Source organism: Metopolophium dirhodum, chromosome 3, assembly GCF_019925205.1.
Source record: "Metopolophium dirhodum isolate CAU chromosome 3, ASM1992520v1, whole genome shotgun sequence".
Taxonomy (NCBI): Eukaryota; Metazoa; Arthropoda; class Insecta; order Hemiptera; family Aphididae; genus Metopolophium; species Metopolophium dirhodum.
The window spans coordinates 18966783-19236344 of NC_083562.1; the positions used below are offsets into that span (position 1 = coordinate 18966783).

The 269562-nt window shown below is 28.2% G+C and overlaps 9 protein-coding genes across 12 annotated transcripts in view; 6 read left to right on the forward strand and 3 right to left on the reverse strand.

The window, feature by feature from the left end:
• Nucleotides 1–20664: 20664 nt before the first annotated feature.
• Nucleotides 20665–185360, reverse strand: LOC132941428 (G-protein coupled receptor dmsr-1-like). Of its 3 annotated transcripts, none has more exons than XM_061009474.1 (4): nt 185261–185360; nt 87432–87494; nt 34629–35064; nt 20665–23966 (listed from the first exon to the last, which is right to left on the reverse strand). In XM_061009474.1, the coding sequence occupies exons 3-4, from the start codon at nt 35039–35041 to the stop codon at nt 23111–23113; spliced, it is 1269 nt and encodes a 422-aa protein (XP_060865457.1). In that variant the 5' UTR covers nt 35042–35064; nt 87432–87494; nt 185261–185360; the 3' UTR covers nt 20665–23110. The 3 variants fall into 3 exon arrangements, with proteins under 3 accessions (XP_060865457.1, XP_060865456.1, XP_060865455.1); XM_061009473.1 differs by lacking the exon at nt 185261–185360 and adding an exon at nt 119624–120105 and having other exon boundaries at nt 87432–87491; XM_061009472.1 differs by lacking the exon at nt 185261–185360 and adding an exon at nt 119624–120105.
• On the forward strand, nt 106977–127880 carry LOC132940580 (uncharacterized). Its single transcript, XM_061008307.1, is given in 4 exon segments — nt 106977–107037; nt 125079–125199; nt 127062–127159; nt 127162–127880. Coding segments are annotated over 4 exon segments (999 nt in total).
• Nucleotides 145172–188172, forward strand: LOC132941427 (kinesin-like protein KIF12). Its single transcript, XM_061009471.1, has 16 exons — nt 145172–145270; nt 151171–151263; nt 151350–151428; nt 156464–156685; nt 160286–160429; nt 160790–160931; nt 161218–161312; nt 164019–164163; nt 165063–165181; nt 166473–166577; nt 172264–172381; nt 173972–174185; nt 176143–176245; nt 181103–181185; nt 181247–181336; nt 185266–188172. Exons 1-16 carry the CDS (start codon nt 145230–145232, stop codon nt 185735–185737), a joined length of 2265 nt encoding a protein of 754 aa, XP_060865454.1. The 5' UTR covers nt 145172–145229; the 3' UTR covers nt 185738–188172.
• Nucleotides 188173–196453: 8281 nt separating this feature from the next.
• Nucleotides 196454–198328, forward strand: LOC132940996 (tetratricopeptide repeat protein 1). Its single transcript, XM_061008842.1, has 5 exons — nt 196454–196681; nt 196771–197035; nt 197568–197741; nt 197812–197994; nt 198053–198328. Exons 2-5 carry the CDS (start codon nt 196793–196795, stop codon nt 198221–198223), a joined length of 771 nt encoding a protein of 256 aa, XP_060864825.1. The 5' UTR covers nt 196454–196681; nt 196771–196792; the 3' UTR covers nt 198224–198328.
• Nucleotides 198313–201967, reverse strand: LOC132940997 (golgin subfamily A member 7). The gene is made up of 4 exons (XM_061008843.1): nt 201469–201967; nt 201251–201403; nt 201073–201174; nt 198313–198691 (listed from the first exon to the last, which is right to left on the reverse strand). The coding sequence occupies exons 1-4, from the start codon at nt 201616–201618 to the stop codon at nt 198647–198649; spliced, it is 450 nt and encodes a 149-aa protein (XP_060864826.1). The 5' UTR covers nt 201619–201967; the 3' UTR covers nt 198313–198646.
• Nucleotides 201968–202121: 154 nt separating this feature from the next.
• On the forward strand, nt 202122–204885 carry LOC132940995 (RING finger protein 37). Its single transcript, XM_061008841.1, has 2 exons — nt 202122–202433; nt 202500–204885. The coding sequence occupies exons 1-2, from the start codon at nt 202431–202433 to the stop codon at nt 203595–203597; spliced, it is 1101 nt and encodes a 366-aa protein (XP_060864824.1). The 5' UTR covers nt 202122–202430; the 3' UTR covers nt 203598–204885.
• An 871-nt stretch (nt 204886–205756) lies between these two features.
• On the reverse strand, nt 205757–232159 carry LOC132942132 (protein held out wings). 2 transcript variants are annotated; one of them, XM_061010441.1, is made up of 9 exons: nt 231447–232159; nt 219174–219307; nt 210949–211065; nt 210630–210770; nt 210452–210551; nt 210027–210368; nt 209654–209725; nt 208278–208434; nt 205757–207421 (listed from the first exon to the last, which is right to left on the reverse strand). In XM_061010441.1, exons 1-8 carry the CDS (start codon nt 231577–231579, stop codon nt 208322–208324), a joined length of 1152 nt encoding a protein of 383 aa, XP_060866424.1. In that variant the 5' UTR covers nt 231580–232159; the 3' UTR covers nt 205757–207421; nt 208278–208321. The 2 variants fall into 2 exon arrangements, with proteins under 2 accessions (XP_060866424.1, XP_060866425.1); XM_061010442.1 differs by lacking the exon at nt 209654–209725 and having other exon boundaries at nt 231447–232156.
• A 28222-nt stretch (nt 232160–260381) lies between these two features.
• Nucleotides 260382–263350, forward strand: LOC132942133 (elongin-B). The gene is made up of 5 exons (XM_061010443.1): nt 260382–260522; nt 260641–260742; nt 260830–260923; nt 262551–262692; nt 262749–263350. The coding sequence occupies exons 2-5, from the start codon at nt 260740–260742 to the stop codon at nt 262858–262860; spliced, it is 351 nt and encodes a 116-aa protein (XP_060866426.1). The 5' UTR covers nt 260382–260522; nt 260641–260739; the 3' UTR covers nt 262861–263350.
• A 3903-nt stretch (nt 263351–267253) lies between these two features.
• LOC132940268 (PHD finger protein 3) overlaps nt 267254–269562 on the forward strand; it is a 16557-nt gene continuing 14248 nt past the window's right edge. The window contains 3 exon segments of the mRNA XM_061007762.1: nt 267254–267352; nt 267671–267816; nt 268281–268430. Coding sequence (XP_060863745.1) covers nt 267336–267352; nt 267671–267816; nt 268281–268430 — 313 coding nt within the window. The 5' untranslated portion in view covers nt 267254–267335.

A 269562-nucleotide genomic window follows, 5' to 3' on the forward strand; every position in this document is an offset into this window, starting at 1 on the left:
AAACAACTGGTATTAACAACTACAAAGTTGGTAATATGGCCACATAGTGGCACATACTATACAGAAACATAATATTAGCTTCCAATATTGCTACTATATAGGTATTTGAAGAAAATCACTTTTGAGTTTTGGTAGAGACAATTGACTATATTTTGATTTTATCAAATTATGCACTGGTACTGCAACTTCTTACAACTCAGGTGTTTTAAAATACAATTCGTTTTGAATATTTTTAAGATCAAAATAATGAACTTAATTAAGTTTCTTTAACCAATGAAGATAATTATTATATTTTGATGTTATAATTTTAGACATGAAGTTTGTATATCTTTACCTTTTTCAAAAAAAAAATATAGGTATATATTATAATAACCAGAATTTACAGGAATCGACTTTTTTAAAGAATCAAAACCGTATATGTCTAAGGTTCTAAGCCCCGATTGTTATACACACTATTACAATAATTTTATTGAATTGCGGAAAACAGAGTCCCGATAAAATTAAATGATAATATATCAAAATTGAAGTATAAATATGTTAAAATTGTATTGAAAAATACATTAAAGTTACATAAAAATCATATAATATCATGAAAATGTTAATTACTTATTATGTTTATTACCGCTTGGGTGTGATATCAAATCTATCTCATTAATATTTTATTTTAAAGCTAGCTAAATTACCCACCTACTCATCACTACTGAGTTACATTTTTATTATTTTTCTATTTAACACAAATTCTTGAAGTTTTCAAAATCCAGACTTTTTTCATTTCAATTACCATACTTACTTGATTAATTATAATAGCTTCAATTTCAACGAGCGGCGATATGTCGCATACTGCCATCTCCCATTGGCCATTGCCCACATAGTAATAATATACCATAGTCCATAGACATAATACCACAAAATAATAATAAAAATAAATTTTTTCTTCATAAAAATTGCCTAAGCATGACAAAAAAAGGCTTTCAGCTCGCCGGAATCATTACGACGTTACCTACCTATTTGCTGTTCTGAGTTTCTGACTGTCAATGACCACACTACCACAGCGATGACGTCGATACATGCGGTTAAGTCTTAAGTGCACACACGCATACAATATGTGTAAAGTCAATTTTGTTTATTATTATTTTAATTTTATCGTACTTCATTAATTTTGTAAGAAATCAAACGAGTTTTTAAATTTATTTTAAAGTGAAATTATTTTGTACATTCTCGTATAATAGTGGTACCTATAAAATTCATACCATGTACTCCTCGGTGTATCTACTCTTAAGACCTATATTACGTGTTTGCTTAATAATTATTATCGACTACCTACGCGTATTCGATACACACGTTTTAATGTTTGTCAATTAAGTTGATCAAGAGAAATTACTTCGATGTGAGTTTGATGAAACGTCGACATTATTCAAATGTCGACAGTAGATGCCTGCCCATATATTAAACCGGTAACCTTCGAAAGTCCGACAGTAATTACTAATAAATTACTAATCAATTGGTATAGGTACACGAATTAAATATAAGTCATTTCAAATTAAATTTGAACCAAACAAAATTTAATATTTTTTTTATAATACTTAATGAGTTTCAAATTTGTGTAGGTATTCTACAAAACATTTCAATTGAATAATAAAACTAGGTAATCATAACATTTTTAATACTTAAGTTTTATAAACTTCGCATGACTAATAAGCTGCTACAATATGCTTATGAATAAATTAATTTTTAGTAAATTTTATTTTTGTGAAAACATTTATAGTGTTAAAATAAAAGTAGGTTTGACTATAATTTTGACCAGTGGTGTAGCCAGGAATTTTGTATGAGGTGGATATAGCCCCCTTAGCCCTCCCGCCACGCCTCCGAATTATTGGCTATACCTAAAGGTTTAATTTTGATCGAAAATAATTTACAAGAAAAAAATTTAAAGCTATAACAAAATAATATTATTGGTTAGTTATAAATATGCTTAGTTATGTATTACATACACATTTAATACATAACCTTATTTTTAATTTTTTTTTTTTAGGATGTCGGTGTATTGTTTGATTTGGTATTTATTCAAATTATTTGTATAGCAAATTTGCGTTCAGCAGAATCAATCTTGTGTTGTTAGCTTTATTAACTAATCAATATTAGATCGAATCAAACTACTATAAATGTGTAAAGAAAAAACAAGTAAAAAATATTTTGTACGTTGGATTTTTAAAAATATTTTACATTTTTTGCGTAATTTTAAATTTTAATATTTTAGATATTCGTAATTTGCACTCAGATTGAAATATCGCAAAGAAACCAATGAACAGAGAATAATATAAAAACTACTTCCATTGTATCAATATTTTTTACAATATTGTTCTGCTGGACAATGGAAGCAAATTTTCAATGTTGCGTGTGAGTGAAAGAAAGAAAACAAATAGTGCACTGACATCCTCTTAAGTTTTAATATAGTTTACTAATCAAATATACTCTTAAGCATTTTTTTTAATATAATATTTAATTTAAAATACAATTTGATTAGAATATACATGATGAAAGGTAATTTATTAGCTAGTAGGTACATCTATCTTATTAAGTATAATTTTCAAATATTAAATAATATTCTGTAGGTATTTGTATTAAAATACACCTCATCGAAAATCATTAATTTATTTCCTATGTTATAAAGAAAAATAGGTTTATAATAACGCATAGAGTTGAAAATGAAGTGAAAAATTGAATTTATTTTGTTTAGATATATCGCTATTTTGTGTCCCATATTTACCTATATTTAATGTCATATGATTTTGTAACAAAAAGGGATCACTGAATTGAATATATTCTGAAGTTTATAGATTTGGTATCTCAAAAAATGTGTCAATCGAACAATATAAATAAATAAGCATACAATATTACAGTATATTTTTTTGCGGGCAGGTTGAAAATATTTGTAGGTAATAAAAATAAATTATCCTTTTTGACACGTGTTCTACAGTTCTACACTTCTACCATATTCATAATATTGCCAATTTTGTGTCAAAAAACATGTAATATTTTTCAATATCACATGTTATAACTTGATAGGTAATTGATATAAATCTTATTTTAAGTATTGCAAGTACCTACCTTATTATATATTTTATTAATTATTACTCTCAGAGACAGAGTAGATAATAGGCACAGTATAATATTTTTCATCTTGTATAATTTCCGGTTTTATGACATTTTTTTTTAAAAAAGTTTGTTTATGATTGAATCATAACCAAAAGTTATTTTTATAAATATGTTTAATATTCATGAATCATGATTGAAAATAATACGCACGTCCACCTGTTGCCCTAATGGTTACTTACACATTCAAATTGTTTTTAATAGCATCATTACATAAAAAAATCGTATTTTTAGTTTAAGTTTAATGTCTGAATTCAGAATTTGATCATCTTATTAGTTATTGTTTAATTTCTCATGTACCTATTAAAGTGTTATACAATCTGCATTATTGACATAACGACATGTAATAACTTTTTTACAATGAATTATAAGTAAATAATAAATTATTTATGCAGAGACTTGAGATAATATGTACCTATATCATATTATAATTGTAGATAGTTGTGAGATAGATATATTGTATTTAAGTGTTTTAGATACTGATTATACCTATATGTATAAAGACGAAGACCAATCACCAATAATATGTAAATACTAAATATTTGATTACACTTTAAACATTTCTTTCGTAATGGAAACTTGAAATTGGCATGGTTAGAACGAATAATAAAACTAATAGTTTTCTGCGGGGGATTTGGGTAAGTGGGTTCTGTGTTATTACCTTTTGTGAAGTACCTACAGCCATTTCATCGGTAGGTACTATATTTATTATGACTACAGTCTAGTATCTTAAGGAAATTGTAATTTAAGTGTCCAATAAATATTGTTTATAGACTCGGAAAACAGAAGTGAAGATTTGTTGTCTGTACCTACCTACCTACCTGCTGTAGGACTCTCATACAGATATAGCAATATAGGTACCTATTTTGCAATTCAGATAGTGAAACGCTTGAATCCTCTGAATTATTCTGATTATGAATGTTTGAATCTAAAAACAGCAAACAAAAAATTATAGTGGTAGGTATAGGAAGTTGTTCACATCTAACAATTTTAATTTTAACTTGATGGGTTATTTTAAAATTAACTGAAAAACGCTAAGTTATTTAAACAGTAAATTAAACTATACTCTATAGTTAAGGGTACGTTACAGTGACATTTGTTGTCTTCGTCTTACAAGTGCGTAACATAGCCAATGTTACGCTCAGCGGAACACATTTATCTCCGTTAGTTTAAAAATTACAGTGAATTGAGATCTTATAAAATTTAAAGGTAAGATTATTATCTAGACGATGACATAAGCTTTTTTTATTATATTTTAATTTTAAAGCGAGTTATGTGTATTTTCAAATTGTTAACTGTTTGTACATCTTAAAATACGCATAACTCGCTTTAATGTTAAAATATAATAAAAAGCTTATGTCATTGTCTAGATAATAATCTTACCTTTAAATTTTATAAGATCTCAATTCGCTCTATTTTTTAAACTAAAGGAGATAATCGTGTTCTGCTGAGTGTAAAATTTGTTATGTTACGCACTTGTAAGACGAAGACAACAAATGTCACTGTAACGTACCCTTAAGTTCTAAGGTTAATTAGAAAATTAACTAATTGGTTAATTCCCACCTTTACTTAGTAGGTAGATAGTGTAAATGTTGTAATGTTTCTATCAAAAACAATTTTAATATTTAGACGTTTTTAATATAAAGTATTAAATATCGATGTAGAAACTGAAAAACTTAGTGTCAAAACGGACTAACCGTAATTAATTGGTTGAGGGTGTAAATGACAATTTAAAATAAATAACTCAAAAATATATTTTCTGTCAGCGCCATATTTCGTCTGGAATTTAATATTTTCATTAAAATATAAAATGTAATTTTGGTGTTATTGACAAAAACTTAAAACGTTAACTACGGAGTTTAATAATAATTTTTGTTTAATTCAATTTATTTATGAATGATGGCTATACTACGGAACATGGCAAATATTATTATTGTATGCTTGAATAAGCACAGATAATAACGCTAAGAGTTTAATACTAGATGCTTCGGTCACCTCCAGATTGCAATCTAATAGAATCAACTATATCGATTTGTCAATGATTATTTTGTTAACTGAATAAAACTGAGTAGGTATGTACAGTATACTGAAGAGTGAAGATAGTAAGGTTTTCATGTCTACTCGATGGTTTAGTAGTGATATGAATCCATTGATTCATTGAATATAGGTGGGTATTTTAGAGTTGTGTGAAAGGCGAAAATAGATAACAATAACGTGAGATGCATTTAAAAACGAATATACAATACAAAAAAAAAAAAAAATGAAAATAAAATTAGATCGTCCACGAAGTTGAAGAAATTACCATTATTTTCATAGCTATTGTTTACTAAGAGTTTTATTTTTATTTTTCATGTCACGTTTGGCTGAAGTAAGAAATTCTAAACGCTTTATTTGCAAAGGATTTATGCTACATATAATAGCATCTATTTTTTAGATTAAAGATCAAACTGTAAACTGATATTTTTTGAAAATGTAAAATCCACAATTTATTAACCATTAGTCGCTTAACCTAACCTTCTGAGTTTCTTAATAACTTTCTGATAACTTTGAACATTAAAATATTAAAAATAATTAATATATAAACATTTACAATAATACAATATAGGTATTAGGTAATATTATGGGAGTAGGCTGCTAAGTCTGACAAAACATTTACATCGAAATTACTTGATTTTCGATAATAATCATAGGCTAGGCACAAGGCACATGGAATAGGAATCTATATAGAATATAAAAATTATATTTTGGGGCATATTTTCAAACGATCTGACTTACCTAGATTGGAAAACATATTGAGAACACTGGCTTGACCATTATAGACTTTCGGTACAATGTATGTATGTATGTATGTATGTATGAATAATGTCTTTGTAACTACTATACAAACATCAAACAGAAATATTACCTGTTCAGCAGAAATGTCTATTTGATATAAAATTATCAGGACAAACTTGATGAGCCTTAATAAACATTTTTGAAGTGTACCGGACCATTAATAAAGAAATTAGTTAAAAACTACTCATTTGTTAAGTTATGTTAAGCTGACAAATGCGTAGGTAGGTACCTAATGTTTCGAAAGAATTCTATTATGGCAAAAATAAATTGAGTAAGTTATTTAATTTTGGTGTATTCGTACGTGTGAATTGCTTTTAAATAATAATTCGTAGAAAATTCGAACTGTGTCCCGAAAAAACCAAAAACAATATAAAAAAGGTGGGTAAGTGGATGTCGCTCTGCTGTACAGTAGGTTACAAGTGGGTCACTGTAATGGATGGTGTTAAATTTGAATTCAATGGTATAATATCATTGTATAAGATAAACGATTCTGATCGAAAACGGTCAGTCAGCCTATGATATTACCAAGTATATTTGAAGATATTATTGTGAATAAAGTAATTTATATATAACCTATTTACGTGGAACCTTGTTTTAAATTTTTAATCCTTAGCTATAAAAGTTGAACATTTTATAAATTTTTAACGACAAAATAATTATTAAATTTTAAATTCGATACATTTTGTCAACATTTGAACTTTAAATGCTCATAAAAAAAATTGTGCCAATGTATTTTTAATATTTTTCAACTGCTATTGTAACAATGTATCAGGAGCCTTGAATTAAATTTTCACGCTTTTTTACCTAACAAATAAAATTTTATTGATATTTATAGAAAAAAAAACTAAAAATATTGAAAACTGATAATGTCTGTAAACAGTTCAAAAAGAGTCAAAATATTTTCAAAATTGTATGGTGTATAGAAAATGAAAATATAAACATTCAGTAAAATTTTCATGTATCTACAGTTATTCGTTTTTGAATAACAAGAAAATAGCAAAATCGGTACATGAGAAATCGAGTAAATATCAAATGTTGTAAAAATATGAATATCAAACGCTCATAAAAATTTAATTTGACTTTCTTGTAGACATTTTTTTTTGATTAAGGTAGACAAACTAATGATGAATCTTGTATTACATTTTCAAATCTTAGATTTAAAAAGCAAAATTTTTATGAATTCTGAACTCAAAATAACTTGCTAATTTTTGTGATTTTTCTATATTTTGTCAAGATTTGAACTCTAAATGCTTATAAATAAAAACTGTGACCTTCTATTAAATTTCCAAGCTTTTTTAACCAACAAATACAATTTTATTGATATTAATAGAAAAAAAACTAAAAAAAATGGAAACCGAAAATGTCCGTAATAACAGCTCAAAATAAGTCAAAATATTTGGAAAATGTTATGGTGTATAGAAAATGCTAACATAAACATTCAGTCAAAATCGGTCATTTGTTTTAGAGTTGCACCAAAAACCAAAATCGATTTTCTCGAAAACAGATTTTGCGTAAAAATTTCCGTTTTTCTTTAATTTTTCTTTTGTTTTTCACGTCGCTGTTGAAACCTACTGGGAAATTTTAGATTCTGAGCGAAGCGATAAATACATTGATTTTACAATGATGTGTGTTTTTATATTTTATTTTATTTTATTTTTTGTGTCTGTCATCGCCTTTTAGGACAGTAAAAGTGCTTGGATTTTCTTCAACAGTAACTTTTCTGATAGGAAAGTGAATCTAGTTGGTACTTTAGGGGGTCAAAAGTAAAAATGTCCCAGTAGTTTTCAAATTTAATGCAAGGCTCCTGATATATTGTTACAATAGCAGTTGAAAAATATTAAAAATACATAGGCACAATTTTATTTATGAGCATTTAAAGTTCTAATTTTGACAAAATGTATCAAATTTAAAATGTAATAATTATTTTGTAGTTAAAAATTTATAAAATGTTCAACTTTTATAGCTAAGGAGATTGAAAATTTAAAATAAGGCTCCACGTAAATAGGTTATATATAAATTACTTTATTCACAATAATATCATCAAATATACTTGGTAATATCATAGGCTGACTGACCATTTTCGCTCAGAATCGTTTTTCTTATACAATGATATTATACCATTGAATTCAAATTTAACACTATCCATTACAGTGACCCACTGGTAACCTACTGTACAGCAAAGCGATATCTACTTACCTACCTTTTACATCTAAAAAACTTTGTTTATGTATATTTTTAGATTTTTTGGTTTCAGAATTAACTAGGTACTTACGTGGAACAACCTCGTTTCAATTTTCAATCTTTAGTTATAAAAGTTGAACATCAAAAATCGAACTTTAAATGCTTATAAAAAAAAATTGTGCTTATGTATTTTTAATATTTTTCAACTTCTATTGGTAGTCATATCTCATGATATATGATGCATATATGATATATATTACTACATTTTTAACTCGCCCTTTTAGATAATTTTAATAACTTTTTGTTATTAATATCTCTAGGTACGCAGGTGCTGCAAAAGATTTTAAAAGTAGGTACTAAAATCTATTTTTAGTTGGGTAATCATGTAAAAAATAATGATAAGAATAATATAGAGAGTGGACTTTTGAGTGTTTGTCTGAAACTAGATCCTAAAATCAAATTTGATACTCGCGGCATAAAAGTACAAGGTTGCCGGACTATGCATTGCCGGATTACACAATATTTTTAATGCGTTTTAAAGTCTCTTCCTATTATTTTATATTACAATGTAGTCATATAATAGGCACTTTATATACACTTCATATACATATCTGCAAGATTATTTTGTCTCTATTTCATTTCTTTTAGTGATAGGGCTCTATCGCTTCTGAATACATCATATATTTTTATGCTAGAATTGTAAAACCTAAAAAGTATGTAATATAATGTAATAAAGTCGATGTATATCGTACATATTATAGGGAGCATACCTTCAATAAATTATTTATCATCGATTTAAATGTGTGCACACGTCATAATACATACCTACAGTTGATATCATCAGTATATAAATTCTATTTACTGATTAAATAATTTATCCAAATCGGTTTATGTCCATAGGTATATAATAGTTGATATTTTACAAATTTACAAGTTGTAAATATTAGTGAATTGAAATATTTTTCAACACGATCATGGAGTTTTAAAAAAATGTAAGAATATGAATATAATTAATAAATGAAATAGCTATAGTTTAAATAGTGGCAACTGTAAATACTTCTCTTTAAAATCATAATGGCTAATCAGTTTATATTTTATTTTGGTAAAGTACCTATACATAATTAATAATCACGATCGCACTAATTTCAATGTAGAAAATAAATGTTTGGTTGATTAATAATGATTAACGGTTTGCTTGTTAATGTTAGTTTTTGTTACAGCAAATTAATAATTAGTACCTATAAATAACAACATCAAAAATGTGCTCAACTACACAAATAGGATTTATACAGTTTTAAAAAATGTACACATTTGGTTGACCGTTAATGATTATTGACCTGGACACTTGACGGTGAATGGTAATAGTAAATATACTGGTCGAGTAAACCTCGTTACTTCGTTAGTAGTTTTAAGCCATTTGATATGCATACTATGTCCTTGTATGCCCTATAGTGTATACTATGTATTCCAATATGAATAAGTAGTTTTTTAAAAATTTTTTTTTTATTGACATTTTGGTCAAGGACAAGACGTAAATACTTACATAATAGCATACAAGGCCGGATTGGCCCGGCGAGTTACCGAGTAAAACTCAGTGGGCCGCGACAATTTTGGGCCGTTCAAGTCATGAGGGGCCTTGCTGACTGAAAATATGTTAAGAGTTAAAAGTCGAAGAAATGGAGACTATAAAATAAAAAAAAACTATGCACGGAATAAGAACGTACCCAAAGGCCGCCAGTTTGTAAGAGTGCTGGTAAAGTACGGAAAACTTGGTGGGCCGAATTTGTCCATCCGGCCCTGATAGCATAGGTACGAAATACGAATACATTTCAAAAGATATTTCTACAATAAAGTGATTTTTTACTTTAAGTTTAGAATATTAAAGTTAGATACTTAAAATATTGAATTTGGGTACATTTTTAAACCAAACTATCGATTATATTAATATTATCTTTATAGTGGCAATGTGGCATAAACATAATTTTTTTATGGATGGGGTTCAGATATGTGGAAAAAACCTAATCTATATACGAAAACAGTAATTTTACATTTGTGTATAATGCCCTAAAAAAATTAGTATATGCAAAATAATTTTTGGTGAGACTCAAGCTCCCAAATTTACATTACCTAATGGCTTATTAGATAAATATTTTCTTATTATAAGGATTAAACATATATATTAATGAACTATAGCTTAATTATCATTAAATAGCATAAATTATCAAATAATATTGATCGAATTGTTTAAAAATAATATTATTATTCGTTTTTGATAAACATAATTTTTCATTGCAAATTACCAATATCCAATAGGTTAAATGTATTACATTTTTCAACATAACTAGTTGTATACATGTACAATTCAGTCTATTTAATGATATATTGATATTTTAACTAAAATTAAATAAAAAATTAAAATGCATTTAGTGTAGTAAGTATATTAATTTAGATTATGAACTAGCTATAAGGTAATATAGTTTTATTTAATTTCAAACAAAAATGTGATGATTTCCAATTATTTACATTTAGGTACTAGGAAATATGTTTTTAAGCTTAATAATTAAGTATATTATTTTTTTTCATATTTATTTAATTATATTATTTTTAATGATCAGTTATCAATATATTATTTAATACATAATTCCTATAGTTAATTGGATATTTATAATTTCACAATCATGTAAAAAATATTATGGCATTCAATTTCTATACTACATAGTGAATATAAGATTTATTTATTTTTACAAAATAATAAAGTTCTGCATGACAGTATGTTAGGAAGATTTATGTAACGCTCTTAAAAAAAAATCTATTTTAGAAACTATTATAAATATCGACTGTACATAATATATATTATTCCAAAAATAATAGTAAAATATTGACAGGTTGAAAGGGTTTTTTTTTATGAAATATTATAATGAAATAAATAAGTCCTAAATAAGTAATAACTGTACTTAGATTGAGAGTAGGCTGAGGTCCGAGTACCTAAATCCGAATGATTAAGTTAAAAAGAAAGTTGTTCTTTATAAATAATTTATCATTGAATGTACGGAAAAAAAATTAATGTTGCAAAAAAAAAAAACGTTAGTAAATCTGCGTAAACATAATACGGAAGACGAATTTAATTTAAGTTAAAGGTAGATATAATATAATATGTGATTAACATTTTCGTATAAAAGATTATTTTATAAATTCTTTATATTTTTATATATTACACACGAGTTCTCTTGCGAAAATGGTGACAGTATGTTAACGACATGAAAAACTTATATCCAGTAGGTATAAATATATAAAATTTAATTATAAATTTCAGTGAAAATAACCTGTGGTCGAAAAAAGCAATGTCTCAATATACTATTTTTGTATTAAATTTTTATTATTATGTAATAAAATATATTATACACGTCTTATCTAATGGTTAAGAATCATATTTTTTACAGGATATGTTTAAATATATTACTCTGGGTTTGTCTTATTAGTCATTGATTTTGTTGGCCCTGTGTGATGATTATTGAATAATTTGCAAATATAGTAGGTTAATAATTAATATTAAATGTGAAATGTTTAACACTTTAACTATTATACGTTTAATAGGTATATATTATTAATAATAAATAACGAATTTAAGACTTTGAAATACAGTTTCATATCTACCTTTATTACAAGGTCGTATAAATTTAACGAGTAAACACATAATAATATTAAATAATAGGTATAAAATGTTAATAAATATTATAATATAAATAACAATATAAGACCGACCTACATGGCTACATGACCAACAGGCAACAGCAAGGAATACTTATAAAACAAACTGATTTAAATTAAAATGCACATTAAGATCAACCATTAAAAAAGCAAAAAATGTAAATAGAAAAACCTTTTTTTAATAGTAATCATAGATATAATAACCTTTGGTAGTTAAAGGTAAAAAGATCAAATATTAATAAAAAAAAAATGCAGGTACGTTATTATAATTTTCATTTCCATGAATATATCTAATCGCTTACGGTTTACTCCTGGGTTGTGGTTACACATTTTAATGAATACGATAACGAATAAGATAACTTATAATTGTTGCATAGTAAACTAAAGTTGTCAGTTTGTACCCAGCAAGTCATAAATAATTCTTCTATAATTTAATGTAAGTGATAAAATTTTAGATAACACTATAAGCAAGTCACGTTTAAATGTATATTATGAATAATGATACCTACTTTTAGAACATTTAAAAAATGTATGGGATATTGTTTGATATTTTTATATACAACTTAACGCTGGCACCACTACTTTATGCTATTTGTGCTATATACTTCAAACTGATGCAAATATCTTGCAAGCAACTTTATGAAACTGTTATTGGAATTGTCGGTTACCAAACAATTTTTGATGCCGGTTAGCGGTAACCATAGACAAGTATAATATAGCGGTAACCTATTATCCGTACTATATTCATGAGTACAGGTTACCAATAAGCGATAACCGCTTCAAAAATTTTCTGTTACCGGTAACCGATTGAATTGGTGCAGAGTACATTTATAATCTAAAATGTAACTTATGTAATTAATGATTACGTAAACTAACTTTAGGAGTTCCGTCGGCTGGTTTTTCTACACTTGTCTACGCATGCCGTGTAAATGAATTAATCACATACTATATAATATTATACTTATTATATAAAATATAATTGTCACACATGAGTGAATTATCTTTGTAGAAGCTAAGAAGGTGAGCGTTTTTTCTTTTCTTTAATTAACCTTTAATTAACACAATATATTTATTTTTTAATTTTATGTATATTTCTTGAGGCCTGAAGGTACGTATCCACTAATATTGTGCATTATATTACATGATAATAATAGAATATTTGACTACTGGACACTGGTTGGTGCTATTTATATAATTTTATATTATTCACAACCATAAAGATAGGTACTCTACAAAAACTTAGTTTGTTTCGTTTTGCTAAAGATGAAACTTACAGTTGGACAAGAATTTTGAGTTGTGACATTATTCACGTGTGGAAGTGATAAAAACAATAAATACGTTCCGCGAGAATATATAATGAAATATCAAAGGTCTTATGTCAGTTCTAGTGAAGTTACTAGATTTTATCAAGTTGACTAAAAGATGGAGCAGAGCAATAAGTATTAGAATCAATGAAAACTCGAAAATCGGAAAATTTTGAGATGAGAATTTTGATATTCTTTCAGTAGTGTATACTAATTAAAAATATAAAATTACTCTTAAATAATTCAAAAATTCGAGTTTTCTGTGAAAAGTATATTACATTTATATTTTAGAACATGTATTTTAATTGTATACAATATACTTGTATACATGTATGTTATACAATGTTGTATGTTGTATGCATATTGCATACATGTATTATGTATATACATAACTTTCTAGCTGATGGCTGTCGTCAACCCATATAAATCGGATTAGGGTTTTGGCCAAAGTGGGTTAGTATTGTACTTTTGTAGACTAACTAAGAAAAGTACAAACTGAAAACGAAATACGAAGCATTCAGACGCATTCTTATGAAAGTCAAGGAATGTCTCTTCAAATAACCGAATTACAAGGGTGATGATAATGGATGGATTCTCGGACTGTTAAAATTGAGTTACTAACTAGGTACCTATCCATTAGTTTCAAACAGCGTTTTATGAAGAAATTGTCATATAAATTTAAATAATTTGTGATCGGTATTATATATTGTCAACGCAACTAATACAAATTACATATTCATCAAAACAATTTAAAAACAGAAGTTTTTTTTTATTGATAGTGAAGCCCGGAAACTATGGCCATTAGCTGTTTTGTTTTTGTTTTGTAGGGGAGGAACTGTAGGTTAGTAAATACGTGTGTTTTTTGATTTGTCAGATTTTTTAGTGGGCACCCGTGGGTATCTGCCATGTCCGGGTGGGGGATGGCGGCACTTCTCTCCGGACACCGTGACTTGCCTGAAGAAAAATGCCGCCCGTGAACCGAGGTTTGAACCAGCGCCGGTGTGCGTCAAAACCGACGCCTTAGTTTGCTCGGCCACTCCGTCCCAAACAGATGTTTGTAGTATAAACTTATCATATTATAATAAAATTACTATACTTAAGACAAAATAAAATTATTAATGCAAGCATCTTTTTCTAGCTATAGTTTCTGAAAATGTAGGCAATATTTTGGCGAAATCTGAATTAGTTCTGAAGTAATAAATATTTCCACAAAATACGAGCAAATAAAAATTATTTTAATTTTATATTTAATCTATGAAAGTGCCAAAATTAATATCGAAGTACTATTGTTTTTTTCTCTAATCTTTTTAATCACGACATATAATAAAATATGTATGACTATTTGGGTTTTATTTATTTACTTTGAAATAATAATAGCGTTAAAAGGTTTTCTTAAAACCCTTGCTGATAGTGAAGGTGAGGTCGAAACACTAACAGGTGGTAAATATTTTGAAATGTTCACAACCCATTCTTTCCAGGCATTAATGGTTTTTTTTTCACGCATAGTGAATACACGCATAGTGAAAAATATAAGACAACGATGATAACAGATGTGGAAACTCACTTCGCCTGATGTATATTTTATTATAATAGTATAATATACATGTTTGATTTAGTTAAAGCTAGTACCTACATTGTAATATTTATTAATTTTATTAATTGTATGTATGTATAATTATGTTTAAAACTTATTATTGATTAATAAATAGTAAGAAAACGCTGCATATCAATTTATTGATTGTCACCTGAAAGTCATATTTTTAAGACACAAGAATATGTCATAAACTCATAACTATAAGAATACATTTTTTTTTAGAAATATGTAATTTATAATTTTTGAACACGGCGTTGATTATAGGCAAAACAACAGCTTTAGTGTGCAGAAGACGCGTAATTACATATCTCGTTATCTCCCGTAATAACAAAAATGTTATAAAGTTACCTATTCTAAAATAATATTTTATATTTACTGGTTATATCCACGGTTATTACCACTAACAAATAAATTGGTACATTTTTCCTTTAATATTTTTATCTTTGTACACTTCAAGTTATAACTATAATACCTATTCATGCACTATTCTACAAACATCGGAAGATATATTATATATCTGTAATTGTAAATATTAAAATAAATTGTTATTGAAATAATTATACAGGACATTGTCACAGTTGAATATTTAACTACATATCGCCTTCTTCAATTTATCATTATTTAATTTAAGAGTTTCTATAATAAATAAAATTTTTTCTTTAATAACGTTATTGCACACGTATTTTTAGAGCTGTTCCTAGATGTTATACATCTTTTCTAATTCTTATTGTGGTTTTACTGTTATCACCTCAGAAGGTTCTTACAATAATTGTATTAATCAATTTTGGGTTGGATAAATTAGATACAACTTGATAATGTGGATTATACTTGTCCCATTTATGTTTATAGACTACAATTTACTATCCAAGTCAGAAGTCCGCATCTAATACAGTTTGGAATTATGTTACATGAATTCGTTTCACTTAAGGAAATGGTATTCGAATAAATAATTAGTCTGACATATTGTCTGACAGTTTGATACAGTCTCCAATATTTTGGATGGTTTCAGTCGAAAATGTTCTTAATAATTATGAAAAGCTAACAAAATACTGTGAAAAACGAAATTGTTTTCGCAACACTTGGAGTTTTTGACATTATTTACAAAATCGATTTTGTTTCTTAGTTTTAATTAAGAAATAGATAACTTTGGGGACTTGAAATTTTCACCAAATATTTATTATATCATTGTCCATGAAAAATATATTTAAAAAAAATATTTTTGGTTTTTTTTTGATTAATTTATAGACTTTTGAAATGATAGAATTTTTTCGATTTATATTTATTAAGTTTGTTTCTATGTCAAAAAGCTTGATGTATATTATTAAATGTTTCTTATAATTTGTTTTTAAAACAATAAAACTATCGAATATTCATAGTCAACATTTTGCTCATAGTTGTTTGAAGTTAAAGTTGTACAATTATGGATATATGAAGTTAGATATTTAAACCTAAAATAATTTTAGTTATTTTGTTGTAATTCAAAACATTATGGTTATAGATTGGAAAACACCGAGTGGGACAGCTAGTTGACTTATTTGTTAAAAAAAAATAATATAATATAATGTCTGATATATTTTTGGAAAGAATTAGTCCAATTTCCAAAATTATAAATACCATATTATGATAAATTAATAAATTAATAGAAAATTAATTACCAATATTAATATAAATTAATTATAATATATTATTAGAAATAGAGGATGTCACACTGTCTCCACTCAGAATTGTTTCTTGTAAAAAATTTACCATGTAACTTAACAGTTATAAATAAGTTAATTTATGTGTTTTTTTTTATTGTTTCACCATACTACATTTTTTTACAAGGTTTTTGTAATTTCATGTTACGTTTAAATGTTTTTTAAACATAAATTTACAGAGAGAATAACTGTTTAGTGATAAAAGAATCACCTTGTTCAATGTTTTTGTATTTCGTTTATATAATATATTTATTCCCATTGTTAATATAAAATATTGCGTAACTTTGATTGATCTAAAGTGAACTGTAAATATTTGTTTAACACCGCTACAAGTACAACCATTTTTTCAAATAGTTTCATTTATATTGCAAGAAACAAAATTCAAAACTATGACGTCATGATCCAGCTTAATTTTAGTACAATTTCGTCGTCTTAATCCAAACCTAAATGTTAAGGTCAAATAGTGATCATAGCGAATATCGTAGAACTACCACAATATGAAATATTTATTTCGTATGCTAATATTGTAATGTACGGCATTAATCAGAAAACATCATATATTTTTGCATGACATTGGTCAACCATGTATGAGTAATGTTTTTTTCTTCCGAATGACTCTGTATAATTAGTCATACACGATACACCTACATTTCAGAATTATCAACCCTTTCAGTCAAATACATTTTTACTAAATGTGGATTCACATATGTTACAACGAAAACGGTTTTACATTTCAACGTTTCATATCATATATGTAAATCAACAGCAGCTGTAAAACAAACACATTCATGAATAACAAAAGTCTACATAATTTTCTCAAAATAATATAAACTAAGTTTCAGTGATTTTTATTCAATTCAAAAAGAGTCAAAGTATAACTTCTGAGGCGCTTTTCCTAAATTTAAAAAAAACAAAACTCCATTATATAATTGAAAACCATAAACCATTTATTTGCCAACATTTTTGTGGACGGAAATAAATATAATCATTTTTAATTATAAACAATACTAACTTTTAAATTAGGTACGATCAGAACTTTTTATCGGGAATTGAATTTTGTATAAGATTTTCATTAAGTAGGTATTAGAATTATTTATAAATTCATTATAGTTGATAATTTACATAATAAAAACAAGGTTTTTTTTTATTGATCTTAAGTACGGCAACTATATGACCATAAGCTTTTTGTAGGAGGGGGTAGGTTGGATTGGAACACGTGTGTACATGTGTAGCAAGGATTTGTCACTAAAAATCCGGGTTGCTACCCATCCGGGAACTAGTGACACCGGCAGGTGCTTGCACTAAAAACACGTTTCTTAACTGAATGCAAAGACGGTGCCACACATAGCCACATAATAATTGTCTTATGCTTATGAAAAGTGTATTTTTGGCTCTAATCAAAGAAATTATATGTTTAAAACTTTAATATTAATATATTACCATTGGTTATGAATACTAGTATAATAATACTAATACTACTAATACTAGTACCATAATTAGTATTACTATACTAGTATTCATAATCAATGGCATTATATAACTAATATAGAAATACTTATCGACAAATATTGTTAATCAGTCCTTATTCTAAGCTGAATTCACATAGTCACATGTACTTATAATAGAATATTATCCTATGCTTAAATAAGATTGACCCAAATCTTCCACTCTGCAAAATAAACATTGCAGTTTAAAATGCCGACCTATAATCTTTTATGGATTTAAAAAAAAACATTTTTGATTAGGTTAATGGTAGAGCATATATTGTTATTTTGGCTGGAGCCCACGCGGAAGAGTTTGCTAGTAATTTATGATGGGAATATTGATTTAAAAATTATATTCACATCATTAAGTTATTTTAAAGACAATCTGTATGTAGTGTTATAAGAAACGTTGGATGTCATTATCAAAACATTTATTCAATTATAAATTGACACTAATCGATAACATAATGAAAATGTGTTAAATAGAATATTAATTTTACATGAGTTTACTAGGTGTCAAAAATTAAAATATTATGGACTCGAATGTCTAAGGGAATCCTAAAATTAATATAATGGCTACCTACATAGTACATATATCGGTGCTGTTGACTATAAACTTTAAAAATAAAAATACTTTTTCGTAGTTATACCTACTTGTATATCATATTATGAAATATTGTTTATAATTATATTTATTGTTATTTACTAATTTAGTAAATAATAGGTTATTACTGTACAATGCCTTTAATAATTCGGTTTTATTTAAAATTGAAATATTTTGAATATTTATTCCTATTAACTATACATAATATATTGATATTTATAATTGCAGTAGTCAATGAATTATTAAGGCCACATATCGTATTAAAAACATGTTTATGTCATTAGGCATTTCTTGAATGTCAAAATAATGTATAAATTGGAATTTTCCTATTTGAAATGAAAAGTTTAACAAATTATAAAAAGAATTTTCTGAACGAATATTCAATATGTTTTGATAACACTCCAAGTACAATATCTTGGTTTATCATATTTATTGTACAATATGTGAAGTGTAAACTGTCTTCGGGTCGATTCCTTGTGCATGATCCTAGTCACTATAGTAAGTAATAGCATGAGAAGTATTTTGTATAGAACTCGTATATTATGGCTGTTGTAAAGTGGTATTCCTAAAGCACCGGCACACACTCGAGTGCTTAACGTTTGTTCTAACTCCACTTTTAAGTGTCATTGTTGTGTATAAAAGGAAAAATCAGAAAATGTCCACCCAACGAAAATAATAACCAGTTAAAAATAAAATAAAAATAAATAGGATACGATGAAAATGTATAATTTATAAACTATAATCAGAATGGAAATATTGCCAGACTTTTAAAAATATATAGATATGATAATAAATTATAACAATCAACTTTTAACAATATATTCTATCAAAATAATTCATTAATAATGTTATACATGTGATTTACATGGTTTACACATAAATAATTTGCGTAATATTTTTTGATGAGTTGCTGATTAGATTTTGTTTTTGTATGTTATCGTATCGTAATTATCTACATTAAGTATTTTATTAAATATATTTAAACAGGGCTTGAAATCGAAATTAAATTATTCGATTTTAATTTAAACTTTTCTTATTGATAATAGTTTTTAATTTATTTCAATAAATTTAAAATAATATATTGATTTTATAATCTTATAATTTTATAATTTTGCATAGTATCGATTTAATTGTTTCTGATTTGTAATTAGGTATATTTTTTTTTTATTGATCATTGAACCCTGCAACTATGGCCATTAGCTGTTTGTTAGCTTATTTTTTTATGTTTAGGTAAAAATCACTTTTACAATTTTTACGTTTTTACTTTTGATATCTATCTACGTTCTCTATCGTCATTCGGTCATTACATATGCGTTGTCTCCCGAGGCTGTGAAATAGGCATAAGAAAACAAAATATTAGTACTTATTACTTACCTACTGAATAAAGATGAAAAATAATATAGCCTTATTGGTCAATGGCTGAGTTTTAAGCTTGAGTTGATTTTTATAAAAATGGGTAAGACGATAATTATTTATCAATTATTGAATTTAACATTTTTTAATTTCAAAATACATTTTGAATATATTATCATAAATAAATTCAATTTTAATATTACTTTTGATTTCTTAAAAAATATACATACAACAATAATTTTTATCGATATTTCAAATGAATGTTGAAATTAATTTCAAACCCTGCATTTAAATAATAGCTCTTTTTATTTTCATCAGATAAAAAAGAAAGCTAGCTATCGACTTTTATAATAAAACGTTCAAAGAACAATTTTTTTTTTGGTATTTGTAATAAAAAAAAAAGGTAATACGGCATTCAAAACTGTACACACTAGTTTTAATTAATAATACGTAAAAAAAGATTCACCGACAGCCGACAGGATGGCTTGATTGAAGGAAATGGTAATTAACATTACTAAAAGTTCAAATGTTAGTTAAATTTAGTTTTTTTTTTTATTTGAAGGTGAAACTAATGAAAAGTGTTTAGGCCATTTACGATTAAACTGAAGAGTTGGATTATCTGAGGAATAAATACTGAAGATAACTTTCTAAATAAAGTTAGTCCAAACTAAAGCACATAATTTTTTTATTGGATAATTCATAAAATATAATGCATAATTATAATTTATAATACATCAAATGTTGTATGTTCTTTGTACAAACAAAAAAATTAGAAAAACGATTAGTTAACTACGATCTACGAAAACATTGAAATGTATATGACCAAAAATTCTTTCAAAAGCTATAAATAAATACAACATGTTTTATTATTCAATAAAAATTCGTGCTAATAATATTTTAATTACAAAAACACTTATCAAACGCGAACAAATAAAAATATAACATCTGATAGATAGTCTCTCTAAAGACTAAATTATACTTTATAACCCTATCTACCTATTTTATATTTTAACTAACAATTTACAGAATATTCTAATTTTATTAATTTTAATATAACAATATTTTCATCATAAAGATTAATATAAATGTCAAAATGTTTTTAATGTTTATGCTTATGTACAAGTACAATAATTATTTAACTATATAGTTAATATATAACATTGGGTACTTAATTCATTGTAGTTCTTAACAATAAACACATAATTCTAATTTTTTAATAGAATTCGTGTATATAAATCAACATGCACAAATTAATAAATTTTTTTTCATTAATAAATAGATGGATTTTGTAAATTTAACATAGTTTTTTTTTATTAACATAAAAATTTGTTAATTTTATTCATCATTTCATTTTGGTATTATTAAATTAAAAATCCAACACAATCGCATAGTGTTAGGGTTAGTCACTTTTATGATTCTCATTACGGAGTGAATCCATCGGTGATTTGACTTTTGCTGAATACTTTCGTTTAAGTATAACAACATTTTCATAGACCTTACTATAATAATTGCAGTAGTATAATTATAAGCCATTATAGCAATGCAATCTTCGTGTATGTAATAGTTTGGTTATCTTCGACTTTCAAGTTGTACAAATTAAAATAATAATATTTTAAACGCGTTGACAATTACCGCAGAATATGTTGAAACATTCACTTTACTTTAAAAAGTTGTTGTTAAAATCTATTTCATTAGAAATCGCAATAAAATTATTGTTCGTATAATAGGTACCTCGCGGAAACTAAGGAACCAAAAACATCTAGAGGTCAGCACTTTTTGTCCGACTTACACTGCTGAAATCACTACATGACTAAAACTAAAACGGAAATAAATGACTTTTTTTACACAACTATTTTACTTAATTTGAATACAATATGTAGGTAATGTTATTACTTATTAATTATGGACATATGAAATGATCGAAATATTTTGTTGAATACAGAACAATACAATGTATACCGAAAATCTAAACCAAATGTTCTGCTTGATGATCAAAGGCAAACGTTATTATATTATTATTATTATTTTGATAATCTAATGAAATGCTGATCCATAAATTAGTTGTATTCTGTGGACTAAAACTGCCTATTTATGTATATAAATATGGGCTATAATTGTTGCGCCAGTAAATTATTATTTAAACGTTGTTCGAAAGTGGATAGTACTTGAATGAGTGATGTAAAGGAATTTGAACGAAATTCGGTACGGATATGAAGCTTGGAACCAGCGGAATAGTGAAAAAGGCTCGAAACATGAACAGTGAAATTGTTTAGTGCTAAAAACAGCGTGTAGATTAAAAACAATAACCCTGTGTGGTCGCTTTGTAATTATCATTAACATTTAAGTATTAGAATTCTGAGTCTTAAAGACGGCCAAAACGTAACGAGACAATGTTTATAAACAGGGTGATTCGCTGACCACTCTCTCTTTTCCTTTAATAATGCATTTATTCAAGTTCTGATTTTTGCAATTTTCATGAATACTTAAAGGTTATATTTTTTAATACTAAGAACAATTTTAGTATTTAGATACATTCATGATATAATAAACTAGATATGATGTACACATCGTGATACGCATCTTCTTCACCCGCCGACCATCACTTTGACAAAAATGGCGCTGGTCTTTCGCCGTTTTTAAATTTCTTATTATGATAATATTATCTAAACCAATGAAAAGTAGCGAAAGACCGTCGCCATCTTTGCGCAACATAATACAAAAATTGGTTCGTTGCCATCATACCTAGTTTATTATATCATTATAGTTTATTAATTTATTATAACATGGATACATTGAAGATTCCAAAAACAAATAATCATTTGCTAAATAGTCTACAGTAAAAAGGGTGGTTCTCATTTGAAAAGCAAAAGTTGGCATCGTCACAGGAACTTCTCATAAAAAATTATAAGAAATCTGAGTATTTCAGCATAAAAAATACCTACAAATTACCTGAAAATTCCAGAGATCAGAATTTGAACAAATTAAACAATTTACATTATTGATGTGAAAATGGTGAGTGAGAATCCTTGGTGAATTACCGCCTATATACGTTATAATAGTATCATTGTCGTCACCGCCGTCGAAGTTGGCGATCGATGGGTGGTGGGTATTGTGAGGTGGGTGTCGCGTTATCGATATGACAACGACGACGGGTTAACGGGGGGCAACGTCGCAACGACACCGTCGAAGCCGCCGCCTTAGACTTGCGTGACTTGCGTGGTGGTTGGGTTACCGTGTGACAGAGCATGTGACTCGGCCTTGGAGATCCAGGACGGCAGGAAGAGCAGGCTGAACGTGTTGCGGAACTGCCGGCTCATCACGCAGTACAGTATGAAATTGATGGCCGAGTTGACCAGCGCCAGCATGTCCATAACCTCGCCCATGTTCTGGTAGCAGTCCTGGAAGAACCGCTTGCCGAGCAGCAGCGTGAGCAGGCCTAATATGCCCTGCGGAAACTCGGTGATCAGGAACAACAAGAGCACGGCCAACAACATCCGGGTGGTCCGGTCCGTTTGCCGCTCCTTGTCGGCCGACTTGCGGCCACTGCCCGTCAACTTGGCACGGCGGCGTTTGGCCTCCAGTAGCGCGCATATCAGTCGCAAGCTGAGAACGGTGAGTGCCACGCACGGTATGATCTTGATGACGACGCTGTACACCCAGAAATTTATGTCGGCCAGATACGTGGACGTGGCCAGGTCGCTGACGTTGACGTAGTATAGGGTGACGTTGCGCAGAGGCCCGCCGCCGTCGTTACCACCTCCACCGACTTCACCACCGCCTCCACTGGTGCCTATGCTAAAGCCTCCTCCGCCGGTACCATGGCCGGTGTGGACATCGGTGCCGTTATTGGCCCGCCGCAACGCTGACTGCAGCGCCGATGCCGGACGGTTGCCGTTCGCGTCCAACGTCTCCACTCGGGAGAACAGGTTGAACGACAGGTAGCTGGGTATGCAGATGATCGGGCACACCAGGTAGCCCAACGCGATCGCCGACAGAGTGGTCTCCATCCGGCACCATATCCGGTTGATCTGAGGATGAACCACGGCAACATACCTACGGAAATCCGGACAAAACAGCATAGTTAATGACTTGGACGAATATAAGAGGTACCGTGAAAAAAGTATATGAATTGTGTTCCAAAAGATCTGGGGTGTTACCCGTTTCCAGCACAGCCCCTTCTCTGTCCAAATTAAAAAGCTCCAAATCCCGTTGATATGTGAGTTGGGAATTTTTTTTTATTTATTTAGCAGATGTTATTTAGTCTAACACTAAATAGCAAATATTGTTGTTAAATGGAATTTGTAAAAAGTATTTTGGTTTATATTATAATATTTATTATAGTATTCAAGTCAAATTTGTATCATGACATTTAAAAAAATATTGAATATAATGGATGTTTGATTTTTTAAATGTATTATACTAATTTATTTAATTACTAGTTTAATTATATTCGTATTTGAAAAAAAATATTTACATATTATAATCGATATAAGTAGGTATATAATGGATACTTGTGTGATATTACTGATATATAATGATTAGAACATAAGATTTTCAAGAAGTATTTGGCGTCATTTCATAAAAATACACTTTGGTGGAACCGGGTATAGTATCTTTTGGTTTTAATATGTAGAAGAGGTACGCTTAAATCAGGAAACTGGTTTTTTTGGCAGAAAAAAAACATGTTCTTGATCAGTAAAGGAATTTGTGTATTTTAATCGGTAGTTCATAAAAAACTATTTATTAAATACATAATACCTATATATAAAAATGTGTTTGTTGCATGTAAAATTATGATGTAACAAAACAGCAAATAAGTATACGTGGAATTCAATCAAGAGTCAATGTGATCAATAATATAATATAAGTAATAAAACTAATAAATAAATAATATAAATATAATCATAAGTTAATGAAAAAATGTGATTGTCGAATGTAACAAAAAATAAGTACGTCAAATCACTTGAATCAAATCAAAAATCAATATAGCCAATAATATAATAAAATAACTTAGTATATAATACCAATATAATCATAAATCCATTAAAAATTAAGTTTATACTTTTTGATAAACTTTATGCAATTTTTAACCTTGTTATTTTATTTTATAATCTGATTACACTTTACCTAATCAAGTATTTTTACACAGTTTGATAAATCCAAAACAGTGTGATACTAAATATTATATACTTATATTATGTATATAAATACATTAAACAATGCATCGATAATAGAGTATAATTATTGATCCTAGTTGTTATTGACCGTGATAACGATGAATGAAATTTTGCTTATTATTGCTTGTTAACCAGGAATCGAGAAAACAATCCACTCATTTTTATTTAAATTTTGTATGTTAGTATGAGCCCAGGATCCTCGTATAAATACACAACGGAGAACCCGTGAAAACGAAAAAAAAAACATTATACTACCCGACCAATATAGTGATTAGTGGGACGCAATTCGTGGATATCATTTTTACGGGACGCAACTAAGGTGCTCCTACGCGAGACCTATAACGGGTAAAAAATTCATATATTAGTTCCTACATGGTAGAAAAATAACACAGGTTAATTCCCAGGCGGTTGAAAATATAATGTAATATGTAAGTTTCTATACATAGATGTCATGATAGTATAGGTATTAATGGTAAAAATTATTCATACAATTATCTTAAAAAATTTAAAATTCATATTTTATTCTTGACAACGTAAAAAGTTATTATACTTATAAATGTTTCATTTTAAAATTCAGCAATAATGTTGTGGTTGTTTAATAGGTACTTTTTCATCATGTAGGAATTAACAAACTCATTTTTATGATCATGCGGGAACTTGCTTACTTAAACATCTCATTTATAGGAATAAGCGTATGCAATTTTTTACCTGATACTATCGTGTAGGACCTTACAATTCCCCAACGACAAGACGTATAATAATGACGATAACTGCAGATTCACCCACAATCCTGGCCGTGTGTGTTTCTTTATTCGGACGTTATTGTCCATTCATAATATTGTATAGAATTACATATCACGTATTTGATTATTATTCTGTGGTTGAAGTTTTATTTTTTCGAAAAGTATTTTTTTTTACTCGCAAATTGTGATCGGAATTCATTTTTTTTAAGAAACGCTCTTAAGAGACTCTAAATTAAGTAAGGTGCCGATTTATAGTAGTTTCATTTGAAAAATAATAATATATATTTTTCAAATAGTGTATTTACGAAACTTGTATGGAAACATAATTTGATCGATTAGGACACCGTAAATGTTATATTATAGCCTATAAGTATAGTATTTTAAATTAATCTAAGCTATATACGTGTATTGTCGTAATAAAAATTCATTAGACATAGCTGGAATCCTTATAATTAATTGTTAAACGTAATAAATTGACAGAATATTTTAATAGAGTAATTTATTTAAAATTTTTTAAATGTAGTCATTCAGAATATACATATATTTAATAAATATTATTTTCAATAATCTTTTATTTAAGTTATAAATGTTGTACATGTATAAAAGTAAGTTATCAAACAACTTTGACATATTCAAGTTTTAGGTATATTAACTGATATTCCTTAGATATTTAAAAGATGCTTTAACACTTTTTTAATGGGCAGTTTTCATTACAGTACTTGAAAATGATGTACAAAATCCACCATACATTATTCAAACTATATAATATAGAAATACTTGGAAAAAATATTTCCATAGTTGTTTGGAATAATATGATGAATTTTTAACATTTTATAAGGCATTTAGATATAACTATATAAGTAGTAAGGACTATGACGTACAGGGAATGTATTGATATTATCCAATGTGTTATTTTTTTTATCATTTAATATTTATTCTGCGAACACTTTTCTTGAGTAGAAGAAATAGAAAACTTTCAAGTGACGATACCTATAAATATTAAATTGGGAATCGAGTCTATTTGGTACCTACTTTGAAGAGGTAATTTTTCGATTAGTTTTTCTAAGCGTAAAGAAAAAAATATCAAATACCATCGTCAAATTTAGACGAAAATCGACTGACCTACGATGATTTTAACTTCATTTTTTGAGCTCCAAATCATTTTTCAAACGCAATGAATTATTACTTAGCTTTCAAATCTTTAATAGTGAAATACAACACTATCCTGTACCAAATTGAGCAAATCGAATTCTGTGATTCTATAGGTATAATTAATACAGGTATGTGTGGCTAAAAGTGGTAAAAGTGGCTGGGATCGTTACCTTCATAATTTTTGACACATACAATTTTAATTAAATTAAAAAAAAAAAAAAAAACTTTTGCTTAAAATTTAATTATAATGATAAAATAAATCAAAATACATTTTATTTAATTTGTTACCTAAGAAATTAAATTATTATTAAAAGGATATTTTTTACTAAAAATGAAAGATCATAACAAAAAAATGTAAAAAATAACATTCATCTACTAAATGGAGTTTGGTACTTTTTTCATAACGTACGTTTTTCCTCATTATTACTACAATTATAATTAATTATTATAAAAGTTGTATCTCAAGTAAAACAAAAATTTTAATTACCTATGTTTTTATAAATATTTGTATTCCACATCCAAAGTTAATTCACGTTTGTAATTTTAACATATTTTTTAAAATATAGTATTTTACCAGCGATGATATAGACAGTAATCGATTTTAATTAACAGCAGATTAAAATTTGATTATTATTAACTTATGAATTTATATTTTACTGTAATAATATAGTCAATAAGTTATCAATCGATTATTTACAAATAAAAACACAAAATTACTTATATTTAAATATAAATTACAATTGATGTGCGGTACGTTGTTTTTGAATGCCCGTAGACTGGTTTTGTGCAATTAAAAATGTATACAATTTCAAAATCAATTTTTATTTATTCATGCCATAACTCATAAAATTAATATGTATAAGTGTACGTCCTTTATAAATTATAAGTTCATCGTTTCAAAAAGGGCTCAAAACGTCATAAAAAGTTTAGCAATAATTACACAAGATAAAGTGTTATAATAATATGGTAAAGTAATTATATCTTATACAACATGCCATTATTCAATCAATATATATAACCCATAAATTATTTTTTAATTTGTAAGAAATACACATTAAATCAGAAGTAGGTTATTCCACTCTTAAAAAAAATTTTTATTTATATAACCTAATCTATTTATTTTTTATTTTTTGTGGATGAAATAAAACGACGTCTTTTCATTTTCGTATCTTTTATATGTTCTAAAGATGTAACAGTCTGTCACATATTTGCAAGAAATCTAAAAGCTTTCACATTTTATGCACGCGACTTGAATTAAATGTTTTCTTTTCTTTGTCGGAGTTATGTGTTATAAACTCGTGTATATGCCTTTATAGAAATATGTTGCTGACTGAATGTTTGGATGGTACCTATATGAAATACAAATATAGGTCCAATATACGTAATGTATTTTGAATTATCGTGATTTAATAAATTGGCCTAAATTATATAAAGTGTGTAATTTTTTAATTCACATTAAGATTGTTTACACATTATGTACTAAAATTCTCGAAATTGTGTACCAAAAAAATTAAGTAGGTAGTTGGGTAGGTGTAGCTAACCTACATAATGTATATTTTGAAGTGCCTAGGTAAAGATATTACTAAAATATTAAGGATTTATTGTACGTTATTCATTAGATTATTTTGATAAAACAATTCTTATTTATAGGGTCATCGAAATATGTAATACTTTTTATCAAATTAAGATGTTACAAAACACGCATATAAAGTATATATTTGTTTAAAGCTTGAGCGTGCCTTTAGAAGCGCGTTGGACATAAACAACTTATATAAGATTAAATTGTTTGGTTTGACGCGACGTGTTATCGGATACTTTTGACCTGATTGCTAAAATCCTAATTTATTTCATACAAAAATCAGTAGAGAATAAGTACTTTGTAGTTTGTACTTAACACGTGGAGGAATCAACTGGATGCGATCAATAGACAACAATGATATAATATAAGGCGACATCATAAATTGTGTAGGAATCATCATATTAATATGTTCTTGGAAGAATTCTAAGCAAACCTCAACTAAATAATACAATTAACCTACAATTAACCTCAACTAACCTCAACTAAATAATACAATTAATTTAACATGTTTAATTTGTTTATTTTTAAATAGATACAGTTGAACTGCTAATCATTAAAATTCTATTTTATGTTGAATATTCAAACAGCTGTCTTAGATTGTATACTACTCAAGTAAATTTTAAAGATATTTTCATATGTATCATAAACATATTTTTAATATTAGGTATTGTCAGTGTTATATTTTGTTGAGGCGCCCGGTGTCGATGTCATTTTGTCTTGAAAAATACACTCTGCGGGAATAACGATACCGCCTTGTAGAATCAACCAAATTTCATAATTTTTTTTTTAATTGCTAGAGGAAAACATTCTACAGCCCGCATCGATCTCTGTTTTTCAATAGTTTATTCTCATTTTCTTAAACTTTATAATATGTCTAAAAAAATACAAGATAAAAAGCATTTTTTTTACAATTTTGTTATACAATTTTTTGAAATAAAATACAAAATCAGAGATTTATGTGGACTGTAGGAAGTCTTCATCTTTCAAATAAAAAAATTTTCATCAAAATCCGACAATTCTACAAAGCTTGAGAGTTATTTCCGTAAAGTAATTTTTTCGATAGAATACACCCTATCAAGCCCCCCTAAATAGGTATCGGGTATTAGATTAGTTGAAAAGTCTTATAATTGAGGTGGCAACTAAAATATAAAATTTAATTTTCAAATTTTATAGAATTGTGGAAAATTTGAAAACATGCACCGGGACCCTTTAGTTGTACAAAAAATTATCTTAGACTCATTAGATGTTTAATTTCTGTGTAAAATTACTAAAATTAATAGCTCTGCATATTTTATAAATATAAATAAATATAAAGTTTTAATTGATTTCAAGTTAAAGTAAAAATTAGTTACCTGTTATAGAAATAAGGTCTAATATATTAGTATAGTACAGGGGTCTTCATCCCGCGGCCCGTCTGGTCTTTATTTAAGGCCCACTAATACATTTTAAGCATAGCATATATTTGTCTTATTCTTGGTTAACTATAACCTAGAAAACTCGCTGAGGATTGCATCGTCTCAAATATAACCATAAATAAAACAATTATTTAAGGAAAAACAATGTAAAACAAAAATATCCCACCAAAAATAAAATATAAATTTAATTGGTATGTGTTAAAATAATAAAAACGAAATTTTTGTAAGAAATACATCTTTTTATTACGAATGCGATCAGTAAAAATTTTAAAAATAATAGGTGGCCCGCAGCTTACTTAAAAGGTAGAAGACCTTTAATAGTTTTTACTGACTAAAAATAAACCATAATTATAAATTATTATTATTTTTTGTATTAAACTTAGCTTCAACCACTAGGTAATTAGATTTTAATAAATTTACAGTTTCTATTATTTATTATTCAAATGTACTGGATAATTGAACTATAAAAATAATGTGATTTTTTTCTATTCATATATTTATATAGATCATTGGTATCGTTGAATGCACAAGTCGTTCAAACAAAATTTCTTTGGAATAGTATATTCTATCTTACTTATCAAAATATCTTTTTTTGTATAACATATTAATTTAACAGGTACCTACTATAAATAATTATACATCATACAATATATACCTATAACTTCTTGATTTTATTTATGAAATATTAATGTTTAGCTAAATATAAACTGAAGTAGGTACGTATATAAACAATAGTATATTTTTAAGTGTAAAAATATAAATTGAATTTAGAGAGTATAATATTGATTATTGCTATTATTTGTGTAGGTTTATTTTTTTTCCATTGAAAAAAAAGCAATACTCCACCGGACTTTAAATCGACTTCAATGATAAAGTGAAACAATCAATGACTATACCTACTCTTACAGTTAATTATGGCCTATCGACACAACTCACTTAATCTTGTCACCTTCGGTCGTATCACGATTTCCACGCTCGACCTTAAATGCAAACTCTTAAAAAATTGCCATTGTCCGTTGAAATCCTAGATGAATTCGAAAAAATTAATGAAATTGCCCGTGGAAAACTAAACCTTGTTGAAAAATAGTAAAAGGATTCTACAATCATAAATCCAAGTTAACTCTGACTTTTTTTCACTACGGAAAAAAAAGAAAAATCTTTTTCAGTATTCGTAGAGAATAGAATCTATAGAAATCATTCCTGGAGTAACTTTACCATAGTCTGAATAATTGAATAAATTATAATATTAATTTAAAGTTCGAATTTAACTTAAATAAATATGAACTATAGATATAATTGTCCACTAAAAATTCGTAAATATAACTGGTTATATTTGTAATTTCGTTCTATCATTAAAATGAAACAGTTATCTTTACAATACCTATAGTACATAATTAATTTAATTATATTCAACTTTAATTGCTCATAAACTAAAGCAAGCTATACAGACTAGTTGAAATTATTAATTTTTATGATGTTTCAAAATTCAAATGTTGATGGTCTCGTCCTTAATTTTTTTTGGGGCTTATATTAAATATGAATTCTGACTACGAATCGCAGAAATATTTCTCTGAAATATATGAGAGATTATATAAATTAGTTATAAACTACTTTATTTCATATTGGTATTTACCAAGTAATTTAGTTTCTGCTTATTCGCATAATTATATGTTAAATTAAAATAAAATTAAGAAAATGCAAATCGGAAAATCGGAAAATTTTTACCGAATTATAGAAAAATTGTATACGGGTATAGACGTATAGTACCTATTGTGATGTAAAAATAATTTGTCATCGACTTCAACAGAAATCGATAATATAAGTAAAACGTATATTATATTTTAGCATCAGACATAACCTTCAGTTAATATGATTTTACGGATTCGTGTGATTTAATTTATTAGTTTTTTTTTTACACATTTAGCGGTTGTCTTATAATTTTTGACCATTTGATCTTATATGACTAGCACACTTATTTAGTATTCAGCGAACCGTGTAACAGTTAGGTATTTTTCTCCACAGAGGTCAGAGGGAGAATATAGTATATCATATTGGAAATTGTCCAAAAATAAATACATAAACCAAAAATGTATGATACTGGCAGATTGTATAGGGTTTGAGAACCCTTGGGATTATTAGATAGAAATGCTCATAGTTTTGGCCCAAATGTTATGCAAATGTTACAGGTTTAATAATAAGTCACTGGGGTTGTGATTCATATATATTCAAAAAGGTTTCTGTATATCTGTCTCCTTGGAAGTCTATCGCAAGCAACATAAAATGTATACCTATATATTACACGCGTTGTATATTGTAGGTTATGCCGTAGCCTGCAGTAGGTTCTTTTGAATTGAGTTTCAATTGTTTTCCACCTCTGCAGGTCTTAAAGCTATAACAATACTAAAATCAAATGCATCTGGTGATTAAAAACGATACCACGGAGTCGAAGCCTCCTAGGGTAAGCCTCCCAGAGCGTTTCGGACTTAACGAATGCTATATACGCACCACGTGTACATTGTCGTTCGTATTTACTATTTTCCCGTAATATGGGAAGTAGGATACTTATGTCTTTAGTATTTTACAATCCCTGTGCAGAGTAACCAGACATTTTAAATGAGGTATAAATTGATCCTTAATAGTTTCTGAAGTAGATATATGCAAGTATAATTTACATTTAGTGCTCCTACCTCTGTGAGTGGCAATTTTTTTAGGGATTTAGATGTGGAAGTATAATATATTACTGTCCAAAACCTACAGCCATCGTCCATCGTCCATCGTCAATCAAAATTCGTAAATATTATGTTTATCATATCGCAATTTTAAATGAAAATCAATATTATTTTATTGTGTAATTTTATTTTTGGTATAATGCCAAGTAAAATATTATTTATATTGTCTATTTGTCTCATATTATAAAATTATTATGAATTGAAATCTGTGATATGGACTTACGGTTAACACAGCAGTAAGCACCCATTGCTGATGAACCGCTAGGAAGTAGAAAATCGAAATTATCTTTTAAATTGTATTAATCTAATTTATAATTAATAGTTAGTAGTTACTACATTTCTATTTCATATTTTAATCATTTTTATTTTCCACTTTTATGTTGTTGTTAGTAAACCATCTATTAGATGTACTTAACTGAGTGGAGAGAATACTCAGAAGTGAATACTTAAATCTTATTTTCAGTTTTGTTGTGGTTTATGGTTTATATCTGTTAACAATGGTTATTATTTATTGTTATACTAATTCTTTTTTATTATTTTGTACTTTGATTGATACAATCTGATCATTTTTCAATATTATAAAAGCAATAGCATATTAAAATTAATGGCAAATTATTAATAATTAGTTAAGTTGTGCAGCTTTTTGTTAAATTATCCATAGAAAATAATTGCACTTGTTATTACCTATTTATAAAGTTCCTAAGTTAGACAAATATTTTATGACGAAGAAACCGGAAGATTTGACATGCACGTCTCAAATATTGAGTGTTTCTAAGTTCTTGCTAACTTTTTGTGTCCAAATAGTCGCAGTGACACATTTCGTTTAAGGCGGGGTAGGGATGGCATCATCAAAACTTTACCTAGGGCATCAAAACTCTAAATACGTCTCAAACAACTATAATAATTATATTGGACTCCCGAAGACTTACAACGACACAATAATAATATTATTATATTGATATTTCATTACCTTGAACAAAATAATCTTCTCATTGATTAGGTTTTTCTATTTAATAAAATAAAGGGTTAACATTTTTTGATATGTTAACTTTTTTTTATTGCCCTTGACTTGTGAGATGTTGAGAGTCTACTCTTTATTTACAGAGTAATCCACTTATCTTGTCAGGTACTAAAATAAATTTTTTTATCATAATATTTTCTTTTCATAATTTTAAATATTTGTACACTTTGTTCTTTTTTTTAAATTGTTATCCTGTCTGTATTTATGTATAAATATATATTTAAAGTGTTCACTATGCCCTCGTACATACACACACACTTACTATGAAAATGCTTTTTGCTAGCCTCCTGCCTAAACTTTAAAACTTACCTAGGTAATTCAAAATTCAACTTGTAAACATTTATATCAATTAGCTTTATAAATTGATTATTTTATACTAAACAATCTTACAACACGTATTTTATTTTTAAGTTCTAAGGAAGCTAAACACGTTATGTACTCTAATATTTGTGTCTTAATATTAAAATTTTGTTTCTCAGACCATTGTGTAGCATTTGCCACCTTTGACTGGTATGTAGTTGAAAACACGAATATATTACCAATTACCATTACGACGAAGCGAAATAAATAATATTACAGTTTTCTTTATTCCTTTTGAGTGGGATAAACTGATATAGTCTAATAGTAAATTTTTATCAAATTTTATCCATTTCTATAAAAAAAAAAAAACATTTTTAAAAAAATACCTTATAAACTACAAAAATTGCTTTAAAAATAAAAGAAAAAAGACAAAATAGAAGTTTCATTTTTAATTTATCATTGGTGGATGAAATTAATTTTGTGCTTGGAATGCAATATTTCAGGACATTTGGGAAACAATGCAATTTACACTTTCAAATCCACGCGTGCTTTTATAATATTATATTATATTATATTATAAATGCGAGTGCTAAACTTACCTCCACACGGCCAGGGTGACCGTCAGCCATATGGATATGGTGTGGAATGCTTGCGAAAAGTCCGAATGGAGTAAGACGAACAGGGACCAGTTGTAGGAGAAGCGGTCGGCGCGCGGATAGTTGGCTGGCCGGAGGTACATGTGGTAGGCGAACGGCACGTACTCGACCATAACCAATAGGTCAGCCACGGCTAGCCCGGTCAGTATGGCGTTGGTGGGCGAGACCATTTCCTTGCGTGTCAGCACGGCGATGTTTAGCACGTTGGCAACCGAACCGAACGCGCATACCAGCAGGCTGGCATAACCGTGGTAGTGGACGTACACGTCGTGCAAGTCGACCAGAAGATCACCGCAGTAGGGCGAGACGTGCGCGGCACCGCCACCCGCTCCAGAAGTCCCGTTACCTCGCTCCATCCGTGCGCGCGCGGGTCTCTCACCTGGAGGAATAAAGTAGAAAACTTAAAATTCGCAAACGAATTATTATCACGTGGAAACGACATACGGTAGTATGCCAAACGATTTTAAATAAAATATACAAAAGTATTGCAGACTATTGTTAAGCTTATGGATAATTAATTGTTTTATACAATATTATGTATCATTTTTAAAAAACGTTGACAAATAACATTTAAATGTTGTTATCTGGGCTATAGATGCTTGTGCAGGTCGTTCCAATAAGTTCAATTATTCTTTTATTGTCCCGTTTCACTCGCTAATTTATTATGGTAGGAAGTAGGAACTACCCTATTTAACGTGTGGGAATGAGCACCTAAGCCTCTTTTACATTTCTCCTATTATTATTAGTATTCTTCCTTATTGTTATTACTCTGCCATCTGTTACCTACATTAATAATTTATTTATTCTGTTTTTCTTTAATTATTATTGTTAATTCTTTAACTGCGTAGTGTTATTTAATTGCAATCTACTGTGTAGTTACTGTGTACACTGTCTTATTGTTCTATTGGGAATTATGGCTGTTAAATAAATAAATAAATATGTTAATATTGTTATTGTATATATTAATGGAACTAATTTTTAGCACTTATATAATATTCAAATCTCAATAGCTAGGACTCATTGTCCGCATATTTGAATAAATAAACAAAATATAATATTATGCATCGTCGCGGTGCTGACGGTGCAGCGGGCTGTCCGCGGGTGTGTTTAATCTGCAGGTAACTTTCCTGGCGCGCATTATAATATTATATTAGTATTATTATTATACACCCTCTCCGAGGGGACCCGTTACCGGAGGGCTGCAAAAGTCGAAAAAAGCTCCGATACACGATACACCTATATGTATATAATAATACGCGTTTTATTAGCGCGGCCGGGATTAGCAATCGGAAACCGCTGCGCTCGTCCGACGACGCGCAGTCACGTTCGGTATAGTCGGTCGGATAAAACACCCTTTTCGTCGCCGTGTGTGTCGCGAGGAGTGTGGATGATGACGTGGTACAGTTTTTAGTTGGCGCCGAAACCGTCGAATTCTTTTTCGACTTAACCCCATACTTATGTATTATATATTTATAATACGTGATGTTGTTGTATGGTGCGCACGACGGCAGACTATGATAATATATATGTTGTACGTAGGTATATAATATGGTATGACGCGTGCGCGTCCCCTTGTGTATAGAACCTTCGAACGGAACAACCGCAAAAACTCTTACCGTAGAATATTATATTTTATGATGCGTGTGGGTTGTTAATTATCGTATACACGGTGAAAAAGATTACGACTCCAAGTAGAAAATTCGCCACAATGGTGTCGTTTAGACACTGTCTAGGTATGCGAACATGTCCATATTATTATTATTATTACTATTATACTAAAATACTTATCTAAAACCCGGCGATGACGTACATTAGACTTCGTCTTGGTATAAGTAGTGTGGGGAGGTAGGGTTTTAATAAAATCACGTATATTTATATTTATTTTATAATCGATTAAAACAATACAATATAATGAGTATTCAGTATTGAGTATAATATGGTTATGAAAAAATATATATATCAAATATCTATGTACAAAACAAGATGCATAGGTATTGTATATATCATATCCCGTGTTTCAAGTTTGTACAAACGACAACATATTGCGCTATGTCAAAATTATCTTTTTAAATTTTAATATTATTTGTTCTTTATAATATAATATTATTTATACATATCACATCAATTCTATCTTCGTAGTTGGTCAATTGTCAATAACCACAGTAAAAAATGTATTTGAAAACATAAAAATTCAAAATACAAAATTCTGACACAGTATCAGATTTAAGACACATAATATAGGCACTTACGTTTTATTTTTGAGGGTTAAAGAGAGTGTTTTTACAAAAAAATCGGCACGAACGCGCACTTAGCTCCTTCTCTAAATTACGTGCTTGGACGAATAAAAGCTGAAATTAAACTATTTACACAGACAACAATCAAAACTCATATTGGGATATAGAATTTGAGAAATATAAAAATCATAAGAGCTCATCGCCCAGTATCGCTTCAAAGTTCTAAGCCACGGCTGGAATAGAGCTTCACAACAATGTCAACATTAATACAAAATAGGTACGTACACCTACATAATTAAAAACTGTGGTTTGCCCGTAGAGATTAAAAATTAAAAGTCATGCAAATATCATCATAGACGAAACCATAAAATTATGAACGTATAGATAATAAAATAAAAACGAAAGCTCTGGAGGGTGATTTCTGCTATCGTCCTCCATTCCCAAAGACGTGATCGAAAGCAGGAGTTGTCGTCGTCGTCCCTAGAGCTGTAATCCAGCTTACTTATATTATAATATATGACCAATCATTATAGTTTTTCGATGGCATCGAATAGGTATAGACATATTATACTATATTGCACAAATCGCACGCGTAAATAAAGCACTGGTTCGAGGTGAGTATTATAAGCACCAGACGATTCAAAGTTGACGGTTAATAGTATACTATATGCGTTATTGCGTATAATAGTATATTCACTGAACTGTATACTATCTGTACAGAGTTCAGTGAGTTTATAATGCGTTATTGTGGTTTGGTGGTTTGGGCGGAACAGGAGATATTTTTTCGTTTGAAAATTTAAAAAAGAGCACAATATAAATAAAAATAAATACATCTGCAGCAAACATATAGCAGAAATTAGGTGAAATACGGTGAGTCGAAACACGTCGTCCGAACGCGTAAGTTGTGATATCTTCAATACTCGGTAGGTACCTATAACAGTAAATAAATATGGAACCACTGTACTATATCTGTCACACGAACAATGACGGTGTCTCTATTTCGACGGATGAAAAATACCGATTAAACGGCAGCATAAATTCAGTGTTGTGATTTATCTAGATCATATTTTTATGTGATGAGATTTTCAATTTTATTTTTGTATACAATTTTTTTTGTGGGTCAGATGGGTCAGATTTTTCTAAGGTATATATATACGCTTATTTATTTTATTTTATGCTTTAGTTATTTTGTGTATGTTTATTACTTGTGTTTTACCGTAGTTATTTTGTAGTAGGTATATTGTTCATTCTCTGAAAACACCAATGGGCATAATCGTAAAAAAAAACACATGAGTTTATGAGGGTAAAAATTTAAACTTATAGGTATAATGTATGTTTATATTATTATATTTATAGCAGAAATGCTATTTTACACATGCAAGTCTTAAATTATGCGAGTACCGGTTTTTTATCTATATAAAATTTGTTATCTTTTATCTATTATTTAGAGGACAATTTTTAAGTATTATCTTTGTACAACATTGAGCATACACAATATGAAAATATCTGCATTCTGCCAGGCTTCGGTCATAATTATTATTTTAACAAGTGTACAGACGAGGATAATAATATGGTTCTATACGAAATATAACAATGGTGTTTCGACAAAGAAATATTGACAAAATACAATCTTGATGGATCCACACTTTTATTTTTCAATTCTTACGGAAACTTTATTCATCTGTTTTTCCTGAATCATAAAATGTAATCTTAAGACAGCGAGTTTTACAATACAAAACTCATCGTTGGCTAAATATTGTTTTTTTATCTTCTTATGTAAAAAGCAAAACGCAGTAAGAAATAGTCTCATCACAAACCTTATGGGTGTATTATACAACTAAGAATATATTTATTTTTTCCAGTGATTGGACGTTGAATAAAATATATTTATAGTAATGTTTAATAATATATATAGTCAGTTTACATTTTACACTGTTAGTTATTACTTATTAGCGTTAGATCACGTTAGGAAATGACAGATCAAAGAATGGAGTACATTTTTTTTAGTCGAATATTATTTTTAATACATCATCTGTTTAATAGTGATTGTTCAAAAGAATCCTGTATGGCAGCTAAATGATATTATAAAAATTTCAGAAAGGTACAAAATTATCTGTAGAATTTTTTTAATTACAATAAGTTTAATATAATTATTATATAATACTATCCAACAACTTTAAGAGAATACTGTTAAATACAGTATCTCAGAAATTGTAAGCTATAGAAATTCGTATTTGATGAAATCTAAAAATCTAAAATAATATTAATGCAAAATCTCATTTCAAATTTTGATTTGGTCACATGCTTTTTCTCGTCTTTACATAAAACGGATAATAAAAGCTCCGTCTGGAATTTCAGATTTCGATTTTAATTAACAGGACTTTTTTTAAAAGTTTTAATAATGAATTATAAAAAAAGAATACACAATGGAAGCTATAAAAAGATTCCATCTATTCACACCATTATCAGACTTGGTAATTAAGTCTCATACTTGACATTTAAATTATTCATTACTTTTTACATATATTATATTATGCATTTTGTTCAGTTTTATATTTTAATTTTTTATTGATGAGCCAAAATAGGTAGGTATTATTATGCTGGGATCAGATTTTTTTTCAAATTGAATAAATAAATAAATATAATATGAAAAATGTATTATTTATAGTTACATTATGATTATAATTTATAATTTGTACTCAAATTTCAATGTGAGTGTAATTATTTGACAGTTTAAATTTATGTATTTTACGATATTACTATATAATTGTTATTTAAAATTAATTGTTATTATGGTATGGAATTATGGAAACCAACGTTCAAGACCAATATACGACCTTTTTACAAAAACACGGAAATGTACCTAAAGGAAATAGAACACTGAATTAGATGATATAGAATAATTATTATTATACCCACTGCATAATACGGCGATGAATCAAATAACCAGAATAATAGCAATCATGTAAAAACATTTTGTCATTAAACTCAAAGATAACAGAAATTACGTTACCTATATAGTCAATAAATAATATACATTTTATCTGTTTAAATCTTTATTTACATCGTTATTCATTGTATTAAGTTCAGAGTTATACCATAAAACCATGTAAATTATAATGGTGTGTGTGTGTGCGCCATAATTCATTAGATGCCTGACGTTGCTTACATTTAGGTGACTTTGTGTGGATTATGTACGTTGAACGTCAATAGAAAAAGGTGAAGCATTTTGCTTACCAATCAAAAGAGATATGATTCCATCGACAACACAGTATGGATTTATTTATAGAAACAGCGAATAAACAATTGTGACGTTTGTTAGCGTGCAAATTTTGGAGTATGAAGCATTTTGCACATTTCAAAAATCATACTCTATAATATCCGAAGCATAGGAATAACTTTCCTAAACTATTTTTAGTAACAAATTTACATTCCTTGACTGAGAAATTCAAATGTGATATGGTCCGGGTGGTATTTCTCTCACATATTATATAACTTTCCATGCATTTTTAAAAAAAGTGTATTTTAATCAGTTCTTAAGTTTATATTATAAAAAGTCTAGAACTTATATGACCACACCGTGTCAGCCAATCCATACAATTAGGTAACTTGGTTAGTTACCGATATCAATATTAGTTAATCGATTAAACCTATTTATTGTTTTATTATTTTAAATATACCTAATGGAGTAATGTATTTGTAATTATTATGGTTTATTATCATCGATTCAAAAAAATATTTATGCAGTAACAATCGATAAACATGAAATATTTCAATGTCCAACTCACCATGATTATTAATATCGGAAAAAGAAGATACTAAGAGCAAAATAAAATACGTAAATAATTTAATTTAAAATAAATAATAACTGTAATAGGTATTTAATTATATATCAGTTATATTTACTATGAAAATTATCGCATTACATATTATAAAAATATTGTCTTATTATTAACTATAGATACAATTTATTATCGTCCAGCCCTATATACAATTTTATAGTACTATACAACATTTTCTCTCATAACGTATAGAAACCTGGAAAAATATGTAACACTCATCACAAGAGTATATTTTTCCTAACTACGCTACGTTCAATAAAGTAAATAAAATAGTTCATACCTAGTTAAAAAAAAAAAGGTATTTACATACTTATAAATGTCTGTTATAACAAAAACGGTTATGTCAGCACCGTCGGGTAAAGGTCTCATTTTATAAGATTACGCCCAATATTTTTGGGTGTCATAAGATCCGAACCTTTACCACCCTAAAATAAATCTTTGAATATCTTCCGAATCTCTTAGTTACACAATATCTACGATCGAAATCCCGATGTCACATTAAGGGTAGGTAATAGGTATGATTTACGTAAATTGGACAAGATTTGACATTGGCCGGCTTACGGTATCTATATGTTAAATGTCAACACGAGTCTAGGGAGAGAATGGACAGTTCAGAAAAAAATAATTTAGAATAGGTATGAGAAATCTAGCATAAAATGTTTGAATTTCTAAGTAAGTTTATGAGTGAAGATAAATAAATAAATTGTTTGCAAGGAAATAAATATATTCAAAACTAATAATCGGTTAAATTGTAGTTATTCAATATCCCAAGTATATAAAAGTTATTATTAGCAATGCCGTTATTGTAATTTCAAATAATCATTAACGCTCAATAGTACTTATATAAAATTGATAAAATAATTCATGTTAAAATTTCTAATCTAAATATTTTCTTCTTTATAACTGGCTTACTTTTAATTATAAACTGTTCAATTTTTAATTTAAAGTTTTATTTTCTCATATAGGTACACCCAAAAACTTTTAAACAAGTACTGCAGTAGAATGTACCGAATTGAATATTTATGCAAATTAATTCTGTCAATCTTCAAAGAATTATTAGTCTTAGGGTCTAGGGATGTCAAATCGCATTAGAGTATAGTAATTCCGCATTTCAATTGAAAATCAAAAGTTTCTCTTTTTTTTTTGGTTTTAACTTACTCGACCAGTCCAATCGTATTCAAAATGTTCAAAAAATTTAATTTAAAATCGACTTTATATTATTTTGTTAAAAGTTTGTTATTTAAAATGTATTAGAAAAATTGAATAACATTTTCTAGATATGTATGTATGATAAATGCATTTACTATTATAGTATTTAAAGCAACTATTCAGGATTTTAGACTTGTTCAAAAAATCTGTATTTTTTACTTTTCATTACATTGGTATTGAAAGTAACAATATGAATTTTTATGAATGTAATTTGTTCGAATAAAAAGTAATGCAAATATAATTTTTTCGAAAAGTTTGACAAACCGTTAACTGCCACCGCTGCTTGAGTTATATAAAAAGGTTGAGTATAAATTAATTATTAAAAAAAAAATCGTTGCAAATTAGTATTAAATGTTGATAAAACGTGTTAAAATAAATGAAGCATAACGTGAGTTACGGACATTTAAATAAATAAAATAAAATAAAATATTGAAATGTACCTACATATTATCAATTTTTGATCAGTAGAATTAGTTGTGTGTTTTTAGTTTTAACATTAGAGTAAATTGATCTGTTATCAAATGTAAAGGGAAGTATCTATATAATATTATATAGGTAATCTCATAAAATTTTATTGATATTTTGAGCTATAACTATGTTATACACAATTCAATTTTAAAATGATCACAACTCACTTAAAAATTTAAATACGAATAAAAATCTATAGTCCTGTTAATTATATTTAGATCAATTCACCTAAATATTAAAGCTTACAACACAGCATTGGTTTACTGAACCAAATGTTGCCATATTATTCTTTGTTCGTTTGTGGGACGGATACAATACAGGCGGAGGAAGTGTTCCTCCATAACTTGGAATATAGCACAATATTATTGCGTTTAATGGACCTTAGTTGATATTTTAAGAGGACACCACCCATTCATGTTTTGAATCCACCTCACAGACGTACGATATTTGAATTCAGTAGAACCAATTTTGAGTTGTTATCTTAAACATTAAAGGGAACTTACCAATTTATCATAAAACGTAAAAGGTAAGAATATTAGTTTCATTTTTAAAACTTAATTTTTCGTTTTTCTACTATAGTTTCTTGACAACTTTGCATGCTTACTCATGGGCATGTGCAGGGTTTTTGAATGTGTATATTATAATAATATAATATAATATATACATTATAATACATTTTATCTACAATTAATAATTATAAATTTAATTTATGTAGAGTTTCACACCGTGTGCACTACTATTTATTATATAGGTAGGTAATTGCTATACCTATAATTTATCAAAATAATAAATTAAAAGTAAGACAATAAGAATAAAGGTTTAACTAAACCATCTATAATTTAAATTGTACAATTCCACTCTTAAAAGGATGTCAGTGCATTATTGGTTTTCTCTCTTTGATCCACGCGCAATATAGACAAAACGCATTTGCGCAGAATCATTTTTTCTATGTTTTCAAGTAATCTTAGAGTATAATCACCTATTACAAAAAAGAAAAAGAATAATATTTTTGAAGGAATGTCATATCGATTTTAGATTGTATTGTTATTTGACTTTGTATTTGAGTTTCAAAATAAACAAATAAATGTTGTAAATTTAAATGATGTTTAAATTGTTTTGAAATCATATTTAGAGAAATCGATATGACATTCCCTCAAAAATATTATTCTCTATCTTTTTTGTAATGAGTGACTTTACTCTAAGATTACTTAAAAACATGGAAAAAACGATTCTGCGCAAATGCGTTTTGTCTATGTTGCGCGTGGGCCAGAGAGTGAAAACCAATAGTGCGCTGACATCCTCTTAAGTTTTCTGTCCCACTTTTTATTTTAAAAAATATTGCGTGACTATAACAGTGTTGTGCAACTTTTTCCAACAACAATTTTTGAACAAATTATATTTTTAACACTTTATTCGAAACTTTTTGTGCACGATATCGTCATTAAGGTACTTACAACTAATTTCAGGCTACTAATTAATATCATTTTAATATCAGTACTCAGTAGTATTACCATATTAAATAAGTACATTTGGTTTATTTGTACATTTAAGCAACTATAGATTTGTATACTGACTATTATTGTGCGAATAGCCATTATGTTGCTCCAGGAAATGGTCACAAATGAATGGCTCATTTATGGTCTGTAAAACATTTCTATCAAACAGCATCAGACTTTTAATCGTGATTATTGCTTTCTTCTTTGACATCATAATAGTACTTTCTTCCTTAACTTCATAATATTGGTCAACTCTCTTCTAATCGAACAACTACTAAATAAAATAACTCTTAAATTATTCGAAAGCACTATATAGTACTATACACGAATTGAGTTAAATTATTATTATTCATAATATTCGTTAGCAAATTAAAGCATTATATAGGTCAGAATTAATTATACGCTCACATGCCCTAAGCCTCGATTTTTTGGGACACGCTGTATACGAATTTTCTTAAACGAAAAACGTCTCGCGATAATTACTACGCGGGGATACGATGGCCACCATCAATGGTGATAAATTACTTCTATAAAGGTAGTACAAAAGCAGTCTACCAAAATCTGGGCCGTTGACCGCCGTCCGAAATTTTGCGTATATATCACAGCGAGTTTTTCGCGCACGACGACACCTTTTATATCCGAACGACAAATGAGAATATTCCGCCGAGCATATGCCGTGCTATTGACCTATAATATAACTGTAAGTTGGTGTGTCACAGAACTGCAGGACAATATATAATATTATTATATACTGCGAGCGTATGCCCTTTTGCAGTTTCGAACTGTAATAAAAAAATCAACCGTTTATTAGAATCAAAAATAGTAATAACCTATAACCAAATTTTATTTGAATTACTTTTGTCGCTTTTGTCGTTTCGAACAGTAACGATCAATTCAAAAACAATGAAAATGACCAGCACTAGCTAATACGACTTTTCTGCATTTACCATTAAATGATTACAAAACTGTGAGGGTCCCCTTGGGTGTTGTCCTCCCGCTCACTCAACCCACCCCACCTTTACCCCCTCACTCTCCTATAATAGACGGCGCGCGGCGTCTCCGGTGTGGGCGGAGTCCAGGTTTCAGTGCGTCATACCATTATTTTATACGATTCGCCACATTGCCACAAATGCGAATCGTATTGGGATCAGAATTCATAGATGACTGTGTTCGACATATTTTATTTTGTTTTTCCTATTATTATTATAATTTATTCAATTTTATTTTATACCGTAGTGACAAAATCATGACGCGTGCGTGTATAATGTATATTTTATATTAAAATGTGATGCACTTGAAATTATGCACATTGTACAAATGCACGCATACAGACGGATCAAAAGTACAACATAAAAAACGACAGTGACATTTGGTCGTCAAGTTTATTCCGTGCGAGTTCCCGCGGTCTAAAAGGGACTTCGCGTTCAGTCCACCCTACACAATTATAGACGTAGGTATACAAATAATTATACAGCATCAGTAATATCATAGAACAATAATAATCGTAATATCTAGGTGTATCGATGCGCATCAGCCTCATACGTGGCGTAGGTAAATACCGAACGTTTTGCATCGCTGTCCAGCTGTTGCGTAATTTAGAGGCATATATTTCGTCAAACAAATGTATTTCATTGACAATTAACGATGGATCGACAGTTACAATACATCGCTATGATCAAAACATTTGCAAACAAGCTATACCGTTTGATCTGTTAAAAATAAAGCAAAATGTCGGCATACGTGACTATAATGCTAGTTTTGCACGTGGTCATTTTGGAGTAACCATGGTGGGGGGAGAGGTAAAAGCATAATTTATGTGGACATGTGGTATAACATTTTTTAATGGGGGTTATAGCAGCCTATAATCGTCAAATAATGTTTCGGATAAACAACATATTATTATATTTTAAAAATGTGTCCTAAAAATCTTTTCTCACTCCGGTAGACAAATTATACTAAAAGAAAATGTCTATTTATAAATTATAATTACTAAGCTTAACTTATTTTTATTTTCAAATGTACCCCCACGTAAATTTATATGAGCTGCAGGGAGTAGATTTGATTGTGTATTTCATAAAAGATAAAATTAAACTATACATTTTTATTTACAATTTTTTTAATTTATTTGATTGATAAAAATAACTCGCTGAGGAACATTTTTTCACCAGTTATAATTTTCAAAGGAAATTTTGAACAAAAATAAATATTATAATTTGTTTAAAAAAAAACCAGTACAGTAAACACTCGATTAACCGTCACAGTCGGAACCAGGACTATGACGATTAATCGAATAGACGGTTAACAGACATTTTTGTTTATATTGTTATAAAGGTAGATTTTAATATTAAGTTGAAACGATAACTTTTTTGAGAACATTTATTAAGAACATTTTTTCAGTCAATAATATTAGCTAAATCCCTTTCATGTTGAAGCAACGATAGATCTGAAAATCTATCTTCGGTCATCGAATTTCCCATGCACGTTTTTAATTGTCGCATTACTGAAAAGTGAAAAGGATCGTTCACATGAAGCAAAACTTACATTCCTACCTATAGTAAATAGAGCTAGTGTGCTACTTATATACCTAGTATCTCAATTAGGTACCTATATAAATTAGATAAAACTTTTTTTTTAATTAAATCATATACAAAATAACATCTATGTCAAGATCAACTTTACCAATACAATTTTTCTTTATCAACTTTTCAACCTTAATGAATATAATACATATAAATAAGAATGGTTCTTATCAATAGGTACATAAACCATTTTAAAACAAAAAAGTGGTATTATAATTTTAAAGTAACCAACAAAAAAAAAAAAATTTATTTATTTGTATAATTAACTTCATACAGTTCAATAAAAAGTACCTATATAGATACTTAAAACATTCTTACTTATGTGTATATTGTATAATACTATAATGTATATACAAAAATAATGTAATTCCGAGTTCTGACCGATATAGTTTAAACACAATTTATTATCGTTGTTTAAATAATGTACGGAAATAAAACTACTCACCTATTAATTCTTATTTGTTATAGGTAGCCAGGTAGGTACATAAAGTAAAATAATTTTCATGTATTCACAGTTAGATGCACTTTGCATATGGTATAGAGTATAAAAGATAACCATCCATTATAATAATGCATAAAAGATGGAATTTTCTATACAATAATGGTTTACAAATATGAAAGAAATTCGTTATAATCATCAATACTCATATACTAATCTTCTATATTATTATAAATATGTTTGGCTTTTTTTTTGATTTTTTTTTCTAATGTAATTGTTTGGTATAAAGATGAATAATTTTAAAGTTTAAAAAATGTTTTGTTAAGTAGTTATATTGGCAATTTTTTTTATTGGGTGTAGTAACAAAGAGATGTCCGCTAATAATCGCTGCATGCAGTGCACACTACAATTTATATTGGGCCGTTCGTCGTCGACACGGTTTTTATATTAATAGACGGTGTATAGTAGCGTTTGCATTTATTGTAATATTCGCACAACTATAAGCCTATAAGTTATAAGTTATAACAATATGTTTGCACGGCTTAACTAAAACTTAAATTTTAAATAAGAATTGAAAATACCGTGTAGTTTTATAAAAACGTTGCTTTAAAATAGTCGATATTAATTGCACCTATTATTTATTTATTTTCTTGAAATTTGTATGCGAACTTAAGCTAATATAAAATAATTCCGTGATATAATGTATAAATAACTCAATAATTATAGTTATAAAATATACCAAGGGTAAATTATTTAATTATAGTTTTATATTATTTAGTATTATTTATTTATATTATTTATCATACATGGTCCTTATACCTTTTATAGCCCCCTTAGCCTCCCCTCTATTCTGTTAATGACTAAGTGGACTTCAGCTCCCCCAAATGTTTAAACCTAATGTTCTTTGATTTTATTTTGTAATTTTACTTGGATATCTGACATAGTAAGTTATGTCATTATGTCAAATACAATCAATCTAATATTGATAATACTAGCACCTTGGAAACAGTATGTCAAGTGTCGATTAATAATATGCTGATGTGGTCACGATTTTATAACGTAGAATAATATGATGTTATGGTGGCATGTATTCTGTGTATCGTAGGTAGATAAAATTTTGTTTTTCCCTAAATAATTTCAGCTGAAAACGGGTTTCATTATATGTAGCATAAATCTTTGAAAACTTAAAAAGTTAGAATGTAGGATTATTATGATGTTATTGTTACACAGCATTTAGTTTACTCGGGAGTTTACGGTTTTGTCTAATAATTAATTATTTTTGTCTTAACATCAGTGCAAATGCTTAAATGAAACTTAAAATAATGTTTCGCACTAAAGACCTGCTCAAAAAACAACCTACTATAACTCTAAGGGATGTAGTATACATTTTTAAGAAATCTTATTAAAATATAGTGTTATTGGAACTCTAATTTGTGAAGAAACTAACTTGACAGTGACAATTATTATTTTAATTTCTACGCAATTTGGTCATCATATTTTCCTCGTTTTGTTCTTTAGTGTCTATATCGCAATATACATTTTACTATTTTAGATTCGATTACAAACTGTTTCATGAGTTCGTTTCGTAAAACAGATTACAGAGCATCTACATAAAACCCAATTTGGCCAACTGGCAACTACCTACAATCAAATACAAGTTTGACCCTAATCAGTAATCGCACAGCGTCATGTTAAACGCTTACTAATAAAAAACTAATATTTTCAAATAAAATATACTCCATAACCTTTTTTTTTGTAAATTAATTTAACACATTTTAAAACATAACTAACTACAACAATGTAAATATTTAAAAATTTTATGGAAATTATCTTTAAAGGAGTTATTGTTGCAGAATAATTTTTGTTACATCGAATTGACTCGTGATATTTTTAAAATGTGGATTTCTAATGCTTGTATATTATTTTTCTCACGACATATTTTATTTAGGCTTTTTAAATTATATCATATATTAAATCTAACGATCTTAGGCATAAACCTAATTTCTTAATAAATAACTGTATTCAAATCTTAGTTTTATAATAGCAAAAACAGATATGAATATGAAATATATTTTCAATTTAATGATGTATCTATAATCAAATAAATAATGTAAATAAATGATTCGAAAATAAAGTCATAAATATTTCCGTGTATTATAATATTATATGGCCTACAATAATATGGTCATGCAATAATGGGATTTGGGACGCTAAGTATATACTGTACCTATTTATTATTATGTATAAAACAACCTTAAAATATATTTATTATATTTGAAAGTAAATTGTACGATAGTATACTTGTGTTTAAGGTCAAACTACGCAAGTAAAAATGATTATTGAAGTTATACTTTTTTAAAAAGGCCTTAAACATTCAACATTCTTAAGAAACAAATTTTAGTGTAACGATACCTATCGGTATAAAGCGATCGTTCAAGAAAATACATCTGTATGGTGTATCGACTAGTATCGGGCTCAGACTTACTGTGAACACAAGATATATAGGTATAAAATAACTAGATAATATTGTTTAACGGATTGTATAGTTTAATTATTTACACAATAATAAAAAAAAAATATTTATGAAATATACACAATATATAATATGCATATGTATAAATGCGTAATAGCTATGAAATCTAAAAGGGTCATGGTTCAAAATAATGCATATATTTTCCAGATAATCCTAATACTACGCGGGTTAAAGTAGCAACCCTAGCATACGGAGCGCAGCCTGTGGCCGTTTAATCGTGCGACTCATTTCGGGGTGTTTTTTCATGCGGGCGGCCGTACGAGTTTGGTCTCTCTCACGGACTAAGATAATATAATGGACTGGAAACGATAAGGTCGGCGGGGATCGAGGTACGGCCACGAAAAGGTGTCAGTTAGCTGATAAGAATACTTTTCTTGAAGTTTTCAGCGCTACCGGTGGTTTTATTTGGCTACACAATTTGTATCTTAGTTCGTGTTAAATGCAGAGGGCGCTGTGAACTCCAGGAACACATAGCGACCCCACGTACTTCGCCTCTTGTACCTACATTCGTGGCCGCGATAGGCTGTTCGTTTCCAGTCCATTATATCTTAGTCCGTGGTCTCTCTTCATGAATAATATATTTTGATATTATTATCATGAACTAAGATAGTAACTATCTTAATTCATGATTATTATACACATTTACCGTATACCGTATACCGAGTACCATGTGTATATACCGCATACCGCGTATAATGTCCGTAGGTACCCGGCGACCCGTACGCATTTATATTATTATCACGTGAATTATTATGTGTAAACCGCATAGATAGTATGTAATATGTATAGCGGTATACGTAATACAAGCGTAAGGTAGGTCATATGGTTTGTTAAACGAGTAGGCAATAATATATTTAGAACCATCGTCGTATTATTATTATTACTATTATAATAATTTATGATGTATCATAGATGGTCACCGTATGTTCGTATAATATATAATATTAGTAGGTATATAATATAATAAAAATATTTTATTTTTTAACAAAATAACAGAAATTGCCTTGTATTTGCATTTTTTTCTTTTTTTCTTCCTGACAAAGTCATCTAACTTTTTGATTACATTTTTTTTTAGCAGCTGTTCAATTGATAATACATTAAGTTATTTATAAAGAATTGTATTCGTATTCAATAGAACAATATTGACATATTTGCGATTAATTTTGTTATTTGTATGGAATAATAATAGTCAGTCCATTCATTTCGCAGCAGTGAAGAATTTGTCGGATGTTAAGATACAGTCCGAGACCGAAATTATGATTCAAGTGTTTGACGATATCCGGGAAAATCGCCCAAAATGGTTGGAAGACTGTGATTTCATCAGTTTGCAGCTGCACAGACGATATAAATCGTTGCCTAACATGGCATTGCAGTCAAATTCCGCTGGTGAGGCTCCTCAGATCTGTTGGCAGTCCACAACCAATTTAATGATCCAAGTATTCAGCGACCTCCGAGTGAATCGCACGACAGCTGTGGAAAGTAACGATTTCAAGAATTTGCTGGCGCAAAGACGATGTAATTCTATATGCCCAATATGGCATTCCAGACAAATTCCGCAGGCGATGCAGTCTGCGTCGCATCCACGGAAATTAACGTTTTGACGAATTCACCATCTGCCAAATCGACTAATAGAACAGTAATGACATCCGTCGCCACAGAAGTTAGTGACATTGAGACGCTGTTATTCGATTCGTTAACTTTTTCACCGGTTCAGCCGGTAGATACCAACGCGCAGCAGTTAAGTTTGATACAGAACATGTCAACACAGTTAATTGGTGATGCCGAGTTGAAAACAAAACTCGACAAAACCGCCGGAAACACGACTACACGAGACTGCTAGTTTACAGGATATGGTAACGGTCGCGGAGATGCTGTAGGAACGGACCCGACAGTAACCGCGGTCAGTCCTAGACGTCGCTCATCACTGTGGAGCCGAACGAAGAGATTCACTCGGCGAATGTTTTGGCGCCATCGACATAGACCGTTAAGTATAGAGTTTGTAACGTTTTTTAAGGAGTGTTTGGGCACCGGATTTTAAACGTTGTTGCAGCAGGCTTTGAAAGTTAACAGAATTTGCCCCATCCCATCAAAACTTTATATTACGCCTGTGTAATACGCCACCGTGCGCGTTTGTCCCGAGTTCGTTCCACGCTTAAGTGTCCGTCTAAACGCTGTTTGTGTTTGCCGGACAATCCGACCATATCCGCTAGCCATTGTTTGCGTTCGCCCGTCCGACGTTTTTTGTCTCCTTGTTTGCAGCCGTTGTCAAGTTGCAGATTTTCCGCACGTGTTTCGTGTACCGTGCCTGCACCGTCGGCTCTTCATCGTGTTCTGTGCCACATCACGGTCGTGTAGGTTTCCCCTAGTCATAGGCGCTCTGTACTAACTTTGCTTTTGCGCAGCGCTAATATAACCGACCGGACAGTATTGTCCCGTTTGTGCCATAGATCCTCTGTGCAAATAGTCAATGTTCGGCAGTAGCCACAGATCTTATAATATAAATATCTGTGGCAGCATCGGATACTGCTGTCCTCCGCTACCTCCTTTTGATCGCCTAAGATAAGCTGCAGTCACTGTGGTCAGAATTCTACCACTGAACCAAAAGATATGTTTATGTAAAAAATGATACCTATAAATTATAAATATGGCTATACTGCCGTAGTATAATGCAGATTTATACACTAATAAACATGTTTGTTAATATGTTATTTATGGTTTTTATTTTATACTAGCTGATCCCGTGCACTTCGTTACCCGGCAATCAATAATTATTACCAATATTATAATAGCTTCAAAACCCATGGCTACCATTTACAAACAAAAATTTCCATCGTAAATCTCAAAATTCCTGTTTGAGCACCTCCCGGGGTTGGTCTTCTCCCTTTTTAAATTAGCCTATCTTCTGCCCAAAGCTGGTCCAATATCTATTTATATATATATAAAAATATCTGATCCCGTACACTTCATTGCCCATTAAAAATGCCAACTCTATATGAATAATATGTTTTACACATTACCATGGCAACCATTTATGTACAAAAAATTCCATCGAAAATCTGAAAATAATATATAAATGGTTACCATTGTAACATGGACAGACATGCAGACAGACATACATTCATTAATATATTTATTATAAAGTATAATATTAAGAAACGCGTCAACACGCTGGTGTAAAATGAATTCATTATGCGGCTTTTGGAATCTGTGTATATAGATATTATTATATTATATTTTAATTTAAACTATATTAATTGTTAATCTATATAGAAATATTATAATTATGTATATTTTAGACTGTATGACTGTACCACACTATATATTTAAAATGAAATTGGAGTTATATTCCGTTATATAAAGATTATTAACATTATTATATTGTATATTGCCTTTTTGGACTTTTGGTTTGTTTTAACTGGTGTATAAATTTCACGAGAAACCTTGTATTAAATTCTCAAGATTTTTGACCAATGAACAAAAAATGTCATCAAAAAAGTAATCGAAAACAACCCAAAATACTGTGATTTTATACTAAGAACATTGTGTAATAGTGCTCTTCGTGGATTTGGTTGCTCCAAATTGTTTAATAATTTTCTCTTGAATGTTCTATTTTAGAATATTATGGTTTTGTCATTTAGAATCCTTGTCAATCTTGATCAGTGGCGCTCATTCAGCTTTTATTGTTATTAGTATGATGTACATTATATAATAATAGTAGCTAATAAATACGTATATTATGCTGTATGTACTAGCAATGAGCCTATATAGTGATAGTGCGTAATATATTATCAATAAAATAAAAATGTTTTTAATGGGTTTAATTCGAGAGTATACTTGATAAGTATATAATAATTATTATTATATAATATGACAGTTGGATATTAAATATTAATTTTAACGTAAGACACTAATTATTTCATAAGTCAATTAAGTGGTGATGGCTGGTTTTTCTAGTAAAAATTGACTCACCGATTTTTCCTTGACTTATTAGTTGTTAAGAATATCGAACACCCTTCAATTCAAACGAGGAGAGAAGTTTATTCCAATATTAAATAATAGTTTTAGATTTTAAATTGAATAAGAAAATTATAAGACCTAAAGTTATAGATAATTTATACAAAGAAGTGTTGGGACTTGAGGCTTATGTACTATATATATATATAGCTATGTGCTTTTTTATATATAAATAAAAACTTTGAAAGTGATAAAATCAAAAGTATTACTTTAGTAACAACGCAGTTGTTAGTTTTATAAAACGATCAAAAAGAACAATTAGGTCAAATAAAATTTAAAAATTGTATTATATAAACTTCAAGAAGCTGACAATTGATCTTATTAATGATTAAACTTTGTATATATAAAAAAGATAAAACATTCTTAGCTATAAGCTACAATTTTAAGAATTAATAACGGAAATATATTTTTATATAAATAAAAACAGTCAACTGTAAGACGAAGAATCAGTCTTACTGCATATAAGAAAAAAAACATTTCTTGATTTGTTCTACACAAATAAGAATAATAATCATTAATTCAAAATATTTAATGAAAAATATGTTGTATTGAAAATATGAGTTACAAGATTTCAGCTATACAATCGTAAAGTTAGAACTTGTATTCAAAACAAAATCTTTGTTTAAAAGTCCCATTTTAATTTTTAAAATTTTTTTTTTTAGTTTATAATTTTTACTATAACATACTATATAGTGTCATTCCAGTATCTAGTTAATAGTTATATTAATATATTTCACAATTTAGACATCACTTTTATGATCAATGTGGATGGAAGGTAAATGTAGAATAGATATCAACATCATAGAATTATAAAGTTAAATTTACTTTTTTATAAAATTACAATACATATTACTATCCAAATTAAAGGCTATCAAACGATTTAGAATATTATACCTTTTTGGCTAAATGATTGTGAACACTTAAAATTCACACAGAACTAACAGCTTACACAATAAACGAATTCGATTGAGATCAAATTGATGTGCAAATGTTGCTATATCATTTAATTGGCTATCCAACGTTTCAACTAGTTGAATTTAAACTAAACATTTAAATGTAATGAAAAAAAAAAATATAGAACATCTATCTATATTGTTTAAATAAGTTATAATAAATGTATATATATATATTAATAATATGTAAATAAAATGTGTGATACAATTTTTCACAATCATAGACCATAGGTTAATATTTCACATAAATTATAATCTTATAAAAAATTTAGCTATAAAAAAATGGTTTCATCAATAAGAAGTTGTAAATTGTAATAATTAATAAGTTACCTTTAGTTTTATATAAATTCCCGAGTAGTGTTAGCCAATATATTCTAAATATTTTAATAAATTATCTGAATGTTTTGTCACGCAATTTATTTATTTCAAATGTTTTTACTATTTTTGCCTTTTTATTTTTTCAGTGACTCAGTAGATAAAAATTGTTTACTCTGTCAAAAAGCTTGGGAGTGTAATACAATTTTCCACATAAGTTCTTGCAAGAGTAAATTAAAAAAAAAATTGAGCGTAAATTCACAATAATTTTTTATGAGCATCTTTAACAATAAAAAAAATATCTCCGACAGTCAAATTACATTTTTATGAGCGTTTCAAGTTCAAAGTTTTATAACATATTTATTATTTTATTCAAATTCTTATGGAATGATTTTCTTATTTTGTTGTAATTCAAAAAGACCAAAACGAATAAATAAACGAATAATTTACACCAAAATACAAAATGTTTATTTTATCAATTTTTTTCTATAAATGTCAATAACATTTTCTTAGTTGGGTAAAAAAGCTTGAAAATTCAACACGAGACTCATCACATATTGTTACAATATCAGTTTAAAAATATTGAAAATACATTTATGTTTTTTTTCATTTTTTTATACCTAAGCATTTTAAGTTTAAATGTTGACAACATTTATCATATTGAAAATTTTACAAATTATTTTTTAGTTAAAAATGTATACCATATGCAATTTTAATAGTTGAGGATTGAACATTTAAAACAAGGATCATCTATACGTTAGTAGTTCATTTTGTAACCAGAAAATATATAAACATATATTAACACATTTTTTTTCATATATACTCTGTTCAAGATAAGAAACGCACATTAACATTTTAAAATGCAATTTTTCCGACATAAATTAATTTAATCTACTGTACTACTATAGCCACTTATGCCTAATAGTATGATAACTTTCTTTAATACAAATATCATAAAATATATACCTACTTAATAATATTATACGCTAATCGCTCAGAATCGTTTTTCGTATACAATTATATATCATTGAATTCAAATTTAACACATCCATTACAATGACTCTGTAGATAATATTAGTTCAACATAAGATCTAGTTTGGAAGTTACGGCAGTATATAAAAAATATACATACAAGTAGGTACCTATATTATAATCAATGATTAAAACTGATAATCTGATTAATATTATTTATTATAATTAATTGATTTTAGTAAATATGTGAAGAACTGAAGTGGTACCTACACTGAAATTGGAAAATGCAACCCATTGTTTAATAAAAGCCGCTTTACACACTAATACAATTTCATAATAATACTTAATTAAAACTAGTTATTGAAAATTTAAGTAGATATTTTTAGATTTTCTTGTAGGTACTTGGCACTAAGTAAGCAGCTTATGTCACACGGACCGTTTTCTTTTCTTTTCTTTGAGTATTATAAACGAATCATCACTACTCCATGGCTCCATAACTCTTTATATGATATTATCCCATCCAATTTTGTATTCATTATAATGTAATAAAAGGCTGCTGGCTTATTAGTTAAAGCGTTGAAGCATCTACTATTATTATAATACATATTAAAAAACTGTGAAATTGTAAAATGTTATAATTTTTGATATAAAAGGTCCTTGTAATATTTATAATAAAAATAATAAAAAAACTGATATAAATGTACATTATTATATTTGTAATAAAATTAAAACAATGTTTCTATCGTGATAAAATGTAATGTTACTCATTTAAATTCTGTTCTAGCCTTATTTACCTCGTAAAAATTAAGCTTAAAATGTTTTGTGTTTTAGTTTTTTTTTTTTTTCTTAATTGGAATAAATTACGTGCACGGGAGATTATCATTATTCTTTTTAGGGAAATATATTTGCGTACGACAAAATTAACAACATGTTATTATGGTTTTATGCAATACATGTAATAAATTTAAAAAAAAATTATCCCAAATTATATTATATTTAGTATTTAGTTTGAAATTGTGTACATTATATCAGTTATAATTACGTCATATTAGGTGGTAGGTATACCTCTTGTTGTCAAGTGAAGAGTTGAAAATTAATTTTAACTTTTGAAATAAATCTTTTTGTTAAGTTTCGAGCCTTTGTTATAATATGCCAACATAATTTTTGATATTAATGAAAACGTAAAATATAATAGGTACCTACATAAACTTTTTTTTCCGAAAAAGGTTAGGTTAGGATTGAGACAAAAAATATTGATATTTTTAACTATTTCAACTAAAACAGTGCATATTTCGACAGCTTTGAGAAGTCATTATTATAATATACGTATATATATTATATAGTGCCTAGTGCTTAGTCCTTACTTAAAAAAATATAATATAATGTGTTAGTGGAGACAACATCCTTTGACCTATTCATGTCCATGCATACATTCATGCATTTGTTCTACGTAATACCACTAAGTATACTATATTACAATAGGTAGTCTTCTATCTATATTCAATTTTATACGCAATTAAAATGTGTAATATTTCTAGCAACATTTTCGTTAGAAACATTTGATGGTTATACTACAATTATTTATTGTATTTTTTTTTTTTTTTTTGCTTGAAACCCTTTAAGATTTGACGCCAACATAATTAGCCTGATTCACACTGACACGGCACGCCATGGCCCGACAAGATATAATATTACTGAATACTGATCATAATATGTGAACTCAAATCGAGAAAAATGTTTTGTCGGTTCGGACGGTGTCAGCTCTTGTCGGTCTGCCCACTATCGAACCAGATTACGACGGTGATTACAATTTTGGGACCTTGTGAAAAAATAGTTTTTTTATGCCATTTTTACTTACCTATTTTTTAAAATAATCTATACTAAATGATATATATTAAAGAAAATCATAAAAATAATATTAAAGTATAAATTATGAAACCTAACAAAATAAAGTGCTTCCTAGCTTGACAGTTCATTATTTCTTCAAAACATTAATATAATCGTAATACCTAACAATAAATAAAACTAAAAAAATATGAGGGTATACTTCAAATTTAAAAAAAAAAAACTTAAATGTATTCTTCTGTAGTTGATTGAAAATAGTTCCTAGACAAAGAAGAAATAGCAGTGGCAGATGTATACAATTGACGTACATTTTCCGTAGAAGTTTCGATGTTTGGAAAGTTGGTGTATGGTTGAACTGATGGAGGTTGCAGGTGGTTGATGTATAAAAGACAAAAGTATTCAAATATGTTTGTTGTTGTGTACACTTTAATTATTCCAATTTTAATTCTGAGAATGTTGAAAAACTTTGGTCTTGGCAAAAAATTTCAAATACAGCGAAAACCGTTTCACTGTTGAACAAATAGATAAATAATATTGATCCAAAGCATTTAATTTTTTATCTCCTTCTCTCGATTTGTTGTCTTTGTTGTCTAAAATAAACTTCATAAGTATAATAGCTGATGCGTTTCCAGGTATCTAATTTTACCAGGTACCTACCTTTTTTAAAGTTTTTGACATATTTGTGGTGATGTAGTGGCAGTTGTTTTTGTTATATCAATGACCCAATATCCTACTTTTAATGTTACCCATATTTATAAATTCTAACTATTTGTATATCAAACGTTGACATAACTATAGACGTGTAATAATGACATATCGTTAGGTAATTTTACCATGCCGGATACATACATGTTTGAGAAATCGAGAACATTTACGTTAGAGTGTGCATCGCTTTAATTTGTGACTATTGTTATCTGTACTTAGTATTTTGGCTTGGATAAGTTATTATTAACAAGTTTGTACCTATAAGTAGTTTTAATTGGGAATCGGATACTCCAAAATATACGTTATATACGATAAGGTACAAGTTTTTCAACATTAGGTAAAACAGCTATTTGAGTTAGTTTTAGAATTGGGTCTTCTAAATTATCTAGTGTTATAAATTGTAATGATTTAATAGCTTTTATGATTTTGGCAACCATAGTTAAATATGACAAATTCCTAAAATAATTTAAAATACTTAAAATACAATCACAAAATATAAACAAAATTATGAAAACTTAAATAATGGTAGGTATACCTACTAATACCTACCCATTAGTATTCATACTACTGTTATCAATCATAGTTATTAAATTCCTTATTATGTAATCTAATTTAAAAGCTTACAAAGTTTCGAACAGTGATCTTCTTATATTCTTACACATTATTATAATGTGACTATATTTGTCTTAGAAATATTTTCAGAAATCTAAAATTCTAATATACATATTTTACACATATTGGATATGAATATACTGGAATGGTATTGTACCTAAATAACATAATATATACGAAGTTCCTGGATTCGGTTTAAGGTGGCCAACATTATTATTATTTATTTATTCTTATTTTTAACTATTATTTACCTGCCATAAATACTTTATCTTGACTTATATCCATCTTCTCGTGAGAGCGAAAATAAATTCAAATATCTAATATAGTAGTGAAACTTTGGTCCTTGATTTTATACGTGGACTAGGAGAATACAGCGGCTACATGCTACATCTATCGGTCACTATATACGGTTGGCGTTATCGGGCCATTAGTTTTAATTTACGTCCAGTGGCCCACAATATCTTTTTTTTCGTAGTGCGGAAAATATTGTGTAAACCTAACACACTTCTAAATATCCGACCGACCCGAAATAAAATATATATTGCCACAATAATACCCACTAAATAATCGTTGATTGTTATAGTATCAATTATTATTATATATATATCTACGTGTAAACTGTAGAGGTATATCTATTGTACTTTTTATTGATGGGTTAAGTCGAGGTTTTAATTGGTGTATTTTAATATTTTATGTATAGTACATATTGTAATCCTTTATTTAATTACCAAAACTTAATAAATTACCATATATATAAAAACAACCACTGATCGCCCTGCAGTTCGGTACTTTGATATATATTATATATTGATTTTTCACACAACGATAGGCCAACATATTAATTTATTATACGAGAATAATCAAATTTTTTTTCTCCTGTAGTGAATCGCTGTATCAGGTTAAATTTAAGTCACTTCAATAATTGGTTCAAAACATTTAGTAATCTACGTGATAACATTTTATGTTCCTACACGTAGAATTTTATATGATTTAAATCGACTCTATAAAAAAAATATACCTAACACAAAAGCAAAATACGTATTTTATCAACTGTGCTTTAACCAGTTCTAAATTTTGTTGAACTATAATTTTTTGTAAACGGGTTTTCAAATATGTTGTGGTTGGGTTTAAATATTATGTTGAATGATTATATAAATTAAAAATTAAATTTTTTTATACAACTACGTACTTTATAGGCTGCTTTTCGCCAAAATAATGGTGACGAAGTGTAAAAAACAAATTGTTTTTCTCTCGGATAATTAAACAGTTTATCTTTATAATTAACACACGTTATCTAAAAACCAATTAGATGGTATAAAGAACGTAAAATAGTTTATCTTTTTTTTTCGTACTGAAAGTTTCTCATTCAATCAAAATGTCGAGTGCATATCTTTTGTGGCTTAGGAGTTTAAAAACGGCATGGCCCGCTTAAACAGATAATGAAGATAAAGAAAAAATGGTCTCCACTGATTTTAGTAAAATAATTTTATAAACCATCCGTTGGTTTTATTTCCGTTATCTGATAAACCGATTATGTCGTTCTGTTTTTATATTTTAAAACCAAACGATGGCACTTGAGCACTTGAACAGATGGCCAATTAGGGTGGTACCTACGGTAATTTCCTTGGACATAATGTTTAAAATATGACGGTTCACAAACAAAAGTCAAGAATCAGCATTCATTTTCAAAACAGATTTCTTTCTGGATGAAAAAAAAATTAACTATGTAAAATAATATACACCATTATTTCAATAGAATAAATAAAATCATGGGTATTTTTGGTCAATAGTACTTTATTGTCCGCGATTTTTTTTCATTTTATCGGTTAAATAAATATGAAAATGTTTATATAGGATGATAATACATCAATCTCAAAGCCTCAATATTGTACTATGGAAAGTTGAAATTATTCAATGTCTATATTTTACTTTAAGAGAATTTGCTGGCACTCAAAATTCATGAAGAATTTTTAATTTGGTTTTAAAAACGACTGCATAATGTTATCATTTTTATTATTTGCATAGTTTTATTAATCGTTAGTAAAATACTCTGTAGTCTGTACTAATCTATAGTATTATAAGGCGTATTTTTAACGAATAAAAATAAAATGTGAATTCGTTTTTTAGCCCTCTACATTTATATTTTATATATAATATTTTAAACTATTAAGATGGAGAGCTGAAATGTATTAATTGTATTTTTTTCTGAATAATTCTCTTAAAAGTAAACTATCACTTTATTGAGAAATATACATATCGGATAATATTTAAGACAATATTATTCATGTTACCTTTAGTTTAGTAATCCTTATTTTTGTTACTGAACTTACTAACCTATATAGTCCGCATACACTTATGTCAACTTTTAATTTTAAATAGACCTACATTACTATAAATCTGAAACAGAATAATTTTCTAAAAATATTGATGTACAACCAGGGCCTGATTTAGGCATTTTGTGGCCTTAGGCAAAATAAAAAACGTCACCCCTTGGCAACAGTAGCGTTTATAGCCCCGCCTTCCTCAAACGAGTTGTTTATAACAAAATAATAATTTACATCAATTTAGTATTAACTTATACATTTTCACAAACATAATTATAATGTTATTCATTTTCATCTCTACAGGCTACAGATTTCTTGTACCTATTATTTATTAATTAATATATATATATTTACTATTGATATTGAAAACAAAATTAAACATTTCTTTTTTTTTATTATTTATTAATTGTAATAAACAATACATTTTTATATTTATAATAGAAATAATTAATAAGTTATTTTATAAAATTACTTTTCTTGCTTTTTTTAAAGCAAATTCATTTATTATGTCATCGAAGTTTAAAGAAGACGTAAGATCGCTTTCTATTGATAGTAAACCTAAGTTATAAATTCTTTCTTATTAAAAATAGACTTTTATTTATTTTCATTTACATTTTACACTGATAAGGATTAATTATTTATTTTTTTTGAAATATTATATGTTTCTCATATTTATTTTATACGGTGAAAGTAGTACTCTAAAAAAAATAAAAAATGTTCATAAAAATCTGAGGCCCTCTAAAAACGGAGGCCATAGGCAGTTGCCTATCCTGCCTTATGGTAAATACGGCCCTGTGTACAACTGTATAAGTATACATATCAAATATTGAACGGACAGTGTTTTATTTATAAGCGTTTAATGTTAATATAAAATGAGCAGGTAGTTAAAATAATCACACTTTTGTTTTTAAGTACCAATTATATATATATAGGTAGGTACGTATAAAATTCACGTGGACGTGAACTGGTTACCGGAGTGTTATAATTTTAACTCGAGAAATAGCTAGATTCTTCTTTCCGTCTATTTTAAGTATAACCGATTCTGCCATATTAGTTCTATCCACGATCAAAATATAGTGGATTTGGGTAACGATCAATTTTTGTATTCCTTCTACACCGTTGACGAGTTACTGAAGATTTTATATTTTCTCATGAGAAATGAATATATTATACAAACTATAATATATTATAATATAATACGAGTACATCTAAATAGAATATTTATCTACGTCATTTACATTTTTTGTTTATTTATTTATCTTTATATACATAATACACGTTACATCACTATAATGTTTTCAACGATTTTGCATTTATTTTTTAGTCAGTGCTACCGACACTACCAACTAAAGTGAAAAAAACCATTAATAATACGAATAAAAATAATACAGTATTTTATAACATAACATTTTATATTTTCATATTATACATTAATTGCCGTATAATACATGTAAAATAACCGTTATAAAATATGTAAAATCAAAATTACTTTTTGATTTATTGAGATTAAAATATACCGTGTTTTTGTTTGATTACAATATTTGAAAACAATATGTTTTAATTGTTCTACATTATATACGGAATTTCCGATATAATTTTTGACAAAATTCAAATAGGTGCTATATATTATGTTTAAGAAATCATGATTTATTTTTTTTTATACTTATAATGATTGTATATATATATTACAGTAAAACGCCTCACAACCATCCATAAAATATTTATAATTACAATGTGTGCACCGTGAAATAAACGCAATATTTAGTAAGTTTTCAGTGTTTATACCTTGTTATTTGACAAGACACTGCTCTACTGGATGTGTTCAATTTGAATTTAATGATAAATCATTGTAAACGAAAAACTATCCTTAGTGTGTTGACGGTATGCCACTGTGCCAAGATATTCTATAGTATTACTACTATTAGAAATTTTTTTTTTTTTTTTTTCATTAAGCTTGAGCCCGGCAACTTAGGACATTTGCTGTATTGGTTTTTTTGTTTGTTTGTAGGTTGTTAGTAGGAGGAGGAACGGTTGAAAACTCGTTTTTGTATATGTGGCAAGGATTTGTTGCTAAAATTCCCGGGTGGTCACCCATCCGAGAACTAGCAATGCCGGCCGTTACGTACATTCGTGTTGAGTGTTCGCACTGCGCCACACCAAGCCACACCAAGCCACCAATTTATTTTTATATTAGAGTATGTTCAACTAATTTTTACTAAACTCGTGACATAATACGTATATCTTATTGTATTAATATCATATTGATAAGTAACTGTTTAGACTTTAGAGGTTATCAGCACGATATGTTTTTTTCTTTCATATCCTAATAAGGTTAAAACTATAAGTTATATATGAGGATTTTAGCGCACTGTGTCTGTTTTCTATGTCTGGTTCACGCGCAAAAATAGATAAAACCAATTCACATAAAATGATTTTTTTTTTCATATATACCTATATTTTTGAGTAATCTAAGAGTGAAATCACCAGCTACAAAAATTATAGAAGATAATATTTTTGAGGATTTGTCATATCGGTTTTATATATTATTATTATTTTACATTATTTTTTACAAAAAAAATAAATAATTTTTAATTTAAATTTTATAAAAATTTAAATGAATATTGAATTGTTTTTGAGACAATATTTAAACGAATCGTTATGCCATATCCACAAAAATATTGTTATCAATATTTTTTTAAAAGGATGGTTTTAATTTAAAATTACTAAGAAACATTAATCAAATTATATTGCGTGAATCCGTCTTTTCTATGTTCCGCGTGGGCCAGAGATATAAAACAAACACTGTGCTAAAATATAAATAATTTATAAGGTTTTAACATTATGGTCAGCACAGCGTGCTGTATTTTGTCAAAATTTGAACTTGAAATGTAGGTATATCAAAAAAAAATATGACTATGTTTTTTTAAAATTTTTTAATCAACTAATATATTATACTATTATAAACTTAAATTATATCTACAAAATACTAATATAAATATTTGGTGAAAATTTCAAGAAAAATAATAAAATCGATACTGTCGAAAACTAGGAGGTAGGAGGTAGGAGGTACCTATTGAATAAACTTTCCTGTTTTACCGTATTTTTGTTTAGATTTTAGGTTCTGAGAGGAGCGACGAATGTAGGTATTGATTTTACAATGATGTGTGTGTTTTTTTTTTATTTGTTTCTGTCATCACCTTTTGGGACAGTAAAAATGCTTTGATTTTCTTCAACAGCATCTTTTTTGATAGGAAAGTGAGTCTTATAGTTGGTACTTAGAGGGGGTCAAAATAAAAAATGTCAGGAAAAACAAACAAAAGAATAAGGAAATAGTGAGAATTTGTTTTTTAGTGTAACTCTTAAAAAATAATACATGAAATGATCACTGAATGTTTATATTAACAATTTCTATTTTCCATAAAATGTTCGAAATATTGCTATTTTTTTTTTTTTGAACTATTTGGAGGCATAAGAAAATTTTAAGTTTTATTAGTTTTTTTTAATTATTGTCAAAAAAATTGAAAATTGAATACAACATTCCTCATAATTTGGGAATTCAAAAGGTCTAAGGTGCTAAAAGATTATAATAAATCCACAATAATTTTTATGAGCGTTTAAGTTAAAATGTTGAGAAAATTCATCAAAATCACAAGTATTGGCAAATTACTTTGAGTTAGAAATTCATAAAAAAAAGTTCAGATTTTGACAAAATACGTAAATATCGTAAAAATCGTGAAGATTCGCAAATTATTTTGAGTTAAAAGTTCATTAAAGTCCATTTTGTAAAGCACCTATTCCTAGGAAAAGAAAATAGGTTTGTCAAATAACATATCATCACTTGTGGAGAATTATACAAGGAGAGCAAGATAGATAGATGCTTAGCTAAATTAGAAACTTCTCTGAAACAACCCTCAACTTCCGTATAAATACAATGTCAGAAGCTACAACTTCCCCTTTACTAAATTAAATTTCAAGTAAAACATTAACGATTTGTGATGATGTCCTAAGTTTATTAGCATAATATTATACTGATACAATAACCAATTTTGAAGAATCTTTGAGTTTGACCCATAATAGTTTAATAACTGATACTGTGGATGATATTGATATAACTATTTCAAATGATAAAATAAGAATATGTGATAAATTAATAACTTGGAAATTGGATGTACAGTGAAACTTTTATACTACCTACTTCTTAATGAGTAACAAAAGAAATTCGTATAATAGAGAAATTTGTTGAATAAAATAAATTACATTTGGCTCTTATTTGGTTATGGTTCTCAAAATATCTCGTTAAAAAGAAAATTTCATTAAATGTAAGATCATTATACTGAAGTTTCACTGCATCTCATAATTATGAAAATAAATAATTAATTATATTAAAAAGTGAGTGTGTCCCTAAATATGGTTGGACATTATTTTATAATACGCATAAAAAGATTAACATTTTCTCCGTGTAAGATGTAACCTATATTGACTATACCTAATTGATATTAAACAAATAATTAGTTTCCTATTACACAATTATAGATTAGACATATTGACATCATTTATTTAAAACTAAGTGTTCCGAAAGGCAATATTTTCCAACTTTAATTAGTACTTCCATGTAATTTAGGTACTACTGAATCTGTATTGGCTGTATTATCAAATATGTTTTATCTTTATTTTTTACAGTTTAAAAAAAGTTTCTGATACTTAACCTGATTTTTTTTTAAATATGCCTTTAAATATCGCATTAAATTAGCATTCAGATAGATGGTAGATTATTTAATTTTAAAATTGAATATATTATGTGTATGATGCATCATCCAAATCTTATTTACTAAAGGTCTAAATGTTAATTGGTTTAACGTATACTTTCGATGTAATATATACATGTAGTGATAAAAGTAACTATTTGACAAGAGAATAGATTTTTTTATCCATGGATTTTTCTTTTAGAACAAAATATGAATGTTTTAGGAATAAAACTAATAATTATTACCATAAATGACCTAAATATTAATAACATTACATTGCACAGCGTACGCACGTTCCGCATAACATATGATTCTAAAGAGTTTTGTATTGTTTATATTAAATACTTTTATAATTTGGGTTCCAATAGTTATAAAAGTAATTATTCTGTAGTGGGTCCTCGGGTACGAGAAACCCAAGTTTAAACTTTTTTGCGAATGTTTGTTTTATAAATGTATGATATGAATCAAAATTACAATATATTAACATAAAATGATATTTTTAAAGGTTTAATTAAGACCAAACAATAATCATCATGATTTATCAGTTAACTTAAATTACCTATCTTGTCAGCAGAAAAAATATATACGTATGTTATTTATCCATAAAGAAAAATAACATAACGTAATCTCTTGAGTATTTTTTTAGGATTGATGAATGTATTGATTTTACAATGATGTATGTTTAGTTTTTTAATTAACTCAAAAAAAAAAATCAGAATATAAATGCAATTTTCACTGAATATTTATATTAGCAATTTCCAGGCACCCTAACATTTTCGTATTATTGCGACTCTTTTTGAGCTATTTATGGGCATAAAAAAATGTCGAGGTTTATTAGTTTTTTTTTCAACTATTGTCTATACAAAGTTTTCTAGTCCGTTAAAAACTTGAAAATATAAATTTTATATTTTAAATAATATAAAAAAACGATCATTATAAGTTAATGTTAGTGTAAATTCAAAAAAAAAAGTTGAGCGTGAATCCACAATATTTTTTTATGAGCGTCTGAAGTTAAAATGTTGACAAAATCATGATAATTGGCAAATTATTTCGAGTTAGAAATTTATAAAAAAAATTCTTATTATTAGTATGCTTTGAAAATTTAATATAAGATTCTCCTTAAGTTTTTCTACATTCATCAACAAATAAAAGTTTACTGGAAAAACAAATTAATTTTTACGAAGTTTTGAAGCTTGACATATTCACCCGTAAATGAACAAATTCTCATACGATTTTGTAGTTATTCAAAAACTAATAACCGTAGGTAGTTTAAATGTTCATAAAATGTTTATTTTATAACTTTTTATGCATGATAACATTTTTATTTTGAAATTTGAAATTTTTTTAGTTCTTAATCTATAAATGTTAATAAAATTTTATTCGTTGGGTAAAAAAAGTTGAAAAAATAGTACAAGGTTTCATATAAGTTGTTATAATAGCAGTTGATAGATTTTAAAGATCAATATGCACGGTTTTTTTTTTTATAAGTAGGTATTAAAATTCAAATTTTAACAAATTTTATTAAAATCTCGAAACTTATCATTTATTGTAATAAAAAAAATTATAAAATGTTCAATTTTGTAACTAAAAATAGACAATGAAAAAAAAATCTCATAAATAGTTCATACTGTAATCAAAAAATCTAATAAATATACAAACACAGTTATTATTATAGATATTTTAAATTCAATATTTTAAATTGGACGAAATTACGTATTAAAACCAAAATAGCGATTTTAGTTAAATTTGTTGTAATTTAAAGTATTATTATTCAGGTATATAAAACTTTTAAATTATATTACTATATTTTATTTCAACGATTAAATTTTCAAATGTAATTTTTTTGGCAATTTAACCTACTGTTGTAACTAATTCCTATAGTAAAATAAATTACTTTAATCACAATAATAGCATCAAATATACTTAGTAAAATTGTAGGTTGACTGACCGTCTTCGCTCAGAATAGTTTTTTGTATACCATGATTTTATATCAATGAATTCAAATTTAACATCATCCATTACATTGACCCACTTGTAACCTACTGTACAGCTGAGCGACTTCCATTTACCCGCTTTTTTAATATTGAACTGATTCTCTGTATGTTCTAATTATAATAATATATTTTACCGACCTAAAATATAAGATATATAGGTAATTGATAACAATTATGTTGTAATGATATTGTTAATGTATTATTAATTTGCCATTAAAATATTAAATTTATCTTCCTTTTAACCCAAGTTTTATATTTTACTATTTACGATAGCTGATACGTGGGATATATATATATAATATAATGTCCAAATAAATTATACATTACAGGGCTTGAAATTTGAAATAAAGTTCAATTTAAATATCGACATTTAATTTTGATTTCAAGCTCTGTTATATAATATGTAGTTATATTATCATAAGCAATAAGCATTAACTAATATAAAATCATTAAATATTTTATATTTTATATTTACCTTTTAAAATTGCAGACGGGCAAATACATGGCGGAACCACATAATATCATTATCTATTTTTTGCTATTTCACGAGTCAAGAACATCCTCCATTAAATCGATAGTTCCATTTCCTTTCAAATAATATTTATAATGATATTCTCCATAAAAAAAAAATCTAACCCTGGGACTATAATATATTAAAATATGCGGAATAAAAAGTTACAACCTTAAGATTCCGTCTTGTATATCCTCCCGAAATTAAAGACTTCATTAAGCATAGACAGTTTTATTACTATGGAAGTATGCATGAAGAGTATATAATTTCAAAGAAATTACTTATGACTTTATGAGAGATTTATTTTAATAATAAAAAAAAATAATTTTTGGTAAATCATTCACTTTAAAAAAGACTAATAGGTTGAACCTTGTAAACTGAGGGTGAACAAATCATATTTTTGGGAAAGGTTTATGTTTTGATTTCTCGACAATCCCCGAGTGGAAGTTTGGTATCTGTAAATCATCTCCTTGGTGTAATTGTGTGTGGTGAAGTATGTTTTAGAAGTGATGCCAAGAGAGCAATGTCAATATCGATTACTTTAAGTATAGTTTTAATGCTTTATATTCTCGTTTGTGTCGAAGTAAGTACTCAGTGCGCTCATCATTCCAAGAGAGTAATGACAGTGATGTGTTTTGATCACTGTTGGTCATAATTTATTATGAATAAGTTAGTTATAAATGCAGTGTGGAGAAATATAAGTGGGGGGGGGGGGACTAAATATTTTCAATTTGTAAAGATAGATTATATATTTTTATTTACGATGTAGCTTTATTAATTTTGATTGTTCTAGAGTCTAGATTGTTTTAAAAAGCTTGATATTGATTTTGTTATGATAGATTTGTATTAATAAACCAGTTAGAAATAAAATGTGCCTATATGAAATACACGAGAAAAAATTAACTGAGATAGAATGATATGAAAACAAATTAAAAACAGTTCGTCTTCCATAAAATATGTCTTTAATATTATAATAAACAGGTACAATTAGAAATCCTATAAATATTGCAATGTGGTTTGAATGGTGTTAAAAATGTTCTACGAATACTTAACAAAAAAAAAAAAAAAAAAATGAACTACTAAAACTTATTTTGATCAGTTCATTTAATAATAGAGCATAAAAAACGATTCGTACCAGTAATAAATGTGTAAATGAAAAAAAAAAAACTATCTGCTCCGTGAGATCGTTTAATAGCTCTGCGAACAGATGATAAAAACCTCAGAAAATACATACACCTTAAAAAGGTCATAAATATTACTTACTATTTTTTTACTGTTCATATTTATGTTGGGGGAAAATGTAATTTTTAAATTTTTTTTTGTATTAAAAATGTACTGCCTACCTACCTATTCGATTGTTTCCCGTAAACCATTGTTGTACGTCACGTAATTTTATTAGTTTCTCAAGATAAGAATGGGAATTGAAGTGGAAAAAAAAATTGTAATTTTTTTTATTAAAATGGGTGTTCTGCGCTAATCATCCGCTTGACGGTTGGCCAACAAAGGAAAATAATTGCCTTAAGAACGCTCTGCGCACAGCGTATTTTTAGGACTTAGTCGTGACGGCAGTACATTACCCGTCAAATGGCCCGTGCAACCATCGTGGGAAATTTATGCCGTACTATAAGCATAGTGTTTGTGTTAAAATAAAATGGGCATATACGTGTATGTTTGAAGAATTGAACGTCGTCGTCAATAACGACGAGATCAGCGTATACAAAAGACCGGCCACGCAGAATGTGGAAAAGGATTTTTAGCTGAAATCGGTCGGGAAAAGTTTATAGTGTGACTCTATTTTTCATACAAATAATGACTACGGATAAAGTGTAATAACTGTATAAACTATAAAGTATGTCTTAACTTGGCCGTAATAATAATATATGAATATCCACAGCAAATAAGGTCGAACTTCGATAATTCGTATAATTAAAATAATAGCATGCTTTTCGATAATGCCGGTGGAACGTTATTTTTTGCATGTATATGTTCACTAAAGTATAGGACTTGTTTTTAAATTTTAATTGTATATATGCATTTAAATTGCACGACTTTTTTATTAGCACGTGGTCATTGCGTGATTGCCGTTGATTTGATTTGGTAAAATGTACCTACCTATTCGTTTTTTTTTTTATTTGTTGACATTCGACAACATGTCACACATACAATTTATATATAAGTTTAACTTCTTATTGTCCAGAGTAATTATTTCATAGCCTAAGTTTTCGTTTATTTTTACTCATCAACAAGTATACAATAATACATACTAGCTACCTCTCTCAAATTATTTATTTTCTCATACTTATCCGATATTTATCTAATACGTTGGACAAACATGAAGAAATGCATAGAAATTGGACCTAAATTATTTGATCTACTTGAACAAAATAAATTGGATAAATTGCACATTGGATCTAATTTACTTGGACAGCGTTTTTGAATCCAATCAGGTTTAGACAATAGTTTTAGATGAGACTGTCTTTCTTTTAATATTTGCGGGAATATATTATCGTAATATATAATGATGTAAAATAACACTGCATCACTCAAGTAAATTCTTAAAAAAAAACATTTACAATGGACTGATAAGATATAACTTTTGGTTTGAATCTGTTGATGTTTCTGTATTTACGCTAGTTGGTTTGTTTTGTAAAATTTGTAAAATTACTTACTGACGAGATTTACAAAGTAAAAATAACAGTGTAATTAATTTACCACCATGTACCCGAATTGTTAAAGATTTATTGAAGTTACAAACCATAATTATTTCAGAAGTTGTAAAACGAAACGATTTTTATTCACACTAATTTAATAATGTCCGGCTGTCCGGACTTGTTTTATCGATCCAAACATCATATTATAAAGAGTATGTATAAGTATGCACAGAAATATGGTCAAAAATAAAATCAAATATTAACAGGGTGGTTACGTAAATAAGTTGTTTAGAATTTATGGATTCAGAGAAAATACAAATTACCTATAAAACCCTACGGAGTATGAATGCAATTATTAGATTAAACCCTTAGAGGTGATCGGTATAAACTATAAACATAAAAATAATGAATAATGGCAGAATGCAAAGTCGTTGCAAAAGATAGCGAATGCACGTACCTATACTATATCTTATACCATTATAGAACTTAAGACCACGGAGGTAAAAAGAATCTATTCAGTCTTAACAAGGCAACAGAAGTATCAACATGGGAATTCAGCCATGAAGACAAATGTGCAATGCATCTAAGTCAGCAAAATGCCTTGGAAATTGCATATTCCATAAACGACACGAATATGCAAATTTTAAGTCTTGCTAGTAATTAATTTATATAAAATATTAATACAACAACTTCAAATATAATTATTTATTATAATTTTATTATAATAACCGGTTATAAAAGTAAGCAAATTACATTTTAAATTTAACTCTGTCGCTTTCTTTGTTTATAAATTATTTGTATTCTACAATTTTTATTTGAATTCTCATTAAAATATTAACTTTTACACTTTATATTATATTGTAATAACAATACGATATAAAAATAAAATGAAAATTAAGTTTTTTTTTTATTAGTTAATCCGCGGCAACTTAGGCCATTGGGTGGTTTTTAAACTGTGGGGGAGGGAACAGTAGGTGTAAACACGTGTGTGTAGTTTTGGCTGATTTTTAAGTGGGCACCTGTAGGTACCTTGTGGGGGGGGGGGGGGATGGCGGTACTTGTTCTCCGGACACCGTGACTTGCCTGAAGAAAAATGCCACCCGTGGACCGAGGTTTGAACCAGCGCCGGTGTGCGTCACAACCGACGCCTTAGTCCGCTCGGCCACTCCGTCAACCGAAAATTAAGTGTAATTACTTATTCGACTATTTCGACTTAAAAGGTATTTTCTAATCGCATATCACGTGGCGGAATTTTAATATACATATTATATACTATATGAAATTATTAAATCTCGGTGACGCCAAGTCACATCCTGACTTTTACTTTAAATTAACTTCAAAAATAATATTTTTTATAATTATTTTGAGTTTCAACTTATTTATCCATCTTAACATATGCAATTTTTTTGCAAAAAAAAGATATCTAACGTTTTGTTAATTTTTTTTATAATAAAATATTTTAACTATACCAACCAACCAGTATTTTATTTTCATTTAACAGAGGAAAATTCTTACTCTCTGATACAATTCACATTTATAATATCAACTAAAATAATTTCTTATGTTTACTTATATTATAAAGTAAAATGTTTGTGCTAAAAAACCAACATATTTCACGATCCACTCAGAATTTAAAAAAAGAAAAAAGGTTAACACTGTCATAGCACTCACCAATTTCCGATGACCATCATATTGTAAAAAAATACGTAAACAAAACATAACTTTGTTATAGACATTATAGGCACTTGAATTATTGGCTTAATTTAATATTTGCATTGTAGACTTCAGATATAATAAAAATATATAAACAAAAAGGTATACTTCTAGTGTATATTTTAACCTCATATTATATGATTAGGTTATTAACTATTTATTTTGATCTTACAAATCATATCGTTTCTGATTTTATGTAATTTTATAGAATTAATGAATTTGGTGTTTAAGTATTTATCACGAAAAACTATTTGGTTTGTAAGATTTTATATTATTTTGAACTTAAAATAAAAAAACAAATTTTTTTTAAAAATAAATGAACTTTTATATATTATTGTTTGCAATGAAAAAGTTATATTTAGAATAATTTTGAATTCATCGTGTTTGACACTACTATAATGACAACCTTTTAGTCAAAATACATATTTATTAAAAAATGGAGGATATGTATTTTGATTTTAATGACCAAAATGTATGTGTAATGTATTTAATTTTTGTTGTACAAACTACAGTTTTTTTTTTATTGATTCAAACGACTTTATGGTCTTTTTAGGGACAGAATATGCTTACGGCCACAAAACCTGTCAATATTAGTGATGTTTTTAAATATTGAAGTGTTTTAAAAAAAAACACCTAAGCAAACTGTGTCACTTTGAAAACTTCCAATAGTTACGCCGTGCCAGTTTTATTATTAGTTTCACAATATTATATTTTTTACAAATATTCAGAAATTTAATTTTGGTAATTTTCTAAACGAAGCATGCAAGAAAGATTTTTTTCTTAACTTTATATTTTTTTGCATTTTATCTATTTCTCTTAACACTATTTTCGGTAGAAAAATCGTTTTAAAAGTTCCAAGTATCAATATATCATTGGAAATCGGGCGAAAATCAAATCTAGTTTGTAGTTTGAAAAAGTTTTCTTTTTACTTACCCAGTAGCTTCCCTGACCGTAAGCATAAAATTCAGATAAGATGTATTGAAGAAATTAAAAAATAATTTGAGCGAGCTTATTATTTGAACCAATTTTTGTTCAGAAATGTTTCTCGAATGCGATAATTTATCAATTATCATTACTTTCAAATTTACTATAATACAATACTTTCCTCCTCTGGTGTGAATAACGAGTCCATCTTAACAGACTTTTTTTAAATATCATTCTGGTAATTTAGATAGAACATGTACAATTTCAAAATTTAAATATCCATTTAATTCTTTATTTAAAATTATCATAATCAATCTTTGGTTAGTATTAGTGATTTTTTTAGCTATGTATAGTAAATGTGCTTGTCTTCTTTACCGGGCCTGTATTGATCCTAAATTTTAATGTTTATAGCTGGTAAACGATTTTTTTGAAATTGTATAGGTACTCAAACATGATACATCAAAGTTATAAACAAATTAATAACAATCTTTTTAGTTTTTAGACAAATAGTTTGTAGTTCTAGATAAATGTTGTAATTTGGAAACCAAAAATATGTCATATTTATTTTTCTAAATGATAAAAGGTCAACTTCTCAAAAACATTGTAAATTTGTAAATTTTCTAATGTACAATTAATGTACTTGGGTTAAACATAAAAGTATAGTAGTATTTTATTTATCTCAACGCAATATATCATTCATAGATACTATTATATGAATGTCTTTAATATAATATTTACCACCTAGGTACTTTAATTTTTTATGTGGGTACTCATCAGTGCAGGGTTCGTAAATAATAATTTCTTAAACTCTGTATTAAGAATAAATTATATCATAACAACGACGAAATTAAATGATAGATGGAAGAGATAGAGGTTCAATAAACTGATAATTTTGTTGGAAAACAAAATAGAAACAATGCCATACTGATTGTTTCAATTACATTATATTATGTAGCTATATATTTTTATTTTTATTTATATATTTTCAGTTTAATGTTAAACTTTGAACAGATGCAAACATATATACTTTTTGGATTTACATCATGCCCGATCATGGAAGAGGTGGCCTATTCAGTTTTTCAATTGTTTTAAAAAGAAGTTTTAAACTTTGGATATTATCTATTTTTATTTCATGTACCTTATGAACTAATAAAAGCATTAAACTGTTTTCCTATTCTAAATGATAATGTATAAGTCATTTATAGCACAAAATAAATTAACTTTAGAGACTTAACATTTTTATTAAATATTCATATCAGCAACTAATAGACGTGGATATAATTTTTTAATATTTCGAATATTTTATTCTAATTAGGTTATTAAGTTATATTTATGTGTGATAAAGTGGTGTTTTCATATTTTTGAGTTTTAAAATCTTATAAACTGAATAGATACAAGATATACATCATAATTTTATTTATAAGTTGCTATTACCATTATTTAAAAATCCAAATAAATAAAATTGTTTTTTTTTATTAACGATCATAGTTCTAATTTTAACGGCACTCGTCAAAAGCACAAAAATATTACACCTATTTTGTAGATATAAATTCATACCATTATACTTGGAAATTGAGTACAGAATTTCTCATAAGTTTTTTAATAGAATTTTTTCTCTGCTCAGTATCGTTTTCATAGCACTAATTAACCAGTGATATCAAATTAAGAGCGTCAGAGCTGGTTCATTTTTAGTACAGAAACATGTCTTATAGGAATACCTCCACGCCCTGTAAAATAGTCAGATTTCGTTTATTCATTTTTTTTATTTAAAAGAAAAGAACATTTTGTAGGTTGCATTTAAGCCCGATTATCAAAATTTTAATTATAAAAGGTTAAATATGCATTTGGGGCAGCCAAAAAATCAAACATTTACAAATTTGAATCACTCCAATCCATAACACTTGTATACATACAAATTCCCAATTCTATAACTCAAATCACACTCTACAGACTGATTGAAAAATAAACACAGTAGGTATAAGAAATCACAAAGGTACTATACAAACGTTTCCATTCTCGACTAACAAACCATCCAAATCCCCTTATATCAGCGCTAAATTCTAAAACCATTCCTGGGAATCCTCCTCGCAGGCTAAACAGATGGTGTCACGACCTAAATATATATATAAAAAAAAAGGAAAAAATATAAAATAAATATAATTATAATTCATAATCAAAACTAACCAAATCCCCAAGTAAAGTGTTGTCATTTTTCTAGCACTATTTAAAATAAAATAAAAATTTGGGCTCTACCAGTAACAAGTTCTTATATTTCAGACAAAAAAAATATTATCAAAATTTGACATATCTAGGAGGCTGTGAAGTTATTTTTGTTGATAAAATACACCCTATCAAGCCCCCAACCCTAAAATTATATTGAAATATGTATTGGGCAGTAAATTAGTGGAAGAGTTTTATAATTAAAATAATAACTAAAATATAAAATATAATTTTCAAATTGTATAGAATATCGGAAAATTGTAAAAACCGGCACCCTTAACACAGCTATTACAGTGACCTACTCTACACCTACTATACAGCAGAGAAATTTCCAAAGTATTTAATACTGAATTCGTATAGAAATATCAGTCATTCATATTTCATAATAATAACGAAACTAAATCTTACTTAATACAATTGCATTGTCGAAGAAATATTGTTTGTTTGAGGGAAACTAATATTTTCTTAAGTATACTTTATATTCCCATAAAAGAGTATTCATGTTTCTTAGTTATTAACTCTACATTTATAAAGCAAAAATAAAAGATTTAAGTTCACCAAATATACTATTTTTTTTTTTTAATATGACAAAAATAATCTTTAAAGGTAGGTACATTTGTTATTCAAAGTGAATATTTTTAAGTCAAGTTAAAATGATTATTTTTTACATAATTATGTTATTTAATCCAACTTGAGTTTTATAAAATTAGATGAAAGGCATAGAACAAAAAAACTAAACTCAAAAGTTGAAAAATTATCCACATCTCATAGAAAGTATTTACTTTTAGTTTGTGTTCATCATTTTTAGATACAATTAAAAAAAAACACTATTAATTGTGAGATAAAAAGATACCCTCGAGTATTTGTACTTAATATGTTGTTTCATATTTCATATACTAGACAGGTTAGATGATATAAAATACTTATACCTACCAATCATAATGGATACATAAATATTACATATTGTCATATTTATTCTTTTTATTTAAATTTTAATTCTATGTAGGTATAGGTACTCATTTAAAGTAAATAATAAATAACTATAGACAATTAATATTTCCAATAAGTGATATATATATAAATAAACATAATTTAGGTAAATTCTACTTCCAATGAGATTTCAAAAATGCATAATGAAAACGATTGAATAGGCACTTTAAAAGTAGTATATAAATGCATTATTTTTAAATATATTTGAATTTTGGCTGAGTAACTTACACAAATTTTGTTCAATTTACTTGCCAAGTATTGAAGTATAAAAGTAGTTTGGGCAGAATGATGGTGTTACCAAATCGTACATTTAAATGTAAATATTTTCTAATATTTGTTATGAAAGTTTCTTAGGATCACAATTATATGACGTTTGTTATAGAAATGTGTACCACAAGACGACGAATTGATTTAATTACTGACTTTCGCATTCAAATGTCTCATAAATCATACTATTTTTCCCCGGTTGTCCCGGTGCAGGTGGATGACTATGGGTAAGTGATCGGTAATTCGATTTGGCCAGTTGTGTTGTTGGCGACAAGGGAAAAGTACAATGGCACGCTATTTGGCCAATCGAGACTCGAGAGATTTCATTTTACCGAGCAACATTATTATTATTATTATTATTAATGAGGTACACTGTCATTTTGCATACAAATACGCAAATCCACCGCCCATACATGCATACGCCATACACACTTGTGCGTATATAAATAACGCCTAGCCACCGGCGCTACCGAATCAATCAAAATCCCATCACAGTCAATAAAATCAATTCACACTGTAAAGTATCGGCAGGTTCATACTTTAACGTAAATTTTCGCCACGCACAAATTCGATTTTAATGCAAATATCGATGGACTCACTAGGAGCGAGCGAGTGGTTAAGATGCGTTATAATATCCATAATTTATATGATGTATTATACCGAGTTAAGGGCGTAAAAATACAATCAACAAGCAAACCGAAAAATAAAAAGGTGAAAGGTAGGTAACCACTATGTTACGTAGAGTAGGTGTCGAGTGTACCGCGTCGTTGAGGAGTAAGCCACCGTAATTTATGACGTGTTAAGTATGATTTGAATAATAAAAATCATATTGCATACCTACGTAAAAAGGGTTCTGAGCGAAAACGGTCTGTCAGCCTGTATATTATATAACTATAAGTATATATTTTTATGATACTATTGCTTATATTAAAGTTATTTATTTTCCTTTATTTAGATATTATACTATTATAGTAATATACTAATTCAGTAGGCAGTTTGAATAGTTTTTTTGCGAAACAATTGCATTTTAAAATGTATAATAATATACTTTTAAAATTTCAAGTAACAATATGAATTATATTTTTAAATTACAAAAAAATTAAATAAAATACTTAATCTTAGTTTAAATATCTAATTTAGTCTGAAATTTAGTCTAAAATGTCTAAAAAAAAATTTTATTTTTATGTTTATTATTTTTTTTTGGTTTTAGCTTTAAAGACTACTTGTAAGAAACCTTGTATTAAAATTTTAATCCTTAGATGTTAGCTATAAAATATGGACATTTAATACATAATGAACTTCAAAATTATTTTTAAATTTTCGTAATTTGTCAAAATTTAAAATTTTAACCTTAAGTGTTTATAAAAAAAATTATGCTTGTATATTAAAGCTACATATACATATTTTTTTAATTTACTGTAAAAATAACTTATGAGGAACAATGTATTAAATTTTAAACTTTTCGACCAATTGAACTTTTTTTATTGATATTTAGGTATAGACGAAAACAATTTAAATATAGTGAAATGTCTATCATCGCTCTAAAAGAGTCAATATATTTTGAAAATTGTTCATTTATAGAAAATACTGTTATACATCTTTAGTGAAAATTTCAAATACTATTACGGTATTTGTTTTTGAGTTGTACCAAAAAAACCAAATTTGATTTTGTCAAATACTGGATTTGCATTAAGGTCCTATTTTTCTTAATTTTTTATACTTATTTTCTGGTTATTTTTAAAAGTACTAAGAATTTTGACCCCCAAAGTACTAATAAAATATAATTTTTTACCATAAACTACCCTCAATGTTGATAACCAAAATATTTTTACTGCCCCTAAGGTTAGGTTCAATCTATGTGCTTCTACCTAACTTGCATCATAATGAATTATATTTTAAATTACGTTTGAAAATCAAATGCATATGTAAGCAGTTCGTTTATATATTGAATACTGCAGCACTACTGGCTATTGCAGAAGGTCTAGCGTAGTCATTAAATATAGCTACCAAGCCAAGCTATAGCCAATTTAATGTTTTGCTTTAAAGTTTAAAATACAATATCATGACACAATACTACCCTGCACTAGGCTGAACGAATCGAGGCATAGCTCTGTAATACTATGCATAGTCGGAACTTTTTTTTTTCAGAAATTTAATTTGAAAAATATCCTTGGCACTGAAATTTAGTTTCAGCAATAAATGTTTAAATTTTTATTAAAAATATTATTGTGGAATTGAAATTCAAACCGTGGTGTTTCGAAATTTGTTTAGTAGGTATACCTCTGTCAACAAACAAAATTAATATCACCTATGTAGGTATGTTTTTTTTTTTTTATCAACTTTAAGTCCATATTCCATGAGATCGTTTGTTTTGTTACGGGTAGACTGGCTATAACACTTTAATGCAGATAATAGCGATTTACAATATTTATATTATTTGACGAACATAACGAGGGAATTCACAAAGTTAGGTACCTATGTACAACGTATTAAACGTTTATTAAAACTACAAGACAAATGGAATCCTCTTCATAATAATGATCACTGCGTTCTATAAAATCATCGTGTGAACTAAGAACTAAAGTTTCTTATTATAAGTATATATAGGGGTATGAAAAGTCCATTAACGAATCACCGAACCACACGTCGTAAATCTCCCGTAGAGGGTACGTACGTTCAACGTATAATGAACTAGCATATACATTATGTTTCCCGTATTGTTGTAATAGTGCCGTTATTACTTTGACAAAAAATTTTATTGTATTGGGTCTGTCGCGTTGCAATTGTACGTAAAAAGAACACATTTGTCTGAGATGTGTTTTGTACAAAAACCAATGAAATATGAAGAAAAAATAACAAATATTAAATTTACTACAATAACATTTATCTTAGTAATTCTTAAGTGCTGGAAATTGAAGATCAGAAAACATTTTAAATTGACAACATTGTCATGGCGTTTAACTTTTGACATTTTTCAGGAAGAAATTTAACCGATTAATACATTATATTTGTACCGACATAGAAAATTTGAATATCTATGTTAAACTGTTGTATATTATGTATCATATAGGTATCTGTAACCATATTATAATATTCTATTTTACTTAAATAGTTACATACTGAACAACATTTTTTTTTTTAATTTATCAGTGTAGAGTAGGTAGGTTGATACTGTTAAACGATTTACAATCGGATTTGTTGAACAATTGTTTAACTCGAATTTAACAATCACAATAAGTTTAGGAATTAATTATTGTGCAAGATTATATAAGTATAGACAGTCAAAACGTTCGAATATTAATGTGCACCAGAGGGTAAAAAGCTTCAAAGTCGTTTAACGTTTTAGATCTGATAACTTATTCCAGCTTTGGGCGAATTTGGCCAAAAAGACAAATGCTGCTTCTTGAATTTATATTAGCATTAAGTATTGATAAAACGATCCGTACACAATGGTATTAAAAATAAGTTAAATAATATAGTTAAGTATACACAAGCACACAGCACGCGTTTTGGATTATGAGAAAAGAGGAGTTCTGTATTGGTTTTATAACGACGCGTGCCTGTTTTCTGGAGCGGTAAAAAAATAACACGATTTTTTTCGTGTAGTATCCAAATGGTATTTTAACACATACTACAAATACGTACTTCAGAAAGATATCTTTTTAAATTTAAAAAGAATGTTTGTTATCTTATTAATGTTTTCAAAACGTAAAGAATTCGTATTTTTACGATACATGGTTTTCCTGTTGGCAGGCGCAATGAAAAACTTTTGCACAATTATGAATAACAGTATGCGTCATGACGAATTATAGTAAGCCGGTATAATCTGTTTTCAAGAAAATTAAATTCCATTATTTTATGACAGTTAAACAGTAGGGATTTGCAATTTCCACAGATTATGTATTCGATTGAGTATTAGGTATACTGCTACAGTCCTACCTAATATTTTTTTTAAAAATAATTCACAAAGAACTTATTTTTTGAACAAAGAATTTTGAAAACTTATTGTTTTTGTTAAGTATGCCATTTTAAAATTGAATATCAAGACCAACAATGTAACCATAATTTATTCTTATATTGATTTGAAAATGTCAACAATATTTTAATTCAATCGATTGTTTTAAAAAATCTTTAATTGTTTTAATACTATAGAAAAGTATCAAAGTATACCCTTTTTTTAGAATGACATAAATGGAATCAATAGAGTCGTAAAAGTTGATTTTGTGTGGTTGCTTCCAGCGCACCGGTTCATTTTTAAAATTTTCAAATAATAAATATTTTCTATACAAACTACAAAAATAAATTATATAATACTATTCAAATACATTGAATGATAATTATAATATACTGAAGAATTATTTGTAATTTTGTTCACACACATTCAGACACAATTAAGAATATATTATAAGTTCTCGTTTCGTGACATTTTACATACAACAATAATATGATTAAACTTTAAAAAGGTGGGTAGGTGGATGTCGCTCTGCTGTACAGTAGATTACAAGTGGGTCACTGTAATGGACGGTGTTAAATTTTAATTCAATGATATAATATCATTGTATAAGAAAAATGATTCTGAGCGAAAACGGTCAGCCAGCCTATGATTCTACCAAGTATATTTGATGATATTACTGTGAATAAAGTAATTTATATATAACCTATTTACGTGGAGCCTAAGAGCCTTGTTTTCAATTTTCAATCCTTAGCTATAAAAGTTGAACATTTTATAAATTTTTAACTACAAAATAATTATTACATTTTAAATTTGATAAATTTTGTCAATATTTGAACTTTAAATGCTTATAAATAAAAACTGTGACTAAGGATTTTTAATAGTTTTCAAATGTCATTGTAACAATATAGTAGGAGCCTTGTATTAATTATTCAAGCTTTTTTACCCGACAGAAAAAATTTTATTGATATTTGTAGAAAAAAAATTTAAAAAAATGGAAGCTGAAAATGTCCGTAAACAGCTCAAACAAGTCAAAATATTTGGAAAATGTTATGGTGTATAGAAAATGCTAGTATAAAAATGTCATGTACCTACGGTAATTTGTTTTAGAGTTACACCAAAAACCAAAATCGATTTTCTCAAAAACAGATTTTGCGGAAAAATTCCCGTTTTTCCTTAATTTTTCTTTTGTTTTTCACGTCGCTTTTGAAAACTACTAGGAAATTTTTACTTTTGACCTCCCAAAGTACCAACTAGATTCACTTTCCTATCAGAAAAGTTACTGTTGAAGAAAATCCAAGCTTTTTTACTGTCCTAAAAGGTGATGACAGACACAAAAAAAAAATAAAAAAAAACATCATTGTAAAATCAATACATTCCTTCGCTCAGAATCTAAAATGTGTTGTTGGAAAATATATATTTAACAGATAGTAATATTAATAAAATGAGCATATTATCGAAATATATTAGGTGTAATAACGTGATAAAAACTACATTCTAAGTGTGCGATTTTTTGGCACATTGCGTAGAGTTATAAAAAATAAATAATTCATTTTTGATGGGTAACATTTTTTGTTTGGCACCAAGTTTTTTCTTTTTAAACCCGGTGCCTATGTACTATAATATGAATGTGTGAATAAAAAAAAGTCTTTGTCATTTGGTTCTTATTTCATTGATCATGCTTCGTACGAGTAGTCTGTCAATATATATAATATATATCAACGACGTTTCACTTCGTACACAGAAAAATGATAAATGTACTATGTGACGTTTGGGAATTAGCGTGGTACAACAATACACAATATTATAAAATAATAATAACGTCTCGGTCACTCGAAAACCTGGACCGCCAGGTTACTTTATTTACTCTTGGGGCGTGTACTATTATTTATTAGTTATTACTTATAGCACAGCATAAATGTACACGAATCAAATGCATTGCTTATAAATTATGTGTCGTTTCCGTCAAAATATATTTATGCAGTGTAGGTATAGCATGTAGGTTCAGTTAACATCGTATTGTTTACCGGTTTGCGTATTTCAGGAAATCAGGACTCGGTGCGTTTATTATTTAGACGATATTTTCGCCACGCTGGACAGTTTTATTATTCGACACCCCGTACAAAAACATATAACCACTGTACAAGTTTTAAATTAATTTTCATCAAAGTAGTTGAAACTGTGTTGTTTTTAATTGAATCTATTATAATAAAAGTAATACGTTACATGGTGTAAGGTGATCGTCAAAATATTCTCCCATAAAAATGTTGCTATCACTGCTGTAATTTAACAATTATAGTTATACATTTTAGTACTTCGTGTTATTACTATCATTCATTTTTTATTTTTATTAAATAATTTTGAATTCACTCAACTATTATTAACATTAAATATTTTTTTCAATACTATTGGTTTCCTCGCTAACGCCAAGTATTAAAAAGGCAATAAAATAAAAGTTTGAATAGCGATAGAGTAAACTTTTAAATTAATTAAAAAAAAAAAATGTTAAATGGGTTATGACTAACTGTTACACTGACTACTTAAACCAAACTTATTAATTATCGTACTTTAGATTTTAAATGAAAGTAAAATATTTGTTTTAAAAATACGACAGATGAACAATGATATTTTTTATTGGTCCTCGAAAACTTAGAGATCTTACTTCAAAGGCTTGTATCCCAATATTGTATCAAACTGTGGAAAATATATTTAAAACCACTGTTCTTGAAAATATGGTTAACCATCTTATTTAAAATTTTACTTATTTAATCTTCATGCCTGCATTATAATTAAAATAATTTGCTGATTTTACGAACGTATTTTTTATTTGAGAGTAAACATTTTCCCTCTGTTTTACACGCGTGAAATATAGTAAAAACCTTCTTCAGTATTTCACTCATTGTGATTAAATTATTGAAATTAAGGTTAACTATTATAACATTAACAAAGTAAAATGTCATTTGTGTTTTGCACTTTTGCTAGAAGCTTTTTTTAATATTTTGATTTTTAGTTATTTATAATAAAATCATCGTTAATCACTTTCTTGAAAGAAAAAAATATTTAAAATAGCTGCTGACCAAACCCAGACAATGTTATTCTTGATAATTGTTGTTATGATAGGTTATATAATTTTAATTTCAACAATGTAATTACAATGAGTGAAAATGCAGAAAAATTTTCATTATAAAACACGTGTATAAGATGAAAAAGAAAATTATAATGGTGTGAGCTCTTGATTACTGTTTTTAAAATGTAAAGTCACAAGAAGTACGTATCATAAGTATCGGATAGTAAAATGTATTTAATCTAAAATAATTCCTATATTTATGCATTATACGTTATGGTATTTAGTTATAAATTATAATAATTATAAATTGTATATTACAATAACCATTAACATTTAATGATATTTATCAAACTTAAATTAAGAATGAAATGTTATCATTATCACGTTTTGTATTGCATAAATTCTAAAAATTATTTCATATTCCAAACAGAGACACTTAAAGTGCAATATTATCTCACCAACTTAGTAAATACGAAGGGCACGTCATGCAATGGAAATCCTGCGTATAGCATTGCTTAGTGTTTATGGCATATTTTATTTCAAATGTTATGTTGCATGTTCAAAATAATATTATAACTTTTTTTCATATTTATTATTTTTAACTGTCTTAATATTATACATATGTGCAGTTCACAATTTAATATTGTAAACTAGTTATGGTGACTTAAATATTTTACAATGTACATTTTTACAGAAATATTTTATAGGTTAAAATTATTTAATTTTTAGTGTCTTACTATTTGATATAAAATAATTTTAGTATGGCCTAACTTATGCATGCATAATGAAATATATAATATGTTACAGTATAATACTATCATTTAAAATCAAAATTCTGTAGAATCTTTATTTTTATATTTTCTCAATTATTTGTTTAAATGTGAACTTATTTGCCTTTTTTTTTACTATTTTTCATAATTTATTTTGATTCAGTGGTACCTACCTACTTATTAGCCGTGTGATTAATACAGAGTTCTTACTTACAATAAATCCTATTAATACTGGATAGAGAGGTTTATGATTAAAACTTTCACAAATAGGCTTCTACTAAGAATAAAACGCGTAAAGTAAACAAACAGTTGAGAAACAAGTGGTTCAAATAAGTTTTTGTTACTAATAAAAACTTTTTCATTGAAAACGAAACAAAAGTGAAATAATTGAATAAATCGTTGTAGGTATCATACAAGTTATGTGAAATTAAATATTAGGTTAATCATAATATCATACATATTTTAGTATAATTTTTCAAATTCTTTAAATCATTATAAAATATACTCGCTTAATACTAGGTAGTAATAAGTGATAATGTTATAACTTAAAACTTTATAAGTGATACGTAATATGTTAAATTACACAATTTTCTGTTTATTAAGATAACAGTGCACTAAGTTAATTTTTTAATGGTCATGCAATATTTTATTTAATATTATTGCATTAATTTAGTCATACGTTAATGTATGATAAAAATAAACAAAGTTAATTTATTAACAAAACGATGAAGTGAATAATTCTAATGAATGTCTCCGGGCGTTCTCGACTATTTATCGTGGCTATGTCATAAAAATTGGTATTCTCATATTATTAGATAGGTATTATATTTGATTTTGACATAAAATACAACCATACAAATTTTTGAATCTCAATTCACCCGCCACTATCGGTGAGTGATAAAACCCACCCGTCCCTGTGTCGTACACACGTCTGTATTTGGCGTAGATAATAAATTATGTAGATTGTATACAATATGGCACAATCATGTTAAAATCTTTGTTTTATAATTCTTGTTTTCCGTTTCGAACTAACGAGTCTGGATGCTGCCACGGTCGGTCATCAAATTGTTAGAATCTCAATAAATTAATTGGAAAATTTGTGGCCGAAATGCGAGGAAAATAAACACAAGTTTTTATTTAATATTACTACAGGAGCTCTCATAATTTTAACAAGTACGAACATAATATAAATAAGTGCCTTTCCGCAACATTTGACTGTAGAGTCTAGAAAAACATCAAAATTCCACAAACGAACGATAATAATACAAAAACCACCCGGCGAAACGCACCTTCATATAAATACTAGAATACCATAGAATTCTGAATTCATTGCAGTCATGTAGTTTAATTGTTGTCATACTCATACATATTGTTTATCTCCATTGCCCTTTCATGGAAACAGTATAATATAATATCATTATAATATAATATGATGCGTTTTTTTCGAGGCACCTAATTATTATTACCTACTGGTTACAGTATTTTATTTAGTAAGGAAGTCAGCAGAATAGATCAAATATTTATGTAGGACGAAGGAACATGTATACGTAAATTTAAAAGTGGAAGTAGTGTATAAAATACTTTTTCAATTTTGAATATTTCAACTGATGGAAAAATATAAATTTCCTTCTTATTGGTTATTTTTTTGTGAAGACATACTCGTTATACAGTTTGAAAAATAGCTCTACCTAATCATTCTTTACAACAAAAATAATAACCTAGTTACATTTCATTAAACTCGTTCAAATAATTGAATAAAACGGTATTATCTGTAAGACAATATTTGTTCAGCTTTTTCAGGAACTTCATGTATTTTATTCGAGTTTTCCCATACCTTTCGTCGATAGTGTATTATTGTTCTCATTTATCTTCACCGGTCAATTGGTACGCCTAAAACGTTTACTCATCGCTATCAGCTCTCACACTAACGTTTTACCTCTCGATTGATTCTAGTTTTATCACGTTTAATTTATTTCCATTAAGTTGTGTAATTATTTTGAATCATGGGCAAACCAAAGATTATATTGAGTTCTCAATTAATTTATTCTTCAAAATAGATATGAAATTCTATTTTTTCTGATCATTTATTTAGACACAAGTGTTCAAACAGTGTCATAGGTATTATAATAAAGGTAGCATATATACCTATTATAATGATCGGAAATAGATCTGCTTATGATGATTTTGCATAAATCTTGGAAATACTCTTTAATCAGTCAATTGACAAATTTATAGATTTTAAATATATTTCATAATATAGAACTATCAATTTTGCCCAGATCATGATGCAACAATTATACCAAGGAAAATAATCTTTGGTGAAATGTATTATGTACCTATTTACATATTTTTTTAAAAAAATATAAGTTTTTTTTACTGTACTAAAAAATTAAAATACTTACAAATGCGTGTTCACTGCCAATCTATTATCCACTGAAAATAAATGACTGAATAAGTGTTTACTGCTGCAACATAACATATTGATAACACAATCATTAATTTGCATATAATTTGAAGACATTTATAGTTTATATTACATAAAGAATGATTCACCGAGCATGGTCAACTGCTAATTTTTGGAATTTTTAAATATTATACCTGGGATTTTCGTACTACTAATCATTCGAATTTTGAACCAAGTTCATCTTTCATCAATCATTTTCGAAAAAAGTATCCACTTAAATTATTTACAGTAAATGGTGGGGGGGGAGGGATTGGAAATATCAAGAATTTGAAGGACACAATATCTGGGGACTAACTGAGATTAATAAAGATTTGAAATTGTATTAACAGATTTATATGTTTGGTTACAGATGTAATTCCAATTACATAATAAAAATTTACAATGTAGGTATATGAATAAGAAATTACATAATAATTTAAAAAACTAAAAATTAATAAAAAAATTAACAGAAAAAAAGCAGAATAATAGTAATAAATAATACAAAGTATTGAATAAAGAAACCAAAATAATTATTAATTGAAACGTCTCTAAATAATATAGTTTTTTAATTGATGAGAAGTATAAAATAAACAAGAATTCCTAAAAAACCTGAAAATTATCAACTATAAAGCTAATAACTCCTTAATGGGCGAGGACCATCTATTTTATTAATTATTAATTAGTTTTATCAAAAAAGGTTACTTATTAATTATTTCTTTGATCTACTTGATATAATTGATAGTTTAAAATGCTGTTATATTGTTATTACATAGAATGAGGAGGTCTTTGAATGTTAAACTTAAAACTAATAAAACGAAGAAATTTGTTTTGAACAGATACAATTAATAGGTATTAGAGTTCCAGATAACCGTAGCATATTCCAAACTATACCTAAAATAGGAAGTAAATAGGAATTTAAAGGTGAGTTGGACATTAAAGAAATACTTATTATTCATAGAGGGTGGTTATTTTTAATTTAAATAATTCGAAGGATGAATAAATGTTTAGCGTCAAAACGAATAGGTACCGAGATATTTAACTGAGTTGGTGTGAAGAAGTCTAGTATTATTTAAATTATAACCTATAAACAAGTTGCCACAGTTTTTTTATAATGTAATAGTTTGCTAACGGAAATTTAATATTTCAAAATAATATTAATGTTTAGAAAAATACGTTTTTTTTATAATTGATCTCGAAAACAGTATTAAGTTACAAAAAGTACCTCTATTCAAACAAAAACAATTAAGGTACCTATTATATTTCATTTCACCTTTAATACATCTGTATTATTGTATCTATTTCTTAAACACATGATTGGACGAAAAACATTTGTCATCTTTAACCAATGGTTATTTTAGTATCACCATATTTTTAAACTCAGTTTAAACTAGTCATTTTAAACTAAACGAGTTAGTTATACTGTTATGCTTATTTTTCATTATAATATTATTTTTTGCTTATCTCAGAATATGTTAGTTTTACAATAATGCACTTTTTACCCGAACAATTTTTTTTGGGTCAGCTAAAGTGGTTAAGTGTTTTAAAAGTTTTATATGGCTCCACTGTTGAGTTCCAAAGTGATCACCGGTGGCACTTTAGATAAGTTATTTTTGTAAATCTTAAGTAGTCTTACGAATAATGAAAAAAACATTAACAACGTTGCTTAATTTACCATGAAATTTTGATTTTATAAGCTCTTAAAAAAAACTATCTATTAAAACGATTCACGAACACTACACACATCATTTAAATTTTACACATATAATTTGTTTCAAAATTTGCAATAAGTTATATTTCAACTAAAAACTTTAACACCTTTTTACTGATGCGTTGTTTCAGTTTTTAATTGCTAGTGTCAATATGTTTGCAAGCCATTTTAAAATAATTACCAGGCCACAATGTACTCGATATAGTTTAAGTATATACCTATCTGTAATATGTAAGTGATATGATTTAAAATGTTAACAACTAAAGAATACAGTTTTTTAACTTTAATCTTATATTTTGATGGGAAATATAAATTGTTGTGATTTCTTATTCTCATGATTTAATGATAAGGACTTTAAGTTCGTGATCGGTGGTTGTAATTATAATGACACACCACACCATTGTGAATTCAGAATTATATTTTTATTATTATTAGTTCTTATCATGAATAATATATTATAATTTATGAATTATGACTACTCTTATTAACTTTATAGTTAGTTGGACAATAGAAGAAAACAATTTAAAAGTAAAAAAAATAATATAACTAGGTGCACATTATGCATAAATACTCATGGAAAAAAAATGAATATGAATCTATAAAAGTTTGAATAATGATGGTATTAATTATTATTTATTTTGCATTATTAGAGTTTCAATTTTATAAGCTACAACATTTTTAGAAATTTCAAGATTATATAAAAATATTAGATTAAAACCTTTGGAATCTGACTATTAACAGCTCGACAATAACTAATTATTTTCAAAGCTTTATAATTTATAAACAATACATTTTACTTAACTATTTCAATACTAACTGTATGTATACAAAAAAATAATGGATATTTATTCAATATGTCAAACATGATGATCTTATCTCGTTAGAATGAACACAAGAAAAAAATCAATTAATTATAGGTAGGCATCTTAAGTTAGGTACCTATATCAAAAACGAATGGAAATGGTATTAAAATTATTCTGAACACATTTTAATAATGTAAAATTAATTATAGTATTTTATTATTTATGTACCTACCTACATATTATATCAAATAAATTAAGAGTTGTATAATAAATGCAATTTGATTATATTATGAATACCTATGAACTATGTACAATATTTATAATAGTCATGTCTCATCCATAATAATAATAACTTTTAAAGTGTGAAAAAAAATCCATTTATATTTTCAATATATTGTATTAAACAAACATACAATATAATAACATTATGAAGATTTTTAATTCATATTAAATTTTTGATTTTTAGACATTATTTTAATTTATCAATATTACCAGTTAACACAGTTAAAAAATTAGTATAGCTGTATATTAGTATGGGTAGTATTAAACTTGTCACCATTCTACAGTTTATAGGATAAGACAATATATTATGTTTTCTAACAAAATATTCATGTCACGTATTGAATATTAGGCTCTTGAAATTATAAAAACTCAAAAAAAAAATTGGACAATGAGATAAAATGTAAAGTCAATTTTGGCTAAAATTAAGCATATCAATTTTTAAAAAACCCCAAAACTCTATCTTAAGTCATAACCAATTTGTGAATTTCTTTCAACTTCACAATTTATTAAGGGATATATATTAAAACTTAAAAGATATATTGGATTGACTTTACATAGTACCTACCCACTAAGCAATAGTTTTTACAGTTGAAAAATAATTGTTGATATCCATCAACTGATATTTTTTTTTCCTCTTTATTATATACATGTGCTTTATTATAATAGATATGAATTATTTATAGACACGAGTATTAAAGTTAGTACCATTTATTTGTCATTTAGTTAATTTGATTGAATAATTCATAATACATTGGAAATCGGTTAAATATAATATATTTATTCTTCATAAAAAGTATATTTTTTATACATTATAGTATATTATGTAAGTAAAAAATACATTCATTTTTTTATATTATGGTTTTCATCAAAATGTTCTTGTAATGTATTTGTTTTTAATTATTATAATATATTGTTTTGTTTTTGTTCAAAACAAATACACTTTTAGTTTGTTTATACTTTATAAACAAACAGGATAAAAAGTAAAAATTAGATCCGGATTCTTTTTTAGTCTTATTTCCGAAACTAGCAGTAACTCCGAGAAAACATTTATAAACTGAATGTTTAAAATGCATGATTGTTCGACCTTTTGTCAGAAAACTTTATGTTGACCGGCCAAAAGGTTAACAATTATTTGAGTTTTACCAAATCTGTCACATAAAATAATTAAATATTATAAAACTATGATATTTATTTTTAGGTTCTTTCATTTTATGTTTTTATCAATACAAGTAATAATTCTAAGTTTTAAATACTTGAAATTCTATCAAATATTCAATTCTTTCTAAATGTTTCTAGTGTTCTCAAGTATTGTCAATAAATTAAACGTTTCGTTTTTCGTATAATTAAGATGAAATATTATTAATATATACTACTGAATGCTATTCACATTTTGTATTAGTAAGAATAATTAATTCAACAATATTCAATACATATATAATATATTATATTATCTATCATTAAAAATGTATAATAATAAAAATAAATTATCATACTTTGAAAAAGTCTATTAATATTCACGGAAATAAAATAGGTACACAATAGGTAAATTGTATGTAAAACATAATTTTTAATATAATCACTTAGAATACGTCTTTTTATATTCATATTTTAAATTAATTAATATAATAATAACTAATAAGCTTATAAACCACGTTTTATGTAGAAAACATCAACAGTTTTGATTTATCCAACTTTGAACTGTTTCGTCATACTTAATTTTCATATTAAAACCTCTTTAACATAAATATCTATATAAGTATCTATATTTATTTTGTAATTTAATATTTATTTAGAGCATGCTAGGAGGTACCTATAGAATTAAATATTAATATTTGTTTCATTGAATCTACAAAAGTAAACTATACAAACATTTTATATCAATTTTAAATTTCAGAAAATAAATGAAATTTTTTTTGTTAGTGACGTAATGATACTCAAACAAATATTCACATTCGATAGGACACATTCAAATGTTAATGATTTATGTTATACAATTATTATAAACATTTATTATAAAATGTATAATATTTATTTATTTATACAATTATTATAAACCATTTAAATATAATATAATAGTGAAATTCTAACTGTAAATCTGTAACATTCATAATAACTTATCATAATACTAATAATAAGTAAGGTATTACCTATTTTATTTTAGATGAAAAAGTGTTACATAATATTCGGGTTGGTACCTTTTGTTATTATTTTTATTTAAATTTACTTTTAGCAAAAGTGGCCATTGGGGGTAATTAATAAATATTTATTTACAAAATTAATTACATAACATAACGTTACAAATACACATCAATTATAGTAGATATTATTGCATACGATATCGTGCAATTTGTATTATTGATAACCGAAAAATTAATAAGTTTCTTTTATTAAATGTTATACTCTTATACCTAACCTAACCTCTAGCGTTTTGACACAAAACGAGTTAGCATCATATTTTGCTTTCTAGTATTATGATTTTTTTTCCCATAATTTGTGACACGGCGTAAAATATATGCAAAACAGGTACATCACTTTGTTTATGTAGATTACACTTTATAAAATGTTCATCAGTTAATTATATTATCTTATTGAACGCTATTCGTATAAATAGTTTTATAATTTACCAACTAAACACATACTAATTGATTGACTGTAATTTTATATTTGTTAATAAATATTATTTCGGTAAAGATTAAAAATAAATGTTCAAAATAATATTATAACTTTTTTTCATATTTATTATTTTTAACTGTCTTAATATTATACATATGTGCAGTTCACAATTTAATATTGTAAGCTAGTTATGGTGACTTAAATATTTTACAATGTACATTTTTACAGAAATATTTTATAGGTTAAAATTATTTAATTTTTAGTGTCTTACTATTTGATATAAAATAATTTTAGTATGGCCTAACTTATGCATGCATAATGAAATATATAATACGTTACAGTATAATACTATCATTTAAAATCAAAATTCTGTAGAATCTTTATTTTTATATTTTCTCAATTATTTGTTTAAATGTGAACTTATTTGCCTTTTTTTTTTACTATTTTTCATAATTTATTTTGATTCAGTGGTACCTACCTACTTATTAGCCGTGTGATTAATACAGAGTTCTTACTTACAATAAATCCTATTAATACTGGATAGAGAGGTTTATGATTAAAACTTTCACAAATAGGCTTCTACTAAGAATAAAACGCGTAAAGTAAACAAACAGTTAAGAAACAAGTGGTTCAAATAAGTTTTTGTTACAAATAAAAACTTTTTCATTGAAAACGAAACAAAAGTGAAATAATTGAATAAATCGTTGTAGGTATCATACAAGTTATGCGAAATTAAATATTAGGTTAATCATAATATCATACATATTTTAGTATAATTTTTCAAATTCTTTAAATCATTATAAAATATACTCGCTTAATACTAGGTAGTAATAAGTGATAATGTTATAACTTAAAACTTTATAAGTGATACGTAATATGTTAAATTACACAATTTTCTGTTTATAAAGATAACAGTGCACTAAGTTAATTTTTTAATGGTCATGCAATATTTTATTTAATATTATTGCATTAATTTAGTCATACGTTAATGTATGATAAAAATAAACAAAGTTAATTTATTAACAAAACGATGAAGTGAATAATTCTAATGAATGTCTCCGGGCGTTCTCGACTATTTATCGTGGCTATGTCATAAAAATCGGTATTCTCATATTATTAGATAGGTATTATATTTGATTTTGACATAAAATACAACCATACAAATTTTTGAATCTCAATTCACCCGCCACTATCGGTGAGTGATAAAACCCACCCGTCCCTGTGTCGTACACGCGTCTGTATTTGGCGTAGATAATAAATTATGTAGATTGTATACAATATGGCACAATCATGTTAAAATCTTTGTTTTATAATTCTTGTTTTCCGTTTCGAACTAACGAGTCTGGATGCTGCCACGGTCGGTCATCAAATTGTTAGAATCTCAATAAATTAATTCGGAGCATCTTACCAGTTAGTAATTGAAAAATTTGGTTGAATAATTAAAATAGGATAATATTCGATTACTCGATTAAAATTGTAGTAAGTCTTCTATCCGAACTCCGAAGTGTACACTGCATCATAGTTTTTATATATTATAAATTATAATATAACACGGTGTTATGCAAAGACCGAACACGACCATGGCGACAACGACGACTTTTTTCAGGACGTGACTACGGCCGGTTTGTTGCATAAATCATAATTTTCAGTGAATGGGATAATTAGGTAGATACTAGATATGTATAAAACGGCTTCTGTAATAGGAATTTCGCGATTTCTTCCACAAACTAAGCTAAATTTTTCGACTGCAATAGGTATGCTATAAATGCAGTCCAAAACAAAAAGAAAATTAGATAGCTAATAATCGTAAATTCATCAAATAACTTACGTGTAAGTAATTAATTATTGCCTGAGGGTTACAGTTATGCCTGCAGGTTTTCACATACTTGCTGTTAAATTCTCATTTTATATAACATTTTTCGTTAAACTGTACATAATACATATTCTAGAGTAAATTTTGATAAAATGTGAGTAAATAATATTTCTTATGTAGCATACCTATGTATAAAATGTATTAATAACTGAAGACTTTATCACCCTTACATCTTAATTATATTTACAAATACGACATGTAAGTACAGTTTTACAAATTAGTTAAAAATTATTTAAGCTTTAGTATTTTTATAAATATTATTATTATTGTTATTATGATGCAATATGGGAAAAAAGCATTAAAAAAATGCCGTACCTACATAATAATTAATGTGAATACATAATACTAAATTGTTTCAACACTCAAACACTAGACTTTGAGCAAAGTAATTTTTTTAGTTGTTAAATTTAATTGGTGGATCCATTATGCAAAAGAAATATTACCGCACGGGGGACACATTTTGCAAAAACGAGAACCTTGAAGTTTTTTCCAAGTTCCGTTTGATCTATTTTCTTCTTGAAATTTGTGTCAAACTACCCCGTGGCTCTCTCATTGAATTATGCATAACATAACTAATCAGTAATATTTTATGTCACTTTCAAATTTAAATAGTATTTTTATTTTTAGAACTATACGTCTATACGATTAACACTCGAGATTGGAAGTACTCCGCACCCACATGGCCACACGTGTCGTCTCCGTTTTACGAATGTAGAACTTAGAGCATTTGTGGTTAGCAGTTATAGGAGTAGTTATTAGGAGTAGTATAATTCAATAATAATATAGTGAGTTGACATTTAATCAAACTTAAAAATAAGAATATTATCTGTGGTGCTTTTCTGTGGGTTTTTTACGATATTTTAGTTTTTAGCGAGTATGTACTTTATGAGTATGTCAAATACTACAATTTAAAAATGCTCATCATTTGCTTAAAAATTATAATACTGTACAAACCCTATGTGGAAGCACATATTATATTGTTGCCTTTAAGTTTGATAATATGTTCATTCTCTCTATTATTAAAGATTTTTGTATAACATTGGAACTGTTGCACACAAATTTGGTATACCATACTATGTTTGTAAGACGAAGACAACACATGTTAGATACCAGCTTTAGGAACACAACAAATTAGGTTAAGCAAGAACACCTGCAAAGTACACATCATACATAATATACACAAGTTTTTTTTTATTATAAAGTACTTAAACTATTGCGTACCTAATGGGTATATTATGTAGAATAGATGGCACCTGTTTGTTTTTGATCACAGTATGCTGCTTCGGTGCTTATAATATAATATATAGTTATTAGTTATCAGCGGGAAGTCTTCGGGTAACTGCCCGCATAGATAGTATTTCGTTCATATTATATAATACGGTTATTATGTGAATCGCATGTGTACAGCGCAGTACATAGCTTATCGAAGAGTCATAATAAAATAGGTACGCACGCCTAATACGGTATAACTACGATATAATGATCTAAATTTTTTGCAGCAATCGACGAACCCGCATTGATCCTTTGACCGTTTCTCCACAAAATATAATAAAGTAAAACGTATGTTACAATAAATTATTATATATATTTTGTGTTACATATATATCAATGAAAAAAAACTATTCTCATATTGTTATAATTAATTATAATATCTGCTCCTTAAATACGTGAAAATAGTAAGGGTTTTTATTTATGATTGATACAGCTTAGAAATGTTTAAATTCAATGTAAAAAGATAAAATATCTAATTTGTTCAGTTAGTTCTATCATCAATTTAGCGCATTACACAGTACACTATTGGACGGCACACCACGGCTAAAAGATAATTAGTGAATAAGAACATTTAGATGATAAAGTTTGTAAAAAATCTTTCTACGTAGTTTTCATTTTAAAATATTTAATTTTTGTATTTTTTACTATTTTAAATTATCTATAAAAATTAAAAACCCTCCTCGACAGCCATTACAGAAAAACTTTTTTCCTCTAAAGTAGTGATTTTGATTATTTTTTTTTTCCACGCCCAATTCATTTCCTATTGTCTTTATTATACTGATCTTAATATTACAAAATATAGTAATATTATTTTACTTTCAATTTTATTCGATAGTATAAAAAATACCTTTTCATTATAAACATTTTTAATAAATTCAACAATTAAATTTAAATCATTTTTTTCTACTTTTTTTACCTTTATTGATAGTCTATATACTTGTAAATATATATTTTTAATCCTCTAGAAGCTTGAAATAATAGGTGAAACAATAAGATGAAAATTGTTTGAATGATTTAACACTTACCAATCATTTATATTAATATAATCTATGAACTCCATTATACAGCTACCTTAAATCCAACGGGTAAATAAAGACATTGTTTATTTCCCTTCTGCCATTTAAATTGATCACAAGACGACCAATCTACGGATTCAAATACGGGTATTCTATACAAAGTTAAAATATGTCCGTTAACTGTTAAGTACCCAAATACAATGTAGATTTATTATCGTATTTTTTTTTTTTTTTTTGTATTGTTTCAAACTTTTAACTGAATACGTTTAAAAGTGCCACAGATAACAATAAAATACGTTAAATAATAGGAAAAAATGGTTATAACACATAGAAATTAAAATACGCAAGGACTCCAAATAATACTCACTAAAATAACCTTTTGAAAAATAATGACTTATAGAATTATACAAGTTATATTATACATTTAATATTTTTCGTATTAACATTTTTAATTTAATATTATATCATCCAACACAATTAATATAATATCACGAGTTTTTGTTACAATATTTATTATTCTTTATAGTATTATTAATAATTGTCAATGACAAAAGGCGTAATTGTATAAAATATATTTTTTTTTTGTTTAATTTCAATCCAAGCATAAACCTTTATTCGTTACTTAATTCGACTACAAAATTACTGAATCTCGATGAATATTTTGTCCAGTGTATTTTATATATTTGTGAAATTATATTTCTTTTAAAACGAAGATTTTAATATACAAAAAATATTTTATCATATACTTATTTTTATGCAAACTTTACAATTAGTATTATGTTTAACTATAATAACCATTATTCATTCGATAGTAAAATATGATAGCTAATGACATCACTATTTTTGAAAGATTACAAATTAATATAGATTAAATACATTCCCATGTGACACATTATTACAATTTCCACATACAATTGTTGAAGGAGTTATCAATTATCATTCTTCACTTTAAAAAGCACTCAGGAATTTCAGTACTATGTATTGTTGAAATATAAATTCATATTGTTAATTTTGGTGGTGGCGTATGTGACGTCTTCTCGAATACGCTTTTAGTAATGATTCGGGTCCGGGTTTTTGTTTTTAAATAATCACATATATTTTCCGAGCACACAATATAGCTGTGTTATGTTTTTCGATTCGGAGAACAAATATAAACTTTCTGTACGACACAAAAGTCATGGAAAAATTAAATTTGAATATCTTAGAAATAATGGATTATTAATTTAGTAGGAAAACTTTTAATTTTTTTATTATTAATTATACACAACCTGTACCAGCAGTCACAATAAGAGTATGAGAGATGTAAAAAGATAACAAGAACAATTTGAATGAAGAAGCCATCCATTGATGATACTTTCGAATAGTAGGGAATCTTAAAATATGTTTTGTTAAACAAAGGTAAAAGATTCGTAATTGAATTTTTAGTATTTAATATAATAATTTAACTAACAATTTACACCTATAATCATAATAAGTAACTAAGCGTTATCATTATACATGACCTTATGATTACTTGAAAAATTGTATTTAAAAGTATGAATTATTCATTATTTATTATTAATTATAAATTATTATTATCACGAGTAGATGGTTTGAAGTGTGGTACACTATTCCCTACTAATATTAATCTAAATTTATTTTAAGAAATCATTCACAATATTACTACGATATGAATATCTAATAAGAGTATAAGACACAAGCAAATAAAAAAAAACAATCATACATCACTGTAAAACAGATGATACTAAATCCATTTAAAATCTAAAAATATCATCGTTAATTTTTTTACACATATAATATATAGATATAAATCATGTTTTTTTGTAAGATGAACATGTTAATATTGATTTCACTCTCTGAACATTCAAATGATGAACATATTATTATCACAATATTAATCAACAACATGTTACGCAAATATAAATAATCATACATTTTCAGTTTTGTTGTAATATATATATAATTGTATTTATATATGTCTACCCGGGTAATAAATGTGTGCCGATCACGAGCCACAGAAGCATTTAAAGGGGAAATTATTTTAAATATAGAAGCATATTTTTAGGGTCAGAAAATATTTTAGCATAAAAAAGATATTTGTTCATATTTTTTAAATAACAATAGAACATTTAAATATTTTTGTAATGCATATATTAGGATCATAATATTTAAAAGTTTTAAAATGATACAAACCCGGACTCTAGATTAATGATACCCGTAGATCACTACACAGTCAAATTGATATAATATTAGAACACATTTTAAACTGAAAATTCTACTAACTGGTATTTTGTAATGATTCTCATTATGTTCTATTTAAATTAAAATTCAGAACAAAAGGGCTTGGAATTTATTTGGCTAGAGAATTTTTTTTATTAGATGGAAAATTCACTAAATATTTGTTCACACGATATATAGGTATTTGTATCACTGTTAAATGTAAAAACTACGTTTTTTGATGTACTATTTTTTTAGGGCAATTATTTTCTAGTGGTACAATTCCACATTTGTAAAGTGTAAACTATATACACTCAAGGATTTAACACCAAATGTTATCATATATGTTATATTGTTATAATTTGTTATTGTTTTTTATTGGTTTATTTTTTTTATTGGTTTATCTCGTCTTCTTATAATATTGCTATGATTCATATTTCATACTTCTTGTACGTGCCCAATATAAGCATTTCAAAATTCTTGACATTCCGTTTATCTTTAACGTTTATTATAATATAATCATATTACTGGACCAATATAATTTTCTATAATTTTAAACTTTTCTTTCTACATATTATATGTAAAATATCTTTACAGTTATAAAACTAAAACCTACGAGTTTAAAAGTAGGTATAGTTAACATATTTGAATATTAATAGTATCCAAATGGTATAAACATTAAACATGTATAGATTCAAATTGTTTTAAATTTTATATTATTATTTTTTTTCATATAAATATAAATATAAATTCAAAAATATTTCATAAAAATCAGGCACAATATGTTATGTTGTCTAAAACTAGTAAATTAAAGCTTTTAGTACAGTTTTACTGATCGGTTGATAAAGCAAGTAAGAATTTAATACCACATCGACCATTATCGGTTGGTCAAATGTTCGTTCAACTGAAACAACCAAAAAAGGATACCTTTACGGTACAAGAAAAACGTTCAAATTGACTGTATGAATGAACCAAGTCGGTTTTGGGAAAAAAGCTTTCTTGTGTTATTTCATATACTTTTTTTTCAAAAATGTGATTTCGATTTTACTTTAATGTAATGCAATTAATACCTCGTAAATATTTATTTCCAATAAAAATTTAACATAGTATTTTAAATTATTAAAAAAAACTTGACATTAACCTTTTTTCAATTAAATATCAAACTATTGAATTGAGTTGTAATACCAGCTATTGTAAAGCTTAAATCATAATATCAAAAAAGTTTTATAATTAGTTTAATTCTATAAGCAAAGGATAAAACAAAATAATAAAATATAAATTTATGTATTGGCTTAATGAAATTGAACATTTGCCAAAAACTCTCTGAATTTCAAATAAAATGTATTTATTTTATCGAAATTTATTGTATGTTTACAAACTAAAAAAAGCCTCTATAACTTAATATGCAACAACTATCAACTACTAGATCGAGTTTCTAAAAATGAAAGCACTGATAAATCGTTGCTAACAAATAATGAATTTTAGTGGAAATTGGTTTACCTAAATATGATAAAAATTATACCCACAACAATAATGTAAAAATATTATTTGATTCAATTTTTGTATGCTCTTAGTTTCTTTTTGTTGTTATAATTAGAACTTTTGAAATGCATAATTTATATTTTTTCAAATTTTTTCAAATTATTTTATTTGTTTTATTTCTATTTGAAGTTTAATTTATATTCTAACATAGTATCAGGATCGTAGGTTTAAATGTTTAATTGTATAAAATCCACGTGAGTACATTGAATGCAAATATGAAATAATGTTAATGTAGGTACTCCAGTATTTTTTGTTCAACAACCGTATTAATGTTAAAAATTTAATTTTTATGTTATTTATCGTTGTACGAAAACAAAAATGTCATAACATTTAATATTTTAAAACACAAGGTAAATAATATATAAATACAATTTATATGCATTATGAAATACGCACAGAGATACGTGTTATAAGCTTAGAATAGACTGAAATGTTTTCGAAGTAGGGAAATAGTTTTGGCTTCGTTCTTACAATATAATCTCAAAATAATCCAAATATGCTTAAAATAATTAGTCGTGAATGATATATTATTTCTCTGGAGTTTGGACGGTTGGATTAATGCATAATTAATTATTATTTGTTAATTATATTAGGAATGTTTTTTTAAAATATTGAAATTTCGTGGAAACAGTGGCCATTGGCTATCAAAAAATGTTTAATGTACGTCTTTTTTAATAGGTACTCTTCTAGTGTTTAAACTATAGACTGACATACATCAATACCTTATGTTAAATTTTAATAAATGTTAAGACCTCGTGGTACAATTTAATTCTAATTTCACCAACTGAATAGTTTTACAATATGTAGGTACGATGCACAATCATCATTAAGTTTCTATAATATATTATATTGAAAAGGAAATTACTGTTTACAAAATCTAAAATTAAATTGTTCATCGATGTATAATGTACGTAACTTTATCAAATTGAATGGTGTCACTGTGATTCGCGTTTTTGGTAACGAGTTAATTTCATTACCCAGTCTGAGAATATATTATTTATTATAACAACCGCATATTTAACTGGGTCATAATAATTGTAACCCTTGTATTAGTAATTCCCATATTGGCATATTGGCTACTGGATAGTCACTTGCGAAGATTAGGTACATACCTATATGGTCAAATCTGAAATTACCGTCAATATTTAATAACATACACAGTGCTTAAATCTATGGTTCTTACAGAATATTTCCGGAAACTTATACCAGTTATACCTACTACTTAAATATATATCATATATATTTTAAAACTAGTTCAATGAAATTTTAAAATATAACGGAACAATTAAAATAACTGCAGGACAACATTCAAAACTTTAAAGGTCAGAATTTGTATCCTAGGATCCTATGATTTCCTATGTCAATTGTTCAGCTTAATTATATATTTTACTTTATGCGATGAACTACAATACTATGAAAATGTAAACAAAAAAAATACCTGAAATTCATCTTAAACCATAATAAGAAATAAAAAGATTGTTTCCGTCCATATATTTACTAATAATTATATGGTTTTAAATTATTACCGATATTTATTTAGTATTGTTTTATTATATGAAATATAATTATTAAGATACGATTCAAATATTATTTTAAATACATCTGCAATTTTAGTTATGTTTTATTGGATTATTTCTGTTTAAATAAAATGTATTTGTTAACGTTTGCAATGTAGCCACCATCTATACTAACTGTAACTACATAACTTGTATACGTGTTGATATTTCATACATAAACAATAAATGCTGCCACGAATGTAATCGAAGTGATTTTTGTTTCGTATTATTAATTTCCACAGTAATTCCGAACTACAAGGCACACGGGTCAACAAAACAACAAACAATTTAACGCCCCCAAGCAAAACAATAACAATATAATACCGATAGTCTGAAAATTGATTTTGGGAAAATTAATTTGTCACTATCCAGAATATGAAAACGTGACGATATCAATCGTCATTGGGCATCGAGTATATGTTTTTGGTTGCATTATTTAGAAACTTTTATTTAGGTATGTTTACAGCTCCCCGTGCCGAGTGACTGGTAGATTAAAGAAAGCGTAGGAAATTTCGTTTTGGTTACAACTACAATCACGTGTGCAATCTTGTGCGTTCTTATATTATAATATGGATATTGGACGACCGGCAGCGTCGTCCATACAGTAAAATATTTATATATTAACATATATGGGGTAATTTATTTTTAAAATTAACAGCGTTGTCAGTTGCTAATCGCTATTATTATTATTTTAATTTCCATTTTCTACTGCGACCTGCGACTATATAAAAAGTAAGATGCATGACAAAATAGATCTATTTTGTCATGGTAAGATGTATATTTTCGTATATTTAAATAATTTGTTATACCTATGGCTACCGCTATTATATTTAAAGTCGCACCCCAACCACCAGCACCCACGAGCCGCCACTGGCATTAATATATGTATTAATTGAAGTTAATATTGGATATGCTAATACAGATAAATATGCAAACCATTATTCAATAAGAATTGTTGTCTCCTCAACAAACTTGAGATTTTGGATTCAACCATTTATATTATATTGTCAAAAATATTGATCTTGTAAACGTGTAAATAAATACAATTATTATTATTATTATTATTATATTAAAGTTTTGTATTACAATTTAATAATTTATATAATTATACATTATATGAAAATTGAAACAAAAATGATAGGCAAGTGAAGTTTTGGCTGGTTACCACTTGTTAGATTTTTTTTTTTAATTTAAGATTCAGATGGACAAACATTATAACTTACGAATTACAAGAACGATTCTGAAGAATAGAGGTCATTTGAATTTGTTTCATAACAAATCATATATTACGTGTATATGTGGCAAGGTTACCTAGCCTAACCTAACCTAACCTAATCTACCCATCCGGGAACTAGTGGCAGCCACCGTTGCTTACTCTCAATTACGTTACAGGATTGATTTCAATCACTGCGTAGCGCCGAGCCATAATTTGTATATTCAATTTATACATATATTTTTAAATTCTTATTACTGTTTATTTATATAATATTGTATTATTTACTAATCAGTCAACGTGAAAAATATTTTTAATAATTTTTGTATTCTCATTTAGCTACAGCTAATGGTTAAACTAAAACTTGTCAACAATTAATAGTAGCTCCAGTACATAAAAATTATTTATACTTCAGTTAAACCTATTCCATCGTTAACCTCGTGATTTTGTATGGTTTATAGATATCTATTAAGGTTTTTAAAAAGTAGATAAATTATAAGATCTTGGCATAAGAACCAAATTTTTCGATTTACAGTTAGTTTAAAATCAATATTTTTATTATAATATAAATATAACTATAATTTATGAAACATTTTAACATAACACAATTTTAATAACTGAATTTATTTTACACACAATATACGATAGGTATGTTATGGTAGTTATAAATTTAATCTAATCTAATTTCATACAATGTAGACCATACATGTTTATTGTCATAATCCCAACTTTTTTTTTTTATAGATGCTTAAAGTTTACATTACGAAAAAATGTACCACCAAAATAACTAATTAATGAAGCGAGGAATATATTGGTTTTCAAATAATGTTTTAATTTTTGAAACATGTAATATCGTTTATTTAAATTTGTATGAAAATATCTCACCTTATTGATCGTCATTCATCACAAATTCACCTATTTTTTACGTGCATAATAATGTCTTATATTATTTTAACTAAGTAACTGATATTATGATTGTACAAGATGTTTTTAAAACGTATTGAGCAGGAAAAAAGTAAAAGCCATTGCCAAAGTTGTAGAATATTCTTTTAGCATTAGTAATACACGTCAATGCCAATAACGTATTTACAAAATAAATAAAAAAACAAACAAATGATGTGGCTTTAAGTACTGTACTTGCCTACTACTGTATATATGTATATGGCTGTTGTCACAGCATTATGCTGTTAACAAAAACAATAGTTAAAAACGTAGAAAATAAAATACTCTAAAAAAACTTTAATACTTTATTAGGTCACTTTTTCAATAATATAGTCGAGTATATGGCAGTTTTGTATGTTTAATTTTTTTTCAAAGAAAAATCAGACTTTTTTCATATACTACAAAAAGTTATTTAAATATCTTCATAAAATTGATCGAATTTCATACAATTTACATTATAGATCCTGGGACAATCTTCAGAACTTATTCTTTCTTTATTTAATTTTTTATATTCAATAGCCTTACGTTGTATATTTGAGGAATAAGACATAATCATAATAATTATTTAAAAATAAATTAAAAAGTTAAAAACAATATATAGGTATGACATATTTCACTCGTCTAAGTCCCATTATTTTGCACTGTTCGTTTACTCGAATAGGCATAATACAGAGTTTAAAATTTAAAAACGATGATCGATCAACTGTATTTAAAAAAACAAAACAGGTGGAATACATTAACTGATGAATAACTGATAAATCACATTTTGTGTTGAAAACTTTTAAAACTAATAAAATAATAATTTTTTAACGATATTCAATTATTGTTTTTTTTTATCGTGTTTTTACAACCAACTCAACGCAAGCTACAAGATGTTTAATATTTTTTAAGAGAAAACAATTTCAATTATAAACTCTTAAGTCTAGGTTATACATTTTTATTGAAAACAACTTTAAAATTTCTATAGAAGTATTTTTTTCCTATTTGAATCTAAGATGCCGTGGGAACTAGTTTTCCAATACTTCCACAACGCCGCCTGCAATCGTTTATTAAATGATAATAAGTAATAACAAACATAGATGAAGTATAGACCCTCTTCAAGGGACCTCGAGCGTTTAACACTAAGTGTTTTGATGAATTTTATGATACTGTGTGTATCCACTGTTTAGAATTTTAGATGTTATATGTTAGAGTGTTAAAGTAGGTATATAAATGTTTGGTCGTTATTAATAGATATAATATTTTATTTATAAAAATATTTATTTGAATATAGTGGTTTATTATTGCTTTAAAAATGTTTAATAATACATATCTTTACCATATTTATAAGTTCTATAACCAACGAAGATTTGAAAAGTTTTATATTTATTATTTTTTAACTTATAATTAAGATGGCAGCTTCGCAAATCTTAAACAAATACGTAAAAATATTAGATGGTTAATTTCTTATAATAATAGCTCGGATATGTATACTATGATTTGAAGATGATAATGGTGGAGATTTCAATTTAGATTTGAATATGGATCTGTGGAAGAAACTGCAGTACCTATATCAATAAACTTGAGTGACATGGTTGGATCATATGAGCGTCCAATAGTTAAAGTCATTTTTGTATAAAAAGTTGCTTTCATAAAAATATAATCTTAAATTCAAAACCATTTCCCAGAAAATTGGCATAATTTGTTATGCCTTATAAATCAATTATTTAATCTATTGAATTTTATTGAATTTGCAAAATAACATAATAACAACTACAAATTATAATTAAAGAACAATTACAGTTATACAATTCATATCTATAATAAACAAATCAAAATGTTTTCTTTTCGATAATTTATTTTGTTTTAAATATTTTCGATATAATATCAAAAAGGAATATTTGGTTACCAAAAACCCCTCAGGATACATGTTTATTATGAACCACCATCATAATTCGGTTTATATCCTGGCCCCCCTTCAATGTATACTAACATCCCGTGGGTATACACATCAAACACGACCAAGCATAAACAAGCAAACCAGTAAAAACAAATTTTCAATTATTCTACAATGGCATAATAAACGTCAATACACATACACCACACACGCACGCACCGCACGCAAATGTACACTGCACACACACACATATATGCGCTTATACACTATACAGGAAATTTTTTTTTACGAGTTACTATTAATACTTACTATATCTTGAGAAGTATTCTTTATTAGCTTTTACCCATAAACTGTTTTCAATTTTTACTTAACTATAAAAATGTTATCATTTTCTTGTAGTGTATAATATGACAGAACCGTACATCAGCTGCTTCGTGAATATTGGCAACCAAACACACTGTTTGTAAGAATATGCCCTTGATCAGATTAGGTTAATGATGTAAACTTACTGTTTGGTAGTGATCGATATATGATAACGATGACGAAAGTAGCATTTATGAAGGATTTAACACCATGCAACATTACAATACGATGAAGCTGATACTGTTAAGCAACGGAGGTTGGTCCTTACTCTTTGGTGAGCAACATGAAAGTGAGTTCTAATAGTAATATTCAAAATATGGCGGAATTAGGGAAATCGCGTCATTCTAGATAGACAGTTGACTATAGGTTATAATGTCTATACTAAATATAAATATATATATTGTTACTAAATCAGTTAATCTACTTTTATTATATTTAACACATCTCTATTGTATAACTGGTAGCATAATTTTTCAGTTCGGTTAAAAATATGTAGGTATACTTATTTAGCCAACAATTATTCCAAGAAGCTCGAATAAATAAAACCATAATGATATATTATTAAAAACCGTTTTAATCCTAAAAAAATCATAAAGTGACAGCATTTTACAAAACGATAACACAACATAAACTATTGTAGATACAACAATATTAGTGACGTTTAATTAACTATAAACCTCTATTATTATTCAATAATAATATAATAATATTGCATTTCAAATATCCACTATAATATAATATTACATTTTCGTAACAGATTGTGTGTTATTGCGTAAGTATGGCGCGCACAATTTATTATTATGCCGGTTTCTGAAGCGTGTGTATCGCATATTCGCATTTTATATAGGCGGTGCAGCCGTTAATGTGCACGCCGATCACTGGATTTGGCGGGTGTCGAGTCGGTATAATATTATCAATACGATATCTCACGATGTGTGCCCTCGCTATTACCTCTGACAATTCCAAAGTGTATTTACTAATAGGCACTCAACACCCGCCTTTCACGTTTACGAAGCTCGCACTCCATGCACCTGTTTGCCGTTTTATAGGCGTGTCGTTATACCAATATTAATGTCGCGAGAATTTCAGACATGCGATTGCAAGCGGTTTTCGTACGTCTGCGTACGTTATTATAACTGCGATGATAAATAATATTGTGTACCTACTACCAACGATAATCGGGACACACGTCGTACGAGATGCAGTTATGGCACCGCCGGTGTTGTCGTTTCGTCCTAAAAAATACACTCTACGGCAATAATAATTATTATCTTGTCCTCTAGAATCTTCCAAATTTGATTATTTGTATTCTTTTAATTAATAGAGGGAAATGTTCTACAGCCCACTTCAGTTTTACAATATTTGAATCTCAAACTTTAAAATTGTCTTTAAAGTTTTGTTTACAAATTATTTTATAGCAATATTTTTAATTAAATCCAAAATCAGAGTTTAATGGGGTCTGTAGAAAGTCTTCTTCTTTTAGATAAAAAAAACAGTTATCAATTCAAACAATTCTACGAAGCCTGAGAGGTTTTTCCTATGAAGTCAATTTTCTTAATATAATACACCATACCTCCCCCCCCTGAATAAGTTGCGGGCTGTAGATTAATTGAAAAATATTATATTTAAGATAGCAACTAGAAAAGAATATAAAATATAATTTTCAAATTGTACAGAATTGAAAAAAAACTTTAAAAATCAGCACCGGGCCCCTTAAAATTTGGAATATTTAATACTATTGTAATTTGTAGCCATAAGAGTTAATCAATGTTTAATTTAATGGATCACAGATTTTTTCCCTAAATTATACTTCAGGTATATACATATAATTTACGATATACTAATGACAATACATCTTTTCTATTAATACGTTACAACGTTCATTTTTCTCATTCATAACAAAGATCTATACAGATTTGTCCATTGCAACAAATTGAATATATTTCTGGATGGATTCTGCGAGAAGTCCCAAAATTTAATAAAAATTGTCTGGAAAACTATTTGTAGACTGTACACCGCATTATTAGAGAAGGTCAGTTATTTCATTGGTTATAAAAAAAGCCAAACTATTGGGCGTATTTATTATTTTAAATCATCAATATTTGACAGCATACAAATTATAGTTGTGAAATTGAAATGTAAAGAGCATGAATTGTGAAACTTCAATAAATTCGTTTGTAAATTTGTAAACATATTCTTACCTATATTATTCGATTTGTGAATACTGAGTACAATCATTTATATTATACAAGTATATAATATAAACGTGGATTAGTTAAACTTTTTGTTTTTATTGATATTCCTAGTGTGAAGGGTATAAGGAAGTTATAAAAACTGTCAGCCTGATACGAGTGATACCCTAAAGGATATATTACAACTGACTAGCCAGGTTAGATAAAATTGTAATATTTTTCAAACTGATATAATATAATATACGCACTAAATATATTTTTTTATTATTTTGAATTTTATTTAAGAAAGTATAATAATTACGTAACATTTATTAGTTACTAAATTATTTAGATTATATTTATTCATATAATACTAAACAAATATCTTAAATTGTAACATTCAAAAGAACAATTATTAAAACAATTTTTATATTCGAGATGAAAAGAAATATAAATTTATGAAATAACAATAAAAATACTGTTCAAACTTATTCAAGTTAAAAAGACAGGAAAAATATAAAACTAATGTTTATTGTTTTGTATTATTCAATCGAAAATAGTAGATCCCATTATGAGTTAATTTTCATACAGAAATTAATTTTAAAAAAAATTATAAAACAAAAATATATATAATGTAATAATGTATAAAGCAAATGGCCCATGTCACCAAAGATATAACGATGAAGAAAAAAAATAAAAATTTTAAATTATATAAAAAAAAGTAAATAAATAATTAAATACAATTATATACAAAAAAACAAAGCTCTACGGAATTCACATAATTTGTGAACTTACAACACTATAGTATTTCCCCGTCCAACTTAAACCAAGTTAAATGTATTGAAGATCAGAATATATAATATCTAGAATATGAATACCAATATTATTCCGTTATATTCGTAATTAACTATCGATTTTTATTTTATTATAATATAATACAGTTCATTTGTCGAGTTTGTTTTCAAAAATATAATTTAATTTATATCATATGTTTCTGATGAAACAGTGAAAGCAAAATTCGTTTCATCTTTCTTTGTGTTGTTATATTTCAAATGATTGTGAATATAATATTTTAATACCTATTCAATAATATTTCACATAGTTCATCTCGATGAGATGAATAAAATATGTTTAGTAGTACCTAATAATACTTGACATTCACAATATAATTGTTTAGTAACTAGATCAATGCGATTTATCAAATGGCAGGTAAAATAATGAAAGTAGAACATAATGTAGTATACACAACAAACTATTTCAGAAATCCCTATGGACTCTGAACTTTGAATGCTGTCGTCATGATAATATTGTAATGAATTAATTAGAATAATCACGTTAAAATTTGAATATATCACAAATGATTATTTTCATGGTGCTTACAACTCGTCAAATTTGTCAAACAATCATTACCTATTCATTATTAAGTATTTGATTAAAGATGTGACAAAAAAAATAGAATCTTTCACGAGCATTAACAAGACTAACGGATTACTTATACCGAGTATTTTCTTCTATCAAAAAATAGATATACATAGTCAAGAAAAAAGAAACAAAAAGGATTTAAATGATTATCGAGTTCAAATCGGAAAAAAACAACTCCTTAGAATGATGCATTTAAAACACTCATAAGCAATATGGACGAAAAGATCGGTTTAATATATTATGTTATAGTTGAATTTCTTTTTTTATTATAATTAATAACATTTAAATTAAACCATTTGTGGATCTAAACGTATCGGTCCAAGGGGTAAATAATCTTTTTTTTCATTGTACGTTAGATCCATTATGATTCCGTTTGGGTTAATTTTCCCTTAAAACAAAGTGTTCGGGTTCATTTTTTTAACGAGTTCAAATTAATTTATTTAAACAACCATTTCTCTCTCATTTTTAATAGTCTATGAATTATCCATAACTTACTTGAACTAGTTAAGCAAATGTGTGAAAAAAAAACGTATCCAATTTTTGTATTAATTTGGCATGACTTAATACAGTTAATTCTGTTATACACGTGATTTTTCACAACTACTGGAAGGCAAATGTATACATATAATAATATTAATACTTTATAGTTATTGAATAATATATATATATATAATACCTATATAATATATATTAACGGCGTAATGCAATTTTTGAAACCTATTAATTTTCCCAAGTACTTACACCGAAAGACTTTTTACAATGGGATAACATATATATATTTCCAGCTTATTCTTAATAATTTATAATTTATTTTCTTTTTAGTACACGTTTTACCGTTCTAGTATATATTTTTGAAAATATAAATCACAAAATACTGACTTAATAACGACATTGCCTTTATTATGTATTAATATTATTATTATATTATAAATTTAGTTATTTTACTACTGTCATTTTGTTAAATACTTAATAAAATATATCTTTAGCGTTAAGACACTGTGTACGCTTTTGTTATAATGGTAGTTGTTTACAAATCATATTTATTACCGAGCTTTCCTATCTACACGCATACACTATTCGTATACAACCACTAGCGTGGTGTTATTTTTCACCTACTTTGATATCAATACATAATTTGAGCTTCGACGACTTGGCCATTAAAGTTGGATTTGTTTACATATTTATAATTTACATATACACATATTGTGCGATGTAATAACAAAAAATATTTTAGTTATTAACAAAAATAAATACTTTTATAGATTATATTTTATATTTTAAAATACTGGCAATTAAATTATATTTAGGGAAATCTAAAGTTTCTATTTATTGGAACTCCTACATTTATTTCTACTATGGATAGACTTATCAGTTATCACCCTTCCACTGGGTATAACATAATCGAGTTTGCTGTTATCGTATTCAGTGATGCACATTTAATTTACAGCGAGGAGCAGGTACAATAGGTCAGCGTGTTCATCCCAAGATTATATTCAATCGTTTTTGGAAATTGTCATTCCAGCCAACTTAGTGCTCCCCTAGTGTAAGTTGTGTATACACACCAAATAACTTTTGGCATAGAATAATACAAACAACTATTTTTTCGCTAAACATACATATTTTAAAGTCTTCAAACAATTTTAGATTCTGAGCGAAGCGATGAATGTATTGATTTTACAATGATGTGTGTTTTTTTAAATTTTTTTTTTACTTTTTTTTTGTATCTATAATATTATCACTATTTATTTATTTTATATCTATTATCACTTTTTAGGACAGTAAAAGTGCTTGGATTTTCTTCAACAGTAACTTTTCTGATAGGAAAGTGAATCTAGTTAGTACTTTGGGGGGTCAAAAGTAAAATGCTCAGTAGTTTTCAAAAGCGACGTGAAAAACAAAAGAAAAATTAAGAAACAACGGGAATTTCCACGCAAAATCTTGGTTTTTGGTGTAACTCTAAAATAAATGTCCGTAGGTACATGAAATTTTGACTGAATATTTATATTAGCATTTTCTATACACCATAACATTTTCCAAATATTTTGAGTTATTTTGAACTGTTTTGGACATTTTCAGTTTTCATTTTTTTTAGTTTTTTTTTCTACAAATATCAATAAAATTTTATTTGTTGGGTAAAAAAGCTTGAAAATTTAATGGAAGGCTCCTAGGTTATTGTTTCAAAGGCAAATGAAAAAAATTAAGAATCCTAAGTCACAGTATTTATTTATAAGCATTTAAAGTTCAAATCTTGACAAAATACGGAAAAATCGCGAAAATTAGCAAATTATTTTGAGTTGAGAATTCATAAAATTTTTTTTTTTAAATCTTAGATTTGAAAATGTAATGCAAGATCATCCAAAAGTTTGTCTAATTTTATCAAAAAAAAAATGTCCACAAGAAAGTCAAATTAAATTTTTATGAGCGTTTGAAATTAATATTTTTACAACATTTGATATTCACTCGATTTCTCGTGTCACGATTTTCTTATTTTGTTGTAATTAAAAAACGTATGACTGTAGATACTTGAAAATTTCACTGAATGTTTTTATTAGCACTTTCTATACACGATAAAATTTTAAAAATAATTTGACTCTTTTTGAGCTGTTTACGAACATTGTCAGTTTAATACATAGGCACAATTTTTTTTTTATAAGCATTTAAAGTTCAAATTTTGACAACATTTATCAAATTTAAATTGTAATAATTATTTTATAATTAAAAATGTATAAAATGTTCAACTTTTGTAGCTAAGGATTGAAAATTTAAAACAAGGTTCCTCGTAAATAAGTAAATATATAAATTACTTTATTCACAATAATATCAAATGTACTTAGTAATATCATAGGCTGACTGACCGTTTTCGCTCAGAATCGTTTTTCTTATACAATGATATTATACCATTGAATTCAAATTTAACACCATCCATTACAGTGACCCACTTATTGTAACCTACTGTACAGCAGAGCGACATCCACTTACCCACCTTTTTAATATTATATTCTTATTGATATTATTTTTAGTCAACTTAAGTTGTGTAGGTCCCTTTATCTAGATATTCGATTATAAAGTTTACTAAATAGGTACATTTTAATCAAATAATAAAGGGCATAGGCATCAATTAAATGACAATTAATTTGATAGTAATAACTAAGTTATATATTATATATATATATAGTTTTATTCAAAAAAATATTTAAAAATAAGATTATTTTAATAAAGCAATAAACTTACAGTGTTAATTTTAAAATGTATTTTATGTTTGTTTTAAATTCAATTCTGAAATATAAATTGACTGGTAAAAAGTAATTGATACAGTAAACGTATAGATATATTAACGTAGATATTAATGATAAATATATAAACTAACTTTATACGTAATTTAAAAAGTGATAAAATTACTTTAAAAAACTAAAAACTGTTAAAAAATATTTATATATATAATTAGCTCTTGAATAAAACTTATCAAATTTATTAAATCATAATTATAATATGTAAATATTTTAAACAATTTTCGTTTCTCGAAATTTCACAAAATATTTAGGATGAAAAATATTTAAAAGGAATGCTCTGCATTTATGGATTAAGGTATTAAGTGATTTACTGTAAATCTTGAATAACTTAAGCACTTCTTCAAGTTAATGATTTAAAAAATAATATTTACTCTTTCTAAAATACATAACAGTATAATATGCGTAAATTTGGTCGTTGGAATAATAATTTTAGGGTAGGCACGTGTTCACAAGGTTTGTAAAAAGAAAACGATAGAAAAGAGGGAGGAAGAAAAAGAAGACGTCATGGTATATTTCTAACATAGGACATGTGTTATTATTGGTGAACTTGTGTATTAAATTATTTTATAAAAACGAAAAATATACTTCTCATGCAAGCGATGTAACGGATAAAGTGCAAAAATGTGTAATAAGTTTAGAAACCAAAAAGTATTTTCTAATAGCTAATAAAAAAATCCTTTTATAAAATGAGGTCTAAATAATTAATTTGTGCTGGTCTGATCAATAATCTGAATAACTTGACGTACTATTATTACAGTATACTTTTGAAATGCATTAGGTACCTAATGTATATGTCAGTAACATACTAATATATACGTCATAGATGAAAATTATTTTTCAATTTCTCGTCATATAAAATAGCATAGTATTTATAGCATATGTGTGGTAAATAATAATTTTCAAAACAATTATATTTTTAGTTGATAACTGTGTATATGATTTTTCTGTTTCATATCAATAACTGTAAAAAGATCCAGATACATTGTTATATAAGATCACAAGACACAAATAATATCTCGATTCTCGAGGTACCTATATATTTTCTGAAATAAAAAGACAAAGGAGTATCATATGTCGTATTGTTTTTTGCTAGTCAGTATTTTACACGAGTAGGCTGTCTTCTACATTTAATGATTCAACCGAAACCGTTTACATCAAGAAAAGTACGTTAAAAGTAATGTTAAATGGCTTATAGAATTTCCATTTACTATAGTAAATCATACATATAGCGTCGACACCATTCAAGTAATACATTTTAGTCAATTCAGTGAATCAATAGTTGTTGGAGAATTTCATTATTTTCTCTGCAAAAATGAAAAAAGGTCAAAGTTAAACCGATAATCCTTGTTATTGTTTTACACGAACATGTTCCACTCACACATACATGTGGCCCGACGGGTGTTTTTGAGAGCTAGTCCGGAAATTTACGAGTAACCGATGACTTAAAGATTGCCACCACGGTATTTGTGGTTGTCACTAGCACACGCGGTATATACCAGTCGAAACAACGTCCAAAAAATACCATATTATGAAACAGTCGTTAACGAACCTTAGAGAGACGGGGTATATATAATAATTAAAGACTGTTTTTGAACACAATCGATCCAAAGATGTATTATAACAGAGTGAAACTTTTTTTTTTCGTTTCCCCCTAGGGAGATAAGGTTCGGCATCTCTGTTGAAAATATCCGATAATGCGGATAACTACTTTGTATGTTTACGACACGTGACAAACATCAGATGCAAAAATTAAAAACTCTAAACATCAAAGTTTTTTAATGTCACGTTCAGAAGGCATTTTTTCAATAAGAATCATAATAATAATGGGATTTATTTCTAAGTAAAGGCGATTAATATTTTTTTCAGTTATTGATTTACTATTTATAAGACATATAATTTTTAAACAGGTACATAATAAATTAATATTGTATGATAAATATCATAGATATATATATATATATATATATTTTTAAGTAAATTTAACAATACAATTTTTATTATATATTATACATTATAATTATAAAATATAATACCTTTTATGAAATAAAGATTCTTAATAAAAATATTAAGAAATAATTAATATTTATTTACTTACTTATTTATATTCACTCGTGTAGTTATGATTAATATCAACTATGGAAAATATTATGCAAAACCTTTTTATTATACATTATGATTGATAAATTAAACGATTCCAATATAATGCAAAAAATTTATGAATATCAGTGTTAATAAAAAAAAAAAGGAGGAAACGAAATTGCGAAATCAGTGATGATGTTAGATATATTTTTTGTTGCTTCGATTCAAATCAGCGTAAATTGTTATAATTTTAAATTTTAAAGTAAAAGAACATTAATTTTTGGTTCTGGATAGAGGTTAATAAATGTTGAAATATTCTCAGAAAATACCTTATATGATTTCAAAGCTGAAATACTTACTGGATATGGTATAATTTTTTGATTCACATTTGCAGAATTTCATAATTAATGTTATACTTTTTGTTAGCTAATGTATAAACAGTTTTCTCTCACTGTGTTATATTAATTCATAATTTCTCTGCATGGCACAGATTGTTGCGATAGGTAGGTACTCTAGATAATAATTGAGAAATTCTAAATTAATATCTTGTTAATAGTTAATACTATATTGTCACATACTAATAGGTTGTAAAGGGGCTTAAGACAGAAAAATAACAAAAAAAACCACATACAAATCTAAAATTCTAAAATAGAACTTAATTTAATTTATCAAAAACTTTCTTAACAGCGTAGAATTGAAAATATTACGATATGGTAAATATTAATAGCCTAGTAACGCTGAAAATATTGTAAATAAAATAAAATAGTATAATAGAAAAATGTTAACAATTCCTAAAATGTAAGACTATATTTTATTAGTATTTTATAGGTTTATTAAAATTTAAAACATTTAATTAATAATAATAATTTGTTTAGTTTTAAAGTTTTTAATATTATGTAAACACATTTAAATTAAAAAAGGCTAAAAAGTTTGAAACCACATACATAACTACTTATCACTATTATACTGGTCTTAATATACTACCTATAACTAAAATGTAAAAATGTTTGGTTTTATAAAAAATCTTTAATAAAAAAATAACACTATTATTAAATAATGTTATTGACATTAATAATGATAAAATATATAAATAAAGTTTGAAATGACACTTGGCATAAACATAAGAGCTGCCTAATGCAAAAATTATCTATGAGCGTAACATTCCTTTTACAAAACCTTTTTGCTGTAACTTAGTTGTGCCCTTAGAACAAAATATTTAATCTAGACGGAAGAGCCCAGCAGACTATTCCATCATCGAATCCGCCACTGGAGGGGATACAAACATACAATTGAAATATTTTGGGTAATATTGCATCTATAATAAATTATTTAAAATTATAATTCTACTTAATACAAATAAAATCAGTGCTATTTCAAACAACTAAAATTATTATAATTATTCCATAATCATATCATTAAAAATCAAAAAATGATTATGAAAGTATAACACTTATTTTAAGTTTTGATTTTTGATTTTTAAAACATTAATTTTTTAATTAATATATTATTAGCAATTTAGATTCTCAGCAAATTTTTCTATATAGGTTTCCATTATAGTTCATAGTTTTACAGAATCATTGATTGTTTTTGGAAAGTCAATCTACCTAGTTGCCTAATATGTAAACCATAATTTACCATGCGATTATGTATGATTTCATACTAATAAAGAAACTAATAAATCATTTTTTTGGTCAGAAGTATTGTTTAGAAAGAAAAAAGATATAATATGAACCCATTATATAACCAATAACTTATCGCTCTGCTCAGAATATTAAATAAAACAAAAAAATAATCAAAAACCCAATTTTAACAATATTAAATAAAATTAACGAATTACTTTAATGATTATATTGGTTACTCGCTATTAGATGTTTTTAATAAACAAAAAAGATTTTTTAAGTATTTTATGCAAGTTATGATGGAGAATGTATATATATTTTGGGGCCCCTCACGGGTTCTTTCAGTGGGGCCCAGTTTTCATATTCATACTAATATTATAATTATTATTATGAAATTATGAAACAAACAAAAATATGATAATATTAGCTATTTTAATCTTAAATCATTAAAACATATACAAATTAATTTGAAAATATAGTAAAAAATAAAAGCCCATTAAGTGAGTATACGCTCCCGTTTAAAAATGGTTACAATTAATAATACACAATTTTGCCCTCATTATATAATTTTGTTTTTAAACACGATTCTGTACATAATACGTGATATTTAAAATATTAAAAATTAATTGAAATATTATCTGTATAATATTATCTGTATACAGTAGTTTTTAAATGAAGTCTGCATCCTTGATGTATTTAATAATAGTTGTTAATTTGTTATTAAATTAGTGATAATCAAATTATTATAAAACAAACCGTAAGTATGCGTATTTTTTTTTCATTTATTTTATACTAAATTTAAATCAACATTCTAATTGTATCAGTTGAGAAGAAAATATAAGAAAACAAATGTTTTTAAGCAATTTTATTTTCATCATATTATTTTATAATAAAATATTTTAATATTTTAAAGACAAATTTAAAAATAATAAAATTTTTAATTTATTTTTATATGCCTGAACATAAGCAGTGACAGACGCCTTTCATCCTTTCGACTAAAGCGTATATTGTCTCAAATGCTCGAAATATAATTTATCTCATTCCGTTTTTGCTTTTATCTTATGAAATAAGATATATTAAATACATAGTTCATTATATCAAATATATTAATATAATAAATTTAATCATTGAGATGTCGAATAAAAACGATTATTTTTCATTACACTCCGAGCAGAAGACCTATTATGCTCTCGTCAGTCAAACATTATGTTCCTAAATAATAAAGTATAGACAATATTTCAACATATAGGTTTTTCGTAACGTCCAAGAATATTACAACAATCCAAACAAATCAAAACACGTTTTAATTTTTTTATTTTGCGCTTTATAAAATACAGTAAAATAACGTAATAGGAACTCCTCGCCCCCACAGTCACTTTTACAGTGTGATTCACCGAGCATACTCACCTACATTTTTTCCTATAATAATGAATTTACTTAAATTTGAATTTTTAGAACTTTTAAATATAATTGGGAGTCATATTTTAAAGTACTTAGATTTTTATTTTTATACTATTAGAGGAGTGTCCCGTAGCTATACCAACTTAATTTTTCCTAATGAAAACATCAGTTTTCCAATACATTATTAATTATAGATTACTTTTTGAAAAAATTTATGTATCTTAATTATATTTTGAATTGGTCGTTTTTGAGTTTTTTAACCTTGTGTATTTATAGTAATAGGTCTGTGATAATAGACGTGAAAAATACGGAGGCAACGATGATTTTAAAATTTAGTAATTAATATAAGACTATCTACAGTTTATGGTTTATAACAGTTATCTGAGTATTATAAATACTATATTATCAAATACTGCAACTATTTTATAATTTTGTAAAAAATGCTTAATAAAGACCATTATCCTTAGTATATTATAAAGATATTTTAATAAATCAGGAACTATTCATTCAAATATTTTGATTTGGACACATCAAAATATTCTAAAAAAAATCATCTGCTTAATAATTTACAGTGAAAATGGTTGTATCTCGTGTGGAAAATAAAAGTTTTTATCACCCCAGGACTCTTCAATAGCATACAAATTGAAATGAATGAAAATATGATCCTTAAATCTTACTTAAAAATGCAAACAATGAGAACATGAAAAAAAACACATTTATGAAAACATGAATTCATTATTAAAGAAAAAAAATGGGGATGAGTATACCGTCGGTGGATTACCCTGTATATATAGATACACCCAAACGAGAATGACCATTGCCGGCACGTAGGTACCTATATAAATATATAAAACAAACCGAATAGAATATTCTGTGCGCGCGTAAATACTCACGTTTTGTTACGGGGGCCGGAAGAATATCCGCGGCATTGTGCTGTCCGTGCGGCGAAGGCAAATCGTGGATGGAAAAAAACAAAATAATAATAAAAAAGTATGATATATACTATGTAGGTAGGTACTTGAATAAATCGTATATAATAATATTATATCAAAACTATATAGGTTAAAATATTGACGAACGTCCATACAATATATTACCGTGGGCGAATGTCACAATAATATTACAGCGTAAAATATTATTATATTATTATATTATTACGCGGTACAGACTTGCCATCAGGCGATTTGGCTGGAGAGACTCGTCGGAAAATCACACGACTGCCGATCGCGACAACTACGGCCCTCGGTGGTCGGTACGACGACGTCGCACTGTCACAACGTGCACAACAGTGGTCGGCGTGCTCGCGTGAAACCTTTCCGGCGGAGAGAATATTATTATTATTATTATTATTATTATTATTATTCTTGTTGTTATACTCGCGGCGGTCACACCATCTGCTCGCGAGTCGCGGCGAACGACGGCGGCGGCGGTTGACGCGCGCAAGCTCCGCGACGGCGGCGTCGGCGTTCGTCGCGTAGAAGCTCGTTCGGGGGCGGTCGCCGCTACACGATGCGAAAAAAAAAAGTACGCGGCGTATAATATTAAAATAATTTTACGGTTATATAGGTGTAGCTGGTTATACATATGTACCTACCTATGGTATCTGATGAGGCGTCATTTAAATTTTCTTATTATACGAGGATACAAACATTTGATAAGGCCAATTACGTCCCCTCCCCCCTCGTCGACAGAACAATTATTGTTGAAATAAATTCCCTGTTTCCAGAGGAAAAAAAATGTTTTGCTCTGCCATCGTGCGTCTAACGCATAGATAATAAAATAATAGGATAGGACATCAATGGTCGCCAAAAACGAGAATTTAGTGGTAAGCTGTTAAGAATATGCGGCCCATTATTTTCGTTGTTTTTGTAGGTACATATGACCTCGTAAAGCCACTAATAGTCAGTATCTCTTCGAAAAAGGCAATAACTATGTACACGTCACTTCTCCGAAAAACCTCGAGTCGACTCCATGCATATAGCTGATATAGACTCGTCTTAGGCTTTGTCCATTATTTTATTATCTACGCGCTAGCTGTTTAACCTGACTTCGACCGGGGAAAAAAATGAACAAATATAAAATACGGTGCTATATCGGTGTATCCCTGATTCAGTGCATCATTCAGTTCATGTGCAAATCGGCGTCGTTGAAATTCACATTGTGAACATATTTTCCGATCGAGAAGGGCAATCCACCCGTGTCAGATTGGTTATAGCGTTCGGTGTAGTTTCGAACGTAATTCAAGCTATTCTATACACGTCTTTTATACACTTTTCAGATATGTCTAAAACAACGATCTCTGACATTTTGGTCAAATCGGTCGAGTATTTTTTTTAATCTATAAGCTGGGCTGGCTAGTAGCTGGCTCAAAATTAATCTATGATCTATCTACCTAATTGTCGTTTTCGGTTATTCCATTATATAATACTATGAATACAGTACCTTTGTGTTCTGAAAACACCGTCAAAATCTGTTCGTCTGTTTTGAAGCCTTTCCCCTACAAAGAGACAGCCAAATTTTGAAATGTATCTTTGCGTGATCCATATTATACAATATTACATCTGTACCTAGTACCTATATATTTGAAAATCACAGCGTTTATAACTTGAATACTTTGCATTTATTTTGATACGCAATATAAATTTGAAAACGAAAATAAGATCGTAAATAATTTCAAGATATTCATTTTTCAAAAGTTTTGCAGTAAACAATATTTTTTGTCACGTTGTTAGTACGTACATATTTTTTTAAGCGTGCCTATCTTAGAACATGTGACAGATAATTTATCGTGAAAAAGCAAGATTTTCCAAATAAATTCCCATTCTTCTACAGACTCCTATGTTTATACCAAGTTTCCAAGAAAAAAAATTATATCCAACCATAGTAATCATTTTATTTTCTGTAACTAATGGCGACCCAATATATAATCCAAAAATATTTGATTTTTGTTAACTGAAACAAAATATATGTATATTGTTTAAACTAACATTTAGTGGTTGAATTCCATGATTTAACAATTATACTATCAGGAGTGGTGTAACTTCTTATTAGTGAAAGAATTTTTAGAATTGGTTCAATAGTTACAGAGATTACTCCCTGCATACAAACAAATTTTACCTCCTTCTAATATAATACTAGTATAGACGATCCTGTGTCATTTTAGAATTATTTGTACTCTATATCATTTGCACGAGGCTCCTTTCCTACAAATTGTTGACATCCAACACATTTTAATATATTTTTGTGTATACAGATATTATTCAGTAAAGTATATTTTTATGCGTCCCATTCCTTTCAGATAATAATTTTATATTGAGATACAGTTTCAAATATTTATAAATATATCATAAATCACAAAATCTATTTGTACCGGTGAAAATAAATGCGGAATAAAATATAACAGTTTAGAATTTTGATATAATTGCTGTTGTTTTTTTTGTGTTTCATAATATAATTATAATACATATAATAATATATACTATTTTATTTTCAAAATCTCATGTATATTACATACTTTTTGAATAAATCCAAAATTATAAGACACAACATCGGTGTGTTGAAAGTTACAAGTTTATATACCAATGTGCCGAATTTACGAAACGTGTGAACTGGCCATAACCGATATATTAAAGCTTATTCACGCATCGATAATGAACACCCCTGTAATACTGTTATAATTTGTAATATTAATTATAATAATAGTATAATACATTATAACCAGACCAAACATGGTTCCGGTTTTCATTAAAAACATATTTTTACCAGGAGATGAGCTTCCTATTACTCAGACCATACTCAAACATCCACCCCATAAACTCGTTAATTAACACTTGCTTGCGTGCTTATCGATAATAACTGCAGCTGACTGGCCCATTATAAACAGAGCTAGGCTCTAATTGTAGTCGCCTATGGTCGCATGATGTAATAAAAAAATACTATTTTATCCACGATTTTCGTCCATTTATTCACGAATAACGTGTATAGCTTGGTGAGAATCTGAAAGCTTACAGGTTTTAAAACATTAGAAACGTTTATGACGGAATTTTAACACTACAAATAAACCCTTTTCGATCGGGTTTATAATATATTTGGTGAGTTTATAATGTAAATTATTTATTTGAAGCAATATCAATATACGTCCAGTAAAATTGTATCGTTAATAAAATATAATCATATATTAGTGCATTTATTAAGCAATAGTTTCGTTTCATATTTTATTTATTTTAATGCCTAATCATATGAACAATAAACCTACATGACTATGTGACTATTGGTTACGTATGTAATTAATTTTAAAGTATATATTTTATACTATTAACTTCATAAGATAGTTAACCTACCTTCTAATAATTAATAATAAGTTCTAAATTAAATTTTTATTTCAAACATTCACATTTTTATTTATGAATCCGTTTAGGATTTATACAAACCATTAACAATATCTTTGATTTATGATTTCATTGAATCCAGCGAAAGTCTTGTATATTTATTTTAATTTACGCCGAATCGTATTATTTTATTAGTTTTAGTGTACTCACTTTATCAAAAAATACTATGTGCATTATACATCTAAAGACTAAACCATCGCATATTATTCAGATGCATTTTGTCTTTAACCCCACCGAATTTGTACCTTACCAAATAATACCATAACCCTTGTCAGCCACAATAATATTATAATTTATACAATGCAAATCTAGTATATAAATAATTGCAAGCGACAACAATGCAAAACAATATTTGTATATGTCACACGACTATTTTAACAAGTTTTACTTAGATTCTACAAACCTTAACAGTTATGTAAGTACACTAAGTATAAACGTAAATAAAGACACTACAAATGCATGTATACTAGTGTCAATACACATACAATAAATTCTAAATGAACGTCGTAGAGGCTTATGAAATTGTAGCTATTCCTACAACTTGCAAGGAAAATATATAGGTCAACCAATAGCCAATAGGCGACTGATATGCATCCTTTCTTTACGAGATTCCCAACGCGTCGAGTATATTTTGTACACATTGGTCCACGTAAGTGTCTCCACTCATTATTTCGAATATGTTTAAATTTTCTGAAAACATTATTTTAAAGTAATGTTAAATAATTGTAAAATAACATATTTGAAAAAAATACATTTTACAATTTTTTATCGTTATCACTTTTTAAGTTTTTACCTTTTTGAATGAGAACATAGATCTGAAACCACATGTTCTAAAGTCTAACATTTTTTGGTAGGTACATAAAAATCGAATTTTGAACTAGTATATAGTTAATTAGTAATACCTAAGTATTTAAAGTTTAGATGAACCAGCATTTTGTGGCGTAACCACGTGCCAAATAAAAAAAAATTGTATACTCCATTAAAAAGCTTAAAAATTTAATTCATTATCATCATAAGCTTTGATTAATTAATGATTTAATTAAAAATTGCGTATAACAATTTAAACACACCAAAATTATGTAGATGCTAGGTTATTATTTTTACAAGCGTTTGAAAGATTTGGAAATAATTTCTAAAAGTTTAACATTTTAAATTTTAATATAGCATATTAGTTATTGATAATATAATATAAGACGTATACGATGATTTTGGTAAAATTTAGTTCAGCATATACCACATTGCTAATAGAAAAATAAATTACTAATAGGTATAGTAGGTACTTAATATAACATATAGATTAATAGGTACGATTTTAGAAATGGTGCGTGACACACCTAAGAACCATATTTCGTAAACAATGATTTATCGTAGAATTCAAATTTAACACATCCATTACAATGGTCAGTGGCCTACCTAATGACGATGTGCACTTCAAACCTATTATATACAGTAGAGAGAAATCCGCAATTATTTTTGTTTTTAAATGTCACATAAACTAATAGATTTAGTTATAATAACGCGCCTTCCAGATATTATTATTTTATACAACTCTTTAAAACTTTTAAATAAAGAAAGTTTATGTAAGATGGAAATAGTGTGTTTTGTAAAATAGGTTATTTCCATGATAATGTTTTAACATTTTCGTCATCAATATAGTACGTTTTGAAATAAAATGTTTGATTTTCCTATATGGCTTTATGGGTAATAGGTATAATATATAATTTGTTTTGTCTTTTCGTGAAAATAGAACGCAAAATGATGAAGAATCGCCGAGACAATAAATATTTTTGGTTATACCTATGACATTATATCATTCTGATTTTTTTTTAGTTATATTTAAATTGACTATATTTGTCTTGATTATACCTATATCCTCATGCCTTATAAGTGAATTATTTATTATTATTATTTTTATCATTATAATTATATATTATACTAAAACATGTAGTTTTTTGTTTAGACCCCCTGCCTCTTTTTGGATTCCTAGATCCATCCCGGATATCAGATATTATTAACTTTTATAATTGGGAAGACAGATTAGCACTGGGAGCGCTGTCGGCGCCTATCGTACTGATGGTTAGGCGGGTTCCCCTCTACGTAGAGTCGGGAGATTGTATGCATTTTCCCGACATTTCGCATATATTTTCCTTTAAGAGAAGTGTATTTTAATTTATTTGATAATATTAGTAGAAATTGTACTTACCAACGTATACAGTTAGCTATAAAAGCGTATAAAGTGTCGATACCAAAATGCATTTATTATAAAAAGTAAAATAACCAATGTAAAACTATATCTATACACCCCAAATCGGAAGGTAAAAATTGTTTCCACCAGAGCGCATTTTGTTAATCTGTTTCCCCAATATAATACATCTCCGCGTTGTAATTTCTTGTAAGTGGTCGGTAAATTGTTTCATGCCAAATTAAAAATTTGTCGCTAAAACTTGTTATTTCACACTAAGCAATTATGTATTAATATTGGATGTGCCAGTTACGATTGATTTATATTGTATGCAGACACGCAGTGACAGGGACGTTTATGTGACGCGTACTGTAGCTATTATGCTGATTACATAATAATATATACCCAGGTAGTTTAAAATGTAACGAAAAAACTTTAATAACAAATTTGATGAAGCATACCTAAAAGTAAAATCTTATAATTAATCTTAATAAACATTGTTCTACACTTAATCACTTTCAAAATGCATTCATATCGTTTTTTTATTTATTCAAACTAAATTGTAATACCCACATCAAAGAAAAAAAATGTATATATAATTATGTTGTGATATCAATTATCAAACGATGCTAATTATTATAAGAAATAACGAATTTCACAAATAGTGAGCAATACTGTTACTCTTACCTATAACTTATCTTGTCATATTCATTACATGTTGAACGCCTATGAAACAATATATTATTATTTTCTTACATTTTTTTTTTATGCAATTTTATCAACTCATCAGTCTCTTTTAAATTAAAAGTAATTGTATTATTACTGTTGGGCTAACTGGCTAAGAATTAAGAACTTTTAACATCTAACTTATCCCTAAAATATAATAACAATTCTTTAACTAGGTATATAGTATAAGCTGATTTTGTAAATAGTTATGAATCATAATGTACGTTATTTTATTATAATATCTATAATAACAGACAACAGTAGGTTGTAACTTTTAAAATATTAATTTAAGTATATATTTAAGCATTTTTCATTGTTTTATTCTAACGTATAGTGTTTGAAATTTAAAAAAATGAAATATTTCAGCATTTTAATAAATTTTGTTTTATTTTTAAATAAGTTTTATAATTACATATAATTGTCATAAATTACCTTCATAATTGTATGATACCTATATATGTATACCTAACCTTTGGTATTATACATTTAAAATGGTATTCAACATTTTTAAATATTTTAATGTTTAAATGATACAATAGTAGGTATACAATATTATACATGTATATTGTATACCTACTGAATTCTGACATTAGAATTTAGAACTCTGAACATTGTGTTTAAAAAATGGCACACGTGTTGTATGCTATCTACCAACAAATTGCCGGTGTCATATGCCGTATCTACGTTATCTACCGTAATCCGTATTGACGGTATCGATATTATATTTCTATATATTATATATGTTTATAATTCCTTTAGGAATTTCAAAGTTATTTTGTATTTTAGAATTTATTATGTGTTCGTTGATCGCTGAGAACAAACGTCGTAGTTGTATGTTTTTCATTAATTGTAAATTTATGGTTTTATAAAATGAGTACTTAGGGTGAATTATAGAGAAAAATTATTTTTAATGACGAAACTTGTGTACAATTTTTAAAAGATCGTGATTTATTACCTAATATAAAACTGTGTACAAAGTTAAATTCTATTGGAGAACAATGTAATAGTGAAATGAAAGAAACTTTAAAAAAAAAGCCGAAAACGTGATGGAAACGGAGATATTATTATAACAAAATATTTACGATGTAAAAAAAAGGGTTGTCAAACATGGCAATCCATTCGTAAAGAAAATCCATTTTTACATACACCGACAAAAATTGAAAAAATAATAGTAGATCAAGCTTATGCGAAATATTGAAACTTGTTTGGTGCTGGACGAATCAATTTAAAAATATACAAACAGAAAATATTACGGGTAAAGGACATCACACAGTCTCAGATTGGTATAATTTGTGTCGAGACGTTGTCGTCGAACAGTTTAAACATCGACGAAAAATGGGAGGTAAAGGATACATCGTACATATTGACGAGTCTCTTTTCCAAGGCAAACGAAAGTACAATAGAGGCATATTACGGCTTGGCGATCATAGACCTAATGATAATGCAAATTACTATTTTGATTCAAGTTCTTGTTCTGATTTTGAAAACGATTCTGACGAAGAAAATCAAAATATTGAAAACCAAAACAGAAATTACGGAAATCGCGTTCAAGGACCCTGGGTGTTTGGTACGTGCTGCTTGCGTCAAGATAATATTTTGGAGCGTCGTTATTTTATAATTGATAAAAGAGATCATGAAACATTACTTCCCATAATTGTCCAAGAAATAGAACCGGAAACCACAATTCATTCAGATGAATGGAGAGCTTACAGTACTCTTAAAGAACGTGGCTTTCTTCACCAAACAGTTAACCACAACAAAAACTTTATAGATCCACGTACAGGGGCTCAAACACAGACTATTGAATGCTTATGGAAACACGTGAAAGTAAAGTATGGAATCAGAGCTCGTTGAGCGACCAATCTTCTTGAAAGACAATTGCAAGAAGAGTGGTGGAGATCCGTCAATCAAAAAAATGTATTTGAATGTTTTTTACAAGATGTAAAAAAATAAAAAAATGTGAACAGCTGTTAACAAACAGGCTATTAAATATAGGACAACTGTGAACCAACAGGCATTGAACAGGTTAGTAACTTAAGTTTGTAGATTTTTGTAGGTATGATTTTATTGGTAGATAGCATACGACACGTAAAATTTCAATGTTTCACGTTTTTGTGAAATATATCATACTTCAAACAATACATATAAAATATATCTTAAGCATACGAATGTCTTATGATAGGTATGAAAAAATACATGGTTCATATATAATGAAAAATCCTTCCATACAACTATATGAAACATGTTTGTTGTCTGGAGTTGAATTAAATTCTCAAGTATTTTTACACACAAACAAAAACTGTATCATACATAAATTAAAAAATAGTTTTAAAAAAAGTTAAAAATTTAAAATGTATATAAATAGCACAAAAAGAAAAGCCCGAAATGTTATGAAAATCATATCAAATATAAAACCGACTGTATTAATATTTTGTAAAAATGTCAAGTACCATAGAGAGTTGTTCATTTTTAAATTATAATGAAAAAAATCCCAAAATCAATTTTGTCAAAAATTGGTTTTTCCAAAGTATTTTTTGTTTGTTTGTTAATTTTAATAGTGTGTTATTAGTTTTTGACAATTTACGTACATTTTATTTTTGTGCATTTCAAAAGGTGGTGTTTCCGGGAAATAGTGTTCATTTTGCATCGATCTCATGGAAATAAACAACGAATAATTTTGTAAATCTTTAATAACTATTATTATTCGTTGTTTATTCCCATGATTTCGATGAAAAATGAATTAATTCCCGGAAACTTCACGCTTTGATTCGAGTAAAAATATCCATAGTATAAACCCTATTGAGAACAGTTTTTGCCATTTGTAAACATACAATATTGAAATTTTGGCATTTGGCTATTCATCCTGCCTAGACGTGCCACTCGATGCGTAATCCTCGGAAAACGGGCAGCTGCACGTGTCGTCGGGCCAGAGGCGATCAAGACTCGTTTCACCACTGTATAACACTATAATATAATATTAATATGAACTTGTGGATAGCTATAGAAAAACAGTTGGTTATGTATCGAGATTCATGGCATGTAGTTCGTCACACTGCAAAGTGATTATCTATATTTTGAATGCTGGGTTTTTTAGGAAATTTAAATTTTCATACAAATTATGAGTGTTTATATTATTAAAACTTGAAAGTTCTTATAACTAACTCAAAAATAATTTTAGTATCATAAAAAACTCACGAAAAAACACAGATAATGTTCTTACCTTTAAATTTGATAATAGGTCAACTTATAGTTCACCATTTTTTACCGTTCATCCTATAATTAAAGGTTACTATAAGAAATTGAAACTGCATTAGCTTTGTAGTATATATTTTGTAAGGCGGGACAACATATGCTGGTGTGTGGTCTTTTTAAGTTTCGTTTTTTTATACAATATTCATATCATATATTTTTTTTACTTTTAAATTGATTTTAGTTTTATTTACAAACCAGAAGTATAAGTTCAAATAAAACTTTAAAGTTTAAACATTAAAAAAATATGAACTTTATTTGTATTGTACTATTGTCAATTTGTTTCTTGTGTAATTTCCTATTTGTACTAATCCTGTATTCCTGTAGGTACCTCACACGTACTAATATATCCGGTTCAAAAGCGACCACAATAGTCCATTCTTCTTTCGTGAATAAATAGGAACCATTTATCATCTATCACTACTGATTGATGAGTGCCCCAAACAAATTGCATCGACTCTCTCCGCTTCTCCAGTTGTATTAGATCGTCCACGTAACCCTTTTTTATTATAAAATATTTCCTCGTCGAAATTAGATTAGAAAATAATAAAAATCTAAATCCAACATAATATACACATATATAACAACATGAATAAGTACCCTTTTTAGTAATAAAAAATATAACACGTTCTCATTTGTAAGAAATATGAGGAAACTTTTTGTATAGCAAAAAATTATAGTTTTCAAATGCACCTATCCACTAAACCAAATTAAATTTCCAATTTTAAATCGTGTTCTTTTTTTATGTTAATGTACGAAAATATTGTGTATGATATGCATAACGTATATGTAAATAATATAAATTCACAAAACTATAATATTTGAAATTCAATACGTACACGATAAAATTAAATGTTAAATTTAAGCATAACATATAAACTTTTTTTTCTATTATTGGTAAAGGGCTAGGTTAAAATATTTATGGTCATAATAATTATGCAACTAATATTATCAACATAATAAACAATATATGGTTAAAAGGACTTCGTACCCGCAAGAGTTGTCTCTGTCATACCTACATAGTAAATTTACGTAACCAGATTTTTATTGCAATTTATTTATGGCTAATATTAGAGCAAACTTATAAAACATCGAATTATAACTTATAAGTATATACTTGAATATTTTTAAGATTTTCAAATTTCAAATTCATATAACTCGTTTTAAAATAAACATATGAAAATATGTTGTGCGTCTGTAAGACAGAGAGAATAAAAGAATGCGGTTAGGACGTCCGCTTCATATATTTCATAATATTAGTTGGTAAGCATACCTATACACATACACCTAAGTTATAAGTTATAACTATAACTGACAAGTCCAATTTGATTTCAATATGACCTGTAAAAGATTGGTATGTTTAAACATATTCCATTCATTGTAGATTAGGAGAATCGTTTTATAATGTAATAATAATAACAATAATAATAATATTTTACATTTTATACAATAGGATAAACAACAAAGTAATACTTTTTTAAACTAATTCAACTTTTCATCATCTGTGTTCAAGTCTTCATGATGATTTTGACTGACATTTGAAATAGTTGTACATGACAGGAAAATGACATAACAAAAATTTATATCAAACTATAATGTACTAGTAAGTTGTTTAACTTAGTTTAAAACTTGACAGAACAATTTAACCGCAGGACACTAAAACATTTTCCACTAATTGGTATGAACTGCTATAAGGGAAAATTATCATATAAGTTGGAAAACACAGTTTTTAACCGTTTTTGGAGAAAACTATTTCAATAAAAACAATTAATTCGAAGAAGAAATACAATTTTCCAACGAAGAATAAATAATAATTTCTATTACCCACCTATATAATATAATATTATATTCGTTATAACTTATAAATATAGTGTCTATTGAATGTGTTCGAATATGTTACATGATATAATGTATTTCATATGTACAGTAATATACAAGTATGTTCCAGTATGTAATGCTGAAGTGTAAATAACATTCCATAGTACTCAAGAAATTAATATAACATGTGAACAACATTATATGTATTATATATTCAAAGAGTCTTAGCATTTCAAATAACACAATTTTTGCCTTTTGGTACCAAAATAAATAAATATTTATAAATCATTTCTAGACTGATATATTTCATATAATCGTAAGAAAATCGTCTGGCTTAGGAAACACTGATATAAAAAAAATAATTGAACTCCATGATCAAAATAGATTCACTAATTAAATCATTTTAAATATAAATATATTCTGTTGGTATAACTAGAGAAGCACAAGAGCCGTATATGAACAAAGAAATAAATAATTAAAAATGTCTGCACCGTAGATAATATGATTTACAAATTTACGAGGTGAACCCAAAAACCAAAACTATTGCTAACAACAAACAAATATCTAAATTATAAACCTACATGGGCTATAATATATTACCATAATATACTGAGTCGAAACAAAACAAAAGACATTGAGAAAATTGCAAAAACTAAATAAACCTATGGTCAAACACCACAAAAAATAAAGTATAATTAAGTAACCGTACTTAATGAAAACAAATATATTATAGTTGACACGTAATAATGTCCAGAAAGGTTGAAATAAGGATCAATATAATATTGAAAATAGAGTTCCACCTACGTAATATATAGAGGTATCTAATGTTCGTATCGAAAATGGTACGATCTAAAATTTAAATGTGACACACATTGAAACCTATAGTAAATGGTAAAAAATGTAACTATCTACCAAAAGGTAATAAAAATAAAATCAAAGAAAAACCAACAAAATCTACAATCACCCGAATAAAAGCTGTGCTCTTGAAATGAACAATCGACGAAGAACAGTTGTTTTGATTTTTTTCTTCAAACAAAAACTTTTTTTTCGCTATTTTAATTAAATAGTTGAACATTTAATAATAAACAGTAAACAACAAATTATATATTATTTAAAATTAAATAGAAATTTTATAAAACATGAATAATAAAAATAAAATTTAAAAAAATATAATAAAAATTAACACAATAATTAACACAATAATTATTAAAACATTGTTTTAATTGTACATATTTTATGAATATGTAATTATATATTTTATTGTTTTTTCAATAACCACGATTTAAATTTACGGAAAACGTTAAAAGTTGTATGTACTTACTTATAACTTTATAGATCTGAAATAACACATTTTTTAATTTAATAACTAATAAGTAATATTGTTCATTCTGTATTTTAAATTTGGCGATGGAAAAAAAAATTGAATTAAATGAATGTTGTCAAAGCAAAATAAAAATAACTAAAAATAATAATCTGGAGAACTCACTCAAATGTACCTTGTCATTGTATAGAGGTGTTTAATTTAAATTCTATGATAACTCATTGAGTATAAGTACGTACATTTATTCCGATTTGAGACGGTGTATAATACTATAATAAGCCTCTATTAAGGATATTTGACAATATATTTATATTAGGTACTAATATAAAACCAAACTAATACTAACCTAGATAAATTTTTCTATTCATAATAAGGTAGGTTGAACTAATTTTTGACAACTCTATTGCATAGGTAGGATTATATAATTATTACATTATTATAAAGTATTTTTACTCAATAACACGATGCTTAGATGGCCAATGAGTTTAGGTTTGTGGTATAAAAAGCTTAAAATATAATCGAAATAGTTTAAAATTTGTACTGTGCATAGAAAATAATAATATACATAAAAACGAAATAAAAAAATTTTCATTACTCTATGGAGAGAAAAATTCATTATTTTTCATTTAAATATCCAATTTTTTCAAACTTTGAACTTCAAATACCAATAAAAAAAAATTTTAATCTAAAATATTAAAATGAGTATATTTTAGTATTTCTTTTTGAATTACAACAAAAAATTGAAACAAAATTATATTTTTAGATTCTGAGCAAAGCAACGAATGTTTTGATTTAACAATTATGTGAGTTTTTTTTTTAATTTAAAAAAACTGGAAAACGGGAATTTTTAAGCAAAATTGGTTTTCGATAAAATCAATTTTGGTTTTTGGTATAACTCTAAAACAAATGACCATAGATCATGAAATTTTCAGTGGTTGTTTATATTAGCATTTTATATATAGAATAAAATTTTCAAAAAATATTGTTTTTGAATTTTATAATATTAATTCAACTTACCAGCTACCGTAATAATAATAAGTAATAACAATATAAATATAATTTAAAATATCCACAATGACAAACCGTTTCCGCTCAGAATCGTTTTTTGTATACAATGATATTATATCATTGAATTCAAACCTAACCATATAGCGACCCACTTGCAACCTACTGTATGGCAGAGCGACATCCACTTATCCACCTTTTTTTTAATATGCATTTAAATACTTTACATGGAAAAAAATGTAATTGTTTTTACTTGAATTAAGCTACATTGTATTGCTTGATGTTACATTGCTTATGCAAATTATAATTATAATTAACTTTTTTTCTTATTATTAAAATATGAGAACATTGTCCACGTTTGAGCTAACAAAACTGTCGAATTTTATTTGTTCGAAGAAGTTGATTGAAAGTGCCTATATTAAATTATATGAGGTAGTAGGAAGCCTGGAAGTCAGTGTGAAGTGCTACGTTCCATACGAACCAACCATGAAACACTTGAATTTTCTTTATATCTTTTCGGCATTTTTATCTCAAACAGGAATTGCATAGAGTAATAAAATAAAAATTTGCTTGTTTAAGAGTGGAGCATATTTCAAGCCAAGAGAACTAGTTAGCTGATTTATGAAAGAATAGGGATTATTAAGTCGCTGCGATACCTTTGCTGTAATTTTGAAGGGCTCTGAGAGTAAAATTTGGTTTCGAATACTCCAAGATATTGTATGCTTGTTAACAAGAGATATAATTACCGTTAAATGTAAAAGTGGTAGTAGTGGTTGGATTGACAAAGTGTGAATAATATAGCAGTACGCATTATGATGGAATATTAACTTTTATTGACATTGAAAAATGATTCTAAATATAAATTAATCTAAAACTATAATCTCTGAACAAATAAATTTGAAAACCTCTTTATAATCCACATTTTGTTTGTGTAAGCTAAATACATTACTTTAATACCAATTAAGAACATTTCCACGCCACTTGATGAAAGTTCAAACTGATGGATATCAGTATAACTGTCATGCAAAGGCAAGTTAGCGATTACAGAGCCCGACTCTTGTTTAACAATATTCTCTTTGTACAAACAACTGTCAACGGAAATTGAGTCGTAACGATACTTCCAATTGATAACTATTTATTAATGGAGCTTATTTCATTTTATGAATATACATGTTATTTTCCTTTCCTTATTATAGCTGTTTCAAAGTTACGTGTTTTATAATATTTATTTTCAAGCTGTTCAAATCGTATTTCTTATATTTAAAAAATAAAAAAGCCTTTATTATATTTATCGAGAAACTTTATCAAAATTAAGTAGTTTACGTATAATGAAATAAAAATTGTTTTAATGTTGTAAATTTTAATTATTTATGACACAAGTTATTTATAAAGTGGAATTCAATTGGTTGGTTATATCATGACATTTATTGATAGTTTAAAGTTATCTATGTTTAAATCATTTGAAGACAATATTAAACAGATTTGAGAAGATGTTTTGAATACCTTAAACACTCAATGAATAATTAACGGAATTAATTTGTATCAAGTTATACCAATATTTCGCATCGGGGTCAAAACCATATTTAAGGAAATGTTTTCGAGGATTATTCCAACGGATAGATTTTAAATTGTAGTTATTAATTATTTTATTTTTATTCAAACGAAATCATTTTAATGGTTATTATCGTTTCATTATTTAATTAAAATCCTGTCAATGTTATCGTTGTACAAAAACATTTAATAAATTACTGATCTGTGTAGCTGGTAATGTAATTATGGCATTTTAAATGTGGTTGTACTCTAAATAAGTTCCAATATACCCGTTTCCAATACACATCAAATTTGAATAAATAATACATGCATTCATTCGTGATTGATATGACAAACAAAACTATTTTCAAGTATAACGTACACCCATTGATTATAATAACTAAGAAAAATCAATAGCACAACAAAACAAGTAAAAAAAACTAAATTTTTCATAGGAGAAAAATGAATATTTATTTGCAAAAAAATATTATTTGTGAAACAATAATAATATAATCACACCTCATCAGTTTTCAATAACTGGTGTCATCCCGCAAATACTTTTAGTTCTCTTAAACAATTAATATTATGATAAAACAGAAAAACAAATAACTATAAATTATAATAAGTAATAATAGTCAATATAATTATTGGTAGTTCCAGCAGTACATTTAATATCTTATAATATTATACTAGTTATACTTACATCTGTGGTTATACATCTGTGTTCCTGTAAAAACCTAAAATAGCCTGGTTTTCAAGTTTTTAGTTTTTCATTTGTTTCTTCTTGAATGCTGTACAGATTTAAAATTTTGGTAAATATAATTTGTTTAATAAATTATGAAACTGAAAAAATACAACTTACCAATATCGCGTATTAATTATATGAAAATTAAATTAATAATAGCCTTATTTCCAAAGCTTTAAAAATACTATCTGGTTTAAATGCTCATACTTGTATAATGTATATAAACATATATAATGGTAAAAGTATACAGGCTTACCATATAAATTTAGTTCAATATAGGTAAAAAGTTATGCAGGGCTAATCTTGATTCCGTACATAGAATTTATTATATAAATATCACATTTTCAATTTAACAATATATAAATATAAACGTAGGTACTCAACGTAACTAACCATAAGTGGTAGGTATTATGTAAATTTAAAATTATTAATACAACTCTAAAAATACAATTAGTTTGAATATTTATGAACTCCCGCGTAATATGTCAATGTATGTTTACTATGCGTAAAAATTAACTTATCATGGTGAAGCAGGTTTAGAAATTTACAATAATGCATAATATACATAGTAAACAATGATAATATTACTATGACTATCACCTAAACATAGAACTATTTTGTTCGTTTTCTATAATCATCTAAATAATTAAGTAATATATTGTCACTGCAATAATAATAACAAAATAATAATTTATTCCTTTAATGGTTTTACAAATAGGTATATTCGGTTACATATTTAGAAAAAGAAAGATGACCAGTATCAGTAAGCAACCAAAAAACATTTCTTATTAAGTTTATACATTTGAAAAAAAAACAATACATATCCAGTTCTATTATATTCAAAAAAAAGATAATTTTCAAATTTAAAAGGACAAAAACTTATTTAAAAAACACCTTTTTCAATTCAAATATAATTAAATTGAATGTTTAATATTTATTATTTGACTACTGTTAGAGTTCGGTCTCGACCGTCGATAATGAAACAGTGTGTACAGTTGTTATTTCTTTTTCCACGACCACGTTTCGTATTTTCATTAATTTTTTTTTCAAACAGAAACATATATCTTCCAAAAAGTTTCAACTTTCCAACCATCGAAACAACACATCTCGAATACAAAATGGAACTTTGCCAACCTGCATCTTGTACTTTTATTAATTATCTAGGTAATTAAACTAATTAAATTCGTCACTGATATTAAGTGCGACCCGTGGCGATAAACGTTATCTCACGATAACAAACCTCAATGACACTATGCCGAATAATAATTCTAAAACAGTCCCTTCACTAATAATCCCATAACCTCACATACAGAGTGCGTCAAATCATTCTCCTTCTTCGCTAAAACAATTCACTCAAATACCATCTCTATCACCAAATTCAGTCAACCACCATCGAAAACAAACAAAATATGTTTCAAAAAATGGTTTTTCCTTATTAAATCAAATCAAAGATCCCGAAAATCAGCTCAACATTTCAGATAATGATATGGATCTAGTGCCCCAACAAAACGAACCTTTTACCATCTTAACAAAATGACATCAGTTATTTTTGTAAGTACATCAAAGAATTGACAAAGGGTGATCATTTCTCCTTTAAATGTTCAAATAACAGTGTAAACTCTCTACCGAATCATCAGACTGTTATCTTTTTGTTATAAAATATCTACAATGCATCTGGGCAGACGTTCACACCTACCAACCAAAATAGGATAGATTGTATCACGTAGTTATCTGAAATCTTCACCACTCCAATTGAAGAAATTAAAAATGAATTACTATCACATGACCAATACTCCGAGAAGAATATCAAATGTTGGCCAACACAGCACCAAATCTTCTATCCCCCCTCTTTTTATCGATCTGGAACCCGCTTTTAATATTTAAGAGATTTTTGATCTAAAATACTTATTATACACCAAACTCAAAATCAAGGAACCTCGTGAAAAAAAAACTAACAATTCAAGTTCTCCGATGGCAAAGATTTAGTTACAAAAATCTTACTATAACATCATCCCAAATTTTTTCGTTGTGGTGACAATCACCTGTCCAACACCTGTCTAAAATCTCTGAGACTGCCAGCCAAATGTACCAAACAACTAAACGATGTCTATCTAGGGAGGTACTGATTTCATAGGTATATATTTTTTTTAAATATTTATTGTTTTTCATTAAAAATGGTTTTTTTTTTTTTTTTTGATTGGTAATAATGTAATATATTTTAAAATCTATCAAGAATAATAAGTTGTACTATAGCACAGTATGACAGGAAAATACCTGTATTTTCTGTCATATAATTTGACATTTATTGGTCACGTTAATTAAATATTGAACCACATCCAGACGATCTGGTATTTATAGAGTTGTGATTGACCAATACTCACTTCATTTCCAACCATCAACTCGTCAAAACTATTTACCTCCCCCCCCCCTCCAATTCAACGATAAACTTATCAAGCAACCGTTGGCGTCAGACCATATTAACTATAAAAGCCGATTTCGCGGCTAACTACTTACTACTTAGACCACCCACAATGCGCTGTAGATACTAACGTCACGGATAAAAAACCAACCCCGAAGATTAACTTCAGCAGCCACCGCGTGGAACTTCTTCCAAGCAAACCGTCTACGTCCGGCAACACCTCACAAAATGTTCAAAGTTAAGAATTTAACTCTATAGTCTATCTCACATTATTACATTACCGACACCATCTGCAGCCACGAGGAGACACCATGCAGATCCAACCAACGACATTCAAACCCCTTTATTAAAGAATCGCGTAAATTCTCCACACTAGCAACTTCTCGGTTCACTCTCTAATATTTATCCACTGCAAAACTATGCGATTCCCCATCCTAATATCTTAACTTATTGTACAATCTAAGTGTACATGGTTTGTGTCTTAATCTAAAACGTAAATAAATAAAGTCCCCTAAAAAGTAATAATGTTATATTTTCAGCGTGAATTATTGTTAACGAAACAAAAAAAAGATGATTGTGTCGACTGACGAACACGAAAAACTTAATTGTTATTTGCACATGTTAAAAACATAACTCATTCAATTAAATGTGATGTATGGTTTTTTTTTTAAAAACATAACGAGCGCTCATGAATTTTATTATAAAAAGGCCGATGGCCTATACTGGACAAAAAACCAAATGAGTTATAATTATTTTAATTTATCATACTCCGCTCTTTATTAAATTTGCTTTAAAAATAGTGGAAGAGTGTACATTTCAAATCCCTCCTTCCTCTTTAGATAATTTACCATGTTATATTTAATATTGTAATAATTTGAGTAAAATCAATAATTAGGCTCCTATAAAACAACCTTGTAAATTTAACACTGTCATCACAAATATTAAAACAAATGCTCTGTATGTTCAGAATTACCGAGACAATACGTCTTGTACGATGCTTACAACGTAATTTCTAGATAATTAATATTGAAACTTCCGTATGTAAAGTGAAATATATATTTCAACGATGGAAGAAAATACGTGACCCGAAAATACGCTAATTCAATGAAATATGTGTAAGGGACGAAGGAACTTTAGTCGCGTACTCTATATGCAGGTCTAGATAGGTTTGGATACAAAAATTAATTTCTCTGTGATGGAGAATGATGGTTTTACCGTTTTCACGACTTCATAAATTTGATGTGTATTGCACTTAAATTTTACTCTATTTTATACACGTTTTTTTTTTTACTAGATAAAATCATCACATTCAAATCTCTCCATCGAAATGAGTAGTTATATTTGTATTGTTATATGAACACGTTTTCTATAAATAAAATGTATCATGTCTACAAGGAGGTAAACACCTATTACTCAAAAAGTTTTAACGTTTATTAAAATATTTGTTTACACAATTACAAGTCATCAGAAATAAAATAATTGGAACAAAATTATAGTTTTTACTATTTTTATGGTTGTATTGTTTCGATTTTTAATTTTTTTAACGACATCTTACATTTTAGATTCTGAACAGAGCAATAAATATATTGATTGATCTGTATTTTTACATTAGACTCCTCGTCAGTTGTTCATATGCTATTTAAAAATTTTAGAAAATACATTATTTAGGTAGTTACAATATTTTTTAAAGGTGATTAAGAGGATACCACACCCGCATGTGTTGTCTCTGTTTTAAAAGTGCGTAACATTGCAAGTTTACGCTCAGGAGATCACTTTAAGCTACGTTAGTTTAAAAATTAGAGTGAACCGACCATTTAATGGTTTTAGTTTTTCTTAATGGAAAAACCATTATCTGGGTTCGTAAGTTAGTTTTTTCCGATAGTTCAATTTTTTAGCAGGTTGTGTGTATATAATATAGCGTAAATTAAAAATGCTCATAACTCACGTAACAACATAATAGTCGTAAAAAACGAACACACAAACACAGATAATGTTCTTACCATCAAGTTACATAATAGGTCGATTCACTCTAATGTTTAAACTAACGAAGCTAAACCTGATCTGCTAAGCGTACATTTGCTATGTTACGTACTTGTAAGACGGAGACAACATATGCGGGTGTGGCGTCCTCTTAAATTTAGAATTTTGATGATTGACTATTTTCACACTATTTTGTAGTTAGAAATACATAAAAATGTTCTTCTCTATATCTAAGATTTTAAAATTGAGTACAAGATTTCTCGAAAGTGTCTAATATAAAAAAAAAAAACAAAAATTTACCGGAGATTATCATTAGCTTTTTATGAGCGTTTGACGTTGAAATGTTCACAAAATTCTTCTAAATTACAAAATGTAAATTATAAAATGTTCAATTTCTATAGCAAAGACTTGAAAATGTAATACAAGATTTCTCATAACTAGTTTGACATTATAAGTTCAAATTCAGACAAAATTATATATTTAAACAAATAATAAAGAGTTATTTTGTTGTAATTTAAAAATATTATTCATATATACTTGAAACTTTTAAAATATATTATTATATTTTAAACACACAATGACATTTTCAAATGCAATGTTTTGGGAAAAAATAATTCAACCTATTGTATTACTAATAATACAATTAATTACTTTAATAGCAATAATATCATAAAATATATTTAGTAATATAGGCTGACAGACCGTCTTCGCTCAGAAAGGTTGTTTGTATGCAATGATTTATCAATTCAAATTTACAGTGACACCTACTGTACATCAGATTGGTAACTATACTTGCCACCTACTTTACAGCAGATTAGTAACTATACTTTCCACCCATAATTTTGTTTTATTTAACTTTATGTATTACACTATCACGCATCGCTGTTCTTATTAATTTTATATTTGTAAGCAAAATATTTTCTGAGAATTTCAATGTATAAAATTGAATTTGATTCAGTATTTTTAGTTATAACTGTATCAATATTGTTTACTAGTGGATTTTTGGAACAATATTTATCAGGCTAAACCAGTGCCGCTTTACTTTGCTCATCTGAACTTTAAATACTTATAATTGATTAACTACTCGTTCAGAATTCAGAAAAATGATCTCCTTTAGAATATAGTAAAGATAAATGTTAAAAATAATAAAATGCAATTTTTTAAAAAAAATTATGTTTTGTAATGAATTTAAATTAGGTACCTTATTTTTGTACAAAATATTTTCAAAAACGTTAATGTGTGATCTTAATTAATATTTTTCTAGATAATGAGTGCGTTTACTGTAATCACCATGTTTAGAGTAAAATATATTGATTCTACCAAATTTATTATTTTCACATAATATTTTACATTATGCATGTTTGATTAGTGCATACACGTCCATTAACGTATTCTTCGTAACATAATGTAATGATTTTACAACACTTGCTTAATCCTTAACCATCTGGTGTACTTCATTAATGTTTAATTAATAATTAATACTCGAGAATCTACATCTTTTTGTTTATACCGTTATACTTGTACTATAGCTGTAGTAATAACTGTTGTTTAGGATAAACAATCAATCGATTATTTTAGCCTCCGAGCGATTTGGACATTTTTAAGGATTAATTAAACTTCAAAAGCATAATTATACATGCAACACAATAATGACAATGTTCCTAAACAAAGAAAAACTATGTATACCATAATCATGTAAATATATTATACAACATAATAACTAGGTGCAATGATGTAGCTATTATTAATTATATTTGACTACATATTATAGACGAACTTGTTCCACGTTTATTAGATAGGTACCGACCATATTAGTATTAGGTATTTCAAAATTTACAAACATAGATATTTTCACAAATATATTATTTGTTTTAGCTTGTATGCTGACTACAAATTTGAATATTATCTAGCAATCCTCCACAATTTATTTTTTTTATTGAATGATATAGATATTCTTTAGGCATTAATACATATATTGATTATGATTTATGATAATAATTCATTAAATAATAAAATATAACTTTAACTCTATTAATTTATATTGGCAGTTGGTAAATTAGTTATTTTTAAATTCTTATAATGTAATTTAATGATAAAATAAAATAATTCTTTGAATATTCAATAAGTAATAATGTTTTAAAATAATTTTGTGTCTTAAAAAATAACTCTAAAGTTATTTTTATTTTAACGGATGTCCGGACGTCCCGGCTTTAAATGAGTCCGTTATTTTTGTACAGTTATTTAATTATTAAAAACAATGTAACAACATATATTAAAATATAATACATACAGCAGGATGATAGTTTTGTCATTACCCATCTATTATTAAACTACCAAAACGATTAGAGCTCAGTTTAATTTTGGTTAATTTTAATCATTATGAAATGATTTTTAGATTCGATGTGAAGTGAAGAGTATATTGGTTTTCCAGTGGTATTTATTGATTTTTTTTTTGTCAGTCGTCATGTTTTGTAGCAGAATATATTTCATTCCCACTTTTACTGGTATAATTTTTGTTCTACTTTTATCTTAGATGGTTAGCAAATAATAAATTCCTACACTTCATTTTGTAGCTCAAAATTACATGCTACCTACGTTAACTCATTGTCATTTCCGAATTTATTGGTGATATTTGTTTATATTAATTGCACCGAGTACGGTAAAAAATAAAACTACTGAACAAGATTAGCACTGACTGATTTTTAACATAATATTATGATTTCAGAAAGAAAGTCAATGTACCTAATTATTATTTAGTCATTAACAATTAAAATAGTTAAATGTAGTCCAACATATCTTATTTTTTCATAACCACAAGCTGAAAATTATTATATAATAAGGAAAAGATAATATTTTATTCGTTTGATAAAGAGCGCAGCAGTAATTTTTGGCCCTATGATATTTACAAAACTAAAGGTGAAATATATTAATACAGAAAATGCAATTTCAATAAGCTTGTTCTTGTTACAATTTTATCTTCAGTAAAATTCAACACAATAGTAATATTCCACACTTTTAAATTCTCAACATACCAAAGAATATATTAGTTTTAAAACAGTGATTTTTTTCTTTAGTTCATTTTATCAGTTACAACTTATTCTATTTCCTGAAAATATGCATATGTTTTGAACTATCAATTTGAGAAACTATTATGCGTGTAATATTATTATGTAAGTAAAATGATATACTCCTATTACCTACCTCTTTTTTTTATATGGCACTACATACTGATCCACTTGCACACTGCTTGGCCAAAAAAATACAGCGTTTGAGATTTGGGGGAGGTTGAACCTATAATAATATTGAATAAGCTTAAAAAAATTAATCCGTCTTCACATAATATGTTTGTCAAATTAGAATATATTGCAATACGCTAATACCTACCTATCTTCCACAAAACAGAATGATGATTATTTTTGTTTGAATTCATTACTATAATGACAATCAAAGACTTAAACGTTATTTAAAAATCATCTGTATCCGAATAGCAAATTTGTAATGCATGGTCGGTGTCCAAGGACCTTGCTTAAAGTACCGTTAAGACACTGTGCAAAGGGACAAAAATATTTTTTATCGATTCAAAGCACATGATACTGTGTAAATGTGTAATATGTAACTATCAAGTTTCTGATGACGATATAATGTCTATATAAACGACTTTATTTCGAAATAATTTATGTCGTTCCGCCCCTCACCAATTTGCTTTCTGAAAAATGTCAACGCATACGATACATGAATTCCCACGCTTGATGCTATGCCGCTGATGAAAATGTGTAGACCTACAGCATTTAACCAATTGGAACAAAGGATGTACTATGTATCACGTCGATTTTTATTACCCATTAAAATTGTGAGACCTTATACTCTGTATTGAATGCAGCATTGCAGCCATTCATTAAAGATATTTATGGTAGCTATAATAGAGTAATCTATGATAGATTTAGTCAGTTATGTAAGAACAAGTTAATTTACGATTACTAACAATCAAAAAGGTAGGTAACTTTTTTACATCCATACAAAATAATTACTCGTATGTTGTATGTTATTTTTTTGTGCAATAAAGGGTATATTTATTAAATTAATAAAATTAAATTCTTAAAAAAAAAAATAAATTGTTTTTAGGATTCTATACTTAATATGCCCATTGAATTTATCCTTCCATTACAATTATTTGTCTCACTGGTTATTAATAAAAAAAAATGCAAATCTAGCTCCAGAACTCAATTAAATAAACTGTAAAAAAAATATATGCTACTTAATAATAATTGAATATTTATATCTGTAGCACAGACACAATCTAATCGTTTAAATTGATTGAAACGTACTCAAATTTGAAATGTTATATATTCACGAACAATTTTATTTTATCATAATAAACTAATTCATGTATAGTTGTTGGTATATAAATAAAAATTTCGCATCAAATAATAGAATCCATGAATTAAGTTTGTTTGTCAAACTTATTTTATTACTTTATGTATGTATCATAATATTGTCTTTATATTCATAAAATATCATGGAATGGCATCGATTTAAAGTGACTATATTATATTTGTATAGTAATGACTTATGAATGTTATAATCTAAAACTATGAACCACTGAAAAGTATTCGACGATTTAACTAAACATTAAATAAATATTTTTATACAATCATTGAAAAATCAATTACATTAATTGCATGTGTAGTACGTTATTTGCTATAACGTGTAATTAAAATGGTCGATCGTATACAATATTAGGTAGGTACGTGCAATTAGTAGTAACAAATATGTGCATTAGTGTTGTCCTCGGCCCAAGGCTTGACGGCAATATCCACGAACACCCCACTGCGCGTTAATAGACGGATGTTCGATTTTACCCTTTCGATTTACACACACATACACCCAATGCCACCACTACCAGGCCGATTTATTATGTATATGCAAACTCATATGCGTTATATAGACTGCCAAAGCAAATGTTGTGCTTTTTTCAACTCAGTTACCTAGTGCCCATCGTCACAACGCGCGCACATTTTTTCCCCCGTGCATTTCACACGAACTTGTTATATTATCATTAATTTTTGTTTTTATGATACTAAATAGGTACGCTTAATCCCAGCTACAGCATATTGTTACGAATTTAACTATGGCTTAATGGCAGGAAAAATGAAAGAAAATTCAAAATATAGCGACGAGTAAGTTTATGTCTAATTTTAATATTATTATAATAACACACCCAAGTTCTTTACAGAGGTGCAAATAGATGCAGGATGTACAGATAAAACGCTCAAAAAACATTAATATCACATCAGTATAGGTATTTCGTTATTTAAATACATATTTTAATTTCCTTTAGAACTATTAAATAATGTTTTTCTTGGTAGGTATTATAACACAATTACTATAATATATTTAGGTAGTACATAAAGATTCATGAATAAAAATTTTTAATTTAAAAAAATATCTATTTTCAGTTTTAATTATTTTTATGAAGACATATTTCAATGCATATTAATTTCATTTCAGCCTAATAAAATAATCTTATAGCTATATTATTAAAATTAAAAGTATTTTAATTATCATGCATATCGTGAATGAATAGAAAGAAAAGCCTATTCATTATTCATTATATTATAATAGTTGTAATCAAAAAAAATTAATTGGAAAGTCAGTAACCCGAGTTTATGATGTAGAACGAATGTTTTGATGTACTTTTTTTAGTATAATATATTATGACAACATATTATGCACAATAGTAAAAAGAAGACATTTAGTCACATGTTAGTATGTTAATTTTTAAAAAAACTTCACTAAAATATTTGCTCCACACCATGAACTAGATTTACTGACTTTCCAAATAATTTATACATATTTCGCATTTATAATTTTGTATTGTTATAATAATTTTCAAAGTTCCAAATAGTTGTCCTTAATAAATGCAATCTATAAAATTCTATAGACCACAGAGTCCAGAATGTTTTTCCCGATATTATTATACAACCAAGTGCAACTTTGTCTGGTTAATTGTGTATCATTTTTAAGAAACATATCTGCAAAACCAAATTACAATCAATAATCTAATGTGATGTGATGTACTGTATAATATGGTATAACATATTATGCAATCTAATCGCCATTATAAGTTAGTTCACACACAACCATCATGAGTCACTGACATATTTTTAATAGGAATTTATCCTTTCCATTTTTTTCATTTTAATATTCTGTCGTATGCTGTCAACCTTATTGTTTTATAACGATTATGCGAATCATAAATAATAATACATATAAGTACTATAAAATACATTATTAATAACAAATACCTACACTCTAGTAAATTAATATTACAAACACATTTTGTAAAAAAAAAATTGAAATAACCTCGTTTCACAGCATGTTATCGTTATCAGATCAGTGACAGGCGACAGTTGGGTATTATAAATTTATTTTTGGAATTAATATTTCATCATAATTTTTTACATAAAATGTTGATCATCATTATATGTTGATCATACTATTGTCTATTAGGGTATTTATGGTCGAATTGCACTTATCTTCGTTGAACTGCACTCGTACTCAAAAAAGGTATTCCAACAAAAATATCATGCATTTGAAGGGATTAAACGTTTATAAATCACTCATTTCCCTCCCACATACTGGCTTAGGACTGACAATGATTGTTTTATACATACCATTGTCCATTATGTTAATATAATATTATATCTCGTATACATATTATATTAAATCATCAAATATTATTGTCATTATTATAACTTTTTTTTAAAACTAATGTTGATAATTTTTGTAGTAATAATATAAATATAATTTTTTTATTCTTTTTTTTAACTGTCAAATGTTATTATAATAATAAACGTGAACGTCCATAGTGACTTTAAATTTTAACTTCTTATTTTGAACGAGTGCATTTCTACCACTACCTGCTTTTTACTCGAGTGCAGTTCGACCATTACCTTTTTGGAACCCAAGTGCAATTCGACCATTTCTTTTTAGGTAGTAGGTGCAATTCGTCTATCCCGGTCTATTAGACTTCACAAAAAGTGTGTCATAAAGAGTTGACAAAATAATTGTATGGAATTACACAAAGGGTTTTTATAAGAATGAGTACCTACTGAAAGAGAAATTCATATACGGTGACTGGTGGGTAGGTAATTTAACTATTTTGTTCATAAATGTAAAATATTAAATAATATGTATATAAATTGTGTAAAAATGTTCTGATTTCATAATATTACTACATTACTATTATAGTTGATAAGTATACAATATAATATTAAATGTATGATCATATTAAATAAAGCATTTTCAATAGAAAAACATAAAGGTTTTCAATACATAATTCAGTAATTGAAGAATATATAAAAAATACTCATTGTTTTTGACTCAATTTACAGGTAGACTTTTTAATTATAACATAATTTAATAATCTAATTAAAAATAATTACGATTACAGTGATAATATTCGTCGTAGGTATATTCCTGATACTAAACTTATAAGTAATAACAGACTATATTTTTATTTATAATCTTTTAACGTTGGTGACTTTTGACATTAAAAGCGTTTAAAAAATTGAATACAAAAAACTTAAAATGTATCCAATTTCAAATTATTATCATTTGATAATATTTAGTAATTATCTAAGATCCACAAGCTAAAACATTTCTTATACAACAACCACTCATGTCTCATAACCTATATTGAAATATCATTATAATATTAAAGTCTATTTCTCTTTAATGGCTGTACATTGTAATTATAACAAATCCATGAAATGATGAATTTTAAAACAAATTTTATGAACATAAATAGAAAAAATATTATTTTAAAAACTTGGGATGCCGATTTGCTTTGGTTGGTTTTAAGTGTACCTCATAATTGAGTAGATCACTGTAGTGGATGTGTTAAATTTGAAATCAACGATAAATCATTGCATAGGAAAGACAATTCTAAGCGGTCAACCAATTTTCTGTATATTATTTATGCAGTATGCTAATAAAATTTTAAAAATGTTCAAATAACTTTTCTAATTACATACAACACATAATTATTTATTATTATTATATTATTGTTATTAACAAGAAAGTCAATACCTACATATACATTAGAATAATTTGAAAGGCATCATAAAGACAATCGTTAAAATCGAACTTCAAACACTTAAAAATTAGAACTATGTATACTATCTTTAGAAAATTAAAAATGTATTTAATTTTCAAGTTTTAAAACTTAAAACTAAAATAATTCGAGGATTTCAAAGGTCTATAAATAATACAACAATTTCAAAGTGTTCTTTAAATTATACCTAAATATTTGTATTATAAATAATTATTTATTTTTCATTAACAATCAAATAATTAAATGGATTCTTTCGAAAAATGATATTGCGTTAAGATTCTGTTGTTCCATAAAAAGTTTTTAGTGTTTACCGATTATTTTGAAAAGTACTGAGAATTTTAGGTTACGGTTCACTAATTTGTGAAACCATTTATGTAACATAATTTGGTACCAGAGTCATTGACCTGGGAAATTTCAATTTTTACTCTGTAAAAATACTTTTAATTCAAATTTTCTACCAAGAACCAAACTAGAAATTAAAAATAAAATGTCTACTGCTCCAAAAGACAATGACAGATATAATAAAAACATCATTGTAAAATTAATATCAACGCTTGAAATCTAAAATCGTCTTTGCGATAAAAAATATTTAAAAATAAAACATCTATATATTTACTATTAATAATTTTTATAGTATAGTAGTTTATGTGTTAAGATTGTAGTACAATCATAATTTTAAAACAATAGATGTATTATATTATTTTTGGCAAGCTGAAGTTTTAAAATAACCATCAAATTGTATAAATTAATATCATATTTTTATTAAAAAGTTAGAGATGTGACAATAATTTACATATTGGTAGTTATAATTTTATTCACTAAAATTTCTATAAAATTAATAGTTCAATATAATTTTAAACAAAAAAAAAAATAACACAATAAATAATCATAAAATATTTATAAAACTCAATTCATAAATTTATGATACAAATCTATGTACTAAAAATTATATTATGAAAATGGTAAGTGTTTAAGGTACTTATGATATTAAAAATAATTTATACGCAATTTTTCATTTATCATTACATTTATAAATATGTAAAGCGATTTTTATTCAAAACATTTTTAAGGTTTACTACAAATTTAATCAAAAAGTTTTCATATCCTTTTTTAAACTAAGGAAAAAAATTGTTGTTTTGGAAAGTAATAAACATACAATGCACAATTATCTTAAAATTCATCTTATCCAGTAATACATTATTTTTCTTAACTCACTATAGTTTAATTTTAAAAATTAATACTAATTAATTGTTTTAATTTTGTTTTGTATTTTTGCATTATTTAAATAATTGTTTGTGTTATTATGAGTAATTTAAAACAGTATAGTCTCATTCATTATAATAACCACGAATCATAACAATATACCAGAAAACCTAAACCAAAATGTGTACATGCAATTTCCTAAGAGGTTTTTTCACCTCAATTTTACATGATAACTGAAAATAGTGCTGTAGCTAGAGGTTTGCCACATTATGAGAAAAAATCCATCTAACCTAACCTAACCTTACTTACGAAAAATTCAGAAAAAAAATTTTTATTTTATATTTAGATTTTTTATACAGTAATATGCATCCAGCAAAACTATAATCAACTGTACTTACTGCGATAAGAGTACAATTTTGTACGATAGCTATGTGCCTGACAACAATAGTCAGAGAGCAATATTTTGTTTTGCCTAAGGTGCAATGAAACCTAGCTACGGATAAGTAGTCATCAATTACTTCACATCATGGAGAAAAATTCAAAATATTATGAAACTTTGTGAATACTTATATATGCTGGATATTCAATATGTATAGAGTTTTGAATTACAATCGTAAAAAAGTTCTGTAGTTTTTGATTGACAAACATGACAGCTTTATTTGAGAAAATATGAAAGTATTATTTTACTGAGTATAAACTAAGTTCGATTATATCTGTAAATACCAAATCCATTAAATATACTTTCTATATATTATTTTATTCTGTTTTTTTGTAATAGTAAAATATATAATTGGTTATTTTGTTTATTCAATAAATTAAGGAATACAATCTAATGCACACAAGAAATTTAATAACCAAGTAGACAGTATCCTAATAATTAATAACCATCTTCAAAGGAAATTTTAAATCATTATAGATACTATTGTAAGTCAATAAGAATTCAGTATAATATAATATCTAATTTATATTAAATTTAGTTTTAGCCATACTTGTTTCAAAATTTCAATGGGCTAACCCAAAAGTGTGTGAAATCTTCAATACACTCTTTAATAAGCATATAATTTTAAAAAACGTGAAGGCAAAAGAGAATAAACTCATATTATCCCTACAAATATTTTTCGTATGTCTAGGCTTTATCATACTCAAAATAGAAACAAAATAATTTAAGAATAATAAATACTTAAAAATATTTTTATTTTTCTGATTTGAAAGTTATACAGTGATATTGAGTTATAGTATGAAAATAATAATTATTAATTTTCTTTCACTTAGTCTGCAATTATTTTGCATTCGAAGTATACAAATTAAAAATCTAGGTAAAGTTTATTAAGTTTTAGTTTTCTTTTAAATATGAATATAATATGGTAGGTTTATTTTTCTACAAAAGTATTATTTTATATGCAATACTAATTCGTATGTACCTACTTCGTTAAGTAATAAAATTAACGTGTTAAAATATTAGTCTCCAATGTTCTTTTAGTAAAAAATCAATACGTACAACAAACAATTTATCACATGTTTGATGGCATAGAATGATATACTATGTACAAAAGTGTGTTAAGGTAAACCAATAGCATTCAATTAATTTTGAGGATCTTAGAATATATTTGTGTTAGGTATTTTAACTATCAATTACTTTGTCATCATATAATAGGTATGAATGATTTAAAAAGAATGTAACATAAACAAATATGCTTGCAAAAGTATCATGTTGAACCTTGGAAATGTATCACTGAATGAACAATGTTTCTATTTTAGTTCTCTTTCATCCTTAAACGAATCAACTGGGTCATTAAACAGATCGTACAATGATATTTCTGAACACGAAAATGGTATATACGTCATAGTAAGGTGAGTCATATAATTTTTTTTTTCATAAATAAAAAAATGGTTCAGATAAACAATTTTATCAATGTTTTATCATTTCTCTACATTAGATCTCGGCCATTAAGCACCAAAGAAAATAGAGCAAGTGAACCATCAATTGTATCGTTTCCGGGAAATGGACGTATTTTGGTGAGTTGTAGAACGTATATATTTTTTACAGGCATACTTGGAAGTGTTGAATAAATTAAAATAAATAAACATACAGAATGTATAAAAAAAAAAATTTCATTACATACATTCAACGTCATGCCATTAATATTGATATTTCATTATAAACCTACTATAGTACTATACTCGTGATAACAATTATATTTTATATTATTGAACACAAAGGTCACACGGCGTGTTGAGTATGCAATTTAACAACACCCATGTGTAGTATGCTCAAATAAAATAAAATTCATAATAATAAATTCAATTAATGTATAAATTGAATATTTGGTAATTATAATTAATAATATGGTCTTCTAATTTTTGTGATTTTTATTATAATATTTTTTTTATTTTTTTTATTTAAATAATTGTATTGTAAAATATAAAGAAGATGATTTCCGTATTATTAAAATATTTGCAATAAAGTATCTGCCTCCTTTAAGCGTAATGCTTGTGATGGTGGTAGAGAGTTACATTACATAATAGACACAACAGTCAGTTAGTAATTACATACTAAAAATAATACAACCTCATTTCAATAAAATAACATAGAATAACAAAGACAAGACAGAGTAACACAATAAAATTTCATAAGTTACATTCAAAATCTTTTAACACAATATTCCATACTTTATAATTTATAATTTGATTCCTTTTAAACTATTAGTGAAAATAACCATGAATTAAATTGCTGTTTTATGCACGTAATTCTAAGATTCCCATTTGAGAAGAATATGAGTTTTTTATATGTAATGGCATTGAACTATAAAAATTTGGACCTAAATAATCGATAAATTTTTGACCAAAAGTTTTTTTGTAATAAATTATTTTGACATCAAAAGCTTTCAATTCCCTTTTTTTCTTATATTATCCCCATCAAAAAAAGATTCATAATTTTTTATTATATATAAAACAGTTTTATGTACAATCTCGATTGGTAACACATTAAACAGCTTAAAATGTTCTCCAGTTGAACCTACTAAAGAATTTATACCTAAACAGATTCTAACAATTTTTCTTTGAAATATTTTTAGTGGTCTAACGGCGTATTTATTTAAACTCCCCAGACCAACAACCCATACTGAAATATTGCCTAGAATAATGACAAATAAATTATACGCATAACTTTTACAGGCAGAAAAGTCCTTAATTTAAAAAAAGCTTAACAATAATCTACGCATGCGCATTAAAATATTATTGACATGCAAATGCCATCTTATATTCTTATCAAAAATTAAGCCCAAATATCTTATACTAGAAAACCATGTATATTTTATGACAGATACTGTCATTACAATTATCTTTACTCTCACAAAAACAGAGTTTTAAAACATCATGATTATTCTCGTCTTTGTCAATTAAAAAATGTATAAAATTAGTTTTTCTATAATTTACTGCGAGTTTCTTATGGTTTAGATAATTAATCACTTTTTTTAAATTCTTTAGTAGGTTTTAAACGAACATCTTCCCACGTTACACTGGAAAACAATAGACATGTATCATCAGCATAAGTTATGATTTGTCCATCAATTTTTAAATCACATATTGTAATAATGTATAATATGAACAATAACGGGCCCAAAAAACTACCTTGTGGTACTCCACAATAATTAATACTCATTGCTTTGCATGTGGAATTATTAATTTGCACTATTTTCTGTTATGTAAATAACTTTTAAACCATTTTAAACTGCTATTTTTAAACCAAAACTTTGTTACAAACAGTGTTACGAAGTTCAATATAAACTCAATAATTTAAGATTAATGACATTGTCAATATAGTTGATATTATATCAATCTATTTTCAGTCATAAATGTATTGCAATAGAAATCTAAATTGTTAAAATAGATAAATACTTTATTATCATTAAAAAAATAAGCTTTCTACTTATTCACAGTTTTTATGAACATGAATATTTCGGCTTTGTGCTTAAGTAATAAGAAATACAACCTTACGTAAAACCTTATTTTAAATTTTCAATCCTTAGCTATAAAAGTTGAACATTTTATAAATTTTAACTACAAAATTATTATTAAATTTTCAATTTGAGCTTATATAAAAACGTGCGTATGTATTTTTAATATTTTAAACTTTCATTTAACAATATATTAGGCACCTTGTATAAAATGTTCAAGCTTAGACCCAACAAATAAAATTTAAATGACATTTAAGAAAAACATAAACTGAAAAAATTAGAAACTCAAAATGTCCGTAAACAACTTAAAAAGAGTAAAAATATTTTCAAATGTTTGTAGTGTACAGAAAATGAAGTTATAAACATTTAGTGAAATTAAAGTTCAGCGCTTTTGAAAACTACTGAGAATTTTTTACTTTTGGCCACTCAAAGTTCCAACTAGATTCACTCTACTGTCAGAAAAAATGATTATTGAAGAAAATCCAAGCATTTTAGTGTCCTAAAAGGTGATGACAGACACAAATAAAAAAAAAAACCACATCATTGTAAAAACAATTACATTCATAGCTCCGCTCAGAATCTAAAAGTTATTTAATAATAATACTGATTATAGTTATTATCCATAGTTTTTTTTTAAAATAAAAGTATTTGTTTTTTTACATTTCTTTTACACTCGATTTCATAGAATCATTGCAAAAACCTAACTATTATTATATCTAATTCGTTTATTATCTAGAATTATATATTAATTTTATTGATAATTTGCATAAATAATATATCTTTATTTATTCAAACACTATAATCGTCATTTTCAGTTATTGCATAATTTATAAAGTTGTCATATTAACTCATTCTACGTTTAATTTACTAATAATTTTCCAAATATGTAGTGAAAATATATTCATTTGCATTCATTTAATATTTCATACAAGTATTAAATATAAACTTATAGCACTTGAAACGACAAGTATATTATTAAAAATAAGCTGTGTATAATCATTTTTATGCAATTAATAAAAAATAGTTATACTTAACGATAAATATACGATATTCATATTCGGTATATCTATAATATTCTTCTTTTTTCAATTTTTTTCTATGCCTTATTTTAAATATTTTTTAAATATAAATATTATATAAAAAGTATGATTTCTAACATGTTAATAATTTTAAAATGTAATTACTAATAAATATAGGAATACTAATGGTCAAGTCATCGAAGTGAAATAAAGATCAATAAAAAAAAAGTAATTTAAGTTTTTTTAGGAAAAATAGTGATTTTTTCTGAGTTAGAACTTTTTATAATTCTATCTTGTTGCCTTTGTATTTAACGAATTAACTATGATTTATTATTAGAACATTAATGATTTATAAGTCAAGGGCACTAAAAATGTGTCCCGTGTTCTTAATTAGTGGATAAAAACACTGAAGTTTTTTTGCCTACTTTACTGAATATTTTAAGTGCTTAAAAAATTAACACTGAACAACATGTTTTTTTTATTATAATCTAGTATTATTTTCTAAATATCTACATTCTGATGTATCAACAGAAAAATATTAAAATATTAATCATACTATAATACTTAACTGTTAAATTTTGAATAGCTTTTTTCACTTATGTAGGTAATGTAATAAAATATTAATTTATCAAATTTATTATTAGTACTTTTTTCTTTAACAACCCTTGATAATCGTTGTAATGTAATAAAATATAGTATATAAATAAATAAATTGTTGTTAGTTGTTACTAAAGATACATAATTACTTATAAATAATGAGTATAAATAACATTATAGATGTATTTTTTAATATTCGTTTACAAACATTAAAATTTATAGTTCGCAAATAAACATTTTTTTTTTTTTGTCTTGAGCCCGGCAACTATGGTCGTTATAGCAATTATAGCCCATATGGGTTACGGTTGGAACGATTGGATCGGTTAGTATGGTTGGTTGGCAATACGTCTAAGTGTGGAAGGTTTTTTCACTATGGACTCGGGTGGTCACCCATCCGGGGACTAGTAGCAGCGGCTGTTGCTTACTTTCAATCACATATTGTGTGATTTATTTCAGCCACTGCGCAGTACCAAGCCTCAATAAACATTTATATAGTTGCATATAATTGTATTGCAAAAATCATTATTATTATTTTGTTTTAGTTTCATGAAAATTATTAAGATGTTTTTTAAACATCTAAATGACTCTTTTCCTAGATTAGGTACTCATATATTTATATATTTTATATATTTTCTACGACAGTTAAATTTAAAATTAAATACCATTGTTTTAAAATTGAAAGTTGAAACTATGGAAATAAATTATGAAGCGAATTACCTACGTAATTATGATAAATATATGTTATTATTTTATTTTGTTGCTAAATCCATTCCGTACATGTGTATGCATATTTTAACAAAACTACAAAGATATTTCATATTAAGACATTGTATGGAAACATAAACAATTAAAATTAATATTAAATATAAATAATTATATTATATTCAAAGTTCAAGCTATTCTTATTTTAAGAGTGATAAATATTGACATTTTTATCAGATATTAATGTCATAACAAAATAAACTATTTTTATACTATTTTTCCAAAAACACCAATGCTATAAAATACATTATAATTACAAGTAGTACCTACATTATATTATGTCTAATGTCTATTATGCTATTTTCAAAGTTGTGCCGGATTACAAAATAATAATTGTTCAACAAATTTTTCGATATGGTCATTACGAAATTACAGCATATTTTAATAAGCTAAGTACAAATTAAGTTGGGACATATTTGATATTCACAAACCAACGAAACACAATTAGGCATAAATTAGTATTTTCATGAAATTAAAAAATACTGCATCTCGTTCACTTTTAATCTAAAAATATTAATTTAAAACCTTAGTGTAATAAAGTTGTACTACCTGTGAATATATTTAAACAATAATTAAATGCGATGAGCGAATTATGTAATATATCTGAATGCATTATTCATATTATACAATACCAAAATAAATTACTGATGTTCAAACTTGATATTTTAAAATTTTAAATATATGTCATGATATTCATGCTTTTGATTAATGTTTTAGGTGGAAGGATTTCAAACAATCGGTGGATCTAATGGCCCTAAATCTAAACTTTTCTCTTTCAATGTCGTATTTGAACCGGCAGCCACGCAAGAGGACATATTTCAATATTCAGGCATCAAGAAACTCATCGAGATGGCGGCCGAAGGTTTTAACACCACTTGCTTTTGTTACGGACAAACCGGAAGTGGTAAAACTCACACACTTACGGGGCCACCAGGAATGGTGAGTTGTAATTATAGTTATTATTCTCAAAAACACAAATTAATATATAACTTTTATAGAATAAAATCTTTTTTATATCATATTTCAGTGATATGATTTAAAATATTACACTATATCTTTTGGTTTGGAAAATTAATATTTAATTGATTAATTAAAAGTTGATGTATGATATTAAAAAAAAAAAATATAATAAAAATGTAAATTAATGAAAACCAGTATAATTTTTTAAATCTCAATAATGTATAAAAAAGATGGATTACTAGCATGGGATCTAAAAACGTAGCAATTTTCGCTGGGGATGTTTTTGGTAACGTGGTTTATATTAGGTTGCTAAAAATCAATAAAAATCAATTAATAAAAAGGTGGATCGACTATATAGGGGCGGAAAAGACAGCCTGTTTGTTTGCTTTCCAAGTGGTGTACGAAAAATGCTGATCAGGTGATGGATGTATTTGGTACCTACTTTATTTATAGCGAAACGTTTCACGTCGTCGTCCTCCTCCGAAAAAGAAACTCGGGTCATCTCTATATATGTTTAAATATATGCGTATATTATGTATGATAATATATGTATATTGTATATGATAATATAATTTTAATACATCCCTTGGTGCTCTGACGGTGTTTGGGCTTGTTGGTATTCACTTGGCACGGCAAGGTCGTCGTCGTTTTTCACCGTAGCGGTCTGTTCAATTTCCTCTCAACCATCACGGGAAATTGCTACCTGCCTACAACACCTAACCATCGTGTCCGTGTCCGCTATTTAATACCCAAACGCTCGCTTTGATTTCAATATTCTGCATATTATCTCTGATAATACATTAAGTGAATATCTTACGAAACTACATAACCCATAGCCCGTAGGCAACCCATCATATACATATCATACACACGCGTGTCAACATGTATAGTGGTTGGAATGGCGGTGTCGGTGTGTGTGTTTTGTAAATATCTTTTACCGCACACAAAATTGCATAACAAATTAAAATAAGTGTGAATATTATATTATAATTGAGACAAATTCATAATATTATATGTTAATATATGATATAAAATACAAATTCTCATATTGAATACTAACGGTGTAGGTACCTAAGTATTTTTTCCAAGCAACTTTGTATAAAGTTTATTGTTGTGTGTCTTTCTCGTTGACATATGTATATAAGTACCAACAAATATTTACGAATATATAATGCAAATAATAAAACCAATAATATTAACTTAGACAGTATAATTATTAATCGATAAAACCACACTGGGTAAATTATACATATTGTGTTGATTTTAGATAGTGAGCAGTAATAGTGGTTTTACAATGACGTTTATTATTTTTATTTAAAAATAATTGTTCAAGTCAATCATATATACTGATTAAATCAGTATATGTGTACCCATTTCTAGCATGTAGCAAATTTTACCTAACTTATTCTTTTGAGAGATAACTTTTTTATTTTAAACACTTTCTATAATTTTGTAATGAAAAATATTGAAAAACTATAGTAAAACAGTAAAAACGCGATTTTGTAGAGTCTTGTCTCTTTGTTATTTCTTTGGATGTCTAAACATAAAAACTCTGAAATTCTGAAATTTACAACGAATAATATTATGCAATTTAGTATTATATATGCAAAAATGTTAAATATTTTTTTGTATTCTCGGGTAATTTATAGACGTTTTAGATGTCGAGGTTTGTACATACTAAATTATGTAATATTCCTATGTTTGCTTTAATATGATGTAATTTTATGACTTAAACACAGTAAATACATAACTAACTACACTAATTGTTATGTTACACCAAAGCATCACTCAGAATCGTTTTATTGAGTGCAATGATTTATCGTGGCATTCAAGTGCCATACACCCATAACAGGTTACCTACTCTATGATGCACTATTACTACTTACTATAAATCGAAGCGAGTTATCCAGTCTTTAATTTTATTTATAGCTATACTGTTCAATGTTCATATATATTTTATTTAAAAAGTGTATATACTACAAGCAAAACTATGAATCACATAAAATATAGAATATTTAAATAATTTAATAATGTTACAGCCTACAGGGTCATTCACCAAGCATGCTCACTCCCTTTTTCTTTAATAATGCAGACATAAAAATCACTTAAATGCATATAAAACCCATATTTTTGAATACTTGATATTTTTTGTACCATTTAAATTTGAATGTTTAATATATCGGACACTACTCGTTTGAATTTTGATTTAGATACACTAACATTTTCAAAAAACTTATTTGCTGAATAATTTAAAGTACAAAGGTTGGTTCTCATTCGAGGAAACGGGATTTTTTATCGCTACGGATTACTTCTTAAATGGTATAAAAATCTAAGTCTTTAAAATATGGTATTTAAGTTTATTTAAAATTCCGAAAATCCGATTTTAAATAACTACATTATTAAAGTAAGAAGAAGGTTGAGCTTGTTTGGTGAATCACTCTGTATACTTATATATATTTTATTTGACCAACGTTAAATTATGTTTGTATTAGGTTAGGTTAGAAAAATGCTCTTGATTTATAAAATACGTAGGTAGGTATACTTAGTTCCAAAAAATGTATGACATAATATTTCCTAAAAGCTTGTATACATTTATTCCTAGAAAAATTAATCCGTCAGTTCAATAGTAGGTGCTGAAAATTATGTTTTGTTTTGAATACGACGTGCGACGTGTCCGTCTCCCATACAAAAATGTAAACGCTTAAAAGTTGTCCGTTGTGTGGATATTCTGTAAACCCAAACAACTTACAGTGATTAATTACAGACTTGTGTCCAAGTGATATATATTATTTTAATATGACAAACATAAACCACCGTAAATCATACGCAATCATATTCACATTCAAAATTATACTCATTGAGAATTGTATTAGTTTAATTTGGCTCCATTTCCATCAGCAATAATTTAGGTTTTAAAATGATTTTAATTCCAAATAAAATATTACTCTCGTACTTATTTTTAATTGTATTCAATGTTATGATTTTTTTTCTCGTTACCCACTTCTCAATTATTATAATTGTATAATAGATTTAAAAATACAAATTTATTCATACTCTTTATGTCTATTAAATTTACAAATTATTTAAATTTCAAAAACTATAACTTTTCTTTATTTATTTCAGCGTTTAACTTATTTGTTAATATTATTAATTGATGAATGATGATAGGTACAATTTCATTATACAGTATGAATAGCTGATACTTGATATGTTAACTAAATAAATGATTTAAGTTTAAAAGCACTAAATAATAATGTAATTTTAATACTATAATGTATAATTCTGTTATATCCAGCTTTTTTTTTATAAATATTTCAAATTTAATATCCTTTGTTTATCTTAATTACATTAAAATTTCATTAAAATAAAATATTCAATTAAAATGTAATTTACAATATTATCATGTACTTTTGCTGAAATACTTAAACTACCCGTGACATACAAATTCCAAGTACCTATTGGACCGTAAATACATATAATTGAAATATATATTCAGTACCTATCAAGTTTTTGTTTTAAAATAATAACCTACGTGTTAAAATACAATTTTCTAACTAAAATTAATTTGATTATTTTTAGTTTTTCAACAAGCGCATTGAACCTTTTTCAGCAGATCATGGTCTAGTATTTCGTTCGTTTATGTACCTATTTCGATTGGTACAACAACGACAAGATCTTCATTTCGTACTCAAAGCCTCATTTCTAGAAATTTACAATGAAAAGGTAATTTACCAAACCATATTATAATATATTATACTCAATTATTTTGTTGGATAATTTAACACTTAAACACATTTGTATAAGCAAATCGATATGGAGTTCTTTGAACTCGGACATTTTTGAAATTATTTGTATTGGGTTTGAATGAAATGTTCCACTCAACTTCGATATACCCATTGTATATTAGTATATTATATTCGTCTTGGACATGTCCAGTCATTGAACTTTAAAAAAAACATTTTATACAATTTGTACGCAATAAAAATAAGTTTAATGGCACAGACAAAATATATTAATACCATTCATTGAACCCACAAGTGTTTTATATTTAATCGAATGTTGAAAAATAAAATTATGATATAGGTGATAGATTTATTAAATCCAGGAACTGTCAGAAAACCATTAGACGTGAGATGGTCCAGGAAAGCCCGTAACTTTTATGTCGATAATTTGTTTATGGTGGACTGTGAAGAATTAGATGACCTACAAGCTGTGTTAGAAGAAGGTAGGTAGTAGGTACCTATAGTATATCATAAATATATAAAAACATTTTCCTTGTTTTTCAAATACAATAAAAACAATAAATTAAGTACCTACATAATTCAAATTAGGTATGTATAATGTTACTACTAAATTCGAAAGTTTACTTATATTTCCTATCAAATTAAATTAAAAAATATATGTATATATTTTAATTATTGTATGTATTAGTTTTTAATTTTTTGATATTCTAAATAAAACTGAAGAATTATTGAATTTCAAACTGCTGAAAAATATTTTATTTGATATAGGTATGAAAAACAGAACAGTAGGAAGCCATAATATGAACGATTGCTCCAGTAGGAGTCATACGATGTTGACAGTGTATATTACATCTGAACAACAAGTGAGTAAACATTTGTAGCTACCTACTTGCTTTTAAGTTATTTTAACACATTTTTAGAATATAATTTTAGATACATTACCTATCCTATTGGATTTAATTGATTAATTTTGAGAGTTTATTTTCTACATTTGAATTACTAGTTTAAATAATTATTTACAATTACAAATATGAAATAATACAATTACATTGGATAAATTGCTTGCATTAAAATAAAGTTAACTTTTTAATTTAAATGTATAAAAAAATAAATTTTACCAAATATTACGTGTTATCCACATACTTATAAATATAAACCATATTATGAAAATATTGTTTAATCTATCAATAACTATAAAAATAGCATCTGACGTATTAGATAGTAAAATAACTAAAAAGACATTATAGTAACTCTCCCAGAAATTAAAAATCTTAGGCAAAATTCAGTACTGTATATTTCTAATATCTTGGTAAGCATTTGGTATCGTTTTGAACGTCTATTAGATCCCATATCTACTCCTCCGTTATCACCGTTAATTTTTTATTTATTTATGAAATTAACTTTTAAGCGATAAATACAATTGTAACATATAACATAATTTTCCATAAATATATTCATTATAATCTTATAACAAAATGTTTATTTTACATTCATATTTAAAATATTTTCAAAATATAATATGCGTAACAAATAGGTAGTTTTTATTCCTCTCAAACACGCAATACCATTTTCCCATTATATCTAAACATTTTAAACCATAGTATTATTAATAATAATATTACTACTATACATATATACATATTTTATAAACTTAAGTTGTAACTAAGATAGAATATGAGCCACAAAAAAATTGGATGGTCCAAGCATCCGATATCGGACCAAAAAGTCTATTTAAATAAACAATACAGACAGTGCAGACAATAGGACTTATTGATAGTCAATATAAAATGTATTTTTATACTGTTGTAAAGTATAAGTAGTGATTTTTACTAATTTTATAACTGTTTTCCCAAATTTATTTTCAAAAAACGTGCACAATAAAATATTGTGAGGTAGGGTTCTTAAAATGTGTTTGAAGCACATATAAGCACATACGGTATAATATTGTTGCAGACATATTAACCATATTTATAATCAAACATTGTCACACAGATTGTCTTAAAATATGTTGAAAATATACACTCTATTTAAAAATTTTACCAAAAATTTGTTGACAACATTACCTCTGCATATTTTTAAAAGGTGATTTTCGCTGCCGAAGCATAATGTGACAGTTGTATGTTGACAATATTCGAAAACTTTATGAACACAATCTTAACATTTTTAAACAATATTTACATTTTTCTTGCAATACTTTCAAAATCTGATTTTGCTGTGTGGTTTAATACATTATTCCTGCCAAAATATCTGTAGTTTCAATAAATAAACACGTTCAGTAAGCCCATAGTACCATTATTACCACATATACTACATAATAATTACCTGGAATTTTGTAAATTACATTATTTATCACATAATCTTCACATACGCTAAAATAAATTATTTTAGCCGAAAGTGACTAGGTGGATTAGTAAGATTTATTTTTGTGAACATAACTGAAAACAATGATTATAACTGCACGGTTAGAAATCTAATTTGTAATCAAATCTAATATTTAATATACTAAATTGAACTATCTACATATTATTTTTTATTTTATATTAAAAAAATGTAATCTATCACCAGTATAAAAAGTGGATTACAGTAATATTTTTCATGGTAAAAAAATGTCATATCATAAGTAAGTATAAGTATCTACTTTTTGTTTATTTAAACATATTATACATTATATCTTACTTCATTATTGTTTATTTTTTACTTAACAACAAAATACTTCTACATTAAGATTATTAATCTGGTATTTTTGCACGATGATATTCTACGGTGTTAGTACATTATTAATTGTATAATTTTAAAATAGAAAAATTGCGAAATTACTAAATAATATACGTACCACGTGGTTCATATTATAGTCATACGCAAAAAAAATTAATATTTACTATAGTTTAAACGACTTATCGTTTAAATTAATATAAATTTATTTTGATTTGTAGGAAACATATAATAATATATAATATTATGCAAGGCTGGACATTAACGAGTTAAAAAGTTAATTTTATTTTAACTTTTTAACTTAACTAGTTACTTTTGGCTTTTCATTAACTTAACTGTTAACTTACTAAATTTCTTTCTTAATTAACGTGAAATTAGCGAGTTAATTTTTCATTTTAATAAGTAAGTTAAGTTAATTTATTTTGTTTTTAATTTTGTAATATTTCACTATTTCAGTCTATTTCAGTCTATTTCGTTTTCATGTCAAAAAATATGTATCCTAAATTGTTTAAAGTTAAAAATGTATATCATTCGAATCTTACTTATATGGAAATACTGTATGAAGTATTAACACTATATCCTATAATTTAGTTTTGGGTTAGCGAAAAATTAATTACGCTAGCGTCATAATATAAACAAATTAACTTTTTTTTAACTTACTAAAAAGTTAACAAAAAGTGTGTATTAACTTTTAACTTAACTGAGTTAACCTATAGTTAAATTAACTTTTAACTTTTAACTTTTTGCTATTGGTGCATATTAACTTAACTTAACTGAGTTAAAAAAAATCATTAACTTGCCCAGCCTTGATATTATATGTATTCATTTTCTTCAATATGTTTACTGATTTCTTTTAGATATCTGAAGACGGAGTTTTTATCACGAAACAAGGCAAAATTAATTTTGTTGATTTGGCTGGCAGTGAAATGACTAAAAAAACTATGAGTGAAGGGAAAACTTTAGAAGAAGCAAATAATATCAACAAAAGCTTAATGGTTCTAGGTAGTACATAATTGTTAATATTATATAATAAATATATATATAAATATATTTGTATGTAGCTTATAGTTGGTGCACCTCGCCAATGATGATCAATATATTATGCAATTAGTTTATGGATACACTACTGTATACAATTTATGCACAAACTAGTCATAACTAGGCCAATTCGGAATCCAAGTTATCTCTGTAGTGAATCCAAAAACTAATTGCATACTAATTGTACCTAATGTATTGCTATTTATTGGCAAGGCACATCAACAATAAACTAGGCAGGTGAGTACCTACTTCAACAACTAATTAAGAACTATTTATTATATCATACTATTAATACGTATAATTAACGCCGTTCAATAGAATAAAACGGTTAAACGTAAAAAAAAATGTCCATCTGATAATCATTCTAGACACATAGGTAGTTTAAATACGGTTGAAGTGCTATTTTGCGTTTCTTTCAAATTGTTATAATATTACATACCAAAAAGGTTTAAATCTATTTTCACCAACATTCTCGCATTGTTCTCACACAAATATATTAAATAACATTTTTTTTTAATAATCATCAGGGTCTTCAACTTTTTAATCGATATGTCACGATGGAATTGTTGGTTGAGCAGTCGAGGTCAACCTTTTGGTAGCCGTTGAATAAATAATAAAGATATTTTCTTGGGGTCATCATTCCACAAAAATAAAAATAGAAAACATTACCCTTTCGATCGATAACGCCCTTGCCTATACTTACTTACAACCATGTGTATGGAGTATAAACCTATCAGTGCAACACAACGTGTCAAACGGAAAAGTTGGCCCCCGCCACAGTAGGGGCGGGGGAATATATGGTCACGAAAAATGAAAAGTAAACTTCGTTCGTGTTAATGAGCTTTCTTTTTTTTCTTACTTAGGCTACTGCATAGCATCGCTGAGTGATCCTAAGAAGCGGAAAGGACACATACCGTACCGAGACAGTAAACTTACCAAACTTCTGTCTGATAGTTTAGCCGGTACAGGTGTCACGTTAATGGTAGGTAGATTATTATAAACTTTAATGACAATTATAACTGTATACAAAACATAAAACTAAAATCTCATACATTAATAATTGTATTTGACACGTCATACAATTAAATTTATTTCCTTTTTGCTTAAATATTCAAAAAATAAATAACAAATCAAAAATGTATTACATATAATACATATGTATGAATTCGCAAATACATGTTGGGTGGTTAACCCCCATATTTTCCTTTAATTATGCATTTATTCAAATACTGATTTTTGAATAATCATATCTACTTATTGTTTTATTTAAGGAGAGTTACTAACCTGTTTACCCTTATCTTTGGAACAAAAGTTTAATAACTCTGAAACTAATCTTTGAAACTCCACTTATATAATAAATAAATGGAGTTTCAAAGATTATATCAATAATTTAAAAAAAAACCATTCGCTTAACAATATACAACAAATAAGGGTAGATCCTATTTTAAAAACAAGAAGTTTGTATGTACCGCTATAAGACATACTGTCATACTGAGAGTGATTCTCCACTCTCCAGGCATATTCATCCCATTTTTCCTTCATTTATGCATTTATTCAAATTCTATTTTAAGAATTTTTCATTATTCCTACTTAAAGAACATACTTTCAAATACTTAGACTTTATACCATTTAAATAGTGTACTGTGGCGAAAACCAGTTATTTTATCAAATATGAATCACGCTTTTTTTCCTATAAATTATTCAACAAACGATTTTATTTGAACGATTAGTTTTTAAAATATTAACCTTTGTCTACTAACGATAATGGGTCTACAGTAATAGATTTCGAAGATATGGATTATGGTCTATGATTATCAGAAAATTACATTAGGTAATAATATATTGATGTAATTTGTAAAAATTGACTTAGTTTAATAAGTAAGTACCAGATTAAAATTAATATTAAGTATATTTTATATTAAATCATTTTAAGAACTAGTATTAACATTTTAACAACTCAAAAACTACTCGTTCAAATTTTTAAAAAATCAACTATTTTAAAATGAGCAGTAAAAAAGATTGGTTTTATTGGAAAAAACTAAGTTTATTGTATCGCCAACACACCACAGTACTATACTGATAAAAAAAACTTAATAGCCTATTTCAAAAAATGATACTTGAGTATACTTAAAAACTCCAGGAATCAGAATTTGAATAGATTCATATACACGCAAATTATATATTTTTCGTTTTACTAATAATAAAATTAACAAATATTATACTCCATAATCCATAATTAATCAAATTATTTTAATATATGTTTGACTGAACAGATAGCATGCGTATCACCAGCAAGATCAAATGCTAGTGAGACGATAAGCACGTTAAGGTATGCGGCTCGTGCAAAAAAAATCAAAACTAAACCCGTGATAGTTATGGTAAATATAATTTTTAATTCTGTCGCTAATTTATACCAAACTATATACACTCGATTTAAAATAAAAAACATCATAAATGTATTCATGATACTTTATTTTGATATCATAAGAATTATTTCACAGACGCTTTAACGTTTTCTTCGACAATTATTAATTTACAAATTGAATTATTGTATTAAACTAATATCTGGATGGTCAAGGATATAAAAGTGGTAAAGTAATAGTTATTTTATCATTTCATATTTGTTCATTCTTAAACTCAATGAACAATTATATTATTATTATTGTTGTTGTTGTTGTTTTTGTAATACGATTGCAAAAATTAAAATCTGATCTTTTGTAATCTTTTATATTATATTTAAAATTAGTGATATATAAAGACATAAAGCATTACTCGTTGGCATTTCATATGAAAACAAAGCGAAAAATTGATAGCAAATAAAATGAATGTCAGCAAATATGTGTCCAGTTCCATCCAATTACAATTTCAAATAACTTCAATTTATAAACAGGTCATTTTAACTATAAGTCACTTAAAGAAAAAAGAAAAAATGTCTGACTAAAAATACCATATACTTATACATAGAGATCTCTATTTGCGTTAAACTCACGTCACAGCATTAAACAAATATTCTTCAATTATATTTTTGATATAGCTGAAAGGTAATCTACAAGAATACTAAACTTTAAAAAGCTTAATAAAATTTAAATAAAAAACCACTAAAGCTCCCTATGAAAAATAAATTTAAAAAATAATATTTATTATTACATTAACTAAGCGAAATATTTGAAATGACTGTCCATGAATCGTATGAATTTATACTAAATAATAATGAGCTCAAACTATAATATTATAGTAAAAATTATCACCAAAAATAACTATAAATATTGAGACTAAATTACAATATTTTCAACTATGGTAAAATAACATATTTTAGTTAAATTTATACACATGTTGACGTAAGATATTGGTATTAAAAAAAACAAGACATTTTGAGACTTCTATCACAGAATATATTTCATATATTCTGTGCTTCTATATTCTACCCAAAATGAAACATTATAAAACTGATAAATTCTTCGATTTACGTGTAGGTACATTTTTCAAAATTACCTAGTAATCCCTTTTTATATGATAATGCATGCTACCAATCCATCAACAATATTATAATAACTAGGTACCTATTGGTTTATAAGATGAATAATAGTAATATTGAATACACACAACACACCATTTTACATCGAAATGTATTATGTAACAAATACAAAAAAATAAGTTTCCGCATACCTACTTATTACTTAATATTGAATAGAATATTTTTCAACAAAAATCAAGTAAGTTCCAAACAATTTCATTGTATTCCAACTGTTAAAATAAATGTATAGTACAACTTTTTTGATATTATCGTATTAAAATAATAGGTATAATAAATAACGTTTGCTCGCCACAATAAAACAAAACTACTTAATTTATCATCGGATATAAGTACGTAACAAATACATTTCATACATTATCTTAATATTACAAGTTAAATATAGTTTTAAAAAAAAGATATTTAATGTCTCCTTTTCCTAAAAGACACCATCAAATAAATTACAATCGAATTTCGGTAACTCAAATGAAATAAAACCCTAACCCAGAATTATCGACAACTTTTAAACTTAAAACGAATAACATATTAACTGACAAGCCATATGATTTTATCATAGGGATTTCGTTATATTATTTTAGTTATTTAACGACGCAAGCCCAATGTTTTTAAAACAGTTACATGTCATGATATATAGAAAAAACATTAACAAAGTGATATGGTAATAGATACTGTTGTATACAACACAGCAGGAAGGTAGTAATTGATAATAGATGGTCTAGAGCTAAACAATTTTAATTCAAAATATAAAAATCACTGATCAGCATAGAATGATTGGTCATCATTTGCCAATTTCATAATTCGTAGAATAAGACTATTACCTATATACAAGAATACGGAATGGAAAGTATTGACGGAATCTAATGTCAGGGGCCCTAAAATTCAATTGGACAACAGAACAAACACTGCCGTCAACAAGTTTGCACAAAAAGATAGGTATCCTCCACTATCCTGCCATTCAAAATTGGATAGATTTAGACAATGTAATATATAGGTATCAGTGAATAATCGCTTAATAAATTATCCAGGTTTAAGATATGAAGAGATCATAACATTTTACCTATCCTTATTTGACATATTAACTAAATGCAAAGTCACTAATTTTTTTTTTTTTTTAATTAACTTATATTAGTGACCGAGCAAATCATTATTGTAGTATGTACAACATTTCTATCGAAAAATATGTATAGAAAAGTTCATATGATAAAGCGTCCATTGAATGTCTACATCGCTTAATACAGACATTGATAAATATTGTTCGTCGAAACCGAAAAAGTCCATTATACTTCAGAAATACGTAGGCTTAAATGATATCGAATTAATCAATGTTGCCGTTTTCTTTCATCTAAGTTTCGTCAAATAACTTAAATACGGTCGGTGGTAAAATTATTTTATTAAACTTTAACCTGTAAGGCTGTAACAGATTATCTTTGTACAATGGAATATAATGTGAATTATTTAAACTATAAAATGTTGATATACCAAAATAGATTATATATTATATTATACACTTCATCTTACACGTATTTCCATATATTCAGAATAAATTTAATAACAAACATAAATTGGCGTAGGTAGGTAATTAATTTCATGTAAAATATAATTAAATGCTCAATAGTGATACTTTGATAGTTATGAATAATTGATAAAAGATAATTTTAGTAAAATATCGTTTACAACACTACGTATAATATACAACATTATATATATATATATATATATATATTATATACCCTTTTAACAAACTTCAAAATGATTTGTGTACTATATATTAAACTCGCATAATCAATTTAATATGAAATTATCAATACAATTATAATATTCGTTTGTCACGAGTAAAAATATTAATTTTGACTGAACATTTTCATTTTGTTTTATAGTAAGTCATATTGTAAATTATTGTCTATCATGATAAATTATTTTTGTGACACTTTCCATTAAAATACTTTTATACCTATTTGTTGTTCTTTTTATACCTATTTGTATGACTTTCGAATATTACTATTCATTTCGTTTAAGTATGACATACACATGAGAGTGGATCAATATTTTGACTATTTTGTTACATATTATTTAAAACTTATTTATTTTTTGTTTGCATTATTTTGATGTTGAATAGAAATTCATTAGTATATTATCTAAATTTCCATTTACCTACTTTTGTTAAGCAAACTTGTATAGACTTTCATAAACTATAATTGTATACTCTTGTATAAAATAAATTATTCAAATTTCTTTGAATTTCGTGATACCACTAATTATTTCAAGTTTCTATTACTATTACATTCATCCTAAATATTTTGAAAACTAAACAAACACATGGGTAATACTTATTCAGACAATATTAAATTTCCGTGTTAATTTTATTTCATTAAAATATTCAGTTTTGTATGTGTTGTAAGTTGTAACAAATCAGCACAAAATAGGATTTAACATTAATATTTAGATTATCATATAATATTATAGTAGTATTGTACATATTATAATATATATATTAGCATTTACATTATTATTTATTACTGATATTAACACATTTCGTTGCTCATCTCGCTCTAATTCAGGTGATTATAAATATGAAATGAGATAAAATACTTACTCTATAGTTCATAAATAATATAATATACATTTTAATAATGAACGTCGGTATAGTTTTAATATTTACCTATGCAAATATTACTTTTTAGTACATAGGTACTGTATAATCATAATGTATAGTATACACTCATAACCACAATAGTTATTTTTTATACGAACTCAACACTTGTTTTTAGTCATAAAAAATACTGTTTTTATTGAAACTAAAAAAATATATATAACAAAAACAAGTTCTCCAGGTAAAACATGATTATTTTCATTTCTGGCGGTTTTTCTAATATTTCGCCCCTATTGTCATGTATTTATTTCCGTTCAACGAATGTTAGTGAACACCTGCATATCAGTAAAAAGCGTCCTTCCTACAGAATGGTTCAAAATAATGTAGGTACCTATCTAAATAAAACAAATATACCTACTATAGGTTTTATAACTATAAATGTTTGTCCTACTCGCTCACAATAAATTATAGGTACATAGTTTGATTAATCTCTATAATAATATGAAATGTTTTATAATTCAATTTAACAAACTGCGCTAATTGATATTGGTTATAATTGGTATTATTTCTTTTGCATGTGCATTTTGAATTGTATATTATGCACGAAAAGAAAATTTTTAATTGTACATTTATAATGCTTAAACATAATATATCAAAAATTAAAAAAAAACATTTTATAAAAAATAAAGTATAATATATTATAGGTAATACCAATTATTATGAATACATAATATTATTTATAAACAATGGTAATACATACTATGTACAAATTTTAAAATGATAAAATATTAGTAGAATAATATTTGAAAAATAGCTTACAAATTTTACAAATTCTAAGAATCCAAACCAAACATTTCAATAAATATAAATATTTAATTTAGATTAGTTTTAATATCAAATCATTTTAGTAAATTTTATTTCAGGTTTACAAAATGATATGTTATCCATCAGAATCAAATTATAACATTTAAGGTGGTGTTATAAGAATATTTTTAAGTATATAGTCCAATATACTCTTATACAAAATATGAGTTCCTCACTTTGGACATTAATAATATTATATTTGAACATTTTCAACTTTGACATAAAATTGTAGATATTTTGATTTATTTACGTTTTTGGTTATAACAACACCAGAATATTTTATAGATATCATATAATGATGTCGTGAACCCATTTTGATGAGTTCAACGTTTGCTGACATAATGTAATATAAATATAAATACATTTAAAAAACTCATGAAACATAATCTATGAAAAGTACTACGAAATTATTGCTCCTAATGTTTAAACTTAAATAATCTATTAATTTGTTTTACTTATCCATGCATTTCCTTTTAATCCATTGTTTATACAATAGTGATAAATCATATAATATTTTTAAAAAACATAGTTTTTATAGCTTTAATAAAAAAATATTAAATTCAACAATTAAAGTAATCATATAAATCTAAATATAGCTACACAATTACACAAGTTCAATTAGGCCGTACATACATGTTACATAACTGAAATAACGATATTGACATCATTTTATAACGAGGTTCGTAAATAAGGTTAGATATTAATATTGCTACCAATTTATTATGTGAATTTTTTTTTCAAATGAGTTACGAAGAACTAAGAAGTATAAAGGTTTCAATAAAGTTTTAAATTTCTAATAGGAAATGAAATGAAAGGAAAAATGATCCTTTCCCCGTACACTGTTTTTATCCTGCCTATAACACGCACAATACTTTTCTGCTCGACTTCCCAACAGACATTCGCCCGATACATGCGAGTGTTGTCGCATTATTTTCGAGCACGTCAGTGACATAACGACTAATAAGCAGTAAAAATAAAGATAAAACAAAACCAATTCATAGTATATACGACGATGATTATCACGTATATCTGATGATGACTGTATGAGTGTCATTACGGTCCCTTCTTTGTACAACAGGACCCCAGAGAAGCATTAATCGTCAGTTTGCGGCGCGAGGTGGAGGCGCTGCAGAACGAAAACGATCATTTGCGGAAGGCTTTGGATATTAACAAGACGTCATCGGCTAGCATTTCGAGTAAGTTGAGTGTGCGGACACCGTTTTTTTTGGGTTAAAAACATAAATAAACACAATTTTAATGATTACCAGTTACCACATACGCAGTGTCACTATAGAAATACTTAATGTTGTTGGAATTTGTGGAAAACTAATCCCCCAACCAAAGAAAAAAAATTGTCCTAGCCACCCTAAAAATTAAAATCATTTTAATATAGTCTTAGTATAATTATTGTATTTGTAATATTATTTAATATGAAATTTCTCTTCTTATTATGTCTCTTTGATCGATGGGAGACGGTTTTTTTTTTATCGTATGTAGGTATAGTTGAATTATTGAATTATTACAACTATATAATTGTATATTTTTACTCAATTTCCACCTACGGACTTGTTGGTCATACTGAACTTTTGAGAACCAATGAAATAATTTATACTTCGCGTTATGTAACAATATATTATGAAATTTTTCAGAATCCGGATTTAAATTTTAAGACTACCCCAGAATCCTGAACAGATTAAACAATTTAATTCGCATTCCTAGTTTTAATTTTAAAACCGTTCATATTCGTTCATATTCAGGGAAAACTAGAACAATACTAAACCACCATAATAATTATCTAAATATCGAACAAAACATATACCCTTGTTAGCATAATATACCTATTAATATATATAATAACATCGTCACTGGTATACAATATGTCATATTTTATACACTTCATTAAATACATCTGACGATGGTTAATTAGTACAAAAAAGCAACATCAAGTTCATTATGCAATTATTAGTTATGATGGTAAATTATTTAGAAGATGTGGTGACTGGTAGGCTTAAAAAGTAATATGAAGTTGAAACATCGCTGATTTAGCCCTGAATATTATAAATTTTACAACCCATTTAATGCTAAGATATATTCATACGACATAATATTATATAATGGTATATGAAAGGGTCGACAACTATTTTATTATAACTATTTATACACATACAGAAATAAAACGTATGAAATTTAAGTAAATATTAGCGTTTCTCAAGTATAACCATCTTTAGGTCTTAAAGTGTATCTCCACTTAATTAAAATTAATAACGGATTTGTTATCTATTATTTCTATGGAAAATCGATTGGAACGAACATGCGAATTTAATACGGAGTTTATAACGAAAAATTATACTACTTGTCTTAGATTATATTTTTCATTTGTAAATAAAATACGGATGTCAAATACAACATCTGTGTTCGACGCGTCAAACATTATTATCAGCGATTAGCAATATTACACCAAATAGCTACATATATCTGGTGACAGCGTTTCCGTCCAGAAAACCTTATTTCAGGCTTTTTCAATATTATTTTCCTGATTATAAAGGAACAAATAATTTAAGAATAGCTTACCATTGTTTTATTTTTCCTACGTTCCGTCAGAACAATCAAATGGTTATGTATAAAAACGCTACCTATACACAATATTATGTTATTTCGTATTCGTTTTTGATGAAACTATCACTTAGTTTTTACACGTCAATGCAATATAATACATGACGATAATAACAATAATAATAACATTTTCAGACCGGGCCTGACCTAACCGTTACATTTATTTCTTGTAGATGTAAAAATGCCGCCCAATATGGACATGGACCGGTTAATACAAATGGACCCCAAGGAGCTTGTGGATCTGGTCAAACATTACGCGAATGAAAACGAGGCGCTACGCAGAGAAAACGCCGAACTATTCAACTCCAGGGACCTATTACAGAGAGACCACGAAATTGTTTGTAGGGAGAACGAACGGCTGCTGAAGAAACTCGAAGACGTCAACTCGTAAATACTTTAAAAAAATAACCGATTTTGTGATTTTGTCTCTATTTTTCTTTCTTCTTTTCGTCTCATAGCAATAAAATGTTGTACGTGTGTCTTTTGCTTGATTAATTCTTTGTTACACTGTTATGTTTACACTGTTATGTTTTTTGTCTTCGGTTTCTACAGCACAGTTTTATTGAACTTCTCTCTATGTATCGTAAACTCTTCAAAACTATTTTAGTCTGTTGATAACAAGAAAAAAAAACATTCGGATTTTCGATCAAAAATGAAAATTGTATTTAATTTCCATAAAAAGGAAATTAACATAATAATAACGTGGATATATCTACTTGGTGCTTGTCATTTGTACGAATAATATGTTAAATAATTTAAAGTGATAATAAACGTAAGCCTCAACCCTTCGTAGTTCGTGGCTACATTATTATGTGCGCATATTAAAAACGTGCGCATATTAAAAATTAACGAAACGTCCAAGAAAATTATCTCTAATGTAATTTAAAAACTAAATTAATATTTTAGTTTTAAATACGTCACTGCTACTATTTTATTTGATTATTCCTTAATCTCTTGGTAACACGCTAACACCACACACCACATTAATTATCAAAACGAACAGATCAAAATTTAAAAATTAAAAGGATGTCATTATGAAACCAACTAAATCAATCTGTACCCTTGCGACAAGAACTAAACACATCAAAGCAATAACTCGTGATCGTACAATATTCTAAAATAAATTATTTTAAAGAGTCGAGTATAACTAAAATATATTGATTTGTAAAATGTATATATTTACTTTGTTTTATCAAAGTAAAATGTACCCATAGTCCATAACTTACTATATGACTATTTTTCATAAACAACTAATTTTCCTAGTATTTATATTTATGTATTAGCGTGACCATAATAAATTATTAAGAAACAATTTGGGCGTTTCAAAAAATAATGCGTGAAATTGTGAACATGTAAAGTGTTTAATGACTAATGCTGTTGCCTGTTTTGCAATAACTATCGATAAAATAATTAGTTTTAATATGAAAACAGTTTTTTATATTATGTCCATAAAACATTTTTATTGTAAAATATATTCTTTTCACAAACGAATTTGTCCCAAGAAAAACCAATGAATATTCTATGATAGTTGATAAATTATAATAGGTTATTAATGTCATATATCATATTAATGATATATAAGATATAAGTCATATAACATAATATGTCATACTGTATGTCTGAATCCACAGTTAAAACATTTTAAATATTCATAGAAAAAATTGATCTGCAAAATTACTTTCTATTCTAGTAAAAACGGGGGAAAACTGGACCTATTTGTAAAACAGGACAAAATTTGTCCCGTTAAAATGTTGACAGGACAACGGGTCTCAATGCTGAAAACGTGACGTATAGTCATTGGTCACCATATTTACATATTTATGTTTCATTTTAATACTAAGTAATATGTTATTATCATTAATAATAATAGATACGAGCCTTCTCAGTGGGACTGAGTATTCATATGTATGTATGTATGTATGAAACCAAACTAAATAAATAATTATAACGAACAATTGCTGTTGAAACGATATCAATTTAAAGTTTAAACTATACGGTTTGAAAATTTATTTCATCGACAAATAATTTATGTTGATCATTTCTACGGCATAAATAAGCACAGAAAATGATACTCTTAATGAGGTACTCCCTTCGTTATTCTAAAAATCAATACAGGTACAAAATAATAATTATCAGCATTAAAATGAAATTTGAATAGGTACCATTTATAAAAGTTTTTAATAACTACAAAAATAAAAATCTATAAGCACAGCAATGTTTAATTTCCATAATAAACTTCAATCGAAAATTTTATTATAATGTGCATAATATCACAATTCACAGCTTCGATGATATGCAGCACAATCCCGTAATTATTGAAATGTTAGAACAAAGATATTTTCAGGGCATGTATAAGGTCTCCAATAATTCCGGCGCGTGGCCAATATATTGACAAAACAGAAACGGCCTCGACAAACAGCTCTTCGAACACTCAAATTATCCAAATGGTAAGTTGAATTAAATTTTAATATTTTTAATTAATTTAAATATATTTTCGTTGCTTCCATATTTCCATCGACATGTTTCGATATTTATATTATTTTGTATTTACACATTATAATGTACACGCAATACATAGAATTTTAATATAAATTAAAACAATCGGACAAAATAATGTGAATAATAAATAATCCAGGCTAATGACCTTGATGTTGAAGCCTTAACCCCCCCCCCCAAAAAAAAAAAATAATAATAATAAATAAGTGTATATATTATAGTGAAAGTAAGGTTTTTTATGTAGATATTTGATATTTCAGTTTTAAAAATAAGGTGTGAAAACTCGATAAAGAGTAAAGACATATCTTACTTTATGCTTTGTTTATTGTATGAATAAAATTTCGTTGTAATGCGATTTATAATTTATTCATATTTTTAAAATATGAACATGAATATTGTATATTCAAAGGTTCAGGCAACTGTTATTACCACAATCAAATCTCAAGGGAATACGAGATATGCGTTTACAAACGTATTTGATCCTTGAATGTCAAAAAGTTACGAGTTAACTTAGATCACTGGGGGAAATATAGGTTTTTTCAAAAATAATGTTTAGTATTGAATATTATAAAAAAAAATTACCGAGATATAAGTTCTTATACTTTTATCAATATTGTCTTTCTTCTGTTTTTAATTTCCAAAAAATAGATGACATTAGGTTATTGGTAGGTTTAAAAATAATATGTTTTAGTGTTATAACTTACAGAGTTGAATCCACTAGTAACACATCTAAAGAAATAACTAATCTAGCTTAAATTTAGTATTTTAGAATCGGATTATAATTATATAAAACTTTACTATATTACTATAACCCAATAAAATTATAGTATTACTATACCTACTGGTCATATACCGCTCCAGCGTGATGGATATTTATTCAACTCATCGCAAGACGAGCGTATAGGTATTACGCAGTGGTATGCATATTACAGTATCAAATTTAAAAGCAATAATAACTCATCGCTACAAAAAGACGATTTCGAGTGGAAAACTAAAAGTTTTTAAAATATTGATCCTCCGAAAGTATATATAATTCTGGCATAAAGCGACAAAAAGTGGTCGACAAGGGACCGTTTTAGAGCCATTGCAGCCTGGTTGGCTACACAATCTAGTTGGATTGTACCAAGCATAATTTCACCAGCGATAGTCAGTCTTACGTCTGCCTCATGGATGTTACCATAGTTTTATTGCAAATCTGAAAATGTCAGGACCAAAGCCCCGGAGGTTATCCCAAAATAGCCATAGTATATCTAGCTTTATGGCGATGCTCGCACTCGCGTGATTTAAATTCACTATCATAGACAACGGATAGCCTTATACTACCTAGCTAAGCTGCCACCCCGACAAAAGTAACTTTTTGGTTAACAAACTGAATCTAGTACTCAAGTATTGTCAACTTTTTACAATTATTACATAACTTACGCACCTATCTAATTGAATTCAAGTATTTAATAATGAGCCACGTTCACCGATTTTCTTAAAAACCAGTATAGGTACCTAGAGATTGTTCTTTGATGTGTTTGCCCACATATACAACCTAGCTTACTTCGTTTGATGACATGTGTAAAACAGTTTGTTATAAGCTAAATTATAGCATATGCTATTATAGATGGCTTTTAAAGTTAGTTATAAGTACTGAAGAAACGTACAGAATCAAAATATTAACAATAATGAAAGGAAAAAGCCGTCAAATCACATACAGCAAATTACCCAACATTACAAAATTAATTTAATAAGTAGTTCAAAATTCAATAAACCATACAGTTTAATTTCTGAACATAAATTCAACACGGTTGAATACGATGTTTTTAATTTTTATAACTCCAATGTTGTGAATAAATTATAAATGTGAACTTCAGTCTTCAAAACACAATTATCAATTAGGTACATTTACATTCGATTCAAACGCCGTATCAACTTAAGTTTAATTAACTTCAAAAACTGCAATTTTGTTCTAACTATAACTACTATAACTATCAAAAACAAATTTTCTTTTTCTTAATTAAAAAGCGTTAATATAAATGACAACATTCTTCGTACGCAATTCTTACCTAAAAACAGGTAATATAATCACACCCAACTATTTTCGATTCTTAGATATTACTTTCGTTAAGTTCAAAATACATAAATGTTTCTTAGAATGATTGTAAAAATAGATTGATACCTACCTAAAAAAACATATTATGAACAATGCTTTTAACAAATTCGAATTTCATATGAATCCAGAAAACAAACATAATAACCTATATAGTATATACAGTATACAGACATTAGAAGTTTATTTAGTAAATAAAAAATGTATATATATATAATGCATTTAGAAGAATGAACAATGTACATGAATAAAATACAAAATATTGAAAAGTAGATTAATGATACTATCTATATGTATATAAAAAATAAGCTATAAACAATAGATACAATCAATCATTTTTTTTAAACTCTCGTTATGCTGAATATCAAGGGGAACAGAAAAAAGTTCGAGATATCAAAAACTTTGAGATATCGAGTTTTATTAAAAAAATTAAAATAAATGAAATACAATATGAATATGAAAATGTATATGAATAATAAATAACACGAATGCCTAAAATACATAGTTTGAATACTTAAAATACTGAAATAATTGAAATGACTAAATATATTATTTTTTTTTTTTTAAATCTGTCATTAAAGTTTGCTTAATATTACTTGGTGTCCATTTCCACATGATGTGAACAATTTCTGTCGTCTAAATTAAGATGATCGGCTACAAAATTCCATTTATCATTAGAAATAGTAGTTTAAAACCTGCTTTTATGAAGCAATTTATTCGAGATAACGAAAAACGATTCATTTTATATCAAGTTATCAAGAGCAAAACACTATTTAGTATAATAGTAGATTCAAAGAGAATTCAATGTAGTTCGAGATAACGAAAAATTCTAAATAGCAACGTTCGACATATTAATAATCTACTGTATAAACACTAACAAAAAAAAAATCATATCGTGTGGCCACAAAACAATATCAACACAAAAATAATATAATATTTAGGTACCTTAGTGCAAAAATGTCATAATCTCAGAATCTTAAACAATGTCTAAACGAATACAAATACTAGGTGTTGGCAATAACCTCAGCTCAGATTAGTTTATGTCATACAACATTTTTTTATATTAATTTAAATGCAGTGTTATATTATTGGATAAAAAATAATAATTTTAAGTAGCACCCTTCTTCATTACTATTTTGATAACTACTATCCAAAAAAATTTGTAGAAAAGGATAGTGAACATTAAAAAAAACCATAACCTGTACAGCTCATGCTCTATCTAAAATATATCTATTGTAAATTGTAACGCCTATAATGGATAGGTAAATAATATTATTTATTATACAGGAAAGCAATTTATTTTTTTATCAGCCTCTGATAATCTCTATAAATCTTAATAATATAAATTATATTTTATTTATAAATATAATACACAAAATAAGTATTCAATTGTTTTATTATTATTTTAACTTTACTCAAATTATTTTTATCTTGGTTCAATTTAGAACCATATAAATTGTTATAAGTTTGAAGATAATCCAACTAAATCATAGTATCTAAAAAATGATCCTGAAACAGCTTGATGCGGCGGGAATATAGGGAATATAAAAATATTATAATAATATTACAGCCTATAACTCAATTGGACATATTAAAAAAATAATATTTGATTAAATGCTTAGAATATAGACTTTATAGAAATTACAGTAACCGTGTATATTATAGTATAAAAATGTAAAATGATTATACTTAAAGATAAAAATTAATCTTAAAAAATCATTTACATAGTCATAAAAACCTAAAAATTCGGCTTAATTAAAATATTAAACCACAAGCTATGAATTCTACATTAAATTTAAGGTAAAAATTTTCAAAATGTTAAACAAAATGTAATTAACTGCTTTATTCGGTGGTCCTACAAATAATAATAAAATATTATTATAAAATACAGCAATAATTTGCAAAAAAAATGCATATAATTTAATTTCAAAAAAATATTTGAGTTTATACAAAAATAAATCTAATTTCAATATTATATTAACAGTTTATTTATTTTAAATCAAGTCTTGCTGGTATTTAGAAGTGATATTTTTTGAATTTATACAATATTCTTTACGAATTTATAAAAAAACTAATGACAACCATAAAACAGTGATAAAAGCACTTCAGCAAAAACATTTTAACCAATCTCTGCTCTGAATCATTTTTCAAATACAATGGTATACTTTAGGTATAGTTTTCATATTTAAAATAAATAATATACCACTTTATTATAATATACTCCTGTTCCGTGATGAGTGAAGCAAGACGTGTGCTCAAATCCTGTCAAATCTGTATTCTCCATCCAATTTTGTTTTTTAGTATTTAACATTTTTAAATTAAATTTTCATTCATATTATTTATTTTTTTAAGTAAAAACTAAAATTATCACATTTCCTTTAGAGTAAAGAATTGTACTTTAAAAACTTATGAATTACGATACTTAATACGTATATGTGTGTTGTATACTTATATTTATATTTTATAAAAATGACACTAACAAAGCTCGTATTGAATAACTCATGAATGGCAGAGCTTATCCTTAATGGATCGTTGAGCTGTAGGAGAAAAAATAGATACAAACAAAGAAATTGTATACCTTTAGAACGAACATCGTGAAAAATATCACATATAATTTCATAAAATTACTTGTTATGATTCATAATCTAGAACAAATGTTATCAAACAAATATTATTATTTATTTAAATTAAATAAATAAATATTATATTTCAGGAAAATAATAAATTGGGAAGAGAAAAAAGGGATTTACCTATGACCTATCAAAGAGAAATAGACAAAAAAGGGATCGGAAATACGTATGATTTTAAAGTGTTCGTTATTTTAGAAATAACACTACCTAAGTTTATTATTTTTCAGTATAAATAATTTCGTGGGCTCTTTCAATAACCGAAGAAAAACATCATCAGATAGTTGTAAAGCACCATCAAAACCGACTTCAACTAAAAGGTAAAGAAAAAATAATAATTACATATAAATCCTCGTTAATCGTCGCAGAAATATTTACTCGTCCTATGTGATCATGATGTATGGTAGTCCGACATTTCTACGCAACAACGAACATAAAAAAGTCATATATCATATTATTCAAAGTACAGTAGCTAAATAATTGTCTGGACCGTTTCATATAAAATTAACATATCAACTGGAATCCCCACAGGAATTCCAGTAAATAAGTTTTCATTGAAAACTTTAAAATTTACCCGTCTCATTTAATTAGTCTTACGAACTTTCTAAAACTAAAGTAGACAAGTTTTCAATAAAACCAACTAACGGCTTCTAAGGTTGCAAGCCTAGTAGAAGTCGTATGTGATACCATTGTTTAAAATGCTAATTTTATAAATTATAACTAGGCTCAAAGAACAACTGTGCAAAAATGGTGTTTGGGGTTAGATTATTACACATTAATAATGTTTCTCGCATTAAAAGTCCATATTATATAGAGCTGACACTTAACATCACTTGTTAACGAAGTTTGACAAGTAAATAGGAATATGTTTACTTGATAACTTTATTGATGTATTAACCTCTTTGGTTTTACGCTGCAGTTTATAGGTCAGTTTTGGAACAGTATAGATATAGGTACTTATAGTACCATGTATACAATTATATTCGATTATATATCTCAATAAATTGGGACAAAACGTAGGTAATATTAGAATAATATACTGATTTATTTTTAAAAGAGAAACAATGATAGGAAATCCACTTGCTATACGATTTACTTGATTAAGGTTCGTATCGAACACGCAATATAGTAAATTAAAATTTAACAAAAAGTATATTCAGATAATTTGTGTGCATAAAATATGTATGGAAGTCTATATGTCTACTAGCTACCTGCATTTCCATACACATACAACCGATATAGCGTTTTCGAAATATATTATGTACTTAAGTAAATTGGCATTGGACTAAAATTATAGGGTTAAAAGAACTATATTAAATTGGCAATAAAACCGTATATAAATAAATAGTAACACTTCAAATGACCGACCATTAGTTCATTATACCTAAAAGGCAAATTGAACGACAAAGACAGGTGGTCATAAATTAAAAATATTTTAATTTGATTTTGACCCTTTTGTACCTACGTCACATACGTGATAATGTAATATCGAGTACATAGCTTACAAATTGCTTTACCAATGCATATATTACATGTATACAATAACCGCAAATTGTAAACACCACGCGGTGAATACCATATATTAGATTTTACTATTTTAGTGATTCTATGACAGTTATATTATCATATTGATAATATAAATGAATAAAGTTTTTTTTTAATTATCCTTTAAGATATACATTATTTTCATTATATTGAGTGGACTCAATGACTCATATTTATCTTAGTTATCACTATTATTTATACATTTTTCCAAGTATTATTATTTATTACTTAATAGTATATTCAATATTGTATTGAATAGCCATGTTATAAATACCTTATAGTTCAATTTAATATTTTTTTTTTTTGAAATCAAAGTAACTCAATTTTTTTATTAGTAAATATAGCCATCAGAATTAAACCATCAATAGATAGACGAAAGCCGAAAGGTATTTTTTTTTATGATACAAAATTACAATTGTTTGTATATATAAATTTAAAACTGATGACACGAATTGATCCGAACCATGACAGAATCGATTTCAATGGTCCTATATATTCAACGCCAAACTTAATCTCTACATGATCATCCTACCGTGCTCCAGAATGTACTTATATATCTATATGTATATAATAATCCGATTTACCAGTTGCCTAAACTAACGATAATTCAATTTTTTTTATTTTAGTTTTACGCTGTACTGCTGTAGTAAGACTTAAAATCTGCACTTATTTTAAATAATATAGTAACATACACCAAACTATAATCTGTATAGCAAATACGTACTCAGGTACTCTATACATAATGTATATTGTATAATTTGTGTACGGTATATGTATATGTAATATATATTTTCATTCGGTGGTACAAAAACATAAATAAAAGTAAAAAAGTTTCAAATGTTCGCCAAAACGAGTTAAGCTTAATTAATAAATTATCGCTATATATTTAAATCAAGCTTGGATATAAATTAACACAACAAAACTCTATCACGAAATCGGATACATAAATGTAAATGAAAAAACAATTGATAATTTACTGGATTAAATTATTATTATTATTTCGTGACAAATAAACACGAACAAAACAATTCCATCGTTTTGATCCGATAAAATATTGCCGGCAATATTAAACCGATTGACAGCGATAACTGATAAGGATTAAATTATTTTTAATTACTTAGCTGATAGTCACCCGTCACAGTTCGATTAATTTTAATGAATGTTTCTAAATGTATTACATTTTAACGTATGAATTTTATATTTTTGTAGACATTTTGATCGGAACTCATCCACCCTACTCTGCACCATATTTTCCTGTCCTAATTGGCAGTCGAAGGGTAGCCCCGTAATCCGTTTAACCGTACTTCGTATTATAAAACAAAATAGTTTTTAAGTTTATCCTCATACGCGAATTGTGATTCATAATGTGACTGTCCAATAGTGTCTATTGTACAGTTGTTTACGAAATAAAAACAATATAAATCATTACCAGCGAAAGATTGTCATGAAATCGCAAATCGCGATTCAGTTGTAACTCATTGCTGGTCTTACAACTCGAATGACGAAATTCGAAGAAACGATCATCCGTGATATTGCAGTGGCGTGACTAGGGCTAAAATGATGGAGGGGGGAATAGTCCCCACCTGATATTACATGAAAATTAACCCGTGGGGAGCGATTCCCTCAATATAATATATTCACTTAAAAGTTAAAAATATTAAAAAAATAAATTTTCTTAATTATTTACTCAAGTTCCATTTTTCATAGTAATAATATTCTGTCTGTGGCAATCAGAATAAAAATCCCCAGACTACAATATTACTCACAGCCAAGGTATCTGCAGTATATTAAATATATATTTAAAAACAAGGCTAATGCTTTTGCTGATAATAATTATATTTTGCAATAATGATAAATACTACTTTATACGTAGATATAACTACTTTTTCGATTAATTGAGATTTGAGACTCAATATTCACCAAAGGATAATAACCATATCACACTTTCGGACAAGTGACAGATATTATTATGTAAATAAATCGTGTATTTCAGTTGCCATTTAAGACAAAATATGAGAAACGTATAAATATATATTAAGTATATAAAACTGTTTAAAAATGATTGATGGATTTTCGATATTATCTGTGGTATTGCACTTTATCGACGTCCACTATAATATTATCGTAACAAGTATAGTTTCACTGGCTCGCACGTATTATGTGGTGGGTACGCTGCATTTTTCGATTTACATTGTTAAAGTTCGTATACGCACTGTCGGCATAGGTGTAAATATGGAGCGACTTGAGGCTGCAGCTTAGTCCCCGAAATATTTCCTAACATATTAATTATCGTATTTTAAACCTGCTACGTATTATTCAAACTTGGTATTTTTAATATATTTGTATTATTAATCATTTAGTTACAACAATTTTCTTCAGAATAAGCTATACAATTGTTTATAATTGAATACTTATTAGGTACCTCTAAATGAGTTATATTTAAATAGGTATTATGAAAATAAAAATACAATTATAAACAAATGTTATTTATTTCATATCGGGACCTCTGAGAAATTTAGCCATGCGGCCTCAAAATAGTTTTAATCCGTGCTTATAATAGCGATGATGAATTTCAAAACCATATTATTTTCCATTCACTCGATCGCGAAGAGGAAAATCCAAAATATAATAATACGAAGTTAATAAAGTGTATTTTATCACGATCTAATATACGTGTAACGTTTTTGTTTGTATATTACCACAGATCACCACCAATGGTTGACCGCATACAGTCTTCGTCGTTGGTTGGCGGACCTTACAACAAATTCGATGATGGGCTCAACTCGGCGGCCTCGACGCTCGCGTCCATCGTCAGCCGGCAAGCGTTCGACATACCGCGGATGGACAGAGGCAGCGTAGGTGACGACATCGGCAGTGCGGGTGACCGACGAAGCGCCGGTGGCCGATTTTCTCTGCCGGACATCGTAGGACCCGGTGACGGCATCGACAGTGGCAAGCGAGAGCGGCTGGACAGCGTTGGAATTGGCATGCGAGCGCGACGGGACAGCGTCGGAAGTGGCGTGCGCACGCGGCGGGACGACACACAAGCAAGAGGCCGTGACCCGTTCGGAAGTCCGGTGACGCCGCAGACGTACAACGGACTCAGGTACCATGCTGGTAATACTCGGGTTGCCGCTGTCGCCGCCGCCGTCAAAACAGCCGCTGCGTCCGGTTGAAAGAAAGGCACCGCAGGAAATCGCGTGGACTTCACGGATGTCCCATCATTTCAGCGTAAACTATTGATCGTAATAAAAATGTACCGAAAAAATATTTATAACAACTAATACTCATATAGTAGCTATCTATTTTGATAATGATAGGAACATAATGTAAAATTAATAAAAAAAGGTGGTAAAGGGCCCCCTCCCCCCAAGATTGTCAAAAAATAATTTTAAATATTCTTATACATTTTGAAACAATACACTTTCTTTTTTTGTGTACGCAAACAGAGGAATATCTAAAGTAGTAAAGTATCATGCTATATCATGCTATGTAAATGTGTACACAAGTCAAATGCACGTCAAACTAATTGCTGATATATGTTAAATTATTACTTTATTAGAGACCACCACCCTCCTCCCCGTTCAAAATCCTCCACTGTAAATGATGCAAAGTATATAAAATGTAGATAAGGTATTTATCAACTGTAAATGTTGGTTCAAGTATCGCAGTGTTATAATTGCATAGATCAGTAACGAGTTATAAATTAAAATGATGTTAATACATTAACTGGATTTAATTTGTTACTTATTTTTGGAAATAATTTTTTAACCAAACAAGTTACTTTTTTACTGTAGGTAGGTACATGACGTGATGTTAACTTCAAGTCTAGGACTGTTTTAATCTGAAAATGTACAATAATTTTATTCATTAGGTGCCAGTTTGCATTTATCATAAACTCGTGTATCATAATATATTTAGATAGTATTATAAAATAAATGATAGTTCAAGAAGATACATTTCTTATTGGATATAATAATATAAAGAATCCCATGTGCTAAAATAAGAAAGACCAAATCACAAAAGTACAACTTTATATGGTTCAAAAATGACTAGTTGGTTCAACTTTAGATTCCTCCTATTGGATGAGTGAAGGGAAATTTGCCAGAGAATCAAACACCCTACTCATTCATTCCTCTTAAACACTCACACTATTAGGCTTCGAGCTTGGAAAATATTTAAATTATTTTTATTCGGTAGGTCTTTTAGCATCTAATTAGGTACCTAATGATATACTATTTTTGTTATACAAATTATAAATCGTAAAATTTTATTTTTTAACAAAATCAGTTTTTATCCATTAATTTTTAACTTCCAGAAGTTGAAAAAAAATATTTGGAATATTACTTGTACCATAAATTACTTTTTTCCATATACGAGTTATAACAAATCGTGAACTTGTCCAACCTTAAAATCGTATGCATACCTACCATTATACATTGGTTCTTATATCAATGTTAAGTAGGTATTATTTTCTATCCACGTTAAACTGAGTTCAGTTATGATTCAATTCGAAAAATTCTGCACCCATATGATCACTTTTTAGAATTGGAGGTGCTCCAACATTTGTGAAAATATATTATAATAGGTGTGTAAGCCATAAGGCTACGTAATTACGTAGGTAATAGAAGGACAAAGGAGTACCTAAATCCTTGGCTCGATATTTGTTAATCGACACAAGCGCATTTATAGAATTTTTTACTTCGTTTGTCAAATGTATTTTGTTACATTCCATACTAGCAGTAACATTGGTAGAACCCATATTGTATTAACATGCATATTATAATCAAAAATTAATGTTCAAAACGAAAAATAAACCAGGGAAAAAAAATTTTCATTTAATAATTTGTCGATATATTAATTGATTATCTTCATAAAATATTCGATCGATTGATTATCTTCATAAAATATTCGATCGATTGATTATCTTCATAAAATATTCGATCGATTTATTATATTTCCTAAAAATCACCGACTACATATTATATTAATATAAAAATTATTGAACTCGTATAGGAATATAATTAGATATTCTAGAACTTGAATTTTCTACTTTACTCTAATACCATACTATAGTGGATTATAAATAACATGTAATAATATTATGATAGTTCCCTATCACGTCGCGTGTTTTATTATTCAATAAATAATAATAATATATACTATCCTGACTAGTGACTCCTAACACCTATTATTTTTTAATATGTGACATTTTATTCGAAATTTTTTCAATCGTAATCAAAAGTAATATCGTTATTTTTAACTATAAGTTATTTTGTCCAGACGCTCACTTTAAGCTGTGTACCTCCCCTGGGCCCTGACCAAACTTTACTTAAATATTTAATATTAAGTTTATATATTTTTTAACACGTCAAGTTTTCTATTGTTTACTGTTAATTATTATACTACATACTATAAACATTATTCTAGAATAACCCGAATCTTCCTCTCTATACATATACCTATATAATATTATGTATTAATGTACTATACCAACATAGTATATAATATCTCTTCATAATATTATGTAAAATATTATTTATAATATAAATCGTTCTTCTGTAAACAAATCACTTTTGTACTGTTGTTATTTTATTATTATTATATTGTTTTTAACTGGTCTACAGTGTTCAGTGTTTTTTTGACGTCAACTCGGGAAGTTGAATCTGGTGTTACCAGCATAACATGGGTAATCTTAAAGGGTAATTTTAATAATTTTACTATTGAAATGTATTTTAAAAAAACAATCATAATGCCTATAAGTTATTAAATAGCAGTAATATGTATACACGATTTCAGTGATGTAGGTGAACATACCTAACCTACCCAAATTCCCTATCCATATCCCCGTATATGATCTTAATTATAATAGGTGAGTATTGATATGAATAAAAAAAATATTTTTAGAATTACCGAAAAATGGACACAATTATGGAAAGACACCAGAAAATATATATCATAATAAAATAATATAAAGTCGTGTCGAAAGTGTGCATTAAATGTTGGTACTTAAGTTGAAAATCGTGAAGCTAAACGTTAGTAAGTAGGTACCTATACGGGAATAAACTACTTATTTGGTTTGGTTTTACGTCGTAAATGAAATAAAATAAACCAATGAAATGACCAACAGGCAACAACTATAAAACAATAAATTAATAGTATAACCCAAAATGTCAAATAATAATAAAACCCATTCCTACTCTAAAGTTATCAAATACTATATCTGACAATATTATGGAGTGGCATTATAAATTGAATACATATATATATAATAACTTCAAACATTGGGAAAGTTGAATACGATCGTTATTCGTCGGTATTATAGCAGCTTACTGTATTTTCCTAAACTTATCTAATATTAAAATAGATCCTTAGACTTCGTTGGAAAAAATTTAAACCCACTACTAAACTGTCTGAACTATTAAACAACATTGTTTGTATAGACGCAAGCCATGCTATCCACCATATATATACGAGTATTAAAGCAATTTTAACATTTTAAACTCATTATAACTATTAAACTTAATAGATAATCTAATAAATTACTAAAATTATTGTCGTTTACTCGTTTACAATCCTTATCACTTATCAGTTATCTTTTATATGTATATAAAAACAACAATTTTCGAAAAAAGTATACAATTTATATATTTTATTATGATAAATATATTAAATATTCCCAAAGAATTTGGGAACAAAAAGAAGAACGCATCGTGCACTTAGGAACTAAACTCATATAATATTATATGAGTTATTACGCGTCGTTAGCAAGTATATTTACAAAACTTGGGACTTTCGAAAAATAATTTTAAAGGACAATCGTTTGTAAAACTGGGTCATGTATTCTCGCAAAGTGTATACACATGTAGATAATAGAAACTAGGAACGTATATTATCATCTATCAACTACCTACCTATTAGTAGGTACCTAATATATTAATAAGGGACTATTTTTTTATTTAATACTTATGTAGTAATTATAATTGCTCACTATTTTATTCCTCAAACCAGTTTTTCATAAAACTCAGTTAGATAATGGATTATATATAACTTATTTTTTTAGAGACAGCATTTTAAACATTGTGAATGAACAACAAAAGTAACAAATATGACCATGAAAGCGTGCGTTATAGCAATCAAAATAACAGATATGACGACACAAAACACTACAAAAAAATATAAAGTTCTCAAAATCTCAAATACATAATTTAGATGATAGTTCCTTTAAATGGCTTTAATTTAATTATACATCGATAATTGCATGTCAAAAGCTATTACTTATATAATTAAATTATTTTAATTTTGTTTTTTTTTATACATACAGGTAGGTGTTAAGTGCCTATAAAATGTATAGGTTTTCGTTTTAAAAATGGATTTACTCTCATTGTACAAAATTTATCAATATTAAAAACAATAATTCATGGCCTTTTATACTATAATAGTATAATGTATATAACTTAATAAGTGTTTGTATAATAGGTATACAACTAGTAACTAAAATATTATACCTACAAGTTATATTATATTATATATAATTATAAATATATTATATAATAATAATATTATACAGATCAACAAATCAAACCCTGGTAAGCAATGGATAAATTGCATTTGAGGTGAGTTTAATTTTAGCAGTTACACATTTTTTAAATCTTAATCACTCTGCGTAGATAAATAATACATTTTTAATATGTTTATATTTAATCATTAATTACATTTAATCCACTTAGATATTTTAGAAGATAGTTTATTTTCAATTATTTCATTGGCCAAGCACTTTTATTCTCTAGAATACTAAAAATTGTAGAGTCAGACACTTAGATAAGGCTCAATAACGACCCAATTCAATTTACATTTTAGTCACGTATTCGTGTAATTGATCGTTTACGTTTACTAATGGACATCATCAAATATGCTCGGAATCCTAATCTGCAAATAAGTGTGTATAATAATATGTCGTATACAATCCCTCGAAAGGTCGAAATAATGGAATCTAAAAAGCATTGGCACTAATTATACATTTTCTTATGGATATTAAATATATTAAGTACCTAGGTATACACATTTAAACATTATAAAATCGATTAATTGTATTATATGATGACACCAATACTTTGCATATAATTTGTATTAATCCAACACATTTTATGATTTAAAGTATAAATAATTCACAAGTGAAATCAGAGACGCTGTGACAAGAACATTCACTTGTATAAAATATGTTAATGATGATATAATATAAAATGTTATAATTTCCAGAGCCAAAAACCGCAAACAAAATATATTAATAATGGTCTCAGTACATAAATTATAAATTTATTACGCGAGCCACGCAAAATTCCTTTGCGTGCTGTAACCTGCCGACCTTTGAACTCGAAAGTAAGTTCGATGCATAGTACCTAGATTATAGCTTTAAATACCTAACAAACCAATGGCATGCCCAGGATTTTTAAATTGTGAGTTGGGTGTTCAAAGAAGGCCCGGGTTAACACTATTGTAATCCCTAGACGGCTAGACATCAGGAAAATGCCCAAAAAGGCATCAGGAAAGAATAGGTCCTATATACAATATACTATTATAATAAGCTACTATTAGATAATACAAACAAAGCTAGGCAACTTAACGATTTTTTTTAACTCGTTAAGTTACGTTATTTTTAAATAATAAAGTTTAGTTGAGTTAAAAGTTACTCGTATTTTTTGCATTAACTCGTTAAGTTAAAAGTCAACTTTGAAAAAATAGTAACTTAACTTCGTAAATGTTAAAGTTCGCTAATTTACAAAAATAAAAAAATCCAGACACATATAATATCATAGTTAATTAGATAGTTTGTCTTTACGCTCAAGAAAATTACTGGGGAAATTTAAAATGATAGATCAAAGTAAAAACCTCATTCAAAAATGTGTATTATCCTATCTGGACGAAAATTAACTAAATTAACTTAATTTAGATACTTTTGAAATAAAATTTACTTGAAGTTAACACATTAATCTTGAAAAAAAAGTAATGAGTTAATTAACTTAACGTTTTAACTCAAATTTAACTTTAAACTCGTTAATGCCCAGCCTTGAATACAAAATACCTTGCACTCAACATAACTTTGTTATAGTAATAATATGATATTATTAATAACAATAGGTACCTAGTCATAATATCATGGTTAATGTTTATAACCAAGGGCCGGAATTATATTCTTTTGCATATTTTTTTTGAGTCCATGCAGTTAGACGGGGGATCGAAATCTTTACAAAAAATGAACAGTTGAGTTAATGGCAAAAGTTTTTTTGCATATTTGGGAATATTTCAAGATAAAAGAATATTTCGTATAATAAAGAATATTAGAGAATATATTGATTAATTTTTATAGATGTTCGATATTTTATGTTGCAGTGGCGTAAATAATATAAATTAGACATATAAAAACATTTTAACTGACCTACAGATACCAGACACAAGAGCACATGGAACAAAATATAGTTTTTCAATTAGTTAGTTTTTCTTAGTTAAAAATTTAAAATAATTGAATATTAAATATTATTATTAATAATAATTTATTCAAACTTTTCTTAACATGTAGTTTTTTTTATTATGTACCTATTTATATCAGGTTTTTGTGTTATTTGCTTAATTATTTTGCATATTTTGTATCTATTTATATCAGCTTTTTTGTATTATTTGTTTAATTATTTTTAGTTCATGAGAATATTTTAATAAAAAAATATATTTTGCATATTGTATTATGATTTTTAAAGAATATTGGAAGAATATTTTCAACTTTTTAAGAAAATATTAGCATTTTATTTTGACTATTTTAAAATAAAATAATTCTGGCACCTATTTATAACTATATTAACTAAATATTAATAGGTGCATACATGCATCTATTAAATTAACTACAGGCAACGAATGCGATTTAATAAATAATAACTATGTATCATGAATTATGGATGTAAGGATATTGAATGATAAGTATGATAACGACGTACAATATAAAATGGTATATATATTATTTATTGCATTATTTTCTTGGTCAGATTGAGGGGAGAGGGGGTTAACCCCTATCCTGGGCATGCCACTGTAACAAACTATCAAGCAATATTATTACACAGGAAACAATGTTAGTCTGTAAATTTTTTTTTATTATATTTCTGTACCAATGGCAAATAATTTGCAACCCTATATTATACAAACAATAAAATTATTCGATCTGTGAGCCAAAACGAAATGCATACGAAAGGATTAAAAACATAGAAGCTTAAAATACCATCAGAGTCTCGAGGAATCTATTGATATCGGTTCAGTAGTTTCTGAATTTTAACGTTAGTAAAATATTAATTTCACATTTATATACAATATACCTGTAATATACATGAATATACAAATATATTTATGTTGAGCGGTGTTAAAACCGTTTTGTTCAGTAAAATAGTAGCCACGTTCCCCATCCCAAAAAAAATTCTATCAAACCTCCCCCTCTATACTAAACCTTCGTCGTGTCCGTTTTCTTTTGTCATTTTCATTTCTCCATATTTTATTTTATAATATGTATATACTTTTTTTTTATTGTAATGTTCAGAAACAAAATGTTGTTGACATGTGTGTTTTCATGTGGTCAATTCGTGGCATTTCTTTTATCCGCAAGTTACGCATAAATATTTTAGTATTGTAAATTCTAAAATATATACGTGTACGTGATAGCAAAGCAAAAAAAAATATTAACCCCTTTTTTTCAATTGTGGTTTTTATTTTCATATCATTTTAAATTATTGTAAAACAAAAGAATAACTAACGCAGAGGTATAAAATAAAGTAATTTAAAATTGGCTAATATTTGGAAAATGTTTCATCATTTAAAAACCTTATAATTGTATGATTTCAATTGTAGACATACCTACAATGCTTTATGCTTATATGTTTCACAAAAAAAAACCTTCAATGTTTTATACTGTAGTTACTGCAATAAAATGTTTTTTTATTCATAAATCATAGGTAATGTTATACGCATTAATCTACTATTTCGTAACACAATAAGTCAATAATTACTTACATGGATTTTAGTATTTTAGCAGACAATTTGTTTCAATCTATGACTTTTTAAAAGGTTTCTGTTTGGACTGTTTGAAGATGTTATCTAGTTTCTACTAATATGGTTACTATATGGTCTATATGGTAGGTCAGAAATATAAATATTCACGTACCTAAACGGAAATAACTTAACGTATGATCATTGATTATATGGAAATTGGTATTATGCAAATATATTTTTGTACGCAGATTAATTGGTATCCAGCCCCCACAAATGTTTTTCTCAATACGACGCATCCATCGCAACCGCTCAAATGGTTTACAATGCTACAGGCTACAATTAATGTTAATATGTACTTATTAGATATTTTTATTATTCTGGTAGTAATTATAATTATAGAAATATATTGTCATCCGGTAAAATAGATTTTACATAAAATTCATTGAATAGTATAAGGAATAAGAACTATGTTCAATGATAAGACTGCGAATATTTTTTTAAGGGGCAATGAATTACTTATAGATGCAACCAAGTACCAACAATCTTATTTCGTATTCTATAACTATGAGAATAGTTAGATACCTTAGTAAGACCACCTAACTGCAAATATTTAAAACATAATATTGTATTATTATACAGATTTTTTTTTGTTCATTAAAAAAATCGCAGTGATGCAATAACACCCACTGGCCCCTCTCTGCGGGCGCCCCTGTTAAGAGAGTAGCTTGAAATACGCCCAAAACTATACCAATTGCTATATAGTATATTATCGAATCCACCTGCCCATCTCGGTTGAATTAGTTCACAAAGCTAGGTATACCGATGTCGATTTTCCCGTGAACTGAGGTATACTAAAACCAATGTTTCAAAATTTTAAGTTTATTCAATTTTTCCCGGGCGAAGTCGGGTTAAAGTGAGTATAACCGTTAATTGCTATTCGTTATACACCTAGTTGTAAAATGAAAATTAAATAAAAAATCATATTTAGCAGAGTTGTCTAGCGACAAAAGTGTTCGGCCATTGCGGATGGTTGAAAATGATGTGTAATAACTAATAAGGTGGGTAGATAGCACTGCTATTATCGTTTTATGTACCGGGTCGCAATCATATACATATAAATAAATATTAATATGTCTATGGTCGCAATTAATACAACAAGTCAACTGCCAAGTACAAGTACCCAAATAATATAAAATTGTATATTATTATAATAATATTACCGGATTATCCAAAATATCCCGAGAGCAATTTTTAAGAAAAATGTAATACAATAATCTATTTAACTTTATTTATGCTATTTACAAATGATTCTATTGTAGTACCTATAATTGTGTATACAGATCATGTCATCGTGATATAATCATTAATCATAATACAAATTACAAATATTAATATTACCTTTACCTTCGAATTTTTATTTTAATATTAGAAAAACTCGTACCTGTCACCTAATGTAAATTTTGAATATACTGACCATTTATACGTTTATATATTAATATTAATTCAAAGATAGATCTCAGAATACAGTACGTAAGTAGTTAATTCTGTAACCAAAAAGTCTAAAAAATATACATAAACCCAGTTATTTCATAGTAATTTTAAGATAAAATTTAAACGAAATTACATAAAACGGTTTTAGTAATTTTTTTGTAATTAATAATATTGATTCAACTTACCGGCTACCATATTAATAATAACTAATAAGTAATATTGTAATAACAATATAAATATTATATTATAAAATATCCAAGGCTGGCAAACCGTTTACGCTCCATAGACCTTATAAGGTAGGTACCTTAAATTGGTAAACAAATGACATAAAAAAACAAAAAAAAACTTGTTGGCAAACATAGTTCATTAAAATTGCCAAAATCAGTATTATTATTGTAATTATTTATTACCAATTATAATCGTAATTAATTAATTACTTTAAATTTTTTTCTCCACTGCTACTTATTTTACAATAGCATACATTTTGATAATTTATTAGGTGGCTATGAGGTAGTGGAAGTTGACCAGGGGCGTAATTAGGGGAGGGGGATTATGGGGATAGATCCCCTCCCAAAACTTTTTTTTTACTGCTAACATTTTGATGAAAGTATTGTTAATGAATTACATTCATGTTAGCTAAAAACGTATAATCCCCCCCTGCCTTCAAAAAATGTCAGACCGATCACATGGTCCCCTAAAATACAAGCCCAGGTATAAATAACCCAGACCAATAACAACAGCTTTAGTAAAGTGACTGTAATCAATTAATTGTGAATATAATAATTATTATTACAATAATAAATAGTACTTACCACTAAATAAAATGTTGTGTTTGTAAACGTCCAAAACCAAAAAAGATGATGAAGAGGAATGAATTTCAACTTCTAAATTCAACTTTGCATGCGATACCTACCATTATAGGGAATCTATGGTTCAAACTTCAAGTTTATACCACTACGAGAAGAGCACCAAAAAAACATTGCATTTTTTTCATTACACATTTTTTCAAACCCCTATACTTAAGACATATTAATGTCAACTGCCATTACCTTAGCCACCTAATATAGAATCCAAATTTATGCTGTTGTAAAAAAAGTAGCTTGAAGAAAAAAAATTTAAAGTAATTAATTACCTAATTACGATTATAATATATAGTAAATAATCACAATGATAATACTGATTTTGGTGATTTTAATACATTTTAATAAATTTATAATATTATATATTTGCCAACAAGTTTTATCTTCAATCGTGCCGGGTAGCTTGTAGCGGCCCGAGCAACCAGAGGGCGCTGTGCGCGTGCGCTCGTGCTTTATCTATAAACCTTCCGTGGATATATAGATAATAATTAATAAAAGATTATTATCCATATCTGTATAATGAATGTGTAAATCACAATCACAAATCTATATTGTGTACTATGTTATGATATAATATTATAAATTAAAAAATATTATAAATTATACCATATTATTAATGATTTGTGTTTTCTGTGCTTAATTTTCATTTAAACAAATATCATTAAATTTAAACAAACACGCTTTCCGAGTTACTAACATTAAACAGGATAATTATTTTACACTTTATTGAGACATTGACATTTGGTAAGAACTAAAAATACTATAGTATTGAATACTGATATAAATTAATGTAGGTAATTTCACTTATATTTGAAATGCTGTCAATTGTGTAGACATTTTTAGAAATTTGGACTGATGTCTTCTGATAGTAAAAAGGGAATTCCCTCCAACGAAGAACTCATAGAAGAACTCACTAAGAACTTGGAAAGTTCAGCTATTAAAACAGATTTTTCTGGTGGTGATGTATCTCATCACAGTGAATCGGATTCAGAGGTTGATACTAACGTAAATGAAGAAAATGAAATCAGAGATGAAGATTACATTGATGACACACTGTTAAAGGAAAGAGATGATAAATTACCAGAAGATAAAAAACGGGTTAGTATAAGTATTTATATAATACTACTTAAGAAGACGTGATGCCCGCATGTGTTGTCTCCGTCTTACACGTGCGTAACATAGCAAATTCTACACTCAGCAGAACAAGTGCAGCTCCGTTAATTTAAAAATTAGAGTGAATTTACCTCTAATAAAATCAAAAAGTATGATTATTTAGGCAACCTTATGGGTTTTTATTATATTTTTATTTTAATAAAAAGCCCATGAGGTTGCCTAGATAATAATCTTACCTTCAGATTCTATAAGAGGTTAATTCACTCTAATTGTTAAACTAACGGAGCTACACGTGTTCTGCTGAACGTAAAATTTGCTGTTACGCACTTGTAAGACGGAGACAACACATGAGGGTATCACTTCCTCTTAAAATATATATAATATTACTATAGATTGTAAGTCCCTAAGATAATTGTGTACCAGTTATCTTATACAAAACTAATAAAATAAAAAATTTCTCTTATTATTTTTCTATTTTAAAAATTAAAAAGTTACCTAATTATGTGAATGATTTTAGGAGTTATTGCAAGAAGCTCTTAGTTTAAAAAATGAAGGTAACATCAAATTTAAGAATCAAGAACACGAAGAAGCTTCTAAAATATACACAGATGCATTACGTACTTGTCCATTAATTTTCCCAAATTACAGGGCTATATTTTTTGCAAATCGAGCTGCAGCCAAATCTAACATTGTATGTTATAGCATTTTCCTTGTAGGTACTCTCATTTAATACTACATGATATTATTTATTTCATCTACAGAATATAGAAAGTGCTATACAAGATTGTACTCGTGCTATTGAGTTAGATCCTGATTATTTAAAGGCATATATTAGACGTTCTAAATTGTTTGAACGCAATGACAAGCTTGATGAAGCATTAGATGATCTAAAAAAAGTCCTTGAAATTGATCGAAATTATGCTGAAGTGGCATACAATGCTAGAGTAAGTAAAAATTATTCATTATTAATATTTTAATTACTTTTTTTATATATGTATTTAGGTGTTACAAGAAAAAATAAATGAGCGTAATGAAAAATTAAAAACTGAAATGATGGCTAAACTTAAAGATTTGGGCAATATGGTATTAAAGCCATTTGGTTTATCTACCCAAAACTTCCAACTTAACCAAGATCCAAACACTGGTGGATACTCAGTTAATTTCAAACAATAATTCAAATACATATTTTGTTACAACTTATCAATTCTCATTAGTTTGTACATACAAAGTTAATTATAAGTATATTATAAATAAAAACTAACTGGTGATAAAAACATATTTATTTGATCAACTTTTTATTGTTTAAAAATAAGGTTTTTTTAATAATAAAATAAAAAGTTAAGTAAATGCAAAATTAGGTATGGTAAGTCAAACAAAACCACACAACAACAAAAAAAAACTAATACTAACATAACAATAGTTTTCTTCCACAGACCATAAGAATGCAAGATTCAAAATATTTAAATGAAAAACCATTGTAAGATTGACATTTTGTTTGTATGACTATTAATTGTAATAGTATTTGTATTACACTCAACAAGTATTTTTAGCCAATTTTCACATGAAGAATTCTTCCGTCGAAACGGATAATGTGAGTCATGTTCTGGCCACTATAGGTTGATCTAGCATAGTGATTTCAATCTGTTAATAAAGAGTTAAGGTAAAGTAAATTGTTTTGATGTGAAGTGCTGGAGGCGAATGCATATAAGTTATGATATACTAAGAAAAACAAAATGTGTATAATTTTCCATTTGTTCTTAATTCATTTAAATTTAAAATATATAACCCTTCAATACAAAACATACGCCATCCATACATAAAATATATGTATTTACCAAGATGATGAATAGATCTAGGATTTCGATGTATTTTGCATTGTTTTCCAAAGTTGGTTAAGCGATACTCATTTATAACATGTGAAGATACATGTATTTTTAAGTTTTTATTTTGCATTTTTTGACAATTTTCAGTTTGAAGATTACTTTTTTTTTGTTTTTAAAAGTAGAGGGCATTTAACACTAAAATATGGTTATTTTAAATTGTAATTCAAGATTTTTACTTTAGACTGTATCTTTGTAGTGTACTAAAAAGATTTTTATCTAATTGAAAATTATTAATCGTCGTTTTTTTAACTGATACGCATGATGCAAAAAATGATATTACAAGTGGTAACGGAAAATTAAAAGAGAAAAATAATTTTTTCGGATTAAAAATCTACATGAAAGTCCCGTAAAACTTTCAAAACAAATTGACGTTAGTGTATATTACGTCATTAGTTGCATCGCAGTCTTTTCAGCCATGTTATATTTTTCAATAATAAAAAACATTTCATACATTTTTATTCATTTTATCAAAACAAATAATTATTTTATAAAAATTTTACAGTTTATATATTATAGTTATAAAAAATTACTTCCTTATACATCAAATGGCTAACATTTTAAAAAATAAGAGGAATGTACGAATTATATGGGCAATTGAAATTATAAAAAAATCCATGGCAGCCAAGTTGTTACATTTATTTAGAATATTATTGATTATTATAGTATTTTTTATGATACTTGTAAAATATATATTGAGTATCCATAATTTAAATGTAAAATGTATATGTTTTATTCAAGATGTAAAAAAGTGCGGTCATTTTGACCATAGCACGATAAACGTAGGGTTAAAATAAAAATGTAAGTTTATAATTTTGAATTGTTAGGGAATTTATTTAGGCTTTTTAAAGCATTACATTTCCTAATAATGAAATTAATTGGTTTACTTAAATGTTGGCACCCCTAACTAACTCTATTTCCTGAATCATTTGTATAAATAATAAATTACAAAACTATATTATATGAAGAAGAAAAAACACAATACCATCAATATCCCGGTTTCAATAATTTATGAGTCAATAAAACAATTTTGACTCACTGTTTAACAAAGATTAAGATGATAAAAAAATTATAAATTACATTTTCAGGGAGCACAGTAGTATAAATATTAGTTATTAATAGAGATAGGATGTTGATTTGTTTTCCTCTGATCCTATATAATCCTATCTTAGCTAAGTATTTGTTTCATGCTTCCTTGATTCAGAATATACTAATTTTATTTTACATTTTTTGACTCTGTTCCATCTAAGAGTGAACCACTCGGCTGACCAAAACACGTTTTTTCCGCGCATCCCTACCACAATCTGGTCATTGGTAAGAGTGTTAAAACAGGTGCCGGACAACCGATGACAGCTGGCAATGACTATCCGCCAATCAGAATGCATAGACATTGCATGGGAGGGTCAGGCACTGGCAGCTCAGTCTGCGTGTTCGAAAGTGGTTCACTTTTAGATGGAACAGTGTATAGCTATAAATACATGTTTGTTTTTTTTTATATTTTTTAAGGCTGGGCATTGATGAGTTAAAGTTATGTTAGGTTAGGTTAGGTTAATATACATAAACATTATTATTATACATTTTTATTTTATTTTGACTTTAATTTAACTAGTTACTTTTGGATTTTCATAAACTTAACTATTAACTTACTAAATTTCTTTTTTAATTAACGTCAAATTAACAAATTAATTTTTCATTTTAAGAAGTAAGTTAAGTTAATTAATTTTTAATTTAGTAACATTTCATTCAATATCGTTGTCAAAAAATATTCACTATGAATTGATTTAAGTTGTATATTTTTCCTACCTAACTTAGTAAGGTAACTATATGTTTTAACTTTTAACTTAACTGAGTTAACCAAAAATTAAATTAACTTTTAACTTTTTGATACTGATGCGTATTAATTTAGTTAAAAAAAAGAATCATTAACTTGCCCAGCATTGCATTTTTTTTCATATAACTATATTTTTTTTGTTTTAAATGTATTAATTTTTCAAATTATTGACACCTAAGAAAATTTTTCAGATCATTTTTATATTTTTTAGGGAATCAAAGCATTTTTTGGTACTTTTTAAGGTCATTGACATCCTATCTCTAGTTATTAATTAACAGTTGCATAATAATAAAAAACATTATAAAGGATACAATTCTTAACCCTCGTTCAGCAGGATTGGTAAGCAGCAAACCTCTTGGTAAATAGACCATTTCATTCTGTTCAACTATAAATTTTCCAACTTTGCGTAAACACTAAAAATGTATTTGAACAATCATTTAATAATAATATTGCAATACCTACATAGAAAATTATTTATTATTTATTTACTTTTTCATAATGCGTATCTGCACACAAAAACATTGTATACACAGTGAAACATGCAAAACAGCCTTCACAGTATGTCTTACATGATGCCTTTTCAGCTTCGGCAAAATATGTATTCAACTGATTGATTGTATATTCAAAAACTGTTCGCTCAATCTACAATCAAACAATATTCATTAGTTTATAATTTAATATAATCAAGCTTTCAATAATATTCTTACTTTGTTTTCAAGTCCTTGTGGGAAACTTGTCATAAATTTTACAGTTGTGCCGTCCGAATAGTCTCGTTGAACAAATACCTTAGCATATTGAGGCCCTTGTGTCTGACTGGCTGTATTTCCTTGAGAGGACCTTATAGTTGGTGGGGACATAATGTATGGACTATATTATGACTGCAAAGTAATGCTTTCAGTCTACTTGACAAATGTGAACTGGTTATTATTATTCACTGACTAGTGATTTAAAAGTGAAAAAAACTAACAATATTATGGCAAGTTATGCACTTGATTTGTATACCTTATTGTAACAAGACAATATAATGTAATCTATTTTAGGTTTTCACAGATTAAAATATACAAATAATATTTAAAAAATAAATAGGTAGAAATGCAGAATATCAATTGATGTTCTTAAAAATAAATTATCGGATATTTAGAATTTGGATCAACCACTAACTGCTTACTGCATAGACAATAATATTAGCTGTACCTACTACAACTGCTACTACAGTACTACCTATGTCCTACATTAAAGTTATTACTATCTAAAATTTGAGAAAGATGTACACTGATAAGTGATAACACTAACAATACAGATTAATGCTGACAATAAATAATAATAATAAGTGATAACAAATTAAAAAATAAGCACTCAAAGTAAGTTGGAGAGAACTAGAGAAGCATAAATTATAGGATAGGACCAAATAGTAAATACTACTACTACTAATTATCTATAGTATTTATAGTAGTAGGTACCTATTTTAATTCATGGTGAATGTGAGATGCGATCTTAGACTGTCGAACTCGGTCGATACATGAAAATTCAAAATGCCTGTTGCAATAAAATAAATTACAAAACGTTGTTTCTTAAATTCAACACACTTAATCAATTTTCCATGAAGTAAACCAGCAACTATACCTCGCTCATAGGTAGAAAACTTTGAGACCTACAAAGTTAAATCAATATGGTGAGTGATTGGTGACATTAATATAATATTATTATGAGTACGTTTCACAGGTTTATTAATTTGCAGCTAATGAACGCGTGTGATCCGATTTTCAATGCTAGTATACAATTGGATGGCAGTTGTATTTCAAGAGAAGACTATTCCGTAGAAAATCTTATATCGCCAGATGCGGGGTTACGAAAAAGAGGATTTCTATGCGAGACTTTTATTCGACCACCCGTGAGTTTAACATTCAGTTTCCCGTTCGCGTTTGACATTAAGTACGTAGTGATCGGCACGCGGGTGGGTGGTCAAAAGTCCTCAGGATTTCAGATATTAGCTGGACGCAGTGACAATGTACAAAAGATCTGTTCTATGATAACCGAAAAAGAGGCAATATTGTTTCATGATAATAGTACGGATTTATCAACCTATGGTAACGATTACGATAAATGCTGTTTTAATATATCGGCAAGTAGAAATATCAGATCAGCAGAGAAGTTATCTGTGCGTATTTTCAAAACAGCAAATTCCATTCCAGCAATAAGCAAGTTGGAAATTTGGGGAAAGATATCATGTGGTGTACCAAAAGAAATCCATCAATCAATAACTCGTAATTGGGAAGATAGTAAAAGACCAAAACAGATACAAAAAAAAATTCACAACTCACAACCGATCACAAAAATTAATTCTGACGTTTTTGTTATGTGTGATGACTTTTTAGATTCAATTACTTATGAAGTAATGACATGTCCTATGGTTTTTCCTAGTGGAAAATATGTCGACAGAACAACAGTAGAAAAGTGCATTGAACATGATACCATGTATGGACGTACACCTTGTGACCCTTTTACTGGAATACCATTTACAGATAAACTAAAGCCGATGCCTGTGCCTGAATTAAAAGGTCGAATTGATTCGTTTTTAATAAAACACGCAGACGATGAAAATGTTAAGTGTATACCACGTGCAGTGGGTAAACACAGTTTTAGTTTTTACAAAGAACGACAGACTAAAAAACTCAAAGTACAATGTAGTACATGTAATGAAAACTGTAATTTGTATAATTTACCTTGTAAACACCTGCAATGTAGAAATTGCCTAAAGACTGAGAGAACTAAATGCAATGTTTGTCACAGTAACTTTAATCGGAGTCAAATAGAAAAATATCATGAAAACCATTAATACAAACAAGATTTTGTTACAACATTGATTACAACTATGGTTTTCTGATCATTCCTTCAAAGACATTTACTACTTCATTAATTATAACTAATATAGTTAAAATAATTAATTATTATAACTATGTGGTTAATAATAGCAATGACCACTAGTGAAAGGCAACGGCTGTTCATCTATTATTTTAGTTTTTAATTTACCATTTTTTTAAAGTACATACATTATGTGTTGGTTTTATCGATCTGACACTGTTGCATAAATATTGCTTTGTACCTATTGTATTGCAAAATAAATGTGAATTATGTAAAAAAAAATCCTTTAAAAGTATTAATTTAAACTAAAAAAAATGTTTAGTCACAGTAATAAAAAAGTTAGGCTGTAATATTTATACACATATTATTTAAATGTATTAACTGTTTTTATTATGAATATGGCCGTGAAAAATAATTAAAATCATTGCCTTAACATGTTAAACACTGATGTCAATACATTGTTGACACAAGTAAACAGGCATCCATGGTCAGTGTTAACATGATTTGACATGAGTAAACTGGCGCTCGTGGCCGGTATTTACATGTTGATATACAGTAGCCTGTTTTGTATCAACTTTTTATCAGGCAAAAATAGTAGAACAAATTTGAAATTTGTTTCTTTCATTCATTACCATGCTGACTATTTCATTAAATATACCAATTTTACAATTGGCAACTGCAGGTCAAATCACGGTAGCCGTGTAAAATTAACGTCGGCATTGAATGGTTTAAGAAAATATATACGTTGAATCTTGATTGTAAAACATTTTTGTCTATGCTTACTGCAACTGTATATTACCGAAGGGGCGAAGCATCTTGTTCATTGGAGTAATACCACACTGATGTCTGCTTACATCAACCCTAAAAATATTGACCAAAAGGATGTATTGCCAAAGCGAGTTATTTGGAAAGTTTCAAGCTATAAACTATATTATCTTGAGCAAATAAATTTCAAGTATACTATACAATCCTAGTAGAGGTTTGGTTACTTGTCTACTGGCTATAACATCCAATAACTTTGCAATGCTGCTAATACATTCTAAATTAAACATCAACCTAGAAATATAGGTACTTATGAGTTTTTTACTGCTGTCTGCCATTCATTCACACAGAGGATCAAGTTGCAGTAGTATTCACCTTTAGTACCAAGTTTATTCTGAATATGAGAATACTAAATAGTATTTGTATGAATAATTTAATATAATTATGTATTTCTACTCTTAAATTGTTTATTAATAAATACCTATATTACTATATAAGTACATTATGTGTTAACTCATTTAGTTAATTCTCCCAGGGGTCACAACAATATATGACTTAAATATTGTACATGATAGTCTCATATAATAAAACCAGGATGATCTAAAATTTAAAACTCTTATATCCCTGACGGCCAGGGGGTGTTTTGAATGTTCAAACACCCCAATCCCTCACACAATTGTTGTGTTTATGCAAAAAATATATTATGTACTATACAATTTAAATTTGTACAAATTATTTATGTCATCATATGAATTTATTTCATATTTGGTATTATTAATATGAAAATTGATGACTACAATGGAGTCCTAAACCAAAACTTTTCAGAAGAATAAAAAATAAAAAATATGTAGATATAATAAATATTTGTAGCACAGAATAACTCTGTGTTCATAACTTAATCATGTGACAATAATCGTGAAATTATATCATTTTCAATTAGCACATCAACTTATGGGCAAGAAGCAGTAATATTATTAACATGGTAGGTAATCAAAAGTATTTTTGGAGTATGAGCATTTATTTAGGGGCACTTGTGTTTTTGGGGAACAATTTAATTAGCTGCACACACAGCGACCAAAGTATGCACACGCCTATGTCCACTGGCTGTAGATAGTAAAAAAAGACGTTCAATGAGTTATTAAAACATTGAGTGAAATACAATCAAACATAACATGCATACTTACGTCATACGACGTACATAGCCAATATATTTTTATGACTTGTCCTAAACCTCACTGCTTTATTCATTAGCAACTCTATGTGGATTCAGCGGTACAAAACAAAAAGTAAATTTTATTACACCAATTTCAAGTTATCCGACACATGGTGATTAAAGGAAGAAATGGGTAATAAAAGAATAATAATAAAAAAAACTGTTCTACATGCTTTTTTTATTATGCATATCATCTCATAAAACATTTTCATTTACAAAATAAATTTCATAAAAATCTGAAAAACCTTACATGCAACATTGATAAATTTGATTAAAATAGAAACTCCTATGGTATATATATATTTCTATAAAACATATTATACACATAATATATTTATAAATAAAAATAAAATTCATATTTAAGCATATAATATTAATACAATATATTATATAAATATAGCTTATAGAATATAAACATTATATTTCTTGTCTTCTACTTTAAAATATATGTTTTTAAACAAAATAAGATTGAAATAAATTAAAATTTATAACATTAAATCTTAAGGTGTTTAATGAAAAGAAAAATATAATTTTACCCTATGGCACATGAGCCTGAAATACATCAAACAGTAATTGATTGTTTTGGGAGGCAGTAAAGTGCTCATCTACAAACAATTTTTTTTTCTAAAATCTACAATATACATATATATGTATAAATATATATATATATATATATATATTTATAATAATTTTATATATTAACTACAAACGTCTAAAATAACAAGAAAAAAACAAAAACACGACTATTTTAACGTTGAGATTCGTAAACAACAAAATAAAATAAAGTAATATAATAATGTATGTATATGATATATATATTTAGCCTAATCGAGAGATTGTCTAAATTATTTAGGCTCTTAAGTACTTACAAAAATATTATAAAAACTTAATTATATATATATATATAAATATATATTAATTTTTTTCAATATGTATAAATATATATTTTCATATAATATATAATATTAAATATATCTCACTAATAAATAAATTATTGTGAGTATTATATTCTATATTTGTTTAACATAATTCTATAACAAAAAAAAAAATGTAGAACGAACTGGCATGGGTCGATTTTGGCACCTGGCATATGGTATTATTTAAGATATTATATTTTAATTTTATTTAATACTGAAAATTTTCTCTACATAATAATATCGAAAAACTTTTCTAAAAAAAAAAATTAACATTTTATTGCACACTAAATATAAAATATTATATAGTTCTTATAAATAATAACAACATAAAAAAAAAATATTTATATATTTTTTTTAATTTTCTTATTTTATATCCTTGTTTAAACTAAGCAAATTTGATAAGTAGAGTTGTAAAAAAAGTTTGTTCAATATTCTTTTATATTTTTAATTGTCGTATACTTTGTCTTATTAGACCATTGTGGTTCAGTGTTCAGGAAAATAAACAAACAAAAATACTAAGACTAGTGACGACAGGCGTATAACGAATGTCGACATCAATACCAAAATAAACAAATATATAGATACATATGTTTTTAAAGGCATCAAGGGACTCAACAAAAAAAATCTATCTAGTCTTTAAATTATAATATTACGAAACAACATTAAACACTATAATAATATAAATAAAACAAATATTATTATACGAAAATGATTAGACAGACAGATAATTGGTTAGACGAATAATTTCAAGTGCAACTTTGCGTTTTTTAAAGTGTGTATATATGTGCGCAGAATGATATTGTTTAGTTGTTAATTATAGTTCCGTCTGGCAATCGTCGCACTTCGGCCGCAGGCTGCATTGTGTGGTGTTAAAATAAAGGTCCAGTATGTTAGATCTCCGCAAGCCTTTTTTTGAGGTTAAATAAAAAATAAATAAAAAACATGTTAGTAATGAAATATTTAAAAAAAAAAAAAAAAAAAATAGCAGCTAAAAGTATTATGTTCTATTATTGTATTAGTGTAAGTACGCCGGTGACAAACATAAGTGTTCTGTCGAGTGTATTTCAATAGTTATTAGTACAATATTTTACTACCATATGTATGAAAAGCGTTATGACGTATAATACATATATGTAAGACAAAAAAAAACTTTCATGTGATCATATTACTTTTATTATTTAACCAGTAATGTAAGTTTTTTTTCATTCCACTGTTTGTATATATGCATTAAATTTTAATATTATAGTGCAAAATAAGGGATGTTTCGTACTTATCATAAATAATTTTGATACATGTCTACCTTCACCAATAAACAAATCTTCGGTTTTGCTGTTAAATACAATATTAGAACACAATACGTGAAAAATATACTTAAATATGTTATATCTACAAATTAATATTATATATTATGTAGCTCCTACACCTACATAATACTGCCATAACAAGCGAGAAAACATGTAAAATGTATATAAATTAACTATAAACGAATATATAAATATTTATTTAATATATTATATGCCGGTATATAATAATAATAGTACATCTACATAAACACATAAATAAATTATGAGAAAAAATAAATAAAAATATCACAACCGAAAAAAGGTCTAGAAAAAAAGAAGCATAAATAAAAATAATTACGCGTGGAGGTCATTGAAATTGTTGAAAAAAATTGGGGATTTTGAAATTTGATAATCGCGCCAAATTATACCCTATAAACTATGATTGTCTAACCCTAAATTAAAAACGAATAGCAACTGACCTTTCAGATTCAAAGAACTTTTTTTTTAATTTTGGTTTTTTTTTTTAATTGACAATCGAAGTGCCAACCCTCTGATACGGATGATCCCTGATCTGAGTCAAATGCCTTCTTTGTTTGGCGACCTGAGCCGCCGCCGCAACCGCGGCTGCTGCACCTGCTATAAACATATTATTTCTATTTATTTATTGAAAATTAATTTTTGTAATGCATTTATAAAAACACCGTTAGAGAGCCAGGTTCCATTTTAAAACGTCGACCCCCTACAACTTGTACAAAAATAATAGTAATTATAATTAAAAATATATATATATTTATATATATTATATATGTATAACAAATTCTAAACATAGATGTGTACTAAACAATCACAAAAAAAATATACATAACATTAATTATATAATCAGCCTGAGTATTTTTTTTATAATAATATTATAATATAATATAATATAAACATAATTAAAATATTAAAAGTGTTTGTCATGGTATTTCATTCTTATCAAATTAAGGAACTTTAGGTGTCAGAAGTATATTATATTCTTCTTATGAGTAAAAAACCTGTCTGGTGGTTCTTTTTGGTCCCTCAAGTATTTTGTTAATTCGGGTCCTAATGTTTTTAATATTTTGTTTTATATTTGTTAAAACTTTAGTATTTACTATTAATGTTAGAGTCACACCTTGGTTTACATATTTCTAAAAATAATGTAAATATTTGTCCCGGTTAGTTGAAAATATTGACTAAGAAGATATATGAGATATTTTTAAATTTACTAATTCCAAAACTATGAAAAATAACAAAAATAATAAGGATTTGTTTAAATGTTATTACTTATTACATATTAGAATTGTTTTACCAGTTAGAATACAAATTCTAAGATTATTTTTTTTCAATAGGAAGTACTTGAGGAGTATTATTAGGAAAAATATTTGATTACCGTATTAAATTTATTAGTACACACCTAGTTTTTTTAATTATATTTTAGTCGAGTTAGACTAATATTTTAACTAACTAAACGCGAAAGAAACAGAGATAAAGAAGGGATATATATGTATATATAACTAAAATAAAATCTATAAATAATTACTATAAAAAATTAAAGCTTTGAGTAATAAAATCGATTAAAAGCGCGCAAAAAATTAAGGAATCAAAAAAAAAAAAAATCATAATCATAATCATAATAAAATAAACAAGATAAATAATAATTATATAAATAATAATAATAATAATAATAATAATAATCATAATAATAAAAAAATAATAATAAGGAATATTGAAATAAAATTAATTCCTAAAATTATACATAAATAATAAATAAGATAGCACCTCACAAACATAAAAAAGAAGGGTTGGATGGCCAAATACTAAGGATGGTACTAACGTTGATTTGGCCAGTGACGGTAGGTGAGCCCTTGTAGTTCTGGAACCATTAGCATGTATCTGGCCGAACATTCTTTTAATATAATAATAAAAATAAATTAAAATTTAAAAAATATCTCAAGAACAGTTTGCTTTGAAAAATAAAAAATACTGATTAGGTTCATATGTGTTTTTTTTTCAGTCTTATTAAAAACTAATAATTGTTTAGTGATATTTGAACAGGGGCATTTTAATTGTAGTTTTAAATTATTTTCATCCTGAATTATGATTTCTCAGTCTCCCAAGCGCATTCAATCATATACATCATATAAATATATATATTATATATATTTATATATAAATCTTTTTTTTTTAACAAACAAACAACAACGCACCCGAGTGATCGGCAGGAGTGTATTCTGTGATCAATGGTGATCCAGCCAATGCATAGTTGGCATAATCGGCATATGGCGTATATATAAGACCAGCTGCAGCTGCTGCTGCTGCAGCATGATGATGATGTTCAGCAGGAGACAAAAGCTGGGGTGCACCAGGATTTCCACCACTGGTAGTAATGGCAGTCGGGATACGTGGCGATAATATAAGTGGTGCCGTTAAAGGTGTGGCGGTCTGTGGTCGTAAAGTTGTGGCTAGGCCACCCATGCCATGTGGCGACAAAAGTCGCTGTGTCTCAGCAGCTGCTGCAACAGCCATCCTACGCCATTCCTCATCACAAGCTAAAATATGAAAGTATTAATATATTGTGACTAAAATACTGAATTAATTATAATTATTATTGGTATAGCAAAGATCAATTTACCCGCTGCTGCTAAGGCTTTAGCGTTTGAGTCCCTATATGTACCGTTGATGATAGCAAGTTCCATCAGTTGGCGTTTCTTCAATTCATCTTCTCCATCAGCCTAAAAAATAATTAGTACTTTAATACATTTGAATGTAACTGAATACCAAGAAGATTTATAAAAATAATTTCAACTAACAGGTACAAGAAGCCTTTTCACTTCATCAATGGCTCTCTTCAACTTGAGCTTAGCCCGGTTTTCAGTGTCTTCAACGGATATCAAAACATGGAGCTCTTCGCTCAAATGTTCCCAGTTGGGTTTACCTCTGTTTTGTTCCTCCTTGAAACATACATAATTACAATTAATTGTTAAAACACTTGAAACTATCCAATTCCTATTTACTTACGATTCTGTATGAAAAACTTCCGATAATGGTGTTAGCAAATAAATGATATTTAGGCATAGTGTTAGACAAGAAAAATCAATACATAATATATCACTTAATTTTCGTACATACCTTTTTCTTATCACGCATTGAACCCTTTCCTCGAACCATAATCTTGCATCCGGTCTCCAATTCCAATTGTTTGGCAGTCATACCTCGTGGGCCTAATATTCTTCCGACAAAGTTGAACTAAAAATTAACAATACAAAAATCTCTTGTTAAAATCGTATTCAAGAATTGGGAAACATTTAAAAATGACACGCAAAACAAATATAAAATAATAATAATATTATGCTGACTGTTGGTCACAAATCCGCAAATCATAGCAATTAGTAGATACGAATGATTTTCATGGAACTGTGTTTTCATTTTTTTCATTATTTTCGTGACAAACTCAACTCGTAGCTGTAATGCACAGTAGTTCTTATTTAGTATTTCGAAATAAATTTATCACGTTATGAATTCGTTTCGACACCGTTCAAATAAACAGGGACCCTCACGTTTAATAATATATTGTGTGCATTTTCGATTACGATTTACGAATAAATGTAAAGTGCAGATTAATATTCTAAGGTACTTATTGTAACAAATCGACAGATAAAAACGACATTTGAAACGACGTTAACATCGTGTCTATACACGAAACTCGTCACGATATCTCTCGGCGAGCACCGAGTGGGTACGTCAATTTCTTCGACCAACGTACTTGAATCATCAGTTTTCGTCTTTTCGACACACACCATGCATATTATAATATAATATAATAATATATAGGTAGTAATAATAATCGTGGTGTGTATATTACGATTATAAACAGTCGAGTGGTATCCACTCATCGCTATTATAATATTACTAATTGACTCGAATATAGAAATGGCATTTTAAACACGCGAGGTTTCCTTTTTACGACCGGCGTATATGAATATTATGCAGCAATATAGCTAGGTTGGTTAGGACATTTTAAACGTCGTGTGTACACACGTACAAGTTGCTCTTAAAACACAATTATTCGTGTTTCAGGATCAGTGTACCAATTAACCGGGCACCTTATATTTGAATGATACCTATACAGATTACAGACGAAATCATCAAGTTGTAATTTTCGCAACTTATATTTTATCCTATTTAAAGCCTAATCGGATTGTTGTACTGCACAATACTTAATAATATGAAGAACACGACGATGATACTATAGATACTTTTAAATGCACAACTGTGTTAATTATTGGGTTTTAATTTAATTTAAGTATGAAGTAACTATAAGTTGTACAGAATATAATGAATATTATTTTTACACAGTTTTTATTTAATCAACCAACGGTTATTATTTAGCGACATTATTTATTTGTCTATAAACCATGAAAATAACCGAGTACAACTGGTATATGAAAAGATGATTTTAAGCGTTATTGGTAAACTTGCCACAAGTCACTAGTCAAACAGACTATACAGTTCTACTACGACGGGGGTACATAAAAAGTTGAAAAATGTTTAGTTCGGAACCGTATTGTAGTGGAATCGTGGAATCACATATTATTGGAACTGTATTTTCATTGGGTCACTTTAATTTTCAATCGTAATCTGTTTGAAATATATTATGTCAGAAACGGATTTGATCGGAAACGTCATTTTATGGACAACGTACGGTTGTAAACATAATATTGTGGTTGGAACTATTATAATATGTATACTAAACAATATTTTGTCGGAATCGTAAAATATTTCGTTGGAAATGTATAGGTATGTATAAGTACGGTACCTAAACGATTCCAAACAAATTATTTTTCAACAAAAAACTTTTCTGAGCGAACACTATTCCGACCAAAAACGTTTCAACTCCATACGATATTACGATCCAAGATAATATTTCACCAAACGCATACGTTTTCGAGTAGGTTCCAAATCTTTACGATCCGACTTTCGATCATTTATTTTTAAACAAAACCTAACCTCCAACGACGCACGACCGACAGACACCTACAAAATATAATTTTAACACGTTGTAATAATTAAAATATAATATAAATATTGTTTTAAATTTCACGTTTTTAACATCACACGGATCGTCGTCGTCTATTTTTATTTCCCTTTGTTACACACCGCTGGATGAAGAAGTGGACGATGACAATAATAATTTATATTAGTCCTACAGAGCCTGCCTGTGCATTAACTATTATTTTATGGATGGCACTCCTCTGTAGACATGCGTAACCGCGGTTACACCTCGTCCTCTATAGAATTATTATGGTACTACGCTACGACGTTCTTACCACGGTTTAAAATATCATATAGCCATGATTATTATGGAGTCCGATATCGAAGGCTCTACAGTAGGGGAAACGGTATTCGATGAAACGAAAACTCTCGAAATTCTCTGGAAAGCATACTTTTTTCCAAAACGGCATTTACGGCGCTGATTTCAAAAAAAACCCAATGTACACCAAATGAGTATTTTTATACCTTTCCTCGCTTAAATAATTATTTTTCGAAAATATTTGGCACGAAAAGCTCATCGATGTTGTTTTGTATAAATTACACACTAAACTCACCCAGTCGCCTACAAACATTCTATAATATTTTTATCTATACGACATAAAAGTATAAAACTAATAATTTTATGAAGTTAAACTGTGCCTAACTTCGTGACCCATACGTACGTTAGGAATTACTTATCATATATTTATCAATTATACCTAACTAAAACTAATAGTTGCAAAAAAAAAAACCCAGCCCTACAGTTAAGTACGATTGTATGACTAATGACGCATCAAAATTCACAATATCAATATATTTCATCGAAATTGTTATTGTGAGTCCAGAATGATAATAATATAGATTTAGGTATGCTACGATGACCTCGGCGGATTCAATATAATAGAAAGCCGATAATTATGCATAAAATCACTAATTTAGTGACGGAACACGGCTACAACATTATAAAAGTAATAAAACAAGTTACAAATACTGAGATACACATACACCGCGATAATAATGAGATTAATTTCCAAATAATATACATATTACTAATTTATTATAATACTTAAGTATTATTTAATAAACATTAAACAGTGCATATAATTATATAGCAAACATTTCAGAGACAAAAAAATATGAACTTCAGACTATTATACAATCCGTGAAATCAAATTCTGCACCAAGTCGAAAATTATACAATAAAATACAAACATAGTCACACATTCGTCGAAGTGGTGGCTGTGTATACAGAATACACCCCCCCAGGTTTAGCGGAATTCACGAGTTCACGACGACCCGAAATGACGAGCCAAAAAAAAAAAATGATAATTCACGCGAGAAGACTCGACAATTAATTTTACCGCCGGTTAAGGATGAATAAAATATATAATAGGTATATATTATTTATTATTATTAATTATTGTTATATATATAGTAACAACTCGATGATAATGGGCACCACCACAAATCACAACAATGGTTTGCGGCGACAAAAAATAACTAACTACCACACATCATAATAATATAGTCGTTGTGCTAATGAACCGTTTTTGGCCAAACCCGAATAACGACGGTGCCAACACCAAAAAAGGATTAAAACCCCTCTCTTTATAAGCGAACCAACATTCTCTCAATCTCTCTCTCTCTCTCTCTCTCTCTCTCTCTCTCTCTCGCATACACTTTAGCTCTTCGTATACTCTCGCCAGTCGTATGTTATAACTATAATAATAATATATGCAAATGTCATGTACACGATACACGACGGTTTCACACAAACGTATTTGTCACCATTCATTTTTATTATTAATAATAAGAATGAACAGAGAATTGCTAAGAAACAGAAAAACGATTTTGGATAGAAAAAAAAATTAAGAAACAACACTTAGGACATAAGGCAATGGCGATGGCGGCGGCGGCAGAGACTGCGAGGGCGCCATTGCTCGTTGGCCATATTCAGCGTTGTCACGATCCTAAAAAAGAACCCGACCATATGGTCCTCTCATGTTTTCTCTGGCACGTTTATGATCTTTAACATTGCATATATATATATATATATACATATAGAAATGTGTGTGTGTGTGTGTGTGTGTGTGTGTGTATAGACGACGACGATTTAAAAGACGAAAATAATATATACACACGGTGGTAGTATATGGAAATTTAATAGCGTGGGATTACTCATTTTGGAAATGCCATTATTACGCCTGCGATATACATTATACACACATCGTTCATTGGGTTTTTAATAAAATTATAATAACGATGATGATGACGAGATGCAAATCACGCTTATATAATATTCTACATCTTCAACCCCGCATTGGATGTATTGATGTGAGTAATATGTTCCTTTTCTCCTGTCTCACTTTCATTCCTCTCCCTCGCATTACTATTCGCTATAACGCCCAACTCGCGTAGGTCGCAATTGTAGAGTAGACAAAATAAAAATAATAAATACAAATTAGAAAAATATATATACGCCACTGCGTTGTCCATTAATGGGCATCCACGACCGGACATGTCTTTCGGACCATCCCATTCAATCCGTTGAGTATTACAAATATTATATTATTGTATATACACATGCACCAAGGACATGCCAAACCCATTCTACTAAGTGCGTAACATTAAGCTCTGTTTTCCTCCCTGTCACTCTATAATATAGTAAAAAAAAATATGATAAATTGATCAGAGTAAACGGCGGTCCATGTCATTATTTTTTACCGGGAGAAAAGGTATAAGAATCAGAATTGCGTAAACTACACTTCTCTATCAGAAAGTGCTTACAAGTTACGGCAGTAATAGTTTACAGTTGATAAAAATAAAATACCTACAACAAAATTCAAATACATTTCAGTATAGACAACAAACTTCCTGCGCATTTGAGTAAATTTACCAGTTTGAAAGATGCTATATACCTTAGAGATAAGTGATATCTATTAAATAGGTATATAGCAATTATACAAATATACAAACTACATTTAGTAAAATTTTTAAATACTAAGATAATGTTAACAGTTGATAGGTAAGAACTAAGTAATGACTGATGATTATATTATTATATACTTTATAAATATAAAGACTAACAATAAAACGTATACAACAATGTATTTATTTTATTTATTTCCTTCAAATAGTAAATAGATAGTCACTTTTCTGAACAAACTAAATGAATCTTGAACAATCATTTTACATTATTTTCTAACATGACATCATAATATACACGACACGAGTACAAGTTGTGCATTATTCATACAAAAAAAATTGTTGAAAGCTTGGTCACAGTTATAATAAATAATTATTTATTAATACTAGGCAGTTTATAGAAACTTTAAAGAATTTAAATCAAACGTGTTCAAAATAATTGAATTCCTTAAAGAATGCAATAAAAGAAAACACACATATACCTAAATGGCTAAATGGCGTATAAAAATATTTTTTGATTGCTATACGCCTATATACCTAACCTATTGCAAGATATTATGAACGGATCAACAAAATCAATAATAGCGTATGTGGAAATGTGGTAATAATAAATAAAACATACAGTAGTGTACTTGTACATAAATTAATGGATAAAAAAATTTCAAATCTTATAATAGTTTAAAAAGCAACACGTACGCAGTGCACACCAGTCAATTTATATTTTACGCTAAAAACCATGATAAATATGAATTTTAATTTCATCATATGGTTGTTGTTTTTCCTGAATTATTATTTTATGGTGCCTTAAAAATAGATTCAAACGAAAAATGGTCAACACCGCCACTGGCACAAAGAGAGTGCCCGTTTCTTGTCGTGAGGACTTATTTTTTTCTGACGAATCACCGCCACACACAGACCACAGTCACTACGAGCGGCCATCTTTGACTCACACTCAAAACAGTTTATTTGTGATCAGCTTGATCATTATTTAAGCCACTAGACATATTGCCTACCCACCTACAACTGTCTACACGATTAATATTGTTGGTATAATAATATTTCAAAAATACATTGTTTTTCGAGGGGACACATAGATTACAATTAGTAGAGGTAGTTTAAAACAAACTATCGTTTCCACGACTTCCTAATTTTTAACTGTGGCCATATCCTGCACGTGGTTACTCCTTAGCTGTATTCAATAATTAAAAAAATTATTTACATTTGACTTAAGAGGACGTTACACGGTCATTAGTTGTCTTCGTCTTACAAGTGCGTAACATAACAAATTTAAGCTCAGGAGAACGCGTTTAGCTCCGTTAGTTTGAAAATTAGAATGAATCGACTTATTATGAAACTTGATGGTAAGTACATTATCTGTGTTTGTATATGGGTTTTTTACAATACTTCAACTTTTTAGTAAGTTATGCATAAATAATATATCGTAAATTAAAATATCTCACTTGAAAACTGAATTATCGTAAAACCCACATACAAACACAGATAATGTTCTTACCGCCAAGTTTCTTAATAGATCGATTCACTCTAATTTTTAAACTGAGTTAATCGTGGTCTGCTGAGCGTAAATTTGGTATGTTATGCACCTGTAGGACGGAGACAACAAATATCTGTGTAGCGTCCTCTTATAATGCAATATCATATACTTCATATTTGCAATTCATTATTGCAATGACAAACCGGTTACTGATTAATTTAGAACGCTATTAGTCAGCTCATCATAAGTAAAGCTACTTATACATCGTTCTTTACGTTGTACTATATAGCGTAAAATCCAGAAGTCTGCAGTATTAAATTTTATTTTAATCCAAATTTCAGATAAAACTATATATAGCTTAATAAATTTAATTAAACTGATAGTGTAAATATTAACGATTGATGAAATTTCAATTTTCAATTTTTGTTTGGGACGTTTTTATTTTCCCCATACATTCCTGGTTTAACTAGTTGACAATTTTACTCACTGTACTCAAACTTACTATTTTAAATTGACGGAATTGTTAGGTTGTTTTAAAACTAACTGTACTGGTGGAAATGTGGAATCAACGTACTATTTCCCCCGATAAAAAAAGGTCATTCGAGATCAATAATATCACGTGTTTGACGCTCGACGGGGATTTGGCGAGTAGGTAGCATTACTTCTTATGAATCTTATTGTTCTCAAAAGAGAAACACACTTGGGTATATTGGTAATAAATAATAATTCATTTTTAAACAGGGTTGCCAAAGAAGCAGCATGAAGCAGCAGGACGTAAACGTCTGGTATTCCGGTCGTCACTAGGGTGGCGGCGGTGGTGGTGGTGATGAGGGATGAGACTGGGCTGTAAATAACCACACATGTACACGAGACGACTTGACTCGTATTTATAGAAGTGGCTATTACGGAAAGGGGACGTTTTTCATACAGACATCTGGTGCAGATGTCGTATGTAATTTAAAAACAAGCGCGAGCTGGAAGGCAGAGGTGAAGGAGCGAAATAAAAATATTTAAACGTGGATTATCACGTTAAAAAAAGGCAAGACAAAATGGCGAAGTAAGAACCGGAAACCTTGAACAATGAATGAAACCCATACACACATTATTGGGAGAAAAACCGGACAAAAGATACAATAATCTTTTAACTACTTACTTGCATTATTTTTTTAATATAACAAAACATTAAAATATATTAAATATTATGATAACACGTGGAAACCAGTAGGTACCGTTGATTTCATTATCCCATGGACGTTTGGTGGTCATCCTTCGGTTTATCCACCCCCCTCCCCCCACACCATCAACGGTGTTATACAATGTGAGGTAGTGTGTACGGGAAAATCGTCGATTACGGATATAATAATAAATATTATTACATTCACCGTGACGAGAAAATTTCCAGTGGAAAGAGCGCAAGTTGAATGTTTTTTCCTCATTCTTGTTTTAAGGTGAGATTTTTGAATTTATTTTTGTTGTAGTGACCGTCGTTTGGGCATGTGCCCACCGATGGTAGCGGGGGAGGACACACGATACGGGTCCGGATCTTGGCACTGCATGTGTACCGGTAAGATGGTGCGGCGTGGGCGGCGAAGGCGACACGGTATTTTCCTCTATTTTTAGCCGCGCTGAATCGGTTTAAAACATACCATCGTCAACACCCGCGTCGTTTACGCCACCCCACACCACCGCTGCTGGAGCCGAATTTATACTATTAATTAACATTGTTTTATGCACAGTAAAATTTCATGATGAGAAAATTACGTCCGTAGAGTCAAGTCCGTCCCGATATTACAGCCGCGTGAACGATATTCCGTCTACCCGAATGACAATATGTCACGCCTCCGGAAAACAGCAATAACAATAATAATACGTAATAACGAAAATGAATCAAACACAGCGATCTTACCTCCGGATGGTCCTTAACTGGCACGAACACTTTTTCGGTAATGGTGACGGGCGCGCCGTCTGGTTCCGGCAGCACCAACGGTTCCTTCTTCACGCCGTTCACTTCGAACAGGCTGGCCCGGACTTTGGTTATTTCTGTAGAAAAAAATTAAATTCCATTAGTTAATATACAGCAATTTGAAAACGGAATTTTTGTGTTATAATGTTAAGTATATTTAAAATAAAATATTTGTGAAATTGTTTCTTTTTTAGTTTTTACGTAGTACCTATAATAATGGTAATAATGGTTTCCGATATACATTGGTGATTGTCAACGGTTATTTTTTCTATATTATATTTGTAACATATTTATTTACGTGCGTGCACTTTGTAGCTTGTAAAAATTATAAACGTTTTCGGCGTACAGCAAAAAAATATGTACGACAAACGACGACATCAGTTATTACTTATTTTGTAATTTGTAACAATATTATAACACGAAAGCCTAATGCATGTAAAATCAAAAAAATGTAATATCATGTTTTTATTTTTTCTATTTGCTCGTTTGTACACATGCTCCTACGCGGCCAGGAGAATAATAATTTTAAACCTACCGTGTCTAAACTCGTCTAGACACCTGTTATTCATTGTCTTGATATAGTAGGGTTGTTCGTCACAGAGCCGAGGGTTGATTTATCATGCCAATAACAAGAGCGAACAGTGAGCAAATACAAAAAGAATCCAGTAGAAAAATAAGTAGACAAATAATCGCAGTCATATTATTTTATAATATTATGTGTACCGTTTAAACTATACCTATAATTCGTTATTAGATAAACATTTCGAGACACGGTTTTGTCCGAGTGTATTCGGTGCACCAATATAAAATAATTAAGCCAATGCGATAATATGCTTATTGAAGTAAAAATAAAAAAAACTAATGTCAACGACAAGTGTAAAAAATATATGGTTCGTAATCGCTATCGAAATGAGAATTGAAAAAAATAATTATGTGTATACTGTTGACATCACATCATTGTTTCATTCAATCCGAATAACGCTAACGAGCGTGTTTCTTTCTTGCACAGTACGAGGCATCCAAAATTCACGAGAGTAGTATAATATAAACGTAATCGGTGAAACTTCCATACTCCATGTATATACCTAACTTCTATTAAACAAAATTTTCTGTTTAACGAAATATTTTTGAGAACCAAATTTGTTCAATTCTTTTTAACAAAATTCTTTATAATACGATTTTTTTTTATGGTGTATGACACTTCGTAACATGGAAGTTTCATTATAACAACTAATAAATAATAATACAAAGTAAAACAATAAGTTTCGGTTTCGTCGGTTTGGGTGGTGTACCCGCAACGACCGGGTGTGCTGCAACAAATGTATGCGATTGCCCAAACGTTTTGTTCTTTTTAATTCCGATTAATTAAAGACGGGCACAGCAGCGTCGTATCGAAATAATAAGGAAAAAGTGCACGCCAAAAGAGCCTATCGGTGGGGGTGGGCGGTGGGCGGCGTAGCGTATAATATACACAGAAGCGACATCGTCGCCGCGCCGCTGACTACAGGCCGTGACGACGAGCGGGAGCGCGGAAATTATATAATATATTATCACGAATACATCTATTCAAAGGTCGGGCTGGTTTCCTCCGATGACTCGCCGTGGAAGAATCGCGCACACGGGCGTGTACAAATTGTTATTTTATTACCATTTAATATTATTACTATGTTTTCAAGGTGTATATTCGAGAAGGAGTAGGAAAACGTCCCACACGCCGGACACGAAACTCTCTCACACACAAACATCAACACACCCACACGCTACCGGTGTCGACGACGACGAAATTATTGTAAATCGAAATAGACTGTTTTTTTATTTTCTGCCATTTGACCATACAATACCATACGAGATACACTTCGACGCCGCTCCACCACGTGAGCCGACAACCGTCTACGTACGTAGCAACTGTGTGGTGGTACTGTTCGTTTATCGAAACATCAGTTGTACGGCGGCTGAGAACCGGCCCCGGGAGGAGATTCCGAACGTATTTATAATGCGAGTAATAAAAACCGGTTGCCTGTGCAACGCAACCAGGGGAAGGGGGACGCGCGCATCAAGGTCTCGACAAACAGAACCCTTTATTTTTTTTTCTAAATACGAATAACAATAATAAAATAATAAGTAGACGAATATCAGATTATAATTTTCTTACATATACACCGCTCACGGGGGTGATAGCGAGTGGAAAGCTGTGTTCGGTGCGCAGCACAGCCCCTATAAGAAACGTGTACTGCACGGGGCATCGAAGAAGCCGCGGCGGCCGTCGATCGTTTTCAAACGGAATATAATAAATAATAATAATATTATATTATAGAAACCATAAACCTGCTGTTGCAGTACCGCGGTCACAGCAGTTGCATGGTGCAACTAGTCGATCGAGAAACGGATTTAAAAACAAAACCGTACACAATAATATTATATATTGGTACCATCTGTTGTGTGGTGGAACACTTTCAGCGTTAGAAGATCAGACTTTCACAAAAAAAAATCTGACGTTATATAGTTGTCGTAGTAGCCAATATGTACGTTGCTTGTTGTTACGTGCGTTGCTCATTTGCTCCACGCTGCAGATTATATTGATTCAAAATGGATTATCGGCTAAAGCCTAAAGTTATATAGACACGTTATTATAAGTATGAAAGTCGTCGCGCTCTAAAACAAACACTTTCGAGTAATCATCGCGTGTAAAATGTGTAGGTATAATAATTATAACAAAAAGTTAAAATAGTAACAAAAAATATATACATGTGTCTAAAAACTGTACGCGACTCATTTAAAAACACGTTTGTAATGCATTTTATGTGACGTTCTGCTTTCTGCATTTAAAAATGTCATCTGAAAACCAAAACGAGTGCCAAAAAACAACAGTTTGTGGCGTTCGGTTCTCATTAAAAGATTATTCTAAGTGTTATTAATACTATATTTTTAAAGAATTAATATTTTCATTCCCTCTAACCCATAGCGGTTCTAATATTGTAAATATTATACTACTACATACATAGCACACAGGATGCATCATCACGAGGAGGTTTCCGTGCTTTGTCTTACCGACGAAAACATATGTGTGTGTAATGTTTAAGCCACGTTACCACGTATTCTCTATATGGTGGTTGAATCATTTATTATTGTTATTTATATATTACATTATATACTATATACATACGTATACATAATATAATACGAAACGAAAAAAATATACTATATCGTCGCAGTTCAGTGGTTCTCAAAAGGGCGGAATCGTCATGAAGGGTCAATGCTAAGTCGGGAAGATGGGAACGAATAACTTACAAGTATCATAGTATAAGTGCACAAACGAACATATTATTATATATGTGTACTGTGTAGTATGTACAGCTAATACCTACAAATCCCGTTGCCTATTTTATAAAACCATTTCTCTAGTCCAATGGAGGGGATTACGAGCGGGTAAAACAATACACGATTCCGCCGACTCAGAAGTCGACGAGTGTGACATGTTCATCTATATAAAATATCGTTTTCACATTGTTCTCCGTCGCGCGATGTGTCTCGAATTACCAATCTCGTCGATGCCGCTGCCGCTGCCGCCGCCTTTCTTTCTTTCCGCCCGTCAAGGCTAAAACGCGCGCACATTACACGATGCATATATACATACATATATAGGTACATATATACATAAATACATACATATTACATACATACATGTATATATAAATACGACCTACGTGTAAGTTGATGTCGTAGTTATTATTTATCAAATTGTTATTATATTGTCGTTAATAATAATGAAAAATACTAATGGACGTTAATTATTTATGGTCGTACGGGTATTCGCACATGGTGAAAAATTAAACAACCCCCATCATCGGGGTGGTATTAATAATACTGAATTGATCTAATAATTTACTGCGTATGCGGGCGTTGACCAAAAACTTGTTATTTTCGTAACAGGGTACATTATTATAACAAACGCGCGCGTGTGCTTCTGAATGTTTTTTTTCAACCTTCGATGCGTTGGTATACACCGTAGAGTCCTTTGAAGGGGAGAAAACACACACGCAATGCAGACGCCAGGTCCAAGAATAGACGCGATGCACTTGGCATCTGCTGTGACGCCATTTTGACTTTTTCAACACACTCTTTATTTATAAACGGACGACGAATCCCCTCGGTACATAGTGTTTTTTTGAACGAAATATAAAACAAAACCGTTCTTTGAGAAACGACAATATTTATCGAGCATGAAACCGCTTCGCGTACATAAGAAAAAGTCTTGAGGGATTTATCGCGATTTAACAAGACTGTGGGACGACGGCGGCGGTCGAAGCACATAAAAAAATCACAATAATCAACAAACATATGGTCTATTGGTGTTTCACTGCTACTGCTATTGTTGCTTGGACGAATATCACAAATGGCGGAATACAATTATTTTTAAATTAAATGAACAATTACGGTCGAGTTTAAACACAAAAACATATGTACAAATTGGTTTTAAACGACGATCAACATTGCCCCCCACCGCACCCAAGGCCACAAGTTACCAGAAATTGATTTCCCATCCGTATACGATGGTAATGTATTTAAGCGCTACACGTGTGATGACTATTGACAAATCACATGAAGCCTACTAACGGTTCTTTAGTCGTTGAAACAAACGACATAGACCTCGGGCTGTACTTATTATAACCGTTTATAAAACACGGGGCTGGGGTAAACGTTTGACACCGAAATGTTATTTTCATTTGAAACGACGAAAATTGTTTAACACATAATAGATACGAGCGTAAAAATTGAACATAAATATATATAATATACCGTATAACGACTTACGACTATGTCATTTTACTGTAAAACGTGTTTGAAAAGAAACAATAAGTTAGATACGTATACCATAGTTTATAATATATATATGTTTTACATGTTTATGTATAATAAATAATAATAATAGTTAATATAATATATAGAGCTAATCAAGATATTACATTAAAAAAAAATATAATGTTAACCACATGGGTTTTTAACCGATTTATAATGGACGAGTCAAGTGTGCGCATAATAACCTTATGAACGAGGTACAAATTAAAAAAAAACACAAATAAATAAAAATTAGTCACCAAATTTACTTTAACCTATTTATCGAAAAACTTATATGACGTACATATAAATCCGATTAAACAATTATTTAATCTGATAACGCAAATACTATTATATACCTATTCTTGGATAAAAATAACTACAACTTTGAAATTAATTTACTAGTGAGTACTCAAAAGGCAGGTATACAAAATATATATAGATAATAAATATATACAGAAAACAAAATAATGCATTGTATCAGTGGCAAAAACATGGACGCATAGGATATAATATACTTTAATATAATAATATATATTATATTATGAAATTTAATTATGTCGCGTAACACTAAGACTTTTACTCAGACGTCGAAAAGACTCCATTCTAGTCATCCGGCAGCGGCGGCGATGAGATTCGCTCGTCAAGTATTATACATACACAATATATACCTAATATAAATTCCGGTTTCTTGTGCGGTTTCCAATCGCGGACACTAGAAAATTACAGGCTCGGTGACCAGTCCCTTTTTTGGCAAGTGGGCCAGCCAAAACAAATTTTTCACTCGTTAAAATAATATATCAAAACGCTTCGGGCTATACGTGAACACCCACTGTGCACCTTGTATTACACTATAACCTATGTATCTATATTATATATATTTTATATAATAGGTATATTATTATTATATGTAGGTACAGCGACCAGACGAACGACGACCAATAATTTTCTGATGCATAATATTAGGTATAATATTGTTATCATTATCGGCCATTTTAGATTTTCGTCGTCGGTTTAGCGTTTTTTGTGTCCAGTATAAGATTATCGAACGTCGTACCGTATACAAACAAAGTAACACGACTATGCACATAATATAACATATAAAAAGCCAGACTGGATGCAGTTTAACCTATAGCTACACCTGATTCAAGATGGTATTAGCTGATGTAACATATTTGAAAACAATGATGGTATTTACACAATTGCAATTTGCATTAAAAAATTTACTTTTAGAGGATTTTAGTTTAAACCGCGATTTCTGTTTTTTCTCCAATCTCGTCTCCTATACATAACATTCAAAAATGCACAATAACGAAACTACTATTATTTCAGATAAAATAAAATGTGACTTCATGTATCATATACGTGTCAACTTTAGATCCCTATCGGAACTTTTGAACGCTTTCCCTTCCTTCACGAAAAAAAAGTATTCGATGGAAGACAAACGAATCACGTAATTTCTCTCTTGGGCCAGATCTAAAATGCAATTTATCTCGCAATTTATAACCTAATGATATACCTAAATAGGAATATTTGAATTCCGAAACTCCAATAATATGGTGATGACTTTACAACATAAAGAAGGAAATGCGATCGTGTGAAAGCACCGCGGTACCGTCGAGCGACGAACATCTGGTGGTTATTATAAGAGTGTATGAAAACTGGCGACATTAGTGGCAACTGGCGACGGCTGAGGCGGCGGCGGAGGAGGCCGAGAACTTTCAAACCACATCCATAGATAGTAATGCAGGTCAGTGGCACTTGGTTTGTTGAAAATTATATACACATTACACACATATGTGCACCGACCTATGGAGTTGTGACACATAGGTTCGCTATCTTCATAGACATATTTTTATATTATTATCATTTATCACCGTTATATACTAATACTATACATAGGACTCCCGAGATAATATCCCATGTGCTGCAGCATGCTCCAGGTAACAATAATAATAATCAACGAGAATAATGATAATGACGATAAATAATACATTAATATACGTGGAACGTGCTGCAGCAGTGTGAATGCGAATCAACCAAGGGCGAATGAAATTTGCATCGGGGAGCGGAAGCGGGAAAAAACGGTGATTGAGGTGGGGATGTACACTTGTAATGTAGGTCGGCGCCCAAAGGGTGTGCGCGTGCACAAGACACCTGTAGCACTTCAAGCACCGAGACGACCGTAAATCGAGAAAAAAACGTTACGAAGGGGTCTTTAAAAGCAAAATATTGTGCAACGAGGTTTTTTTGAAACGAATGAATCACATATTATACGGAGGAACATTCGGTTTCTTTTCACGTCATTCACGCACAACATATTTTGGCCGACCTCCGCCACGAAAGCGTTTTGTATTATTATAAAAATATATACTCGACAGATATATTATATTATAATATATAATGACTATAACGATAATAATAACATACGACCACTGAGTATTATTGAGTGGCGTATTATTGAAATCAGTGGGATGGCGAAAAACTGCAACGTCGCCGCCGAACAGAACACAAAACGAAACAGCCTTGGGTCAGTTTCGCCCTAGCTGAAGCGGTATAATTTTATGCGCGACGACGAGCGTTTCCGGAAAATGTCACCTCCTGTATAATACCTCCTAATGATAGTCCCAAGGCTTGGCCGACGGACGCGACAAATGGCGCAGAAAATTGAACGGCGTCGTCTTTTTTTTTCGAGCGTTAAGAAAACCCAGATCAAACGACTAGCTGTGTACTTTCGAAATGCAGCGACATGTGCGCGTCACGACACATTACACTCGCAGCACCACCGTCTTCGTCAGTCGACGAGTATTGTGTAGGTATAGTTAGGTAGGTAGATAGGTAGGTACACCGCACCACAAAAACCGTGTTCGCTATATATAAACATATAATTGCTGCGCACTAGATAATATTATTATCGTATTATAATATATTCCGTACACAATCTACTGCGTACGTATCTTACGGCGAACACTCTGTACGTATTATACAGCCTCCGGCTTAACGAACCGCGCTGATCTCGCGGTCCCGTATAGCTTTGATCGACATTCATATATCGTCATGCGGCGGTGGAGTCCCCGAGAACATAATATTATAAGTTATAACATACAATATTAATATCATCGAGTCGACTGTGAGCAAATCGGGTCGTTACTTTACATGTTATACATTGTACGCGTCGAACGTCCACTATATTAAATTATATATTATATAACTATATAAATTATATTAAATTCACACATATGTCTATATATATTATATATAATATATACATACACAACTCGCCCACGAAACCGAAAACTAAGTATGTATCATGAGTAGGTATATCGTAAGACGCTATCGTTTATATTTTATTTTTTTGTAATGCGTGCACTCACTATACGTCTGACCATTATCTTATGATATTATATTATAATAACGTACACGACGTGTTTCCCGTTGACGAAAACACGTAAAACGCATTTGCCAAACGTAGGTAGGTAGTACAAATGAAAATAAAAATACAAATTAGGCCCCTCTTTGTTTCACATCGAATTAGATTAGAAAGCTGGAATTCGGTTGCGTCTCGCCACTATCTTATATACCTACAATATTCATCTCGAGCGACATCAAAATTTTGCGGTGAACACAATACACAACACAAATCATAACGTTATACAGGTATCATCCAAAAAGGCAAAAACACTCAAAATTATGATAATATTTATTCGTCAAGCATACTAATACTATATTACTATAATACTTTCTCTGAATGATTGATTTTAAGAAAAAGGTTCTTCTTAACCATAATTAATCATGTAAATTGCGACATAATAAATTCAAATGGACATGGTACTTAATTTATATAAGAAAAACAAACCAAAATTAAACCCAAATCATTGAAGGTCAAAGGTAATAACCGAATAGATTTTAGTATTATCCACATTTTTTGTTGACAATTTGGAATTTTCAATCGTTATTCAATTATTTATCTATTCCACTTAAACATTGATAAGATATACACCATACACGTAACTGCAATAGAATAAAACTAACAAGCACTCGAACGAATTTTGACGATAACATGTTATTTTAAGCTATAAAAAGTAAAATTAACTATTTTCCTATATACAATATACAATGTACATCTTAAAAATGTATTGAAATATAAAATATGTTAACTCACGATACTACTAGAACATAATAATATTATTGAATATATAATAGTAATAGACTACTTTATCGGCTTGTATAATATATACCTAAGTGAAATATTTATTTGTTTTTATATTTACAGCATATTATGTAACTTGATATGTAAGGGTACATTTTAGTATTTATTATTTATACAAAACAAATTTTAAATTCCTATAATTTCTGTCTCTATAAAAGGAAGATACGGATAATTGTATATTGCATTAAATTATATATCTTAGCGATAGAAAAAGTAAAACCCAAAATAAAATTATATGGAGACATGGAGTATTTTATATGAAAAATGATGGTGAAAATATATTTAAAACAAGAAATAAGTCAATGAAAGACAAAGGTAACATAGGTAGTCAGGTAGGTATTGTTGTGACTTATTGTAACTAAAAATGTGTAATATTTTACAAATTGTAACCGATATTAATTTTTTTTTAGTATACATAGAAAAAACTAACGTAATTACTCATTAGTTATTAAAAATAAATATAAATAATTAATCCAATACTATAACAAAATCGCACATCAATTTTTTTAGATTTAAGGATACATTTTTAAAAGAATCATAATAATGTACGATACTAAATTAATTAATTTAATGAAACATGACGTCATTTTGAATTGTTCAACACATTCTGTATTTATAAGCACTAAACAGTCAACGAATCCCCTTGGAACGTGTATGATTTTTTTTCTGATAAAATAAAACATCGTTCTTTGAGAAACGGTGATAATATTATTGAGTAAAAAACAAATAATATTTAATAGAAAGACTTGAGGGATTTATCGCGATCTAACAAGATGGGATGACGGTCAAAGGACTGTGTATAAAAATATAGGAAATATAATAGTATAATGCTAAATTATAGTAATAATATAATATAAATTAAATTATTTTCATTTGTTTAAATTGCTCAATAGGCAATTTCGATGTAGAGTGTGTTTTAAACGAAGATATTTACGAAGAAAATAAAAAAACAAGTGTAATAATAATAATAATAAAAAAAAAAAGAAATAGCATTTCATTTGCGTTTGTGATAAGAATTAATCACACATTTTTAGCATATCGCCAGTCACCAGTGTACTAAGCACACAGCGCGCGAGCACTGTCGACTGTTTTGAGTCATGCGTTGGTCATAATACGAATACACGTGTTGTACTCTCTTGGACGTTCGTACACGCGAAATCGTTTTTCGATAATGAGCAAACGCTATATATAAATATATAATATTCATCACGAGCAAAAGAACACATTTCAATACCGTGACTGTTCGTAAACCCCATTTACGATATCTCTTGGACAAAAACTATTATATTCGGTATCCGAGACATCCTTGTAAAACCAAGTGGAGGACCTGAGGTGTGGTCAAGCACGGTAATGAATTTTTTTCTTTTATCTTATAATTTTGAAATATTTTTTGGATAAATCCGGGGCACATGTTATTTATTTTTATATCAGGTATTCTATAGTAAAACATAGACGTCGTGCGGTAGCGTATACAATTTTAGTTTATTTTGACGTTTCTCGATCACAGTGGCACTAAAAGTATTTTAAAACGAACAGTTCAAATGACTTAATAGTTTTCTAACCCATACTGACAGAATACTAAAACTTTATAGTATTTGGTTTATACCATAAAAATAACAAAAAAGTGTTTCATCCATAAATGGTATGTCATTATCATTATATTTCTCACGGCAGCCACCGATCTTATCACACACGTGACAAAGGAAATACCACACCCCCAGCTGCTTCGGGATAAGACTATAATAATGACGAACGGAGAAAATAACAATAATAATTAATAATAACGATGCGAATATTAATTTTATAACGTAGTATAATATTATAATTTATGGCACCGCCGCTGCCTCATATTTGTGTTGACTGTGTTCTTTTGCACTCGAGGCACGGCGGAAAACAATAATAATAATATGTAAAACAACGTTGTGCGGTTTTGTTGTACGAAACGAGCGCGTTCCCATTTTAAGGCGTCAGTCGGAGCGTTCGAGGTGGAGCGGGGTGCGGCTTTGATGCCCACTTGTTGCACAACGCGCGCTCCCATGTGTGTGGAAAACCCTTTCGGGAACAGCCCTGACCGGACGGCGGCGATTCACGAATTACAGGCCAGCACCGAGCACAAGCAACTGTACGGTTGAGCCAACCCGGGGCGAGGCCCTGTCGCCGTCCGGGCCATCGTCACGATCCCTGCGCACAGGTGCACAGATCGCGCAGCGCTCGGCGGCGGCACCTGTAGAGCACGTGGGCCAGCGGTGTGGTACCACCACCACGGCTGGCCGACGCCGCCGCCGCCGCATTCCGGTCGTGAAACCGAATCCGTGCGCGCACATACAAACACACACACGCACACGGACCGGCAGCGACGGCGGCGGCGGCAGCGGCGGCTCGTAAATGGCAACGTCTTTGAGCGCGCGTGCGGCCTTCACTTAAGCTAGATCGTAAACACACACACTACGCACCCGCACGCATAAAAACTCAACACACGAGACCGAACCTTTTTTTCTTAATAATATTAGGTATGTGTGTAAAGACTGAAGGTGCTTAGTCCAGGGTAGCGAGTGATCCCCGGACGCGGTGTTTTACGATTATATTTATTTATTCATCAACGTGGACAGGCGGATGGCCGGGGCACCGGGAATCGTGGACGACGAAAATAGACTCGGGTGGGTGTGTGTGTGTGTGTATGTGGAGTGGGCTTACGCGGAGAGCAAAACGGGAAAAACGAGATGCTCGCCGCTACCCCCGCCGGCCAAAGTGCCCGCGCCGACACGATGTGTTTATCGGGCGGCGGCGGTGGCGACGGTAGCGACGAAAAACGCGCGACCTACAAAAATGAGAACTAAAAACGCGCGCTGGCCGCCGCTGACACTAAAAATCAGCTGAGATCACCTCTTATCACGAGGCGGCGGCGGCGACGAGAACGGATGATGGTGATTTTGATCATAAATATGTTGATGATGATAATAATACAAAAATAATACAAAGATATTAATAATTAATCGAACGGCGCCAAAAGCCAATGGGCGGACTACGAAGTTACAATTATTTGTTTTAAACGCGAATTCAGTCGATTAGGAAACGATACTATGTTACCGAATGACCAACTAATCAACGATCGGTGGTGGTGTAAGAGTACCACGATAATAAGCTTAAAAATCAGTGATATTAGTAATTACCTTCGTCGATAAGCCGTTCGACGTGCATGAACATATTTGGAAACGCGGTGATTTGTTTGCGGTCTTTGAGCAATTGCGCCAAATAGTCGGCAATGCTCTGCGTGTTGACCGCGTTCATTTCCGTCATTTTCATGGAAACTTTGTCGTTTGACGACGACGTGTGGAGGACACCGGCTGTGGTGGTCGGCGGGCAGGTTACGGATTCTCTCCGGACGATTAGATCGGCGGCGGAAGAGTGGTCAGGTCCCTTCGTGTAGATATCAAACGAGACTTGTTAACATTTTTCGCGTTTTACTTGAACGGTGACGACGACGTTGGTGACGACAAATGAGATACTACACCGCAATGCGTTATTGACACGATGATTTATGTTACGTGTGTGTATGTGTGTGTGTGGTGTTCTGTGTTTTGATACGGACTATAGAGACGGACAAACCGTGTTATCTGTAAACGCGCGTCGCACTCGTCGGTTTTATTTTATATTATTACAATAGGATTTATATTATTATACACATGCGTGTTAAAATATGTGAACAACAAATTTAATTGACAGTGCTGATCGGTCGGCGTTTGAATTCTGTACCTACAGGTGTACGGTGAGAGGGGAAAAATAGCGAAAAACGGAATACGACCGATGGATGTACTTTTTTCTCTCGGACTGCGGACGCGTATTGGACTGCGCACACGATGACGAGTGCTCTTTTAAACTAACCTCGGCCGAGGCCCGTAGGTCGGCCGACGACGTTGCGGCGATAGCGCATGCGCGACGCGACGGAAAGAGAAACAGTAAAAACAAAACGAGACGAGAATACCGCCGCCGCCACCGCCACCACTACGCGCGCCCGTCCGTCCGTCGGTTCGGTTTGTGTATTATTTCGCAGGGCAAGACAAACGCCATATTTGGACTTAGCGCGACGCGACCGACCGCCTGACCCGCACTTTGAGCAGCACGACTCGGCGCTGTAGGAATTAGGATTTCTTCTACCAGTCGGCTTTTCCGGCCATCAGGGTGGGCGATGGGCAGCCGCAGCTCCGGTGTGGTGACTGGGAGAGGTGAGGGGGCCACGACCAAAACTATCAATTTCTCAATTCTATCAAATTCTGAATTCAATAGGTATGACTCGGTGTATTGGCAACTTTATTAGTAAGCGTCGTTTCTACAGAAAGAAGTTTTTCAACTCTAAGGAAAGTAATAACATGTCTTCATAATTCATCCAAGAATGATTGATGAGATGGGCTGTGAGAAATGCACGTAGAGAAATTTATATTTATAATCACAATATATATGTGTTAATGTAGATATTTTTGCTAAAACCAAAAATTGACACATGTCTGGTTGCATAACAAATTGATTAATTTAATGTTCAGTTAATCATAGACCACTAAATCATATTTAAGGGACCATTAGCTCACTATTGAATATTGAATCGTTAAATGTTAGTATTAATTGTTTATGCAACCAAGAGCCAGGCATTAGAGTTTGTAATGACTAAGAACTAATGTGACAAATGTGTTTTTTGTAAATTTTTGTTTTAGAGCTAGCCTCCACGCCTCCCCCCCCCCAAAAAAAAAAACTAATTCCCTCCACCGATGCCGCGCCGGATGTCGTGTATTGCAGTAGTTGGTTCGCCCGTCATCATCGTCCCTTTACCAAATTCCCGCAGCTTCGGTCCCCATGGTGTACGATTTGTGTTTTCACAAACCCGCTATTTACTCACAAAGACCCACAGCGGCGTGTTCGACTTTTTTGAAGAAGGGGGAGGGATAAGCGTCTTTGACTTTCCTCAGACCACGTATTAACAAAAATATTGTTTTCTTGCATTTACCTACACTCTGCAGGTGCTTGTAATTAACTACCTAACTGCTAGGATAACTAATAATTTAATAATAACATAACATTAATTGTGTATAAGAGGAGTTTGTATAACTGTATACAGTAATGTAGATAATATATAAGTATATGTTAATGTTATTACTTATTATAGTAAAAACGTTTGTGTAAATCATCCCGCGATGGCGATAAATATTCTTTATTAGTTATTAGTTTATTACTAATTTATCATATCGATTAATGTTATCAATCAACTTAATTTGTATGAAAAATTAAAAATGATACCAAAAATATTGTTGAAAACAAGAATTTTAATTTTATCACTGATGAGAAATCAAAAAAAAGCCAAAGGGTAGGGAGGGTATGACACCCTTATCATCAATCCCCCCTCCGCGAGCACAACCCTGTAACTTGACATTTGTGACACTACGACGTTGAACACGCAAATCCGCAAATAACCATAACACACGTGCCTGGTGTTTATATGACTCGGCCGAATACGAGATCGGGTATACGTATTATTTTTTTTTATATAGCGCGCACGCACATGACGATAAAATCACAAAGACATAAAGACCGTCGAGGCCCGTCCCGTCACCGCGTAATGATTTGGCCACATTATTATAATATTATTTTTCGTGCAATCGTTCTGAGTTTCTGACTTCTGACCGTTAGGTGCCTACCTAAAACGTATTGTTGTATACGCTGCTGCGTTCCAAATCCATTCCATTTACGAAAATAATAATAAAAATACTATAAACTTACACTAAGTGTATTAAGTCTTAATACTACTTCATTGTTTGAACTGCAAGCGCGCGCACTGTATAAAACATATTGTGGTGCGGCGCGCGGCGTAGGTACAATGTAAAGACCTAAAACTAAATATTAATTAAAAACGCATTCAAATACAACAATAATGTGTTATATTATATACTATATAGGTGTACCTATCGTGTAATAATTTATATGATGACCTACTACATTTCAAATCATCGGGTATGCGATAAGAACTGTGGGCGAAGAAGGATAACGTATTATCGTCCACAAAGACGTCTCAAGACTGTTGGTCTTCTAGTATGAGTGTATGACATGTCCTTATAGCCTTTCAGGGGATTACGGGGTGTCTAGATTTTACAGATATTCCTTTCTTAGTACCCGATTACCAACTCTTATGTGGGGGGGGGGGGTCTATAGAACGACAGATTCACTCGGAATCTACAATAACATTTAAAATAATATTATATATTTTTATACGTAATATAGTAATATAAAAGTCTACTATTATGATATAATTTATTAATAATATTTTCATTTATTTTTACTCTACAGTTAAAATGATTTATATGATTGTATACCACATTTAAAAATGATCTCTACAAAATTGTATTATAGTATTTAGTTTAGAAAATTGTTAACACCTAATATGATTTATTAATCAGCAAATGTGATGATAGTTGTGCTAAAAGTCAATTTTTAATACAGTGAATCATCACTTTAAAATGTATACAGTTATAGTATTTTACCTATTGGTATTGGTACGACGAAATACACGTCACACACGTCACATTAAAATAATAAATTAAAGCATCCAAGTGGATTCTGTATGTAAAAATGTACCATTTAAGTAGGTATGAATAAATAAATCTGACATTCAAACTCAAAATTAAAATAATATACTTAGTCCGTAGTGAAATGGGCCGACCGTAAAAATAAGTAATCTATACGCCACCAGCTAAGTGCCAAAATGAGGTAGGTACTTTAAGTACACGCCTTCAGTGTTACCTCTCGCTTTATTTTATTATTTTTATTATATGCGGGATATGTATATCTACTTGACATGTGTCTTAAATAGTAAAAGTTGAATGTATCGTAGGTTCTCCATAAAAATAAAGTTATAATAGAAAAAGAATATACTAAAATAATATATAATAAAAGGAAGGATTTCGATTGAGTGATATTTAATCAATATTCTTATTGCTATATATATATGATTGTAAGTGATCAATGAATTAGTGTAGGCGAATGTTAAGCGACGAGTGATTGAGTTAACCGATCAAAATTATTATAGCCGAAGTGTTTTTACACTACAGGAGGTCTTTAAAATAAAGAGAATGCAAACTATTAATCAAGTACTTTATGTCGTACCTATGGTTTAGTAAATCATATTTAAAACAACAAAAACCAATAATCTCTCATGATATTAAAAAAAAATACATTCATCGTTCCACTCAGAATCTAAAATCTATACATCATTCTTATTTAGTAATTTAATACTTATAGGTAATGTCTGTTTAATAAAATCTACCTATACCGGCTATACCTTAGAGTATCTACAAAAATATTTAAGTATAAAGTAATAAATTGATCAGGTATGTAAAACTAAATCATTATAACAAATTAAAATATCATAATATTATAGGTATTAATATTTATATATTATAATAGTTGGCATATCATAAAAAATCTTCGTACAGAACAATACATAGGAACAAATAAGTAATAACCAGACGCTGATCTCGGAATGTTGTATATTAGGTATTTATTTATAATTTTATTATTCTGAAGAATATTTATGAGGGGGCCTTATATCAGGGGGTATATCAATCAGAGTTCTAGAATCCACGCCTGGTAATAACTAATAACGATATATAGGTATCCCAAATGATTGATTCCTTTGTTCTAATACCAAATTATTGGGAAGATCTTAAAGTTTAGATAATTAGGAATCAAATTTAGTTTAATCACTAACAAAGTAACAAAAGCCACTACTTGTGTAGTGTGTACTACTATATAATATTAAAATGTAAAAAAAAATGGGTACTTTTACAATTTTACCCAAGACACTAATAAGTAATTGGTTCGTTTTGTAATTCACAAATTAATAATTATGTACTTGAATATTTTTTACCAATTATTCATAATACAATTTTCTAAACATGATAACATTTTCATAATATTTCGGCTCCTTTTGTGATATTTATATACATTTGAAATGTTCGTCTTTTTTAGTTTTTGTTCAATTTATGTGTGATAAAATGATTGTTTGTTTGCAAAAAAAGTTTGAATAATAGGTAACTTACTAGTTACACCAATATAAAAATATCCTTATAAATAATATAATCTACACTCAGTAAAATTGTTTTCATAATATGTAATCTATGAATTTAAACTTAACACATCCGTTATTAATGTAATGTGACCTACTCAATGCCGAGATACATTGCTTTTGGATACCTACTATACAGCAGATCGACTTCTCAGGTTTTTTTTTCATTAATCATTTAATGGTGCAGCAATAGTTATTTATCGTTTTTGGTAAACGTCAAAATAATTGAACTGTCATGATAAAGCTGTTAGTGAGTTTCTCAGTTTTTTGTTCATCAAACCATTTTAACTTGTCATATTTATATTTTAATTATGATAAAATAGTAAAATATTTTTGTCACATATACATAAATAACACAAAAAAATTATTATAAAGAAAAGTTAAATAAGCAAATTTAAATCTATGCTTTTTAGTGATTCATGAATCACTTATTACTTGACACATAATATTAATGTGCCTACTCCAAATATTAAAAATAAATAACTAGGTACATACCAACTATATGAACGTAAAATAAAATAAATTAAAGTTCTATTTATTAATGGTCTTAACATAAATATTTTTTTTTAAATATTATTATACCTACGTCTACATGCCAATTTAATAATAATATATAAATATTGAATATTTTGTTATGCATAATATTGTATAATAATTAAAATATTCAATTAAAATAACCGTGTTTGTAAACAATGGAAAATTGTATACGATGAAACTGCTTTACACAGCCTACGCATGTACCTATTATATTCTGTATGAATATAATATGATTAACATATTTTTTTAAATATTTCGAGGACTATATGACTATATACCATATTATATTATATAAAGTATAGGTACTGGAAATAGTTATCAAAATTATTCAGTATTCGTTATTTATTAAAAAATACAAAATGCTTGTATTTGTAACAAAGTTACTGATAAAGCACTAAAAAAAATTGTATGATAAAACAAATAATTTTAGCAACAAAGTAACTTGTCAAATTATAAATTTCTTCGAGTAAATGACTTGTTAACTATAATAATATGATTATTTTAAAATTACAAAACGTAGTGGTAAACCGAAGCCTTCTCAAATATGTAAATTTATTTTAAGGAGCATCATTTAATAATCCTATACGGCTATATATATAACATATGTTTTATGTATCTAATATATTTAATCTATGCTGAAGCCTAAGGGTAACCTCCGATTTCGTGGGTAAAGGTATATAATATTACTATTACCCGGGTATGATCAATTTTAAACAATTTCATACATTGCCCACAAAATACAAAATGGCCAATAAAAACAATTTGTATAAATGGGACATTGAATATGTAATTTTTCACGGTCAAAATCACTTCCCATCTACCTTCGTTGAGATTCTATATGAGTATAAGAACTAAAATTAAAATACTCAAAAGAGACAAAAAACAAAAGGTGAACAGGTACCGCTCTGATGTCTAATACTTTTGCAGTATCTGGTGTCTGAATTACATATTGAAATATTTCAATTACAAAAACAAATTAGCAAAAAATGGAAATAAATTTGTAAACATTTTTCCCTGACTTCTGGAAAACCACATATCTACTATACCTTTATATTTATCGCTTGATTTTGATCTTAAAAAAGTGCGATTAGATTTATTTTTTTTCTTACAATTTGGCCAATGTAAGACATATATGTACGAGCCATGAAGACTGTGTTTCTACTTTCTATTCACCTCTAAAATGGCAAAAGTCAATAAAACCCACCTATTGAAATGATTAATTTATTTTGTTAAATAATACTTACGATTTATAAGCCTAAACAAATGTTTGACAGACACAAAAAACACACACAACATGAACATCGTAAAATACTTAAGTCAATATATTTATCACTCGCTCATTAAAAACAATTATTTAAAAACACAAAATATTATTGTTTACTTGGCACTTACATATTAGGATATACGTCGATGATTTTTATTCTGATTTTATCTAGTGAATATATAATTTTTATGATTATTAATTATTAAAAGAATATTTTCAATAAATTCTTCAGCATACCTAATAATCAAATAAGTTGCTTTTAATAAATAAGTACCTACAACAAAATGAAAAATGTTAAAATATGTACCTATATGAGAAAGCAAAGGACCATCTTGTGATAGAGTCCAACGTGTTTTTTTTTTTGTCAATTTGAAAATATAATTTTAGTTTAATTATTTACTACCTACTTTAGTAGGACTATGCTATATTTTTTCTTTAGTATATACTATATACGTAGGATTAATAGAGTATGTATTTGATACAATTCGGGATAATAACGGGTTTGAATGATTTTTAATTTTGAGTAAAATGTTAAAAAATATTTGGTGGCTCATTAGTTAACTGGTTAGGTTTTAAAGTCAGTATTTAGCTGGTTAAGGGCTTAGAGTGGAGTTGGATACAATAACCAAGAGGCATTAGTTATCATGCGTAGTCACGCATAGAGTGATTGATTGGAATACTTGTATGGTGATTGATGGCATGGTGCATACTTGGGATGGCTTTGCACAACCCCAAATTATGCATCACATATTTCAAAATAGGTTCAAAAAGAGATTGGTATATTATAAGTTTGGTGAAGATTGAGAGCTTTGATTTAAAACTGGTTGCAGTGGTCGGCTGTTGAGAATTGTCCGTTTGAATTTAAAGCGAGAGCCCTAAGTCAGTCTTATGTCAATCTGACTTCTTATTCCTCAGAAATTTAAAATATATAATATATATATATAGGTAGTAGATATATAGGAAGTGGGTACCCGTAAACTGTATAGTATATCTCTACCTACTGCTGGTTATTATAGTGTCCATATACATTGTTATTTGTTGTGGTTATCTTTTTAATACTTATTATAAAATAATTGATTTCTTTAATATTACCTCCAAAATATTTAATTTATAATATAATATTGATATATATGTGAAGTCGTATACAATTCTCAATTCATTATAGTACACAACTTTGTGGTGTATAATGTATATATAGTATAGCCGTATAGGTATTATACAACTATTTATTTTTAAAAACCATATTATGCTGCAACAATCTAGTCAAAATATTGTATATTATATATATTTATTTGATATTCTAAAATATAATGTTGAAACACAATGCAGCAATCTTGCTTAAATTGCATTTTATTTGTGGGCATAAACGATTTAGGCGTGCCCGAGCCATATCGGCGGTGGCGGCCGGATGGAGCACTAATAACTTACCGAACGGCGAACTCAAGCGATAAAAAAAAATATAATCGTACAGGTATATAATAGTACTATGGTAGGGCACATGGAACGTATATTATATACCTGAAGATATCTGTTTGAAGTTTTCGTGCAAGTTTAAATTATTGAGATTAGTTTCCATTTCCGTTGTTTTTAATACGTTTACTGTATCTAAATATATAATGTACGATAATATATTGCACCTTTTGTGTGTCGTGTGTTTGTATATAATATAATATAATATTAGTTGTTAAAGTCATAATAAATAATAATATACTAAAGTAATTCAATTATTATGCTCCAAATAATATTAAAAATGAATAGAGCATACAAACAATTTGGAAACAATTCAAAAAGAACACTGAAGTTTAACAAATTAAGTTAAATAATAGATTTGTTTACGAACAATATTTCAATAAATGTATGGCTGAAGGTTAAAAATATAATACTTTCTATATCGTATACACTACACCTTATGGCTTATTATATATACTATGCATAAAAGTAGGATACCTTTTATTTGTATTATGCATTCATTCATAAACATTTTATTACAGAAAATATAATTTGGTAGGTAAGCAAGATACTTTAAATAAATGGTGTCTAGAAAAATAATTATTTTGATTTTCGCCTTCTTCCTACGTAACAAATGTTTGCCCACGCCACAAATTTGATTTATAATATGTCTAAGCATTAATACACATAACAAACAACGCGACGATTCAAAATGTTAATTATCCTATAATTTTAGATCTTGTATGTTACCTATTTAATTAAAATATGGATAGTGGATACCTATAGAAAATATTAATTAACATTAGAAATTTAAATGCTGATTACTTTTCCTTTCTTGTTAAAATATTAATACGATATTATGTGGGTAAATATATAGATTTTCAACATACATCCCACTACGTACGAGATAATTCAATAGTTGTTTATAGTTGCATTTAGTGTATACTGTATATGTGTATTGTATGAGTGTTGGTTTAATTACAATAATAATCAAAAATGAAGTTAAGTATAAAAAAAGTCGGGGTACTCATTGTAGTGATTTCTATACATATAGGTATAAAATTGGACACATGTCACCTCACCTTGATGCTGAGTATGGTGTTTTATTATTTGTAATAGTGCGCAGACTATTGCAGATGCAGCATACAAAAATAACGTGGCCCATTTTTTTACAATATTAACAATTGCCCACAGGCCAACAAAATGCAGCACATGAAGCTTCTACTGCACCCGTGCATATACGCTTGTCGCCTACGTATGAACCCATTAGAAGATCAATTAAGAATGGTGTTTGCTAATTTGTCGGGCTTGGGACACCTGAGGGAGGGAAGCTAATAGCCACCCATATACAAAATTAGCTTTCTCCAGTTAATTCTAGTTTTTAGTATAAGGTAAAAGTATTATTATTTATACATGTAAATCAGTGGCGTTACAAAGGTCTTTATTTGAGGCACGTGCCTCAGATTTAAGGGTGGCGGGTGTCCTGGAGACTAGGGGAATTTCACATAGGTATAGTAAATAATATTTTATTAAGTACACACTAAGACTAAGCCAATCATTCTCAGTTACCATTACGTAAATACGTAATTATTTATACATAAGTATTTATAATGACTAATATAAATTATTGTGCCTCACAAGTTAATGCAGTTCGCCACGCCACTGATGTAAATAATAAATCTTATGAACAATTTAGAGCTCCAAATAAGTTTATCAAAGACCCGCCTATATAATATATTATGTTTGCTTCCATTTCAAAATGTCTTCATTAAAGAGTAAAGACTCTAGCAAATGCGGGTTTTCATGATTATCTCAAAAGCTACAGAGCAATTTTACAAATTAATTTTCTCAGAAAAATCTGTATTTAACAGTGTGCCGTACATGCGAGGAGTGAGAATTACGAATTACGACTATCGGTTATTTCTCTCCGGTGGTCGTATAATAAATTGTTTAACTCTAAACTATCTCTGAATATTGAGGAAAATCTATAAAATATATAGGTAAATATATTAAGTATTGCATTATCGAGATTTGTGATTACAAAAATGATACAGGGATGAAATAATATTGCCCCCAATCCCGAAAAACATTACTATGTAATTCTCAGATATTGAGTTATATAATATATTTAATTTACTTATACGCTTTACGTTATGCATTACTACTAAAGTAATTATATACACAGCAGTATTTATATTATATATATATATATCAATTTCCATTTAACATTCCATGTAGGTCGTATAATTTATTTATATATCGTATGGCAAAAACATTACATCGTTAACAATTAATATATAAATACAAAACACAACTCATAAGTAACTATATGGTCGTGGAATATGGATGCGTCAAACAAATTAAATCATATTACTATATATTATATTTACAGTAATACTGTAAGGCGTAATTTGTAAATGGCGTAAGATGGCGTCTACTTACATGATACAAGTACTGAAGTACTTACTTGTTTTCGAAATAAAATCATATTGGTATGTAGCAATGTAGGTAAGTACGTAAAACGTAAACGCTACGATAATATTTCATTCATAAAACGTGTATACCTATAGTGTTTATACCTAAGCTTTATATAGGTTCGGCTTTATACCTGCAGCTATATAATATATGTAAAATTTGATATGAGTTTCCGTGCATGTCAATATTGAATATAATATACGGACAATTCTTCGCGGGGGATAAACGGCCAAAAAAAAAAACGGAAACGAAAAATAGAAAGCTCCTATGGATCTATATGAGGCATATTTATCGTTACGCCCCCGGATCGCGTGATGCGTGTTGCCATATAGTATATACGACAAAATACATTATATTTTGATGGTGTACCTTATACATAATATTATTATTATATTATAGTTATTATACAATAGTGAATCTATATATTATATATTCAAGAACGCGCCTTAATAATATTTACGCAAGTCTGCGACTACGACCGCGCGATTGCTGTCTAATATTGTGTATATAACATACCTAATATAACATTATTAATTTATAGTGTCCAAAAATTTCGGGTCTTCGGATGCAAGTGCGTATTATATTATACGGGGTGTCTCTCGTCGTACATCAGTCCTTTATACCCACCAATGACCCATCTATTATACATTTATACACATATAAAGTTAAACTGTTATAATATACTCATCTACTCGCTTTCTGACATAACTATTAACTAATAGTTGAATATACAAATCATATAACAATATATTATATGAAACGCGCTCAAAATACGTTTTATACTTACTTCAAATTTCAAATTCTTAATATATAGTTCCATATCACATATGGCCAGCATATAAAAATCGGCTGTTTCAGATCTTTCAAGGTGCTATACCAAAAATAACTTGAGTATCGAAAATATATTATAAAAAACGAAAATCGATTTATCAAAAACATGTGTTATAAACTCAAGCAGTCTGTACCTATAAGGGGGAGGGTCACGGTCACGGTCACAAGCGACCTATATTTTTTTAAAACACATTTAAGATAAATTTAAAAAAAATTAATTTAACTGTTCATATTGTGAAAAATTACTAAATAATAAAGTCATAATACATTGATATTTGATTAAAAAAATATGATAAAGTTTGTAAATAAGTAAAAAAATGATTTATGAAAAATGTAGTTTAATGTGGTACGTGATTACTGAATTATATTCAATAATTAATATTATTAGCATATTCAAATAGATACAACTAATATAATATTACATTAGGTGTTTTTGACATATTCGCGTGAGGTGAAAATATTTTATAATATAGTGTCTTAGTCCAACCTTAACGCTCAAAATACAATTTGTTACTGCGGTAGTATTTGGGTTAGGTACTGTATAGTTTAAATAATTGATAATTGTGTATAATATACTATTACATAATTATTGTTTTGATAGTCTTATTAATTATTATTATATATTTTTTTATAAATGGTATAAAATTATCTACAACCGTAAAAAAGTAGCAATTAAATTGACTAAAGTATCAAGTGTTCCTCTGGACCCTACAATGGATCTTTAATCCGTGCAGCTTGCATAAATCAGAGGTGTTTCGTGGTTTTTCTTTTCGCATATTTATATATGAATAATAAATGTTATAAAACAATAATTGACCTCTCTCGATCAAATACAATTCTGTATATTATATTATATTCATCCGTTTTCCATCTGTCGGAAACGGGTTAAGCATGAATTCATAGCTTAGCATACCAACTATACGCGGCTATATTTAAATGATCGAAATACCTCTTCCCGCCGAAAAAAGTGATGGCCGACCACAGACAACCTGCCGTTTTGCTCAGAATATAAAAGTTGTCATACTTACATTAGATACCTATAATAATGGATGGCATTCTAACACTGTAGAGTGTAGAATACAGATACCTAGTTGGCTAGTTATTTTCCAAAAAATACTTTATTTGACAGACGCGGCCGGTGAGACACCCTGTATGCGGCCCGCTGCAGTACGTGCACTGCGGTCGTCCCGGGCGGAACAGCGATATAATATTTATAATATTTTATCGTTATTATAGCCATTTAGCGCGTGGGACGGGCGGCCGCGGTGCAACGCAGCGCGCACTCCATCTTGTCGCCGCCGTCACAGCCGCCACCGCGTACCTGAATCGGATAGCGAGCGACGACGCTGCTAACGGACGCGGCAGCGGCGTTATAGGTTATAATATAATATAATAATAATAATATCACCTCCGCAATGTCCGCAATACCGCGCGACCGCCTCCGCATGGCCACGGCCCACGGAGGACCGGTACGTTGCCCACTTGGCGCCCTCCGAAAACGGCATCCGCTGTGGCACCGGCAGCCGTCGCGCACAACTCGCGAGCGCGTACGGAAAGCGGCCCGCGGACAAGTTGCGCAGTGTGAACGAACCCGCGCGCGGAGGTGTTTATCCCACACACGGACACATCTGACACATGGTAAATCGCTTAAACGCACGCAGTGCTCCCCGTTATATTATTACCTTCGCCAAAGGGGTGTTTTGGGGACCGCTTCACCATTGAAAAAAAACAGAAGACCAACGATTTAAAAATATAGTAAAAAGCAATATAGCAATTGAAATATAAATCGAAAATCCTATAGAACCTATTTATTTTTATTGTTATAACTTATAATAGATTATACTTTAAGTAATTTTTAATTACCTAAACTACTATATTGAAAAAGTACTTATTAAAATAACAAAAAATTTGAAATACTTCTCAATTAATAATATAATATTACCTATTACAAGTTGGTTTTCATTATTCAAATTTGATAGCTTTTTGCCTACATAAAACATGGTTATAATTATTAATCTGTTGGTTGTGAAGTAAACTTTGCTTGTGTGTGGAGACCTGCAAATTAAGATAAAAATAATTATTACCTGTTGGACCCCCCCCCCCCTCACACTTAACAAATTTCTGGATACGCCCCTGATCTGCACTATATTATAATTACCAACGTTATACCTATTATTATAATATAATATAATATTATGGTACATGGAAGTGCGTAATATCACGAGGTGTACGATGATTCTGTGACAGCCGTTAGTAGCACGAGCACGTTGTAAATATTATTATGGAAGAAGTCGCGCGTGTGATGACTAACGATATACGATGAACGTGCTGTGCAGACGTTACGCGCGGCGACGGACGCCCACGCGGATTTCGGCAAAGAAATCGAAGCGGCGGCCTCGACGACTGGTTAAAAAAAATCGTTATTTTGATACGGTTATAGGTAGGTACGTATAATGTGATTATAATTTACAATATTATGTAGGCCAAATACGATTATGTTATAGTTGACAGTTTTATTGTTTTCGATACGACGTATATTTAATACGAGTCAGTAGCTTATATAATATAAAGTAGGTACTCGGAATTGGAAAAATAGAAAAAGAACTAAAATATCTTCTCAGACGTTTAAAAATTAGCGTTCCCAAATATTGTTTAAACTTTAAAAGTTTAAACTAATAATTGATCAGTTTATCACGTAGTTTATCGCCTCAATCCCCTGCAAGTCATATACATAAAATATATGATAAAATGAATGCATATTAGATATCTCAACTTGCATTGCGTCTAAATTAATATGATATTGATATATATATATATATATATATAGATACCTATTAATAAGTTAGAATAACATACTTCGAATATTATTCCTTTTGTCCAATTTTAGATCTGACGAATAGTTTTATATCTTTGCAGACTGCAGTGTTACAATATTCAAACTTCCAATAGATGGTATTTATTTTGTTCTCAATACATTATGCAAATTAGATGAAAAAACAACAATGTACATTTCACGTAGCCACGTAGGTATTTGATCAAAATATTTTTCAAAAAGGATATTGTGGCGGCACGATATAATACGGGTAGCTATTTCAATAACAGAAATTACTATAAGGTCCACTCAACACCTCCTAAAGCCCTTAACTATCGGAAAATATTAGAGGAGCAATCAGTGTTCAATTTGACTTTTGAGCACTACAACACAGGCTGCGTTACCTATAGTTACCTATACGGCTATACCTATATAATAGCCTTGATGTATACACAAGATAATCTCCTGTGAGGCTGTTAAGTTTTTTTAAGCTGCAGTGTAGTAATCGATACAATGTTATTATATAATATGTGATTCGGCTTCGACAGCCTAAAAAATTGCCTTAATTCGTTTATACGCATAGAAAAACCCACGCACGCCGCACAACCACACATCATATATCTTCTTAGTTCTTTCGGCTTTCTCGCCTGCAGTTTACCACGTGCATGTAAAATAAAATATTCCCATATGTTCAACGATTGCTGTAATGCTGTGATTGTAGGTAACTACCAGTTAGTTATAGTACAATAATATAATAAGATTCAAATTAATAACTTGCGTAGTGTTGTACTTCCGGTCAAACATTATAATATTGTATAGATGAACAGTGCACTCTCACAATTATGAGACATTGTAACATAATGGCATAATATACCATATTATAGTTATTATATAAAATATATATAGGTACTATACATAAAGTGTGCAATTATTGTGCATCTAGTCGAGTAAACATGCAATATTGAAACTTCGTCAACGACAATGCTAAAATTTCGAGCGAAAAAATGTTCAGTTTTTTATTTTGCATATTATATTAAATATACGTTGAACTATACATAAATACTTATTATATACGTGACCGTACGCATGTTTAAAATATCTCTTGGGTTTCGGTGACCCAGTATACTATAAACTCGTGTCTCCTTTGGACGTCCACCAACTTAATATATAATACACATATACAAAGTGTCAACAACGGCTTTTGCGTGTACAACTGTGTAAGGATAGTCGTCAAAATGTATAGATTACACCATCTTCTGAGTACCTATACAAATGTAAGAAAAATAATTACCTATATATTGAAATAGGTATCACTATATTATGATAGTATTAATTATTGTGTACACTTTATACGTTTATCTTAGTGGAGTATTTCGAATATTGGTAATTGGTATTCAATTTAGATTAATTAGATAGCCTAGTCCTTCACTAGTTTTTGTTACATGCTCTATTATATAATAGTTATATTAACACATAATGGTAATATATGTACCTATTATAGGTACATTATACATTTATACTTATACTTTAAAAGCTTTATCTAATATATATTTATAATGTATATGCTGTTTATTTACATATTATGTAAATATGTTTTATATATTGCTGCAGATACAAAATTAAAGTATGGTGTTCATAACTCATCATAAGGGTCCTTGATAAATTTCACCGAGGAGGTCTTTTTGTCCATACCCCCTTCTTTAATAATGCGTTACATAAATGGTATATTATTTTTTTTTAATTGAACATCGCGAACATTTAAATTAACTATACATGATACTACTATTACTACTATATAAAATATAATATACAGTTATATAAAACTCGCAGAATAAAAAAAATGTACAAGTACACAACAAGTAAAACCCCTTATATAATATATATATATATTAAGTGTGCGTAGAATTGTATGTATTAACTTTATTAAGTCTACAAACAACAATGTATTCAAATCACATTTACAATTTATTTTGTTTCGGAAAATAATTTTTTTCAATCACAACTTCAAAGAAATACATTATACAATATAATGAGCATACTATCCTATTTACATTTCTAGCTGCGCCATACGCCATGTATACATTTATGCTCCAAAATGGGGGAATTGTCATTAGTTCATCACATGTGTAGAACGTATTATTTAATACTTAAATAACTTATTTACTAACCTAACCCTGAGAATTGAGAAATAGCCAATTAGCCATTTGGGGAAAAAAATTAACTATCTGTAGTTTTTCAATAAATTCGCAGAAGGTACCTATTATAATTTATAATATTTAATAACACATTACAGTAGGTATTATACTAGAATATAGGTATGTAATAGTATGATATATTCTTAAGCATATGTTAGAAATTAGGATAAGTTATATTTTTCAACATAAAATGAAGTCAATGAGAACCGAATTGATCTAATAATTGTATACGGGGTCTCGATTTAACTCGTTATTCTAGTGTCTTATGTTATCAAAAACCTGCCCATAATACACATACTCTGCATTTTAAGAAAACTGCTTAGAAAACTTAGTTTAATGATATGCAATTATTTAAAGTAGCTCAATTTTGGTGCCTAAACGTACAAAATGTTTGCAATTAATACTGCGATAGGCATACATACACATTACACATTGACAATTACACACCCATTTGGATCTTTAAACAAGTTCTTTCCACACTATTAGTTAATTTAGTTTATTACCTAAGGTGTGGACAATTGATTAGGTTTTTATAGTTTCATGGCATGTTCTTTTGTGTTTGTGTGTTTTAATTATAGACTTAGGATTGTTAATGTACTAAATTTCTCTGTTTAACGAATTCCTTCAACAATTATTATGACACATAACCTGATAAGTAATATAATAATAATATAATAATTTCTTCTTGGATAAAAATAAATAACTTGCAGTATGAATGAATTAATTAATTATTATACAGCCCTAACAATATATATGGGTATTTTAGTACCGTGCCTGGTAAAATTTTATAGTGCAACTAAACGAATAAGTAAATATATTGATTTACGGCTTTGAAAATATAAGAAATAAAATATTTATAGAATTATTGAGGAAAACCTGCAGATTATTATTCTTGTCTCACCACACAATCCTGCAAATATCATGCCTTATTGGTTATTTTTTTTTCTTAAAAACTAGAAAAATATTTTAAATATTATGAGTAGGTACGACGTACGTGCATTGTGCAGTAGCTCTACACTTTAACAATGGTTGAATCTACTATTCTATGTTAATTATTATGATATAAAATACCATCTGTATACCATAATTGTATACAAATCTATTAAATTTGCCAAACATCTTCGTAGCACTATAAAAACAATATTGCTGTAATAAATATCTTCCTACGCGCAACTAATTTAAACTATGCAATCGGACAACCACCTGTTTGGTTTTTAATAATCTCGGATGTAAAAGATGACCATATGCTTAATAAAACTCACATAAAATGTTTCAAAACGTTAGTTTAAATTGATTTAAGAATTAAGCCTCATAGAGAACTAAACACCGCAATCATATAAGGGATAATATTATATGATTTCCGCTGTAATAATACAATAGTACCTACCTACCTACTAAATAAGTACTAACTAATATAACTAATATAAAAGTTAGTAGTCAATACATTATAATACTATAAATGTGTAAATGTACAGTGTTATTTGTTATTATGAGAAAAATACGTTGAGAAGATGACGGATTCTGAGTCTTACATATTTAAATATTTTATAGTTAAAATTATATAAGACATTGGCCGTTATATATACCTATACAAGTTTAAAATATATTACACTATATATTATTATACTACTATATTAGTATTACAAATTGAATTTTTTACATGTAATAAAAGTATTTATTTACTATTATAGTACTTATTATATGAAGTAATTAGAAATATTAAAAATTAAAAATGATATAAATACTATGAGTGATGACGTTAATAATATACTTCATAAATTATATCTAAGAATTTATTTATTCAAACAAAAAATGCACAATAACACGTCATGAGGTATGTATAACTTTGAATAATCAATTCATAAGAGAATATAAATAATAATATAATGTCAAATAGTTAATTAACAATTGAAATTTTAAATAAATGTTCACTTCCAATGCAAGATTATTTTTCTTATAAACATTACCTAGGTATTTATATCACCTACATTATATATTATTTATCTGTTTGTTGTTACTTGTGTTGCACATATTCTAAATATTATATAATATAAATATATAATAGTATGTACTGGTATAGGCATTTAAGTATATTGAATAATTTATTTACTTATGTAACTTTTTCAATTGTAGGTATTATACTGTAGGAAATAAAATATAAAAATTAACAAGTTAAAATATAATATGAATATATGATACAATTAAATAATAATAAGGTAGGTATTTAATAAACTCCGATTATTTGTAAATTCGTGACTCACCACATAATTTGGCCTCATATACCGACAAGATATTTTAAGTTCATTATTTTTATTTTTTACAGTTAAATAATGATAACACTTAGCATCCAGTTGTATAAGTATTAACATAATATAGAGTAAGCCTGCTCTGAGATATTTTAAAATGCATGCAGGGATACAAATATTTATAGTAACGAGCAAAAAGAAGAAGAATGTTAACATTACGAAGAACTGTACAATATAAAAAAGTGTTACCGGCATTATAATTTAGATATCTCGAGAATTGTTTAAATATCACTATTTTTAATTTTAAAAATTATTTAATGTAATGTATATTTTATATTATATGGATTATAAACAGGATAGTAAGGACAACGATATAACTATAATATAGCTGCTATACTTTATAATCGTAAATTCATTAATAATGACATTATTAATGAGTTTTAATTTCATTGTTTGTCGTTAAACGAATCTTTTTAGGGTTTTTTATTATACGCGTTAAAAATGTAGATAAACTCGATTATATAATAGTATAAGTACTCAAAATTCGTGCATATTATATACATATGACTAAGGAAAAGTATAAACTTTAATTTTAATTATTTAGATTATATTTTTTTAAACGTGGATTTACATTTTCGTAATGTTATCGCGTATTCCTGTCTATTGGTACCTATAATGAACACTTTCAAAAATATAAACGTGATTATTTTATTGAATAAAAATATAAACAATACATTATAACATTATATATTAACGTGTATGCACGAATGTATTATTAATTCAAATTTCCAATCCCAAACCAAAAATTGGTTAAAATAAGTATTATACACACGTCGCAGGGTGCGCATAAAATGTTAGAAAATGATTCGTTCGGAACAGTAGTTTGTTGAAAAATACCTCGTTGGAAATGTCTGGTTGCATGCAAAATGTATTAATTTAATGGTACAATAAAATTTAATGGACAAATCACGGGCCACACAATCATGTTTAAGGGACCTTTAGCTCGCTATTGATTAGTTGAATGTTTATATAGTGATTGTTCACATGCATTGTCCCGACATTAGAATTGTATTTATTGAATAATATTGCCTTAAGGTACGGTTTCCTATCAGCCGCTTCTAGTCGCAACGGCTGGCCGCAGTGACCGGCCGCACCATACTGCTCACGGACGAGTACAGACGCCGGCCGCAGCGGCTATAATGCTGTTCCATAGCAGAGCAGTCGTTGCGGCTCGACGCTGCGGCCAGCCGTTGCGACTAGCCGCGGCTAGGAAACCGTACCTCTAGTAATCGTAGTCTGTTTGAAATATAAGTATAAATAAATATAAATATAAATGTGTCGGAAACTACCTAATAGGTCTTGTAGAAAATATTCTGTTGGAAACAAAATATATTTTGTTGTTAGACATCAATTTTTTGTTGAAATCAAATTTGCTTAGAAACTTATTTTCATGAAAAGTATTTCGTTGGAAATATATATTGGGTTACGTTACACGGTCCTGAATAAATATTTATCTGACAAAATACGTTTTTGAGCTACAACTGTATAGCTATAACGTTTTTGAGCCACAACTATTCCAATAAAATTCACGAGTAAATATTTTACAAACACAATATATTTTAAAATAAATTCACTTCCAGATAAATACAATTCAGGAAAAAAATGTTAACAAAATATACCCCGCTTCGACGCGCATATATAATATACCTAATACCTATTACCTAATATAATATTTATTATATATACTGCATACCTACACTAAACTGTCTAAACTTCTAAACATTATAATATAATACCTAACAGTAGGTACATAGACGTATAGTAAATGCCACATGGTAGTATTGTAGGTATACATACCTATACTACACAATAACATTGAGTAGGTACCTATTATACTCAATGGAAATACATAGTATTATAATTTATAATACAGTATAGTATATAGTATATTATACGTTTATCTGTATATGGTATAGGGTTGCATTTTTAACCAATTTCCCTTATTATTGTGTTAACACCGCCGACGCCGTACTCTGACTCGGGTTTTCTACATAAGCCCATATACGACTAATAACGTGCGCGCGCGTGACGCAACAGAGCGGTTTTTGACAACCCAAAGAAATTCGCTTTCTCCGCGTGCGGCGGCACATCAACAATCGCTGCTGACGATGGACCGCAGTCAAGTGCTGCTAAATCCGACCATATAGCTTGGAGAACGCATTTGATTGCGAAATAAGAGACTTAATAGACAATTTTGTGACGAATATAAATAATATAATAATAATAAGTAATGTGTTGTTTTGTAGTTCCGAAAGAACATCGAGAAATACTATACAGTATTAAAGTAGTATAAAAAAAGATAACCATCATCTGAAAAAGACAAAAATGGGTGCGTGAGTATATTATATAGTATTACCTACTACCGTGGTAGCCATACTGCAGTGATAACTGATAATGCATCGATGCGTGCACCATCGTTATATATAGCTCTGTAATAATGGCATAATGCAGTCGGTGCATCGACTGCATCGTGTATACAATTTATATTATACAATATTGAATATACTTACAGTTATACCATACGGCATACAGTATATTATAGTAGATTAGTATATACATACATATTATATAATTTATACTACCTATATATATATATATTACATGATGGGTATTTATAATTTATTATTTATACGTCATCCGTGAAATACGTGAACGACTTCGAAGACAAGAAAAAAGAAGACAGAAGAAAAAAAATACTTGAAAAATGAGTCAGTCGGATGACATTATTATGGTATTATAATACGATTTTCGCGTGGTACCGACTAACACACGACGACGGCGGCAGCGATCAGCATTAGCAGCGTATATATTATTCCGTGCAGTGGGAATATATTATAATAATAAAAAAAAATAATAATAATAATGAAATTGGCGTGGCGAGGGGATCGGACTATGCGCGTGCTCTGTAGGCGTGACAATGATGTGGGCACGAACGGATTATCTCTCTCTCGTGGTCGCGCAACGAACATGAAAACAATATTATGTTATAATATAGACTCAGAAACGCGTATTTAGGGGGGGGGGCGATCGCCCCAGGCTGCAATTATTTTGTGTATGAAAATACATACTTTTATTATTATTGTAATTTTAAATATTAATATAAGTAACCTATATAACATAATTATATTTTTAGCCCTTATAACTTACTTATCGCTTATTACTTATTACTTATTAGTTACCTATTATCATATTAGTTACCTATTTTGCTATTATGGTTCATTGTTTATTTTCTAATCAGAATTTAAGGTCGTTCGTAGATGCGTATGAAAAACTACAAATGTATATCGCTAGTCGCTGCAGCCTACAAGAAACCTATGAATTGTGAATAATATGAGTGACATGATGTGACATGTGCGTCCTTCCTTACTTTGAAGTGCTACCTTGTCCTTCATCCTTTCTACCTTCGTCTCGTAATCCTCGAGAAACGTAGACTCTTTTCGCTGAAATTTCGTCGCACTGCACACTACATAGCACTACTAGCTCGGTCCAACTGTAGAAATTGGCCGGTAAATCTACAACGGCCAAATCAGAATACGATAAAAATCTCACAACACGACCAACGACGCATTTGTGAACCCGGTTTTATTTGCGAACTGGTAACCGCAGTATTTTCCGATGGTCAGTAATCACCAATGGTTCTCGATCAAATCGTTTTTGAGTCACCGTTCGTGAGAGCGTTCGTACAATGGTCCGGTCCACGGTCATCTAGAACCTAAGTAACATCGTAGCAATAGGTATATTATTGACTTGTTACACACTTAAACAGACAGTAGATAATTTGCTACACCGATAGATTTGGAATATATTATATTATGGGGCTAGGTATAAATTGGGTACATTTTGAAAGCGGTATAAGTTGAGTCCCGGGTAAAAAAAAGTAGTAGGTAAGTTGAATCCCGGCTATAACACTTACCCACCTGTTCAGCCCAATCATTTTATCAATACTCCAAGTTTTTACGAAGAACATAATATTATAATATAAACACATATATTTTAATTTATACAATTTATACCGTAAACATAACATTTTATACCATAATATATTTAGAACATAATATTATAAAAAACATATATTTTAATTTATACCATTTATACAATTTATACCATAAGATTTTTTAATAAAGATTAAAAAATGGAATGAACATACTAACATTTTACTTTCGGAACTCAATTTGCCTAGTACCTTTTTTTTCCGGGATTCAACTTACTTAGATAAGGTCATTAATTGGAACCACGATTTAAGATATATGTTTGGAACCCAATTTAGCAATCCCGTATATTATATGTATTTATTATTTACTCAGTAAATGATAATGTGATTCAGTGTTGATATCTTATTCAGTAGCGCAACCAACCACTTGTATAGGAATTTGATGATGCCAGAGGGGGTCTAAAATATTTAGTTTTATTTTTTACCTTATTGTTTATCATACTGGTAATTGGTTTCAGCTTTTAAGACCATAAACAATTATGGCATTATACCGCTAGGGACTAAATACAAACCCTGGCTACATATCACTGTTTAATGCAGCTTCCCCAACTATTTTGGATATCTGGCTCCACTGAAGTCTACTGGCATAATATATTTATTACACTGCAATCTTTCTACCTTAACCTTGGTCTCCCTTATTTTTCTGAATAACTAATATTTCTTTACCTTACTTAAATATTATTATATCAATTTGCATTATACCGAATACAATTGATGATTTGAAATGGATTCTTAAAAGTTAAAGGGGGATGGTCATTACTCGAGGAATGCTCTTGGTTGATGAATATTATATAACATTAGCCCTACAAATATACGTATTACAAGCTGATATTTTTACCGATTGATTCTTATAAGGATTTTAACGGTGTTATATCCACATAAAACTGTTTCAACGGATAACACGTTTCCAATATATACACGAAGAATATTAATAAGGAAATGTGATAAGTGATAAATATGAGTGAGTGGGGAAACTGTTCATCAAAATTCAAAAGCTCTTTCTATTATTTACAATTTTGCATTACAATTTGAGGGAGTCTATTGTGACCATTTTCTTTTAAGACTCCTCGTCTCCTGACTCCTCCCTTAATATTGTTAAGGATGGTGATTGATGACATAGAGAAATGAGGGGATTTTTCTAGTGGAATTTAGATTGGATAATTGTTTGTAAGGTCGAGTTGCTAATATGCCTAAGGGTGCATTATTTATCGTATATTATGGTTCCAGTTATTTTCTAATAAGACATATATTCTGAATTCTGGAAGGCCTGTTTAGGCAATTAGGATTTTTAATGCATTAGTTCATGCCGGATGCGTATTTTTAGCAGGTCTGCTGTATATTAAAATAATTAATAAGTAGGTATATGTAAGTGTGTTGTATATATCATAATGAATATGTATAATAAATATGCACCTTTACGCGTGTGCGTATATTACGTCAACGTATGCACTCTGGGAATGTTCGTTAAACTGATACTAATTATTATCGCACAAGAAAAAAATTTTATTTTACGATATTGTGAACTAAAAACAATAACTATAACTATTTGTGTACAAAATATAAATATAACATCCATGCATCGAATATTCAAAAATAACACCTAAATCGAAACTAAGATAATAATATAGATAATGTACTATAACGAACATTTTTTTAAAAATATATTCTCAAGTACTAAAATCCTTTTAAGCATTGCAATATGCAACTTGCTTAGTCAACTGTAGCTCTTTGTTAGTTGTTAAGCATAGAAATATTATTATGTCAGTGACTTATTATATTTGGTCGTTCAATACATAATAAATTGTACATAAATTACATTACCTATTTTTCACTTATCTTAAAGTAATAATAATCTTATGATAAACTGAAATATAAAACTTTACAGTACTAAATATCCTATGATATACCTATTGCTTGGAACACTTCATCTAACCCAAAATAGGTAATAACTGTGAACGGCCCCCTTTTCGGCCAAAACGTACTGTTCCTTTTTCAGCCACTGCAGTTTTATTTAACATTTACAATTATGACAACTGAGCTTAACAATTTTAATATTTAATATTAAATAAGATTGTATCCAAAAATGTTGTTTTTCTGCGCATCTCCACGTAACACCCTGCCATAGGGGAACTGGTTTTGATAGTATAAGGTGACACAGGGGGATGCGCAGAACCAGCATGTTCTCTCGCCGGACAGAGTATAGTTACTTCGCTATATTATGTTCCCTGCAGCTATAAGTTAGGTATAACATAATATTATGAAATAATCTTTAGTTTATTTAATGTTTTATAGAATAGGTCACAGATAAGTAATTATTACTTATTTGACTATTATACTCAACTAGTCGACTGAATAAAAATAATTGTAATGGTATTATTTACTTGGGTATAATTGAGAGAGGAGAGGTGGATCACTTGAAGTCTGAACTGATAGTAATTTAAACAAATACAATTTACTGGCAAAAAAATCATGTTAAAATATAGTTTCTAATTTTTTCTAATTATGTTACTGTTTCATTCATATTAAAATAAAGTACGGGAGACGGAGTGGCCAAATGGACTAAGGCATCGGTTGCGACGCGCACCGTCGCCGGTTCTAACTCGGCCACGGGTGGTATTTATTCTTCGGGCAGGAGAGAGAGGCCGCCACCCCCCGCCTGAGCATGGCAGATACCTACGGGTGCCCACTTAAAAATGTTGCCAAAACAAATACACACGTGTTCAAAACCTACAGTACCCTCCCCCACAGTTCCACAAGCTAATGACCACAGTTGTCGAAGCCTCAACCCAAAAAAAAAAAATAAATAAATAAAATATAGAACGTAAATATACGTTTAAATTACTGTTAATAGATATAAAGTTTTAAGGAATAGATTTCAATTTGTTCAGTATTCACTCCTATATGACCGACCACCGACTATATCAATACCTACCACGAAAGTACGGAACTCGTCACACTCGTTTCGCTCGTGATCGTTCCGAAACAAATACATACTCGATAGTCGATAGTACAATTGGTATGTTTATAATTTACGTTAGCAGGCACGAACATCAGACACGGTTTTAGATATATCTTTAAGTATATTTTAAACCGAGACACCAGAGTACGAGACACATAGACCTATAAACTAATGGACAGCGTGTCAGCGTTTAGAGAGAGAAGTCAGGGGTAAGAATGTACGATATAGAGACATAGAGTGAGCGAAAAAAGAAACAAAGTAGTAAAATGTATTTACTACTTTATGTTGTTTCTCGCTCAGTTATATGGTTTAATGGTTGTATGATCGCCTAGCATTGGCGGCAGGGCAAAGTGGAATGCGCTGTCCATTAGTTTATAGGTCTATGACTAGACCGAATATATAGCCCATGTGGCGCCGTCCTAATCACCTAGTCACTAAATATTAAAATTTATAAATTACTAAAACATTATGTTCTTTTTTTCCTATTAAATTAATTAAATAATATTTGTATATATTCGTATTTTATAGAAAAAAAAATAAAAAGCAAATCATTTACAATTGACATCATTTTGTATGAATTATTGTTGTCTCAAATAGACATTTCTGATTTTTGGAGCTCCGTAATTTTTTTTAGGAACATAAGGGCTCCGCGAACAAAAAAGTTTGAAAACCGCTGCTTTAGTATGATGATCTCTAAGCGACTGCCATAGTGAATTATGTACTGGGTAGGTGACATATATAGCCCATATGTAAATATTATGAAAGTATTTAACTCTAATCCTATATTACCATATATTACTATATACCTAAACTATAAACTATATATACCAATTAGTAGGTGGGGTAGGTACTATTAAAATTTGATATTTACCACACTGCATTTTTTATAGTTCGGCGCCACTGTAAAGCCCTATAGATGTGACACAGTAGCGTAGCCAGGAATTTTGTATAGGGGGGGGGGGGCGCTAAGTATACAAATATAATGACTTTTATTTACACTTTTTAACTTTTTATTTTTTTATTAATCTTGATAAAATTCTAAGGTCAACACAGTCAATGGGGAGGGGGGGTATATTAGCCCCCTTAGCTCCCTCTGGCAACTGGCTACGCCACTGATGTGACACTAAGATACCTTTATACTTTGTAGTGTCTTACGAATTTCCTCGGGAGTCTGAGACACCAGCCGGCCAAATTTTCGGTGTGCATCGCTAAAATACATTTTAATCTAAAATTAAATAATAAATTATATAATTATACCTTCATTATTTATAAATATTTTTTTTTTTTTTTTTATTTTTAAAATAAATTTACAATCTGTACCTTGGCACAATAAGTAAATGCGATAAAGGAATAACATAATAAGTATTGAACATATCTAATCTAATCTATTACGAAGAGAAAAAAAAAATAGTACAATAAGTTAAAATATACATGAATCATTTGTGGAAAGCAGCCACCCATTAGAGACACTTTCATTTGGAAATATTTAGATTTATTTTATTTTATTTTATTTTTATTTATTTATTTATTTTTTTTTTTTTTTTGACTGATAGTTCATCTGTCAAGCAAGTCACGACACCATTTCCGTTTTAACCTTCTTGGAGGGTTACCGGGGATTGTTGGAGTTAAAAGATTTCTAGCAAGCGGGTTGGGATGAGATGCTAAGCGAAGGTGGAAACGTTTGTAAAACGATTTAGCTTCCTCATAAACTAGAGGCATTTTTAGATCAGAATGGATAGTAAAATTAGAAACGTAAGGAGGGGCATTTAATAATTTACGTAAAGCGATATTTTGAAATGTTTGGATCTTATTTACATTGGTTTTTTTTGCATTTCCCCAAAGTTGAAGGCCGTAAGTCCACAAGGGTTTAAGTAGGGATTTATAAATAATTAGTTTAGTGTTGACATCTGTATGTTTATTTTTAATAATGAGGTTTTTTAGTAGGCGCAAACGTAGATTTAGGTTTGCTCTTTTGGACTTGATATGCTGGCCCCAGGTCAACCTTTTATCAAGGATAAGACCAAGATATTTAGTGTTTGGGGCATTTATAAATATAATACGATAAGATCGTAAATCTAATATACAATTGTCGTGTCACAATGTTAGTTACCATACTCCTCTGAAATGGCTTGACCGATTTTTATGAAATTTTATATGTATATTCAGTAGGTCTGAGAATCAGCTACTATCTATTTTTCATATTCCTAAGTGATAAGGGTTTTCCAGAAAAAAATAAAAATAAAAATAATAATAATGTTATATATATTGGTTGCTACTTGCTAATAGTTAATCGAGCATGTTTGTTGATTTGTATTATTTTTTTTTGTCAATATTTAATATATATATAAATGAATGTTTGCGTTTAGATTAGACCTCTGGGAAGAAAATAGGCTAATTTAAAAAGGATTAAATTTGGTTTTTTTTTATTCATCGGATTCATCGGAACCTGATTATATTAATCCACCGTAGGTGGGATTAAGTAAAAACGACAAACTTGGTATAACTTTGATACTTTAGAGTTAAATCGTACAAACAGCACGGGGTCCGCATTCTACTGCAGGTAGATCGCCTATACCTGATAATATACTGCTGCGAATCAGAATTTTTATTCCAGGCAACAGAAAAGTTAAGATAAATCTAGAACATCATACACCGAATATTAAATAACGCATTGAACAAAGTTTAAGTCATATACAGTTTGTACATTTAACGGGTAACGAAGTGCACGGGATTAGCTAGTAATAATATAATATTCAATTATACCAATTTTAAACCACGTTTACAAATATCTATAATATATCGACTCTAATACTCAATAGAGCCTTAATATAGCACGATTTAAGATACTATCTTAAATCGTGATATATAAGTAACCTTATTATTTAGGCTCTCTACGACTCTACTTAGATCCATCCATGATTAAATGCATACATTTTTATTATATTCTTAAATATATAGTGGATCAGAATAGTAATATAGTATATCAAAATTCTGTTTAGCACTTAGCAATTGTCAATATTAGCATAGAACCATAGATAATATAAGATATGCATAGAACATGTTAGATCGTATTATTGTAATTATATCATCTTACCACAGAATAGATGATTTCACGATGGTCTTACGACAAAAAAATATAAAAATGTGTTATTTAATTATAAGTGATGGTGGCTAGCCTGTATTATAAAATCATATGACAATTGATAAGATTCATAACAAAAAATATTACTATCTATAATTATTTGGCATATTATTTTACAACTGTTTAGTGTTTATGGTATATATTATTTGCATAGTTTTTGTTGTTTCTATAAACTATAGTAAGTTGAAGTTGTATTATTGTAATTTGTACCTATTAACATTAACCTGTCTAGATTGTATTAATGTATTATCTAATCTAATACTCATTTGACATTTCTCCATATCGGTATATTTCAGATTTTAGATTCTTGACCTCGTGCTTCCAAAATCGTTGTATAGTGGAAAGTCGACTATCAATATAATTCGTGATCAAAATATTTTCAGTTGAAATTTAAAATGGTTAGTACATTTTTATTAGTTGATAGTTTATGAAATTCAACTTATCGTCGTAAAACATAATCTAAATACCATTATTTTATTGTTTAGGACGCCTTTATGATGATACAACGAAAAAAGTTAACCATATTTACAGATGCTAAAGACAACATATTGGTTAATGAACTCAAAAAGATTATTGGATGTATGTACAAATATTTTATTTTATTTTTTTATTTTTACAAGCAATATACAATTGTGTCATTTGATACAATAAGAATATAGGCTGAAAGTGCAAGTAATGGCATGGTAACACTATTTTGATGAGAGGAGACACCCATCGATGACATTTCCTACAAATTAGTTATTAATTATTATACATACTATTTATATTAATGTACATAGTATGTATGTATATTTTTTCTTATATAAATCACGACACCATTTGTGATTTAAGCATCTTGGGGATTACCTAGCACGATATGGGAAGCCAAATTTTTGATAAGGGGATTTAAATAAGTGCTTGGATGGTTGTGAAATCTTTTATAAAAATATTTGTATTCATATTTTATTGTTTTAGTTTGATACTCTGTACAAAATAAAATCAGTACCGGGCAGCGGCCAGTTTATGTTCCGCAATGGTCAGACGCTTTCCCCACTACAGCGGCGCGTAGAGTTGTGTCGTGTGACGAAGCCACGCCCATGCGTACAATTAGGTCTACGGTACTGATCTCATTTTGAACAGAGTATAAATCTGAATAAAGAGTAGAAAAATTGAGATGTAAGGAGGTGTGTTTGTTAACTTTCTTAGAGCAATAATTTGAAAGGTTTTAATTTTTTTAATGTTTGATTACTAAAATGCAGCAGTGGTAGTAAAATTCTTTTGTCTTGGTGGTACCGCCACTGTTGCGGTAAATTGTGTCTAGACTTATTGGGACCTTCTGCAGTTCCTATTTCATAATGTATATAATAATGGTCATATTGTTAAAATTGGAAGCTACTAAAGTGCCGTCAGCTGTTATGTTTTCTATATTCGTTTATATTGCACTCAATTATATGTTTGTACTTGTAGAAAGATAGACAATCAACAACTATAAAAAATATTATGTCTGGCCTTTTCCATAATATTATTTTAAACTTTAAAGGTTAATAATTAACATAAGCGTGCGCACATGGGGGGGGGGGGGAGCGGGAAGGCTGTACAAACCTAACCCTACAAGACGTACCAACATTTGTATACATAGTAACACACAATCTAAATATCACAATTTTTGATTTTTTAAATCATAAAACATTAAATAGGTAGGTGAGAATAACATTGATACTCAATAAATATGTCTTTAAAAATATAATTGATATTAACAATAACATAATATAACATATACCATTACAGATTGCGAAATTGTATTTATTTAAAATTTAAAACTGTTGACAATTAAAATATTTCTTATTTAATTTAAAAGAAATATGTATCTGTTTTTTATTATATGAATGATTTGTGCCTTAAATAGTGGGTGATTATGAGTAGGTAAATTGAAGTATGTAACATTTTAATTGTTTCTTCCATCAGAGTTCAGGTTTCTTAATCTTTATTGACTTAGCCCACCCTGCCACAAATGTCTGCGCACAATTTTGATAATTAATATGGTTAAATCCAAAACAAGTCGATTAGAAATTTGTTTTACAAAAATGGAGTAGTATCATGCAATTTATAACTCAAAGTTCTGATTACCCCATTTATGTGAACAACAAATTTTGAAAACAACGAAGACTAAAATTAAATTATTGAATTTTTTAAAATGTAGGTATTACATTACTAATTATTATTTTAGGTATCATAAAAGTAGCACCAGCAAATCAACAACTGTACTACAAAGATGAAATTATGGACGACACAAAAACACTGTCAGAATGTGGTTTGAATTCTACTATTGCTAAGGCACAAAGTCCAGCTACTATTGGTTTAGCATTGAAGTAAAAATAATTAGACATAACATTTGTAGATTATTAATTTTGTGTGGTATTTGTAGGATGGATAATGGAGAATTTGAGCCATTAGAAATGGTACCATACTCATTGCCACCAGAATTGCCATATGTCATGAAAAACCAAGAAACTAATGGCCAAGAACCACCTATGTAAACAGCAATCACTAAATAACATGTTCAAAAATGGGATTTTTTTTTTAATGGTTTACAAATAAGTGAAAAATAGCATCTCAGCTTAAACTAAGAATTTTTTTTATGATTGTCAACTGGTTATAGTACTTTTTTTTTTATTATATAACCTTATTTTATATTTTATTTATAATCAATAAACATGTCATAATTATGAAAATGGTAACATAAGCACTAAACAAATTAAACAATATTTTATAAAGTTATTCAAATTTGTTCATTTAAACAATATATCAAGATATTCAATTTGATAATTTAACATTTAAAACATTTAATATAAATGAGTTCAATATAATTAATTTAGTTTGTATATTATTTTCAAAAAAAAAAAAATAAAAACGTATTTGATACAAAATATTACCTACCTACATATTATAGTAAGATGTTTAAATTACTATTTACCATAATACTATGTATTTTCAAGCAGGGAATAAAAATAATTTTAAAGCATTGAATTGTTTGTTTGTATGTTTATTTTATTTAAATCGTGGAAAAAAACCCACAAAAAAAAAATTACAAATTATAATATTATAACTCTCCGTATTAGCTTCAAAATTTAAGTTATTTGAACTTTACATTTTTATGTTCTAATTTTGTTATTCAAGTTGAATCTTAAACAGTGGTCTGCGCTAACGAGATACATGCAGTGATATTTGATTCCCTAACAACCTTCTCAAGCAGTAAGTTAAAGAACATTGGTGAAAGACATCTCCTTGTCTTAGTCCCGTATTTACCCTGATCGGTTCTGAGGCTCTTTTCTGTTTTCATTTTAATCTCTGTATATTCAGGGTGGCTCCCACTAGTCTTACTACTTCTTTGGGAAGTTGAATTCTTTCATTAGATTTATAAGGTTATGTCTATAGATTAAGTCATAGGCCTTCTTAAAATCTACAAAAAGACAGAATTTTTTCAAACTCCCATGCTTTTTGAAAAATTTGCCTTATTTTGAAGATTTGATCTGTGATTAGGTTGTTCTGTCTAAAGCCACATTGGTAGTCATTGGTTAATATCTACTATCTTGGTATTTAAATTTTAAAAATTGACCACAGAATAGATTTAATCTATTCTGTGGTTTGATACCCTTCCAATGATTAAACCCCCAACAAGGTACCAGATTACCAGAACATCTTGTACATATTATCTTCCGTCTTTGAGGTAACATTAAGACAAAATTAAATAAATAATATAATTATTTGACCTATATTATTTTTAGATTGTTGAGGTAAATGTAATAATAATGAAATGTTTTTTTTTTTTATGTATGACACTATCCGACTATCATAACTCGCCAAACAGGTTCACCACTTAATACTCATAGAAATGGTCTAAGACCTAAGTCTGTGAAACATTTTATTGATACCTAGGTATCACACAGTAGCGCCAAATGAAATTGGAATCAACAGTTAACATTGATTTGATTGACCTACCCACCCCTTCCAATTTAGTATTTACCACCCCTTCAAACAACTGTGAAACAGACTTAACTAATTATAATCTATGAATAATTTAATGTCATTCATGTGTTTAATAAAACTATTGCAGAAAGACTGGGAAGTACCAATACTATAATATTCTATTATTTTACCCACCCACCCACCCAACCAACCAATTTGGCAATTAGATTGAACCATAGAAGATACATTAATACATTGTTTGATGATTGAACTATCTGAAGAACATGTTCGGAGCCATTGATACAACATGTTCGATGTCCACCACGACTATTATCTTGTTTTTTTCAACATTAGTTCATAGACCTTATAATAATATGGATATTTATACCATAAGGTCTAATCATTAATCAGGTACTTTTTATGTCAGAAGAGCTACTAATACCACTGAATATTTATTTAATATTTATTCCAATATGCTAATACCCGGATGTCTTCACTATTCAGGTATATTTTTATCTGTTCATTATTAATCTTATTTGCCAATTGTGTTATTATTAGTATCAATTATAAATATTATTTAAAATAAAATAAACATTAGTTACAATAATAAATGTATTTACCTGTTACAAGAAAATAACAAAAAAAACTATTGGGGGCCTAATTTTCTACTCCCCCTAGGTTTGGAAGCTTTGCCATATGACGTAATTCAGTACAAATTCAAATACAATAGTCAACAATAATATGTATATTTTACAAATAGGTTTAACTTATAAGTAAAGATAGGATTTTTTTTGTATGTTTTTATATTTTTTTTACTAAGACTGCAGTGTCATTTGGGCGAGTTTTCCAATTTTTAATTTAACAAATATATATAAACAATTTTACTTTGCATAAAAATACATATTCAGTCATTTAGACGTTAGATAATATTTTATTATACATAGTGACATATTTTAGGAATATTTCTACTATTTAAATAATAAGGGAATAAAGAAATTTAAAAAAAAAATAGTTTAATATAAGAAATGGACATTTTTTATTGCCGCATCACCGGTAGTATTAGCACTCAAGTACTTAGCAGTATAAGTGCGATACATTTTTTCTGTAGAAAATTGTTTAATGTAGAATATAATATAATAAATGTGTGCTATATACAGCAATATTATTATAAATTGTTTCCATTTGTTTGACTTTTTATGTGAAACATATTTGTTCATGTACGCTGTTAGGTGTAGGGGCCATGAGCCACTATTCAGTTGTCACTACTTTTCACGTTTGTAAATGGTAAGGTTATCCGTATAAAATAATTATTTGAGAGTTAATATAAAAGTTTTCCGACCGGACCTGTTGGCTGTAATGACAAAAGTAATGACAAAATAAGATTTATTAGAATTTAGAATATCTATTATCTAATAGAATCTATTTTGTCATGTTAAAAGCGCGGTATAATAGAGCGCTGTGCGAGCGCTGTGCGAATGCATACAAATCGCTGAATCGGAAACTTCAATAGGCACACGTCTAACTTGGCTACTTAAGCTAATTTCAAAATTAAGTTCGATCGACAAATTCTGATTCCACAATCGTTCTTAACTCGTTGAAATACAAAAGTTTGAAAAAAACATCAATATTTGTTAAAGGCGAAGTAAACTAGAGTGATGCATAATACCGAACTTCACCAAGTCTGACTGCCAAATTCTGACTTTACCAGTTCACCATTGTTATTCGTATACGTAACTATATACATAATTTTAAGAAATAAAAATGCAAAAAAATAAGCGTGTACAGTATTCGGTGAAGTAACAAAGTTCTGTCACTTCACACTTGTATACGTTTTCAATTTTTCATAACAAAATAGATGTTTTTTTGTCATAAATTATATTTTAAAATTGTTTATTATTATATTTTGTATTGTTAATTTTTATCAGTTATCACGGTCTAGATCACCCTTATCAATATAGGTTTTTCTTCTACAGTCGCGCACCTTTTCCATGACGCACTACAATGGCGGACGATCCCTACTGCCTAGTGCCTAATGTCTATCAAGTAAAATCATAACATCATAAATTCATAACAACAGTAAACTAAAGTGTAAACAAAGTACAGACTTGCTAGACGCGAGTTGCGAGTTTGCGACTGCTAAGACACAAATTAAATCTAGAAGGGGAGAACTCATTACCCGACGGCCGACGGGAATCTGGTAATTCGATACCGCGACCATCTATTGGCCTTTGAGCGAAAACGAAAAGTCGATAAAATGAAACAAACTGCAGACCCGTGATAAGCGCCACAGCGCGAGCAGTACGGCAGTACGGTAACATCGTACCGGCGCTTGCACAGACGACGGACGGCAGCGATGGGTCCAGACGAACGCGTCGGATCGTGTAGGCCAGCCAGCCAGCAGTGATAACGGCGTTCAAGATCAAAACTCGCAAGTCCCGGACTGCCGATCGCATTCACCGCCTGTGACTGAGCCGGTGAGTACATAATATTATTAGTAATCATTCCTACTGTCGTGCCTTTTGTCGTTGTATTATCGAGTTAAAATAAAATAATTAATAATGTGATTGCAATGTTATAACTTGTATTATTAAATTTTGTTGCGCGCACATCGATTTTCGCGCGTTCGTGTGTCGTGTGATAATATCGATAAAGTTAATATTTTCCCCGGGACGTATTCAGTGTTCTGAATTTGTTTTCTCTCTCTGTCATTAACTACACTATCTAGTATCTTCCTCCAACCACCGCGGCAAGCCGTGCCCTTCGCCTGGGTTTGTGTGGCCCCGCGTCACCCACACTGTTTGGAGCTGTTGGAGGGAAACATTTTACGTTCACCTATCCGTTACCGTAACAGTCGGCGTAACACACACATCGTAAACATTATAATTATTATTATTATTATTATTAAATACGTAATACAACAATAATACTGAGATTGTTTATTTTGTTTCCACGCTGATATCAAGTTGTAAATAATTGGAATACAAATTACAAATGGATTTTTACATATTTTTATATCACACATTTTCTCTGTCTATAGGACAAGTTGATGATAATAATAATTAGGTATTATAAATTATTTTTATTAATTTAAAAATCAATCAGTAGTCAGTACGTTATAATATATTCCATAATAATATGTCATTGTTTTAAAATATATTTAATTTACCGTTCTTAAAAAATAATAATAACAATATTGTTGGATAATGAACTTCATAAAACTTTAATATGATTTTTGTAAACATAATTGTATTTTAAATATACAATCTAATATATTACATTTTTTTAATAGTAGGTATATGTTTTATATTTATTTATTGATATTTTATATTAAAAATTGCTTTTCGTTAAAAATTTTTTAATATACTTTGTAATATTTTGCAGGAGATTTTTTATTATGTCGTGTTCTAAAATTACGGAGAAAGCAGATGAAGAACCAGAGGATGAAGAGGCTGATGACACTTTAGTAGTAGTTGTTAAGCCTGATGGTACAGTTGCTATAGATCAAGAAACATTCAATAGAGTTTTGGGTAAGTCATTATTTATAAATATTTAAAAATTCAAGAGTTAACCATATCATACCGAGACTAAGTATATTATATATTGACATTGATTATAAATAAGTAGGTACAATAGATTGCTCACTGGCCGGTATTTGCATGGCGCTTCATAACGGCTACATCCATTTTTCACGTGAATACGGGCCAATGAGCGATCTATAGTATTTATAACCAATAATATTGGGTTGCTTCATTTTAATATATAATTTTTTTTTAACAATAAGTAATACGTACATCTATTTTATTTTTATTATTATTGTACTTACAGCTAAGTAATTGATATTTTTTACATAATATAGTGTATACTTGAATTTAAATTAACTGTATGCTATTATTTATTAAGTACTAATCTTAATTGTTTTGATATTTTAAAAATTATTCATTCTTCATGTCTAGTCATATTTAATCTTATATTGTTAAATTTCTTTATTTAGAAAGCAAAAAGGAAACCATGAATATTATCCACTTTGAGAACAGCAGTAATAAAGGCATAACCACAAATCCAGAGAATGGAGAGCCAGAAATCAATTTGACTGTGCAAGGTTTTTATCCATCTATTTCTACCAAAACATTCTTATCCCAAGGTATGATAATATTAAATTTAGACAGCAAATTTTATTATTTTCCGATTGCATATGCATTTTAATCATTAGGTAATTTTATATAATAATAATAAGAATTTAATTACTTTAATCTTGGATGTAAAGAAAATAAAAATATTTTAGTTTGGGAATTTAACTAATTAGGTAGGTACATGTATTTATTTATATGAAGCTGTTTATAGAATAGTGCCTAAATCTAACAGTAATTGTAGTTTCTCAGTAGATATTTGCTAAAATAGGAAAGTGAGGCTGAGCATAAAACTTGTGAAGTGCCGAGTAATTATTAATGTATGATGTTAACAAATATATGAAAAATCTATAAATTCAATTTTTACATTTTTAAATATCAATATATATTTCTTATTTCATATAGGTACATATTGAATCAATAATTTATGAAGTATATTAAGTTTAGATAACTGGAGTAGAGGCATTGGTAACATTTTGAGGAGTACACTATTTCAATCATCTAAACTTTGCATACCCATAAATTATTAGGTTCAATCTTTATATTTATATATCAAAAATCTTCAGAAAAAACATTCTCCTCTGAAATATCATTTAAACAATTCATGTTGTCATTTAAAAAATAAAAATAAATATTTATTTTGTATTCATAAAAATTCTTATTAGGTAATGTTTACAATAATTCGTACAAAAGGGCTCAGCCTGTATATCTGTCATAATAAATAAATAAATCAAGATGTGTATTATGTTTAAAGAATCGCTTTGATTAAACTATGAATATAATATATTTGAATTTTATCATATTTGATTCATGAAATAGATGTTGAAAATTTTTTTAGTATGGTGATTTATCATAAATGTATTCACATTCTATTTTTTTTTATTCAAAATGTGGTAAATATTTTTCTTCTAGCATAAATCACAACAGGTATAAATAAAATAAAAAAATCTGACAAAACACAGATAAAGTTATAAAATATATACATCTATATTGATCTTCATTCAACAGCCATTTTATATGTCACCATCTATACTAATGACCATTGAGTATACTTGTTTTTTTAATGAAAATTGTGGTTACATATATTTTTCAAAGCATATGTATTATATTTTGTTAATATTTAATTATTTTTGTCTTTTTTGAATA

Excerpts from the sequence above, each read along its gene's own strand:
- LOC132941428 (XM_061009474.1), bottom strand. The coding sequence starts at position 35,041 with ATGGAGCGAGGTAACGGGACTTCTGGAGCGGGTGGCGGTGCCGCGCAC. Across the intron at positions 23,967-34,628 it reads GTCACCCTGGCCGTGTGGAG|GTATGTTGCCGTGGTTCATC; the intron begins GTAAGTTTAGCA and ends GGATTTCCGTAG.
- LOC132941427 (XM_061009471.1), top strand. The coding sequence starts at position 145,230 with ATGGCAGGAAAAATGAAAGAAAATTCAAAATATAGCGACGA. Across the intron at positions 161,313-164,018 it reads ATATTACATCTGAACAACAA|ATATCTGAAGACGGAGTTTT; the intron begins GTGAGTAAACAT and ends GATTTCTTTTAG. Across the intron at positions 181,186-181,246 it reads AAAAAAGGGATCGGAAATAC|TATAAATAATTTCGTGGGCT; the intron begins GTATGATTTTAA and ends ATTATTTTTCAG.
- LOC132940996 (XM_061008842.1), top strand. The coding sequence starts at position 196,793 with ATGTCTTCTGATAGTAAAAAGGGAATTCCCTCCAACGAAGAACTCATA. Across the intron at positions 197,742-197,811 it reads CTGCAGCCAAATCTAACATT|AATATAGAAAGTGCTATACA; the intron begins GTATGTTATAGC and ends TTTCATCTACAG. Across the intron at positions 197,995-198,052 it reads AAGTGGCATACAATGCTAGA|GTGTTACAAGAAAAAATAAA; the intron begins GTAAGTAAAAAT and ends ATATGTATTTAG.
- LOC132940997 (XM_061008843.1), bottom strand. The coding sequence starts at position 201,618 with ATGTCCCCACCAACTATAAGGTCCTCTCAAGGAAATACAGCCAGTCAG. Across the intron at positions 201,404-201,468 it reads CACAAGGACTTGAAAACAAA|ATTGAGCGAACAGTTTTTGA; the intron begins GTAAGAATATTA and ends GTTTGATTGTAG. Across the intron at positions 198,692-201,072 it reads CTGAACGAGGGTTAAGAATT|ATTGAAATCACTATGCTAGA; the intron begins GTATCCTTTATA and ends CTTTATTAACAG.
- LOC132942132 (XM_061010441.1), bottom strand. The coding sequence starts at position 231,579 with ATGAAAATGACGGAAATGAACGCGGTCAACACGCAGAGCATTGCCGAC. Across the intron at positions 210,771-210,948 it reads CAATGCGTGATAAGAAAAAG|GAGGAACAAAACAGAGGTAA; the intron begins GTATGTACGAAA and ends GTATGTTTCAAG. Across the intron at positions 209,726-210,026 it reads CACTCCTGCCGATCACTCGG|AATGTTCGGCCAGATACATG; the intron begins GTGCGTTGTTGT and ends TTATATTAAAAG.
- LOC132942133 (XM_061010443.1), top strand. Across the intron at positions 260,924-262,550 it reads ACTCAAAAAGATTATTGGAT|GTATCATAAAAGTAGCACCA; the intron begins GTATGTACAAAT and ends TTATTATTTTAG. Across the intron at positions 262,693-262,748 it reads ACTATTGGTTTAGCATTGAA|GATGGATAATGGAGAATTTG; the intron begins GTAAAAATAATT and ends TGGTATTTGTAG.